This window comes from Silurus meridionalis, chromosome 1, assembly GCF_014805685.1.
Source record: "Silurus meridionalis isolate SWU-2019-XX chromosome 1, ASM1480568v1, whole genome shotgun sequence".
NCBI classification, from domain to species: domain Eukaryota; kingdom Metazoa; phylum Chordata; class Actinopteri; order Siluriformes; family Siluridae; genus Silurus; species Silurus meridionalis.
The window spans coordinates 5,818,760-6,046,830 of record NC_060884.1 but is presented as its reverse complement, the minus strand read 5'-3'; the positions used below and the strand labels follow the sequence as shown (position 1 = coordinate 6,046,830).

The window sequence follows — 228,071 nt, the reverse complement described above, 5'->3', positions numbered from 1 at the left end:
AAATTAAAGATGGTCAGTTATTAGACAACAAAACAAAAAAAAAAAAGATTATATGCATTATGAAACCTCTTCAAAGCCCTCATCAGCCTATATAAAACAGTTTTATACTTCATGCTTTTATAAGGCACCCTTACGAGCATACTTAAGGTTTTTAGCACATATATGGACTAAATATAACTTTGGGGTATCGATGCTGCAAAATAAAAAAGTTATAAGATTCCCAGTCATATACTAGTTATTCATGTTTGAAAACATGATTAAGAAAATATTCAGTGAGGAATACGTATACAGATTTTGCCCAGATGTAGTCAGTCAGCTAAGATGTGTTTTGTCTGATGTTTGCCTGCTCAGTTTTGCACTTGAACCACAACTGTGAAAGTAGCTAACAAGCAATGGGAAAGCTCACCTGAAATCTTTTCAATAAATATTTAACCCAGCAGATGTGGATTAGCACAGTGTTGTTATTGAGCTTAATGATAAATGATTTTCACCAATGAAATTCCAGACAAAATGTCGAAAAAATGTAATTCTGCATTGTACTTAAACCTTTATCCGATCCTGTTACGTATACAAAATGATTTAGTATTCAAATGTTCAGTCGATAAGTTTTCTTGGACCCGCATCCATTACTTGTTAACTACATTAACGCAATTCAGTTGTATTTTCCTAACGCTTTCAACAACACACACAATTATGAGGCATCTTGACAGAAATCGGTTTTAGATTTAGACGAAGAAGACAACACAGTGGCAAGGAAAAACTCCCTGAGATGACATGAAAATTAGGTTATGACTCAATACAGTATACAGGTGTAGAAGGTCCTGGGATATGCAACGGACAGTTTTATGTGATCATAGCAGCAGTTATTAGGTACAAGTCTACATTGGATTTGCAGAACCAGTCCAAAACTGAAAAAGCAAACATCAGACTCCAGACATCGCTCAGCAGACTAACTGACCAAAGTAACAAATATTAGATAAAACTGTTCTTTGGAACACTGAGAGGTGTGTGATAATTTTTCACAATGGTTGAGGAGTGAACAGTGCTGGCAACCAGTTAGATCAAAATTAACACAGAAGACTTCTGGCCAACCTCATTAACGTAACAAGGGGAAAAAAATCCACTCAAAAAAGTGAACATTATCTAAAAATAGACCAAAAAACAAAAAAGGAAAAATCCTACATGACCTGAGGTTAAGTCCTGAAATAGCAAGAAATAAAACACATTTATAAAAGTTGTGAATATACTGGATATATATATATACATGTACAAATCAGATATGCAATTAGAAAGCAATAAAATCACCTCTTCAGTTAACCCTAATTTATCTTGCCTCCTTTCTAAAGTGCTCTCGAGGTGTTTCCGGGGTTTCAAGCTCTTCTGAGGAAGATGGCTGACCTAGGATCAGTGTTTCCCTTCATATATTAATGATGCTTAAATGTGGGACATTTATCTATATCCATTTGGTAGCAAAGTCACTACATGCAATATTTACCCTTGACCAGAGATGCACAAACTAGGGCCCGTGGATTAAAGTGACCTGGCCATATATGAGAAGATGGAAAGAAAAAACAAAAAAATTAATTGGAAAAACTATTTAAAAATAAGGACTGGCTTCATGTATCTCATTAGATGTCACTGAACTCAATTGTACAGTAACTCTTTGTATTATACATTTCAACCAAAACTGTTTTAGTTAAGCAGATTAGAGTCATGCTTTCTATTTATGTGTTTATAAATATTATAAAAGCATAAATGAGGAGAACCATTGCAACTTTGACTTTATTATAATGTGTGGTATAAGGTAACTTAGATTTTCGGCCCCTGGCCCTGAGTTAAGTTTGGTTTTTGGCCCTTCGTAGGAAAACGTTTGGGCACCTCTGCCTTACAAATATTATTCATGATGTAATATGAGCGTACAGCAGAGCCTTAAGGGTTTTATATAGTGGCTCTGTCTAAGTATTTGGCTGTTCATGACAATCACTGGAACCACAGTCTAGACTAGAAAGAATTCAGCCCCAGTTTGCATCTTTGTACCAGTTATTTGGTTCTATAAATATCCAAAACAATTCACATTATAACAAAATGTATTATCCATCCAATGCGCTTGTGTCCCTATGCTTCACAAAAAAAGTGTCATCCTCTTACCCGAAGAGCAAAGCCAATTTTGGACTCTCTGACTCCCCAGACACAGACTGCATAATCTGTAGCATCATCAAGTTGTGGAGAAGGTTTTTTTTCCATTAGATTAAAATGTTATGATATTTATTCAGGTATTTAATGCCTGTGCTGAAGAAGTACATTAAATTGAATATGGGCACTAAACATTGCTGATTGTACTTTTGTCAGTTCAAATTCCTGGGTCTGCTGAAGAGACCACTAAGTATAACCTTTACCCTGTATTCAAACTGTATGATTTTGAATTAAACTGTGTCTCATAAATATACAGCCATGGCCAAAATGTTTTGAGAATAACACAAATATTAATTTTCACAAAGTCTGCTGCTTCAGTGTTTTTAGATATATATTTTTTTGTCAGTGTTACAATGGTATACTGAAGTATAATTATAGGCATTTCATAAGTGTCAAAGGCTTTTATTGGCAATAATTGTTTATGCAAAAAGTCAATATTTGCAGCTTTTTCAAGACCTCTGCTATTCGCTCTGACATGCTGTCAATCCATTTCTGGGCTATATCTCGAATGATGGCAGCCCATTCCATGGTTAACAGAGGAAGAACCATAATTTTAAGCACCACCCTCCTTTTTAAGCTTCATTTGTTATTCTAACTCGATCAGCATGACGGCGTGGATTCCAGCCTTGTCCTCGTCATCATACTCGCCTGTGTTAACGAGAGAATCACTGACTGTCAGCTTGTCCTTTTGTGGCAAGGCTAAAATGCAGTGACATTTTTTTGTTTGTTTGTTTATTTTCATGGCAAAGAGGGACTAAGCAATTTGCATATTCTCCAGAATGTTATAAAGAGTGATCAGTTAATTGCAATCATAAAAACCGAGGCAGCAGACTTTGTGAAATGTAATATTTGTGTCATTCTCAAAACTTTTGCCCACAGCATTATGTAAATGTTACTGCCTTTTTTTAACTAGTTACTAACTCCTGCCTGCCTTGTTTAAGTTTAAACCAAATCACAGATAGTTACAGCACAGACACATTTCAGAGCCCTCGATAGCTGATTGTCATTCGGTGCGTAGTCATACTGGTCCTCCCTCATACTGCCCTGCTGCGAAATAAACTATGAGAACATTCGTCAATAATTTGTTAACCAAGACAGCAAACCCAATTTACGCTGCAAACACGTGCCGTGTACACCGTTACTAAGAAGCTTTAATTCGTTGCCCCCCCTCCCCTCTAATCCACTTTTGTAACAGTGAATCTTACAGCTAGAATTTCTGAATTGAGTCACATTATATTTAAAGCCTAACCTCAAAGGAAACTATAAACCGGGTCTGTAAATGGTGCTGGGTTGATGGCTCTTCAGTGGGCATGTCTGTGCTCAGAAGACTGCATAGTTCAGTATTTTACTTACTTAAAATACAAGTCTCTTGTTACAAACTAAAAGATTTTTGAACTGAGCCTGAGCATTGCTTTTTGTCTGGAAGACGTCCATGATGGATTTTAAAGTGCCCTGCCTTCATTAAAAACTTGGTATGTTGTACAGGGTAGGCATTTCTAGTTTCACTTTATTTATTGAATCCAAGAAGAGACTTCTGGATTAAGCATAAGTTCTTGAGATGGGGTGAGCAACTGAAGATAAAATGATTAACATAAAAATATTATCGGTCACAACTCGTAGCCATGTGGTTCCCTCTTCATCAGATAATAATCTCCACGGTTGCAGTAACATCACGCCAACGTTGGACTCTCCAGATTGCTGTGTAGAAGGGGGTTGTGCTTGTGGGTTTCTTCCTCATTCGACCGCAAAGCCACAGGTCTCCTCGATGGCCGTCAGTAGCTTGTCGTAGAGCTTGTCGTAGTTCTCGTAGGGAGGAATGTCGATGCGATTAAAACTATGGACACACGAGCAGGCAGGAAATTAACACCTCAATAATGCTGTTTCAACTTCAAATCTGATTGGTCAAATGTTATTTCTTCAGTTGCAGCATTTTAGTTTCTTTATGGTGGATGCAGCACATGAATTTGAAAAAAGGTGCTGGTTTATTCATATTTTAAAGCCTGGTCTTTATTTGTTATATTTATGAGCACCATCAAACATTACACCAGCATTTTCACTAGATATTCTTCTTTCATGGAAATAGTAATTTCTAAATATTGCTCATCTCCTACTCGTGTGTCTGATTGTGTGTGTACATTGAAGCATAAGAAGACTAATGTTTTTATTTATTTATTTTGAATTTTGCAGTTGTAATAGTTTTTGGGGTGGGGTTTAATAAGGGTATGTAATTTGTCTTTAATGCTGATGAACTATTTTGTCATATGTATATAAATAATGTCCCCATATATCGCTGAGAGACAACCTAATGTTCCATCCTCTCATGTCTTCCTGCTTTTCTCATCAAAATCAGTGAGCTGCACTGGTGCATTCTTGTAAACATTTTACAACTCTGTTCACTCCCATCTAATTTGTCTTACTACAACGTATGCACCTTTTAATGTAATTTATGGGTACATTTGCCATCATACACATTTAAGTAAAACAAACATTTTCAAACCTCTGGTGAATCTGGAAGAAATGTTTAGTTCAGTTTGGCGTACACAAACATTTACACATAACTTTACAAAAAAAAAATCTTATAAATAAGACCCAGTGCTAATAAGTGTGTGCATTTACCATGTGTGGGCTTTGGGAAGGTTGTAGGTGCTGGCATCGATTTGCTGGATGGTGAACTGTCTGGGCCCTGCAGCACCTACACACAAACCAGAGCAAATGCCAAATCAATAAAACAAAACACTTTGCACACACAACATTATTCATTGACTGCTGCTAAAGCTAACCACAGTTAATACATGATTAAATAAAAAATATGATGGTTTACTAATGTAACCTAATTAGTAGCATTGTGCCTGTGCATATGTGCAATACAGCAGGATGGTTAATTAGAACAATATTAGTAGTAGTAGTAGTATTAATAGTAGTATCATTAATTCTACTGCTAATCATTTAAAATTTATTTTACAGCACAGTATGATATACTGTACAGTCTTCTAGTAATAACTAGCATTTAGTAAATTACAGTAATTGGCATTGTCATAGGTAGCACTTGATTAGGTAAGAAATGTAGCCCCTGGTGAGACAGATGCCTTTGTTTAAGGAAGCGGTTTGTATGTAGTGCAGCCCTGAAAACACAGACAAGCATTCCCTTCCAACTGTCCCTACTCCATTTGTTAAAAGTGGAAGGAGTCTATGTTGATTTCTGTACCAATACCAATGCAAACAAAATAAATGTACCAATAACTTATAGACCTTTTACATAAGATTCCAATTTAGGCTTATTAGAAATGCCAGGTCTTGAAAGACTGAAACTTGTGGAACACTCTGACTTTGTGCTCTGACCTTGTGTATTTGTGGCTGTGTGTTCTTCACTGCTGTATAAATCTATGATGTTTAGTTTCTCCACTGAGAACTTTTTATTGTCTTCTGAAGAGACACCACTATATTTTGGGATATTTCTTTCTGTGATGCATCAAAATTGATTTACTGTTTTTGAATTAACTCGTTGCTTTAAAGCTGCAGAAGTGTTTGTATGGTTTTTTTTTTTTTTGATGTTCTGACCTTGTAAGGCTTTGAAGCCTTGCAGAGGCACTCGAGATGAGCCGGTGACAAACTGCAGGAGTCTGGCCCTGCGCTCCTCATCAAACGTCTCCACGGCTTTCCAGAACCACTTTACCACGCTGCTGTCAGCCGTGCAGTGCTTCAGGCGTGTGTTTGCCCTCCAGTCGTGGATGTCGATCTTCCCCAGGCCACACACGATTAACTGCAGGAGAGAAAGCACATCGCCTTCATCACATTCCCCCTTCTCCGCATACTCCTCGTCACGGCCTGTGTGTGTGTATGTGTGTGGTTGTGGTTTACAGCATACCTCCAACTCCTTCTCGTCAAAGGCCTTGAGTAGGTGCTGTGGTATGACCTCGTTGAAGCCTTTTTGCAGAGCCAGAAACTGAGCTTCGATCCCATGTAGGAAGCGCCAGTTCACATACAGCCTACAGACAAAACACAAGTACACTGAAGTTACAGTACAAATACAGAACTAATACAATACTATAGCAGGTTCATGCACATCTTTTATATCAACACGCAATAAATGTTAACATGTTTAACATTTTAACAAAATAACATTTTATTATTTAACATGATAGTGAAGAACACACTGAAAAGGGGGACTGAGGACACACAAGAGAATAAAACCAGTCTTTGGACCATTCAGGATGTGGGTTGGTCATGGTTGCTCTTGCTTACCTAACATACTCTTTCTTGTTCTCCTCAGAGACGGGGATGTTCTTTCCATTGGGTTTAAGCTCATGCTGGATGATCTGTCCATAAGCATTGTGCTCCACACAAAACGTATGGTCCAAAACACCTGTGATGTCATTTTCTCTATTCAACACACATACAACGTAATATATTTGGTTTTATTATAACTTGCATTATTTGTCTGTGAAATTTACTTGAAGCAATACTGTAATACTGTCACTTTTTGTCTATATTGCACTTCATCCACTATGCATCTTTGCACCATCTGTAACATATGTTTATTATTGCACTACTGTATACACCAACCAGGCATACAATTATGAGCGGTGAAGTGAATACCACTGATTATTTCTTCATCGTGGCACCTGTTAGTGGGTGGGATATATTAGGAAGCAAGTGAACATTTTGCCCTCAAAGTTGATTTGTTAAAAGCAGGAAAAATGGGCAAGCATTAGGACTTGAGCAAGTTTGACAAGGGCCAAATTGTGATGGCTGGAAGACTGGGTCAACCTCACTCTGCAGTGGTCGGTATCTTTTAAAAGTGGTCCAAGGAAGGAACAGTGGTTAACCGGCAACAGGGTCATGGGTGACCAAAGTTCGTTGGGAATGTAGGTCCATGTGGTTCGATTCAACAGATGATCCAGCAGATAACACAATATTATATTATGGTCATAATGTATTCAGTTCATATTTATTCTGTATATTCTGCATCATACAAATATAATATTTGAGCAAGCTATCTTCTTGACATGTCCTTCACAATCTTGCACAATTATACTGTATGTGTGTGTGTGTGTGAGATATATATATACACACACACACACACACACACACATACCATATCCAATTACCTACTGCACCTTTTGTACATTACCGCTCTCACCCCTGTATATATGGACCCATACCATCATTTAACATTGCTATATATTGTAAATAGATCTTTTTTGGTTAAAAATAAGCTGCAGTTCATTGGCTCTTTACATGTACGTCACGCAATGACGACGTGTAATCGAATCGAATCTGATGACTGCAAAAAGTGACTGTTGTAAGTACATGTGAGTGTTTTCCATCTGATCTGACTTACAGGATCCAGACAAGGCTGTTGTGTAGGTCCGGGTCAACTGCCTCCATGTCGTCGAGTGTGATGGATTTGCCAAGTAACTGTTTGTAGAAGGGTAGAGTGAAGCCTCCGTCAATGTAATGGCCATGAAACACCGCCATGCCCATGATCCGCCCAACAAAGTGGAAATAGGACAGGTGCTCCTACACACACACACACAGTCAGGTCAGGGGTTTGGTTTGAACATAAATCTGCATATAATTACAGGACTGCACAGGACAGTGGCTCTAGTGTGTGAGACACTCACTGGGTTGACCGCAGAATCAGGGTTTATCTGAAGTGTGTAGATGTCATCACGTGAGTATTGGAACAGGCCATAGTATGGGTTAAGCATCTCATGGGATAACAAGTACAGCCATTCTCTAATGCAGAGATCACACAGAAGCTTAAACCACGATCTCCAAACATTTACAAACAGGTTATAAAATAAGTGAAGTAACATTGGTGCTATTTAGTATTAATTAAATGATTTACATTTTTACTGCTGATTTAAAGACATTTAAACAGCCAGATGACAATCCTATATAGAAATACTGTACCTGGCCACACCTCCATAATCAAGCCCCTCCTCTCCTCTGAACTTCACCATCAGCCTCTTCCACAAGTCTTTCTGCCTCATCTTCATAACCTGCCGATACGACTCCTGCATGCGCACACACGTAAAATTCTAAGACAGCTGACCAAAGACACAGTGGTGTTTTTTGGGTAATACAATAATACATGTGGATGATTTCAGTCAATGGCAAATGATAGTAACACAATACTATACAGCAACTTCATAACATATATAAAGATAAAATATTGAGCATATATATACTGTTTACTGTGTACGTATTTAAAACGTTTTATGAATTATGTATGTCGGATGACGAAAATTATGATTTCACCCTCAACTTCTTCCACCATATGAAACACTCATTTCTCTCAAGCCAAACATGTTGCAAAATTCCCCTGGACAGCAATAAATATCAGACTGCAGGCTCTCCAACCAGCACTAAAGCTGTTCATGGAGCACAGAAAGAACATGGGTGAAGGAGGGGATAGAAAAGAATGCACAAGTTCGAAAAATGAGAACAAGACCACGAGTTTATAGCTCCTGCTAAAATTATGTAACCGCTCAAATGTTTCAACGCTTTACACGACGCAAGCTCAACACTCCAACAGAGTATTGTAGACTAGAGCAGCTTCTAAATACACGGTGAGACAGAGCACTACGTTCCTCGCTTTTGTTCAACATCTATTGCTATTTATGATGCGCTAAAAGCTAACTTATGAATTCGTTTGTATTTGTATCAAAAAAACAAACAAAAAAAACACAGTATGCACATCTTTCAGGAATTATTCTTCTAGACAACTCTAGATGCTGTGCATAAGCTAACTCATAACTACCGTAGTCTAACATCAGAATCATCATTTATTGCAAATTATCATGCATGTACAAGGACTTTGTCATGGTGTGCTGGTGCTATAAAAATAGGAAAATAATGTAATAAATATAAGATAAAGACAACTACGTAATTGGTGCAGGGTATGTAAATCAAGGCAGTACAAATAAGATTTCCAAATAAGTCCAAGGTGCAGGGTTGCAGTATAGTGGACCATGTGTGTTGCGTTAACGTAACTCATATAAGATGACAGTGAGATTCACGTTAATGTTAGACTTACTGGAGGCAGACCAGATATGATGCTGTGTCCTTGTTGATGAGGTCATTTATCTATGCAGGAACTATATATTTTGTACAAAGCACAGCGCAGAAAGAATGTATAGATTTGTATCTAAGGGGAAAAGTTTGCACTTAACCAGGCAACAACCTTCCCAGGCTTCTTCTGTACTGATAAACACCAACATTGCATAATGTTTATCCTACTGTAACATTTCAACTAATATCATGAACACCACAAAAGTGTCATTGTTTGGTTATGAACAAACAAAAAAATTAACAAGAAAAATCGGAAAAATAACAATGGTCGCTGGCATGGATACTTTACAAACACACACATAATGACAAATTACCACAAAAAAACTATATCCAATTTCATTGCCTGACCGGACCATGAAGTAAGAATTTTTATAGCTTGCTGCCAAGAGTTATGCTGGCTGCTAAGAGACTATCAAAGTCTAAATCTCTGTCTCTCTCTCGCATTTTCTCTGACATCATACAGCAGGAACGCCTGCCTTCCTTAAAACCATATGACTAGGGAGAGGGCGGCTGTTTGAGAAATTCACATTCCTCCCTTTAACTGTGCCTAGAAATATATTCTGGAATTATTCAGTGTAAGAGTGCTTAGGGGAGATCAGTCTCTACTATCCCATAATGCACCTGACCCAATGAATAATATACTAATGCACTTTCCATCGCTAGTACTCTATAGGACAAACTATTTTTTTTATAGCATAATCATAGATGCTTTTGTTTCACAAAGTGCTATTTGTTAAATCAATTTCTTCATGGTAGGTAGTCAGGCTTGTTTGTCAGGCTGCGTCTCACTACCCTGTTGTTCATTATTTAACATTATATAACAGCGACCTCACTTTTATTCCACACTTGCTACATATGGAAATGTGCATTTTTTTTTTCTTTCTGGGAATTTTTTCCAAAAAGCTCTTACATTAAGTAGATGCAGGATTTAGAAATTGGATTAAAGTGCAAACAGGGTTGAGGAGCTGAACATACACCAGTTTACAGAATTGTACTATAAGAATCAAAAGTATCGTGTTGCATAATGGTAAGAAGTTGCATTACAGTTTTTCTCAGTTGATTTGGAGCGTTTCTCAGATCAGAGATTAAATTCTCAAAACTCCTCGTTCAACCTCCACATCATGTAGTCACTTATGCATATCATAAAAGCAATTTCTGGTTGATTTTAACAAATTGCAAATGCTTTGGTACATTCATTGAATTGATCGTGTACAGTTTTCTGCTGTTTCCTACGTTATCAAGTGTTTATCTCATGCTAATTAAAATATATTATACTAGTTTCATCGGAATGGTCTTAACCCCCAAAACATCTCGGCATCAGTTCATTAAATGCAAAAAGCTTAAATTTCTATAACCTTTTTTTTTTGTAGTAAATTACTTGAATTGATAAATTGTGCCGCTGAATATTGAATGTCACTTATGAAGGCAGATGTACAGCATCAGATCAACCAATAATCATCTAGTTCTCTATAATAGGTCAATTTGGCGAGTAGATACAGACAGAGCGAAACATAGAATTAGAATTTCTGAAAATGGATGAACAACCAAGAAACGAACGAACACTAGTACAGTAACAGTGTGAATCCTGTCTTTTAGCAATCAATATAAATCAAATATGCAATCAAATCTTTGCTGTTGTGCTGTTGAAATTCATAGATGCCATAAAGAAGAAATTCAGCCTTGTGCATTTTCAACCACTGTAATCCAAGGATATACTGAAAGCGTGCACTGTCCTACTAACAAAATGACTAAATATTTTCACTCTTGTTTGTAAACACTGACAAAAAGTATTGCTTTTCTAAGAGTAATGAAATGTTAATTGAAGCAAGTACTTACATTTGAGAGATGAACTACAGATTTTGAGAAAAGTACAGGCTTTGCAAAGAATGTGTTGTGCTTTTTGTACGAATTTTTTGAGAAACGCACTAGTATGCGAATATTAAGAATGATTCGAGAAATGCTCCAAAGCACATAGAAAATCTGTAAAAGCAAAAAACCGTAAAGAGTTGTTTCGAGGAGCTTACGGTTCAACTGTACATATTAAGTTCAGCTATTTTAAGATATAAAGGTTTAGAGATGTGTCTGAGGGGGCAGAGAATTTATGGAGCTTGGATAAGGTGCTGAAGGATTAAGGAGCAATGTGAAGGAGGAGAAGATTTAATAAGAGAAATGGCAGATAAGCTGCACTGAGGAAAAAAAAAGAGGGTTTAGTGGGTTGAGTTAATTGTGCTGTTTTAGAAGAGAGACAGGCTAAAAAGCAGAAAACGTAAGAAATAGTGTTAATACTGTGATAAACAGATTGATCTTTGTTATGAAAAATACAGAAGAGCTGTGTCGAGGTTTAAACATGATATTTTAGGTTGGAGTGGGTTTTAAAGAGCAGCTGTTTAATTTAATTTTTTAATTTTCTATAACTGCACAGCTGTAGGAGGATTAAGGAGGCGTATTAGGGAGTATTATATGCCATGACTCACCTCAAAGATCTCATCTCTACAGAGCTCAATGCGACAGTGGCCAGCCTGTGGTTGTTGCTGAGACAACTCCTGTCTCAACACCTTCAGCTTGTGCACCAGATCCCGCTTATATTTCGGAGCAGTTAAACAGTCTTCAGCCTCCTCAGAGAGATTACACAGCACAGGTTGCTCCTTCAGCTGGGGGGCACGACTGGAGAGAGATGGAAGGAAGAGAGTGAGTCAGCACAGAAGGTCATTGCATGCAGTCCTGACTGCTGTCCCAGTGTCTAACAGTTCTGTATGTGCTGAACAATAAGATTTAATTGGAAGGGAAAAAGAACACAAAAGTGTTTGATAAATAATAATAAAAAATGTTTCCATGATTAACTGTATGCATGCCAGCCTACCTAGTTCTAAATTGGCTTTTTCTCAAGATGTAACACTGACTTAAAAAAAAAAACAAGGGTCCACAGCTTGGATAATGGAAAAATACTTTGAAAGACACCAACAGTTCATACATTGGACTCCATATTGTACAAATACGGGGCCAAGATTAACCTCATTAGAATGTAATTGTGGATTTAGGTCACTTGGAGCTTTTTGTGAGGTAAGGTGTTGAGCCAATACGAGTCTCCAGAACAGCTTCGAAACTTTGGAAACGTTGGAACTGAAAAAAAGAAAGAAAAAAAAAGTCCTGTTCTTCCAAAATTCTCTCAATTTGGTAGAGGAGGGCAGTGGAGACTTGATATGCTTCTCCAAATTTCCCATGTGTGTTCATTTATACTTAGATCTATTAAGAGTGAAGTCAGTAAGTCAGTACTCATCAAACTATTTAGTGCGACATCATGCCCTGTAGATGAAGCAGAGTCATCCTGGAGAAGACCACACCCTCTCCTTTTACTCACTGTGGACCACACAATGCCAGCAAAATACCTCACACTGCATAACAGAGCTACATTTCCCCTTAGGTTAAAGCACAGCCGTTTGCAAAGGGAAAGTCCGTTGGAGTTCAGTGTGGTGGTTTTGTTCAAAAATACCTGCCAAACCCACCAGCTAAACCATGTGTGGTCCCTTAGCCACTCTTTACAAGTTTATTATAATCACTAGGTAGGGTTCTTGTTTTAAGCCACGTCTGAGAAAATACAGTAAAATAACCAATACACAAACAATAAACCACAGAAAGAAATATAAAAAAAAAAAACATTCCCTAGTTTATGAAAGCCAACGCAATGTATGATAAAAACAAGAGAGTATGTCCAAAACTTTTCACAAAATCAGTTGATTGAATTTCCCCCTGATTTTTTACTAAGGAGCAAAAAAATGAAAATGCTTTTTCAATGACATAAGTTCTGCTTAATTGCCTCTCATGGATCCAAGGTTCGTTCTTGACCTCTACTTAGTGCGTGAAGTTTTTGCCTGTGTCTGCTAAAATTACCTCAGGGTTGTGCCACATGTCCCTGGGACCAGGATTAAAGTGGATATTGATGCAATGCAATTTAGGGACCTTTAGACCATGCTGAGTGCATTTATGAGGCAGGAAGATGGCCTGATTGGAACATTAGTCAATTCACAGACATTTACACAATTGTTAGTGTACAACACAAAAAGAACAAAGAATTAAGTGTTTCTTAAGTCATGACCCTAACTACTGTCATGGTTTTCCAATGTTTGTGTTTGTTGGGAGACTCTGGGTGAAGAGGGTTTACAGAAAACTAATGTTTGTTTGAGAATGTGTGCGTGTTTATTTGGAGATTTGGTGTTGGACAAATGTTAAGCGCTCGTGGAGAAAGAATGTCTCTTGGTTGGTTGTTAGTGATGAATGTGCTTGTAGAAAAATTTTGTTTGTTGCAGTATGTTGATGTTAGTCTGAGAATGTTGGTGTATGCGCAAGAATGATGGGTCTTCATGTCTCTGCTATAGATTGTGGCATTATGGAAACCCCGTAATCCACAGAGAGGCCAATGTCAGCCTACAGGGCCCAAGTACAGACCGCAGAGACTAAACATCAGCACTTCTGAGAGTGTGGTTTTCCGAATCGGAGCACCGTACGCTATTGCCCACCCTTTCAAACAGAGATTTTAAAAATACCCAACAACACTGCGTTTGGTTTGCGCTATTTGGACCAGACCATTAAAAATGTTTCTCATCTGTCTGGATATACTGAGGAGGTGTAATTTAGAAAGGTTCTTGCTCTTTCCCTGGCACATGGTCAGAGCTCAATTGAGCCAAGTGGGTAGCGCCTGAGGTTAGTGACCACAAACTGCTGAGAGAAAAAGGAAAGAGAAAAAGGGGAAACCTTTAAACAAACATTCAGGGTCTCTGTTTGAAAAGACTAGCATGCAGAATAATAGGGTCATTTAAAGGCAAGGTATAATTGGACATACATATGACATTCCTTTGGTAAAATCTGGCTGGGGTTGTCCCAAACCCTGGGTTTTTTTTTTTGGTATTTTTTTTTATTTATTTTTTTTTAAACCTTTGTTGCTGACATGTTTTATATATGATAAAACTATATGTTCTATTTTAGTGTTAGTGTCCACTAGTACCCATCAAACCAAATGCAGCTCGGACATACAGGAAGATAGGCAGAGCCTAACCTAGATATTAACTGATCAACAGATGTTAAAGTCCTCACCCACAACTTTTTATATGAAATACTTTTTTCAGAAGATTCTGAGTTCATATCTCAGCAGCTTGGTGACCTTAAGGCAAGGTTAATGTGTAAAGTAAAGTATGTTAGTAATGTTAAGTTAATGTGTTAGAAGCAGGGCAAATGGGCAACCATAAGGATTTGAGCAAGTTTGACAAATGCCAAATTGTGATGGATAGACAACTGGGCCAGGACATCTCCAAAACTGCTGCTCTTGAGGGGTCAAAACTGGTTTTTTTCAGCAAAAGGGAGACTAACACAATATTAGGCAGTTGGTCATAATGTTATGCCCGTTCAGTGTGTATAGAGTGTCACATGGGGCTCATAGGTGTTATAGTGTTCGTCAGGTATCAGCAAAATTTCCAGCCAAACTACAAACCACATGATAGACCGACTGTACGCTAGATGAACTGCATGTTGTTGCATTCTCAAAACCTAATACATGCTGAAAGCAGTGTGGAAGCCTCTCTCAACTTTGTTTGAATATATAAGAAATCACTATAATCCTGCCCCACCAAAATCTATGGCCTCGATCTACTGCTGCTCTAAAGCTGTGGGATTGTGAAGCAGTACACATATGACGCATGGTTAATATGTTCTTATGTTAACCAGGTCTGAACACTTAATGCTAATGATTAATACATGGTTAATGTAAAAACCTTGCCTTGGTTGAAAAAAACTTCAGTAGAATTGAATCAAACTCCCCTGGTGAGAGGGTCTTTCAGATTTAATCATGTCTGAAATCGCATTCTTTAAAAAAAAACAAAAAACAAACCTAAACAAAACAATCCCTCACTGAAATTGTCTGACTTTGATTATAGATTTAGCAACACTACATTGGTTCCGTATTTTAAGACCCCTGTTAAATCTACAAACACAAGGAGACAAGCCAGTGACTTGTGGTTATAGTGACAGAATGTTCTGCCATGTTTCTTTAAACCTCTATGGAACTCTGGTCCAGTGAACTAAATTAGGGGATTACTGTCACATACATATGACGCTACCATGAAATTCAGCACAGATGCCTTCTAAATAATTTGCCTTTTCTCAGTAACATGCAAAAGTGCAGCAAAAGCATTTATTTATTTATATATGTTTTGGCCACGTCCACCTGAAAGGGGATTTTTGCCAAAATTTGAGACATTTTAAACTACTGTCTTGGCCGAAAACCACGCTTTCATAACACTAAAGCAACGTTTGATACAATGAAGTGTTGTGAATTTGTTCATCTACAAGAAGTAGAAGAAATTAGACAACTATTATATAATACATTTGCCATTTATTTTCACTGTTTTATTATTACACCCTCATGGGGAAGCACTAGGATGTGTTATGCTCTGTACTGCTCTGGAACCTATTGCACGAATCCAACAGAGCTGTTGGACACGTTTACCAGTCTTGCAGTCTTTCTACCTCGTTGTCAGTCACGCGTAAATCCTTGTGACATCATTCTGGTCATGCTGTTTTTTTAATACACATTTTGCTCTAAACGTTCTTCTTGAGTCGTCTGACACTGTTGTCACCCACTGAACTGGCATTCTTGCAGGTGTTTCAAATCAATACTGCTGTTTGGGATAAAAAGCTTTCTCTTCTAAAGCATCCCAGTATTCATCGATAAGGCCTTGGACTGGATGAAAAGCTCATTCTACTGAAACAGCACTTGTGTGTGCCATGAGAAGGTTGGAATCCAGTGTAAAGATTAAGACACCTGTCCATCAAGATCACATTATTTGCTCTGTCAAAACAGAATCCATCCCAAAAAAAAAAAAAAAACCCTGCCAAATGAACTTCAGGAGAATTTTATGCATTTCTACAGTCGCTCTCTTCGTTCAGCAAACTGCTTTGTGAACTATTCAACTCTCCAGTGTGCCAAAAGCCCAGTAAGACTGAATAAACACCAGGATTCTGGGCACTGAGGTGGTGGTTCACATGTAAAACAAACACATGCGTGCGCACACACACACACACTACTGTACTATCAAAAGAGTCTTTATGTAGTGGGCATTAAGTGTGCACACTACATACCCACATGCTACTTAGCAATGGTGGTAAATATGTGCTCCCCAGGGTTCGGTCTCTGCTGTGTGCGCGTCTGTGCGTGCTATGCACTTCCTCACTGAACCCAGCATCTCGCTTTCGTCAAAGGTTTCGTTCAGAAATTCATTTCGGCGAAAGTTTCTGACACTTTTGCCCACTTAAGACCTCTTTGGAGTCCAGAGCCAGGAAATCCTTAGAACGCAGACGTAGCCACAAAGCAGTTCTATATGGAAACTGCGGATACAGGGTGGAAAACCGAACATATACCTCTTATAAAAATACAGCGAAGACACCGCTGAGACACCGCATGTGCATAAAATAACAATTATGATCCTCCTGTCTGCATTTCTCAAGGCACAATGTATGCAGTGTGTGTAATAAAGGAGCCAGATTTGGCATCCTGAGGTTAGGACAGAGTAAATGCTTGTGACAATTTGATCACGGTTGAAGGAATTTATTCTTTAGTATTTAACTTTAAGTTTTTGTCCAGGTATTTTTTTCCCCTACTTTTACACTAGCGAGCAAAAAAACAAGAGGTTTGCTTTGTGTAAATTGATTGAAGTTGGAACCTTGAGTTGTAACATTTCTGTAGTTTCCCCACTCACAGCTTTAAATTCTAGTTACAAATGTTTTGGATTGCTGATTGATTTGCCTCATAACAATGCCATATGAGCTTAGAATTGTCATTTCATCTTTTCCTGTTATATACAACCTCTGATGCTACACCCGTTATATACCAAGATTGCATTGCTAACAGAATACGAGTAGTCGATGAGTTACGATATTTTGACTTGCGATGGTAGCGATACAAGAAAACGAAAAATATTTGAAGTTTCGTGCGGCAGACAAATTGTAGCAGCGTATATTCAGTATGATACATGGGGCGCTCCATGGATTTAGGCATCTCCCACCTTGTGAGATCCCTTACTCTCACCAGCGGTCAACAGAGTCCAGTTGTCTTAGTGTTAGAGTGCGTCTTTTTCTGGTGTCATCAGCGCCGCCCGGCACTGAGACCTGCCACTCGCAAACTAGAGCTCGTCCACACGCCGGCTGCCACATACATTAATACTGTAAAGTTTATCCAGTACAGTAGTGTAAATTGCTCTGTTCTGTTAAGTGTTTCATTATTAACTAATTACAGTATACTACCAAATACTGACTATTATTTAAGACTCTTGTATAGGCTAGGCCATGTCTCTACTTACAAAGTTACAATGGGGTCATCAGAACGGATCTCCATTGTAAGTCGGGGACTACCTTGTGATAAAAAATTATTGGCTAAAACTTCAGCCGGAATACACACACCTCTCTGTCTTCCCCCAGGCAAAATCCTGAGCCACCCCAGGTGTTACATCCATTTTGTTATGATCATACAAACCTGTAGCCATTAAACACACCTGCCATACATTAACACAAATCCCTGGAACAACTAAAGCAGATCTAAACACGGCTTCTAAATTCCTCAGCTTCCTAAGCATCTAGTGCGTACAGCCTGTCTGGACTGAATCAGAAATGTAACACACTTACAGCCAGAAATGTTTACAGATCTGGAAACGAACCCAGAAACAACCACATGTTCCACTGTGTGCTTTTAACAACCAGTAAAAGTGTCTTTATGATAGCAAATAAACACTGGGCTCGCAGGGTGGATACTTCACGGTTTCAAACCCCTTATTAAAGCAAATCACACATGCTGACATATCAACTTGTTTTCTCCCATACTAACATTTATAGCGACGACTCAATGAATCAGCTCATTTCCTAAATAACAAAATGCACGTAGCTCCCCTTTCCGAACTGACCGAAGTATTCAATTCAAGACCTGGATGATTCTGTCCTATAAGAGACTTTTGCAAAATAACGTGAGTATTTATAATATCTGAGACTTTAGTTCAGTTTTGTATGGAGAAGTTCGTTAAGTATCAGAGAGTTAAAACAGAGACTGAAAGTAAAGCACAAAATATGGTATCTGTGATCAGACATTTTGGTAGACCCACGTTCAACCAATGATGTGATCTAGCAGTCAAGTACTAAAACATTACGTAAGACGTGAATTATTCTAATCAAGTCTAATCAAGATGAGGCTTTCTGGACATTTCAACTCATTCAGAATCCTACCTTACTAGAAGAGAAACAATTCAAGATAAAAAGCCAAAGCGCACTGAATCAATATTCAGTAGTCTTGTAGTCTAACCCTAGCCCTAAAGCTTAAATAATCACCTGAGAATCAACAATGCTATACAATAAAACAATGCAAAAAAACTATCCTAGAAACAACTGAGAAACAAATAATGCACAAAAGTCAGAAACATGCATTACATGAAGAGGAAAAATTTAAGATACAGAGCTAAAACACAGTATAAGAATGTGCGATTGTACTGCATACTGTAGAAACTAATTAGTGAAAACTAAATTCGTGTAATGAGTGTATCAATGGACTACTTATAAACAGCTGTTCTCAATTCCTACATCGTATTTCTGCTGCTCAAAAATCTTTCTGACTGAAAAACACAGAAATCTTGACCTTCAATTCTCTTAATAGTAACTACTGTATCTGTGATTAGTTACCAAGAGTAAATAAATAATGAGCCAGATGTTTAAGAAAATACATACAAGTATAAAGATAAAAGAGAAAGAGCTGGGGCTGAGAGAAGAAGAGATGTTTAAGTACCTGAGGTTTGGATTCTCAACACCACGAGATCCACTTGGACTGTTGAAAAGACAGCGAGAGACAGATTGTCATTAACAGTACAGTAAAATGTGCAGAAAAATAGAGGACCAAAAAAAAGAGATGATTCGCACTTGAGGACTAGGTGCAGGTTGGCTGAGAGGCGCGGGTCTGTGAACTGTGTGGTTCTGTTGTTGTGGTCCACGAAGTACACCCGCCCAGTGGCTGTGTTTCTAATTTCCCAGCCTGGTGGAAGAGGCCCGAGCTCCTCACAGTTCACATTGCTTAGATCCCTACACAAACACACACACACACACACACACACACACACACACACACACACACACACAGAGAGAGTCTGTGTTATTAGATACTAGATATGAAAATTTAGAATCAATGTTCTATTTAAAAATTATATTAATTTATGATATTGATATTTATTCCAAAAGCACTGAACCAGGGCTGATGAGTATAAGCTAAAAACTAGCAGGCTATTTAAAATAAATAAGTCCACATAAAGATGTCCAAATGGATTAAAAAAAAAATTAAGTTGCTGATATTATACTATATGGACAAAAATATTCAGACACCTGATCAGCCAAATGAGGTTCTTCCCCAAACTGTTACCACAAATTTGGAAGCATGCAAATGCATTTCCTTCACTTGAACTAGGAGACCCAAACCTGTTCCAGCATGACAATGGAGCTGGCTTTGTGCACAGATGGCTTTTCATGGTTGGCAATGGAAGATCTTGAGCAGCTTGCTGTAGAGCTTTGACCTCAACCCTAATGAACACCTTTTGGATGAATTAGAACACTGACTGCACCCCAGGTCTCCTCACCTCACCTCCATTAGTACCTGACTCTTATGACTGAATGAGCACATCTCTACACTCCAAAACCTAGTGGAACATCTTCCCAGATGAGTAGAGGTTATTTTACCAGCACTAAATGGGGTGTTTACAAACCCTTGTCCATTTAGTGTAGCATAAAATTTTCTTTTTTTTTCTCATCGTTGTTTTTTAAATTCTGATTACAGAACCTGACCTGCTGTACTAAACATGAGACTGGATGAGAGATAACAAACTGGCTATTAAAGATTTACAGTCTGATGACTGATTTGTTGATGCTGTGTTTGACCCTGGCTCGAGGTTCCTCGCTCTATCAGTGTAAGCTCAATTTCAAATAAAACTTTCCCTTTTATCACAGACTGTCCACTGCGGTGACCGATTGACTGATTTGGAGCTTATCGTATGAAAGTGTGTCCACAATATATACAGTAAATGATTCTGAAACTGACCTTCATATTTGTGTAGAAAAAAAAATTTCTATTTACTATATTTACTATTTTTGCCCAAATTGTTTTTGAACTATATATTTGTCAGTACTATGTGACGCATTTAATGTTTAGCTAGCTATTGAAAAAAGTAAATTTGGATGGTTTGGGATGAGTTGGACCAGAAAGTGAAGGAAAAGCAGCCAACAAGCACTCAGCAGCTCTGGGAACTCCTCAAGATTGTTGGAAAACACACGCACACAAATACAGTCTCTGTGCTATTACATAAACTAGACCGTAAATTTTAGAATTGATATTCTATTAATAATTGATGATCTTTATTTCCGCTGCTTCAGAAACCATTTTAAAAACCCAAATCTTCAGACAAAGATTTCCCTAAAACAACCCTTATTATGAAAATGATTATTTTTTACTTGGGGGTATTTCTGACTAAAATGATCACAATAGCATTGGTGAAAAAAGGTGTCTCTCAATTTGTTCAACTTCCCTAATGATAAAAAAAAAATAACACCACAAAAACCTTTCAACATTTTCAACACACTGTTAAAAATCCTCAGCTACAATCACTTATGAAAGGATGATACAAAACACACACAGAGGGTGCAAAAACCTGCAACCCCTTTCTAAATAAAAGTGTAATCAATCACAAACAGCTGCTGTAATGTTTCTCACATGTACTACTAGTATGTTTTTGTGGTGACAGGTGCATTAGTTTGAACTCTAAACAAAGAGTTTGTTTGCTGGAAAGTGGAAAATCACTCACTTATTTTGTTCCCCGACTCAAATATTCAATTCAGACCAGCCTTGCTGCTTCATAATAAACAGTGTGTATAGGAGGAAAACTCAATTACAGGTGGGTTTAGATGCCTGTGATGGTAAAAAACTATGACCATTGTGTTGTGTGCTTGTGGTGTTACCTGGGCACACGCGGGTCATGCCACGTGCTCACCCCTGTCTGTGTGTGGAGGAAGTAGACCTGGCCCTGTTGCGTCGTTCTTTGCTCTGCACAGGGAGAAAAGAAGAAATACATTGCTTAAGGTGCAACTGCTGAGCAAGAGGGAGATACGGAAAACCTGCATAAACTAGCTAATGACTGTTTCTTAATTTAGCCACTAAGTACTGATCTTGCAAGCGACACCTCAGAGATACAAAATATGGACAAAAGTTTGTGGGCATCTGACCATAAGATTTGTATGTGCTTTTTAAACATGCCAATCCACATTTAGTCTCCATTTAGTGCTGTTATAATAACCTCCAATGCTCTGGGAAGATGCTCCACTAGATTTTAGTGTGTGCTTGTGGAGATTTGAGCAGTCAATGTTCCAATTTATCCCAAAAGTGTTCAATAGGTTTGAGGTCAGAGCTCTATAACAGGCCACTTAAGATCTTCCACTCCAATTCATGTACACAATATATTCATGGAGCTGGAATTGTGCACAGGGGCACTGTCATGCATGAACTGTTTTGCGTCTCCTAGTTTAGTGTTCTGGCTGGTTAAGTTTACATATCCTTTTTTTGTGCGAGTTTATTTGTGTGTTGTGTTTGTACTGTGCATGATGTTGAATGTGTGCTTGGGTATGTCATTGTGCTATTGTTAGTTATTTGGACATAACATATGCATATAGAGTTATTTGTTAGGCTGCAACTACCGCCTATTTTGATAATTGATCAATCGGACGATTATTTTTCAGATTAATTGGATTAAAAATGTGTTTTTAGAATTTGATGTTTTGCTATTATAACTTTATAAAACTAATTCATGGTATTTATGTATAAAGTTGTACTTAAAAGCATTTAGATTTTAACTATTTCTAAATTAGACATTTTAAAGCTTATAGTGGCTGCTTGTTGAGGAGAGCATGGGGGATTTCTCCTTTGAACAACCCCCAATATATAAAAAACCTATATAAAATATACAATTTGTTTTAAGAAACTTTTTAATTTTTTTTACATATTCAAGCATCTTAAATATGTAATTATTTTAATTTTGTATAACAACTAAATGATATATGCATACATTAAATATGCAAATATTAAAAACAAGCATTTAACATAGTAAAGCTTCAGTACATCACGTTTGAAAACAGATAAGTTACTGTTGTAGTAGACAAATTCTATAAAAAGAGAATGGAACGGAGAAACGCAGCAGGCTAACAGTCTTGATTAAAAAATAAAGGAAAAAAATATCCATTGCTGTACAAACGCATAAGAATTCAATGAAAACCAAAACAGTGACTAAGTGTAATCGTTTACTGCTGCTGTTATTTGCTGCTTTCAGATTTAGCGTTTGTTAGCACCGGTTTAATCAAATCCATCACAATGTTTGGATCTGTTCTGTCGTGACTCGCGAGCATCAGTTTGCGCAAACAGCTCGATCGTGAGTCACGACAGAACAGATTCAGTGCGACTGTCCAGAAGCTATTGTGTAACAGTTTACACAATAGCACTAAATTTAACTACACCATTTTTCACATGATGAGGATTCTATGATGAGAATTCTATGATGTTTCTTGACACCAATGTGTTTTCATTTTACGTGCATCACTGTGGTACTTCCGGCCCACACAAACTCTGCTTTACACAACTTGGGACGCACATTTTTTCTGCTGCCGGTTGGCCCTGTACTTTCTGCCATTTTCGTAAGTGCCTGTGTTCTCTTACTTAGCCCGTAACTTGAGCAGCCCGACTGAGCGATAACGGCATTCGTTGACAACGAATTTCATTATCGATTATTATCGTTAATTGATTAGTTGTTGCAGCCTTAGTTATTTGTATGAATTTGTTTATTTGTACTCAATTTATTTTCTGTGATTATTGTTTTTTTTTTTGGTTGTTTTGACCTTATGTAATAGCCTGACCTGGGACGAGGGCTGCAAACTAGCTTTATGCTATATGCCCTATGTACACCGCATGGGTTGTCAGCATGTAATAATGTCTAGTGTTTTCTTTCCTTTTAAACAAACAAACAAACAAACACAGAAATGAATGTAATGCAACTGCATCCAAAGACATCATGTACAATTGTGGGCTTCCAACAAGAATTTGGACAACTTTTGTCCAAATAGTGTATGTACGTAAATATGTATTTGGTGTGTGTATATATATACACAGTACAGACCAAAAGTTTGGACACACCTCTCATTCAAAGAGTTTTCTTTATTTTCATGACTATGAAAATTGTAGAGTCACACTGAAGGCATCAAGGGCTATTTGACCAAGAAGGAGAGTGATGGGGTGCTGCGCCAGATGACCTGGCCTCCACAGTCACCGGACCTGAACCCAATCGAGATGGTTTAGGGGTGAGCTGGACCGCAGAGTGAAGGCAAAAGGGCCAACAAGTGCCAAGCATCTCTCGGGGAACTCCTTCAAGACTGTTGGAAGACCATTTCAGGTGACTACCTCTTGAAGCTCATCAAGAGAATGCCAAGAGTGTGCAAAGCAGTAATCAAAGCAAAAGGTGGCTACTTTGAAGAACCTAGAATATGACATTTTTCAGTTGTTTCACACTTTTTTGTTATGTATATAATTCATATATAATTCCACATGTGTTAATTCATAGTTTTGATGCCTTCAGTGTGAATCTACAATTTTCATAGTCATGAAAATAAAGAAAACTCCAAAAAGTGTGTCCAAACTTTTGGTCTGTACTGTATACATACATATATATATATATATAGTATATGTATATATATATATATATATATATATATATATATATATATATATATATATATATATATATATATATATATATATATATATATATATATATATATATATATATACACACACACTTTATATTATTTATTATTTAAAACCTTCCTGTATAATTTTATTCCATTCCCCCACCATCTCAACAATAAACAACAAACATCGCAAACAAAAAATTTAGAGGCGTAATTAAGCGATGTAATGTGTACCCTGTAACACCATGGAGACGACTACTTTTTTTTTTACCTCAGTGCAGACAGAAGAACCTGTGCTGTGCTCTGTTTTGAACTTGCACATATTGAAGCAATAAAGGAAATGTCTGAGACACTGCTGCCTTATAAGGGTACAGACGTCTGTCAGAACTCTATACGAGCATGAGATAGAATTTACTTGTGTAACATAGCTGTATACTGAGGAAAGATTGATGTATGAAGATTGATGTTTTTTTAAATAAAAATCTATATAATATATATAATAAAAACACAATATTTTAAATCCTCTTTTTTAAAATATAAAAAAATAGCATGATGTAGTGGAGTTGACTATTTGTCAGTAGCATTTAATGTTTAGCTAGCTATTTAAAAAAGCACATATGGATGGTCTAACATATTGTATATATGTATGTATATTACTGTACTAACCGTATCCCTCAGGCAGATCGGCAGGTGTGTGCAAGTGCGTTCTGCTCATGTAGTTTCTGTGTCTCTGTGAGCGGACACGTCTCTCCTGAGCTCTGGAGTTGGAGTGTGTGACGCCCATGGCTCCATTCGAATTCAGGATGGGTGTGTTCTCATCCAGCAGACAGCTCAGTGGCCGACCCGGGCTTGCATACTCTGAGGCGGGCCTGCATCAGGTGGAAAAAATGGGCACAGGACAATTTTGTGGGCAAAATGACTGCATCTCCATTCCTGTGTCTGTATCTGGTATGTAACTCCATCCAAATTCGGTCGTAATTTTGCATACAAATATTCTGAATAACAAATGCTTTTGACACACACACTTTTTGATATCCTTTAGAAAATAAAGATAAAACGCTGCCTTTCCGTCATTTTCCATTTTAGTGCGAGGCAGAATACCAAAAAAAAAAATCAGTATTAATCATCAGCATGGGTTTATACTGTAATCAATGGCAAAAAAATGCTTTGGAAAGACCCCAAAAACCCCCCTTTCTCTGCTTGTGATTTGTTCTTTTTCCAATTTTTGCCCTTTTATGACCTCACCCTGTCTTTGACCCTGCCATTTCACCCGGTTTTTATACCATAATGATCATTAAGAAATCCTCTTAATTCTGTATTGTTAAGCTCTGACCTTTGACTCTTGGACTACAGTTAAGTGATGTTGCCCATCTGTGTCCTAACCCAGGCTATGGATACTGATGGTGATTTCTATATTCTATCTAAGCGGAATAAGCCAAATGTAGGTTGAGGAAGTGATCGAACTTCCTTCCTTTTTTTTTCATTTATATCACAAAGAGTACAGTTATTACAGAGAACAGAGAAAAACTGTGGGAAGGCTGTGAGACATTTGTGCATGTGTGTGAGAGAGAGAGATTAGACAAATATTATATATATATATATATATATATATATATATATATATATATATATATATATATATATATATATATATATATATAAAATATTTGCCTAATCTCACTATCCCATTCATTTTTGTTTTTTCAGCCAATTATGCTATGCAAACCTTTAATGGTTCAATATAATTTGGCGTGTGAATGCAGCAGCACATACTACGTGACCTCGTTTAGTTTCCAGCCTGCATTTCCGTGACCTCATTTGTGTGAGAAAAGAAATGTGTTTGTGTGTTTGTGTGTGTGTGTGCAGAGACTTTCAGTCTGCCATTTATACTGTTGCTTTCATTTTGCGTTCCCAGACTGACCACAACCGCAGGATCAATTAGCACCAAGTTATCTGAGGATCGCTGTGGAGTAAAAACGAGCTTTACACACTCCTGTGTGTAATCCCACAGTTCTCTGAATATCATTGAATATCCTAATGACTGCTAAATACTGGAGCTTGATTGGTCAGTGAAATGGGTAATTTATTACATGCCATTCTTTGATCATGCGGAACATGTAAATGCATTAGAGGAATGAAATTCTTTGCTAGTGAGCTTGGGTGCAGTTATAGAAACATTAACAACTCGTTTATAATGAGCTGTTAATTGTATTAAGTGTATGTGATATTTTATTTTTATTTTTTTTAAGATGATATTTTAATATATTTTTACTATATATACTATATATACTATACAGGGAGTGCAGAATTATTAGGCAAATGAGTATTTTGACCACATCATCCTCGTTATGCATGTTGTCTTACTCCAAGCTGTATAGGCTGGAAAGCCTACTACCAATTAAGCATATTAGGTGATGTGCATCTCTGTAATGAGAAGGGGTGTGGTCTAATGACATCAACACCCTATATCAGGTGTGCATAATTATTAGGCAACTTCCTTTCCTTTGGCAAAATGGGTCAAAAGAAGGACTTGACAGGCTCAGAAAAGTCAAAAATAGTGAGATATATTGCAGAGGGATGCAGCAGTCTTAAAATAGCCAAGCTTCTGAAGCGTGATCATCGAACAATCAAGCGTTTCATTCAAAATAGTCGACAGGGTCGCAAGAAGCGTGTGGAAAACCAAGGCGCAAAATAACTGCCCGTGAACTGAGAAAAGTCAAGCGTGCAGCTGCCAAGATGCCACTTGCCACCAGTTTGGCCATATTTCAGAGCTGCAACATCACTGGAGTGCCCAAAAGCACAAGGTGTGCAATACTCAGAGACATGGCCAAGGTAAGAAAGGCAGAAAGTCGACCACCACTGAACAAGACACACAAGCTGAAACGTCAAGACTGGGCCAAGAAATATCTCAAGACTGATTTTTCTAAGGTTTTATGGACTGATGAAATGAGAGTGAGTCTTGATGGGCCAGATGGATGGGCCCGTGGCTGGATTGGTAAAGGGCAGAGAGCTCCAGTCCGACTCAGGCGCCAGCAAGGTGGAGGTGGAGTACTGGTTTGGGCTGGTATCATCAAAGATGAGCTTGTGGGGCCTTTTCGGGTTGAGGATGGAGTCAAGCTGAACTCCCAGTCCTACTGCCAGTTTCTGGAAGACACCTTCTTCAAGCAGTGGTACAGGAAGAAGTCTGCATCCTTCAAGAAAAACATGATTTTCATGCAGGACAATGCTCCATCACACCGTCCAAGTACTCCACAGCGTGGCTGGCAAGAAAGGGTATAAAAGAAGAAAATCTAATGATATGGCCTCCTTGTTCACCTGATCTGAACCCCATTGAGAACCTGTGGTCCATCATCAAATGTGCGATTTACAAGGAGGAAAACAGTACACCTCTCTGAACAGTGTCTGGGAGGTTGTGGTTGCTGCTGCACGCAATGTTGATGGTGAACAGATCAAAACACTGACAGAATCCATGGATGGCAGGCTTTTGAGTGTCCTTGCAAAGAAAGGTGGCTATATTGGTCACTGATTTGTTTTTGTTTGGTTTTGAATGTCAGACATGTATATTTGTGAATGTTGAGATGTTATATTGGTTTCACTGGTAAAAATAAATAATTGAAATGGGTATGAATTTGTTTTTTGTTAAGTTGCCTAATAATTATGCACAGTAATAGTCACCTGCACACACAGATATCCCCCTAAAATAGCTAAAACTAAAAACTACTTCCAAAAATATTCAGCTTTGATATTAATGAGTTTTTTGTGTTCATTGAGAACATGGTTGTTGTTCAAATTAAATCCTCAAATAAAATTAATCCTCAAAAATACAACTTGCCTAATAATTCTGCACTCCCTGTATATGTATCAAGAATACAATTGCATTGCTAAATCAATGATTTCTAACTATGGGAAAAGAGTCCTTATACCAAAACAAAACCCTTGAGATACCACAGTGTAAATTATTTTATTAGCTTGTTGGCATGGCAACAGTGAAGGAAATTACCAATGCTTTTCTCGGTATGAATAAAGTGAGTGAGTGTGGTCAGATGATGAGGTACAAGCGCATCTTTGTGTGTCGTAGGTCAGACAGACACAGAAAGTGGTAGACTCATCCTGTGTGTGTGTGTTTGTGTGTGTGGTGTTGTTGTTGTTGTGAACCAAGTGATAAAGTGGTGACAAAAGACACAAATTATTCTGACCTGGTTGGTCTTTCCCACTGTGTTGTCCGTGTGATGTGATTGAGATACTGAATCCTGCCTGTCGCAGTTCTCCTCTCCTCCCAGCTACACACACACACACACACACACACACACACACACACACACACACACACACACATCCACACACACACAGAGTGAATAAACATCAACATTTGATCTAAAGAAGATTGGTGCAATGTTCAATTATAAAAGTATCAATGTGGAAGGCTCCAGTGTACAAACATTTGTAATTACCAAATCTTCTGCATATTACCATATTTTACACATACAGTGGTCCCCCGGTTATCGAACTTAATTCGTCCCTTGAAACCGTTCGGAATCCGATATGTTCGAAAACGGACCTAATTATCCCATAAGAAATAATGAAAAACCAATTAATCCGTTCCCAAACTCCACCAATACCCAATAATTAACAATTTTTTTCCTGTTTTTAGCCGTATTAATAGTCAGGAATCCCCCTGCCAAGCCCCCTACGGTGGCTGTCATGGTGCTTCAGGGAATGCCCTTTTCCTTCGCTCATGCGTGCCCCGCCCACATTGAGCTCATCGCAATCGGGCTTCCTCCGTATCGGGCAATCCTTGCCGGATTATCCCGATCTCTGCGGGTATTTTGTGTTGGCTCGGTAAAAGTATAAATTAACAACTTTACAAAAGTAAGAAACAAAATGATTACTGTTACTTACCGCTAAATATCACTAATATTGTTCACAAACAGAAGTGGCGATAGATGCTTACTCAGCGATGGTTGAAGCGGAAGCAGTTTCTTCCCCTCGCGCTGGGTTGGGCAGCGTGGGTGGCGTTCGATAACTGGAACTTTGTTCGTTCACCGGACCGAAATTTAGTTCGGAAAACCGTTCGCTAACCGGAATGTTCGATAGCCGAGCCGTTCGATAACCGGGGGACCACTGTATTTTCAAACTACTCTTTGTTTATCTCATCTGCAATGTGTGTAATTTTACCCAAACAAGGATTTCAACAGATCAACTATACATACATACATTTTTACAATATAATAGTAAGGGATTCATTGTTGGACAAGGCTCATGAGAGCAGTTTTTTAACCACCTAATTCATTCATATAATTCTGTTTCAAATTAAACTAACAAAGGGTTTTAAATTATTAGTACAGGAAATGTGTCAGAGACTCGGTTGAAAACATGTAAGAATAATTACTATTTAAAGCAGGGTGCTGGTGTGCATCAGTGTATTTGGTTTAAGACATATTACCCATCTGGTAAGTCGTTGTCAAACAGACGGCTGCAGTCGCCCAAGGGGCCTCCTGTTCCTATTCTGTCTGTGGACTGCAAGCTCACTAGACACACACGCACACACACACACGACCCATAGTCACACAACAGTCCCTCTACTATATCCAGAGATTTTGCATGTATCTGTGTACCACACAATCCTACACAGTCCCAGTGAAGATGTGGACTCTGTACCAATCACTCCCAGTGAAGAACATGTGGGCCTCTGTTTTCATCAGTCCCAAAAAAGCAGGTGTGGCCGTCGTACCTATCGGTTTTAATAAACGAGGTGTGGCCTATTGGTCTGTCTATCCCAATAAAGGAGGTGTGGCCTCTATAACCCCAAGTCCTAATAAAGGAGGTGTGGTCTCTATAAGTCCCAATAAAGGTGTGGAGGTGTGGTTTCTGATTTGTGCAGGCCCAATGACAGAGGTGTTGCTGTTGTACCTATCACTTTCAATAAAGAAAGTGTGGCCTCTTGGTCTGTCCATCCCAATAAAGGAGGTGTGGCCTCTGTACATATCAGTCCCAATAAAGGAGGTGTGGCCTCTGAGTCTGTCCATCACAATAAAGGAGGTGTTGCCTCTGTACATATCAGCCCTAATAAAGGAGGTGTGGCCTCTGAGTCTGTCCATCCCAACAAGGGAGGTGTGGCCTCTGTACATATCAGTCCCAATAAAGGAGGTGTGGCCTCTGTACCCATCAGTCCCAATAAAGGAGGTGTGGCCTCTGTACATATCAGTTCTAATAAAGGAAGTGTGGCCTCTGGGTCTTTCCATCCCAAAAAAAGAGTTGTGGCCTTTGTACCCATCAGTCCCAATAAAGGAGGTATGGTCACTGAACATATCAATCCCAAAAAAATAATGTGTGGCCTCGGGGTCCGTCCGTCCTAGTAAAGGAGATGTGGCCTCTGTGCCAATCAGTCCCAATAAAGGAGGCATTGTTTCTCTCAGCCAGTTACTATAAAACAGGAGTAGCCTTATAGCATAACACAGTAAGTTATCCATATGTGTGTTTTTATATTCTCCACTAATTCTGTAGGTGGAGTATGTTCAAATACGATAAATAGCATAATGTAATTGTTATCAGTTTATTAGTGACATTAGTTAAGTGGTTTGCTGGTTATGAGTACAATGAGCTACTTCACATCGAAAGACCTGCAGAGAAATGCTCGCTCCGTTATATTTGTTTACAACAGAACAGACATGGCTTTACTCTAGAACTGTCGTAGTCGTAGGTGTTTTGTGGGATAGTGTATCCAAATCTGTCAGTCACTTCATCAAAAACACCACTGAATTTTTTTATTAAATAACCAAAAATACATTTATCATACAGAAGAATATAGAGTAAGATATCATGGTCAACTGTACTTGTAAAATGACAGAACTATATTCCTGAGGTTAATTTGTGAAGATGTTACTTGATGTAAGTTTGGCTTGTTGTCGTTACCCAAGATAGGAATGGGAGGGGTTACAACTTGTACTGCAGCCAGCCACTAGAGGGCCTCAGAGACATTTTGGCTTCACAATGAAAACTGTTATGTTTATCCATACATAGAGGCTCTATAAAGTTGTGATCACTGTGCCCATCAGTCCCAGTGAAGAAGGCATTGCTTCTGTGCCTATCAGTCCCAACGAAGAAGGCGTGGCTTATGTGCCTGTCAGTCCCAGTGAAGGTGTGGCTTATGTGCCTGTCAGTCCCAGTGAAGAAGGTGTGGCTTATGTGCCTGTCAGTCACAGTAAAGAAGGAGTGGTTTATGTGTGTCACTCCCAATAAAAAGGTGTGGCTTATAGGGCTGTCAGTTCCAATAAATAAGGCTTGGCCACCATGCCCATTAATAACTATCAAGTCCTGGCCTCTTTAGCTGTTTGTACCAGAAAAGGTGTTGCCTATGTTGCTGTGAGTTCCAAAAAACAGTTGTTGCCTTGGTGCCTTTCAGTCTCAATAAAGGAGGTCTGGCCTCTGTGAATGTCAATCTCAATAAAGGAGATGTGCCCTCTGTTCCTGTTAGTATCAATAAAGGAGGTGTGGCCTCTGTGCCTGTCAGTCTCTTTAAAGGAGGTGTGGCCTCTCTGCCTGTCAGTTTGAATCAGGGATGTGTGGCCTCTGTCCTTGTCAGTCCCATTCAATAATGTGTGATCTCTGTATCTGTCCAGAAGGTGTGGTATTAGTTCCAGTAAAGGAGGTGTGGCTTCCTACAAAGGAAAACTAACACTAGATTTGTGTCTGATGCAATGAATTCCTCAGACAGGGTAGACACCCTTAATTAGTGTTTTGTGTATGCATTATGTTTGTGTCTTTGTGCATGTGAATGTGGTTTACCCACCCACTATCTGCCCTCTGATGTTGTCATGATTGTTAGGCCCAAGCTTGTTCAGGTCCAGCTTTTGATCTGGTAATGAAAAGAATAATTCCAATAATTACACTGTGCAATTAATCCTAATAAATTAATAATAATGTATTACACAATTGATTCACCATGCTATATCTTGACCTCTAACCTACAAAAGCACACAAGTGACAAATCTGCTCTGTGCCGACTGCCAGCTGAGGCAGACGACTGATGCCACATCATCATAATAAACCAAGAAACTAAGGGAGTGTTAAGGACACACAAGCTGCATCAGACGCAAAACATTGTGGTTTCCCCTTCCAAATGAAACAGACGCGATTTCCTAGAAAACATGCATTCTGCAGTATGTGTGTGCTGGTGGAGTCGGTGCGCCCGGTGCTAAGAGGATCTGCGGTGAGACACACTTCCTGACTGAGGCTCAGCCTGTGACTCAAAAACACCACACAATGTTGTTGGCAAATTTACACACCACAAATTCACACATGCTCCATAAGAATCTTCTACATCTGATTCTGATAAAAGTGCACAACTTCATGAAATCATAAATATAGCCTGTACTTACAAGTTGGAGGTAAATGTGGAACAATTTATAGGATAAGTCCACCTTCACACTTAACATACATGGTAGCAGGGGATTTCTAACAGAGAAAGATACGCAGGCCCAAGTTGGCACAAGCTTCTGAATAGGACTTCTAATCTTTGTTTATAGCGAGCACAAATATACACTACCGTCTGCAATATTAACAAATTGCCGTTCGTGTGGCATTCCTAACAAAACAATGAGGATTTGGGCAACAGCCTGGCAAAACCGGTCACACTGCAAAATATTGAATCGAAAAGTGCAGGAACAGTTGTAGCATTTTAAAAGGTGCATACACCCAGACAGTATAAAAATAAATAATTGCATTTAATTATGTATATCTGACTTTAGCACATGAGCCTGAACTATTTTGACAGCTGGTACCTGATTACAACAAATTTGTACAACTTAGTCAATGCATGACATTTCGCTGTGTGAGGAGGTTTTGGACATGTTTAGACAGAATGACTGCTTTTACTACCACCTGTGTGTCTCTTTGAATATGATCTTTGTAGAATGACACTCCAGGCAAGGTTTATTTACTCCCAGGTAGTGTAAAATCTCTACACTGTTTTGGTGAAACAGATTTGACATTTAAAGGGTTTTCCTTAAACCTCATGCATATAAAATTTATGTGAAACTAAGCAAAAATCAGATGCCAGGCATGGTGTATTGTGTACACTTGCTTATCTGTGCACACTTGATTTTTCATTGAATAAAACACATATGTACATATACGGCATTAAATAATTTGTGATTACGGATTTACAATTGAATGCATGTATTATCTAGACTTTACACACAGACAGACATACATGTGCACAGGGATAGACAGATACAGAGACACAAGCAGACAGTGCATTTCTGTGTATATGTGTGCTTTTGTGTGTCTATGTGGTAGAGCTCAGCTGGGGCCGCTGGGGAGAGTATGGTTGGGGCAAATGTCTTCCAGGTACCCCACCCTATACACACACACACACACACACACACACACACACACATCCCTAAGGAGAGTATTGAGTCAGTCTGTCTGGCCAGAATCCTCCACCTCTTCCTTTGACCCCCCTTTTTTTTTTTTTTTTTTATATTTTTTTTTTTTAGACTGGCACTACCTTCCAGAGAAACCCAGAGGAGAGGTGTATGCAGTATGAAAGGAAACGTCTCTAGACATTGACATATGTAGTTGCCAGCAATGTGCGCTATTGCACTGTAATAAGATTCAACACGGTATGACACAGTATAGTTACTAATCTGATGTGGCCAGTAACACTGTACTATACTAAATTATTCCCAATAAATTTGGTTTGCTTGCCAATGTGCTAAGAGTACGTTGCTGTGGGACTGGAAATTGGTTGGTCAAATGAAGCTATGACAGATTGTCACAGCATGGTTATGCGAAATCTATTTGGAAATATCAATAGTTACATGTACAACCCTAACCCTTTTCTGTCAACGATGCCTACAACCTGCAGACAACTTACGACAATTAATTAAATGTAGGCACAGTACTTACAAAAAAAGTTTAATTTATAAATTCAACAGTGTTGTTAAAACGTGTGATCTAATACTTGCTTTTTTGTTTTGTTTTTTAAACAACAATAATAAATAAAACACTGGACAAACAATTTAGACACCCCTCTTCTTGTTTTATCTATTAGAAAAGTAAAGGTTTTTATACAGATCTTCAGTAGTTGATCATAGATTATGCTCGACATTTCCGAGCTGCCTAGTTCTCATGACTAATACAACATGCTTGACTTCAGAATTTCCCATTTTCAGTTAAATTCACCATAACAAAGCAAAATCCCATGTTCTCACGAGGTACGTTTAATTAACCCGTACAGATTGGACATTCTACAAAAACAATATTGTTATTAACCATAACATTCAGGAAATGTTTTGCTAAATTAACATTGCTAGCTCATGACTTACAGCCAGTGTCTTTGAGGCGGTTAATGACATTGGAGAGAAGACGTACACAGCCAAGAAACCCTGCTCCCTGCTTTTTATGAATCTTCTTATGGTTCCATACGCTGATGGTGATTGAATCCAGCTTACCAATATAACTGTTGAAAGAAAAACAAAAGAAACAAATGATACACCGGAGCAGAATATGGTGAAACTCAGAATTAAGTCCCAGCAATTAACTAAGTAATATTTCACTCTGATAAAAACTCAGTCAAGCCTAAAAATGTGTTTTCTATTGTTTCTAACAACAACAACAACAACATATCTGGATAATTACCATAAACCCCACACAATCACAAAGGCACCAGTGGATTGCAATAGTGATTCAAAGGTTGCCAAAATCTTTTAGTGATTACATAATAAAGCCATAATAAATGATTAAATATTTAGGGGAACATGTCATTGTAAAATTGGCCCTTACACTCTTTACTAAAACAAGCCTTAATGTGTATACATATTTACCTTTCAGAACCTTTAGTTTTATTCAATTAAAGTAGCAAAACTTAAAATGAATAGAAGTGAAACAGACATCCATTAGTTGTTAGCCTTGTAACTTCCAAAACAAGACTAAAGAAACAACTGTCAGACCACGAACATCTCTCTGCTCATTAAATACAAAAAGCGAAATCTATTTGGACTTATTGATGTATTTTTTTTTAGATGTGTCATCATTATTTATGCAGCTATGCATAAGAGCTGCAAAGCTTAATTCCCAGGGAAAATAACAATAAACAAAAAAAAAAATCCATGCGTGTATAAATAAAAAAATCTAATCAAACCATACCTCATTAACAGTAACCGTTACCTTAGTAACGGTACCCTTACCTCAGTAATAGTACCCATACTTCAGTAACCTTTAACTCAGTAACTGTACCCATACCCCAGTAACAGAAACCATTACCTCAGTAATTGTACCCATACCTCATTATCAGTAACTGTTACCTCAGTAACTGAACCTTTAAACCCTGTAACAGTAACCTTCACCTCAGTAACTGTACCTTTACCTCATTAACTCACATTTACCTCAGTATCTATACCCATACCTCAGTAACTATATCCATACCTCAGTAACTCACATTTACCTCAGTAACTGTACATTTACCTCAGTAACTGTACATTTACCTCTGTAACAGTAACCTTCACCTCAGTAACTGTATGTCAGTAACCTCTGTAACAGTAACCTTCACCTCAGTAACTGTACATTTACCTCTGTAACAGTAACCTTCACCTCAGTAACTGTAGATTTACCTCTGTAACAGTAACCTTCACCTAAGTAACTGTACCTCAGTAACCTCTGTAACAGTAACCTTCACCTCAGTAACTGTACATTTACCTCAGTACCTTAAACCTTTCTCAGTAACCCTTTACCTCAGAAGCTGTTCCCTTTACCTCATTAACTAACCTTACATCAGAGACTGACCCATTCCTCTAAAACTAACCTTTACTTTAGTAACTTTAGCCATTACCTCAGTAACCCTTACTTTTGAATGATGTGGACCACAAATAATGTCACAATATTAACACCCTCCTGTTAATAAAACTGTTTCTCTGTTTGATGTAAACACCCAAACATACCTACTTAAACAAACACAGACACTGGCAGACAAACACACATACAGTGGAATTGCTGTACTTGTGCCAGTGGCTACACATTCATCAAAGCCCTGTAAATAAATTCATGTAATACTGAAGTCCTGTTGAACTCTCTCAGGCCACAAGTCACATAGGTCTACTCCAAATTACTTCCCATGAGCTTTCAGTCTGGGGGGCTGAGATCACCTGTCCACTCAGCCTGAAAAGACAGAAGATGCCAAAGCACAAAGCACTAAGACAAACCCACACTGACACACACACACAAATAGGACTACATGGTGCAGAATGCCTTATTCTCTGGAGTCCTCCACCCACCTGTTCACATTACAAGGGGTGAGGGGGATTGTGGTGTATTACTAGAGCCTGTAGGTGGATTACAAATGGGGTGCCCTAGACTCCATTAAATGTCTGAGTCATGGATACACACACACGCACGCACGCACGCACGCACACACACACGCCACAACATTTATCAGAATTTTATTAACTGCATCCTATGTTTATGCATTTATACTCTAGTATGTCAGCTTGAAATCAATCATAGTACCTCATGATGCTTTAATTTCATGGTTTTGTTCTGTAACACATTACATTAATGACATCTTTGTGTAGCATGTGATTCCATGTTCATATAACCAACCAGAAACACATTATGCTCAAATCATGTTTATGTGTAGGACATTATATATGCTTCTTAAGATGTAGATCTGCATTTATGTTGCATCATGTCATGCTCATGTGTTTTTGTCAAGTCTGCATGATGCTATGACAAATTCGTGCCTTAGTTAGTCACGCTGTATTCATGCTTTAGCATCCAAAACATACATTTGTTTCTCTGTTTTCAGTGTTCTAACTGGTTAGATAATTCCATGTTTAAAAAGAACACAGCCTACAAGACTCAATATGTTCTTAATAGAGAGTTAGAGAGAAAAAAAGCCAGCACATAGTTTCTTCTGCTGGAATGAACTTTGCTGCCAGCAGGGCCTTTGGGTCCTCCAAGGAATTCCCTAAAAACACGGCTAAGTTCGAAATTCAAGAGTGTTTAGAAGACGTGCTCGATAAACACGGGATCACAACAGCAACAGCTGCTGAAACATTCACTTTTTTCGATTCTGCATTATGATTCGATTTCCCTGCTATATAAGTCCTCATACAGGAATGCTTCTTAACCACAAATATATGACTGCCAACACATTAGCAGGTCTGATCTAGGAAACATTGCCTGAAATAAAATAGTATTCATGCATTCAGTACATACTGGTAATAACTTGTATTTTGAAGGTTTTTAGGCTTACTTTCAGTCGATTATCAGTAGTTGCCATGTGGCAATGAGTAAGGAAAAAGCACCGTCTTCTATGAAAACTTGGCAGAAAACTGTTTTAAAGTGCTGACAATGGAGACTCCTTCCATAAATCCTATTTCAACTGTTTATTCTTAGCTTTAGATTACATGGAGTGTTCACTATAAAATACACACCATCACAACTAATGAGCTGTTACTGTAGAAACGATAAATTACATTGATCACATTACAGACAAAAGCTGCTGCACTATAAAATTAATAAACTTCCTGACTAATCAGAATAAAGATTTTGTAACAATCCTGTGGTATAATCAGTTACAGATAATACCGAATACAAAAGCATGCATTTTATGCTTTTGTGCACAATGCATTATTCAAGCTACTATTTTTGCCAGATACAACAACCATATAGCTGTAGCCTATTCATTCCTGTACACAAAAAAACTCAGCCCACTTCTAACCAGTAGTGAAGCCTTGTCACTGTCCTTACTGGCTTCCTCAAATGAGATAAACTTATAAAAGATAAATGTATATGCCCTAAACTTGTACATTCAAGGTTAACCTTTGTAAAGCTGCTTTGGGACAATGTCCATTGTTAAGCGCTGCAAAAACAAAACTAAATTGAACTGAATTAAATTGAAGAAACACAGTAGGCTCTGATGCACTTGTGCCTATAGGACATGGACTACCAAGTCTGTGTCTCTATCCAATTGATATCTGCTCATTGGTGGTCCCATGGTGATCCCTTTTTTTAACACATATGTCTGGCAACCTATAGACCGGCCAGGCATAACATTATGACATTATAACATTATGACATTATAACATTATGACCGGTAAAGTGAATAACACTGATCATCTCTTCATTATGGAACCTGTTAATGGGTGGGATTTATTAAGCAGCAAATAAAAACATTTTGTTCTCAAAGTTGATGTGTTAGAAGCAGGAAAAATGGGCAAGCATAAAGATTTGAGGGAGTTTGACAAACGCCAAATTGTAACTGCTAGACTACTGGGTTAGAGTGTCTCCAAAACTGCAGCTGTTTTTTTTTTTTTGGGCTGTTCCTGTTTTTTGGTCAGTATCTATCAAAAGTGCTACAAGGAAGGAACAGTGGTGAACCGACGACAGGGTCATAAGTGGCCATGGCTCACTGATGCACGTGGGGAGCGAAGTCTGGTTTGTGTGATCCGAAGCTAAAGAAGTTAAATATGCTGTTAATGCTCGACGGGTCAGATGTTTTTTCACAGCAAAAGGTGGACCTACACAGTATTAGGCAGGTGGTCATTTTGTTATGGCTGATTTTTGTATGTAACAACCTACAGTCGGTAGAATTCATAGCATCAATATGGCAGTTAGACCTGATTAAAACACTAATGATTGTACCTAAAAAATTCAGTGTAGTTCTAAAGCCAATAAGAAAACATTCCAAACCTATTGTAAACACATTTATGAAGATAGGAAGACAGCAGATATACGTGTCTGACTTACAGGTCATAGTGCTGGTTCCATTTCGGGTCCAGTGTGTTTTTGACCGTGTCTGTCGAGTGGCACTGACCAGAACCATCCACCACCACTTTAGCAAAAGGGTCTGGCAGTCCTAATGGCATACAAAAAAATAAAAATAACACAAAATTGTCAGATACACTCATTTTATTATAGGAATGGCAGGTGAGGAAGTAGGGAAATAGCTTGGTGAATGATGCTCCTCAGCCTTGTCGGTTTGTCTTCTACACTTCACCTGAACAAGTTCAATACTATTTTTGTGTATGCTTGCTGTTGTCAGATTAAGCCGAGGATAGAGGTGTCATCTGCAAAAGTAATGATAGTCTCCGTTTTGTAGAGAGGTAAAGCGCAAATACATTGAACACTAATGTTGAGAGTCAGAAAGGTGCGTTAGATGTAGCTTTCGCAAACGAGAGTAAATGTTGGCGATTAATGATTACTTAGAAGCGGACGTCATTAAAACTATTGCCGAGAACCCAGTCCACATTATACAAATTCTTTGTGACTCATAATTGAGGGCTTCCTCACTGAGAAAACAGCAATGAGCATATCTATTAGATTGTTTTTAGGTTTGGCTTGTTTAGTCACATTTTCCTGTGTCATGCAGGTATTTCCAACTAATGATGGTGTTTCTATAAGTTGTCCATGTAAAAGTACAAAAAAAATAAAAAATAGATGTTAAAGTCAAAATCCATCCGAATCTAAAATAGATTTTATAATATGTTCTTTCATTTTAGAAATCAAGGAAGAAGGAATCATTTAGCAAGAATTTGGATGTTTCTTTTACCCAAAATGTAGTTGTTCAATCAAAACTTTAATCAACAGTCAAAACAAACATCCTGTAGTTTTGCCCTCTAGCTGTGGAGGCGTATGTAGTCAACAATTTTATACAATTGTAGATTGTACACAGGTTTTCAGTAATGTCAAACAGATTTCAAACATGAGCAAGAAATCATCATTGAGGGACAAACTCTGCAATTTGGTACGACTCCAAACAAAGAATTACAGGGTTCACGATTTATAAGCCCGAACCAGAACTGCACTGGACAGCTGGATATTATTGTAGATGATAACATAGTCTGTTTAAACACTGAAGCATGTGAAGAGCAACTATCTCTGATATGTGAGAGGATGCATCCTAAACAATATAATTTAAAGCCTATACACTAAACGTTTGCAAACACCAGACCATCACATGTGGGTTTTCAAAAAAAAAAAAAATTGTTGCCCTTCAGATGGAAGCAAACAGCAGAAGATATGTCTTTGGTATGCTCCAGCCCTGCAGTACTTCACTGAAACCAAGTAGTAGCAAGCAGTCAGGGCCAGAAAGACCTTCTCTGCTGGCCTAAACTTGATTAAAATCACTGAATTATGTTTTAATATATTTTTGTAGGAGAATGCTGAGGATGGCGCCACCAGGAGGGAGGAAAAGATTAAGGCCAAAGAAAAGGTTTATGGATGTGGTGAGAGAAGACATGCAGGTGGTTGGGGTGAAAGACGCAGATGTACAAGACAGGGGGGAATAGAGAAGGATGATCCGCTGTGGCGACCCCTAATGGGAGAAGCCGAAAGAAGAAGATGACATTTTTTTCTTCATGAATGTGTATTAAATTATTAACAATAGTCTGTTTACCTATCATTATCATTTTATAGCTCTACTATTGACTGGACAACTTAATGTAAGTTTAGGTTTGAGTTTCTATCCAATCGGATTTCAGCTGTCACGTCGAGTGTTGCAAGGTCAAAGGAATCTGCCGTAAGCCCTTCACAATCGGCACTGCAGGCACTTGTAACATAAAATCAAAAGTTGCTTGAAGGCTGTTGCTTTAACCAATCACGTTCAGTAACAAACTACACAAGCTCAAATATATTTGTGTGGATTTAATAGCAGTGTTGTCTTTCCACTATGGCTGACTGAGGAGAAGAAATGTATTTAGTCGCAGATACACTTACAAAATGTACTTTTCAAGAAAAGTTGGACATTGTGAGGAAAGGTCAGCTAAAACAGTTGTTAACCCTTTAACGTCAAATTTTCAACATCAACAATACTTTCCTCAAAAACCTGTTGAAAAAAATGAGAGACTTGTCTTCTATTGTCTTCTATTGTCGCCCTATTGGATTTATCTATGCTCTCCAATCAATAGCAGGCTTTAGGCAGGTGTTTCTAATATGGCTGCCTTTATAAACTGACTTGCTAGTTTTTCAGCAAATCTTTGCAGATTTTGTAAAGCTTGTGGTAAAAATAAAGTTTTTGTTGTTACTGGGTTTTTTTTTATATGAATATGTACTTTTTTGAAGCAACTAATAATTAATATTTTTTAAAGAATTTTATGGTAAAATTGTGTTGAAAATGTGTATACTAGGGTAATTTAGCTTAGTCATCAATGTATTGCCATTCATGATGCAATCTGCAATATTCCTGCCACAATATCAAATATAAAATACAATACAAATAAATAATGTTTTTATTATTTATTAAACTAATTAAAAATTAAATGGTCATCTTAGAATCATTTTTAACTGATTCCATACTAGTGGAAATCAAATATTTATGTGATTTTTGTACATCCAATCTAATGTTGTAGCTTGCTAATATTGGTCTGTTCAGTAAAACAAAAAAGTATAAATATCATAATATATGTTATATTTACCAATTCAGAGAAGAAATTCAGAATACACAAACAGATTTCGGTATGTTTTTTCAGATGTCGAAAAAATATAGTGATGAAATTGTCATCGGCATGCTTATGGAGGGTCATTTTAAGTGACAGAGCAGTTAGGGGAAGATAAGAATGATGATGAGTAGGAGTGAACATAACAAAAACTGATTATTGTATTTGATATCAAATATACAGTACATGTACATTGTTGTGATTGGTAAATTGTCATAAATGCCCAATGTATCAAATATGTTTTAAAAAAATTATAATTAAAATAAATAAAAAACAATTTGTAAATGTTTTTTTTTTTTTCCCATTTTGGTTAAAGACCCCACAAACACTTCAATTTCCAAAAAAAAAATAATAATAATTTTCTATTAATTATTTAATGTCAGGCTTTAAAGGGTTAAGCTTTTTCATGAACCATTTATACTTTTGTGATTTCATTCCCGTAGAATTTGCACAAAACCAACGAATTTCTCTTTCAAATCCCAGGAAAACCGTAATGCACAGAAAAAATGCACAGAAACCCCAGGATCATTTTATGAGCTTAATATTGATGCTTCTGCAAGAGAAGTAATGACATTTATTCTCGCTGTAGAGAATTATTATAAGAGCAGCAAGTGAATAAATCTGAAATGGGATGTAAAAAAAAAGCATGTATAGGTGTGATGGACTAGTGTTGGAATAATTAACGTGTTTACAAGGACTTCTGTGGCTATTAACCAAATTTACCTTGTAAATTTAACATGTAAAATCAGAAATGGCTCCTGTGTGGTTGGAAGGAAAGCCCATCTAAAACAGCCAATTGTGGAAAAAATGTATGACCTCTGTAAGAAGGGGTTGGTGACTTTTTTGTTTACTTATTAAAAAAAAAAAAAAAAAAGTTTGGGGTGGAACAGACCTCCATGACAAGGTAGCTACATAAGCCTTAATATATCCGGTGCAAAACTAAAGAAGCAAACCTTGGCAAAGGACATTTAGCTTACTTCTGCTCAACTGTTAAATCGTGAAATCCAATTGGTACAAAAGTGTTGATACATTTTCTAAAACAGAAGTTCTGTTAGTAGTGTCAGATGAAATTCACGCTCAAGGTCTATATGTATTTATGCATTCATTCTCAGGACAGTTTCTTTACCTTGAAACTTAAATTTGTAAAAATCAAACTTGTAATTGTTGGTTTTATAAAGGTTTCATAATTTTTTTTTATGATAATGCAGTAATAAATCATTTTTATGAATAATATAAATACATAAATATTAAGAGGCGAAATTACCTTCATTGCAACACATTTATTCACAATGTCCTTTCTTTACTCAGATATATAAAGAATAATAAACTATAATACTATGTCTACAAGACCTTATTATATATATTATATATATAATTATATTATATACCTTATTATAACTTATTATTATTACCTATAACCTTACAATAGAAAATCTGCCACAAAAAAATATTCTACTAGTGACTACACACTGAGTGACAGCAGAATATTTAAACTGGTTACTTACTGAAGAAGTCCTTCTTTGACAAGTTCTTTGCACAGAGAACTGAAATAGGAGAAAAGAAAAGCCAATGTTAACATTAGGAAAAGAAGTCTAGTAAACAATATGGAGGTCACGACGCCTATAGTTATATAGCAGCCAGTGTGCATTAGTTGCTCTAAACCTGCTAGGGTGCATTATTTGGGCCTATTACAGTAAACTGTGGGATTTTGTGAGTGTGCTGGATGCTCTCCATTGATTTTGGACTTGACTACAAAATGGCACATGAAAACACTTAGTGCAAATGTTCTCCAGCTGGTTTTTATATTCCCCTTTTTGCTCTCCATGTTACTCCAGGTTTCGTGTTATGAATGCCTGTTTGCTCTGTTGATGGCTTGTTTACAGGAAAGTTTGTCGTAAATAAAGCCACCGGGTCTCTTCGCAAATCTATCAACTTAAGTCGGACTAATAGAGTTATATCCGCAAGCACACATCTCATGTGTGTCTAAAAACCACACCCTATTCATGTTCCAAACACAGTGTAGAATATCCAGAGCACTGAGAAAATCTCTTAAGGATGCTCAATAGCTATTGTCCTAGAGAGTGCAGAATCCCCAAAATGTACTGTGCTGTTCAAAGGCCATGTGTAGCTTTTATGTTAAGGGTGTGTCGACCAGTGGCAACATATTTGTGATGGTGTTTGTCAGTAACAACGGGTAAAAAAAAATTTAATAATGAACCATGTAGTTCTTTATAGTTCTTTATATTAGCGTGCTATGATTCCATACATTGTTTATGAATATGCAAAATAGGACAAAGTCATTATATTGGGCAGAGATGGTAGAGGATAAATTGATATCTCCTATTGCTATTTGCTATTTAACTATAAACTGTTTTAATCTCCTAACTGAATTAATGGATCTTGTGAACACAGGATGCACCCACCACAAGGTGTAACAACACTGCTAGTCAACCAAAAAAAGAATGCAGAGTTCAAGCTTGCTTATTACCTAGGCTAATAATTTATCTAGCTAGTAGATAGCTGTAAAGCCTGTACTATGGAACTATGGACAGCTGAAACAACCAGAAACTCAAGGAAAGTTAATATTTGCTATATTACAGAGAAAATCTTCTTTATAAGTAAACCTACACTGTAATTATACTTAGCTTAGGTGACAAGCCCACCTTTTCATGAATTTTGCCATAGATTCTGAGCAACCAGCATATTTAAAAGTCACACATACCACCAGAGTAAATCATTCAAGGAGAACACGGCCCTACATGACTTTGATATCTTATATAACATTTATATCTTTGAAAATTTACTTTTAGGTAAAGTTCATGCTCTGGGAAAAATAAGGCTAGGAGGTTTTTTTTTTTTTATTTCCAATCAACTCTAATTGTTGTTAAAAAAACAAATATAGTTGTCATGTCACTGTACAAGACTTATTTTACTTTTTACTGCTATAGTTACTGATGTAGTTATTGTCTGGTTACTGTTGCTGTATTGTTTCCTAACTTAATGTTGCTGCAGTTCATTTCTCAGTACATGAGAGTGTCGAGCAAAAATAAATCACCACCACCATAACTGAAGAAAATGCAGAGAACTGGCAAGTGCACCAACAAATAATCGAATTATACTCTTATGCAGAAAAGGTTATATATATTATTCTCTTAGAGGTTGCAGCACCTGTGGAGTAGTGGAGTCTGCAAAACATGGTAACATGAACCTTACGGAACAGTGACCTCTTTAACTTCTCCAGAATGTGAGCGACAGGACAAAAGCATTGAGTGCGAACACCTTAAACACCCCTGTTCAGAGCAGACGCCAGTTTCTGCGCAGTCCCAGTCCTATGACGCTGTGCCACACCTCTACTGCTACCATATCCATTTCATGGTTGCTCTAACATAACGCTGATACTGCAGGGCCTGAGAACGGCGATAAGCAAAGAACCTCCTGGCTAATTGCCAGGAACCTGTGTCTTTTTAAAGGCCAAAGGGAAAAAAATAACACTCGTACAGGTTTCGACTGCCATCGTGACCCAGTGACCCAGACTTGCCATGAGGTAAAAGAGAAGAAAACCAACACCACTGGAAGGGTCTCATGTGAAGTGAAGCAGCACTAACATGGTGAGAAATTCCTGAGAAGGGAGGCTGTTGATGGCTGCAGTTGCTCCTTTTCATCAAGAATGTGTAACGTAGGACACAGGGCTGGTCTGAAAAAGGCTCCCTAGTAATAGATACATAGCATTCCATGCTTCAAATGGTGCAAATTGCCCATGGATGTCATCAATGTTTCACACGATGAGTAGCGAGTGCTTCTGATATTACAGAAATATTAATGCTAAAGCATTTTTAAAAAGATTTTGTCTTGCCATTTTCTTTAAAGACACATGCTGTTCAAAGCAATGTTCCTTCCAAATTGCTTCATTATTGCTTGAAAAAAAAGAAAGAAGAGCCAAGTGTAGACAAAATTTCTAGACTAGTTTTATCCTTACTTTACATAGACACTATGGTAGAGAATTACTCAAAGTGTCTATGGTCCATCATTTAGAACTGGTGGGATGATGGAAAACATGCACACATACAACCAAAATCCCACAATTCAACAACCACAATCTGTAGCAGTACTAGAGTGGAGAATGCCGTTCTTACACGAGATATTCTACTATTGCTGTTTGGTGATCTGGTGAAAGCAAAACAATCATATGCTTAACATTATTTTGATATTTATATTATCATTCCCTGCACACGTCTACTCAAGCCATGCCAGCAAAATGCCAAATTTCCGCCGTGCCCCAAGTAGCACAAAGCACGAAATGATGCACATACAGGTGAAAAGATTAACATCCACAACAAAAATCTGAATGCAGGAAAGTGTGACCTCTGTGACCTAAACCAATGTGTGCACACACAAAAACAGACACACACAAAACAAGAACATTTTAGACAAATACAAGAACAATGTCTTCAATTATACTGTACGGCATTCACTGCCAGGATTATATGCCTCTTAACAAAGGAGCAACAAGGCCACAAATCTAAGCAGCTACTGGCAGGTCGTAAAAAGCCAGACCAAGTGGAGTGCAGCTGCGGACTGGAAACCACAGCAAATACCACAGGGCCTACAATAGAGTTGCAAAATAAGTCTGCATGCTGAACTGGAACACGGGGTCCAAAAGCTGTGTCAGGACGCCCAGTGACACAGACTTACAATGTAAATCTAATATGAGTCAGTGATTGGAATTCCAATGCAGAGCTGGGATCTGAGTCCTACAACAGAGCAGCTTCAGGAATCCCAAAGCAGGGAAGGTCTATAAAGTGTACATTAGAGCTGTACCAAGAGGCCCTCTGCAAAGCTGGGCCACTGCCATTTAGAAGAAGTTCAATCTGCTCATTAGCCAGGAGGCCTATAATGAAGCTCTAACAAGAGAACCAATGCAACCCACATTACTAGATCCATTAAAAAGCACACATCTTGATGAAGCTAATCCATAATACCAAGCTGTACCACTGAGGCCACTGAAGTAAAATTGGAAATGTAAAAAAAGTGTCCATGAATGAGCAACACAAGCCCTGAGGCCTACAATCAAGATGCATTAGGAGGCCCAAATCAAAGCTGGACCACTGAACCCATGAAAGAACAACATAAAGCTCCATAGGGCTCAAGACCGAACTCCACCAAGATTTATAATGAGCAGCTGGGCTATGAACAACAAACCTGAAAGAAGAGGCCCACAGCAAAGCTGAACCCCTGAGTGAATGATGGATCCATGCAAGGCATGATGGAGCTGTGGCAAGAGGTATATAAGGAGGTTAGCCAAGGAGCCCATGATCAAGCTATGACATTGAACACTTGAAATTCTAGATCATTCTAAGAATCCTAAAGTGGCCTGAATTCCTGGCAGCAGAGGCATTGTTGGAACCCAGTGCCTACTTTCAACACTGGCCTTGGGGTTTGCGGCTGACTTGAGGCCAAACAAACACATTCGTCAACCTTTAACTGAGAAGGAGGCCTGAAAATAGATGCCACACATAAGCTGTGTTTGACAGAAAGGAAAAACAGCAGATGCCAAAAAAAGAGACAGAAATGATACTGGTAGCAGAGGCAAAGTGGTGCCCAGAAATCCAGGAGTCCAGAACAGCAACTTAAAATTACAGAGCCATTACACAGGCAATGAAACAAATTATTACACTATAAACAATCAGCAAACAGGACGCCAAATGCTGCTACAAAACTCCGCAATCACTATATCAAGGCAAACAGTGTTCATTTTGAATGCAAGGGCAGGAATGTTAGACTAAATTAGACAAAATGCTGAAATTTAAAACATCTATAAGGAAACATTACCAGCGTCGTCATTTTTTTGCCCAGAACCCATAAATTATGATTAGTTCTTAGAGGAAAACCTCGCTGATTGCACTGATTGTACTTTAATACTTAAAAAACACATCTTTTAACACCTCTTACATGATAGATTTTGAAAAATAATGACTTTGTAAGAAAGTCTCATAAAGCGATTGAAGAAATTTATTTAAAAGAGTGCCAAAAGTAAAAACATAACATCATAAAAAAAAAAAAAAAAGTTACCAGTACCAGTATGGTCCATGTTGTGCAGCATAACACAATTAAACAGGCCATTTGGGAACAGTGCATGTGAACTGTCAGACCGGAACTGTAAATCTTCCCACAAGTTTCACTAAGCTACAGCTAAATTGCTGCAGGCAAGCAGAACTGTTTTAAAACACCGCTCTTGTTCCCCAAACACACACCAGGTGAATAATGAATGGACGGATGAACTTTTTACCCCTCTCTCACAGAGCTACTTTGCTCAACCAAGAATGCTAAAAATGTTTACTGGAAATAATCATAGTGTGGTGAATGACAGACTCAGGCCTCAGTCTACATGCCTTTCTGAGATTGTTACTCAAAAACCTGTCGAACATGATAAAGATATTTGCATATATACCTAGGTCATTCTGTCATTTATGTTCACAATCAAACATACATGAAGAGAGTACGGTACGCTGTTATGTCAGGCGTGAGAGAGAAATAAAACGATCGACGTTGACGTGGTAACAGCAACACTTCTTCATGTCGGATCTCTTTAAACCATCCTTTCAGTCAGAATGTCTTGTTTTATTTTGCACACATTGTCCTTCCCCTCACCCAAAGCAAAATCTAGTCAGAAATATATATATTTTTTCTTACAATTAACATGAAGTAAAAACATTGCACTGTTAAAACCAATATAACCTGCAAAACCATGCTCAGCCTGCTTCATAACAAACAACCTGTCGAAGAAAGAAAAAATAGGGAATCCTTTACAAATGTCATAACACGCATCTCCTCAAGAAAGCAGCTCAAAGACCAGGATGTAAATAGAGACAGTAGTTAGCAGAATGTTAAATCCACACAGCTAAGAGTGGCTACGAGTTTGTTTACAGAGGAATGTTCCATGTTTATGTGAATGCAAACACCGACTGACACGCCTGAGACAGAGCTGATCTACTATCCATCCCGCACCTGAAGCGTTTCAGGAGAAAGAGACGCACTCTAATATTTTAATGAGATGGATTCACCTGAAAACAAACCGAAGGCTAGCGCTGTACAAAAGAACAACGACGAAACAAAAGAACGCATTCGATGTCAAAAATAAATCACAGTCGCCAACTTTTTTTTGCATGAGGTATTTCTTTATATGACGATTTTAAATCAAGTTTAAGTAGGCAAAAAAAATTATAAAATTACACCCCAGCATTTAGTGTTCTTTTTTTTAACACTAAAATTGCATTTTGTTCTTTTAACTTCTTCAGCTGTGCATTAAATGTGTTTATTAGCTTGAAACATTCACACACAAACAATAATGGACCTCATTTATCCATCTTCAAGTAAAGACGTAGGATAGAAGGAGGCAGTAAAACATATTTCATCTCCCGACATTTGGATGTCAGTGTATTTCAGGCAAAAAATAAAAAAATAATAAACTTGACTTAATGATCTTCCTCTAATTCATATGCTTTTCATATGGTTCAAAATGGCATTACTGCAAAAGCTACGACTACATAAAATCTGTATCTCAGCTACGGCTGTTTATGTTATTCCTACGCCAGTACTATGGCAACCGACATCATACAAACTGGACTTCTGATGAGTCGTATCAGATCTTATCAGTATGCCTTAGTGACTCTTTAAAAGCTGTGGCTTGCAAGATTGTTTCAAAGATTCAAACTTTTATAACCTGTGGTGTTACATAAGATGGAGTGAAACCTGATGCTTTTTCATTCAACAATAGGTTTCGGTATCTTTGGAACAAGCCCGCCAGCGAAGCAGGAAGAGATTAAGCGAAATCTGAAGTGTTCAAGGGATTTTTAATGCCGGATCGTTTGTGGTCAACAAGCGGACATTCTAGTGCTTAAAAACTTGCGTGTTCCTTTTGTTTCGACGCGATAAACTAGGTAAATTACCGGTATGAATTTTTACTTTGAGCAAAAAATTAAGAAATCCTCCCTTAGCATGAATAACAGCTTTACACAATCATGGCATCCGGATAGTTCTCCAAACATTCAGCGGAAATACTTTGCCATGCTCCTTTTCAAACTTGCCAAAGTTGTCCTTCACTAGTTAGAGATTTGACCTTGTAATCCAGTTCATCCCAGAGCAGTTCAACAGGATTGTGACTGGACAGGCAAACTATCTAGCTGACTTTATAAAGCATGAGCCTATTAACTTGCAATATTTGTATTACTTTCAGATTTAATTTGGTTTTAGAAATAAATGTGTGGGATGGGGCTATGGGACAAGTGCTAACTCTTAACCAGATCTATGCTACCATTGGAGCAAATGTGGCCCATTTTAAAGGCCAGATCTACCAATGTTCAGCGTTAAGCTGGGCCAGTTTTATCTCCGGCTTTAATGCCGATCCCTTTAAACTGGTCAGATTTGGCCTGGGTTCTTTTTTGCAGTACCGGATCTGATCTGGCACAGATATGGTGAGACTTTTAACCTGCTGTAGTCCAGAATACATTAGTGGTGTGGGATGGTTTGATCAAAATAAGACAGCTGTGCTACCTTCTAAATGGAACTAGTTGTCCGTGTTTGAAGCCAGACAATCTCTCTCTCTCTCTCTCTCTCACACACACACACACACACACACACACACACACAGGATCACCACCATGTTTCCGGGTAATAACAGCTGGAAATGAGCCCTTCACCTCTCTGGCTGTTCTCTCTGTTTAGACTCCGGGAGAGCCTCATTCACAGCATTGTTCTGTTCTTGTACACACACACACACACACACACACACAACTACACAGTGTCTCTAGTACAGGAACTCACACAACACTACTCTCCTCCTCTCTCTCTTACTCACACACATGGAGTCAGGAGGCCATCATAGTCTGACGCCGTCTCTTATCGCCACTTCCTGTCACTGACTATTATGTGCTTTCCTTCCACCCAGCACACACACACACACACACACACACACACACACACACTTGCACACAAGCCATTCCAAAGGAAAATATTTCACATGCTAATGATGTCATTCAGCAAGGACCAGCAGGGCTCTTTGTCCCTCTGGAGTAAGACACACCCAACACACTCACAACATAGACAACATATGCCAATACTAGTGGGGTTTGGGCAGTGCGTGTTTATGAATCTGTGTCTGCTTCTGTTAATTGATTTGACTGTGTGTGGTGAGGAATGGAACTTAGACAATAACTAAACAACGTACCAAAAAAAAAAAAAAAAAAAAAAAAGACAGACAGACAGACTGCTGCTCGTAAGACATCGTAAGAAGATGTTATCTGTCCGAAAAGACAGATCACAGTAAGACATAAGAAAAGCTCTGACTGAACATCAAAAGTTCCAGAGAACTGCAACATTCCCGAACATCCGTGTGGCTTAAAGTGCCGTCTCATCTACTGGGAACACGAGCAGCCTGAAATTTCAATCACAGCCCATACGGAGACGATGAATCATCCTCCCATCTGGCCTGGGATCAGCTGGAGGAATGCAGGAAGACGGGACCGTCAAGAGACGGAGGACAGGAACAAGGAAAAGGGGGAGGAAAGAGGGTGGAGGGCTTAAATCTTGGGAAACGGGGGCGAGGGAGAAAACAAGAGACCCGAAATAGAAAAGGAGTCCAAGAAGTAGTGATGGACAAAGTGATTAAAGACAAAAGACTGTGGGGTGGATAAAAAGAAAAAAAAAAAAGAAAAACAAAGACACACAGTTGGACATAGTAAATGTCCAATCATAAGCCAATCAGTTCATAAACAACTGAGACGACTGCAGGTGTGTGGGGGTAACATGGTATGTAGGACCCTCCTATTTAACTCTAAGGCTGTGTTACACGAGGTGTGTTTTTTTTTCCCCTCAACTGCCAGCACGCGGTTAACATTTAATTATATGGGAAGCGGTTGTAAGGCAGGTGGAATGCGATGCTATTAAAAAGCGCTGCCGAGTCTTTTTTACGGCGACGCTTGCAAATATTTGTTGGAACGAGTGCATTCTTATAAGCATCTGTGAGATATTAAAATGTGAAAATTCTCGATTTTCTACCGAAAAATCAAGTTACAACAAAGGCACCCTCTCTAGAGATAAACCTAGTGATTTTTGATATGCATTATGGATATTAATAATAATTCTAATCTAGACAGCTAGTGAGCAATGACTAGCTAGCCATGGTTGTTACTAGCTAGCATTGTTTTGTTTAGCGTAAACGTTCTGGGAGTGTACATGTACACCTGGTCATAAGTATGGTATGTGCTTTTTGAGCATCGCATTCCACATTTAGTCCCAATTTGCTCTTATAATTCTCTCCACTCTTCTGGAAAGATGTTCCACTAGATTTTGGAGTGTGCTTGCAGACATTTGTGTTCATGTCCACAAGGATGAAAGTCCGGTACTGATGTAGGTGAGGTGGTCTGGGGTGCAGTCAGCATTCCAAGTCATCCCAAAGGTGTTCAGTGGGGTTGAGATCAGAGCTCTATAGCAGGAGAGCTTCCACTCCAAACCATGTAAACCATATCTTCATGGAGCTCGCTTTGTGCACAAAAGGCATTGCCATGCTGGAACAGGTTTGGGTTTCCAAGTTTTAGTGAACACAAAATTTGTTTAGAATTTTTAAGGTCAGGTGTCCCAATACTTTTGTCTGTATAGTGTATACATATCAGTACATTAGTCACACAGGACCGTTTTCTAAAGAAAATACTCTACTCTACTGAGATAGCACACAAAAAAAAAAACCAAGAAGAACCTTCCTTCTGGCCAGCATCGAAACGAGTCACTGCTATGAAATTTCCCGTCAGCTTCCTGTCTCCTAAAAATGCGTTTCATCTTAATTCTTGCCAAAGAAATATCTGACATGTTGGAAAACCTTTGCCTTGCACATAAACCATCAAAACATCAACCACCATTGACCCGTTCTACAATTCTCCAGATCCTATGTGAAAATCTAGAGAGTCAGAGCTAATAAAATAATGCACCAATGAGAAATGATTAGATGTCGGTTAAATACTCGAACTGTTTGTTGTTTTTCTGCTACGGGAACTGATGACTCGTTCCAACAGTGACAGAATAGCTACGGAACTCCCCACCGTGTGGTCACATGACATGAGCACCAGGTCATAAATAATAATAGTCAAAGAGTCAAATCAAAATATGAAACGGGATTTTATTTAGAAGATGATGGAGTGTGCATTAGCTTGTTTGCTCACTCGATGTGTCATTCAGTTACATTTAGAAAGAATTTTGAACGTCTATTTGAATGGTTTACACAGTTGTGGTTCTTCTTCAAACTGTTATGACTATACACTAAAAACCAATGACTACACTGTATATGAAATCAAAAACATCTCAGCAAAATATTTTAATACCATGAAATATTTAAAAGATAAGAAGTTGTGTATCCTTTGCCTCCATGAAAGGCAAAAAAAACCACATGCTTGTTAAGGTAAGTTTTGCAAACTAGCCAACGCTATATTTTGCACAGCTATTTATTTATTTTTTGCTAATGCAATGTTAGACTAGCACTGATTCCAGCATCTTACAGAAATTAGCAAAGCAGCTAGTCAAATTTGAATGTAGAAACTTTTTGCCTGGCTGCATAATTAATTAATTTTGTGTCAAAATTCAATTCAATTTAATTGGTATAAGGTTTTTAACAACAGATATTGTCCCAAATCAGTTTGACATAATGAAATCGTTAGCAGATATGCATTTTTAGCATTATAAATTAGTCCATATAAGTTTATTACTAATGAGTGAGCCAGTCTCGACAGTGGCAAGGAAAAACTCCTGAGAGCGAAGCAGACTTAAAAGAGGAACCAGACTCAAAAGAGGAACCCATCCTCATCTGAGTGACACCGAATGTCCATTCATTATTGTTCCCTCATTGTTGAGATTATCAACTGTTCACTGATGGACATTTGATTGAAAAAAAAATTTAACGTTTCATTTCATGGCAATTGTAGCAAACCATCCACACTAGTCGCAGTCCAAAAGTTTTCCATAGCAACGATCGGCATTATCACTCAGAACACAGTAGTCTAAGAGATAATTCTGTAACGGACCGTATACTTAGAAACTACACAAAAGCAAGAAGAAAAAGAAAAACGCTAATGCAGGAAATGCAGAAACATCTGAGATGCAACTGCATCCAGACCCAAATTTAACTCGCAGAATATGATTGCCACAGTTTTGGTTTGTGTCAAAGAAGACACTGGATGAACTTTACACTCCAATCTGAAGAGGAATTATTTCACCAGATTTTGGCAGTTGAAAGCATTTGGATGAGTACAAAATAAGCGTGACAATTACAAACCACATGCAAAGCATAATAGCCTGAGGTGGTAAAAGTACCAATGTTCTTTATTCAAGTACTTCGCATTATGGTAAGACTTAAGTACAGCTTCAAATTCATCACCCAAGTAGAAAACTATTTTACTGAAACAGGTCATTGTTTATAACACAACCTGTGCACTAAGACACGTACAGCAAATACACCACAATGTGGATGTATAGAAAATAAAAACAGTTGACAGGGTGAAGCACACTCTAAGGGTTTTTTTTTTCTCAGGTGACCTAAGAACCTTTTCTTTTGCCTTAATTTAATAATAACAAAAAAAGCTCAAAATAAAGAGAGGCTGATAATAGAACAGCTGCTTTAGCATGAGGCATATCAAATATAATACATGAAATCATTTCTAACAGAATTAAAACGTGAAATAAGTGCACTTCACGACAGGCCACGTAACACCTCTGTTCTTGAATATTTTACTCGACCACAGCCAGTCATATCAATCCTGCTGTCGGAAAGTCGTTCTTTCTCTCTTGGTCACACCCGCTGTCCCCTCTTTCTCTTTCTGCTTTTTTCTCTCTCCCCCTACATGATTTTTCCCACAGCCTGAGAAGCTCAGGAAGCTCCGATTACCACGGCATATTAAACCAACAAACCTCCTGCAGAGAGCGGTCAGGTCGCACGCAAAGAAAGCGAGACGGCCTGTTCGAGCAGGAACAGAGAGACAGCACTGTGTCCTCTTGAATTCCTCATCACCCCTCAAGTCGTGCTCTAAACAGTCAGATGTAATAGGTTTAAGAGGTGTAGAAGGTTTTCAGTATGTCAGTGAGACTATAAGGCTCTTATTCAGCACTTTAAAACGAGTCTTAAAGGCTCAATTCGGAGGGTTTTCCGAGCAACGGATGTCTGAATAAACACTGTCTGAAAATAGTGCATCATTTATTCACACGCTGGCAATGCATACACCTTAAATCCAAGTATGTCCATGAAACAAGAGACTTACAAACACACCCTACTGGGAAATGAACAATTACTGCTTTCTTTTTTTTTTATTGAAGGTGCATGGTATAAAATGGATGAAAATAATAGTTTGATTGAAAATAAAGATACTGTATGTACACGTGCGGTATGCAGATAATCTGCCAAGACATGCTTAATGTGCGAAATTTGCCTCTGGTGTTTAGCACCGAGGTGGGTATTAATGGCCCCCCAGGGTCCTCGGGTCAGACGTGTGCTCGGATTACGTCCTGTGTGGAGTCTAGCATTGTCTCCACATCTCCTATGGGTTCTCGAGTTTCCTCCTATACTCCAAAATAACACCAGTGTGTATACTGGTTATGCCAAATTGCCCCTAGGTGTTAAAGAGTGTGTAAATGACTATGGCGCCCTGTGGGGGACTGGAAATCCCATCCAGGGTGTATTCCCGCCTCGACTAATACATTTCTCGGGACAGGCTACTGAACCACTTAGACCCGAAGCACTGAAGATGTACTGAAGATTTTTAAATACAGACTCTTTCACGTCAGAAATTCTGACAGAAAGACAGACACATTGATAGAACTTTATTGCCATTGCAATGTGCAGGCAAAACAGCAACAGCGATTATTGTCTAAAAAACTGCCAACAAAATGAGTACACCCTAGTGTCAAAACTGTGTGCAAAGTATCAATGAGCAACATTGTTATTTAGCACTGCCTCAATTCTCCTGGGGATGGAATTTACCAGAGCTGCACAGGTTGTTGTTGGGATCCTCTTCCACTCCTCCGTAATGACATCACGAAGTTGCTGGATGTTAGACAAATGACGCTTCTCCAACTTCCGCTTGAAGATGCCCCACAGGAGCTCAACAGGGCTGAGGAGGCATATTTGGCCCGCTTCAGCTTACTCAGCAAGGCATTTGTCATGTTGGTCTTGTGTTTGGGGTCGTTATTAGTAGTTTTAATACTTAATTTAATAGAAAACACAAAATTTGGGGGGTTGGGCTGTGCTCCACTAGATTGTGGAGATTTGTGCTCATTCAGCCACAAGGGCTTTAGTAAAGTCAGATACTAGTGTAGGGTGAGAAGGTCTGGGGTGCAGTCGGCGTTCAAATTCATCCGAAAGGTGTTCAGTAGTGTTGAGGTCAGAGCTCTATAGCAGGCCACTCAAGATCTTGCACTCCAACCCATGTAAACCTTATCTTTATATATTTACAGGAAACACTGTCATGCTGGAACAGGTTTAGGTCTCCTAGTTCAAGTGAAGGGGAAATTTAATACTAATGCAGCCGAAGACATTCTATAAGATTGCGTGCCTCCAATTTGTGGTAACAGTTTAGAAATAATGACAAATGGCTGGAAAAAGTCAGGCATCCCAGTACAAATAGTGTATATATGACTATGATGACTTAAGCGTACAAAGGTTACATAAGATGAACGTGTTGAGAGATTGGGTATGAGAACAAGAGCAGAAGGCAGGTTGTGTTTGTTAAAACATGCCCGCATGCAAACCTGTGTAAATCTTGAGCAGAACTCATGTCAGCACTTCATAAGCTTAGTTTGCATTGTTCCAAACATTGTCCTTTCACAGTCGATAGTCTTTCAATAGAAGTCTTTTTTTTTTCGTTTCAGACCGACACACAGGTGCATGCAAAATGGAGCTGCGTTGTTTAGAGCTTAAATGCAGCCGATCCGTCAAGACCTGTTTCATATCTGCAGTTTGGTCTTTAGCTTTGCACTGGAATAACATTAACAGTTTTGTTTTGAAATCTCTGGAATGAAAACTGATAAAGTGTGTTTTTACATGCACATTAAAATGCTCAATGTAAAGGACGAGTAGCGTATGATCATCTAGTTGAGACCGATAATGAACTTGAGTGATGAAGCCGAGGATGACGAACTGTCAGAATCAAGATTCACATACAATCGTATCAGCACTGGTATCTTCTACTGCTGGGTGCATTCCCTGGGAATGAGGTGGGAATACATACGTCAGTGTTTTTTGCAGGGCAAGTATAAAATATCACACGCTACAATATACTGTTCACGCCATGAAAACTTTCAAATAAGCATTTAGACTCTACATTGTGAGGGAAAAGAAGAGTCACAAAAAGTTCTTTAGCACATAGTATGAATGCAACTGTTGAGGGATTTAGGTCACATCTGATAACTGATAGACCTGCAGGGACGTAAACCATCACTCAAAGCAGTAAAAATAAGACACCACGCTTCCAAAAGTGATTTTGGCGCAAAAGTTGCTACAGGGAGCAGACAATGAAACAAATTTATATTTTATATATATATATATATATATATATATATATATATATATATATATATATATATATATATATATATATATCGATCGTTCTTTCCAAACACCAAAAAAAAACAGCACTTAATGCCGGTATACACTACAATTTTGTGTTCCACCAGGTTGTTGGTTGTGGCGCTAAACTCTGGAGCGCTCTGGACAGGTAACACAGAAGATCTAAAAATGAAAAACTGGAGGAACGGGGGAAAAAAACAGTGAGAAACAAGGAGAAAATTCATATGGAAGCCGTTTCCCCTACATTTTTTTTGTCACAATTGAAACTGTTTTTCCCCTCGCAATTACATTTTTTTTTTTTTGTTTTAGCAGCGTGACCCCCTCTGTAGTGTCAAAGTTTTACACACTGAAAATGAAATAGCTACAATCAATAGAATCGCATGGTATTAAACTAAGCCTCCAAACCCTGAAGAGGAGAGGGAACAAGACAGGTGAAGCAGAGGAGCCTCGTTCATACACCAACAGCTTCAAACTTCAGGCAGACAACATGGTTACAGGTGGATGCACCAGAAATGTTGGATGTTGATGATAAATAAAGTTGGATTTGCAAGATTTAAAAGTGGAACTGCAAGAGATGGAGTCAGAATCGGGAGAAATGAGGTCAGAATCGCAAGAAATAAAGTCGCAATTGCAAGGATCAAAAAATTAGAATTGTGAGAAAAAAGTCGGAATAAGGCAAACTTTTTTAATGTGGCGGAAACGGGCTTCCATAGATTCAGGGTAAAGAATTTCAAAGTTTGGGATCATTTTAAACTAAAACAAAGAAAACGCTGTATAGTGCGTTTACTTCTTTTTTGTTGTTTTAAGTAATCTGAAATAAATTTTGATATTTTTATTTATAATTGTATTAATATATTTGTATTTTGATGTAATGTGGAAATTAAAGGCACCAAATGGGTTTAGTTTTCACAGATATTCCAGTGTGCAATTTCAGCAATAAAAAAAAACAACAACCTGTCTTATTTTCTCTTGTATATTAGGCATTGCTTTTTAATAAATAAAAAAAATACTTATCCTATTACTCGATTAATTGATGCATTAATCGAGCAATAATAAATGTTAAATTGATTAACATGGTCAGTAGGTCTTTGTGAAAACAGTTTAAAGGAATACTGGATTCTAATTAGAAAGAAAATCATGTGCACTTGTCGCAGCAGTGGTCTCGCTTGTATGAGGTACGTCTTCTAGCTATTAAAGACAAATGAATTCATTTTCTATTTAAATGTGAATGCACATTTTTTATCACTTATTCCAACCTCTTCTGGAGCCTACTAGTTGTAATGTTCCGATTTCTTTGCAACTCATATTTGTTAATGCAAACACACTCATTGTTAATGAAAGTTTAGGGTTTTGTTGTTGGTGGTGGTTTTTAATAGGGTGATAGACTCGTTATGGGTTGGCGTGTTTTTTTTTTCTTCTTCTGACTTGTTCAACAAACTCTGAGGGACACGAAGTGCCAAAAAACAAATGCATTATGCGATAACGTCTTCGAATATTGTGATGTTCTTTCCATATTGCTCATCGTTAGACATGACACCTTCTGCAATACGATTGAAAAAAAAATAAAAACCCTTAAGATACAAACCACAAGCGCGCAAGCAGATGATACGGCGCGGACTAGCAGACTCAGGCAACAGACAGCAATCTGTGTGTAGACGTGATTTTGCAGAAGTTGCGCAAAAGGTCCACCGCACAGCACAGCAGTAGGGCAATGGGTAAAAGCAAGACAAGATGAATTGCAGTGTCTGCTCGAAGTTTCTAAGAAGCAGACGTGTGTGTGTGTGTGTGTGTGTGTGTGTGTGTGTGTGTGTGTGTGTGTGTGTGCGCGCGCGTGGGGGGAAGTTCTGCTGGTTTCCAGTGGAAGTGGTGAGACAGGAAGTGCGATACGTGATCAGATGTCTGCAAGGAGACGAGACGCAGCCGCACAGCCGTCTGAGACGCTTCCGGTGCGAATGATAGGGACAAAGGTCAAAGGTAAAAAAGGGGCAAGTTGAGCGCTTACTGTGCAGGGCTTATGTGCATAATCGGGTGCACTTCAAAGCAAAACACAGTTATGAGTTGTGCCAGCACAAGCTGGTATTTAATAAGCGCTTACTTAATGTGTTTACTTGCAATTACGAGCCATTTCCTCGGCTTAGACCAAACAGAACAGGACTTGGAATGGTGATCGTTCAATCGTTTCGAAAACAATATCTCCAAATATAAATATAAAAATGCTCAGTAAAATATGTATGGAAAACAGGTTTCACTTCCACTTGTTGGATTAAACTGTGGTTTTATTACAAAAAATAGGAGACGTCTTTTTTTTGTAATGTGTGCACAAAAGTCACTTAATAATACCAGGTATGTGAGAAAGAGATGAGCAAAGATGACAACAAAAGACAGGACACGGTTATTTAAAAAAAAATAATAATAATGCTCGCATGCAAGTCAGAGACAGTCGGCGCAAAGTTTGCATATTCGAAACCGATTTCCCAAAAAGTCAGCAAAAGTTGTGTTCCTGTCAACTGCTGTTCTCTTCTGCAAAGGAGCAACATGATGACCTCATTAAAAGTGCACCAGCCAAACACACAGTCATGGAGAGACTGAAATACGCACACGGCATCATTTATTCCAAAGAGGACTTTCCTTTATCTGCATGCCAACTTTTACACCTCAGTCAAGTACAAATTTCTTTTTGGTTGGTTTTTTCTTTGGTTTTTTTTCAATATTTAGGGGCAAGTCTGTAAGATGAGGCACAGCAGAGCTTCCAGAGGTACTGGCATTTCAAAAAGCTTTTATTATTCTCATTGGTGTGTGAGGAAAATTTCAAACTGGTGCCAAATGGCTGCATTTGCTACAGAAACTTACTTTAGATAGTATGCATGAACTTTTATTTCTCCTTTTGTTTATCCAAGCACAAACAATTATACTTCTGTTATCTGACTTTTTTTTTAAAAAATGGCTCACAAGCTATGAAAATATCATATTACATAAAAAAAAATAAAAACCTGTCAAGTATTGACTTAATTAGAATACCCCCCTCCCACTTTTATGCAAATACAACAACGAGCAATCAATCAATATAAACACACTTCATCAGAGACAAGTGCAAAGCCAAATGTTCACTTTTATACAAAATGCTGCTCCTGTATTCAGTTTTTAAGTTTTTAATACTCTAAACAACATGGGCATGGACAAATAGGGATACTTTATGCAAATGTATGTTTATTATTAGTGAAACCAAACGCAACATAGTGCATGAAGACAAAATATTCTTGTACATGTAAGTGTAATTGTAATTATGGTGGTTTCAATTACGTAAATCATCAGGACACCAAACGGAACTTTTGCTATGTTTCCACACGGACGGTTAATGAGGTGATACCGGAGAAACTGTATCTCTTCTAACTTTCATACATTAATTGTGGTTAATTGTGTGCATCATGGCGGATTTTGGTACTCTATCTATCCGTCCATCCATCCATCTAGCCGTCCATCCATCCATCCATCTATCTATCTATCTAGCCTCATTTTTTTTATTTATATTTTCAATAAAAATGGTGAAACGAATGCATGCTGTATTAATCACGCATTAAATATTAAATTAATTTTAATATATATTAGGGCTGTAACGGTACACAAAATTCACGGTTCAGTACGTACCTTGTTTTTTAAGTCACAGTTCAATTCAGTTTCTGTACAGTTAGGGGGAAGAAATGCACAACATAAAACTGCTTGTGAACATCAACAATTTACATTTTTTAAACAATTTTAAATAAAATGCCTGCTTGGTTAAATAATATATATATAACGTTTTATGATATTTTATAAAAATTTAATTGTATGAATCAAAATAATGCAATACACATTTATATTATAATGATTAAAGTGAGTATTCAATTTAAAAAATAAAAATGTAATGAAATTAAATAAAAGGAAAAAATTAAAAATAGTTTACAGTTGTTAGATCTTATTTGGGTAATGTTTGTGTGCGCGTGTGTGTTTTACACTTAATATTCCATTTTCTATAATCTACTTATTTCAGCATATACTTTGACAAATGTCTTCATTCCTTCCGTCCTTCATTCATTCACTCCACTTCCACATGTGGAATTGTCTGGATTTTCTACATTTAAGAAAAATTCTTGAAGCTGGATCATAAAACGCGTGCGACTTCCTGGTCAGCGGCTAACACTAGCAAAATGGATTATTTAGCGTTTTCATGCATGCCGCCAAACAAATCTTATTTCCGGTACAGAGTGAGTAGCCACAGTGACACTGCGATATTTTATTGTCTATTTTTATACCTCTGGCATTGTTGTGTATGTTATCAAGATTAATAATAAAAATTAAAGACTAATCATACTTCAAAGAACGTAAAAAGAACTGCATTCGATACACACACATTAGATAGATAGATAGATAGATAGATAGATAGATAGATAGATAGATAGATTAGATAGATTAGATAGATTAGATAGATTAGATAGATTAGATAGATACCCCACAAACACATTTATGAACACTAGTAGGTCACCAACCTGCCACTGATTAAAAATTACATTACAGGAGGTCTGAAATAAGCTGCAAATATGGAAATGAGCACAAGACCTACAGCAGCTAGTGGAACAAAGTACTGCTTTCTCAGGCAAATAGCCTCATCTTTCATTGAGGAAATGAATTTGCCTAAAGGTAGCAAAGAAACATGATGAAACAAAAAGTACAGGGAATCGAGCTCATTTCTGAGAACACAGAACTGATTTTTCCGCTTCTGTCCAAAGTACACGTGGCAGAATAGAATGATAAGGAGATCTGAAGCTAGCTGAGAATCACTGGTTTAGAATGAGCCAGATACAGAATTAATATCACACCTTAGATACTTAAACCCTGCCTGCGAGTAAAGTAAAAAGACGATAGGTCAAAATATCATCATGTAGAGCGACATGCTTCACCACGTGCATACGGTGTCAGGCACAGGTGCGTCATCTGATATCTTTTATTATATTATTAAAAAAAAGATATAATTTTGTGCACTTTTACGCAAAACGTATGTATCTGCGCTGGTTTTCAGTAGCAAGACAACATTTTGAGAACTGAGACAGCAAGATAAGATCGGTCTACATCACAGAGTATACAGTATCTCGGAATTGATCACAGATAAATCCTGATAGTCAGTGAAACAAGGTCATCCCACATGTGTGAATGCTGACTAAGGGAAAATGTTGAGCACGTGTTATAAATAAATATAAATTCAAGTTGGCAGTTTACTCTTAGTAAAGTCTTTTACTCTTATATATGTATAAAATGTAATTGTGGACACCTGACCATAAGATTCATATGTGTATCCTATTTCACATTTAGTCCCCATTTGCTGTTATAATAACCTCCACTCTTCTGGGAAGATGTTCCAATAGATTTTGGAGTTTCATTCTGTAGATTTGTGCACATTCAACCACAAAGCCATTAGTACTGATGTTGGTGAAGTGAGGAGGCCTGGGGTGCAGCCAGTACCTCAAATTCATCCCATGTCAAACCATATGTTCATATAGCCGGCTTTGTGCACAGGGACACAACCTGCTAAAACTTTTCTGATGAAACCAAGATTGCACTGTTTGTCCTCAATTGTAAACATTATGTCTGGAGAAAACCAGGCACCATCGCAATAGTGAAGCATGGTGGTGGCAGCATCATGCTGTGAGCCTGTTTTCAGCAGCAGGAACTGGGAGATTAGTCGGGGTTTACCGAAATGGAGCAAAGGACAGAGATATCTCAATAAAAACCTGTTCCAAAGCACTCCGGACCTCAGACGAAGGTTCACCTACAAACATGACAATGATCCTAAGCACATTTAATGCTACTGTATCCAAGACATTCCCAATTGTATGGCTCTAGCTTTGTGGTAACAATTTGGGGAAAAACCACATATGCCTGAAACAAAATCAGGTGTACCAATGCTTTTGTCCATATAGTGTATTTTCTCTGAAAGTTTTACTTGCCAAATAAAAATATAAAATTATTTTTTTTATGCAGTGCTAGTCATCTGAAATATCAGCTAATCAGACAATGGAAAAAAAAAAAAACACTACAGTTGCAGTCCCTCTCCTCAAACAACCATCCAAGCACCTGCTAATATTTCCAGTGTATAAATATGATGAACAGAAAAGTTTAATGAACAGTTGTAAAGCAGATATTTAGATGGACTAAATTTGTGATATTGGGGGTAAAAGATGAGAGACAAGGTGGATGTGTTGGAGTGAGAGTGTAGCCTGCCAGCTCCACCAGTAAGCTCTGATCAACACACACACTCTCTATTGATACTTGGCATAGAGAGTCTTTTCAGTAGCACAGTGTGAGAGAAAGTTACTTACAAGCCTGATTACTGATTGGGTACTAACAAGCCTCAACACAACTCGTACACTAATAGCTCAAACACCAAGCCACACACTAATGGAACATAAGAAACTTTCCTGTTCCAGTGTTTTACATTGAACACAAGTTTCCTCCCATAGGCTCAAACCCGTTACAGTGAAAGATGAATTCTTTATTTTCTACATGTGTAGGGAGTTTTTCCTTGCCACAGTCGCCATGGCTTGCTCATCGGGGATAAATGCACACCATTCACCTTAACTGTTGATTTCTGTAAAGCTGCTTTGAGACAATGTCTGTTGTGAAAAGCGCTATAGAAATAAACTTGACTAGTTACACATACATACAGATAGACAGATATTGTCCAATAGAAACAATCGATTACAGAAATATTATAAGATACAGTATAGATGTTTAGATAATTAACATGAAATACGGACAAACAAACCAATACAAATATATCTTCATAACAGGTAATAATTTGATACAAATATTTAAAAACTAAATAAATGGCTGGCCAGGCAGACAAACTGACAACTAAATACATGGCTATGCAGACAGACAGATAGATAAAAAGATAGGTGAACAACAACATAGGCAAGACAAGCAAGCAGACAAACAGACAGAGATAGATAGATAAAGAAATAACTAAATCCCTAGGCAAGACAGAGAAAAGAAAATAAATAAATCTCTAGCCAAGACAGACAGACAGGCAGACAAGGAAATAAATAAATCCCTAGGCAAGACAGGCAGACAGACAGACAAGGAAATAAATAAATCCCTAGCCAAGACAGACAGGCAGACAAGTGGTTAGAAAGCTACAGAGACCAAAACATTTTTTTATCTTTATAAGAAATTTAGAAGACAGACACAGACAGCTGAACAGACAGATTCAGTACCTGATAGATAGAACAATAATAATGTCAAGGCGAGATAAAGTTTAATATCGTTCAGCAGAAATGGCTTCCTAGAACATTTCCTGTTATACTTTGCTCTAATCAGTCATGGCTGGTACTGCTGTTATTAATCGAGCAAAACCCGGTGAATCACAATGCCTCGGCAAACCTTTTTAGAAAGGAAAAAGAAAAGGCTCAATTTTGTTCTACTTTGATACTTGACCTGTGGTTTTCCTTCTTATTAAAGAAGCCTCCGGCAACCCCGATTTAGCAGCAGGCTGATTCAGAAAACCTCACACACATTTATGGTTAATGATTCATTAGTGTTTGTGTCAAGAGATCGATCCGTGCCAAAGGAAGCAGACAGAAAAGGGCGTGAAAGAAGACCTCACAGCTGCTGTGCTGTTTTATGGCATTATCTTCCTTTCCTCTCATTAACTCAGTTGCAATGAATTAGAGAAAGCTGTGTCGCTGACAGACTCGCATAACGCATGCCACAAATGAACCCATCAGACGTTAGAGATAAATATTGAATGCCTCTAGTGGCCATTCGGTGCCAATTGACCAGACGATTGTGAGTTTAAATCCCAGGACGGAGACGAGTAACTGTTTGGCCTTGATGCAAAACTCTTGTCTTGGACTGGATTCTCATGAATCACTTGGGATAAAAGGTAACTGCCAAAGAGCTAAACAAAAAAGTAATTACAACAAGATTCTTTGGTGAAGAGGAAAGAAGTTGACAGAGTGGAAAAATGACAGAGAAGTAAAGGATATTTATTTATACTTTATTAAATGAACCACGCTCTTTTGCAGAATGATGAAAGTTGAAGATTGCTGGGAAACAGTAACATGCTGGAACGTGTTTAGAGCAAACGTTCGTCCATTTGTTTTCTGCAATAGTATGTTTTGGGGGATTTTGGAGAAACGAAGAGACAAAAAAAAAAGAAAACCATGTAAAGAAAATCCACACAATGGACAGTCTCAATCTCAGGTGATCACACCAGGAACCCAGAAGTTGTGAGATCCCAATGATCCCCGCTGCAGCGAATGCTATCGGCTGGTATTTCAAATAAGTTTTAAGAATCAAAGCAGGCGGAAACTTTATTCTAAACTTTTAAAACAGGGGAATAGTTAAACAACGGCAAAATCACAAATATATTCTTACACTATAGCCAAAGGTTTGATCTTTATTCCAAGTGTGTTTTGCAGCCCCCATGATGTTAAAAAGATCCTTCTAAAAGGTTTTAGACTGGAGAGAAGGAATGATCTAAATTAGGGAGAAAACTGAAGTAGAGGGGTAACAATTATTAGCATTTGCGAAGTCAAGTGTAAAGTGCTGCAAAGTCCTTCCTTCCAACCTTGACTTTATGGAGCTTGCTTTGTACACTGGTTCATGCTGGAACATTTTTGGAGCCTTTTATGTCCAGTGAAGAAAAAAATCCTAATACCACAGCATGCAAAAACACACTATATGATTGTGTGCTTTCAGCTTTATGCTGGCAACAGTTTAGGAAGGACCCACATGCTGGGGTGATGGTCAGGTGTCCAAACTTTCAGCCATATTGTGTAGGTCTAGGACAAGACTAAATTCTTTTTAAATGATCGTTATACTGCATGCTTTCGAAACTTCAATTCCACTTTTCTGTAAAGATGCTTTTAGAGTGTGCTTGTGGAGATTTGTGCTCATTCAACCACACGAATGTCTGGCTTTGTGTATGGTGATGTATAGGAGATATAAAAATTGCAATTTTAGTGAAGGTTCCCCAAAATGAAAAAAACTGATATGGGAATCCTTTTTTAAATTGGATGCAGTAATGGAGACCATCTGTCCACTATTGATTCAAGTCTATTAATAACCAAAAGGTCTTCAATAAGTCCAGAAAGAAATAGTAAACCTTATTCAATGCATTCAATGTTCCAATTCATCCGAAATGGTGTTTAACAGGGTTGAGATCAGCGCCTAATAGCAGTAGATCTTACATTCCAACCCGTGTAAACTATATCTTCATGGAGCTGGCTTTGCTCGAACAGGTTTGGGTCTTCTACCTCGAGTGAATGCAAAATTTCATGCTACGCATCCAAAGACGAGGAACCGCACAAAATTGGAAAAGTCAGTTGTGGCAACATTTGTGTCCACTTTACTCATGCGTTAAAACATCATGCCTTTTAAAGCATGCATGTCGCCCGTGTATGGTGAAGTAAATGAGAAATAAAAACTGCAAATCAAGAAAAAGTTAAATACTGCTATAGGGTTTTCAGATATTTAAATAAAAAAAGAGAGTCCACCTGTCCACCACTGATCACGATTCATTCGAGACTATTAATAAAGTTATCAGGGGGGCAGGATTGTGTTCAGGAGTGGCAGCAGCCACCCCAGAAAAAATGCCACTGCTGTGGCCACGCCCCCTGGATACCACGTGGCACGCCGTAACAACACCTAAGCTGAGAACAGTGATGTAATGCTGATCTCGGTTTCAGAATGAACAAATGCAATTAATACTCTACTGAAAAGTAAAAGAAAGGGGGGAAATTATGATGGTTGGAAATTAAAACAAAAAAAGTTGTTAAAGTTGTTTTTAAGGTGTTATTTATTAAAACTGAATAAAATTAGTTATTTAGCAACACGGTCATGTCTTTTGTTTTTTAATGTATACAATTTGTACCGTTTCAAATCTACAGTGAAGGTTTCAAAGTTAACATTTGTGTATATTTTTATATGATTTTATCATTTATAAATTATATATAATAAAGAGAAAAAGTAGGGAAATGAACTTGCCTGTGAGCCGCAGTTTCACTGGACCATTTCTCCTCGCCCCTTGATTAGACATTCCCTTTATATTCCAGCTTGACGTTTATTTCTAGCTTTTATTTTTATACTAAATTGTTTATCTGACTACAAAGAAATCTTCCTAAACAAACTCGTGTATTTTTTTTTCAGCGTTCACACTCCAGTCAATGCGAGTGAACGCGCCGAGGACGCAGAATTACAACCTCCGGGTGGAAACACAAGCAAGCACTGAACCTTCACTTCCAACTTTCCTGCAAGTTAAAAAGAAAAAAGAAGAACCAAAACGTCTCGAATAAGTCCAGAAAGAAACCCTAAATCTTGTGGAAGTGTTATTTAATCCCGCTCCATGGGGAAATCACCGCAGTTTCTTGGACAAACCAGTTTATTTTCGGTAGGAGTGGAAGTTGTGAGCAGCCAAGAAATCTATTTAACGAAAGGCTCGATTCCAAATAGACGTGTAGTGCACTACGCGTGACGCCGAGCCCCTAGTCGAGCCCTATTCGGTCGCGCGCTGAGGCGAGTGCGCGCGTGTAGGAAGTGCGGAGACATTTAGACTACACTCCGTTTCTGTCGACAAAAATGGAGCAAACAGCGACAACCCGTGGACAGAATTAGTAACAACAGCTACTGGTTATAAATTTTTTTTTGTTAATAAAAAAATAAAGCTATACCATGCTCCTGCTTCTTTTATATATATATTTTCTAAACAAAGTTATAATATGAGAGTTTTGTGTATGAAGATTTTATTATGAGTGATGAACATGGACAGGATAATAGAATAGCCTTTATTTGTCACATACAATACAGCACAGTGAAATTCTTTCTTCACATATCTCAGCTTGCTCGGAAGCCGGGGTCAGAGCGAACGGTCAGCCATGATGCGGCGCCCATGGAGCACAGAAAGGTTAAAGGCCTTGCTCAAGGGCCCAAGAGTGGCAGCTTGGCGATACCAGAGTTTGAACCCACAGACCTTGCAATCAGTAACCCAGAGCCTTAACACACTGAGCTTCCAATCCCCAGTGAAAGTCAAACCAGCAAGAGTTTAAGGAACTCGCCTGAACGCTCGAAAGTGACTCCTGGGATAACAGCGTTTGATTCAAAAGTTAAATTCTTGCCATTACATAAAGTGAAACACAGAGCAGTCTTATATGTTAAAAATTTATTTACAAGGCTTAGTGAAAAAACTAAAAAGAGCCTTTATATACATAACTAATAAAAAAAAAAATAATAAAAACCAAGTATAAATTTATTTTTAAAAAAGTGGAATGGAGTAGTGGGTGGTGAAGGAGTGTTTTAGAAATTAAAAGTGCTTTGGTTATCAGTAATTTGGAAGGCATAACCATCATTGGTTGCTTCAGGAACAATGGATTCATCCTCTTCTTCCTGATAAAAATAATCACAATCACGTTATTAATTAACCCATTACAGCAGGACCATAATCATTGACCAATGACAGCCAATTATTTGTCACATGGCCACAATATTTGTGTGTACAATATATTATATATATATATATATATATATATATATATATATATATATATATATATATATATATATATATATATAAAAAGCCAACATGAGCCTTCAGCATTACTGCTCCTTTAATTTCGTGGTAGATATCAGGCCATCATTTTTCTCACTAGCTTTTGCACTGAACACTGTATGGACAAAGGTTTATGGACACCTAATCATCTCTCCACTCTTCTGGAAAGATGTTGTGCTCATTCCACCGCAAGGATGTTAGTAATGTCATGTACTGATGAGAAGGTCTGGGGTGCAGTCAGCATTCCAAATGATACCAAAGGTGTTTAACAGAGTTGAGCTCAGAGCTCTATAGCAGGAGATCTTCCACTCAACCCATGTAAACCATAAACATTGTGCACAGTGGCACGGTCATGCTGAAACAGATTTGTGTCTCCTAGTTCAAGTGCAGGGAAAAGTTAACACATGTGGCTGGGAAAGTCAGGTGTCCCAATACGTTTGTCCATATTGTGCATATAGATAGTTCTGGAAATGAGAAAAAAAACAATTACTTACTTCGCCTGAGAAGTATTTCTCGATGAGTTTGAGTGCAGCTTTGTAGATCATTTCGTTCTCATGGGTCTGGAGTGCTTCGATCCGGTCCAGTCCTCCGCACTCCTCGATCATCAGACACATCTTTTCTTTCTCGCCCATCTTCTCTGCAACCTGAGCATCAGCACGGGAGAATCGGTTACTAACAGGCCCTAGAGAGCATAATCTGTGTACAAACTTTTTCTTTGATGAATACTTCATTTCCCGTGCACATGCCCCAAAACAAATCATTTATCTACATTTGCTCACTGATACCAGAGACCTACTCAATTTACAAATGGCAGACTAAATGATTTCAATTTAAGATGTTAATAATATTCTGCCCCTCATTTCGGGGGTTTAAGTTTACAGGTCTACAGATACTCATGGTTGTCTGGTGTCGCTTTGATTGACGGTAGAGAAAACGTGTTTCTCACTTAATTTGCTCTCTGTGGCATCATTAGTATTCGGACCAGTGATTGCGACTCGAAAGAAATGCCATTATTGTTCTGACACTATTTCAAATCGTTTTCATTTTCGGCAGCGTAGAATTGAGCCGCTGTATCCATGTGCTGTGTAGTCAGTTTTATTCTGCTGAACATGGCGTCATATTTACCGTGAAAATATTCGAGATGGCATCCAGGATGACTATGATGGTCTTGCTGTCCTTGGATGACAGGAGGTTTAGCAGAGGTTCGAGCACTCCGGACTGAACCAAGTACGCCACCTGCTGCACCGTCCCCCCACTGGTGTAGTTGGTGATGGCCCACACAGCCTCTTTCTGAGTCTTATAGTCTCCCTGTGAGAAAATGAACATGCTCAAACCTCAAAACTGATTTTTGATAGTAAAAACTGACCTTTATTTTAATGCCTATAAAAGGAGTCAGTGTTTGTTTGATGTTTGTATTTAATGAATGGTAAGCTTCCAGTAAATGAGTCACGTAGGAAGTCGGGCTTTCCAGTTCGACGTGTTGCTTTTTTCAATCAATAGAACTCGAATATATAGAGAAACTCATGCATGACTGTTTATTGTTGCTAGAACATAAGCAGTAACGGAACCTGTGCACATTTCACAACATTTATTTTTGTATTCAATAATTTAAAAAAAGCATCAAGAAAACTTTCAAGGATGTTACGTAAAGTTCGGCCAGGTGGATGCAAGTAAAAAAAAAAAAAAAAAAAAAAGAAGAATATCCCAAAATCCAAAAGCATATTCCTAGGGCATAAATGTAAAGGTGCGGCAAAAACAATGTGCACTGGGCTCTGAGAATAACAGATACAAGGAACTAAAACGAGATGTGAAATACTTGGCAGTTATAAAAACAAACACACACGTGGCTATGCATACAAAAATGTTGAGAATGCGGAAATGTGCATGCAACGATTTGCGCCAGACGAGATCATCTCTGACAGAGGACATTTCATTACAGAAAAAAATTCAAATGTTTTAATTTATTAGTTACAAGTGCCATTAAAAAAAGCATCAAGTCATATGTAGTCATTAGCGGCGTAACGGTAAATGTATTCGTACCGAACCTTTACGGTACAGGGATTTCGACTCGGTGCACATGTGTAATGAATGCAAAAATCCTTTTTACGTGTGGAACATAGTTGAAACCCGAGTTCCCTCAGGACCGTATTAAGTGGCGGACCGCAAGTTTTGCCTCGCACTTTGAGAGCATTTTTTAAAATTATTATTAAACATGAAAACAAGCAATGCAGTGTCACTGTGGCTACACACTCCATACTGGAAATACGATTTGTAGTACGCCGGAATACATTTTGTATTGCGTTGTTTCGTGCATGTGTGAAATCGCGGCCACTTCCTGGTCATCATCAACGCTAGCGATATGGATTCTTCAGTGTTTTATGTACAGTTTCAAGAATTTCTCTTCAAAAGAAAAAATCCGGACAATTCCGCATATCAAGGGAGTGAATGAATGAAGGATGGAAGGAATGAAGACATTTGTTAAAGTTTGCTGAAATAAGTAGCACTGCTAAGTAGATCATATCTTTAGAAAGTTTTATATTAAATGTAAAACACACACACACACACACACACACACACACACACCTGTATTACCTAAATTGGGTCTAACAAATGAAAACTATTTAATTTTCGATTTATTTTAATTTGTGCCAATTTAATCGATTACTCAATTTAATCAATATAATAAAAAGTGTATTGCATTAATTTGATTTATAAAAATATTTGTATATATATTATTTAACCAAGCAGGCTTTTTATTTAAAATTGTTTTAAAAATATAAACTGTTGATGTTCACAAATGTTAATAATAATAAACTGCAGTAATAATAAAACAAGCAATTTTTTTACATTTTGCATTTCTTCCCCCTAACGGTACCGAAATTAATCCGAACCGTGACTTAAAATCCAAAGTACGGACCAAACCGTGAATTTTGTGTACCGTTACACCATTGATCTGAGACATGTCTGGGGTCCTGATGTTCCTAAGCATTTAGGCGAGTAAAGGAAGCTAATATTCTTCAGTAAATGTGTCTCACCTGCTGCAGAACCTCCACCAGCAGGGGCACCAAACCTGCATCAACCACTTCTTGGATTTGTGAGTCTTTCCCGGCTGTGATGTTGGACAGTGTCCACGTCGCCTCCTTCTGAATGTTGTTTTTTGGGTGGCGTAGAAGAGTGGGAAACAGAGCCAGTGCTCCGGAGTTCAGAACTTTCTGAGTCTGTTCGTCCGTTCCGGTAACGATGTTCCCCACGGCACGCAGCGATGGAGTCTGTAGAATTAACCGAAAGAGCCCTGGCATTATGAAATATATTGGAGGTACATGGTAGGTGAACACTAGGTTGCAAACTTTACATGGGAATCAACAGGAATTAAGGGAATAAACAAAATTGCAGGGTAGCCTTTAACAGAGAACTTAAATCTAGTCTTGCAGGATAATCTTCGTTAAATTCACCAGATTTAATTAAATTTCAGTTGAATTCCTGTCTTACTCATGACATGCACACAGCACACTTACTTATAGTTTTATACCAATTTGGATTAAATACATTATTTTCCCTAAAATTCAAAAGTTCAAAATCTTTGCAAATGTAAAAAAAAAATGACAGGTATTCACAGCCTTGGCCAGGACATTGAATGTATCCTGTTTCCACTGATCATCCTTGAGATGCTTCTACAACTTGGAGTTCTCCTGTGGTAAATTCAGTTGATGGAAGATGATTTGGAAAGACATACACCTGTCTATATGAGGTCCCACAGTTAACAGTGCATGTCAGAGCACAAACCGAGCCACGAAGTCCAAGGAATTGATTGTAGACCTCCGAGACAGGATTGTATTGAGGCATAAATTTGGGGAAAGAAACAGAAATATTTCTGATGGTCACTCTGAAAAAGTTCCAGCATTTCTCTGTGGAGAGAGAAAAACCTTCTAGAAGAACATCCATCTCTGCAGCACTCCATCAATCAGGTCTGCATGGTAGAGTGACCAGTCTGAAGCCACTCCTCAGTAAAAGGCACATGACAGCCCACCTGGAGTTTGCCAAAAGGTACCCGAAGGACTCTCAGACCATGAAACACAAAGATTTAACTATTTGGCCTGAATGCCAAGTGTCATGTCTGGAGAAAACCAGGCACCGCTCATCACCTGGCCAATATCATTCATACAGTGAAGCATGGTGGTGGCAGTGTCATGCAGTGGGGATGTTTTTCAGCAGCAGGAACTGGGAGACTAATCAGAAACGAGGTAAAGATGAATGCAGCAATGCACAGACACATCCTTGATGAAAACGTGTTCCAGAGCGCCCTGGACCTCCGATTGGCGTGATGGTTTGACCTTGAACAAAGACAACGACCCTGAGCACACAGTCAAGATAACAAAGGCGTTGCTACGACTCTGTGAGTGTCCTTGAGTGGCCCAGCCAGAGACTGGAACCCGAGTGAACATCTCTAGAGAGATCTGAAAATTGCTGTGCACTGACGCTTCCCATCCTACCTGATGGAGCTTGAGAGGTTCTGCAAAGAAGAATGGGAGAAACTGCCCAAAAATAGGTGTATAGCTTGTAGCATCAAACTCAAAAAGACTTGAGGCTGTAAATGGTGCAAAAGGAGCTTCAACAAAGTATTGGGCAAAAGCTGTGAACAATTTTAAACAAACTCCGTTCACTTCGTCATTTTGGGGGTATTGTTCGTATAATTTAGAGAGAAAATAATAAATGTAATTTATTTTGGAATAAGACTGTAACATAATGTGAAAAAAGCGCTGTGAATACTTTCCGAATGAATACTTTCCAGATGTTATGTTATGGCTGTAACATAGCACAGATCATTTCTTGAGTCCTGCACACAAAATAATGTCCAGAAATGTCCATCTTGACGAGTATTCGCGTAAATTACATACATTTATAGTTAAAACTTCCTTGTGCTGTGTGTAAGCTGTTGTGCAACAAAATTATACTAACAATAAAATCAAAGCAAAAAAAGTCATTTTTGTATTAGTTTGCATGCATGTCAGCTTTTGACCAAAACAATTGTTAATATTTACCCCAGTGAACACATACGAATTGAACAATTAAACTTATAGTAATATCAAACTGGTTCTCAGCTTTAGACTGTGATTTTTGTTTATCATCTACAACCTTCATCCTGCTGCTGGAATGAAGACACGCAGGCCTTGGCATGAAAGGCCAAAGCACATCAAGTATGTAAGTAATCATTATTTTCCTCACATGACATACAATAAGATAAATGATAATAAAAACAAGTTACATACAGCAAGACTCTGAACGAGCTTTTCTTGAATTATGTTATATTATTCTGGAAAAAGTAAATGTGTTAGAATGGGCAGCTTGCATATTTGGAAAGGCTCCATCATTGCTGAATGGTGTACATACAGGTTTTAAAGCAACTAATGCTTCCATGCATTGCATGTTTAAACAAGACAATGCGAACTGCATACTGCATTTATAACCATAGAATGTTATCATAGTAGAAAAGCCGGGTGCTGAACTGGCCTGGCAGCGGTCTAGACTTTTCGCTATTCAAAAAAAACATTTACCGCGTTATAAAACGAAAAACACAACAAAGGACACCCAGAACCGTATCATACACGTATGGGACAACATTCCTCTCCCGAAACTTCCTGAGGGCCCAGATTTATGGTGGAAAACATGGCCCTGTCCCAACTTTTTTGAGACCCGTTGCAGCCATCAAATTCAAATCCGTATTTCTTTTTAAAATATGGTTTTATGTGATTTACATTTCTTTTTCTCTCAAACTTTTTTTGGAATTGTGGTTGTATATTGTCATGCATTTTGCAGTAATGTATGTTATTTTTCACACGTGAATACATATTTAATTTCCAGGAAAATGTACTGTCATTTCAACTCGTTCATATTTAACCGTTCTGGTTTTACACTGCGTGTGCGAGAGAGGCTCGAGTTTCTCACCATGATGTTAATGTCTGAGCAGGCGAGCAGCTGTATGAGACGGGGCACAAGGCCAGCTTGCAGCACCACCTCGATCCGCTCATTCGGGCCATCAGTGAGGTAGGACACGGCCCAGCACGTGTCGGCCAGCACCTCAGAGTCGTTGTATTCCAGAAGGCGCAGAAGAGCCGGCAGCATCAGTTGCACGGCAGTCACTGGAGGGGCCGGGTTTTTATTCCGGCATAGATTAGACAGAGTCCACGCCACATTCCTCAGGTAGCTCGTCTACAACAGGGGATAGAGATGGAGTTTCAGTATTCAGAAGCTGAGCAATTTAAAATAGGTCAGATAGTTCACTACAAAAATGCACCCTAACCTTGAAGGCAAGTTTTTAAGTTTCACTAAAAACACGGACATTCTGACTAAATAGATCTGTGAATTCAACAATGCTGCTCTATAAAATGTACTTATCATATACATTTACACGGATCAGGCATAACTTTATGACTGCTGACAAGTGACACTGATTATCTCTTCATCGTGGTATCCTTTAGTGGGTGGAATATAGTAGGCAGCAAGAACATTTTGCCACGAAAGTTGCGTTAAAAGCAGGAAAAATGTGCAAGCATAATGAGTTGTGCGAGTTTGACAAGGGCCAAATTGTGATGGCTTGACGACTGGGTCAGAGCATCTCCAAAACTGCAGCTCTTGTGGGATGTTGCCGGTCTACAGTGGACAGAATCTAACAAACGTGGTTCAAGGAAGGAACAGTGGTGAACCGGCGACAGGGTCATGGGCAGCCGAGACTCTCTGATGCACATGAGAAGTGAAGGCTGGTCCGTGTGGTCCGATCCAACAGATGATCACATGTAGCTTAATGTGCTGAAGAAGTTAATGCTGTTAATGCTCGACGGGTCACGACTGTTTTGGCAGCAAAAGAAGGACCAACACAATATTAGGCAGATGGCCATAATGTTATGCCTGATTGATGTATATCTAAAAAAAGTTAAAACTACTGAGGCAAAGTTTCGATAGCAAGCATGCCCTGGTAGTGCAATTCACTATATTTGAATATAGGAACCCTGAAAAAGTAAAAAAACATTCCTGATCTACCACTAGCCAGTAGAGATCTACATACACCCACAGTAGATCCTGAGCGACAGTTGTACGTACAGTAAACATAGACAGGTTGGGAGCAGACAGCAGTGTAAGCAGCGGCTCAATGGCTCCATGTTTGATGACTTTGTCCCTGTACGTCGAGCCATCACCTTTGAAGGAAAACAAAGTTAGACTCGAACAGAGACCGCGCCTGAGAAATGTTTACTGTTATGTCTTCTCACCAGCGATATTGCCAAGGGCCCAGATAGCTTGCTCGCTGATGTGAGCGTGAGGAGAGGAGATGAGGCTGATGAAGGCTGGAATGGCTCCTGCCTCCACCACAGCTCTTGTTTGGTCGGAGGTTCCTGAGGCGATGTTGGTGAGAGCCCAAGCTGCCTCAAACTGGATTGGAGGACAGTCAGAGATCCAGAGGAAGCTCACTAATGTACTGATCAGACCTGCTTCCACGATCGAGTCAATGGGAGGGTGTTTTTCTCTAGAGAGCAACTTCCTGTTAAACAGGAAAGGGTAAGAGAATATAGTATTTGTTAACTTGGCAATGCAAAATACCTAATAGGAGAGACAGTAGCATTGAATACTGACAACCACAAAAAAGGAACCAGAAATCTAGCTGCCTTTTGTGCACCGTGGCATGTGACCATGTGACATTCTAGACCATGTTGGACAGGAGGAAGTTTCAAAACAAAATATGTCGTGTTGAAAAACCAAACATCGCATCTTGCTTAATAGAAAATGGCCTAAATACTGTAGTTACCTTAGTGGCTCGAATGAAGGGTGAAAGAAGACATGAAAAGCTTCCAGAAGCAAAGTTACCTCGCTGCCTGTGTGGCCTGCAACTGATGATCCAGACTTTGACTGTTTACACCATTGACGATCTCCTCCACACTCCAATGCTGGAACGTCTGCAGAGTGTAAAACAAATTAAGGTGTTTACACGCATTTTATCTCTGTCCCAGCCTTCAAACTGCTTTATTATATAGTGGAATTGCACCAATTTGGTGTGGCATATTGGTATGAAAGCTGATAACAGAAGGATATTTTGGTCTCATTATATGTAACAGATATATGTTAGATGTATGTTATATGATCTTATGTTTTGAAAGGTTTTGTGGTGCTGGAGATGTGTGTGCTCGAGCAGTAGCTGTGGATGGAGCAAAGGCAGCAAACCAACAATCACTGATCACCACTGCTTCCCAACAACCATTCGCTCTTCTTGGTCATGTTTACAAGCAATTAAAGTATGATTATTTAACCATTTTCGTCCTGACTAATCACTAATTCATTGCATTTTTGATCAATATGAATCTAGTAAATACTTAGCTTCACTGTATAAAATGATGGCTCATGAGCCAGTTCAGTTGTGACAGATTGTGGTCTGTGCGGAAGGTCTTGTGTTATAGTGCAGAAGGTCATAGGTTACAATCCATTACAGACTCTTCTATTTTGATAAAATGCATCTCTTATGAATGTCTTTAGCCATTCTATTATACAAATACTTAAGGAAATTAAACCCAAATGGAAGTTAGTTTATGTAGTCACTTCTTTTAACCAGCTTGTTTCCCAGCATCCAATCCTTAATTAGCAATGTTTCCTAACACCAAATAATTGATATATTCCCCCTCTCCAAAAAAAGTGATCACCTGTAGTTTCCAAAATCAACCAAACAGTGATCACCACCACTGTTTCCCAACATCCAATCACTGACCACATTTCCCAGTGTTCAGTAAAACACCACTGCTTCCCAACAACGAATCACCTTTTTAAACAAGCAATCACTGATCACCACTGCTTCCCAACCACCAACCACTGATCACACCACTGCTTCCCAACCACCAATCACTGATTACTGCTGCTTCCCATCCACCAATCACTGATTACTGCTGCTTCCCATCCACCAATCACTGATCACCACTGCTTCCCAACCACCAACCACTGATTACACCACTGTTTCCCAACCACCAACCACTGATCACCACTGCTTCCCAACCACCAACCACTGATCACCACTGCTTCCCAACCACCAACCACTGATCACCACTGCTTCCCAACCACCAATCACTCATCACCGCTGCTTCCCAACAACGAATCACCTTTTTAAACAAGCAATCACTGATCACCACTGCTTCCCAACCAGCAACCACTGATCACACCACTGCTTCCCAACCACCAATCACTGATCACACCACTGCTTCCCAACCACCAATCACTGATCACCACTGCTTCCCAACCACCAACCACTGATCACACCACTGCTTCCCAACCACCAACCACTGATCACACCACTGCTTCCCAACCACCAATCACTGATCACACCACTGCTTCCCAACCACCAATCACTCATCACCGCTGCTTCCCAACAACGAATCACCTTTTAAACAAGCAATCACTGATCACCACTGCTTCCCAACCAGCAACCACTGATCACCACTGCTTCCCAACCACCAATCACTGATCACACCACTGCTTCCCAACCACCAATCACTGATCACCACTGCTTCCCAACCAGCAACCACTGATCACACCACTGCTTCCCAACCACCAACCACTGATCACACCACTGCTTCCCAACCACCAATCACTGATCACACCACTGCTTCCCAACCACCAATCACTGATCACCACTGCTTCCCATCCACCAATCACTGATCACCGCTGCTTCCCATCCACCAATCACTGATCACCGCTGCTTCCCAACCACCAATCACTGATCACCACTGCTTCCCAACCACCAATCACTGATCACACCACTGCTTCCCATCCACCAATCACTGATCACCGCTGCTTCCCAACCACCAATCAATGATCACCGCTGCTTCCCAACCACCAATCACTGATCACCACTGCTTCCCAACCACCAATCACTGTTGCTTCCCAACCACCAATCACTGATCACCCCTGCATTTAACAACCAATCACTAATCACTACTGATGAGTCCAAATGAAAATAAGTTAATGGAGTCATCTGGTGAGTTTTCTAGGTACTTTCCAGACTCTGCTAAACCCCCGATGTTACCTGTGAGTTGTGGTTTGGATCGTGCTCCTGGGAATCCGGCAGACAGCTCACATTTCTCCGTTTTAATATCTGCTCGTCCTTCTTCGCTTTCCGGAGTTCCACACTGACTTCCAGCCTCCTCCTCCTCAACTCCTGGGGAGTGTCAAGAAGAAACCGCGTCAGGATTCAGCTCGAATATGAACATCGTCTCTTACACTTCGCTTTCACTTACGTTCGCATCTTTCCCTTTATTTTTGAACTGGTTTAATCGGGACACGTTTTCACCGGCAGACATTTTCTCCTGTACAACAAACAAGACGGTTATAACACTGTAACGAGACTGAAGCCCGGAATATATATATATATATACACACACACACACACACACACACACACACACACACACACACACACACACACACACACACACTGTCGAGTCTAAAATAAGTCAAGGATACACAGTTACATCTAAAGTCGGTTTGGTTTTAATAGAAGAGCATCAGCCCCATTTCCGGGCATATTTAAGTCTCTATCTGCTGCCATGCGGTCTCATTAAAATACAAATAAATCTATGTAAAAGTCGGTCGAACCCCATGAAACCGCTACAGCTACAAATCGAATTGTTGCTACACACTTTCTGTTGGTTGTCGTACCATTTAAGATGTATTGTAATAAAAAAATAATAAATAAATATCGATTTTCCCCGGACAGCGGCTTTTCTCGCGCCTGCCTGATTTCCGTACTCTGGCTGAAATCAACGTCATATGCAGGCGGAAACACACAGTGCGACACATAAATCTGATTGGACAATCTGCAATATGGAAAACGCCCATTGGCTGATTTCAAATGCAAAAAAAACCTCACAATGGCGTGGGAACAGCGTGTTGTCGCGAGAGTTTGCGTAATTTAAAACTATGTCGGTAAAAGTGAAATCGAAACAATGGCTGGATGGATGAATGTGATTCGTTTTTTGTGTTTTTTTCTAAGAAATACATAAACACACCATTGGTGTTTAGTTGCAATAAAAAAAAAATCCCAAAGTTTCAGAAAGGAATGTTTGGTATGCGTATTGTTTAAAAGGCTTTGTTTCCGCATTGGGAAGTGTGATGACCCAGTGGCCTAATGGATAAGGCATCAGCCTCCGGAGCTGGGGATTGTGGGTTCGAGTCCCATCTGGGTCGGGATCAGCACAATGTTTTGAGCTTCAAGATGAAAAAAAAGCCCCACGAAAATCTGAGGACGACCAACTACCTCTAGAAATAATGTTTAATAACGTCTTAATCTCCCAGATGCAAAGAAAACCAGGCACCTGGAGACTCTTTATATCCCATTACATTTAAATAGCCACTATTAACTGTGCTTTATTTCTTTTTTAGATTGAATGCATCTGTATTGTCATTGTGCTGAGAACAAGTAGTATATTATAGTATACGATTTTTTAAAGACTATTAATGTCTGTACAAAATGCAGAAATGAGGTAGTGAGTGGAGACCAGCTTAGTGCAAATAAGTGGTGTGCAAATAATTATAACAATAATAACAATTATTATTATATATTAGGGCTGTAGAAGTTACCACGTTAACATTTTAATGCAAATCCATTTTAACTTCACAAATTTTATTAACATGTGATTAATGCAGCATGCATTTCTGTTTGACCATTTAAAAATGATAAAACAAATATTAAAAAGAGGCTAAATTAAAACCTTCAAAGCAACACATTTATTCATAATGTCCTTTCTTTACTCAGACATAAAAAAATAAAAATAGCAAACTCTACCAAAACAAAATTTTAGATCACCAAACATTTGTTTTACTGATTCACCAAGTCTCAAATCTGCGCAAAACCGTCATCCGGCAATTAAAACCGTCCGTGCGGAAACATGGCAAAAATCTATTTCGGTGTCCCGATGATTTACGTAATTTAAAACACCACAATCATTTGAAAACATTTACAAGCATATTTTGTCATCATGCTGTATGTGGACTGTGGTTTCACTAATAATAAACAAACATTTGCATAAAGCATCCATATCTGTCCATGCTCATGTTGATTGGAGTATTAAAAACTTGAGAAGTATTTAATTTAATCATGCCATTAATCACAATTAAACATTAAAATCTATTGGCATACCTAATATAATAGATATATAATTTAAATGCTTAAGTGTACATTACCATTATGACATGGAATGACAAACATGACATAAACTAGCAGATACCTAGCACTGTGTTTACTGTCGCCTTGTCATATATATTTTATCAACTTGACTTGACTACTTGATATAAGCAAAATCAACCTATAAATCAAAACAATAATATTGAATAATAATAACTTAAATCTGATCATGGTGTGGTCTGATGATGAAAAGAGTGTCTGAATTCATTAAGATACATTAATTAATAATAAGGAAGAAAACCTAAAACTCATTTTCCTGAAACTATTGTACCAAGTAGTTTGTAGTTTGACTTATTTGTTTATTAACAAGAGCTGGAAACTGTGATGCATTGCTGAAGAAATTAAGCACATTAAGCCAAAATACTCCCCCACTGCGTGTTAATGATACTAACCAAAACATTTACTTTACAGCTGTCTAATTCCTACCCGAGGGCTTGCAATTAAATCTACATGTAAATCTTTACAAAGTGAAGAGCAGAATAAATCTCTCCAGTGTCCAGTAGGGGGCAGTAAATCAACACATTTACTCGTCACACACCACCCGCATTCAACAATAAAATGCTAAAAAAAAAACAGTTATACCATTTAATTACATATAATTACCATGATACATAAACTATCCTGAGCTACAACATTTTAAGAGTAGGAAATACTATTATAGTAATAATAGCCTTAAATAATACTTCATCATCATCATCATCATCAACAACAACAACAACAAAATCATTGTCTTCATCAGCATTATCATTAATCATTATCATCATTTTCGTAATGATATTTATTAATTAACAACACAAAAATAGAAAAAGGAGGAAAACAGGATGAGTAAAAAAGAGTGGAAGACAGAGAAGAGAAAAAATAGTAAATAGTAATAATAATTAAAGTACCCAAATAATAATAATAATAATAATAATAATAATAACATTACAAAATTATTATTATTATTATTATTATTATTATTATTATTATTATTATTATTATTATTATTGCAATAATAAAATCTGCATGAAACAGGGAAGTAACAAATCAGAGAATTGGGGGCTGTTTGGGACTCTCTCTCTCTCTCTCTCTCTCTCTCTCTCTCTCTCTCTCTCAGTTGTTAGAGTAAACCCACATTGGTCAGCTGATCATCCCTCCATCCCACCCCTTTACACTCACAGTGAGGATAAAAGCCCACCACGACTCTGAGCTGCAGCGTCTCAATAAGGCTCTCTCTTCATAAGGAAGCTGCTCATGTTCATCAATAACATGTCTAGCATTTTGCTTCTCCTCTCTGTGGCTCTCACCTTCTCTGATGCTGAAGAGCATGCTGTTAATGGTAAGACTGGTCATTCATATTAATATTAATTGATATTAACATCTAATTTCTTAAAATTTCGTTCATATTATAGTTGAATTCTAATGCACAAGAAATGATCAGTGTGATAGGTTTGTATAAAAAGAGAAGCATGCAACCTTTTATGCACCTTTCTACCAGAAATTTGATGGTTACTCATAAAATGCGACAGAGATAATAAGTCATAAAGACAAATCTAAATAGTTGTAATGTCAGGGCTGTATGAAAAAAATAGGGTAGATTTTAGAGATGTAAATACAAGAATGTCTGTGCTCTAATAGTTCTAGAAAACTGTAAAACAAATCAAATAAAACTGGACAGAGTTATACATGAAGCCAATTTGGATTTTGAATGTATATAGAATGTTACATTTTAAATATTGATTTTTGAAAAGTCATTCAGTGTTTTTGTAAAAGTTCTTAGCGTTGTAAAAGCCTTCAACATTTCTCACACAGTTCTTATGCTTCTTATATTTTCACCATTTCTTTTATATGCTACGTTTCGACCGATCACGTATCATAGACGCTTCATAGTTTTGAGTTCCTTTACTCAAATGTAGTACGATAATGTGGTTCGACTGTCCAAAATGTTTGGTGTCGGACATACAATTTTTGTTGTCCTTGAATCAAAATGTAATGTAACAATTGTAATTGAAAATTGGTAAACCCCTATCTTTAAAAATGTCCAAAAATAAAAGTCATGAGGATTTCATTTTCATTCTGTGAGATTAATGAACGTTTAAAGATGGCGTTTATTGTAACCCTTTATTAACTATTTAATTATCATCTTTAAACTGTAATGCTTCTGAGAGACTTCAGTATTCCACAGCAAAATTACCAGTGCAGCAATGTTAATGAATACCCTGTGGTGCTAAAGAAATGCAAGAAATGCTATTTTTTCAACCTTTTCTCTATTTCTCGATTTTCTCTTTTTATTGCATCTGTAAGCATGAGAGATCACTCCGACATGTTTCCCTTCAAGAACAGAAACCCCAGTTGCTTCAGACTCATTTATGACTTTGGAATGGCTGCTGAATTATTTAATAGAAATTGAAAAGTACAGTCATTACACTCAGAGAATTTCCAGTAGTTTTTATGTGTTCTGTACCACTGTCCATTATTAGAGCAATACACTATAGAAGACATCTGGCACTTGCACTTTGCTGAATGTTGTGTACTGTTTGTGATCAGCACGCCGATATTACTAACCCATATATGGCGTGAGCTGCTGAATTCTAAATGGTCAGAAGATTTTGATTAATTTTCTTAAACAGCACCTCTAAAACTAATTGATGCTGCAGGACAAAATATCCAGAAAAAAAATGTTTAGTTAAAAATTTCTAAAACAGCAGCACCGACGTTAGCTGGCTGCAAGATTTACATTAATATGCTAGTTCCAAAGGTAATCATTTCTATACTAAGAAACTCACAACTCAGATACTAACTAATATAAAAGATATATTTAGATACATATACAAATCTGGTAGATTTACTCTGAAAAGGTGTTTATTTGACAATTTTCATATAACTGGAAACTTTGACCAAATCACCAGTGTTAGCATTTTGTAGCAATTTTAGATGGATTGGTATTGCATGTAATATGAGATGTTTTTGGAAAAGAGAGAGAAAAATAGATTGTAAAGGAACTGTAGAGGAAACTCATAGGCATTAAGCACTACTAGTCTCATTGAGATTTTACAATAAGTAGTAATGCAGTGGTAAAGACTTCTGCTCGAAAGATCATGAGTTCAAATCCTAGCAACATCTTTAACCCTCAACTGCTCAGGTGTATAAGATAATTGGTGGGTGCTCTGGTTAAGGGCATCTTCCAAATGCCATCAATGTATTAAACAGAAAAGCGCTTAAAGGTGGTGCTTTATTTTTGTCAAATGTAACTTGCAACACAGTCTTTCCTCGCATATCCTCGTTATATTAGGAAGCTGGGTTCAGAGCACAGGGTCAGCCATGATACAGCACACCCTGAAACATAGAGGGTTAAGGGCCTTGCTCATGGGCTCAAGTCCTTCTGATAAGTAACCCAGAGCTTTAACCACTGAGCTACCAGTTCCCTTGTAGGTACTTTTCGTCCAACTTTAAATAGATGAAAAATTTGTTATTTTAAATCATTAAATAAATTGTTATGATTGGAAAATGCAGTGATTTAAGGACAACTCCTCCAGGTGTTGTTATTAGAAAATAATCAATTCTGGGTGGTAACTCTGCTTCATTGTTGATAATTTCCTATAAAAGCACATCCTTTCATTTCTTTCTATCCTAATTAATAAGTGTTGCTTTCTAACTGTGGGTTCGTTCACAGAGTTGTACTCCCTGATCGGCTCGCCCCCGGTGCAAAGTGGAACATCTGACTCTTCTGGCAACCAAACCAAAGCCGGCGCCAAAGATCCTTCTTTACCAGCCAATGAGCTGCTGGAGCAGGGCAAAAAATCTGCAGACCCAAAGCTGGCGTTGCCCCCAGGGATGTGGCCTAAACACACAGACCCGCTATCCCCTTATCCTCGGCCAGGCACACACAACAAGAACAAGAAGGCCTCGAGGGACGAGCGACTTTCCATCGACCATAACAATGAGAAACTGCGTAATGACGGGCATCATAATAAAGTTGTCTCTGCTACCGGGGTCGGGACCTCGAACCGCACACAGACACAAAAAGCTCCACCTGATAACCCAGTGCAGTCCAATAACCCTCCTTTCAGTGAGTCTGAACTGAATCACAACTCCAGGTCACGAACACGCTCACAGCAACCTTCTTCTAACACACATAGAGACAGTGGGAATAGTCGGATGGATCCCGAGGAGAACAGACCAAACAGATCGGGCCTGAACACCAGTCGCCCGTTTAGCCAACACAACCGGCGCCATTCCAGCCTGCTCTACCAATTTGACATCCACAAGAAAGGTGAGAGGGTCCTCTTTACTGTGGTATTAACCAGAGAGCTACTTAAAGATGCCATATGTAACATTTGTTAGCTATCTACTAGAATTCAAGCAGCAGTTCAGATCAACATAGCAACATAGTGAGTAAACACAGCAAAATGTGCACTTCAGGGCCAAGACTGGGAAATGCTGCTTTACAGTTTTTATATCCCATCAGGAAATATGAGCATGCATGTTGGAGAGAGAGAGAGAGAGAGAGAGAGAAAGAAAGAAAGAAAGAAAGAAAGAAAGAAAGAAAGAAAGAAAGAAAGAAAGAAAGAAAGAAAGAAAGAAAGAAAGAAAGAAAGAAAGTATGAGAGAAAATCTCTGAGGGTGGATGGTTATTCTAATTACTCTCTCCCTCAAGCCACAAATTGCTGCTTAGCTCGCACACTTTGAATGCGGCCTTTGTGCTGAAGATCTTTGAGCCATAAGATTAGTGAGGAAAAAAGAATCTGAAATATGCCTAAGCGAAATGGGCTACGGCTCGGTGATTCAACTACAGATGTAAGAAAGATAGCCCTGCACCGTCTCACATTGGCCTGGAATGCGACGCTTTGGCTGGGATAATGTTGACCCAATGACAGCTTGGGTGCTGGAATGGAGCTCGGTGGTTTTCAGAGTGGCACTCACAGTCACTGTCGGTTGCTCTCTTTGTGTGGCGTCATTTTAAAATATGCCCCTTAATTATCCACCAATTCAGAACGATTTAGATCGGCTTTTCAGGATCGAGATAAGTCTAAATCGGGACTCGAAAGGATTCTCAAGTCCTTAATTATGTCACGATTAAGAGCCCGACCTGCCTTTAATCGACTTTGGGGAAATCAGGAAATAGAAGAGCATTCAAAGTGACTGATAGTCTTGTGGTGTGATGCATTGCCCTTCCTGCCCTCTTCTTTGAGTTTAACAACTCTCCATCTTTCTCCTCCAGAGTCGGATTTCAGCCACGATGCAGTGTGCCTGAGTGAATGCCGGAGAGACAAGAATGAGACAGAGCACTTCTGCTACAGTGAATTTGGTGAGGAAAAGCACATATAAGAAGCACATCACCATCATCATCATCATCATCGTCCTCATAATGCTGTATTAATAATATTATATTTGTCATCGTACAATACTTCCCTCCTTCATTGTTTTCCTTCATTCTTCAGAGGGGTATAAACTTCTATATTTACAACCGGGAAAAACTCTCGAAATGTTTAATTTTTTCTTTAGAAGGAATACAAAGCAACCCTACAGGAGAAAAACTAAAGTGCAGAACTACAAAGAGAAATGAGAGAAATTGAGCATGCCCAGGTTTCCTCGAGCGGTTCATGTTCATGGATGAAAGACTGCCCTTCGAGTTGCGCTAGTTTATTTGTGCATCTCCAAACCAGCTCCTGGAAAATCTGCTGGTCAGCAAAGTTCAGGTCGACCTCCAAAGCTAAAACACTACATGACTTCATCAGAAACCTGAATACAGGGGCTTTACAGGTTAAAGCTATTTGAATAAATAAATACATTTCCATTAATGAGTTCAGAATTACTGCATTTTTTATAAAGAATATAAAGAGTTTTTGACAAGGATTTTGACAGAATGAACATAAGTATTAAGTCCAGTAGTACACCCTAAAAATAATTGATAAATCCACAACCCCCTGAGGTATTACATGAAGGTTCAATGTACTCAAATTGGAAAGCTACCAGGGGCAGCTGATATAAAAGGCAATACACATTTTCTATGTCATATAAATGTATTACGGTGTTCTTGTTTGATTACCAGTGCTAATACACAGAATTGGATAAAGAAGTGAGCCTGATTTCTTTCTTGCCCAGACTGTAGATCCTCACAACATAGTATGACGTAATTTCACAGATTGACTCGACCTTGATCCAAATATATTGAAAATATTTTCCTGACCCATTTTGTAACACATCCGCACCTGTGATTGAGAAGTGAGAGCATGTGAAACACAAATTATATATTTATTACAAGTTTTTCACTAAATATTATTGTAGAACAAGCGATGAGGCATACATTGCATTTATTGTACAACAAAAGTACCAATAACACAAAAGGTGTGAAGTGCACGTTCTGTGATAGTAAGGAGTAGTGACGGGCTGTGCATTTGGTATCTGGGCCTTCAGTGTGGACTTACCCGACTTAATCCATCTCTAAATACCACCACTATCACATCGCAGGTATAGAAACCATCAATACCGTACACAAACGCAATATAACAATGCGTGGCATTACAGAGAGAAAGGCATTTCGCATATGGAAGGTGAATACCATTTTACTAAAGCAAGAAACCCAGTTAAGACTCCAAACCTCTACACTACCACCGCAACTGTGCACCTACATCATCTGGAGCAGTTCAGAATCTACATTTCTTATAACATGACAAAAAGATAAAAAACTGTAAATAAAATACAACCTACTTACCAGAGATGCATACTCAAAGTTTGCACTGCTCATCAGAGGCTGTAAGCCAGTGGTACTGCTCGTAGGCTCTGGTCTGACAAGCTATCTAGCTTCGTGGTTGGCCGACCTCTTCTCACGATGTCTAGCTTTTCTTCAAAATGGATTTTTAAGTATGTCCGAGACATCAATTTCTCTTCTTCTGTATCCATAAAAAAGTCTTACTCAGATATATTAATGTGTGCAAATTGCTACAGATGTGTTTTGCCAGTCGAACTTGGCTGTAACAGTTTCCCTCTGACCAACCAATCACACAGAATGCTGACACTACTCTGGGCCATCTAGCTGGCCCTGTGAGGCGAATTTGAAATCTTATTGGTTAAAAAAACAGATAAATTTCTTATAGAGACTAAGGTCAAAAGGCCAGCAGTACTGACTTTGAAGGCCCTGGGCAGATTAGATTGACATAGCAGCACATAGAGGCTGAAATGTGATTGGACAAAAAATCTAACATCCAAATACACGTACTGGATGCAATGCAGCCAAGAGAAACGCTACGAAATGAAGAGAATAGACTGTTGGGAATAAATTAATAAAATTTAATGGAACAAATATTAGAATTTAGGTTGTAAATGTAGGTCAGTGCTTCCAAACATGTTTAGGTCAGGAGAGAAGGCTTTGCTGGCCCTGACAGCCCACCACTGGTAAAGAGTAAGAATATAACTTTTTTTGTCTGAAAGAATGTACAGCTTTTCTGTTTAGCATGTTTAATGTTTGGTTGAAATACAACAAGTCTGATAGACATCATTATTGATAATGTATTATTTTCTACTGAGTTACGGTTTCAAAATTAATCTTGAAAAATGTGTTCTTCGAAGCCATGCTGTTTAGTTTTTCCCTTCCATGTTGTACTTAAAGTTGTAAACACACCGCACTGTGAAGATGATGTTGCACAGGGAAATGATGATACATTTACTTTTTCCAGTTGTCTTGGTGGAAATTGGTGGAAAATGAGCTAAAACTAAAACCCGATGTTGGTCTTGGCTCATATTTGGGCCAGTTTTTGTTGTGAATGTGCAGTGGAAAAGCACCTGATGGTTTGTCAATGCTGGGACTAAGCATCATGAATATGTTACCTTTCAGTTAAAAATAAAAGAGTTTTTAGAAATTTTTATCTATTGGTAGAAATAATATAATAGGCATCTTCTAGTGTTAATTTAAATGTAGTATTCCAGTTACAATTTTCTCGGGAGACTGATTGGAGTTTGGCATTACTGCCACGAGTTTTTATTGACTTTCTCTTTTACAGCAATCAACGGCATTGTTCATGACATTGATACAATTCGCCGAGGGATCCGCCTCGTCACTGTGCTGGTGAGCAATGACGGCTTCTACAAGATGAGCCGCCTCTTTATCACTCCAGACACCTTCTTCTTCAAGGTGAACATCTTGGTCTTGGACACCTACAAGTGCAGCAAACCTTGCCCTGAACTCAAACTTGGTGAGTTCTAATGACTGATGAAGTAAATAAGTCTTTCAAACCATTTGAGGTTTTATCTTCAATTAATATGGCAGACTTTTCACTATTCACTATTATTAGGCTTTCTCTTTCTATTTTCATATGCGGACGTTCAATTTTGAACGAACTTCTAAAAATAATTGGTATGCTTTAAGGCGGGGGGCGGGGGGATTTGTTCTTGTTACAGGATGTCCTTATTCACTGTTCACCAGAGGCTTTTAATATTTTTGAATTTCCTTGGACTTACGTGGATTAAGCCCCCAATAATACTCAGGGCTTCTGTCATTTTTTTAGCTTCTTGCATCTACAGCTAGTATCTAAATCTGGCAGATTGAAGTTTTGATCAGTGGGCATCTGCAAACGTTTGCAGTCAAACAGATCATTTGGAAGGCAAAAACAAACCATGACAGCTGGTTCTTTGCTATCTTAAAAACAATTCCTTGGATGAGTGGAAATGTTTTGAGGATTGAAACAGAGACCCAGACTACTGAAATAGAGATCCAGATGCCGACCATGCTACTGGTTTTGCAGGAATTCAGTCCAGTTCAGGTCTTAATATTTATAATCCAGTTGCACCATCATCAAACAGCAGGTTGCTGCTATATCATTTTATGATTTTCTGTACTAGTAATATAAATGGTAACTTCTGAACACATGACCTTTCACACTTCCTTTTGATTTAAATGTAACTATTTGTACAGTACAACCCCCTGCTTAAACATCTAGTTGGTCTGACAAGCTACACAAAATATGCTAGCCTTTAAGCCTAGGTGGTTGACCATCTTTGCCAGCTAGAAAGTGCTGAAAGAAAGGAAACAATTCCTGCGTTAATTGCTAGATTTTATACGTTATTCTTACAAAAAAACATTTAGAAACATATCTGGAAAATAACTTAACACTAAATTAAATCTTACATGTTCACATTAGAAAAAAGCAACAGCTGTTCCATTTTTAGTATTCATGAAAAATGGTATTAGCTATCTAGAGCCAAAAAAGCTAATTACTAATACACAAATGCCTGAATAAACCTGTGTGAAAGTTTTTCTGATTGATACTGGTTTTGTACCAGCCTTCATTTTTGCTTTCTGGTAGATTAGCAAAACCAAAGGCACCAATGATCACTGCTAATGTCCTCCTAAGCTTTATTTTTCCTAGTAATCTTTCTATACACATTAATGGACATGCCAAAAACTTTGGACCAGGCATGATGTAGGACTGATCAGAGGAATTATTTAAACCATTCAGGAATCATTCATGCCTGATTGTGAATGGTATCCTGTTGCTTTGTAAGGAGTGCTGCAGAAAAGAATACTGCTAAATCACTCTGCTTGTGACAATGTTGTTTTGCAGGTACCAGATACATAATCATGGGTCACATCTACCACCGAAGACGCCATCTTCCCTCCAGTCTCCTCACCCTTGTTGGCGGCAAACTGAAACCTGGCGACGGGGTCCTGCGTAGCAACAGCTACGTCAAGCGTTACAACAAGCGAAGGCACCAGAAAGCACAAGAGGCCATGCGGTCAAAGTGCAGGTGAAGAAAAGACTTTTTGAAACAACGGTTCGCTACGGACACCCGCTGGAGGACTTAAGGCCTTTTTGTAAATATAAAAAGAAAAACCTCATAATCTTGCAGTATTATTGAAGGAGATGGACAGGAAAACAAAGACGTCTCTGTAGATCCTTGCTCATGTGGCTGAGTGTAATAGATCAATCCATTCCAAGTGGGGATATTTTGCTTGCTGTACAATGTTTGCCTTTCTGACTGTCTTCTTTCATAGACAGCTCCAGGGAAATCCGCTGTATTCCATCTACTGGCAGAGGATCTGATTCATGTTTGAAACATGAACTGGGAAATATTCCTCTGAGAAATTTTCAGTAAAAAGTAATACGTTTTTTTTTCTTAAATGTATATACACCATACTCTTTTTTTTATATACACACAAGAACCATGATGTGTTTTCAGTGGACGTTTACCCTCATTAACACAAAGAAAGACCGTAAAGGTCAAACCAGAGAGAAAGTGACCTCCTCGAGGACGATGAGAAAAGTCATGCGATCATATGGTGTCAGTGTCTTGTTATGTTGCGGCATTTCATATTCCATAACCCATGTACTTCTTTTACGAAATATACATGTGACTTTGAACATGTAAAGCACTATGTATGTTGCAGAAGTTACTACTTAATATCCAATAATGCACTTTTCCCCCAAAACACATTACTACTACTATGTAGAATGTAAAAGACATTTTTTTATATCTTATATAGTGCTCTTTTTTTTATTATTACTGTCTTTAATGTTAATGAGACCCACAGGTTTTGTCTCTACAAATAATTTTTTTTTTTCTTTATTTCTTTTCATTACTTTTCCAGTTTGGAAATGTCATTTTCTCTGTTTAATTTCTCACTCACACTGTTCGAGCAGCACAGAATGAAAGCACACCCCAACCCCACAGAACCTCTATTTATTTTTGCCTGTATTTCTCCTTTAAATATCAGAATGCAGGAAATGTGTTTTGCTTAAAAGAAGAACAGGAAGAATGAAAGGGTTTGGAATGGAGAGAGAAAAAACAAACAAACAAAAAAGCTTTTTATTTATTTAGATTTTTTTTTTTTTTTTTTTTGAGAGACAATTTTGGAATACTTTTACTCAGTATGTGAGAGAGACTGCAGAAAAAGAAAGGCCAGTGTGTAAGCATTCGTGTTGGGCCCTAATCGGACAGTAATCTGATCCTCCATGCACCTGGTTACATGAAAGAGGGCGGTTCTGTTTAGGGTCCTGAGAGCAAAAACATGGGCCAGGGCCTCAGGGAACAGACGCTCCAGGAGCCGTAATGGAACGCCACCTATGGCAAATGTTGGCCCGCACACACACACACACACACACACACACACACACATCGGTTTTTGGCTCAAGCTCAAAGGAAGCAGAAGGGGAGAGGCACAGGGCAGGAAAGAAGAGGAGCTTTATGGGCATGTTGGGTGAAAGGGAAGGAAAGATTTAAAGAAATGGGTTCCTTCAGGCTTCATTCCATGAGTCAAATGTGTGCAGTGGGTGGAACTAAACAGTAAACAGGGAATACTTTCATATGCACTGCTGATGCACATTTTGTCATTCTGAAATGTCTTATTGAATAAAAGCTAATATTTTTTTCTACCTGGTGTACTCAATCCTGAATCATTTTAGGTTCATCAAACCTCCGTTTGATACAATACAAATTACACACTATTCCCTAAAAGAAAACCACCTTTTTAAATGTAGATTCAATGTAGCTTCTACTCTTATAAATCCTTGCATTTATACATATACAAACAAGACACATTAGCTTGCTAGTTGACTGCCAAGAAACTCCCCCACTTTCACTGGGATTTTAGTCTCAGTTCACAGTGTCATATTCTGAATTAATTACGACTAGTGCTCAAACCTGCCAATATCATAACAATGAATGCACAGTTATGTTCATCACCGGCATAAGTCATTAGCTAGCTAGGTAAACATGTTCTGATACTATATCATGCGCTGGAAAGCTGCATATTCCTTTCAGTAGATTTAATGCTGAAATATCGGAAATATCTGAAATATCTTAAAACATATTTTTTAATTCTTAATGCACCGTAAAAGGCCACAAAAACACAAAAAAATACCAACATGTACTCTATATACAAATTCCAACATTCAAAAATATGACCAGTATGTAAATTGGGAACAAAACGGTGTCCCCCAGATAGCAAGCAGGCTAGTTTACTGCTAGTAAAACTAGCTCACGTTTTCCCCCCACAGCTAGACACATATAGGTTTTCACTAGTGTCACTAGATCAGGGATTTAATGAACAGAAATCCAACCTGTTCAAACACACCATGACCAAAAAGAGAACCCCCTTTTTTTTGTAATCAGTAACATAAGCTGTAAGCTAGCTTAAGTCCTCTCACTAACTGCATACTGAAGGGATAACAGATTTAAAAGCAGCCAAAAATGTCAATTACTTACTTACTGTGCACTTCTTACAGTTGTTTTATTTCAATGTATAAAAGTAAATTTAATGCTGCATTAAGAAAAACTCTGCAATCAAAACCAGCTATACAAGAGCAGTTAACCATGAAAAAAAAGTGACATTTTTCACGCTTGGGGTCTTTTGCTGATTGTTCCCAGCGATAAAAGCAGCATGTGGAGAGTTCATATCATCTATAAAAACACAGCCCATGTAGTCCAAACCCAGATCAGTATGATAAAACAAGCCAAGAACCATCATAACAACAATTAAACTCATTGTAGCCATATCCGGCACTCAGTTCCCATGCTGAGGCGAGCAGGAAGCAGGGGCCTGGTCCCGAATGGCTCCCTAGGACATGCAGTTCACTATGTTGGGTGCTGAAGTTACCATCTCATACTCTAGTTGAACTTAAATACTTGGGGTTTAGCCAGAGACTCCTCGCAGCAGGAGGACATTCCACATGGATAGAGGTGGTGAGGGTTTTAAAGAAATCATGAGAACCTCTTCCTGTGTGACAAAGACACAGGCTGAGAGGCACAGAAACAGAGATATGGGGGGGCGTCATTCAGCTTCATTGTTTTAGTCCATGTTGAACACGTGATCTGAGAGTTTTAAATTTTATGGCACTTAGCCAGATGATAGGAAACACTACAATATATGGACAAATAATGTGTGGACAATTGATCATAAGAATGGTAGGTACTTTTTGAACATCCCATTCCGCATTTAAGAATCAGAATCAGACATAGCTTAATTACCAAGTATGTTTACACACACAAGGAATTTGACTTGGCAGCCAGAGCTTCCAGTGGAGGAGAAAGTACAGACAGAAATTAGTCCTAGTTTGCTCATATAATAACCTCCACTCTTCTGGGAAGATGTTCCATGAGATTTTGGAACTGTGGTTGTACAGATTTGTGCTCATTCAGCCACAAAGGCATTAGTAATGCCAGGTACTGATGTAGTGTGAGGAGACCTGGGGTGCAGTCAGTATTTCAAATGATCCCAAAGGTGTTCAATAGGGTTATGGTCATGACGGTAGTTTCGTGCACAGGCGCATTGTCATGCTGGAACACACATTTGGGTCTTCTAATTCAAGCGACGGGATAATGTAATGCTACCGCATTCAAAGACATCTTACACAATTGGCCAACAATTGTATCCAACCACATATAGCAGGAAAACAGGTTTCTCAATAATTTAGTTTATACATCTTCATTTTTACCATAAAAAAATTATTGCTTTTCTTTGTTAACAAATTGGACTAACTGTAATTTAGTAGACGGAGATTACACAAAGCCTTTGTTGCAGCAACATTTAATGGCCACTTTATTAAGCACCACATTGTTGGACTATATTGACAAACTACTTTTATTGATATAAAATATGTGAATCATTCTCTAAGCTTTATCTGTGTCAGTTTTCTGAATGCTGCTGTTGACCCAGAAGTGACTGTAGGGGCCCAGGCAGAAACATGTAAGGGGCTCTTCTGCCATTCTTTTTGCCATTTCATTGCCATTGTGTTACCATTATGCTCTACAATCAAACTGTCTGAAAGTATTAGCATTATATTTTGCAATCTACATTGCTTATGTTTGGGTGTCTCTTCAAACGTTTGCCCATATAGCATACTGTAAAGGACCACTCATTTAGAAAGCTAGCCAGAGTAATCGTCACATGGAAATAACACATAACTTCTATTTAGCGGCTAAGTGTGACATTGCTTCATTACTTTAAGATGATTATTTTAATAATAAAACCACTTACCATAATTCTGGTCACACAGGGTCACCATTACAAACCACACAAGATTTGCTGTCATTCTTTTTTATTATCTAGGAGGAAAATGTTCTATAAAGTACAAAAGGTCTCTTAGTCAATGCGTTGTTTAAAAAAGAAAAAAAAAATACTTTACTCAATCCTTCTAGCTTTTCTTCAACTCACTTTTAAGGAAAGAGCAATTATAAATAAACTGTACAGTATATTGTGATGAGAAAAGATTGGCTCGGTTTGAATTTACAAAAAACGCCACAGCAAACATGTTCCTTCATTACGCCCTCAATATGCAGCATTTTAATGTAGATAATGTCACCAAAATGTAAAATGCACACAGGATTTGTACCTCCTCCATGTAAGGGAACTAAAGAAAATGGGGAAGAAAAAAAAAAAGGCAAAAGGGAAATGTTTAAACACATCAACTTAACACATCATTGATATCATTTTTTTGAAGTGTCCCTGTTCAAAACTTGAAGGTTCATTAAATTCCACCTGCTTTTTCAGGTTTATGAGTCAAGATTGTCATCATTTTATAAAAATCTTTTATGCCTGAGAAGAGGTTTGGGTAAATAAAACTCAAATAGATTAAATTAATCTAAAAAATATATGGATTAAAAAAAGCTTAAAATTAAACAAAAAAAAGTATCTTAATTTTCCTTAAATGCAGTCAATCAGGCAAGACATCTAATATCAGATTAAAAAAAAAAATTTTTTAACAAGTACTCAATCTTTCCCATACACTGGATCAGAAATAAATAAGTTAAAGTAATGAATTACTTTAAATTAATTAATTGTAAGATATAATTTGTATGATTTACAATTGATTTCTATAAAGTTATTTGTGACTGGGTCCATTATGAAAAGTGTTGAATTCAATTGTAGTAAAATCTGTAGTATATAGTAGTATGATTTACTAGTATAATAGAAAATCCATACCCTAAATCACAATCTATCTCTAAAATATTATACAAAAGACTTATTTTCTGCCTTAATTCTCTTTTGAATTTAGTGGTAAATATAACACAACGTGCTGCTGAAAATAGGAGGTAAAAGTGAATTCTTATGTTTGCGATTGTTAAATTGTTTTTTACGGGACTAATGAAAATACACCACAAACCAAAGAATTAGCACCAGAACTTCTTAACATACCAAAACATGTAATTAGAAACACAAAATGGCACCTCAGCGTTTCGCTACATGGTGAACGTTTGTTTGTGTTTAAAAAATAAAGTAGATCATACTATCAAATTCCTCACATTTTTGAGTGTAATGTTAGTGAAGAATGATTTTCATAGCACATGACACTTTACCTCAGGTAGACTGTGTACTTGTTAGCAATTTTAGCCTTGTTGCACTGATTTACTACACTCAGGGAACTGGGGAGGGGACTGAAATGATTTCCTGCTTAAGTAATTCTTTAACGTTAAATTTTAAAAGAATGCCTCGTGTATGGTGCACCATAAACAAGCTCCACCATATGACTGTAAAAAATGAACATGAAACAGCAGTGAAAACAGACAGACAGTCTCAGTGAGTCACATTTAGACACAGTAAGACCAGTAAGGAAGAAAAGGAGGAAAAGCACAGTGAGCCTGTGAGCCTGTGAGATCTTTGCATTTTTGGATGTCATAAAAATGGCATCCAAAAATGTCTTTCCTTTCAGCAGTCAAAACTGCTTCAGTTCTGAATGTTACATGTGCATACGCATGTAGCCGCATGACCTTCTCAATGTAAATCGCTTCGCTCAAAAAATAGTACAATTCCTAAAAAATAGACCATTTATATATAAAAAAAAATTATACACAGGTATATACATTTTTTCTGGCCCATTGTTTGTACTGGATTTTTTTTTTTCTTCTTTTTTTAAAAAGACTGCATCTGGGTTGTTGTCTGGCGTGTCCAGGGCAGGAGTCCGTGTCGACAGTGATGGTGAACTGAAAAGACAATAATAACTACCCCTGATCTACATATAAAAATAATAATGCTGTGTTCCATTGTACTCCAAACTTGGGAAATATATCCCATTGCAAAGCGAACAGGATCTTGTTAAACTCTCAACACAGACAGAATTGTGTTGATTATCATCTGCAAAATTGGGAACGACTTGTGCTTACTAATACAAAATTCCACCTTCCATGAAATGCAAACTAGTTACTACAACCTAGTTGTTAAAATGCTCGAGTTGACTAGATTTCTTGAGGCACTTGATGCTACACGCAGAGATAAAAAGTTAACTGGAATTTTTTTTTTTTTTTAACCCCACTGCACCAAGGACCAGTATTTTCCCAATAACCAGTACTAATGCTTCGGAATGCTTTTGATACCTGCTTAAGGTTGGCACCATCCAAGTACCCACTGGGCGGGGCTTAGAACAGATTTAAAGCAGCATTGTGCATGTTTTCTTACAACCCACACCAATGATTTTTCATTTTGCAAAAAAAAAAAAAAAAAAAAAAAAAAAAAAAAATCATCTTAAGTGGTGTTACTGAAGGCAAGCATGATCAACATTCAGCTAAATTCCAGTCAGTTTTGGGCAAGATGCAGAAGGAATAAAACACTTCAGGATGTGATATTAGAAGATCATACCACTCTGACTGATTATTTTCATATACACAATATGGACAAAAGTATCGGGACACCTGACTTTTCCAGGCATATGTGGTTCTTCCCCAAACTGTTACCACAAAGTTAGAGGTACACAATTGCATAGGATTTTCTTCATTTGAATTAGGAGACTCAAACCTCCAAAGCTCCATGAAGATATGGTTTGCACGGGTTACAGTGGAAGATCTCCTATAGAGCTCTTGCCTAAACCCTACTGAAACACTGGAACACTGACTGCACCCCAGGCCTCGACACCTCCCCTTAAACAGCACCTGACATTACTAACAATCTTGCGGCTAAATGAACAAATCTCTGCAACCACACTCCAAAATCTAGTGGAGGTAATTATACCAGCAAATGAGGACTAAATGTGGAATGTTTAAAAAGCACATACGAGTATTATGGTCAAGTGTCGACAAACTTTTTCCATATAGTGTATATTGAATTTCCAAGAACAGCATGTGCCATATTCAAGTTGGTCATTTTGTATTTCTTTTAAATATTAATTAATAAAGATACAAAAACGACATAAAAACGAAATAAATGTTCGGGTACTGCATATAGAGACCAAGTAAACCCCCATTAGATTGTTTTTCTACAGAACCTCTTAACCCTCAAGAAGCATCCCTGGAATGCATTTAGGAAAACAAATTATTCAAGAAATGAAATCATCCTTTTTCAGGGTACAATGGAACACTGCATGATGAACAAAGTCCGGCTTCAGCACAATGTAGTCCTTAGGTACATCCTAAGGTGACCATCCTCTGCTAGAAAAGACGTTTATCCATCCATCACATCCTGCTTTTTGAACGGTGTTCTTCCTCCATCGTCATCTGTTCTTCCCATGATTTACTGAAACTCTCACTTTCTATCAGAACACAAGCTCAGTCGCAGTGTGTATTTTGCCTTCAAGCAGGAATTCGCCTAGCAGAACCAACTTCCTGGTTACAGCGTTACCAAAGAGCTTATGGGTTATGTAGTTTAGGAAGTTGTGGACTGCAATCTGTTGTTATGAGACCTGCAGAATGCAGAAAAAAAGAAATAAGTAGATAATGTCAAGCTTTATTAAGCTTAATTTATTATTTTTTTTTAAATTAAAAGTAAAAACTAAAAAATAATAATACCAGTATGTCATTTAGTTGAGATTTTTTAATAAAAAGTAAGAAAATAATAATTATAAAACATAGCAGCCATGCTGGTGCGAGTTTATCTGCTCGTTCATAGAAGATAATCCATACTGTTGTAACCCACATGACGGTGAAGTCGAGACCTGAACCAGATTTGCTACACAGGCAGCATCTGTGACCTCGGCTGTCTTGCTGAACCAGTCTACAGTTCTGTAATGCTCCTTTACAAAAGGATTTAAATGCATAAAAATATCATATACATGACTCCAAACTGAGATAAAAAGACTGACGCAATTAGTAACGTAACATTTCAAAAATACCCACATAAAGCCAGTGATCTTACAGTATGTATGAGGTAAGCTCGTTTTCTCACCTCGTGTATGAGCTATTTTAAAACAACAAAAGCTTATTCACAATGGGTTTCTAAATAAATCAACTAAATAAACATGGACACAGTATTTCCTTTATAGGGACATGAAATGCACTGATCAACTAACTTAAGGTAAATAAATCTTTTCAATGTCGAGAGATCATACTAGAAAAAGTAGCTTTTCCCCTGATTGAGATATAAACACACAGCTCCGGCTTTAAAACGCTCAACGGTCCGTCTTCCATACAAAAGTTTTGTTCTTCTGTACAAAAAGTCTTTGCTTTAAAGAAAAACACAGCGGTGCTTCACGACAGGCTAGCTTACAGTGAGCCAGGCAGCCAGCTCTGAAGACATATGCCATCATAATCTGTGAGAGAGAGAAAGAGAGAGAGAGATAAAGACAGAGAGAGGATGCATGCAGAGCATAAGTGAAGATGATGCCGACAATGACAGCAACAACATGCACAATAAACATTCCTCTGAACAACTACATGCAAAACCGATTTGCTGCATAACTCACTACTTAATACAAATTAATGAAATGGAAAAAATGGCAAAAGGAAACTTATCAATGTGTAAATATGTAGTAAGATAAATGAAATCGAGTTAAGCGACAATCAGATAATCATCGGACAGAGTGAGATAGAAAATATGAATATGAATAGGAGTTGATAAGAAAAGAAAAAGGAGAGAGGAACGGAAAAAAATGGTAAAGGGAATGGGAATAAAAAAAAAGCAGAAGAAAAGAGGGCAAAGGAGAAAGGAAGGGGAAAGGAGAAGGAAGGAAAGGTAACGGGAGAGGAATGGAAGGGAATGAGAGGGCATGGGGAATAGAGAAGGGGAAATTGAGCATGTAAGTGAAAGGAAAAGAAAGAGGAATGGAAGGAATGCGAAAGTAATGCAAAAGGAAAGGAAAACGGAGAATTGAAGGGAAGGTTAAGGAGATAGAAAGAAAAGGAAAGGAAGGGAAGGGAAAAGGAAAGAAAAGGAAAAGAAGGAAAAGGATAAAGGAAGGAAAACAGAAATGAAAGGAAAGGGAGGAGAGAAGTAGATGGGAAAGGAAGGAAATAGGAATGGGAGACGGGAAGGAAAGGAGAGGAGAAGTAGAGAGGAAGGAAGGAGGTAAGCGAAGGGTAACCTAAGGTAATCAAAGAAAAGGAAATTTAATGGAGAGACCAGGAAAAATCAGAAAGTGAGGAAACAAAGAAGAAAAGGAAGAATGAGTAAAAAGGAATGCAGGAAGGACAGACAATGCTTTAATTGTGCCAGTTTAGCATGGGGTCATAGACCTTTTACTGAACAATGAAACTTGGAGTACTGCTTTTAAGTGCAGAGATGATGAGGAATGGAAGAAAAATGGATTGCAAAAGATAAAATGTGTGGAGAAAGAAACCCCCGAAAAAACATTTAAAGGACAGAAAGGCTAGAAAAAGAGAAAGAGAGAATGTGTGTGTGTAAGTGAGCATGAGAAAGAGAGAGAGACTGTGTGTGTGTGTGTGTGTGTGTGCGTGCTACCTGCTTGCTTTGAAGGCTTTAAGCTTCTGGACGAAGAAAGTCTCGAGCACTTCTGCACACTGATAGAAGGGCGAGTCGCTGGGGTTGTAGTATCGACAGTTATCGAAGATCCTGGTCATGTCTGCGACGTATTCTGTCAGCTTACTGTAGTGACGCTTCAGCAGACGCTCCTCCATCGTCGAAAGGTCTAATAAATAAATAAAAATAAATAATAATTAAAAAAAAAGGCCCCACAACACAACGGTAAAACACACTGCGTTGCCATGTATTCCGCTTTAGTGCACATGATCACCAATATTATGATTCAATTAAAACAAATATGAACACTGTACTGGTGCAAAAATACTGGGGGCGGGGCTTAGTTGATTCCCACATTGTAAAAACACATTTATGTTCGTTTGCCTGCCAACCGGGCTCGTCAAGACAAAGAAATGAGAGAATGGTAAAACTCGGGCCTTGTAAAGTTTTAGAGGTCAGCCGGGAATTTTTTATTTTGGCTATAAATGAAAAGGATGGGGAAAAAAATGGGAATTTTAGAACCTTGTTTTTACCACAGTAGTTAAAAAGTACAAATGGATTTTCTCATATTAATATATAGGGTTGCTGTCCATGGTTATTTTGCATTCTGTTTTTCTACTTTCGTATACCGAGTTCAAGGTGTGACTGTGGCTTCTTTTTTTTTTTTTTTTTTTTTTTAAGAGTGAGAGGTTCAGGAGAGCCAACCTACTGAGAGACACATACAAATAAACAGATCATGTTCACACCTCAGTGGTTGACATCTCTGCTTTGTACTTTGCACCTTCTTCTCGCTCTCTTAATGCCTCTGTTTATATCTTTCTCCTCAGCGAAATTCCTCCACACCCCTTTTTGTCAAAGGGAATCTTTATAAGCATCAGGAGTAAGGTACAAAAGCTCTGGTGTGTTTCTGAACACGGCACACATGGTGATGGTCTTTCGCGTGTTGCTGAATCATTAGGCATCTGTTTGTCGGTCGGGCGAGTTAGCACAGGTCAATGATCGACACAGATGGCCTGAGTTTAACTCATTCAAGATGGAAATTCATCTGTGACTCAAACGACTCCAATGTTTCCTTCATTACAGATTAAAGAATAATAATGCTTTTAGAGATAACTGTGGATTTAAGCCCACTATGAAGCTTTCCTTTATCTAAAAGCAACCAAAAATTAAATACATTTCATACAATCATTCATACAACGCTGCAGCTATGGGGTTAAGTGCCTTGCACAGGTGCCCATGAGTGACAGCTTGGTGTGGCTGGGATTTGATCTCATGACCTTCAGATCCAAAGTCCAAATGTAGTCTATTAGGAAAATGAGTCTGAAATTTGCTTAGTTTTGCACTGGAGCTAATAAGAAAATGAGACGGTTGAGAAAGACAAACCAATATCTACAATTTGCCCCAAAATGTGTTGAGCACAAATAAGCCAATCCATTTCATTCTGAGTAAATGAATTATGCTTTACTTGCTAGCAACATTAATGTACCACTTAACAGTACACCTCAACAATGATGGAGTTGTAATTAATGAAAATTCGGTGCCATCCAGATGAGGACAAGGTTCCTTTTTGAGGCTGGTTCCTCTCAAGGTTTCTGCCATCTCAGTTTTTCCTTGCCACAGTCACTTGCTCATTAGGGACAAACTTAAAATTATAAGGAAGAAACTAATAGACACTAAAATTATGGATTCTTTTATACAACTTTATAACCATTTTATTGCTGTAAAGCTGCTTTAAACCAATGTCCATTGTTCAAACGAAAATTGGATTGAATCGAGTTAACACACAGCTCCAATACACGTCCATTTTCTGGCTGAGTGAACACATTTAACGTTAAAGCATCAGGTCTCTGATAGCTTCTTACCCATAGGCTCCTTAATCACTCGATAATAATCAGGAGCATCTTCGGGATCCACCGGCTCCAGGAAGGGCCACGCCATTTTGTGAGCCTAGAGACAGACATCGCAAGAGCATGCAAATCAGAAGATGTATTAGAAGCAGCTGCTTCAACACTGAAGGAAATTCATTCCTCAACAGGAGGGCATGGGAATAAGAATAAAAGAAGAGGAAAACATGAAGAAGGAAAGGGATAAAAGAACGTTAAAAAAAAAAAAGAAAAAAAAAAAAAAAGAAAGACAACACCCGCTCCTGGGAAGCCTTCCAAAGTTTGGGTTTATCAGATAAAAAAACGCACAGGAGAAGAAAACAGGACCAGATTTGTTTTCTTCTACTATCGGGGAAAAAAGGAGAGGCAGTGAGAGGAGCGAGAGATAACAAGAAGGAAGCAGCAAGAGAGAGAGAGAGAGAGAGAGAGGATGTGTAGACCTGTAGAGAGCGGAGAATCCGCCTTAGTCCCTCGTAGTCTTTCTCTGTGAGGGGTGTAAGGACGGTCATGGCGTCCTCGGTGGACTGGCACTGAGGGCAGACGTACTCGTCTATATAAGTGGCTTCGCTCTGCAGGATGCCCACACAGCGCCCATGGTACCAGTTCTGACAGCGGTCGCAGCCGATGTAAAACCTGACAACAACAGAGCAATTAAAGAGGAGTTAGAGCTATGTTTTAATTTTTTTTGTTTTTTATAAAAAACATCCATCACCATGATCTTCAATGATCTCCTAACTAGGTTAAAATTAAAAGGGAATAACAGTGTTCGCTGCTTCAGTCTGAAAACAGGACTAAATTCAAGATTGCAACCATTATTAACAGTAAAGAGGAAAAGTCTATTTCTAGAGGTTTAAATCCCAATGATCTCGAAGCCATTATGGCCAGGAGCCAACGGAGCACAAATAAGTTTTACTCACTGGATGGGAGGGGCTTAAAACTCTCTCCCCTGTCAATCACAACACAAACCAATCACAACTTTTCATACTGTGAGCTCATGTACTTTGAAGACAACAGATTATTTAGATACGTTTTATTCCCTGACCATGTCACAATGCAATGTCATAGCCTAAGCAACCATTTGAAAAGATCTGATTGGCTGGTTTCATGTGTCTTGGTGGAATTGTTAGCCTTCAGCCTTGGCGATACCGGGGCTTTAACCCTCGACCTTCTGATCTGAGCCTAAACCACGGAGCTAAACCTTTCCCATAAATCTAATCATACCAAGAACTGATTTCTAAATGCCCCTTGCCTTCCTAAAATACACAATCACACACTCACTGAGCTTCATCATAAGGAGTTCTGCAGATACAGTAGAGCTCATCTGTGGTTCCCTCTTGCGCCTGTTTACACTCTGCGCAGATGTAGTCGTCCATCTTCTTTGCTTCCTTCTCGGTGATGCCCACGCAGTCACCGTGGTACCAGTTCGTGCACAAATCGCATCCGATGTAAAACCTACAATACCAAAAGGTTGAGAAAACATTCACACAATTTCTTTCAAGGAGTCAATGCTCTGAAAAACAGCTCTAAAATGCTCTTACTTGGTCTCGTCGTACGGTGTCTTGCAAATGCAGTACAACTTTGTGTCCTTCTTGGTTTCCCGTGAGGTAGTTGTAATCATCTTCTTTTTCTTCGATTTGGCCGCGTTCTCCTCCTCGTATTTGCGTTTGTAAGGGGATGGCGAGGTCGTGCTCGTGACCTGGGCAGCGGCTTCAGTCTGTTGTCTTTCCTGACAGATCTTCTCCAAATCTTGCCTCAGCTCCTCCTGCGGGAACGGAAAAAATTTTTATAAAAATGGACGTTTTCACTCGTAAGCAACGAGGTCTCTCTACGACGAGTTCATGCTCTCGTGCTCACCTGCACCTCCAGCTGCAGCTGTCTGTCCAGCAGCGCTCTTTTCTTCAGGATCTCAGCTTTGAGCTGCTCTTTGTGTTTGAAGAGCAGGGCCGAGAGCTTAATGGCCATCTGCTTGCTGCGTTTTTGCTCCACCGTCTCCTCTCGTTTCCGCTTCTTCGCTGCCTGCCGCTCGTCCTTGTCGATCTTGTCCAGGATGAACTTCATCACCTGGTTGCACACGATCATCCTGGAACATGGAGGTTAAATTTAGACTGAGCTCCTGCTATAGCATACGAAGATAAAGAATAGGGATCTTGTCAGCTAAATGTTCTGCTTTTGCTTTATACATCACTGCTTTATACATCACAAGCGATTCGTTGAAAATGTTGCAATTTTTATCTTATTTCAAGTGTATTTAATTAGCAAAGACATGTTTGGTATCGGATGAAAGCTCAGACAATTAATTCCATCTTAACAACTGGAGTCTCCAAAACAGATGGACTACAATAAGGCGATAAATAAAGCCTATTGAATTGTGTGTTTTAGAATCAGAGAGAAATGTAATCTAATCATGATTAAATTCCTGTTTGGAATGATTATAAAAGGCAAGCAAGATGCGTAAGCATGTAATTTTGTTGACTTATGCTCGTCCTGAACTTTTAGTACCTTTCATGTTTATGATCATAGACGATTAAAAGGCACTCAAACGCTCTCTCAAATCCATTAGTCTAAAGGTTGTTGCTACAAATGCGCGCTTTGTCCTGCTACAAATGCGGCAATAAAAGACGCAGTTCGCATGGCGACCCCAACGCGGCCAAACAATGAAATGAATTCGTAAAGAGAACGCAGTGACTGGTCAGTACAAGTTAAGAAAGCAGACTGCCTGCTCATGAGACCTCACTATAACCATCCACATTCACTTTTGAAGCTTTAGAACACGTGGACTTGAGTTTTCCTCAGGTTGAGAGAAAGTGTGTCCGCTAGCTGGGCGTCGTTGTTATTTCATGTCAGGAATATGTTATGGTGGGTGGGGGGCGGGGTTGTGACTGATAGTCTTCAATTGGCTCTCACAACACTGACCGCATGTGGGAAAAAGAAGGGGCCTGAGATGGAGGGATCACCAGCTGTGGCGGTCAAAGGGCAATAGTAATTCCCAGACTCAACACTATGCACAGGCATTAAGATACATAGAGAAACAGAGCCTCTGATTTCAGATTTTATTTTCTCCTCCCTCCCATCACTTTTTAAGTGCCATTTGATTCTGCGTATATAGAAACGAAAAGAAATGGCTGGAAAACCCAAATTATCTTTCAGAGGTGGCAAACTTGCTAGCAAAGAAAACCTCAGAACATAGAAAGCTTAACAAGTCAACTGGTTTAATTCTATTTATTGGAACCGTCACGGTTATTTATATTAATTGTTGTAAATGTCCAGTCTATATATAGACAGGCCTCAAATTGCAAAACATCAAAATCGAAAGAAAGTCCAAATCCACACGTTTTCACATACACAAGCTCGAAGACACCCAGAAAAGCTTATAGAAAAGAACAATGAATCCATCCAACCCAGAGTCCAATTTTGTATCCTTGGATGGTGGTGATGTTTCAGGATATCATGTTATCGGGGCTACGGCTTTACTGTCGTAACAGCTGAAAGTCCTGGATGCCTTTTTTATTTAAATTTGTGGCAAAAGGATATTAACAAAACTTTGGAACGACTACAACTTTCTTTTAAAACAAACACGGTGATGTCGATCCCAACCAAAGGTCTAACGTTTGCAAAGCGAAAGTAGCCATGTCTCTTAACATTCTGTGAGATTGATCATTTTGCTGTTTTTGTTTCTGACCTCAGCTTTTATATTATTTTTAGGTGTCATGTTCAGGTGGCAGTAGTTTTAAGCTTTTCAATAGCTATATATTACTCCATTATATGTACAAAAGGGGGGCTTCCTGTCAGAACTTACAACCTTCTGGTCTGGAGGAAACTAGGAAATTCTACCAAGTTGGACACAAACAAAAAGAACACCGTCTGCTTTCCACCTTTACCGGTGTCAGCAGTGATTGATGGTGTCCTGGTTTTAACATTAAAACAAAGTTACCTGAAAATGAGTCTAATAGACTTTAAGCAACAGCTGTTCATTTGACCTTTTGTAAATTGGCCGCTGTTTCAAGCTTTTTAAAAAAAAATTTTTTATGGCATTATATGATGGACATTGTTCAGTGGTGGCTCAACGATTAAGGTTCTGGGTTTCTGGGTACAAGGTACCACTGCTGAGCCCTTGAGCAAGGCCCTTAACCTTCTCTGCCTCAGGGTTGTAACGCACTATGGTTGACCCTGCTCTCTCACCCCAGCTTCTAACATAACTGCGAAGAAAAGAATTTCACTGCGCTTCAATGTATAATTTTTTTTATAAAAGCTGTTTGCTAATAGTAGCCTACGTAGCAATTCATTTCAAATGCATCCGTGTTTCGGTGTATCTTCTCAATATGTGGGAGTCATCTGGGTTCACTAGTTTTCTCCCATCATGAAATAATATATGCCAGAAGATGAACAGACTACTGAACATGAATTAGTGGATGTACTTTACAGTGTACTTCAAACGAGTGCAATATTTCTCACATAAGATGTTGGTATCAAAATGTTTAGACAAATGGTGTTAACTGGTGCTATTCTGAACTTCTTGGCGTGCGCTTGTTGGCACGCGCACTTTCAAGAGCGAAAGAACATCACTGGAAAATAACGAGAGATCAGCTCAACCTCCGAAAATGTTGAAACCACTCGGCAACTTGTGCATGATGATTGTTGGAGAACAATCCACATGAAGATGAAGATCTGTCTCAATGGTTCTCGTTATGACACTTGACACACTTAAAAAAGAAGACTTTCAGGACACATTCCAGAAGTGGCAGGAACGCTGGGAGCGCTGTATTGCTGTGCAGGGGGACTATTTTAAAGGTGATAGTGTATACACGTAGGTAAAGTACTTTGTGGTAAACAGAGCTAGTCTCAAAACTTTTTGATACCACCTCGTACATAACCCTTGTAAATATACTTGGTTCTGGTACTCTAGAAGATGCAGACAGAAGGTAGGTTACATACAGACAGGTCCTAGGTGTAGCATGGGATGTGTGGATGGATGCAAATGTGCTCAGAGGTTAAAACATGGCAGCTACATCACCATCCAGTCATGGTGGGGGTTGGAAAACTGACACGTTGCAAGTATAGTTAAAAAAAACGGAGAGGGATGATACAAAGTTGTAGACAGGCAAGTGCCAAAAGGTAGGGGCAGGGAGAGGTCAATGTATTTTCCAGACCATTTGTTCCATAGATAAACACATTAGAGAGCTGGATGGCTGATGACATCATTTGAGCCGTAGTGACGTGAAGGTGACCGGAGGCCAAGCAGGAAATCACTCCGAGTCAATGGACGCAAAATAAACACTGTGTTTCCTTTAAGGTTATTTCACATAACATTATTTCTATGTATCCGGGAGTTTTTTTCTTCCAGAACCATTAGATAATTAGCTGCTTTATTTTTCTAGAAACCTTACCTTCCTAGGCAGATTAAACTATTTATTTCAGGGTTAATTTAGACAGCTGGGGGGAAAAATTGACCTGCATGAGTATGCAAGAAACTAGGGGTCACACTAGCTAATGAATGAAGATGTGTATTGCTGTGTGTGGTACTAAGCTCACCTCTGGTTCTCCTCTCGTTCTGCAGGCGTCATGAACTTCTTCTGTTTCAGCTGCTCAATCACTGCATTCTGCTTCATCACCACCTGCAGAACGCAGACACAGTGTACGCTCATGCTCTGGCACATGCATACAGAGCTCACAGTACAGATACTATTACATACTACTATCAGATTTATATACACACACCTGGAACCCTGTAAAGTAAATCATCGAAATGTATACATATATACACGCACACACACCCATTTTATGTATTTGTATATATAAGCATTATGTGTGTGTATGTATGTATATGTATGTGTGGAAAATTACATGTATGGGCTGCAGAAAGAGCGGCCTACACATATAGCAGAAAGAGTGGAAAATAAACACAGACGCAAAACCTCGCTCGTGTGAGTTACTGCCACTGTTTGGATGAGAGTCACTCCGTAACGCATCTCGACTGTTGGAATTTCTCTCACATAAACCTGCATCTGGGTGAACCTGCTCTGCCACTTCAGCTGTCTTTGGGGTCCTCTTTGACCTAAATCACATGACCTTGCTCGAAGCATGTGTAACTCAATAGGCTCTGTGGAGCAGCTTGGCCATGAGACCCTTTTCCTTACATGTGCTGTATATTTGTTTGACCGGGGCCCTGTGGCGCTGTGCGGCCCAGCTCACCTGTTTTTGGATAAGGTCACTCTGGCTGATGGCCTGCTGCTGCTGCTCTCTCTTTGCCTCCTGCTGTTGCCGTTTTTTCTGCTGCTGCTGCTCACGGAGCTGCTGGATCCTAAGTAGCTGCTCCTGCACGCTAGCCGTTTGTAACGTCACGACGTTCTGGACCTGCTGGGGCTTTGCGTCGACCTGGCTTGCAGCGCTGGCCTGCTGCTGGATCTGTACAGGCAACTGGAGTTTAACCGTCTGCTCCGGCGGCAACTGTAACCCAGGCACTGTAATAACCTGGGCCCCCTGCTGGAGCTGCACTTGGGGCCTCACGGGCTCCTGTTTTACAGATATCTGGTTCACTGTAGCTTTGGCCTGTAAAGGGGTGGGAGACTGGATTGGCATTTGAGCCTTGTTGGTCATCGGTGGCGTGCGGGGGGCAAAAGCTCCGGCCTGTACCGGCTGAGCGGGGGAGGGAGTGCATGTCTTGAGAGCTGGCTGAGTTTGACCTAAAAAAAAATGGGAGGGGGGAAAAAAACAGAGGGAAAAAAAAAAAAAAAAAAAAAGACAATGAGCTTAAACATATAGATTTTCATTTCTAATTTTGTTATTAAACAACAACCTGTTACATGATGCTTGTAGGTAGTTTAGGGTTTGTTTACATGCGACACAAAAACATTTACAGACACAAAGGTGAACAGTGAGGCTAAATGATGAGATCTGAACAAAAGAGCTTGCACCATAAACACTGACCTTGATTTGAGTTAAATCCAATTATCCCAATCTCTTACACACATTTCTCATCTATTACTTAGTTTGCATCGTCTGAATGAGAAAAAAATGAATACCACTGAAACAAAGTCAGATTTGTGGGGTGTGAAACCGAACAAGTCTACGTAGAGTACTTGCAGAAGTTAGTTCTGCAATAAAACCATTTAACACAAACCAATTGTTACAGCTGTGTTCACACCTGGGTTTAAATTAAACTGGATTCACTTATGCACATTAGACCATATATGTAAAAATTCAAACCCCCTGGTACCTGAAGTGGAAGTTGAAGCAGGAGTGGGAGTAAACAGAAAACGCTGCACCTGGCCGTTAGGTAAGACGGCCTGCATGAGCTGCTGGCCAGCTGTCGGGATCACGGTCACACCAGCGGGGATGACCTGCAGCTGACCTGCCTGCTGGCCCTGACCCTGCACCATCACTGTTATCCCCTGCAGACAGAGACAGACAAAAAAAAAATGTCATAGAGATTCCCATATTCCATAGTGTCTGAGAGGGATCTAAACCATAACACACACACACACACACACACACACACACACACACACACACACCTCATCGACCACAAGCGGAAGGTGCGTCCAATTTTACGCGACCATACACGCAAAAAATAGTACTAACCTGCTGGCTTTCCACTGCTGCTCCCTGCAGCTTCTGAGACAAAAAAAAAACAAACCGAAGGAAAATTAGACCGGCGCTAGATTATAGCCATTTAAACTTCCATCACACAAAGGCTATGGAAAAGTTTCAGCAAAAGGCACAGGATGGCCACAAATAAAACGTATTGTTATTAGATGACACGCTCGGGGCAGTCTGAGTCCACCGCGGAGCGTCCACACCCAGATGTGGTGGGAAACACCTGTTGCGGAATTTTTCAAATGCGTGTTCGGCGTTTCATTCGAGTCACTTTTTCCCTATCTGACCCAGAACGTGTGTCATGTCGGCTTGCGATTCATGTTTTTGCACTAAAACACTAGCTTTCATAAGATGTCACGGATGTGAACCAGACCGAAACGATTGTATATAAGATTAATCTGAGGAATTACTGCATTATAAAATCTATAAAACAGTTTAGTTGTACAGTTTGATTTGTGCCTCTGATTTATAGTCTGCAGTGATTGTTTCTGTCTCACCTGTGTCCCCTGACTGAGCTGGGTAAGTTGAGCGAGGGTTAGTTTGATCGGACCCTGGGTTGTCCGGGGGCTGGCTACAGTTTGTGTGGTGGTTCCTCGGATCTGTGTGCCACTCGCTTGATTGCCAGGCTGTCCCTGGATGATCTGGGTCAACACCTTACCAGCCTGACCTAGGAAGCAGAGAAGCATATGGACAGTGAGAAGGAAGTGTGGACAGACGTAAAGATTTGAACTGCGGTCAAATAAGTGGTATAAAGACCTTGCTGCACCACTATCGGGGTTCTGAGGATGCTTTTCCCCAGAGCGGCTCCTTGCTGCGTTGGCGTTCGTAATACAGTCATTCCTGTCCTTAGCTGTCCTCCGGTTGTAATCACCTTAAATAAAGATATAATCCATTTATACTGCTGTGTGTGTATTAGGGATGGTAAGATTCACCAATTCGCATTATTGCCTTGACATAAAATTTTATTGTATCACATTGGTAGCTGCTTCAAATGTATCTTCTAATGTATTGTATCATTGGCTATGCATTGAGATGAGCAAAAACACACCTGTTGTGTAGCTGTCCCCTGAGCCTTGGCTGTAATGTTGACTGTAGTTGTGTTGGGCTGCAGTGTAGTGATGGTTTGCTGGCTGCCTGTAGTACAGGATGGAATGATTCCGACAACTTTCTGCTGTACACCTGAAAAACAGAAACACTATTTAAGCCCCAATCCTACTGGCAGACTGTACTGTATATTCAAATACTGTACAAATAGATTCTGTCTAAGTATCAGTTAAATGTGAAGGGGGGAAAAAAAATTCCAAAACATGGATTTCTAGTATCAATCAATACCAATCATTTAATGTTCTTTTATGTCTGGCTTCCTGGAAAGCTAAAATTTCAGACATTTCTCCCATTACACCTGTGACAGGACAGTGATTGCATTTCAGTGTGTTACTACTGCAACACAGTAATGGCAACAGGGAATTACATTCAACTCTTTGTGACATTACCGTCACAAAGTTAGCAATTTTAATTTGTAAAGAAATTCCCTGTTGATAGTTTGATCTCTTTACTGAGAAAACAATGTACAATAAAAACACACACACACACACACACACACACGGACCGCAAAGCAGCACGAGAACGCTTGGACGAATTAGTTATCCACCCTATTCTGCATACACAAGTTCACAGAAACCCACAATTAGCTAGTGTCCAACAAGTAAGAGACAGTACGCCACCACTTCCAATGCTTACAAACCAAAATAGTGCTTTTTTTAAAGTACCAAATATTTTTACTTATAAGCATTTCAGACTTCTGATATAATACAGTACAATAGTTGTTAAAAGCCCATTTGGTAAATGTTATACACATTTTCTATTGTTTTTGTTCTAAACATGAAGCTTGAAAAATGAAGCTTGGCAGTGGCTTTCCTTACACGTTTTAGTGCTATGTGTGGTTCAAAGACGAGTTTAGGGGGTTAAAGTGAACGTTTGGGGAAACACGGATTCAAGACAGATTTTTTTACTTTAAAAGCCGATTCTTGAGATACACCCATAAGAAGTCCATAAACAAGCTCCAGTTTTTCATGCTTTATCCCTATCCCAAGACCACCCACACACATAAGAAGCTGCATTACTGTGACGCAGTGCCAGCTGAGAACTGTGTATCTGTACCCACAGTGTTAGCGCTCAAAGCTGTCAGCAACAAGCAAAACACGCCTTGACCCAGTCATTCACGTTCCTTATAGACTCCTGGGACTCTAACCTGAATCTCGGCCACCGCCATACCCCAATGAAGTGCTTTAAACTGGCCAATTCACTCGAAAGACCTCCGAGAGGTCTACGCCATGACTCAATGGATTACTTGTTTCGACGGCTCTCTTTTAAAGTGCTTTGATGGTTGCCATGATAAACAGCACCAGAGCAGGTAAACAAACGTCTTCAAAGAGGAAGTGAGATCTGAGGAGGGGTGGGGAACAACACCGAAAATTACAAACGATGAATTAATGCCTTCAATCCATCTTGTTTTCATGAAAACAAAAATGTTTCACTTCATGACTTTCTTGACAGAAAAAAAAAAAAAAAAAAAACCTCCTGGAGTATCTCTCCATCACCTTTTCTTCCCTGGCTTAAGAGCAACCACAAGTCATCGATTGAGAACCTTGAGAATGCCCCATTTCAGAGAGCTGTAAGTGGGTAAAGGTGAGGTGAGGTGAGGTGGGTTTTTCTCCATCCTGACATCAAAAAACTGCCCTGTGGATGGATGGCGGCTTGGAAAAGCAGGTAAGCGACACTATTCTCCGACACGGAAAGAGCAGAAGGAAACTCTCTATGCGGCCTGGGCTACCTGCACCGGGGCTCGTCGGCCCGGTGGGGAAACTCGTTTTCATGCCGACTTCCTCCGGCGTCTCCAGAACAAACAGCACTACCTGAGACGACCGGCCTGGAAAAACACACCTCTATGTGTTACAAGCTTGTGCTCTCTCTTTCTGCGTCATGTACACTAACACAGCCACACACGCACACAGGCATGCTCTCTAACAAAACACACAACACGACAAGCAGGAGCCGAATTTATCGCGCAATTAAGAAATTCCACTCTTAAAACAGAAAGGGGTCTTTAACAGTTGATAGTCATGTTGTATGATGTAGTGAGTTTTGGTCCATTTTTTTTCTGTCCCTAAAGGCAAAAAAAGTCTTAAACAGATTGAGAAACTAATTATTACCACAAAGAAAAAAAACTTTCAAATGCATCAGTTCCTTTATGAATCTATGATACATAACCTATTTTGTAATCCTTCTCAATTATCACCAAATATATAGACCATGCTGAGATTTAATACACACTATATTTTATTATAGACTACATATACTATATGACAAGTTTGTGGACACTTGTGCTTCTTTCCCCCAAATGTAGTCCCCATTTCCTGTCATAATAACATTCACTCTTCTGGGAAGGTGTTCCCCTGATCTTTGGAGGGTGCTTGTGGAGATTTGTGCTCCTTCGTCCTCAAGGGTTTTAGTAAAGTCAGGTGTTGATTTAGGTGAGGAGACCTGGGGTACAGTCAGCGTTCGAATTCATCCCAAAGGTGTTCAATATGGTTGAGGTCAGAGCTCTATATCAGGCCATTTAAAATCTTCCACTCCAACTTATGTACACCATATCTTCACGAAGCTGGCTTGTCATGCTGGAACAGGTTTGTGTCTTTCAGTTCTAGTTCCAGTTACCAAGCTGCTCTGCTGGGCCCTTGAGCAAGGACATCGCATCCAAAGGCATCCCAAACAATTGTGTCCCAATACTTTAGTCGATATAGAGTGTGTGTGTAATAAGTGATAGTGATATTCAGTATCATAAGCAATATATTACTGGAAAAGTATGTTGGAAAAATGTCTATTTCTGGTTGTGTTTTCTAAAACACCTTTCAACTGCTTTCTTCTTTTTTTAATCCACCCCCACGCATCCATTTTTTTCTTTGCTATTTGACTTGCATTACATTTCAGTCTGTTTAAACGTTTTCTTTCTTTGTTCATTGTTTGCTTTTCTCCTGGTCTTGTATTTCTATTTCTTTCCTTCCATTCTGACTTTCTTTTTGAATTTGGAATGGGATGTTCAAAAAGCACAAATAAGCAATCCCACAGTTCGGTCTGTTTCTAAATATTACATTGCATTTCTATAAATTGTGACATAAAACTTAATATATAATTGTAAACTGGAAAAAAAAAAAACTTCACCCAAAAACAACTAGCACTTAACTTTTAATTACTGCGTTTCCCCCAAAATAAGACATACCCCGACAATAAGCTCTAGCATGATTTTTCAAGGTGTTGGTAATATAAGCTCTACCCTAAAAATAAGCTAAGATTGTCAGCAGGCATTTACGGTAGTACCACAATTCTTTTTATAAGCCAAGCAACACACGATGAGGGATTATATTATAAAATATTAACATTAATATAACATAATAATTACAGGAATATCATATTATATAAGAAAAACAATAATGTAATAATATAATACCGTTAATATAAATTATAAATAATAAAAGTATTTGTAAATACCCAAGTAGATTGCTGTACATGAAAATAAGCGCTACCCCTTCTTTTAGAGCAAAAATTAATATAAAACCCGGTCTTATTTTCGGGGAAACACGGTAACTAGACTTGGCTTTCGATTCGGATTTCTTCTCACTCTGCCCCTTATGTCATGTTCTTTGGAATACGTAAACACTGCCAGAGTTAAGGCGTTATAAACATTGTGGCACAGGATGTGACATTTGTCGTAGTGTAAATGCAGTTCCACAGTGTGAAGTGTCAATAAGCACATAACCAGGTGTTGTAATGGCTTGGAAAAATCCTGCAGGGAAAAAAACTGCAACCCCTAAACAAGAAGTCAATATTTACTGCCCCTCCTAATGTAACTAAGCAGCAGTGGCGTCGCTCTCTCCGAGACGATACTCTCACGGCTGAATGGGGGATGAAAGCGTTCTTATTACGATGAATTTGGTTCAAGTACTTAACTACTGGGAGGAATAAGTTTCTGCTTTGCTCTAATGCCAAGCGCAAAGACTACTGGCCTTCGTCTAGTGTGGTGGATGCTGGGGTAGCTGAGAGGGATTTACACACAGCAGTACAGTGTTCACAATAATACTTAGCAGCATTAGTAGTTTTTGAAAAAAAATATTATTACTATAGCAACAATTTAGGAATAAAACCTGTTACCACCACTGTCAGAGCTGCTGTTGCAAAGAATTTATTAATGCCATCTTGGTATGTGTAAACATGGGAAATGTGTATACACGTCTGTGTTGTAGCACAAAAAAAAAAAATCTTATGCAATGAAATGAAAGATCTCACTGCCCAAACTGATGCCATACAAGCAAGGCACTGTACACCTTGGCATTCTGGTATCAGATAAAAATTATGGACCATGAAGTAATGTTAAAAAAATATAATCCCCTCAGTAACCATGGGTTAACCACAGGGGCTACCTGTATATTAATATTCTCCTGCTTTTGTGAGTAACGTCTGGACTCAATATAAGCATGGTCAGGTGTCAGGAAAACGATGGGGGTAATGATGAGTAACAGTAGGAGTGGGCAATTATCTAGAATTCATATTACAATATTTTACACTGTCCAGACGATATCGACATTATATTGAGATATTAAAAAATTATTATATTGTGATAAAAAATTATCACAATTTAGTAGACTTTAGTTAAATGACATAGAAAAATGTAGCGTTACTTATTTCGATGTAAACTCTTTCCCGACATTTGGTGTAAAGCTGTGGAAGGCATGTTTGGTTAAACTATTTATGGATTTCTTCTTTCTCCACAGTTTGAATGGGTGCCATGTCCTTTGTTATGCGATGTGTTATTGCACTGGTTAGGTCTAACCAATTATTTTTTTGCTTGTCTAGTCATAAAAACGTATGGTTTTTAAGTGGTTGAAGAGACTGCTGGCGTTTCCACCTATGGCTACAACACCACGGTGACACAAATTGCATAGTATTGTTTGCTGGTCAATGTCAGAGATTTTGAACGCAATCTGCTTTCTTATGAGAGAAGAGATCCCCCTTCCTCCAACAAATCCATCCTCGTGTCCTTCAACATGACTTTCTGCGTGTTCGCTAATCTTGAATGACTGTTCGTAACCATGTAAACTAGTCATGAGCAATCAATAACTGCACATTAAGTGGCTTTCAATATTGGCCAGTAGTCTTGTGTTACAGTCAGTAACAAGTCCATCACCATAGAACAGTCCACAATAGCCTTATGTAACAATCAGTAGCTTTGAATGGCAGTACATAGCGTTGTGTAACAGTCAGTGGTTTCCAACAACAATCCATAGAATTGTGAAACAATACAATTGAAAAAAAACATTTATAGCACTATATACAGTGAGTAGCCCTGCAAAATAGTCCATCGTCTTGTTTAGAAATAGGTAATGTTCTGCATCAAATCAGTTGCATTCCATTATAACCTTGTGAACTAACAGTCAGTGGCTTTCACAAATACTCCGCAGTCTTGCATAATGGACCCTGAAACTACAGCAAAAGTTCCTAAGTAAAATCAGTTCGAGCATCGAGACATCAGTAATAGTCAGTAGGTGCCAGTAAAGGGCAGCGGCAGTACCTCCTTGCATGTTGGGCACACTGAGTGTGACGATCTTGCTGTTGGCGGGAAATGGGATGACTTTGCCAGCCACAGACACAGGACTGCCTGCGATCTGGAAGGTTTGCCCCGTGGTTGTGGAGACGGTGGTGACAGTGCTGCTGGCCACTGTCATATTAAGAGATATAATTTACTTTTAAAAAGAAAATAGAGGTGAGAAATCATCGAGGTGGGGGGAAAACAATTAAAAGCTGAGGAGATGTGATGGATTAAGAGGGAGCATCAGACAGAGGCCCCTATTCGATCAAGCCGTGACGTCTGTAAAAAACAGGTGCAAAGTGCACGTGACAATTTACGATGTGCAAGTGTTTCTGATGGCTTTGCATAATGGAATGATTGAATAAGGCTCTGCAGTTTCAAGATGCCACTGACGCCACACATGCTCGACAGTCATCACAATAGTCAGTCGATGGTCAGCCAGCATTAGCATGCGGTGCGTCGTCTCATGCAAGCCATGGCGTAAAAACGTTCCGCTCATTCAATAACAGAAAAAAACGGCTACGTATGATTGGAGGGTTAAGCAGGCACGGCTGTGCTTCAGGGTAGCTAGCCACAATGGTTTAGGAACAGACTCTTTTAAAGACAAAATCAAGGGGTTATGGAAATAAACACGGATCTAAAATGAAAATGGAAATGACCACATTCTGACATTTGAATGTCAACAGAAATGTCACAGGATGAATGATGTGGTGAAAACGTCCTTTATGCAGACTATGCATAAGAGCAATGAGTAGAAGGTGGTTGTTATGTTAGTAGAAGGAAAATGATGCTCCTTACCTTGACCTTGGACCCAGGTAGCAAATGTTTGCTGGAAGTTTTTATTTTGCTGGAATGTCAGTGGCGTGCCCATCTTGGTGGCCAGGACCACTTTGGTTCCAGGTGTGACCTGGCTGGTGAGGGACCCTGTTGCCGTTTTGGGAGTGCTGGGGGTGCCAGGGATGGCTGAGGGAGTGGAGGCTGCAGCCGCTTGTTGCTTTTGTTCCTTTTGTTCTTGACGTTTCTAGAATGAGAAAAGGCAACGGTTCAGATTAATAGTAGAGGTCAGCTGTGAGTAATAAGACTTTACCAATGAAGGGCAAGACATAAATCTGAAAAGTGCCCAAAATCCCAAAATCGCTCAAGTGTTCATTAAGTCTCATCGCATTTTGAGAATGATCTTTCAACCTTTGAATGTTTGCAGGTGGTATCTCAGTAATCAAGGCATTGAACTCTGGATCACAAGGTCACTAGTTTGAATCCCAGCACCACCAAGCTGGGGCATTGAGCAAAGCCTTTAACCCCCCAACTGCTCAGTTGTAAGTCGCTCTGGATAAGGGCAAATGGCGTAAATGTAAAAAGCAACTGAGCCTGAAAGACGTTGCATGACTTCTTTTCAACCTTCTCCCACATTGTCCCATTGCTATGCTTCCTCCCTACTTCCTGTAGCTGCCTACGTCAAACTCAAATCCTTGATGTTTGCATACAAAGCCAAATATGACCCTGCACCCATGCAACACATCAAACACTGCACAATACCATGCTCCCTCGCATGCTAACTAAACATTTATTTGTCTGTAAAAATCGTTGCTACATTTGCATCATAATCCATGTATATTTATCATACAAGCCTAAAATGAATGGAAAATTGGCTGGAAATTGGTAAAACATCTCACTGCCTTCCCACCTGTTGCTGAAGCTCCAGTGCTTTTCTCCGAGCGCTAACCCTGGCCTGCTCTGCTGCCTGGGCTTTCTCCCTTTCCGCCCTGAATTGAGAAAAAAAAAAAAGACATTACTAAGGAACAGATGTATGGGCAGAAAAAATATGAATAAAAATATAAAAAATAAACTACATGTTAAACAATGATGCAATGTGAAAAAGTGGTAGGATTAAACGTGTATATATATGTATAAATTTGTACCGCTCTGCAAATGCTCGGATTTCCCACAAATGAAGATCTTCTTCAGGTACCCAGCTTTCGATGATGATTGGGCCATCCTGCTTGCCAGGTTCAGGGCGTTTGGGGCGCAGAGCACTGGAGCGAAGGCCTTTCCTCTGCGGTGTGCAGGTCTCTGCTGTAGACAAAAGTAATGCTGTAGACACAACATCTGCCTTCTGATAAAATTTTAAAAATACTTTATAGGCTTAATTAATGATCAGCATATATCTACTGTGAAGGAACGAGCCACTTAGTGTTTATGCAAAACTAAGTGTGGCCTAAAACTAGAATTGGGCGATATGACTGTATATTGTATATCGTTACCGCAGTATAAACTGTCAACTGTTCAGTGAAGTGAAAGAGAAAAAAGTAATGAAATATGGAAAAGTCATTCCATTTCTAAAGTATTTAAGTTTATTTAATATACACTGCCCGTCCAAAAAAATAGTCACCACCTGGATTTAAATAAGCAAATAAGTAAAAGCCTCCCATTGGATAATTACTGCATGGATGATTATGTTTCAGCTGGCAATAAGTTATTTAACCCTAACTGATGCAGTGAGTAGCTTCTCATTTCTTAAACAACCATGTCGGAAGACACATCCTGTGGTCGTGGAAAAGATGAAGGGTCATATTATTGGCATGCATCAAGCAAAGAAAACATCTAAGGAGATTGCTGAAGCTGCTAAAATTGGGTTAGGAACTGTACAATGCATTATTAAAAACTGGAATGAAAGTGGACAACCAATGTGGTCAGAAAAAAATTACAAACACTTAAACGTTTGGTGAAATCAAATCGTATTAAAAAACAACAATAGAACTATGTTCTATAGGCTATGTTTATTAGTGAAAGTAAGAGCATTTCCACATGCACAATGTAAAGGGAACTCTGGGGATTGGGACTAAACAGCTGTGTAGCCTTTAGAAAACCACTTATCAGTGGGGCTGACCAGAAAAAAGGCTTCAATTGGCTAGGGAGCATAAAGATTGGACAACGGAGCAATGGAAGAAGGTCATGTGGTCTGATGAGTCCAGATTTACCCAGTTCCAGAGTGATTGGCGCGAGGCGGATTAACTGATGCACCCATCATGCCTAGTGCCTACCGTACAAGCCTGTGGGGGCAGTGCTATGATCTGGGGTTGCTGCAGTTGGTCAGATTGTAGGTTCAACAACAGTATGTGTCCAAAGAATAAGGTCAGCCGACTACCTGAAAATACTAAATGACCAGGTTATTCCATCAATGGATTTTGCACAGGCATATTAAAGATGACAATGCCAAATTTCACCAAGCTCAAATTGTGAGATAGAACATTTGGGATGTGCTGGAGAAGACTTTGCCGACCGGTCCAACTCTCCCATCATCAATACAAAATCTTGCTGAAAAAATTACTGCAACTCTGGACAGGAATTATTGTTGTGACATTGCAGAAGCTTATCGAAACGATGCCATTGCGAATTCGTGGCGTAATCAAAGCTAAAGGCAATGAATTCGAATTTTGGTCATTCCCCTATCTAAGACTGCAGCCATAATGGAAACAAACAGCGAGCAACAAAAATCCATTACCAATTAATTGTTTGTACTGGTGTTTGTTAAAATGAGGGAAAAAGGACAATTAAATAGACAAAATTTTAAAATGCACTCTCACCTCTAGGCGTTTCAGGGACCCCAAGAGGACAGATTATCTTCCGTATGCAGTATTCAGACCGGGTACCGTAAGGGCCGACGTCTCTGCGCTTGATGATCTCTGTGGTGGTGATGTCCGTCTCAGATGTTTCTGCATCACACACAGGCAGGATGTTGGAAGAATGTGTATTTAGCATATGCACATGTAAAGAATTACACAACAAACAGAGAAGCAAGTATTCAAATACTGAAGTTTGATTGTTGATTGTTTGATTGTTGATCTCTTACGTTGGTTGGTATACAAAAAAAATAGGTTTGCTTAAGGTTAATAGGTGAACATGAACAAGTATAATCACATTACTCAAATTTGGCGTGCATTTTTATTTGTCCGCACACGAATCACATCACAAATGTGGCGAGAGAACATTTGAAAACAAAGGTGTCTATATAGGCAAATGTACAACATAAACAGAGCATACCTGTGCGTGTAGTCCCAGCATTGGCAGAAGGTTTTACAGCCATGTCGTCCCAGCGAAGACATGCCCAAAGAAGTCGTAACATCAGACACATCCCTGCTAATGAATTTACAGTCTGAAGTCGATACCTAAAGACCAACAACAACCATTTCAAATGATCAGAAACCCTAAACGAGTAACTTCTAGAGGTGTAACGGTACATGTACTCGTACCAAATGTTTGTGGTACAGGTGCATATGCTCAGAATGCAATCTTTGTTTTATGTGTGGAACATAGTTAAAATCTGAGTTTCCTTAAAAACATATTAAGTGACGGAAAACAAGATTGTTTAGTACCGGAAACATGATTTGCACACACACACACACACACACACACACACACACACACACACACACACACACACACACACACAATCTGCATTACCCAAATGAGGTCTAAAAAATTTGCTCATTTATTAAATTGTATTTAATCTATGCTTTTTTTTTCGATTACTCAATTTAATCAATACAATAAAAATTCATAAAATATATATTTTAATCTTTTTTTTTCCAATCTAAACCAAGCAGGTATTTTATTAACGATTGTTATAAAAATGCCGACTGTCAAACGATAAAAGACGTACAACAAGGAATTTTATGTTTTTTCATTTCTTTCCCCCAACTGCACCAAAATTGAACCAAACGGTGACTTAAAAACCATGAATTTTGTGTATCGTTACACCCCTAGCGACTTCGAAATTCTTGATTTTGCCACTAGCATGCAAATATAAAACATTTACAATAATACTACAGGCACATGAATTTCTCTTCAGTGATTTTAACAACTTGAATACTTTAAAACAGAACACACGATGAAGGATGCCACTCGTTTTCTCAGCGCAAATATGCGCAGGGAAAAACCAAAAAGGAAACAAAAATATATCTGAATTTTTCGTAGCTCCACTAGTGCATCCTGAGGTAAAAGAAGCTGTCTAAAGACCTAAATCTAACCCATGTACAACCAAGTCAAAATATGGGCATATATATGCTTAAATATAAAAAGACTTTTGTATATTATGTTTTTAGTTACACCATATAGACAAACATTTATGGACACCTGACCATAAGGTTCCATATGTGCTTTTTAAATATCCCATTCCACATTTATAATAACCGCCACTCTTCTAGAAAAGGGGTCCTACTACATTGTGGCGTGTGGTTGATTGATTTATGCTCATTCAGCCATCAGGGTGTTAATAAAGGCAGGTACTGATGTAGGGTGAGGAGGTCTGAGGCACAGCCAGTGCTCCAATTCATTCAAAATGTATTCAGTAGGGTTGAGATCAGAGCTCTAAAGCAGATCACTCAAGATCTTCCACTCCAACCCATGTGAACCAGGAAACTGACTTTGTGCACAGAGGCACTGCCATGCTGGAAGAGGTTTGGCTTTCCTAGTTTAAGTGAAAGAGAACTTAATGCTACCACATCCCAAGACATCCTTTGTCTTGTGTGCCTCCAACAATTTGAGGGAAAAAAGTCAGGTGTCCTAATTATTTATCCCATACAGAGTATAAACATGAGTGTCTGGAACAAAGACCACTTTTACTGGCCACAAAAACATTATAATTTTGGCTGTAGCATCACTAAAATGTTTTAATAACATTTGATAACATTACAAACGACATAAGAAACAAGGAAAGCATCCATTCAGTTACTTTTCACAAAAGATTAGTTATTAAGTGAATTCTTGTTTTTAACATCAACACATGCTCTATGGAAAGTACACTGACTCAAGCCTTTCAAGGACATATATAAACTCACCTCCAAGTGATGCCGAATGTAGGTCTGGGAGACGGGTATGGCCAGATGTCTGGAGCTGGCTTGGCAGTGTAGCTGAAAAGCGACACTTCCCTAAACCCCCCCTTGCGTGCGAGTTTCCTCAGCTCTTCGCTGGGAAGAACGAAGATGCTCTTTTTGCAGCTCTTGGTGACGAACTTGCGATACGATGGAAGAGCTGTTTCAGATCGCGCCTTCTTGGTGCGAAAAACATAAACGAGCTGCACCCGTTCTCGTGTGGACTGCACCCTGGTTACTGCCTTTGAGCATATCAGGGATGAGCTTTCTGACGTTGAAGGTGCAGTGGTGGTTTTCGGTTCCTGTTTCACCGTGGTATTGGTGGTGGTAATAAGTGGAGAAACAGTGTTGCTCTCATTCGCCGTACCACTGCTACTTGTTTGAGATTGAGTATTGGTTGTTATGGTGGTGGTAACTTGTGTGACCGCCAATGTTGTGTGAGATCCCTTGCTGCAGTTGCTTTCTACAAAATCGTTGCTGAGGCTCGATTCCTCCGCTGAAAGAACTGGAGAGGGAACGATTGTCGTTTGGGACACACCGTCATCCTTGTTCAAACTGGCTTCCATGCTATTCTTCTCTTTGCTATCCAAAGCAGAGTCTGATTTCGGGATGGTAGGGGAAAATAGTGGCAGATCCTCGGCTGTGACGCCAAGACGGGGTAATTTTTGTGGGGGAAGATACTCCGGGTTTCTCCTTGTGGAGTCTGTGATGCTGATTCTCTCCAGATCCCCACTTCCATTTACTAAAGGTTTTAGAGGATCCTTAAGCGACAGAGCCTTCTTATCGTCCTCTATCCTCCTATCGATCACCTTGTTCACCACACTATTGGTCAGAGTGTCCTTGGTACCTGGTTCCTTAACATCCTGTCCATTCATTTGCAATAAACTTCCTTTACTTTCCTTTTCCCTGTACCCATCCACATTCTCCCCTAATGATGTCACATTATTCACCTGCACTGGTGTTTCTGTACTTGTTTGATGGTTCATTGTACTAATGAATTTTGGATCACTGCTGCCTCCAGTGGATGGGAAAACACTTTCACTCTGGCTTGTGTTATCCGTATTTACACACTGCTTATGAGTGTCACCTGACAAAAGGGGCGTTGTGTTTTGAACACTAAACTGAGACTGGATCAAACAAGGGGTGCTATGTCCTCCACCAGGATCTACTTGCCCTACACACTCACCTGTTGGACCATTTGTCCCAGCTTCCTGACTGACAGAAGGCTCTAACGATAAAACGCCCTCTTTGGTTCTCTCCTGCGTGCTCGTATTCTCCTTCTTGACCTCTGACTTACCCTCAGGCTGTATGCACGCTACTGCTCCGTGTGGCTCCATTTTAAACTTGAGCCTCTGGATAACAACCTTAGGGTTGGTACATATAGCCGAATTCTTCCGTTTTTCCTCGATGGACTGTTGCTTGACCCGGTGCTCGAGCAGCTCATCCAATTTGGAAGAATTGACCTTCTTCTTGTAAGCCGTGCGGAGCAGGAAACCCTCGCTTACGTCGACCACGTCAAAGAAGAAAGGTTTAGGTCCTTCGTTTTCTTGCTTAACAATGGCAACATCTGTCTCTGCATGGCCTCTGCCTGTTACAAAAACGTGAAAGATTTTTGACTGATGAACAACAAAAATAATGACAGCATTAGAATTATGTTGGAAATCTAAAATAAATATAGGAAACAACTGCTATGTGATACGTAATAAAACCAACAAAATGCAATATAGTATATATGTTTTTTACATTAGAGTGGCCTGCATCAAATTAAATAAATAAATAAAAAATATATATACTCCACCTTTTCCATCATCCGGCTGAGTGCCATGTGCTTTCGCTTCAACTTCCATATCTTTGTCCTTCATGTCGTCTTCTTTATCTTCATCTGTTCTTTTCCCCTTCTCCTCTCCACTGCTGCTCTCAGACACTTCAGGACTTTTTGCGATGTTAGACTCTGCAGCATTTTTGACGCTCGTGCCAGCTTATCGAAAAGAAACAAAACAGAAACGTTTATAAGAAATGAATCGCTCATCTGATCAGTGGGGGAAAATGACAAGGAAAGAATCAATTAAACGGCTATTAACTAAAGGTAAAGAGAACAAATGAAACCAAATACGAATTTCAGGCGGCCAAGACAAAAATGAAAAACAGACTCTGCTAGTCATTGAATAATGCCATAACTACCCTCCATTTCCTGACGGTAGTTGGCTTTGGTGTTCCCGGGAAGTCTTGTAACAAATCGATGGACGCGAGTCTTACTGCTCCAGCACCAGCCGCCATAACCAGTCACCCTGTACTCCTCTCCTTTCTGTTTCCAAACCTTCACACCGAACAAAAACATACATGTTTATCATATCATCATACAGTCAGGTTACTTTGACTGTTGCGTTGACTGTATTATCTTCAAGCGATGGGTGAAGACCTTCCTCTCTCTGAAACACTTAAACTAACACTTTCCAAGTTTGCTTAGTTGTAGACTGATTTATCTTAAGTTGTAATCTAGAGTACCAGTGTAGATTTATTCATCCGATTTTGATTTGAATTAACGCAATGTGACTCAGTTATTAACAATGTAAACATGTTATTTTCTCCCGCTTGCAAAATCCCACAGGTAAAATGTACATGTAGTTTTATTTTCAATGCACTGACTGCTTCTTCCCACTACTTTGCTTTTTTGTTTCACTTCAACTGTCTTGCATCTCAGACATTTTTCCTCGGTGTGCAGTAGATACAGAACAGTTCATTTGCTTTTTTTTTTTTTTTCTAATAGCTTTAAGACAAATTCTTTTATTCTCCCGCAACCTGCACACACACACAAGTATTTTACCGCCCGCACCCGCATTCACAAAATAAATCTTGTCCTGCTTGGCACTCGTTTTTGTCGGGTCCCGATCTGTAATTCAATGCTATATAAAAAAATTATGCTATGCAATTCAATACGTTACAGATAGTTCGCTTTTATGTATTTGGCTTCTACAGACAAGTGCCTTCTGACTTCTAAAAAAAACCCAAAAAAACGACCCTTTCACATTCAGCTCTGCCTCTGCCATGTTAATCTGCATTCTACGTGGCTCTCAGGATACGCCTCGGTCTCCGTAGAGATATGTCATATTCATGTAGCAGCAGCGGTGCTGAGAGATCGCACTTGAACAGTTTAGCGAGGAGAAATCAATCTACATCAGAAATATTGGTCACTGTTACACAATAAAAGTATAGTGTATCTACTAATTATTATTTATAAAAACGGTTGCTTTTTATCGATGCAAATATGTTAAAAATTATGCATCGCGATACGAACACAGACTTCTATCCGAAGCGCACGTTTTTTTAAACAGGACAAATCGAAATCTGTGTGCATGTAGACTTGGTATGAATCTGAATGCATTATTTTACCGTGTCCTCTGTAGTGTATATGCACGAATGAGTGTATATGAGCGCATACAAATCTTCACCTGATGTTTAATACGGAAGGTGTATTTGACCCAAGTGGCCTGCTGCATTGTCTCTTCTTCCTCCAGCTTCTTCTCTCTTTTCCTCACCTTCTCCTTCTCCTCCCGCTCAAGGGACGTCATGCGATGCATTCTGCTCTCCACACGCAGGCGTTCACACACACACACACACACACACACACACACACACACACACACACACACACACACACACACAGGCAATTGAACAGGATTCTACAAACCAGCCACATACACCCACACATTTGAATAAACCCACTTTCTCTCACAAACATACACACACCCTCACAGTTTGATGAAAGAGCCACTAGTGACTCCTGGGTTTTCTCTGGAACCAGGCCAGTCCCAACACCACTTTAAAGGGCTCGTGTAGCCGTTAACCCCGGAGCCAAAAGATCAGGGCCGGAAACGTGTGCACTGTGAGCCTGGCTTTAAATGGGCTGTGCCCTGGAACAAGTGCTCTGTCCAAATATTGGTTTACAACACAAACTGTGCCTTTGATGCTCGGCAAACATCATTGCGTGAATCGCGTGCGGCGTGGGCGACTTTGACGAAGAATTCCAGCCAAACTTGATTAAACTGGGTTCTGCTTCGTTTGATTCAAAGAGCCACAGAAGGCAAATAAAGAGAAACCCACACACACTGGGAGACACCTAGCAAATCCTACTACGTTGGCAGCAAGCGTGAATCATAGAAAATTCAAATTTTCAGTTTAACTGGTCTGGTTTTCTTTTAGGTTTTTTTGCTTTCATCAACCACATAAAGTCTTTCCCTGAGCATGAACTCGGAGGTTTTTCTAATACTGCACTGTAATTGATTTAAAACTTTCCTTATGAAATAATTAACTTCAGTTATTTCAGTAAACAGGCTGTCCCATAGACTTCTTCGTATATCATTTTTTTAATGGTTTTGGTTGATCTGGAGCTAATCCAGAGAACACTTGGAATAGGATCCAAAACCTTGAACAGGACCCCACAAGCTAACTGGCTAGCTTACAAACAAGTAAACAAAGAACATGTGTCTGATTGTTTGTTTTTTTTAAAGGAAACTGCTGACTGGAACTAGCAAAGCCGACAATTGAGGCAGCAAGATATTGATAACTCGTTATCTAAACATCTTGGTTACAGTTCCAGGAGGTTTTAGTTCCTGCTCCAGTGTGTGGGTTGTGGGTGATCTTGTCAGGTTGAACATTTCTGACTGCCTCAATGCAAGCTTTATCAAATAGATTTTGTGTAAAAGGAGTAGTACAATGCTTCGTTGCATGGAACCAATAGGAGTGTGCCTTACCGTGTGTGCCCCAATGAGTCCTTCCACACAGGCAGCATGGCCACCGGTTTGATGGCACACTCCAGGATGGCTAAAGCCAAAGCAAATTCTCGAGCCTTGTTACAAATCTGCACAGCCTTGCTCCAGTTTGCCCTGAGAGAAGAAAAACGTACAAAAATATACACTCAACTTTACTCAATTTGCTGCTAGAGAAAACAATTTCAATTGGCACATGATCAGCTATTTACAGCTTTACATACTTTTGCACAATTCACAAGCAACTGACAGTGAAAACTCTAGTCTGATCAGTGAGACTGGTTGAGGTTGAGTACCTGTGCGAGTCCCAGTTGGGGTGTAGAAATGGTGCTGGGATGTTGTTCTCCAGCTGGATAATAGTGAGCCTTAGAGTGCACATTGTGAGCATCCTGGAGCCAAAAATTGAGCCGTTCCACTTGAATTCTCCGGCAGGAGTCAGGCAGAACTTGTGCGACAGATGTCTCCGTTTGTCATGGTCCTCTCTGTGCTGGTGCTTATTGAGTGCCAGAGTGTTGGTGCTATACTGGTTCTGGTAGACACGGTACTTGCCTTCCTGACCCAGGCAGAAGTGGGAACCAAAGGAACCCTTCATGACCGGGTCTTTGGTGCTGCGCGAGATGAGACGGGTTGCTTCTGCTTGCTGGCTTACTGCTGGAACCTGAAGAAGGAACAAAGATGTACAGAAATGTACTCAGCAAACCTACCAGAACCAGTAAGTAGTTTTAGAGCTAATAAGTTTAACCTCTATTGGGTAAATAACATTGTATTTATTCAAATAAGAGAAAACAAGCCACAAACATCCACATCTTTTCCGTCCTTGAACACTTTACAAGACTCGTGGAGCGCTGCTGCCACCTGCTGGCTCTTCCGCTGACTCAGTATGCTGTCTGGGTTGCGCAGGCGTGTCACCATGCGTGTGGCTGCCAACATCCCATGCGTTCCTGTTGAAGTCTCACTGCTTCCTTTCTCCTTCATTTCACCTAAAACACACACAGAACCATGTGTGTAAAATAAGTCACACAAAGTGCTGTTCGAGAAAACACATCCCATACTGAACCAGTAATGTCATTAAATTCACAAACAATCTCCTTCAAATACAATAGATTTTTAGCCAAGTAACACTTTTGAGGTTAAATTGACATGGTGACGAGATGAATTTGAGTAAAAGCAAATAACTTTTTGACGTCACAAATTCGACACAACAAGAGTAACTCTTTACACGATGCTACCACCGACATGCTTCACTGCGTATACCTCAAGAGTGATTTAAACTCGTTTGCTCTACTTAACCGGTCACAGATTTTCAAGGACGGTTTATTCTTTTGATATTATAGATTAAACAATGGTTTTTTTTTAACATGATAGCATCACAATACAGGTAGTCCACAAATGACGATGGTTCGGCTTACGATTTTTCGATCTTGTGATGACGATATGGGACTCAGAAAAAATATCTTCTTTTTTTTTATATTTACATTTTTGTGCAGCATTTTAATTTATGCATGATACGTTGGGATGCTGCCTTGTGAGATGGGTACACATCCCCCGTCTTGTGAGATGCCTTACTCTCTCAGCAGAGTTCAGTTACCTCGGTGTAAGAATGTGTATTTGCTTTTTTTTTAGTGTTTCAAACCCGAATTTTAGCTCTCGTTTCTCTCCTTTCAAACACATGCCCGCTGTCGCATACATATTTACTGTAAAGTTTTTGATTGAGGTGGTGTAAATTGCTCTGTTTTGCTAAATTATGTACTGTCATTTGTTAAATTACAGTATACTATCCCATATTGGTCACCAATTTTTAAGACTCCTGGGAAGACTTGGTCATGTCGCAAAGTTTCGATAGTGTCATTATAAAGCATCTAATCGTAAATCAGGGACTACCTGTACTTATATTTTCTTTAGATAGTTTACAGTAGTAAAATAATAGGAAACAAACCATGCTACAAAATACCACCTTGAATAAACTGAATCAATTGGTCATATAAAAACATGGCATAACTAATAATACCTAAATATTACAGCAAGATGTATTTAACCTGAACAAAAATTAAGATGTATGTTTTTGACAGGTTTCTATACTTGCTCCTCACTTTTCTCATCCTGGTTGGAAACTTTCTCCGCAGCATCTGGATCGTCTCGACTGTTCTCGTCAGCGGTCTGTGGGGACAGAGACCCATCCTCGAGATTGGTGCCTGAACTGGAGGACGTATCTGTAGAAGGGAATTTAAAAAGTGAATAGTTTGCTAATGTACTTTTACCATAAGAGTATGAAGAAGCAATGGACGAAATAATAGGAAGAAAAAATGTGGTGCTAGAGTAATTATAAAGCTTGAGGATTCAAACTTAAAATGAGATCTATATCATCTGGAGGCAGCGTAAAAGGAGACACACAATAAAACGCACAAACGCTGTTACTAAAGCATGTAGCTTTAATGCAGGACACAATAGTCTGCCATAAATCATGCTTGCAGTTTGGGCAGAAATGGCTAAGCGGAGGTGGTTAAGGAGAGCAAGCAAACAATCGTGAGCATAAGGGAAGGTGAGATGAAAAGGAAAGAAGAGAGTGCAGAGCGAGCGTTCCAATCGCAGAGAATACACGCAAACAATCTTTCCTGTGATGTACCTGCCATCTTAGCCAGCTCTGGTGAAGCACTGAGATCAGGTGAAGTTTCAGAAGGCCCTGACAGCTGGAAGATGTTTGACATAGAAGCACCCGGGGATTTTGTATCACAGGACGCTACACAGGAACACATTTTTGGTATATCAAGCACTTTCTTTAGATGTCTCAACAGGATGTGGGCATTACAACAGCAGCAAATGCACAAAACCTTCTTGAAAGAGCAGGAATTAAATTTACCCCAAATTGTAATGGAATCGATCAGTAAAAAAAAGCCATGGTTGATGATGGTTAAATGAACGAATGATGGTTTCATTGACTTCCCACAGGAAAAGTCAATAGAGAACTTTGAGGATGGATTTGGAACGTCAAAATGTTGATATGTGTAATTTTCTGTGAGGAGCCATTTTTTATATCATTATTTTTAAGTGAAGGAGTCTCCAGTGTCAGTGCTTTGTAATGGTCAAAATAAGATTTTACAGCCAAACACAATCTTCAGGATCAAGATTGGACGGGGGAAAATCAGCAGGGAGTGTTTGCAAATGCAACGGTGTAAGTGATAACATTTTATGTATTTGTTCAGCAATATTATATGTAAACAGATCTCCAAATTTCATTCTATATTTCCTTTTCAGACTCATTCTGTCAATAATGATCTGCTGGTCATCATAAGTGGTCAGGGTTATTGACATGCGTCGGGTACCTGCAGGGTTGTTCTTTTCCGTGCCTGTTTGGTCCTGCAGGGATTGGTCTTCAGGGGTCTCAGGCTCCATTAGCTCAGTTTTGGATAGCTGCTCCTGCGATTCCTCTCTTCTGGATTTCTGAAGCTCTTCTGCAGCTTTCCTCTTCAGCTGCTCCATTTCCTGCTCCTGCTTGGCTCTCACACGCTCCAGAATATCCTCTGAGAGAAACAGACAGAAAACGGTGAAAAGAAATGCCTTGGTTTATTCCCTTAGCAATACACATCATAAGGGCATTATGAACATGTTACAGTTTGGTACGTCAATTCATCCCATGCCCCATTTCCCTTTTTTCTCTCTCACTCTTTGTCAATCAGGATTAATAGACGCTTATAAACAGAAATGCTTACTGTATCCTTTACCCCTGACTCCAGTCAATTCATTGACATTTTAATTCCCACAGGAATTAACCCCAGAATTTTAAGGATGGATTTAGACTGTAATGAATATAAACAGGCTCAGAAACACAGGCTGCATTCAATCACCCATCACTGCACACCTTAACAATAATGAAACTGTAATGAATGGACATATGGTGCCACCCAGATGAGGATGATTTTTACTTTTAAAGTTGGTTCTTCTCAAGGTTTCTTCCTCATCCCACCTCAGGGGTTTTCCCCCTGCCACGACTGCCACTGGCTCGTTCATGTGGAACAAACTTATTACATTCTTTTATAACCACTTTATTGCTGTAAAGCTGCTTTGAGACAATGTCCACCGTTAAAAGCGCTATACAAATTGAATTGAAATAAAAGGAAAATGTTTGGTGTGGGACAACAATTAAAAACATTTCTGAACGTCCATAGTTCGATCTTAAGGACACACCTTATAATAAAAGTCTCTAAAAAAGGAGCAACAGGGCAAGTTTCAGAAAACAGACACTGGGCTGATCACCTACATATGCATGTGAGAGAACACAACACAAAAGCTTCAAACTTTAACCAAACTATTGCCCTGATTCAGTACAAAGCCTCCACTATTACTACACATGTATGTATAAAAGAGAAGCTAAAAGGAAAGAAAAGAAGTGTGCAATGTCTGATACCTGCAACTAAAACCGTAAGCCTATAAATTATGTCATGGCCCAAACCCTGAAATTGATTTATTTTCCCCAACATGCTCTGGACCGCTCCCCCCCCCCAAAACAGGAAATTGCAATCTCCTCTGGATTTCCTGACTTGCATGGAAGGTCTATCCGAATATATTATATTAACATCTCCCTATAGAAAGCCTTAACATTTCAATGATCCATTTTCTTTGTTAAATATTGATACTGCAACTAGTGAAGTCCTGATCTGTTACTATAGTAACAATAAAACAAACCTGGAAAAACACAAAATGCAACAATGTCTAAATGCGGACTTTAAGCCATGCAGCTCCGCACACTTTATACGCGTTCTGAATTAGTTTGAAGCCGGCTGTCGCGAAGACCTCAACACTTCCTAGCAGAAAATAGATCACACCCACACCAAAACAAGTCACAGATTTTTATCTCTCACTCAAACTGGTGATAAAAAAAAAGAACAGATTGGCATCAAGTCATTAGGAAAAGGTCACAACAACGAAAAAACTTTAAGATCTACCTGAACACACTCCCAAAAAAAAAAAAAAAAAAAAAAAAAAAAAAACCCTGCTTCATAAATAGTGCCAGCTAACCAAGTCATTCAGAAACCAGACAAGCCATCCAGAAAAACTAAATCGAGGCTATTTATATTTCTACTACCTATATGATATCTGAAGTGCAAAGAAGTGTGAAGTACTTTACAGACTCAGCAATCACAGTGCTATACAAGTTTCTACACGGTATACCAAGGTTTTTGTGTTTGTGACCCCAAATGACATACTTATAACTATATTATTCACACAGTTGGCTATTAATTCTATGAATCTGTCCACTGTCCACTGTCATCATAAGACAAATCTCAAATGGAAAACTCTGGTTTTAGCAGTATTGACTAATCTAGAAAAGTCAGAAGACTGGTATGCAAAACGGCCATGGTTTCAGGCTGAAAACAAACCTTTTAATAGGTCTTGAAAATTAAGGGAAATACTGACATCTGTAATACTAAATCCCATTATTTATAGTACTCAGTAACAGTCTAAAATAGAAAATACAGCCAAAAGATGTTTATTTACAGATTCAGCATCAAGAGATGTAGGAAGAAGTTCATTAACTCCCAGGACGAGTTCAAAATATTAGTACGTCCTCGATAAATATAATATAAATTTGTAAAAATAATAATGATAATAATAAAACATGAAAACACACACATACGTACGAGTTTCTCTCAGGACCCCATTTATAAATCAAGTGACCCCATATGGAGCACATGGCTGCTACTTTTGGTAAGTTTTTTGGTACACATTATTGACATCTATTAATCAATTTATCACGTTTTCATGAAACTGATTTGTTCCCCCTCAAAATGTGAAATCACACAAATCCACCTTTTATTTTACCTTTCCTTTACAAATATCCAGAACCTGTTAGAGGTGTAAATATTTGACATATATAATATAATATGATGTAAAGGCAACAATATTATATGCCAAAATGAATAGACTGAGTCTTGGATTAAAATCTGCATAATGTTGAAAATCAAAATACTGGTTATTTTGCAAATAATAATAATGTAGACATGTTTTACTCATCAGAGTTCTGGACAAATCTCCTTGTTAGATTAAAAATATAGCAAATTTTTTTACACTCCAGTGTCTGGAGGTGTTGGCCATTTTTCTGCAATAATTGATGTAAAATCATTAATACTATTTTCTGATTGTTTCATCAAACATTTTAAATTGATGCAGTTCACACTGCTATCCAAAATACACATCATGTTGCTTGACTTCCTGCAGTCATTGCGATTAATAATAACAAAAGTATGCCAGAGTTCACTTGGAGGCAGTCTCACCACTGCGCTTAGAAGCTCTCTGACGCTTTGTTTTATAATAGTTCATTAACCCTGTGCACAGCCTAGCCGATATTTACCATTAGCTGCAGTCAGGTAAGACTTGTTATTGCCTCTGGCTTTGTTGGTGAGTTCCTCTGTGATGTCCATGTGTGTATGGATCTCGTCTCGCAGTTCCTCCAGCGTGGTGCACAGCTGTTTCTCCCAGTAGGTCTCATCCAGCACGTCTAATAGCTCCGCCAGCTGCACTTTGGTACTATAATACCAAATCATCTTGTTTTTGTGCTCACCATCCTCCTCACTGAAAAGGGTATTAGAGTTAACACTGCACTTTAGATGTAAACTGGAAATAAAAAAATTTTTCAAACCCTGCTTTACACTCTACCATTTTAAAATCATGGTAAAGTGGATTCCAGGTATAACAGCTTGAGTGAATTTAAAGAACAGCCTGTACAAAAACGTATGTTTTTGCACAGATTATACAGAACATACTCCAATAAAGTTCTAGCTACATCATCAATCAGCATTAGAGGTTGAGTGCGCGTGGATTTTACGATACCTATAGCTAGGTTGAATTGTACTTGCCAACAACCTACTAATCATCAGATTTTTTTATGGATACTAAATAAAAAAAAAAAACATAACTGAAATAAATATGAATGTATTAATACAAAAAATTATATACTTAATAAATTACGAATAATAAATATAACACTCCATGAAGCGCACAGTTTCTCATCTAAAAACAACCAGCATGCGGCATCAGTGATTCGCCTCTAGAGGCCGCTGTCGTAATGGCAGCAGACCGGAAGCTGGAAAAACTATTGTATGGATTTATCGCCGTTTATGGCATTTGGCAGACGCCTTTATATAGAGTGACTTACAGTTATCTCATTCATACAACTATGCAGTTGATGGTTATGGGCCTTGTTAAACGTTAATTGGTTCTGTCCATTAGTATGGTCGAATAGCATCAACTTCCTTATTTATGGCTGTCCGGTTAGTTTTCAACATGCTATGCCGTCCCCTTTTGGTGGCTTTTAGATGAGCGCAATCATTTTTTGGAGAAATTTGTAAGCTTTCCACTCACACTATGATCCTTCGGTTCAGGAACCAGTATTTCCTTCGGTGGCGGTCAAATCCGATCGGCTCGTGTCTGATGTAGGGACGAGACTTCTGGCTCTCTGGAATGCTGTCACCCACTCCTGGTACCTGGTGAGCTACACACACCTCGCACTGCCACTCCTCTTCGGGCACCTGGAGTAGTGGCGGCTTCACACACTCCAGGTGATAGACAGCAGAACAGGTCTCGCAGCATAGCAGGTCCCCGAGGTGATGGCACACACGACAGTGATCGTCGTAGGTGACCACGCCCTCTGACATCAGCTCCTCCCGTGCCACGTTAGTTGCCAAGTACTGATCCACGAGGAACTGCAGGACTGCGTGGAGGAGATGCACACCACATTCACGTTGTGTAATATATTATGGGTAAGCTTTCTCTATAGAAATGCTAATGCAATAGACTATGCACAGTGACAAAACAACAATAAAACTACAACTGCTTCTGACCAATCAGAATCAAGCATTGGTATACTGTTCAAAATATGCAAATACTCATTATATCCAATTTGAATTTTTGAATTTCTATCCTACTCAAAACCAGCCCATGCCATACAGCGCAGTTCATACAGTTCACATCGCTTCACTTTTTCCACATTTTGTTACAGCCTTGTTCCAAAATGGATTGTCATAATTTCTCTCAAAATTCTACAAACAATACCCCATAATTAAAACATTAAATTTTAATAAATTCGCAAAGATTTCAAACACACTTTCATGCTACAAGCTATACACCTATTTTTGGGCAGTTTCTCCCATTCTTCTTTGCAGAACCTCTCAATATCCATCAGGGAGGATGGGAAGCGTCGATGCACAGTCATTTTCAGATCTTTCCAGAGATGTTCACTCGAGTTCAAGTCTCTGGCTGTGCCACTCAAGGACATTCACAGAGTCGTCCTGTAGTCACTCCTTGGTTATCTTGGCTGTGTGCTCAGGCTCATCGTCCTGTTCGAAGGTGAACCATCGCCATAGTCTGAGGTCCAGAGCGCTCCGGAGCAGGTTTTCATCAAGGATGTCTTTATACATTGCTGCATTCACCTTTCCCTTTGATCCTGACAAAGTCTCTCAGTTCCTGCTGCTGAAAAACACTATGCTTTAAAGTTGAGAGGGTATTGGCCAGGTGATGAGTGGTGCCTGGTTTCCTCCAGACATGATGATTGGCATTCAGGCCAAAGAGTTCAATCTTTGTTTCTCATGGTCAAACAGTCCTTCAGGTGGCATTTGGCAAACTCCAGGCGAGCTGCTACGTGCTTTTTACTGAGAAGAGTCTTCCGTCTGGTCACTCTACCATACAGGCCTGATTGTTCTTCTGGAAGTTTCTCCCTTAACCACAGAGAACCGCTGGAGCTCTTTTAGAGTGACGATCGGGTTCTTCCATTCATTCTTTCCGTCCAGGTGGACTCCAAGGTAGAGTAGAAACATCTCAAGGATGATCAGTGGAAACAGGATGCACCTCAATTTTTAGTCTCGTGGCAAAGGCTGGGAAAACTACTTATGTACAAGTGATGTGTTTGTAATTAATTTGCAAAGATTTCAAACAGACTTTATTTCACGTTGTCATTATGGGGTATTGTGTAGAATTTTGAGGAAAATAATCCATTTAATATAATAAGGTTATAACATAAAATGTGGAAAAAATGAAGCGCTATGAATTATTTCTGGACGCACTGTATACACCAACCTTTCAGCTTGCTCTCAAGAGGCTCGTAGGGGAAGTCGTCTTGGTTCTGGATGCTCAGGACATGCTGGAACTCGGGGTCACTCTCGCAGTAGGCCCGCACCACCTCGGGCCACGTCATCCCGTCCATGAAATAAAGCGTCGAGTTCACGCTGTCCTTCAGATCTGCAGGGCCGAAGCTCGTGTTAGACGTGTCCTCCTCGCGCAGGATGGCTTTCATTAGCGAAACGTGTGTCTCTGCCAGCAGCGTGCACTGATCCTGTCCCGACAGAGCTGCACAGAAGTCCTCGAAGTGAAATGGAGAGAGCCGCAACACTGTGCTGAAGTTTCGCAGCACCTCATAGATGGAGGCTGCGGTAAGGACGTGCATTGCTGGCACCAGAATATCGTCTGATGATTTAGGGAGCTCCAGAGGGGGGACATCCTTCTCCTCGAAGACGGGGGCAAGTGGGCGATGCACACGAGTTCTTTTGCGGCCTAAAGAAATAGAAAAGACACACATTGGAAGTCAGTCAAACTGCAAAGTAGAAGCTACTCTTTTTGAATGAGGAAACTCTTCCCAAGACAAAGCATTAGACAGAAAGAGGGACAGAGAGGCAGATCAAACAGAAGATAAAAAAAAAGACAGAGATAGAAGATAGAGACAGTGTGAACAACAGATAGACAGACAGAAATTAAAGATAAGGACAGAGAAAACAATTGAAAGACAGACAGAGATAACCAAAAAAGAAAGACATGGATGGATAGGTGATATAGAGACAGAGAGAATATCAGAACAGGATATATAGATAGCAGTGGTGGACGAAGTACACAAACCATGTATTTGAGTTCAAGTAGTTTTACACTCAAATTTCAGTTGAGTACAAGTACAAAAGCATTTGCCTTCAAATGTACTATGATTGATCATGGCTATAAATGTTCCTATTATCTATTGTCTCTATCAGTTTATGTGAAAAAAATCTAATGTTACTCTTAGCGCACCACATTATTAATAGAATGATAATGAGTCAAAAAGTGATTGATTTCTTTTAAAATGATCAGGAGCCCCAAACCTCCTTTTTAACTACAAAAAGAAAAAAACGCACAAATAAGGTCACGGGTGTTGTGGCGAGATCGAGTAAGGAATTTCTCTCCATCGTTTGTTCCTCTCGAAATGTTCTGATGACCCCGATTGGTGGCTTGCTGCGTGTTTGACCAGTTACATTTTAATCCGCTTATAAATAAAAAAAAGGAACGACTGATTTTGAAATGGAGTGACGTTACAGCAAAGTCTACCAAAATTGAAATACTTCAGTAAGGTACATTTACGAAAAAAAGCTACAACTTTTTGAAACAACTGCAATAAAACAAATACATTTATATGGATCAGTATATAAACTGATGAAGTGGCACAAAATACAGCCAAAACTTGACATTACTATTCAAATTGTTTTCTACAGTAATCAACTGATTGTCTGACTGATCAACTGACATCTACAATCTACACACCTCAAACCAGTAATACAAAGAAAGTCCCTTTCACAGTCCCCAATTATCCTCTACATATAAAAAAAAAATCCTTTCGCATTGATTCATAGCTTTCGTTATTATAATTACGTGACTTTTTTTTTTTAATCTGTCTATGGTGTCAGACTCAGAACATGACTCGTACAGTAAATAAACCTCTTAAACCTTCAGGGAGGTCACATAATTTAATGTGTTTGGCACAGAAAATCGAGTTCACGTGGGTATTTCAACAATAACAATACATTCAAGCAGAGTTCTAACCTCACACTCCCTTACATCGTCTGCACCACAAATACCAAACCTGTCCTTTTCTTCTCTAATTAGTCTGCATGAGGCGTGCCCGTGCTCCTGTCACTCCCAGGTTAACAACTTTTCCAAGCAACACAAAGCAGAAGATGCCGAAATATTCAAAACGAAGGCTCGAGAAGTGCCTGCATTCACACAAACAACAACAACAACAACAACTAAACCAGATCCATATTTGCTGCATCATACCCAGAAATCTACTTACAGGTCAAAAAAAATTCCACAGCATGGAAATGATTATTACTGTTTTCTCTAATTGAATTATTGAGAGAGGCTTTAAATCAGCCTGATAATTGAGGGACACATACATCATATATGCTCAAACAATTCCATCATCATCACACTGAAACTACATCAACACGATGACTGGCAGGAGCCACTGCAAATGAAAAAAGAAACTTAGAAAGTGTACACTTTACTATAAAGAATATTACATTTTTGACTTTTTCCCCCTCCTTACTATACACGTTTATCCATTTCCTAATTGAATTTGTCATGGATTATTGAGAGTAGTCAGATGATGGATGCCTGTTATGCTGTTTCAATCAATATCCAGTCGAGAACCTGTTTACTTTCTGACAAATATAGGTCTTTTATCTCATATAAATGTACTTTGTAGGGGATTAAGAACCTTGAAATCTGGCTAAAAGTGTTCACCTGCTGGAATGCACAGCACAACAGACAATACAAAAGCTCTTTCATCAGGTACCTTGCATTTTTCCAACCGGTTGAAACGCTGAAGAAAAATCGAACAGTTCAAACTAAATTGCAATAAGATTACCAGCTGTAGGGTTGGTGTTAACAGTAATGTCATGTGGGAGTTTGTCAGCACCTCACAACCTCCAGAAAACTACTTTCACAGATGCATACTGAAAAGCGCCGACAAGTACATTCTGTTCAATATGTAACATGTAACAACAACAAAAAACGAAAAAAATCTCAGCAGTAAAAAGCCAAGCGCAGCACTTGATTGAGAATACTGATTCCGTTTGTACGTTTGAGGACAACGTGGCAGCAGGTTCCCACAACACACTCCCTCAAGTGCAGCAGCCCAAATAAGCAGGAGGTGCAGGGGGAAAATCCTTCCATTGTTTACAAAGAAAAGGTTCAAGAAATAAGACCAATGCACCTTAACGGTCTTGTTCACCGGGTCAATTTTGTGAATACTGCACACTTCCAAATATGTGTGGCTCAAAAAGACTGTAAGAGAATGCTGAACTGTATTGACCTGTTCGGGTCTTAACTGAAATCACAAGTGAAATTTAAGGCTTAAGGATATAGCTGAAGGAAATACCTTTCACCCCATAGCAGAGTAAGGAGTCAATTATGAGACGGTGGTGGACTGTTTAGAATATCAGGCTAGCTAGCTGCTCGCCACTGCTCCCAACAACCAATCACAGCTCACCACTGCTCCCAACAAATTCATAAAACAAAAATCAATAACTCCTCAAAACTGTTTTGAACAACCAATCCTTGCTTAACGCTTCCCAACAACCTCATCAGCACTGTTCCCAACAACCAATCACTGATGAGCAATGTTCTCAACAGCCAATCATCAATTAGCACTGTTCCTAACATACAATTATCCAAGAAGTAAGCACTGATGAGTACTGTTCCCAGAATCCAATCACCGATGAGCACTTTTCTGTACAACCAATCACTGATCAGCACTGTTCCCAACAACCATTTACTGCCGTTCCTGATAACCGATCATTCATCATCTGTGTCAAATAAAAGCATAGTTCGAGTGCAGCACCATTCAAGTGCAGTTCCCTGTAGTGCCAAGTGCTGGTTACACTTTCAGTATTAATAGTCGCCTGGCATTTCACAGAGCACAACGTAAATTGCTGTAGGTACAATCTACTTGCTGACACAAACCATTTTCATCAGAACCATGTTATGACCAAATAGCTACACAGAGTATTAATACTGCAGTGCTTATATTGTGTCCTAAGCCTTTCACACAGACAAATCTGTGGCACATGAATTTGATTTCCTCTTGGACTGTAGGTTTCACAGCACCGTTCTCGTGACTAGTCACAGAGGGAAAAATCGAACACACTCAAAAACGTCTGAGCTGCGAACGCTTGCAGGCTGAGAAACGCTTGGTGCTGGACGTTGTGTTAAGCTTCAGCAATACAGACAATTAATCCCTCAGCGGCCGAATTTGTCCTGTCTTAAAAAAAAAAACGGTTATTTTGCCCATGTTCCTGATAGTTTGTAAACATGCAAATCTATAGTTTCTGCCATGATCAAATAGCAGTGTGCCGTATATATTATCTAATCTGCTAAAAAATCCATCTTCATCTAATGCGCATTTTTCCGTCTATTCGAATCAAATCCTGTTGTGAATTGCTAATTGGTGACTTTTTTTTTTTACTGAGAGAATACAGCGTTGACACTTATGCGCAGACGAAAACTGATGGTCCAGGACCATGCCCATGAGCTGCTAAACTGAGACAGGAGTCACAAACTGATCCAAAAGAAAAAAACTAAAGCTTCGCGCATACAAAGACTAGCAGCGACAACGCACCCAAAGACTAGATGTGGGCGTTTGACATATTTGAGAAAACCCTGATTACTATGAGAACCAGTAGGAGGAACATCTATCAACTTCTAGTAGCACAGAGAATAGCCACTTGCAGCAATAAAAATCGCCGTTCTGGAAACTGGATGTGTCCTGGGGATTTGGACTTCCAAACTGAAACAGTTAATCTTCTTCTTCTTCTTTCGGCGGCTCATCCGTCTCCATACCACCCTGTCCTCTACATCTGCCTCTTTCACACCAACTACCTGCATGTCTTCCCTCACCACATCCATGAACCTCCTCCTTGGCCTTCCTCTTTTCCTCCTTCCTGGTGGCTCCATCCTCAGCATTCTCCTACCAATATAACTCATGTCCCACCTCTGCACATGTCCAAACCATCTCAATCTCGCCTCCCTCACCTTGTCACCAAAACGTCCTACATGGGCTGTCCCTCTGATAATAAACCCAAACAGTAAATAACAGCTGGATTTGATACAGACGTTTGATGCATGCACACATGCAAACTTCTGAGTCAAAAAAAACAACAACAAAAAAAAAAAAAAACCAAAAAGATAAATTACCCTCAAATTCGTCTTTGGGAAACGGACCAATACATGCACGTGAACAAGTTTAGATATGCAAATAAACGGATGAATATTCAAAGCCACACATGACGTCACCGGGTGCCTGGATATGGTCTAAAACTGATATTTCCCCTGAAAAAACAGTTGCATGCTGCAAAACAATCAACTCTGTAGAAGAAGCAGGCGCCGCTGATGCATCGCATCTCCGGTAAACACAAGCGGCCTCCATTTTGAGCAAAGCTGCCAACTTTTTCTCTTTTAAGATCCAAAACAGGAAGAAAAACAAATATCGGTATCAGTGCAACTTCGATTGGGATATCGGGAGCCACTTGAATGCACGCATGCGCACTAAGTCCTTGTGTGATGGGTTTATAAGCCTACGTTAAGTAGAAATTGAGCTAGCGAGCGTCCACGCGGTTTACCCGGAGTGTCTCCGCAGGTGCTGCCGCCGCCACTCGCGTCGTCCTCCTCCGGCAATCCCACCACATAGTCGGAGCCATCATCTCCACCACCGCTCTCATTTTCATCCTCCAGATCCTCTTCTTCCTCATCGCGTTCTGCTTCGTAGTCCGCATCATCTTCAGATCGGCGGAGAAAGTCGTCCTCCTCCTCCTCGTCGTCGTACTGCAGACTCACGGCGTCTTCCTCATCGTAGCTGCTGTCGTGGTCATCGTAAATTATTTTGCTTAATGTTTTTCCTCTTCCTCCTCTACCACCAGCTCCTCTTCTACCCCTGCTTCCTCTGCCTCCTCTGGCCCTCGGCAGCGAGCTTCCTCTCCGTCTCCCCCTCTTCGGTGGCTGGTAGTTTTCATCCCCCTCACAATCCGCTGTCCACAGTCCCTTCCCTCTGCCTCGTCCCCTGCCTCTTCCACGGGCGCCTCGACCGCCCCGCGGCGTCACTGCAGCTTCCTTCCCCGGCTGTAATCCCCGAGCCGCCGGCTTACCTCTCCTCCCTCTCATTCTTCCTGCAGCTGGATGTCTTGTTACTATAATCTTTTTATTTTATTGTTTTCTCTGTATTTACAGGCGTCTTTTCGCGCCACGAGTATAATCATTTAAAAAATGCCACAAAAGCACGCAATTGTCCATAAACTCTGAGCCAGTCTGACCATCAAATTGTCCCCGAAAGTCCGACAGAGCGGCGGACTCGATTAACGGAAGAAAGCTCGGGCGGAATGGCCGGTGTCCCGCTCCGGGTCGCACATAGCCGCCATGTTTCTTTCCCTCTTTCCCTACTGAAAACACCAGCAGGCCTCCTCCAGCTCGGGCGTTATTTCGTTCCGCGCCCGTATTCCTCAAAATCCCGCCTACCTCACTGTGATTGGCTGGAACTAACCCGTCTAATGCGCAGGTGATTCGTCTGCATTTTGATCTTAACCAATCAGCATGCGGCTTACGAGCATAAACCAATCATAAAGCACAAGGCGTCATAAAGCACAAGGCGGGATTTGTCCGCATGCGGGTGGCAAAATAACACTCAGTGTAGTTGTGTGAGGTCACGTGTCTCTCTCCACAATGAACTTTCGGTGGTGTCACGTGACATCACAACCCGCTCGACCGTAGTAGTGAACCCTGGTTTGGTGTATTTACACCCCGCAGGGGTACTCTTCTGAAGTGTAAATAAGATTTATTTACTTTTTAAGCAAAAAAAATAATAAATATATTATAAATCGGAATAAAATCAAATCGTGAAATTCTTACATGAAACCCTATTTTCAATTATTTAAAACTAATACACTTTTGCATGCACCCTCACCCTCCTCAAGCACATAAACTTCCTAAATTCGTCCCAAATTCAACTTCACTCTCAAAAGTACCATAATACACGGTATGGCCAAAAGTATGTAGACACCCGGTCGTCATATTTATATATGAATAATGAAGATCCCATTCTAAAGTTAGTAACCCCATCATAGTGTTATTATAACCTCCACTCTTCTGCAAATCTTTCCACTAGATTTTTGGAGTGTCAGAGGAATTTCTGCTCGGGTCTCCCGCAAGAGCGTCAATTAGGTTGTGATCTGATGTCATGCAAAAGGGTTTGGGGTGCATTCAGGTTTCCAGTTCACTCCAGAGGTGTTCAATAAGGTTGAGGCTGGGTGGAGGACACTAAAGATGGATAATTGGTTTGGAAAGAAACATTTCTGTGAAGGTCTTGAGTAACCTAACTCTATTAAACACCTTTAGGGTGAAACTAAACGCTGACTGCAGCCCAGGCCTTCTCACCTCACCTACATCAGTGCCTGATTTTACTAACACCCTTGTGTCTGAATGAGCACAAATCTCCACCAAAATCTAGTGGAACATCTTCTCAGAAGATTAAAGGTTATGAAAAAACAGCAAATGGGAAACGTGACATTCAGAAAACACGTACAAACCTTATGGTCAGGTGTCCACATACTTTTGTTCATAAGGTGTATATTTCTACAGTCACAAATCAATAAACATGGGCTAATGTATGCCTGACAATAGTATATATAATGTATACAATAATATATACAATAATATATATATTGTGACGCACGTATTGCAGGTAATATTGCACGTTTTTTTTTTAACTTTGTTATTGCACGTGTTGTTTAAGATACTTTGTTGTTATTAATATTGCACAGTTAAACAATAATAGCAGTGTGTATTATGGTGACTGGTTCACTGAGAGCAGTTTTGATTGTAAAATGCTTAGTGTAGAATGCTCAGTTATTGAATTATTGAAGGCTCGTACTTTCGTACTACTACATTCTTGTCATCATTTCTGTAGTAGCTGAAGGCAGGTAGGTTTAAAGAACTGTGGTTGGCTGCAAGCCTCCAACACCTTTTTTGCTGGCCTAAACTATCAGAATCACTGATTTCAGTTTTATATCATATCATTTCTCTGTCTGTTTATGTTGGAGTCTCTATTCAACAATAATTCAGCAGTCGCCTCATTGCTGGACACCTGGTAGTGTAAAATACACAGGAATGAAGCGGTTGCTTTAACCAATCAGATTTCGATTTAGTGGCACCGAGTCCATCTAGCAGGCGTCCAATCACGCCTGCATTTTCACGTCCTTTGATTGGATGGTCAGAGAGTGCACTAGTCAGAGCTCATAAGTCGCATCTGTAGCAAACTGCACAAGCTCAAATATATCCGTGTGGATTTAATAGCTGATTTTTATTCCACAATGGAGATGATGTATACAGGTGGTGCAGCTGTGGCTACAGTGAAAGGAGACTTGTTGAATTGGTTTCTATTGCCGTGGTCTCATAACGATGGCATTAAGAGGTGGATTGAGTCAAGTGGGACACCAATGAAGGCCTGGGTGTAAAATGGTGTTATATTTTATGTTTTTTTGTTTTGTTGCTGTTAAATGTATGTTAATGAGCTGCTTTGCATTATGTTCTGAGCAACACTGAAACTACTAAATTAAATTAAAGTGAGTGAGTTCCATCCATTTGTGTAGGCGTTTCTGAATGAATATTTACCATCACCAGAACAGAATGGGAATTAAGATTAGGCAGAAAAAAATTGAGTATATTTGAGTAAAACTACAGTATAACGTGGTGATATACATATTTGAAAACATCCGACGTTTCATTCATGTTGTCGTGGCCGAGTGGTTAAGGCGATGGACTAGAAATCCATTGGGGTCTCCCCGCGCAGGTTCGAATCCTGCCGACAACGTGAATTATTCTTTTATTAATATTTTTATTCATTTAAATTCTTCACATAAAACATATCGATTATGTATGCCTCAATAAATAAAGATACTACGTTGACGGTTACTTCAGATTGTGCATTTCATATTCGCCATTACAATAGTACAACAAAATAATCATAGTTATAAATAGGTTATCGTTACTACAGACATATTAACTGCATATATGGTGAACAAACTGATCATTTTGAAATTATAAAAAAAAACCCTACATTCCTGAAATTATATATTATTTTATCTCTGTTTATTTTTTATAATAAACTTTCATCTAGTGTCCTGTTTGTCCTAAAATTAAAAAAAATATATAAATAAAGACTGCCTAATTGTATTTATACAATCAACCACATAGTTTTGCATGTTGCACAGTTCAACATTCCTATTTTATTAATAAAAACTTATTAAAAAATATTTGTAAAAATGTTAATAGATTACACGCAGACATGATATATATTGAGGATGCGTTTCAAATGTCCAATAGATGGCGCTAAAGCGCAAGTATGTGCTTTCTGAATGCATGAAAATTGTGCACAAAATTGTGCGTGTACGGTTTTAATGGAGATGTCCAGCAATCAGTAATTCTGCCATTTACAATTTGTAATCGAGAAGCAAATAACTTGCGCTTTTGTTCAAACTACTTTTCTTTTACAATTTATTTTCCATTTTTTATATGCACTTTAAATCGTGTCCAATTAACTGAATTTAGCACAGATGGACTCGTCAAGTTGTACAACATCTCAAGGATGATCAGTGGAAACGATGCAACTGAGCTATTCCATTATTATGGGGTATTGTTTGTAGAATTTTAAGAAAACAATGAATTTAATCCATTTTGGAAAAAGGCTGTAATATAAAATGTAAAAAAAAAAAAAGTAAAGCGGATTAAATACTTTCCCGATGCACCGTACAGGTAAAAATTTAATGTTCTTAATCAGAGAAGGACAAAAAAAATAATAAAAAAAGTGTGTGACATCGGTGGCCATGGCACGATACACTGTACTTGACCACAGCAAAACCCACAGCAGGTTTATAATGGTGCAAGTTTCTACAGAATGTTGCGAAAAACAAAAAACATCATGTGGGAGGAGGTTCTGCAGGGTGCAGCATATCACGGGCATCGACTCCGGAATAAACAAAACGAACCAAATCTGTTGATTTCATGCTCACATATTTGTTACAGTATTCCTCAGTCAGACAAGAACATTCAATTCTTTATAAATACAATTGGTTATAAAATACTTTGCATACCTCAAAGTATAAAAAAAAAAAATCCAAACACACACACACACACACACACACACACCACGACAAGTTTAGAAATCAATATTATTTATCATATTCGCCTGGGTGTCTACAAACTTATCAGGACAAACTTCAATATTTATTTTGAACAGCATTAAACCGACTGTAACAATTCTATCTAATAATAATCATTAAAATATAATTAAAACAAACCCGCTCATTGTTGGTCATTATCAGGTTTTTTTTTTTATTAAAAAGCATCTGTACAGGTCGACTAAAACAGCTCGACCACCTCTATCGAATATTGGCCCATCTCTTGAGACTGCTTGGATTGTTTGAGTGCTTCCAGGCTTCCTTCGATCTTCCCCAGTTCTGAGTACAACTTCACCTAAAGAGAGGGGAAAAAGACTTGATTATGACCAGGGAATATTTGGGAGGTGGGAGTTCAGTGGTTAAGGCGTTGGACTTTGAATCGGAAGGTCACATGTTCTAATCCCACCACCACCAAGCTGCCACTGCTGGGCCCTTGAGCAAGGCCCCTAAAAGTTTATAGCTATAGATAAACATGCTGATCATCTCAAAGGCTTTTTGGCTCAAATATCATACAATTCCTCTTTTAAACTTCAGTGTTTACCGTGAGCAGGCATCAGGTTCAGATGATGAGGTGTGGCTCAGACCGCAGATATTAACATACACTATATGGACACCTGAATTTTTTCAATATATAGATATGTGTCTCTTTCCCCAAACAAGTCCCATAAAGCTTCAGGCACACAATTGTACAGCCTCGTGGTGGAACGAGCACAAATCTAGTGGAGGTTAATATAACATGGATGTTTAAAAAGGCACATACAAATCTTATGGTCAGGTGTCTGAAAACGTTTGTCCATACAGTGTAGCTATGGTCCAGGGTGTTAAACATTTTACAATTATATTAGAAAAAAACAAAAACATTGAACTTGCTGAGAAATGGATGACGTACTTGTGATCGGACAAACTTGTGAAAGCTGGAAAGCAAACTTTTCGCTTCAGGGGCCAGAACCAGCACTGTGAAGTGAGCGTCGAGCAACAAGCAAACCCAGTCCAAAATCTACAAGAACAATTACACCATTAAATAAACATTCATTCTCACTACATGGCAACTGTTAACATAAAATTTACAGCTAAAACAATTCACTTGCATGGAAATACAATGTCCAGATTCTGTCTGAAGTTTGGAATCACCTCGACTTTTATGTTTTTTGGAGAAACGCATGCAGGTTTTCTATTTTGTATCCATGTAGGAAGCCGAGTCATTTAACAGCATGATGTACTTTTACTAAACAAATATATACATTTACAGATGCACTTCACTTTCACTGAAATTAGAAAAAAACCTCCCTTAGCATGAACAGCTTTACACAACAATAATAATTTGTATTAAAAAAAGGAACGTGCCTGTGCCTCAAAATGATAAGACGAAGTGTTGCCAATCTTTTGACTTAAATAGCGGATTATACAGTATATTAGAAGGAATGTACAGGGTGTTCAAACAAAACCAACTGACTGATCTCCACAAATTAACACATGCATTATAACGATCACTTTCTCACTGATATTAATCGTGCGATTGACAATTTGACTATGTATAAATACAAAGTGCTTGAAAGGAAGTGAAAACCATCAGACCTGATTTACGGCTGGCATTCGCAAGGTGCGGATCTGAGTGTGGGCCTCCTGAGAATATTTTAGGTACAGGAACCTCAGGTAGTGCAGGAAAAGCTGAAGACACACAAATTAACATGGTGCTGTTAAGACAAGGGGAAAAAAGTTTAGCAATTGTGAGCAGAAAATCACTTCGAAGGAAATAAATGATCATAAATCTGACGCTTAATAAATTACTTCCTAGGTCTGAATATCCAGAAGACAGCACATCTGGAGCACTACAGTTCCCACCTATGGCTCAGTTCAACAGCTCAAATCTCACGCCATGTGTTTCAGTCTACTCCGAGGTACCAGGGTTTGGATTTAAATAGAATAAACCGAAAGTATAAAAACAAAATTAAATCAAGGCGAACCGCTTTTTCAATTTTTCTGAAATTCATACCGTACATTACTGGGGTCAGGACAATTACAATTGTGTAATTATTGTTGGTGGTGTTTTTATTCCATCACATTTCTAAGCTGAAATTTGAGATGCCGTGTCCAACACCTATATACACTATATTGGCAAAAGTTTCATGAGTATGGTATTTTTGACGATCGCATTCTGCATTCAGTCCCAATCTGCTCTTATAATTCCCTCCACTCTTCTGGGAAGATGCTCCACTTTATTTTTGGAGTGTGCTTGTGAAGATTTATGATCATCAGCCACAAGGGTGTTAGTAAAGGCAGGAACTGATGTAGGTGAGGTGAGGAGGTCTGGAGAACAGTCAGCGTTCCAATTCATCCCAAAGATGAACAATAGGGTTGAGGATCAGAGCTCTATAGCAGCCCAAATCAAGATCTTCCACTCTACACCATGTAAAGCATATCTTCATGGTGGTGGCTTTGTATACATGCAAACACAATGGTTTAAGTTTTGATGTCCTCCAATATGTTGTTGTTTGTCTGGATTCCAGTAACGTACAGTGTAAATCTTTCACCTGATATAAAAAAAAAAAAATCCTGCTGTTTGTGTACTTACTATAACCTGCGAGACGCTGAGGTCCTTCAGGTGGGGAAGGAGAAGACTTTCACTGTACGCCGTCTGCAGAATCTCGTTACTGATAAACGAGCTAAAGAAAGACTTTGCATATGGTTTGATTCTTAAAGAGGTGTAAGATTGGGATTTACATACCCACTATAGTAATTACATACACACTTTAAATACACTTCAGTGGTTTTAGGATACAGTAGTGCTCCTTTGAGAAGTCCCACAGGACAGCTCATATCCAGAGCGAAAGGGTCTCTGGGGGGTTTGGGGCCGAGAGATTTTTCAGTTTCTGAGGGAACGTCGCAGCTTTCCTCATCCGCAGGGGGAGGACAGAAGCCATTTTGCAGGTCTGTGTTGAAGTCAGGGCTCTCAGTGAGAGCCTTCATAAAGAGCAGGCTGTCTGCTTCCAGATCCACACGCTCCAACTCTGTGTCTGGAACACTGGGGGAAGAGAGACAGGGAAACAGATTTTAAAATAGGAATGAGCTTCCACTAGGCATGTTCTATTGAACAGAAACCTCAGGTAAACCCAGGATCACGTCTCACAAGAAATACTGTTGCAGTATTTCTGTTACTGCAGTTTATCCTGTAGTAAACAATAAATGTTCATAGTAGTGTCAACCAGCATTAAAGCAAAAAGTCACAAAATGGAACACAAATGATCAGAAATAACACCAGGATTGGTTTCTGAGTCTAAACACACAATAAAATAAGCTGTGGAACAGATGTGGAACAGCTGTGGTTTAGTGAGCAGCGGTGGCTCTACAGTTAAGGGTTGCTAATTTTACTGTGTACCACTGTGTATAGTAGAAATGACAATAAAAGCATATTGACTAATCACTGCTACTGTTGGGCCCTTGAGCCAGGCCCTTAACCCTCTGCTCTCTCTCCATATCATGGTTTACCCTGCACTCTGACTGCAAAAAAGAATTTGAATGTGCTGCATTGTATATGTAACAAATGTAAATTTTTGTAACAATAAGCATCACACTGCTCGCCTATTGACATTTGTAAGGAATTAAAGAAATATTGTGGAGCCCAAAGTCAATAGTCAAAAAGGCAACTAAGAGACTGAGGGTATCTCAATGTGATGCTTCCACCACCATGCTTCACTGTGGAAAAGGGGAAGTATTCTCAGGGTAATGAACAGTGGTGGTTTTCAGGCTTTTGCACGCACGGTCATGTATTACATTTGGCCCAGAAATAACTACATCAGATCCCCTCATCTCCCGTTTTTTTTCCAGTTGCTGTTGATGATCTGATGAGCTCAGATGATGCTTAACAGTGACTGCAGATCACCTCATGTGCAATTAAGGATTATACATCTAATATATACTCACCTAAGTATAGTTTTGAGACAGGCACAAGTTACATCTTCAGGGATATCTGGGAAGAGCTGCAGGCAGTACTGACAAAGGCGGAAGTCGTTTTTCTCTAACGCCAGCATCAGCAGGTCAGGACACACACTACACCCAAAAAAAAAAAAAAAGTTCAATTCTGTGATGAACGACACTGAATATACCTGACAAACAAACAAACAAAAAAAATCAGGTGATCAATAAAGCGTCTAAGCATCGACCAGTCTCTCACCTGTGGCACAGGAAGTGTGTGTCGACCAGCTGCAGCAGTGCAGCGTGTGGGTAGAAGTCTGGTTCTGCTCGACACCGTGCCACTAGTTCACAAGCCAGTCTCCCGGCTGAGAGTTGCAACGCATCCTGCCCCACTCCACCGAGAAACTCCTGCAGCTTTCTCTCCAACTCCTGCACAGTGCTCACCTACAGCACACAGATGAGCAGAGAAAGTGGTCAAAATAAAAAACTATCATCTAAGTATCCTTTTTTGGATTTTGCTTTCCCAAACATTAATTAGCTACCGCTGCAGACAGACTCAACAGATTACTTACCTTTATGTCCTCCACCAGCTGCTCAACTGTCAGACACGACTGGCTCTTTGAACTCGTCTTCTACAAAGGAAGTTGCAATTAATCCATCACGTTTACAACAGCTATGGAAAAATGGATGGTTACAGACAGACAGCAAGAAGATACGGTACACATGGGTTGGACTGGAAGATCTTTAGTGTCCTGCTTTAGAGCTCTGACCTCAACCCTAATGAACACCTTTTTGGGATCAATTGGAACAATGACTGCACCCCAGACCTCCTCACCTCACCTACATCAGTACCTGACTTTACTAAAACCCTCGTGTCTGAATGAGCACAAATCTACACAATCACACTTCAAAATCTAGTGGAACATCTTCCCAGAAAAGTAGGAAAATCACATTTAATCTTATTGTCGGGTGTCCACACAGAATCTGTTGTATTTGGAATGCGTTCTGAGTGAGTAGAGATTTCATCACCGATACTACAGAAGGATTTCTATGCAATCGCTTACAGTCCTCCGTGTAGACAAGCTCCGGCTCTTCTCGTGTGTGTGCGTCTGCGTCACGCTGCCGTGCAGCAGGTCGCTCCAGGACGGCACGAGCGCTGGACCCTTGCTCTCTACAAGGCAAAAAACAAAATACAGCTAATTACGACTGCTGCGATCGCTCTTGCGCAATTCATCCTTTCCATCATGAGTTTATCTGCAGATACAGCTTTATATAGAAGTTCTGGTTCAAACCTTTAGCGCTGCTCTGTTTCAGCTTCCCTATGGCGGTGGCCAGGGACGACTTCTGACACTCGAAGGGAATCACGGAGAGGGTTTTCCCATGACACACAAACAGCTTGCTGGAGTAACACCACATCTGTGTTCAGAAGAAAGAAAACATCAGACTATATTTTCTTTCCCCCTTAAGTGAGACATTTAGGATGTAAACATCTCTAAACCAGAGTTACGGGTTTTTCCGAATTTCAAGCATTGGCGAAAAGACACGAAAAGGAGCAGGAGGAGGCTGAGCTGAAGATGCTGCGATTTTCTTTGTGAGCGATGAAGATGGACGGGATTCGAAAGGAGTTTATTAGATGAACTGTGCAAGTGGGACGTTTTGAAGATGAGGTGAGAGAGGAACAATTGATACGGTTTAGTCATGTGCAGACGAAGGACATGGGGTACACATGGGTAGAAAGAGGAGGCTTATGAATGTGGGGAAGGAAGACATGCAGGTGGTTGTTTGGAAAGAGGCAGATGAAGAGGACAGAGTGATGGGGACAGATGATCAGCTGCCGAAAGATATGACGGAGAACATAACGTATATACAGTACGTATCCACACACACCACAGTGAACAGTGTCTCAGTCATAAAGAGTGTGTTTGCATGTCTACAGGTGTCTCTGACCTGGCCATATATCCTGCCTGCAAGCTCTTTGGCAGCCTGCAGAGTCTGAAAGTGTGTGTTCCACAAACACAGGAAATCTACAAGAAATAGAGGAGGAAATAAAATGAGTCGGATCACACAAGTCTCTCAATAACACTAAGTAACCTGCCTACAAGCGTGTGTAAGACTCTGGTACCTTTGCCACTCCCGGCTGAGGGATGCGGTACTCCCACTACCGCTACGTGAGCCTGGTCGAGAGACAGGAGCGCGGCACTGCTCAGGTTCCCGTCCCCTGCAGGCAGCTGTAAGACCAAAGAGCGTGGCAGAGCCTGAATCTCTTCGGTTGGTGTAGAAGCTGTAGGTCGAGCCACCAGGATGCTCTCATACACACCACCACTGGGTACTAAGGGGAGAAAAAGTGAGAAAAATTAAATAAAATTACTGTATAATTTTCACAATATTTTTGTAATATTGTTCCAACTGCAGGCAAGTTCAACACTTCTTTATTCCAGTCTATATTTATTATTTTATTTTGGTACTTTTTATAATTTTTTCATATTTTTATTTGAAGCCAGTTTGGATCCCGCTGTAAATTTGAGTGGCGGTAAAAAGTTAAAAGGGGGTATATTATTAAAGAAAAGTTCACATTGTTATACACTATATTTTCATATATAATTCCCTCCACTCTTCTGGGAAGATGTGACACTAGACTTTGGAGTGTGCTTATGGATATTTGTGTTTATCAGCCACAAGGGTTTTTACAAAAGGCAGGTGCTGATGTAGGTGAGGAGGCCTGTGGTGCAGTCAGCGTACCAATTCATCCCACAGGTGTTCAGTACGGATGAGACCAGAGCTCTATAGCAGGCCACACAAGATCTTCCTCTCCAAAGCATGTAAACCATATCTTCAAGGAGCTCACTTTGTGCACAGGGGCATTGGCATGCTGGAACAGGTTTGGGTTTCCAAGTTCAAGAGAATGCTAAATTTAATTACAGCGCATCTAAAGACGTCCTGTACAACGGAGTGCCTCCAGCTTTGTGGTAACAGACATTTAACGTTGTGGAACGGCAGCCATACAACTGTTCCTGTTGTGAAGAATTTCTTGATGGTTCTTTACAACACTGGAGACTGGAGACTCCCTTCATATCCGTTACAGCTTCTTTGTAAATAATAAGTCTCTTTGTGTTACTATAGAAACAACAACAATGATGCATTCCACTGAGTGCATCAATATAAACCTGTGGTTCGTGCTACAGCCTAAACTTTTGTCAGAGCAAAACAAAGGACAGATGGAGACTTACACAGGTACAGCAGGTAGATATTTCCTTCTCTGAAGGTGGCGCTGTAGCTGAGGGGAGTCTTCACACCGGGCTCCGTCTCCAACCTGTGCTTTGACAGAGTGTTAGGACTGAACCGGTGGACATACAGAAAGTGCTCTCCTTTCTGAAACACAAAGAGAACAAAGCTCTCTATACACCCTAGAGAATCGAAGTGGTAACAATAGTTAAGTGTGTGTGTGTGTGTGTGTGTGGTACCTGTTCTGTGCTGAAAAGCAGGATGACCTGCTGCTCCGCCCACACCGCCGAACTCCACCTGCACACAAACCAGACAGCAGCTTTGGTTGCGGTTATGCCACGTGTCTATTTGTTCAGTGCTTCTAAATCTACACGTGAAGAAAAGTGTCCAAGTTTTACATACACAAGAGCCAATACACAAGAAAGCCTCCTGTTTACACCAGGTTTACTTCAGTCAGAGAAGAGACATTGAAACACCGGTGTTTAACCTGAATAAAATCCCGAGTTAAAAATTTCTCATTCATTGGCGTTTTATTTATTCTTTTGAATACATTATTTTTATGCACTGCTAGATTAAACATTTGTTTTTTATTGACTGTAGCAATAAAAAGTATTAACTTTTTTATATGGGCACCCCAAAAAAGGAAAAATTCAATGCTTCGATAGGAGGAGCCTGATTCGGCTACGGATCTTACGGGTGAATCTTCACAGCGGCGTAATGAAAAGAGGATTGTGCCATTTTGGTCCGATTCCGATATTGTAAATAAAAATGCGAAAAAAAAGCAGCTTTTAAAAATCGACTTTAACATGCTTGAATAAATCCAACCCCACACTAAATTATCACTTTATATGATTTTATTAGGGAAATATAAGAGAGGAAATTTATATTTCTTAATCACTTACATTATATCTACTAGTTTCATCGGTTTTGCCGATTAATCTGCACCGATAGTTGACTGATGGAAGTATCGGCAGAAATCCATAACGATAGTTTTTCCGGGTTGCGTTATACAGTAAGAGTGCAACCTTGTATTATTTATTTGGGGTGTAACCGGTTTTATTTATTTGGAGTGTTCCTTTTTGTTTCAGTTTCAATGCTTCTTTTAATTTCCTCAATATTTATTCATATATTCATTTAATGCGTTTTCATGATTCAGTACTTTTTGTTCATTTTTCTAATAGTTGTTTTTTTTCAATCCCGTATCCATTTAAAAACTATAGCTTGAATAATCAAATACGAGGCAACCTAGCGATTGGTAAAATCCACTCTGATCAGTCGACTTTTGCAGCATCGAGCAAAGTTATAATAATTTTCTACTCATTTATTTAACCGAGCAAGGGCTAAAAGTAGCAGCATGACAACTCTGGGATTTGAACTCATGACCTTCTGATTAAACATCTCAAAATCTCAAGCACAGAGCTACCACATCCCTCTGTCTGTCTGTCCGTTTTCGCTTTTAGCTTATTGACTAGTAAACAGTTCAGTCGAAGACAGAGTCTTACCTGATGACCTCATCCTGTGACAGCACCTGCTCTACGGGCTGCTGAGGGGCAGTGAGGAGCGAGTTGAGGAGCCGAACAGCACCGTGCTGAAACAGCACAACCGGCTCATGCTTAGGGACTGAGTGCACTCTGTATATCGCCTCTGACACCTGACACACACAACAAATTAATCACTAACAAGCAGGCAACCAAGTCCAACATTCTAGTGACTTTTTTATAGTAACACTTTATATCAAATTTAAGAAATGCTGTTAGAGTGCAAAACACATTTACTGTTGCTTTGAAGGCTTTGTCGAGACTGACTTCATCATCTTTCCAAACTCTGATAACCTAAACAGGACACAAAGAGACACATGTAAATAGACAAAGACTGTTACACAGTTGAATGTAAAATGGCTTTCAAAAGTTTGGAAACAGCTGGCGTTTATATACTTTTTAAAAAAACATGCAATGTCCATTTGCTTCCCCAAATGTGACATTTATGTCTCCAACAAAAGAACTTGTGTAAGAGAGAGATGATGATGTGATCAGATTCCCTCACCCCCACAATGGAAGCTTAATAGTTTGAGGTAGTTTTGGAGCAGAGAAGGTTGGAGATTTTTTTCCTGGCTGAAAGAAAAACTGAACCAACCACTGCTCCCACTCCATACTTCAACACCACGCAATTTCGTCTGGACTGCGGATTATTGGAACCGACTTCTGTCCAAGCTCGGTGTTATTTAGAGAGCAAACAGTAGGCTGGAGTGTTCTCTATTATGGAAGGGCCTGCCCAGTCACAACGTCTAAATCTTACAGAACTGCTTTGGGATGAACTGGATTGCAAGGTCTCGAAAGAAATCGCCAACTAGTGAAGAAAACATCTGGCAAGTTTCACAGGAGACATGACGATGGATTTCAGCTGAATGTTTAAAGATACAAACTGTCCTGATGACAAGAGTGTGTAAAGAGATTTCTATATTTGTTTGATCAAAAGAAATCTTCATAGCGTGTTGGAACATATACAACAAAAAGAACATTCATGCATCTCTTAAAACATAAAATAAACTACAAGGCTATGTAAGTATGATGTTCCAGTCACTCAGATTCGTGTGGGAAAGCAACGTCCACACACGCTGCAACACATCCCGGCGTTTTATTCCACTCTGTTAGACCCCGTTGGCACTCACCTTTTCATCTGTAACGACCACATATTCGTTCGTCTGCGTGTTATGGACAGCAGGACAGGACACACGCTGGCCCTGTTTCACAGCCCAGCTGCCCAGCGGCTTCTGATCAGAAACCTGCAACACAGAACGAGATTTAACGCTGCAACCCATTGCCCCTTTACACATTTCTGTTACCAATGGATGCACTGTATTTTACAGCTATTTTACTCCTTATTCTGAGAGAGGTAAACATCTTCGATAGAAACGTAGGGTGGTGTTTGGATCCTTGTATCGTTGCAGTGAACAGAGAAGGGTGTAAGGAGCTCACAGGTGATTTGAGATTCAACCAAAATTTATGAACGTCTGAAACAAAACAAAAAAGACCTAGATGTCTAGATCAGGCCTGAGCCTGCTTTCAATCACCGCACCTGATTGAATACTTAAACTGCAAGACCCCACTTTCATCACCAGATTTCATAACAGGCTTCCTACATGACAACAGCTGTTATTGATACACTCTACCAACACCAAAAAAGAGGAAGCCTTTGCTGAATAATATATTACTTCTACATGCTATGGAGCAACCTGTTCTACAAGTCACATTATTTCTACTTAATCAGTCTGTCTCCAGAGTCAGTCAACAAATCTCCATGTTTTTCTCATCTTCAAGAAGGAGGAAACCCCATAGGGCTGTGAAGGCTCTTGTAAACCTCCTGGAGGGACGAATCGACTTGTTTCACGACCCACCTCATCACAAAAGTAACGAGATACGCATTAAAAAGGTAAAAGTGTGCTACATGAGGAATAAAACACTCCAGAGTGATCCACAATCACACGAGTAAGTTATAAAGATGTGAACGTGTTGGATAGGAATGGTATGGTGGAGTTTGAATTGGTCTTGTTGAAGTGCACTAAGTAGAGTGTAAGGAGCTCGTGAAAACAGTGTGTGTAATTTGGGATTCGACCAAACGCCGAAGACGCTACTGTTTAGTGTCTTAAAGAATAAAAAGAGTATGGATACGGCTTCACGCCGTTTCACGTTTTCAAAAGCAAACAGGTTCCTCAGTCTGCACTCGCGCTCGTGTTTACACGCCGAACGAGCTCAGCGGCGCGTGCCGGAATCTCCGTCCTCGCGCTGGCATCGTGTTTCCTGTATGTGCTCTTTTTTTTCCTTTCTTTTGTTTTTACCTTGTACACGGTGACAGATCGCGCGCTGTCGGTCACGATCACGCGGTCCACGACTCCGTTTAACTCGATCCCCTGGATCCCGGAGTCGCCGGAGTTGTGCGTTGGCACGAGATCGCACAGCGTGTACGCCTCATACAGCGCCGCCATGTTTCTGACCGACCCTTACGAAACATCGCGAGATTACACCGCGAGATCGCGCGCGCCAATCCGCGAGAGGTGTAGCGCTGGGTGACAACCACACTGCCACCTATAGGCAAGGAGGTAAAGTAAAAAGTAGGATTTCTGGGTATCTGTTAGTGATGGGAAGATCGGATCATTTTAGTGACTCGGTTCTTTGAATCTCGTTCATTCTTTGTGAGTCATTTGGTTCATTTTGATCCTTTGACCAGAAATAAAATGAAATGTTACCTTTTCAGTAAGCAAATGCTTCAACACTTTAACACACACCAACTTTGACTGTATTTCCAATAATTTATATATGTATATAAAACTGCATAGCATCTATAGGAGTCACGTGATATAAGAACAAACCTTTGCACAGAAAATTATTTTGTTCATGCAAAATGAACTTCTCTGTTGGCTTAAACACTGTCACTAACTTACCTTTTTAATATATCCTTTGTCCATGAATATGTGTTACATTATTCTCAATAATGACCCCTGCTTTAAAACCCAAATCTAGAAATGGCTTTAGAATTAGACTGTTCTGGAATGGCCTGGTCAGAAAATAGGTCTAAAACCTTCGAAATGATTCAAAGAGAGCCGTGAACACAAGATTTACAGATCTTGCTATATAAAAAAAAGAGGAAAAAATGTCCAAAAGACGTATTTAAATTACTTGAAAATTTAATATATTTAAATTTAGGGCATTTTGGTAGCTGGACTTATCTGACTAAGTGATATCATTAATCAACTGAGAAGTTTCAGGGTCTTGCTCAAGGTCCCAACAGGGGGCGCTGTTTTTCACTCAAATAATACTGGTTGCTATAAGCAGGAAAACGATCAGGAGTCCGGAGTGTGGATTTCTTTGTATCCTCTGTATAAAAAAAAAAAAAAAAAATTTGCTTTGGGTTTTTTTTTTTTTTTTTTTTTTTGCTTCAGTGCTAAAGGTGTGTATAGCAGGAGTAAGGAATCTGATACTCTATGCAGTGATAAACACATTCATCCTGCAAGCTAATATCGACTTTTGGTTTAAGTAACTCAGCTTTATGAGCTGCACTGCTTTGTTCTAATCTCATTATTACAGCAATAAAATCTAGGGAATTAATAAACTAATAATAAGTAAAATATCGCATTTGATGATTTATCTATACTTCTCATTCATTTCTAAGAAACATTAATGCAGGAAATCCGACATAAGCGACACCAACTCCATTATAGCAAGTCAGATTTTATTTGCTACAAGATATAGGAAAACAATAGTTACAATAATTCAAAACCAAAAAATTATACAGAAAACTAAAGAAGCCAAAAAGGATGGAACTTGGTCACGGATGAGGATTCTCTTAGGAAGGAGGCTGCCTTGTCAGGCAGCATGACATCACAAGAAATTCGTTGCTGAAAAGGAAACGAAAATGCTTGGTCCCCTCCTTTAGGCCTTGTCGGCAAAGCAAGATATGAGGAATGCAAAAGAGAAGTGAAGACACTTAGAAAATTGTCTTACTTTAAAAAAAAAAACACCACCACAAGGATCAAACAAGATCCAGAACTAAAAATCGCATCAGGATTTCTAAAATTATGGCTTTAGAGCAGAAATTTAAGGTTTTTTTTTGTTGTTTTGTGTTTTTTTCAGGGTTGGGATTCGGAGAAATAATTGCTTTAAAAAAATATTTAACACAATATTGTTATCGACATCTGTAAAAATATAATCACTTCCTGCTTTAGGTTTAGGTAGAGGCTGTAGAGGTGAACCGGACGTGAATCTTTTAACTTCAGGAAGGACTTTATTTAAACTTGAATTGGAATATGTTGTTCTAGTCATGTCTCAAATGTCTGCTGAAAGGAGTTACATCACCGCTCCGACACTGATCATGTGACATTACTTTATTTAAATTAAAAGGCAAATCATAACCATAATTCTGGTTTAAAATGTTTCTTAGTGAGGCAGGTAGTTTTCTGTGCAAATACTCCAAAATCTAGTGGAACATCTTCCCAGAAGAGTGGAGGTTATTATAACAGCAAATAGGGACTACATGTAGAATGTTCTTCAGCTACTGTGATCATTTCAATGATTGAGTATTTCATTACAAATACAGTAAGTAATAATGCCTTCAACTATTAGATCAATAGTGGGGCTGATTCGATTCAAATGACTAAATCACCTCACAGCTACTGATGGAGAACAGGCCACAGAGGAAGTAAAGAGCAAACCGCAAAAATATCAACACAAAACCACTATCGAAATGTACAAAAAAAAATATCCAAAAATTCCCTAAAGAACTAAACCGAACAAAACCCAACCACAGAATCTTGAATCTTTGTCGTCTAAGTCATGCTACGCCGCAAAACAAGAAATTTCGCAACAAAAAGCAAGACTAGCAAATACAACATTTTCATCTGGCTCATTTTTGTGGACCATCGAGGCGTTTGTGTAGTAAAAACAGTTAGAGCAAGAAAAGTGTAAAATAACAACCTTCCAATGACAAGCAGAAGCAAAATAAACATATCTCAATACCGAATAGTTTTTCACTTCACATCCACATGTCAAAAATAAAAACTAAATCTGTACAAAATGTATATTTACAAACCCAGTTCAGGCAGAAGCACAACAGTGGGTTTGGAGGGAAATCATTTCCTGCTATTGAGGTGCAAAAAAAAGTACAAGGTGCTGTGTGGAGATGTGATGGGAGTTTTACTAGATATTTTTCCCTTTTTTTTTTGTGACAATTAGGACCTGCTGCAAGTCCTACAGACGTGCTGATAGAAATCTGCAACATCATGATTTACATTCCTGGCATTTAGTAGATGTCCATATTCAGAGTGACTTGACAATGATCTAATTTATACAACTGAGCATTTAAGGGCCTTGTTTAAGGGCCCCGGAGTTGGAGCTTGGTGACGCTGCGATTTGAACTCATGATCTTCCAATCAATGAATCCTTGTGATCCTTATCTTAGTGTTTTCACACACAACCTATTGAAGCTTCCTAATAAAACTGAGTTGGTGATCATTTCCATAACACAATGGTTCGTTCTGATAAACACACTGCTAATGCCATGGCAACAGTTTCGTCAATTGTACTACGAACTTTAAAAACAAGTGGTCCACATATTCATGAAGCACCTTCAGCTCATTTAGTCTGCTGCTGCAAATTCTGTTCATGTAATGCAGAACATTGGAATTATAGCTTTACCTACCACCACAGTAAAATATCATTTCATGTGGCAATACAGGTACAGCATTAATGTACATCTCCAAACGCAGCAGCACGTTAGATGTTTTCTTTACTTTCTTATTACGAATAATATGGGCAGGACAATAGTTCTTTCTCCTTTTAGTAAACTCCACTTATAGAAACATTTCTTACCTCCACCAGGGACACGCCTCTAAATTCGATCTGTAAAGATAACAAGAAAATGCTGTCTTGCCATTATATATAACATTAGAATTTAAAGATGCAGTCAAAGGTTTTTTTTTGCTTTAAGATAAGATCACTTTATGTTTATTCGGGTTGACTGTGAAGATTGGTATCTGTGGTAAAGACGCCTCGCTCCACGCCAGTTTAGGTTGTGATTTTTACAACCCCAATACCAAAAAAGTTGGGAAGGGCAACAAAAGTCTGGAAAAAGTAAGTTATTAAAATTAAACAGCTCGCACATTTGGAAAGGCTCCATCTATGTTCAACGATGTATATACATGTTTAAGAGCAACAAATGCTCCTATTAAGAAAATGTTTAATAATATTAATTATACAATAAACTTGCATATTTGAGCGAACTACAAACTGCATCTATTAAGAGACCGGGTGCTGAACTGACCTGCCTGCACTCTAGACCTTTTACCTTTAAACATCATGAAAACATAAAACACAACAAAGAACACCCAGAACTGTTGAGAAGGTAGAATCCTGTATCAGACACATATGGACCAACATTCCTCTCCCAAAACTTCAGCAGCTGGTCTCCTCAGTTAGAAAATAAATACAGACAGGAGACATGATGCTATATAGTGGTAAACATGGCCCTGTCCCAACTTTTTTTGGAATCGGGGTTGTGAAATACAACTGAAAAGAATTCTGTAATATTTTTCAAAACCATTATCTTCAGAATCACTGACTGCAACTTTAAGTAGAAGTTTTATTTTTTACATATTTAGAGCTCATTTGACTTTAAGGTTCACTATACTATACCAACAAATGTACTTTAAGTTACAGTATATAGACAAAAGTATTGGGACACCTGACAATTCCAGCCAAATGTGGACTTCTCCAAACTGTTAGCACACAATTGTATAGGATGGCATTAGCATTACCCTTCACTTGAACTAGGAGACTCAAACCTCTCCCAGCATGACAATAACCCATGCACAAAGTCAGCTCCTTGAAGATATGCTTGGAAGATACGAAGTGAAAGATCTCCTGCTATAGAGCTCTAACCTCAACCCATCTAACACCTTTGGGATGGCTACTAACACCGTTATGGCTGAATGAACACACACTACAATCTAGTGGAACATCTTACCAGTAGAAGGGAGGTTAATATAACAAATTTTATGGTCAGTTGTCCATATAGTGCATTTTGTGGCCTGGTGAAGAAAAACATACATACAGCAGGGTTGCCAGAAACACATTTATTACTCCAAACTGAGCTAGATTTGGATCAAAGTAGTGAGGTTAGTTTAAAAGCCCAGGTTTTGCACATTTATTTTGTAAGATATACTGCAAATGTGTGCACTTCCAATAAAGACTAAGAAAAAAAAAATATTTTCTGGTTTTCGAGACATCCCTGCTGTACGGTAAATTTTGTTTGCTGACACTGTGATCATTTCCACACAATGCTCTACACAATTATAATAAACAGATCAGTTTGTCAGTTACCATGATTTTGAACATTTTATATCAGCACATGTCTAATTCAGAAATTCATTGTTGAGAAGTTATTTTTTTTGTATGTTTACCTTTGTAGCCTATTTAGGGGAAAAATTCAAAAAGAAAGTAAAATTTAATACTTTTTAAATGATTCCCTGGAGAGTTTAGGACAATATTAAAAATTCAAGTAGCAACACTGTCAAGTATTTTATTTTTTGTGTCAAAAATGGCTCTGGGTGCAAGTTGTAGAATAAAATTCAAGGTGCTTCACACTTCCTCCCAGTCATTATTGAAATGAGATCCAAAAAAAAAAAAAAAGAGGTAAAAAAAAAAAAGAGAAAAACTGCTCATCAGTTTGGAAATGTTTAAAACATATTAAAGAGATCAATGGATTGATCTATTTACAGGTGCATGCAGAGGCACTGATGGAGCTGCTGTTTTCTTGGGCGCATGCTCAGTGCACTGTCGTCTACATTAATCAAAAATCAGCTTTGCCAGCAGTCTGTGCCCCTGAACAGTCCATGCAGCTTTGAATTAACCCTGACTACAATGTAAGGGGGAGCAGCAGCTAGAAAAGCGGTTTATTTGTTTCTTTCCAAACTAAGAACGTGCACAAACCCGGGCACAGAAACTAAGCAGAATAAAAAAAAACAACAAATAAAAAAAAAAAACAATGGTATTCTCAGATATGTGGAATTGTTCTTACAGCTGGAGGCGAACTCATGAAGAATAACGGTTAGGAATTTTATCATTCATACATGCAGACTTTCTGTACATACTTAAAAAAAAAATAACTGTGAAATTTCTATCGATTAGAACATTATGCCCTTCTAGATCTTCTACCCCACGCTATCCTTTACCCCTGCTGTGGTTGATGATCAGATTGTCATATATGCCACTTCCACACTTTTTGGACCAAAACGTCGCTTTTTTTTTTCTGTAGCAATGGCTATAGAGAACTTCTCTAAAGTAGAGCCAAGACATCTATTAAGACAAATCTGGGTTGTAAGGACAAACCCTGGAATCCTGGATGGCTATGTTATTGGAATATCTGAGAGAGGATGTCGGATTTTTCCTGCCGTGGCTTCGGAAAGGCTGGCACCAATGAAGACCTGAGAAGCATTCTGATTAGGCGCATTTGCAGGAGCGTGGATATGGCTAAATGGAAGTGAGTAAAAAAAATATTTTGAAATACGTTTTGTTTTTTTTAAAAGAAAAAAACTATAATAAATGGTAAAAACCTAAAGTCTGAGCGCTGAAAATCGGGGGATAAACAAAAATTGAAAATGAATCAAAGTATGAATCTTTTTCCCAATAAAAAGAAAGGAAAAGGTTCAGTATAATGGGGACATGTGGTCCTTAAAACAAATGAGCAAAACATTTTTTTTTATTAATTTCGATTCTACACTCAAGTTGTTGTTACTTAATTAAGTGAAAATGGGGTTGAAAATGATTTTCAGGGGTCTCAGACTTCTTGGTTATCTTCCTTAATGTTATAAGATGCAGTTTGGCATTGAAGAAAAAAAAAAAGTGTCCATTATATCATTGAAAAATATTTGAATGTACAGTATAAATATTGATATGAGATTCATACAGATTTCTACATTTTTTCCTGTCTGGAATTTGCAGCTCTGCTACTGGTGTAAGCAGAAATGCACCGCTCTGTTTCTTTTCCCCGAAAGGCATTTTCAACGGAGCAGGAAGAAAATAACTCTAAAAGTTCAGAATGACACCTCATGTTCATTCATGATCCTAATCAGGGCTAATACCTGCTTTGTCGTTGCTAAGGCAACAGTATTTAAGCCACAGGGGGTCATCAGCTAAATCATATTAAATGATCTCATGATAAAATGAGAAATAAAAAGAACGAGTTGTTTAGAACAAGCCTTCATAAGTAGCCTTTATGATCTTTTTTTTTAAACTTGTGACAGAAAAACGCATCACAATAACCGAATGCAGATATTTTAACGTTTCTAAATATGAGAAAATATAAACTGTTTGAGTCGGAGGCTACCTTGAAACGAGGAAGCCCATATACATGGTCAGAAACTGGAGTCTTTTAGAAATTTGCAACACGGAGCAAGTGGAAGGAGCCGAGTGAGTGAATCGTGTTTACAAAATCCTGATTGAAGGAAGAAGTCACGAAGAGGTGTGGCACAGACAGAATCACTCCGTCTCATTGGACGCTGGGCTGAGAGAGGCGTGGTTAGGGGCGGGAACAGGCACCGACTGGCCAGGTTCGGACAGAGTGAGCGTTTCGGGGGCGGATTTCTTTCGAGGTCGCTCTTTGGGGACGGAAAGGAACTCTGGGGCATCGGTGTAAAGTGGGGTGGATGGAGCACTGGCCGGGCCGCTGGGAGCCTGAGACGAGAGTGGCATCTCGCCAATGGAAATGGAAGGAGGGAACATGCCGATCTTCTGGTTGGTGGCCTCCTGGCTCCTACGCTCGTACTCTCTCACCTCATCCATTGTCATGTCTTAAAAAAAAATTCAATAAAGAAACAAATATTTAAATACAATTAGAGCATGGAATATATCTTTAGGTCATGACTTTTTTGTTGTTTTATTCAATGCTGTTATTTTCACACTGATTATACACACTTCAAAAGCAAAAGCATTTCAACACAACTGCTCTTTTATAAAGTTTATAAAACTTTATAAAACGGTTCTAAAAACATTTACAAGGTGGTTTCAAAAAGTTTTGTAACAGGCCAACAGATGGCAGCACAAGGCTGCACGTACAGTCACAGGAAGCACCGAGCTCCAATAGTCAATGTGACAAAAGACTTTGTTCGAGTAAATCAGGAGCCGTGCAACCGGAGCTGTTCTGCATTACCGCATCTGCGATTTCATCATGGACAGCAAGTTGGAGCAAAGAGCAAACGTTAAATTCTGCGTGAATCTGGGCAAATCTGTCACCGAGACGTTTGACATGATTCGGCAAGTTTACGGCGATGCTGTAATCAGTCGTATGAATCGTAGCAGGTCTTAAGGCGTCTGAAGGAGGAAACTCTAAAAAGAGACCGAAAGTGTCTCGGAACTTTTTGATACCACCTCCAGTACATCACACTTGTTACATTAAACAAAGGAAGTGATGTCAGAATGCATACAGGATGCTGGATGTTGGATTATGGAGTTGCATGGTTAAGAAAGTTGGAGAGTCTGGGATTCTATTTCAGGGGAAACAGTGACCTTGTTTCCATATTTAAATTGAATAAGGACTGAAGGGTGGATCTTGCAAAAAATAAAATAAAAATAAAGAAAAAAAAAACAAGTAAAAAAAAGATATTTGAAAATAAATCCACACATACGCTGACTTTGTCAAGGATCTTTAAGCCATCCAGAGATGGAGATGAATTGGTGGAATGCTCTTGCTGCTCAAGGCAAACTTTAATGTTGGTTTTCTCATGCATTTGGTTCTCGTACTCCCGGACATCTTCCAAATCCATATCTGCAAAGGCAGGGGGGAGAGTGTGGGGCAAAAATCATCGACATCTTCAGTTAGGAACACTGATCGGTGCTGGTGGGGCGGGGGAAGGGCATGGTGGTGTCAGAGGGTTAGGTTTCAGGGTTAGGAACCAGAAGAAGAGCGAGGAGGATTTTTCTGTAGGGGTTAGTCAGCGATCGAGGTGAGAGGATGTTAGATCTAGCTTTTTTCGGCCGTTGGGAAGCTATTTGAGCAACGATTTAAAAAAAGGAAAAAAAACAGAGGAAGAGGCAAAGGAGAAGTGGATGGCAGAGAGATGGCAAGCTTGACGTGATGCAAATTTACCACAATATAAAATTGGGAAGTTTAAAGTGGGGAAATAAAGGGCAACATTCCAAAGCAAAAAAAGTGAAACATATCTTAAAAAACAAAATTGAGGATCTTGCATCATGCGAAATTCAACTTTCATCCCAAAGCAAAGAAAGAAAAGAGAAACATTACAGGCGACTTCATGTTAGAATATGGTGAGAGTGACAATTTGATTTCAGCATCAGTTTTTTTTTACTTTTTTTTATTTTATTTCATTGCACTTACCTGCTTGTCACCTGACCAAACACTGAAACAAGTTGCTATTTACACTGTGATATATCTTTAAGGCTATAGCGCATAATTAGTGTAATGCAGCCCTGCCTGAAACATACCGATCCACTCATCCACCCAGGCAAAGGCCTGTCTGTGGCCCAGTAACAACACGTCCCGCACCACCTAAGGAAAATAGAAGGGAAAAAAAAGGTTGAAGGTCTTATGTCCAATTCAAATATTATGATTGAAATAGATTTGAAAATTATATGCACAGAATGACAAACCTTTTTATACAATATTAAACATGCACTGAAACCAATCTTATACTAAAAAAAAGAATACAAAAGGTACATAGACATTGCATGGTATTATTTATCATTCAATACATCTGCATCAGATTATTTACATTTTCTTTAACTTTAATTTTTACTTTTATTTAACTCTGAGCAACTGTATCTATTAAATAAAGCATTATGCATTTCTGCTTCATAAATTCATGCATGCTCCCTAAACCTAGCCAAAGGGGGTGTTGTACCTTGTGCACGAACTGCTCCACGCGTGTCTGGAGGCCCCACACCTCGAACTTTACGGTGACCAGCTTGTAGGAGCACATGATGGGAGTCTCCGTGTCCCGCCAGCCTTCCTGCAGCATGCCGCGAGATGTCTTCTCCGATTTGAAATAGCGCAGATCCTGCACATGAAGAATTATTTAAATATTTTTTTACAGATGATCAGCTCTACTGCTGGTTCTTCAGGGTTTGTTTGATTAATCAGTATAATTGAACAACAAGCTACAATCTGAAGTTTAATAATATTCCAGGTTACTGGCTTTGTATAGGAAGTGTATAGCAGTTTGACCATTTTTATATTTGTAGTAAATGTGACATTTATTTGAACTGTAAAACTAAAGTAAAGAAAGCACAATTACGATCGAAATGGCCCATTGGATTCAAAACACAATGCCGACGACAACCGGAAAATGTCAATTCGTTCAGTTGCTTTACCAGAGCTGCTAATGGTAAAACGGGCAAATCGTATACATACACAAATACAGTAAAAAATTATTTTGTCACCAAATTATCATTAACTTTCATTGAAGAAGAAATTACCAGAAACAACAATGACATCATTTGAATCAGAATTACCCCCAAGAAAAAAAAAAAAAATAAAAAAATAAGATAACCTAAAAACATATTGAAAAGGCCCAGCTCTGGCTTCCTGATCAGGATTTTGGGGGTTTAATCCCCAGGACAGAGAAGCTGCCACTGACCCTTGAGCAAGACCCTTAATAACCCTCTCTCCAGGGATGCTGTACAATGGCCGACCCTGCACTCTGACCCCAGCTTCCTAACAAGCTTCGATAAGATTTCACAATGCTGTAATGTACATGTGACAAATAAAGGCTCTTAAAAAAGAAAACCGCATTGTGATATGTTTGCTCCTCAGATGGGTTGTGTTTGCTCACCTCTGACTCCTTGTAGTAGCGCTCTGGAATCTCATCGTAAGCAATGTCAACGAAACACACTTCTCGCTCCTGGTCCTTCAGCTCACTTTCAAAAATCTGCTCACACACACACACACACACACACACACACACACACACACACACACACACACACACACACACACACATTTAGTTCACCACTGTTCCTTACTTGGAGCACTTTTGATAGCTATGATAGAGTTTTGGAGAAAACTCGCTCATATCCTTAGGCTTGCCCATTTTTTCTGCTTCTAACACATCAACTTTTAGGACAAAATGTTTACTTGCTGCCTAATAAATCCCACTCACTAACAGGTGCCATGATAAGGAGATAATCAGTGTTATTCACTTCACTGGTCATAATGTTAGAATATCATAATGTTATGCCTGATCGCTGTAAGTCTAAAGAAGAATCCAAGAAGCAACAATTGCACACTTGAATTGTCTTTAGTAGTAGTGAATTCAGTCAAAAACTACAGGTAGTACACAACGTTCCAAAGGAACAGCATGTTTCAGACGGTCTTCATCTGGGCTCCAGATTTCAATTTGTGATTAAAATGACACCAAAGTCCTACAGTGTTGCACTGCTTTCACATTTGTGCCATACTTTTCATTTCATAATATTTCCACTAGAGGGAGATGTGGCTTTAAAGTTGACTGATATTACACAAGGCATTGAAAAATAAAATATGTCTTTTAGTATGAGTTCATGCATAACTACCATCCAGTGTAACAAAATAAGGACTCCAGACGTGTTCATAGAGGCTGAAAGATTGTCAGTGCTGCTTGTGTGCTCACTCACTAAGTAGTCTCAATGTGCTCTGGGGGAGGACAAGCAACACACAGCTACAGGCACGAAAACACAGTGAAAGATAGAGAGAAAAACAGAGATAGAGACAGATAGAGAGAGAGAGGGAGGATTGTGAGAAAAGCTCGAGCAGGTTTGCTCTGCCTATAACGCTCACAATAGCTCCCTTAATCTTCTGTACTCTTTCAATGGGAGAAAATCACAGGGTATAAGAAAAGTCCTCCGCACATGTGACATTCACACCCACTGAGCTAAACAGCTAGAAGTCTCATAATCCCAGAAACTGCAACGATGCAAAGCTAGACTGTAATACTGGGAATAAGCCTGTTTTAAATCATACACCATGGCTAAACTGCACCCTACTGACCACTGTAAATATAAATATTATACAGCATATATTATTCGTTTTACAATAAGCTCTGATTACCTTCTGTGTGGAGTTTTGCATGCTCTCGAGAATGTAAGGTTCCTTCCTCTGCACCAAAACCATTTTATGGTTTATATAATATGACTATGATAATTGAGGGTATTTCTGCCTTGCATATATCACTCAGCTGAGATGCTGCCCTGGATTCTGAGGTTTACTGCCTCAACCGAAATGCATTAAACCCTTAAAAACAAAAAACAAAACGTGACACAGTAAAGGGTCTGGGTGAAATGGAGATACTGCAAGCTAGGCAATCCCAGATCTGTGTGTGTGTGTGTGTGTGTGTGTGTGTGTGTTCGTTCTGAATCTCTCTGCAGATGCCCTGACCGCCCTCGAGTCCGGTACAGTCTGCCCTGATCAATACCTGAGCTATTAGAACCTAACCTCACCACACCAGAGAAAGAAATAAAGAAAGAGAGAGAGAGAGAGAGAGAGAAAGAGGAATAAAGAGCTAGATTGAGATTGAGAGAGATTATGTGAGTGTGTGTGTAAGTGAGAGTGAGAGTGAGAGAAAGCAGGGTGGAGATTGCAGTGATCAGGTTGCAGTAGAGGACAAAGTGTAACAATGTCATGGAGAAAGGGAAAAGACTCCCAGACAGAAAACTCGGTGTTTGTGTACTCACGTTGTCATTGGATCCTTTGTTGTCTTCGTACTTGGTTTCTATGTGGATGGAGAACTTTGGCAAAAACGAACACTGAAAAAAAAAGAAAGAAGAGAAGGAGTTATGCGGATCTTAGCTGCTCAACACGTACGCGGCAAAAACCTCAACAATTAATCAAGACTTACGATTTCAGTTAGTTGAGGCATTTTGCTTTGTTTTTGCATCGTAACTACTGTGTGGTACAAGACAGTCTTCATTTGAATAAATAATTGAATTGAATTAAATAATTTAATAGTAACCTAGTTTTTAGTTTAAATACTTCTCATTTTAAAACTATTTAATAATGACAATTTTTTAATTAGGAGAAATTCTCTTGTTTAGTAGCTTTGGTTTTGAGAAATAAATAAAAAAAAAACTAACTGTTTAATTAAAAAAAAAAAAATTCTAGTTTTCAATTTCCAGAAATCTGACTAAGTGTAATTATCTTATATATTTCTATTTTTTTTTCTAGTTTCAAATCATGCATTTATTTCTTACATTTGGCAGACGGGATAACAGACGGTTATTTTTTTGCAGTGTGCACACTGTATCTATAAAGTCACGATTGCATTTTATCAAACGATCAGAGTTGAGAAAACGTCAGTGTGAATTCCTCTCGTCACTGCTGCCAGAATCGCATTGCACCCCGCTGTAGGAAACGAACGGCCGCCTGCTGCGGTATACCGGGCTACAGTCAGGACCTGCAGATGAACTTTCGGAGAACGTGCTGCTGAAAATTACAGTTCGAAAGCGAACAGGAAACGCATGTGTTTTAAACTGCATTGATCAGTGCATGTGATTTGTGAGATCTCCTCTACAAGACCATTGAAGCTATTATTAACAACATAGAAACACAAGAAGACAGATTTCCATGGTAACCCCGTTTATGGCAAAGAAAGTTGCTGCAAATGACACCTTAGGAAGCGTGGGCGAAAAAGAGAGATGGAGGGGTAAGGGGGGGTGAAAAAAGAGAGAGAGAGAGAGAGAGAGAGAGAGAGAGAGAGAGAGGGAGAGAGAGGAGAAGAAATGATAGATAGCGGTAAAGAAGAGAGTTGAATGTTAGGACCGTCTCTTCTCTCCGCTGAGTCACTGTGTTTCCTGTTCAGCCCCCCAAGCTCCACCCCAGCCACCCCCACTGCATTTAACAGAAATAGCAGTGACTCACTTTGAAGAGTTTGTCTCCAACTTTAAGAGACGAACGGAAGACATTTACTGCCCGTTTACCAGAATCACTGTCAGCGGGTGAAACCGCTTTCGAAACGCCATAGGAACACGTTAGTAACATGAATCAGGCCTTTAAATATCGCCATGATAGCTGGATAATACATGCACACACACTTACCTGCCGATCATGTCTAAGTTTATACAAATCAAGATCAGAATGAAAATCATCTCACTGAATTTAGCTGTTGGTGCCTAACAGCTTGACTTAAGCATTTTAAAAATTGCTGATCTGTGATTTTTACAGTGTGTGGACTTTCTGCAATTGTAGCGCATGAACATGCTTTTCTGCTCATCACAGTTGTAAAGAGTGGTTATTTCATTTTAATGTAGACTTCGTGTCACCCCCCCTTACCCTTTCCTCTTTGACTGCTATCATCAACACGTCACACAATATCTGCTGACTAGCTGACTTCCCATTCCACATTAACCTCAATTCTCCTGGGAAGATGTTCCACCAGAGTTTGTACTCATTCAGCCACAAGGGTGTTCGTAAAGTGAGGAGGCCTGGGGTGCAATTAGTGTTCCAATTCTTTCCAAAGATGTTTAATAGGGTTGACTTAAAAAAACAAACAAACAAAAAAAACCCCTCTATATCAGGCCACTCAAGATCTTCCACTCCATCCCATATAAAACAGATGTTTATGGAGCACAGGGGTATTGTCATTCTGGAACAGGTTTGGATCTCCCAATTCAAGTGAAGGGAGAATTTCATTCAACCGCATTCAAAGACACCCTCTAACTTTGGGATAACTGTCTCGAGAAGAACCACATACGACTGGAAAAATCAGGTGTCCTAATACTTGTCCATGTTGCAGGAAGTGGATCACAAGGCTAGACTGATAAACAGAATTATAGCTAGTCGTGATGAAATGATATATAGATGAAAAAATATTCGTCTAAAATAAGGCATGGCATCTTTATTTATTATTTTTCACACTGATGTATCATCTGGTAAATATGATCAGAATATGATCAGAATTTAACACCAGGTCTTTTACATTCACTGCATTTGGCAGATGCTCTTATCCAGAGCGACTTTATTTATCTCATTTATACAAATGAGCAGCAATGGGGTTAAGGGCCTTGCTTAGGGGCCCAAGAGTGGCAGATTGGTGTGGCTGGGATTTCCAGCTAAAGTCCAATGCCTTAACCACTCAGCTACCACATAGCTTTTACATCACTGTAATGTGTTTAGAAGAGACTGAAGAGACTTACTGTGTATTCTGCAGCCAGGGGGAGGTCAAGCAATCAGGCCCAGGTGCAGAAAAGAGCAACAGAGAAAGGAGAGGACAAGATTAAAACATCAACATTAACAAACTTCTCTAAACAGTAAGTGTACATTTTCTAGACCGGTTTCTGTTTTCTGTTCCCAGCACCCTCAGTCTTTTAATGCAACCTGGCTCGTGATTATTAAATATCATCAGATGACAAGACTGTTCATTTAGCAGAAAAAAGAAAAAAAGTTTCATAAGAAAAGTTTCTGGCGAAAAAGCAAACAAACCTGAAGCTGTTCCTGAAAAAGTTCCTGTGGACTTTATATAACCAACTGAAAATAACAGCAGTGTTTCCCACACACGATGATACTTGGGCATCCCTCCTAAATAAACTGACAACCGCCCAAGTATATTATGTCCTAATAAAAATGGCATTTTACTGATTAACCCGTGCTGAGGAAGTAAAAAAACATGGCTCGTTTTTAATTTTCGCAGTGACATGAATAAAGCTCGGGGTCATTTAGAGTGGGAGATGAGAAGGGAGTGGATGAGGGATCTAACCGTGCAGCACAAACTACAGAATCGACACCATGTGCGAAAAGCTGCAATTACTGGAGGACCCTTTTTAGACGCCAGGTGCGGCTAAAACGCGCCAAAGTATGTACTGAGTGGAAAAAAAATTTCTGAGCTACTGTATCTGCACCGATTCAGTAAATGTACGATACACAAATATTCACAGGAACCATCGTGTTAGCATAAACAGGCATATCATCACATGAGATTTTCACCCTATTGAACTTTCAGAAGGATTCTAATCGGAGCCAACAGACCCATTACCTCGCTTTGTGGAATGAAGTGTAGCAACATGTTTTCAAGGCAACCGGTGGAAAACCGTTAGGTAGTGTTTTGTAAGGTAGGTATTTCAATGATACGGAGATCTTTCTGCCATACCATACTATAAGGTGGTGAGGAACCCGGTGCACCGGGCTTAAAAACAATCACCAATAAATCAGCAGTTTTCTTTCAGCTGTTTGGACTCGTGCATCGTTTTTGAAACGGATTTCACTATATCTATATGTAAGGTTGCAAAGCGGCGGAAAAATATATGGAAACTTTCTATGGGAACTTCATCTGGGGAATTTTGAAATATTTCAAGTTTGAAAAACTTACCAGGAATTTCTTAGAATTGAGAATTGATTAGAAATTCGGTTTCTTCAATTTAGTATATGTTGTTGCACAATAGCTTACAAACAGCACAAGAAAGTTTTAAAGATAATTTTATGTAATACTTATGGAATCTACATCAATACACAATAAACAAGTAGGTTATTAAGAAATAATGTTTTATGGAGGAATGCACAGTGCATCTAGGGGGCGTGGCCTCAACAGTCCTGGACTAAGTGTGCAGTGTGCACGTGATTGATGTTTAACGTAGAAATTCAAATTAAATTTCATTTGATCTGGTTGGATCTTTTCAACTACATTTCAGTTCTCTGTTATAGGCTCACCTGCAATTTTGTAAATTCCCAGTTTTTTCCATCAATTCCCGTTAACTCCCATGGAAAGCTTTCAGTCTTGAAAATTCCCAGAATTATGCAACCCTATCTATAGGACAGTTGAGATTATTATTTCATCTTATATACATGCAGCAGCTCTGCCTTGTGTGATTCCAATTAACCTGAGAAAAAAAAAGGTTTATTTATTTAAGACAAATCTTAAGAAAGCTGGGACTCTCAGAAGTGTATAAAACACCTGTGCTTTTAGCTGTGCCTCAGTGCAAAATGCTAATACGGATAATAATCAAAAGAGATGGACACGTTAACTGCACAAGGTGTTCACACATGGAATGCACAATTAAAGCAGAACAGCTGAATTACATCGCAATGTAATTATACCCTCGGAAATGTAACAATATACAGTAAAAATAATAGATGTGCCAGATCATATCTATCCACAGTGCTGCACTCGCTCATGTTTTCTCTTCATCTCACTGTGCTCTTTTATGAGAAAAGTATTTCCAGATTGTTAACTGGGGCTATTAACATGCTTTTAGAACGTCTTCATATCCATAACCTGTTTTCCTTAAGGCGATTGAGGTGATTCATTCTCACTTAAAAGGTGGTATCGCTTTATTCGAAGAATCCTTCTGTAAAACATTTCCTTCCTTCTAAGTGCTAAGAGACGTGGGATCATAACTGGTGTGTTTAAGGCAAGTAAGTGGGGGAACATGATGTAGTGTTGCTGAAAATGGGGAGAAGACCACTTCCTAACCGTTTTTCAATTATCTGGGTTTTCATTTAGGTTCTCAGCGATAAGTCCAGGAAGGTGGTGGTGAAGGAGAACATGTGCTTCCTTGGAGATGTGTGAAGTGTCCTGATTATCTTTGACAGATGATTGTACTTGAATAACCAGCAATGAGGAAGAAATAAAGCCGTTATCCTGGTCAGAGACGGGGGCTAATTGTGCTCTTTCAGACTCTCAACCACAAATGTCAATGTTGTTATCCATCATCAGATGTTGCAGTAGATTTTGAAGAGGAGATTTGTGCTCGTTTGACTTTACCTGTGATGGTGTACGGATAATAATTCCATGCCTTCTCAGTCACATAGAAGATTCTGGGCACCACCGCTCTCGCCCAACTGGGCAGTTTGCTGTGAACAGAAAGAGGACGGCTTTATTACAGATCCATAAAAAGACAACACTAAAGAACATATACTGTTTAGGTGTTGGATAAAATACCAGCCCAAGTTCTGGTGCAGCGTGAGCAGCATGCTCGAAATGATGGAGGAAGCACGTGTTAGCTATCACCTTTCCCGGCTGCTAAGCACTGTAATGCTATGGATGGGAATGGGTAGGTGAACAAATGGGTGTGAAAATGGCAGAAAAAAGCGGCAGGCTTTATCGGTTGAGACGTCGAACTGACCCTGTTTGCTAGTTTTCTCTGTAGCCTATAGCGTTTCTAAAGGACAATCTGAAGGCGGTTAATTAAAATGCATTTTCGTCCTTAATGCAGCTTATTCCCAAGGGAAACGTACCGTCTGGCAGGATCATGTTTTGATCAATATCGAACGGGTTTCAAAACAAACAACGCAGACCTGGACGATTTTAATGGACGCTTATCGAACGGCAATAAATTTGGGAATAGAGAACGTGTACAAAACGTCGAGACTTATTCATTACAAAGGATAATTTTCGGTGGTCTGTAAAAACTATAGCTGTCTTAGAGTGTAACTCGGCTACCATGTGCCTCAAAACAGCAATAAAAGACAACGATACCACTGTTATTCTAGTTGAATATCTGTTGCATACTAAAGCCTTTACTACTTTTTTCTTGTAATAATTATTTGTATTTTTTTAAAGCACAGGCATAAGGTTCCACCGGACATAATGGAGTCTTTCATGACAATCTAAGAGACCGCGAGGCAGAAACGTTGGCCCTATTTCCGTAATGGGTTTTATCTGCGTAATGCAAAATAAAAAATAAAAAAAAGGAGCTGTATCTCTCTTACAAATGGGATTCAGGGCCTGGGGTGCAATAGCATTTCTCTCCCCTGCACATACACACCCAATCTCCTCTTACAGACCCTTCTTTCTTCTGCGTAGTCTCTTAAACACACCTACACACGATCTCGTTTTTCTCATACAACCCCCCACTCCATTCTTATCTTATCATGGCTAATTTGCTAAACCCGAGCTATAAAGTTCAAAAGAAGAGAGGAAAAAAAAAAACCCGAGCGAAAAGGAAACCAGTCTGCCGAGCGCCTTTCTAGCCCGAAGCGTGTCCGTGACATATAGAGTCACGACACACCACATCTTCATGCTCCTGTGGGTCCAGTCGATCCTGCCTGCTTTAACAGATGCATGACTATTAAAGCCTGCCAGGAACAGTGCATGCGTCTTTGGAGTGTGTGCGTGGGCCGAGGCTGAATTCACCCCCCCCAAAAAAACTGGCAACATCAGAAGCAATTAAACGCAACACCCTTTGAAGGCGACTGCGCCTCACGCGGAGAAACCGAGCCCCACACACCACCAAAAAACCCTGTTTAATTGGCAGTGCACACTGCGACAGTTTCTGAGGGCAACGGCGCGGTTCTGAAACCCACGTTTTTTCACACCAGAGCGCTTTTATTGGCGCCGCCCGAGCTTTCTCACATGCTCGCGGGAGGAGGGCAGAACTCCCCCGTAATCACAACTTCATTAAACTTTATTAATCATCCAGCCCTAACTCGCCGGCTATAACGTTAACGCTAACGCCGACAGACGAGCTGATCAGATTGGTGTCCAGTTGGTGGTGAGAAACGCTGGGGAATCGACTGGAAAAGTGCCTTTTCTAAGCATCGCCGCTAATGAGGATCTAGAAGCATCTGCGGCGCTCGGTGTCGATCGCCTCGCTTTGCTTTCCACGCCAAAGCACCAAAAGGCACCGCAAAATTCCCCAAATGATTTACGCGCCACGTTCCAACCGATCCGAGCAGACAGGACGGAGGACAGGATTACAGAGAAAGTAAAACAAAGGATTAATGAGATAAGTCAAAGTGTACACCATATTTTGTATTGTAAGTCTGCAGTAGTTTTGGTACAGTAGCTGTTAGTGGTGCAACCGATCACAAAACTCATGCAATTTGGATTTTGTTCTTCTGCTCCTCTGCTAGCCATCGTTGATTGATTAGCATGTTCATGTAAACACACGACTGCTCCGTGCAGGGAAGAAATTACTTAAAAAAGAAATATCGGCAGGGAAAAAAAATGCCTTTCATAATCAGGAGCCTATTACAAATCGATTGGTCACATTGTTTAATTTTTCTGAGCAAAACTGTAGAAAATTTTTTTTGGGTTTTTTTTAATTAGGTATTAAGATTACCATAGTGCACCGGCTTTGATCCAAAAATTGAGTTTGGCAGATGCATCAGCGCATCTCTCTCTCTCTCTCTCTCTCTCTCTCTCTCTCTCTCTCTTTTCTCATACTATCCACCGTTCCATTAAAAGGGCAGCCAACTCTAGAAACTGGTGTGTAAGCACAATGTGACCACTGTGCTGACACGGCTGTTCCATCAACCTTCATAAGTCCAGCTTAGTCATTTTGAACATGTATTCTTAAATTGTCGCTAGTTTATTTCCCCCTCGTATGCACCTTGGCTTCTAATTTTTTATTAAATCTCTGCTAAGGTTTTTCCCTCCCTCAAGGCACTTTCCTTAACCCTTTGTATGCGATACTTTACCTTTCTGTCCTCATGAAAACCATGTTTATCTGAGCCACTCAGCTGCTGGAGCTGAAATGCGTATGAGAAGGGAAACTAGTCTCTAAAGCTGAAAGGACACGGACTCCTGACCATCACCATATTTAGGTTGAAAATGTTGAGCTGTGTTAACAGTCCTAACAGGACCGGCGTGTGAACCTGCGAGTCGCTGACCGCTCACCTGTTGAGGTAGACTCGTTTCTCTGTGAACTGCCCGTGGCCGTGTGTCGGGTCTTCGAAGGGCTCGTTCTGCACCACCTCCACTCCTTCTCCTCGCTCACTCTGCTCGTGGCTGTGTTTACTGATCATATACAGCTGCCCGATCCTGTACTAAAAAAACACACACACACACACTCATATTAATGTTATGCATCTAGGAGGTGATGTTACTCTTTCCTAAACGTTACTATAAGCTACTGAGATTCTGATGTAAATACATAAACTTAACAAAACCAGCTGAACTCTGCATCTTCTCTCCTGATCTTAGCAGATTTACAGAGCTCTGATATCTGCCTTAACCTGATCAGGTGGATGCTTGAAAAAGTAGTGGGGGATTAATATTACTGTCACAGAAAGAGAGCGAGAGAGAGAGAGAGAGAGAGAGAGAGAGTATTCACAGCGCTTCACTTATTCAATTTATTTTCCTCAAGATTCTAAAAACAATACCCCATCATCACAATGTAAAAGAAGAAATCTTTACAATAAAAAAAAAAAAAAAAATGAAGATCACATATAGTATTCACATCCTTTGCCATGACACTGAATGGAGCTCTGGTGTATCCTGTTTCCACTGATCATCCTTGAGATGCTTCTACAACTTGATTAGAGTCCTCCTGTGGTAAATTCAGTTGATGAGGGATGATTTGGAAAGACACACACCTGTCTATATGAGGTCCTACAGTTAACAGTCCAAGGAATTGACTGTAGACCTCCGAGACACTCTTTCTAGAGTGGAGCCGCCCGACCAAACTGAGCGATCGGGAGAGAGGCCTTAGTCAGGGAGGTGACCAAAAACCCGATGGTGACTCTGAAAGAACTCCAGCATTTCTCTGTGGAGAGAGGAGAACCTTCCAGAAGAACAACCATCTCTGCAGAACTCCACCAACAGGTCTGTATGATAGCATGACCAGATGGAAGCAAAGGGGCACCTGAAAGTCTTTCAGAATATGAGAAACACAGGTTGGCCTGAATGGCAATCGTCATGTCTGGAGAAAACCAGGCACCACTCATCACCTGGCTAATAGGATGTTTTTCAGCAGCAGGATCTGGGAAATTATTCAGAAGATACTATCACCTCTAATGACTAACCAGTTACATATACATTTCTGCATGTCAGAAAAGATTTTCGACCAAAATTGGTGGCCAAAGTTATATGAAACGTGTGCTGCTAGTTTTCCTCCCAACCCTGTTATATCAGAGCTGATCTTTTTGCTTTCATGGTTGTGTGTAAGCAGACAGTATGCTCAATGTCATTTCTGCTTAAAGTTCCAGGACCTCTGTCCCAAAACAACCCCCATGAGGGTATAATCTGCATCAGTACAGAAATAATACAAATCAGCGAATGATTTGCAGTTCAGCTTCTAGTCAGCTGTAGTGCTTCATCTATTCATGAATCAACTCTTGAAGCCTCATTTGGAAGATGGTTTTGCAGCTGTAACTGTGTCTAAAAGATGTGTGTAAGTGCATGCTGTGATGCAACAACATTAACGACAAGACACCTTTAGGCAAGCTAATTAGCTAACTAATAAAAAAAAAAGCGAGAGCATCTTCACTCATCAGGATGTCTAATTTATTCACCTATAAGAATATGAGTGAAACGCATATAGAGCGTAGCAGATCCGCCAGTGTCCATTACTAAATCTGTTGCGCCATGATCGCTCACGGTGCTTGTTGAAGTCCCAGGAGGCGGCCAGATGCTTCTAAAAATAGAAACCGGGCTCACGAGCCAGTGGCTTGAGAGCCCGTAAATAATTTATTACCTACTTTCGCTTTGTGTACTCAGCAAAAGAGGAGTGAGAGAGAGAGAGAGAGAGAGAGAGAGAGAGCAAAAAGTGAGTACAGCAGAGAATTGAGAGGATGAATGATTAAAATCAGCATCAGCCTGCAGGAGATTCAAATTAAAAAAATAAAATGGAGATAATGATGGTATTGGTTTGGAAAAGACATTCACACTGAGCTCATCATTTCAGCAAGGATTTCTGTAGCTCCAGCATTTCACTCATGATGGAGTTATAACCATGAAATCCTGAGGCTGGAGGAAATCAATAAACTTTCCAGTTTTGCTGTTGCTCACAGTATCTCACAAAAGTGAGTACACCCCTCCACATTTCAGCAACCGTTTTAGTATAACTTCAAGGGACGATACTATAGAAATGAAACATTTTAGCATAGTCAATGTGCAGCTTGTATAGCAGTACAGATTTACTCTCCTCTGAAAACAACTCAACATACAGCCATTATATTGTCTAAATAACTGCCAACAAAAGTGAGTACACCCCCAAGTGATAACAGCTGTATGTTGTGTAACCATGCAAAGCTTCATGTCCTATTCATCATGTTAAAGTATGTTCAGCACCTCATGTTAAAGAACTGATTTGTTAGAATTGTTGCTCTACACAAAGATGGCTGAGGCTGTAAGAAGATCAGTAACACCCTGAAACTAAGTTACAGTACAGTGGCCAGGGTTACACAGAGGTTTTCCAAGATGTGTTCCACTCAGAACAGACCTCGCAAGGGTCACACCGCCAAGATCACAACTGCCTTGTTGAAGGTTAGTCTCCATGTCTCCAGACCTGAAACCTATTGAGCACCTGTAGGACATGCTCAAGCGGAAGGTGAAGAAGCGCCATGTGTCTAACATCCAGTATTCCTTCCTTGGACCACTTTTAATAGATACATAACCCCAAAGCTAAATTCCAGGCCCTCTTAATACCACTGTATACAGCACGAACGCACAAGATTCATGTCAACACACGCATGTATATCGTGCAAATTAAACATGATGGGCTTTATAATCGAATGCCTTCTTTTCATTCGATGAGAGAAATAAAAGCCTCTGGCATCTCCATATTGGAGTGAATTAATGTACACAGCATTTCATGCAAATCGATTCGAACTCAACCGCTGCATCTATGTTCGGCTGCGGAGTTCTCGCTGGTGACTCATTTTGGATTTATTTATTCTTAGCCATGATTAATCACGGGCTCTGGAAGCCTAATCTCTATATCCTAGTGCACGACTGTACGTATATATTATGGCAGATGGTTTTCAGGACCTGGTGCTGTCCCTTGCTCCCTGTCTGATACAGATGGTGTTGTCACTGTCACAATCCGTTAGACGTACAGTACCCTGTCTCTAGATGTCATCCGAAAATAAAATTGTGCATAAATCCATCCGCGCTCCGGAGCCCCAGTGACAAGCTTGAGAGCAGCATGATTCATGCTGATGAGACGAGGATATGACACTCTCGCTGACTTCACGCTATTTGTGGACCACAATTCAGCCACGATGCTGCAAGCTTCATATTCCATATCATAAGAGATGTTTTTTTGCACCCTTGGACCACATCCCCGGAGTCCCTCTGCATCCGGCCTGATTCCGGCATCACCGGCGTGACGCCTGCAGTCGTAGGAGTTCTGGGGAAACTTGGTATTTTTGGACGACACTGAAATTAGGGTGACGTTGATGAAAAGTGGAGCAGGAGCTGAAGCAAAGGGTCGCACCATCACACAATCCCGATTTCGGCTCTACCCTGGTCTCCCATGACCACAGGATGTGGCGTGTGGAAAAGAGGGGAAAAAAAGACTTTGCACTAAATTTCTAAAACTGGATTCCTATGAGAGGCAAACTATGAGAGTGAAATGGTCAGAAATCAAGGGTACGGGCAAAATAGAGATAGAGGACGTAAAACGGAGACACAAAGATAAATTAAGGGGGTCACCAAGCTGCCTGAATGTGGCTCATTCTGTTTACCAGAGCAACTCAAAATAAACAATTCAAACACCAATGCCCTGCAAGGAAGGAACCAAACAACAACCGAAAAAAAAACCTGTTTGTCTGATCAAAACACCTACACTAAACACGTACAGGAACCCGATCACAACGTTCAGACCGACTTGTGGTTCCGAGCTCTCGTTTGCATACATCGTTAGTGCAAAGCGCAATGCTGTGATCACGGCTGAGAATCGATATGTTTTGCAGCTCCGAGTGTGGACGTGTGGGTGGGTGGAACAGCGAGAGCTAAAAATAGCCTGCCTGCAAGTGAAGACTCTAGACAGATATTTAGTTTTACACGTCTGTATGCAGCGTTTTGTAGGTGCAGCAGGGACTCGCTGATTCAAAAAGGTTTGGAAGCTTCATCACTTCGCAGAAAAAAAAATAATACAGTCGCATTAGCCACTGGATCATTCATCATGAGTTCGTCGAGTGTGTGCGGAGCTGTCAGGGGCAGAATTATTGACACCTTTGCTACAAATGGAAACCCTAAAAATATATACACACACACACACACACACACACACACACACACACACACACACACACACACGCACACACACACACACGCACACACACGCACACACACACGCACACACCGATCAGGCATAACATTATGCCACCTGTCTAATATGTTGGTCCCCCTTTTCCTGCCAAAACAGTTCTGACCCGTCGAGCATTACCAGCATTAACCTTCAGCAATTTGAGCTACAGGAGCTCGTCTGTTGAATCAGGCCACACAGACCAGCCTTCAGTTCAATTCAATCACCAGTTTACCACTGTCCCTTCCTTGGAGCACTTTTGATAGATACTGACCACTGCAGTTTTGGAGACGCTCTGACCCAGTCGTCAAGACATAATACGCTTCCAACACATCAACTTTCAGGACAAAATGTTTACTTGCTGTCTAATAAATCCCACCCACAAACATGTGCTGTGACACTGGACATATTATAGAAATCTACTGATCTGACCTTTGAAGCGCGCACACACACACACACACACACACACACACACACACACACACACAAAACATTCAGTGCGCTGCAGTTGTTGCCAGCTGTTCTCCCATTTACGTAATCTACCTTATTCTACTTATATTTACTACAGTAGCCTTTCTCCTATAAGGAAACTGGAAAGGGACTAGAAATTGACAAGAACCTGAGTCCCGTTGTTGTGAGTTTGAATGTATGTTTTAGGTCACTGTCCTCATGGAAAATCCAATAACGACCTTAAAATCAACCCATGTAACCGCAAAGATTTTTTCCTAACCTTTTTATTCTCATCTTTACCCAAACGATACCAATTAATTCCAACTGTATTTGCTTGACCTCTCTGTAGTCTGTATTGGCTCTGAGCGTTTAAAGCAGACGCTAAGTGCGAGAGGAAAGCTAATTTATGAACTGCGGCATAACGAAACGCAATGGTGTAAATATCCACAGATTGAATCGGCTGCTCCAGGCCGAGTACGGCGGCGTAGCGAATGCTGACCGTGACACTTTCTGATGCTGGATGAAAAAAGATCTGAGGTGTTTCGAATCAGGTTTTGAGAAAATGACTAGTGGGTTTAAGAAACGTGCTGGTAAAAATGATCAGTCTGCTTCAAGATGATGCTCAGTATGATTTCACAGCATTTATTTCACCACTATTGGGATTATCTGCCTCAGTGCAGATTCATGCTAAACCACACGCCTTTGTTAATATACCAAAATTATGCTAGTATACATTTATGCCATTAGGCAGAAGCCCTTATCCAGAGCGACTAACTAGCTGGGATTTTAACTATGATCTATGAACTACATTATATGGACAAAAATATTGGGACATCTGACATGAAGATATGCTTTACATTGGTTTCAGTGAAAGATCTTGAGTGGCCTGCTATAGAGCTCTAACCTCAACCCTATTGAACACCTTTTGGATGAATGTGAACGCTGACCGCACCCCAGACGTCCTCATACCACCTACATCAATACCTGACTTTAGTTACACCCTTGTGGCTGAATGACCACAAAATTTTCCACAAGCTCCAAAATACAACTCACATAGTGAGGTGTCCACAAACGATTGTCCATAAAGTCAACGTCACATTTGAAATCATTGTGCCAACGTTTTTTTAGTGAATGAATGTAATGCAAATGACCCACAGTAATCCTAACTGCTAGCTTGTACTCAAAAGTTGTGCGTGAGAAACTGACAGGAACTTTTTTTTTTTTTAACTAAAGGAATCTACAGTAATGGAAAAATCAGACCAAGCAGCCTGGTGATGCCCGACTCCGTTTAAAACCTTTCCGAATTGCTGTTCGTGCAGAACCAATACTCCAGTGTGCTAGTTTACTCGCTTGCTTCTAGGCTTGACCCTGAGCACTTAGGAGTTAATGGGACACCATTAGCGTCTGCGGTGAGGCTGCAGTGCGAGCGGGATTACTTGGAAAGGCCGTATGATGAGTTTTTTTCTTTTTTAACAAGAGAATGTAAAGACCCGCTTAATTGCAAGCTGTGAGATGGTGGTGGTGCGCAGATGGTGAGCGCTGTCTCTATTCAAAACCATTCACACACACACACACACGCGCGCGCGCACACACACACACACATACACGCGCGCGCGCGCACACACATACACACACACACACACAGCCAGCGCTCAATAAGATTCCAAATAAAAGGACCAGGGTTAGGAAATAATCCTCATATCACTAAATGAAAGCCCACTGCAAGAATAATTGAGTTATTCTGTGCTGGAAAGAATTAGAAACGAGGCACATGAAATGAAATAAAATGAAAACATAGAAATGCTAAATAAATTAATATCTGGGGAAAATTAAAAAAAGAAAAAAAAAAGAAAAAATAATTGGCTCTAAAATCTTTCCGGTTTGTTAAATTCAATGTTCAAGTTTTATTAATTAAGCAGATTTTTTATTTATAAATTTATAAGGCAACTCCAGAACAGCGCATCACACACACAAACACACACACACACACACACACACACACACACACACACACACACACAGATGCTGAGAATCCGTTTGTGAGCACGATTTCACTGTTCTTTATACAGTAAAGGAAAGCAAAAGCTAGATAGAGACTCTGAATATTGGTGGTCAGAATATATGAGAAACTACTGACCTTTTATACTCAAACATATACGACTAGTATCAACTAGTATATACAAGTCTCTAGGGTTTTTCTCAGAATGGTGCGGAAAACAAAAAACATCCACTGAGTAGCATTTCTATTGGTGGAAGTTTTGATGCAATATGTCTGTGATCGAGAATGAACTTTCTAACTAAATATTGCTGAAGCAGTACAGTGAAATGAGACGTTTTTTTCCTACATAAAAACATCATAAAGCTACACAACGCAACATAGAGCTACATAAGGAGCTAAGGAATAAAGTGAGTTGTCCTCGCCACATAAAGTGCAACCTTGTGCAAACAGAAAATACAAAACAAGACTGATACACAATACAGCGCCAACCAGTGGACCTCCTGTAAAATATACAGTACAATGTGCAAAATAAGAGAACTGTACAAGAGTGTACTTGTAAACATGTACACAAGATGTTGTATGAAACAGCAACAGCAGTAAATGAGTGGGTGTGAAAACCAGCATTTAAACAATTATAATATGGCTGGTGCTATAGACATGGACGTGTATGAATTGTATTGAGTATTTGAGTGTCTGTAACAAATGAGTGAGTGAGTGAGTGTGTGTGCTGACAGTAAGGCTCCAGTTACTCTATACAACCGTGATGAGCAGAAATGAATCTCAATAAAGAAGACGTCAAACCTTGAGGTTCACAATAGCTGAAGTCCAAAATAGGCTTCGCGAAATCAATTAAAAAGATTTTTTTAAGCTTTTGAGGATGCAGATTTAAAAACTAGTCTCATCTGATATAAAGGATCCAAACAGGATTTAGCAGCATGAAGCTATGAACACAACCTGCTTTGTGTTATCAGATCGGACTGGTGGTGCGGGTGTAATGCAGTGGGGAATGTTTTCTTGGCATACACCGACTCCCGTAATAGCATTCCAACATCGTTCGAAATGCCACACCGTATCCGAGTGCTGCTGCGGTCCCCGAGCATCCTTTCATGACCACGATTTACTCATCTCCAGCACAAAAAAAAAACATCTAAATAGAAGAAATAGATGAAATGCATGATTTAAGAAGATGCAGACAAGAAACAAATTAAATGATCTGCCAGTAGGAGATAGTAAAATTTATTGGGGGGAAAAAAATGCTTAGGCTTTAGAAAAAAAAAGTGCCTTAAAATATGCATTTATTCAGCAGTCGATTTAGTCAAATTAACTTAAAACTTGCTTGTGAATGATTTTTTTTTTAAGCAGTTTGCTTTTCTTTATTTCTTAAAACCAGAGCTACTACACAAGCGAATTCCTCTTAATTTAAGAATTGTCGTTATTAAATATTCTGTCTTACAATAAGACAAAGCATTTACACTAAAAACAAAATTCTTCAATTCAAGATCGCGCATACTTGCGTATCGGTGACCGTTATTTATTCAAACAAAGACCGTCTTCTAACAGGATGCAAAAACACACCAAAATCGTTGTCTGCTGCTACTCAAAATACTTCAACACAAAACATTATTGAATGTATTTTGTCATTACTGAACACAAAGTTATACAACATAAGGATCTGAAATCCAACTCTGTAAAAATAAGTAAGTACTGTGTATAAGGAACAAAAATAGCCACACTGGATAATGTTTGGAACGAGTGTGATGACGTAATACTGCAGAATCTTATCATTTGTTATTAAGTGGTTAATAAATGTGACATAAAAAATGCATTTGGAATAAATACTAATGAATAATGAGTGACTACTGAGCATTTTTATTTTACTGGGCAACCTTAAAACCAGTTATTACAGCAAAAATCAAGTATTAAAAGATACAAGGGGGGTTAAATTATGTCTCTAGTGGTAATTAAGCTCAATTTACAGGTAAAAAAAAATGACTAAGCTTTACTAAGTAAGAAAAAAGGTAGTATTTTATTCTTAAAATAAGATCAAAAAGATTTTTATGGCAAGAAATTAAATTGTATTGTTAAATTGTTCTAATGGCTACTTTCAGCACAATAACGTAATCAAGTCACCTCAAGCCGGTTCTCATGACAACGAGATCACCGTACTTCACTGGCTCTTTCCAGTCTCCATATCAGAATCCAATAGAGCACTGGGGATATATGGGATGTGGATTCCTGTCATAAATGTGCAATTGGAGCAATGATGTGATGCAATCATGGCAGCATTCGCCATAATCATGAAGGGATTTTTGTAACACCTTATGGCTTTCATCCCATAGTATTGAAGCGGTACTGAAAAGGAACTCGTTTCCAGAATGCGTTTGAAATGTAACCCTAAAAGAGTTCATGAATTAGGTCCATTTATGGACATTCAAGACCATTCGAACTCTTTATACGCCTCACGTGTGCATAGTCTATGGCGTGAATTGCAGAAAGCCTGCAGCCTGCAACATATAATCCAGTATTTAAATGTAAAAAATCCCCTTCCTTCCTCTGCACGTAAACTTGACTCTTGTACACGCTTCTGATTCAGAGATGATGTACTGCATAACAAAACGAACCAAAAAAAACAGTAGACTGAGAAATGATTGAAAGTATGAAATGGAAAGAAGGCCAAGCTGCTGCAAAACCACATAACACCAAAGCTGTAACGCCCATTACTTAGTCAGGTCTTATTTTTTCCACTGTGGTCAGCAGTAAAAATGTGCAGAGACTGACTTCTGTTTTGCAGTGTGTAAAAAAGTGATAAAGTTTTACTCTTTAATGCCACTTGCCCTGATAAAATTCTGACCCTGAGGTTTCCATGACATGATGGGACGTTTTCTAAATGATGTAACTGATTCTCTTCGGTGCTTACGCTGACTTGCAGAGCCAATTTAATTGGAAATGAGTGTATAATGCAAGTTTTAAACTGCATTGTAGATCATTTATAACTGAAACAAAGCTAACTGCATATATATAAAAAAAATAAACCAACAAGTCAAAGAACATCCTCCCCATATATACACATGACTCAACATTAACCACAAAGTCTAGGACCTACGTCTTCAATATGGATAGGAAGTTAGAACAAAGAGCAAACAGGAAATTATTTGTGAAACTCTGCAAATCTGCCACAAAAACGTTTGCCATGACGTACGTTTGCCATACGGCGATGCTGCAGCGAGTCGTTCGAGGTGTTTTGAAGAGCGCAAGAACATCACTGAAAGGCGACGAGAGATCAGGAAGACCTTCAATGAGCATGATGATCGTCAGAGAACAATCCACATGATCTCAGTTCTGCACCCACTCTACTCGCCAGATTTGGCTCCTGTGAACTTCGCCCTCTTCCTGAAGATGAATAGTTGGAGTGGAAGATTTTGAGTGACCTGCTATAGAGCTCTAACCCCAACCCTACTAAACACCTTCGGGACTGGAACGCTTACTGCACCCCAGACCTCCTCTCTTACCTCACCAACATCAGTACCTGACTTTACAAATGCCCTTGTGGCTGAATGAATCTTCACAAATCTCAACAAACACACTCCAAAATCTCCTCAGAAGAGTGGAGATTATTATAACAGCAAATAGGGACTAAATGTGGAATCGAATGTTCCAAAAGCACATACTGGTGTCCCTAAACCTTTGTCCACCTTTGGTTTGGGTTGCCATGATTGGACACCAATCAATCCTAAGATATGGATTAAACACCATTGTTAATGACTGTGTTTTGTTTTCCTTCTTGATAAGCAGCATTTTCAGGATGTGATATGCTCTTGAAGGAAACACTGTCCAGTACAGCCAGCTACATAGGGACACAAAGATAACAGTGGAGACATTGTGATTAGTGTATTCCTACTGGGCAACTCCGCAGCTCAAACAGAACCCACAACGAACCATGAGGTGCTCGAAGGACGTCGGTCCGACGCTTGTTCTGATCTAAGCCAAACCGTGGGCCCCCCTGAAATAGTTGGAATAGTCGCTGCTGTTCTTTTAGTGATAAAATGCTAAAAGAAAGGCTGCTGTGGACACGAGTGCATTAATCCAGATCAGTTTAGCCTAATGGAAAACGAGCCAGAGAGATAAATAAGGAGGTAATATGAATCTGATTGATTTGATCAACACTACATTATACAGTAGTGTTCGGATTGCTTTTGAAGTCATGTGCTGCTCTTTGGGAGGGAGAAAGAGAAATGAAAGAGTGTGGGAAGAAGGGAGGAAGTGGTCAGAGAAAATAAATGTAATATCCATATTCGACAATACGATTCAACCATTTTTGTCTTTATTACAGTTGTTATACAGTTATTTTGGTCCTCTCTGTCAATATTACATTTCATATTAAATTTCCAGCCTCATGAACCACAGCCAAGAAACAGAGTGTTCATCCTGCACTTTTCTGCATTAGGGACCAGCTTGGAAAAAAGAAAAAGAAATAAATAAATAAATAATTTTTTTATTTTATATATATATATATATATATGTTGTGTTCATATATATATCTCCTCAGTCACACAAACAAAAAAAGGATCCAGTGATGCTCATGAAAGCGTTAGAGCTACTCATGGGAAATTGCTAGTTTAAATTCTGTCCTCCGAAATGCCCAATAACAGAAGAAGTCCAAAGAGAGAAAATTGGCCACACAAACAATTGTAAGCTAATATATATGGACAGCACTTTCAACTTTGCTGCTGTGTGGCATAGAATGAGAATGAGCAGTGGGTTTGAAGTGTCTCAAAGGAAGCACATACTACAGTGACAAAGAAGTGCAAAACATGTACAAATACAAAAATGCATTAAGAAATCTGAAAACATAAACAAATTGGAAAACACATCAAATCAGAAAACACTAACAAATAAGAAAAAATAAATAAAATAAGTATTTTATTTACAAACTATACCTGCCTTTTTCAGGTTTGTCAGAATTGTCGTTGAGTTTTCTGATTTGTTTACTTGTTTTCTAGTTTCTTGGTTTTTTTTTTTTGTTTTGTTTTTTATGTATTCTGTTCAGATTTTTTTATTTGCTTTTTCATTTGTTAAATTGTTTTCTGATTTATTAATTTGTTTAATGACTTGTTCATTTGTTTTCGGATTTGTGTATTTGTTTTGAACATTGTTATTTTCTTTTGGAATTGTTTTCTGATTCGTTGATTGGTTTTCTAAATTGCTCATTTGTTTCAGATTTATTCATTTGTTTTCTGATTAGTTCATTTGTCTTCGAATTTGTGTATTTGTTTTGGAAATTGTTATTTTGTTTTCTGATTTCTTAATTTGTTTGCTGGTTCGCGTATTTGCTTTTGGATTTATTTAGTTTTACTTGTTTTGCACTTCTCGGCAACCATAACATTCAAACATGTAGGGAAAAATATATGCTTGATATAACTTACCCCTTGGCCAACACACACCCACACACAACCCACACACACACACACACACACACACACACTACTAGTGCTGTTGAATTCTCAATTATGATTGGACTGATATTTATTTATTTTCCATCACCTACTATTTGATAGTAAGGAGACATATTGTGGACACTCCACACTAAAGGCAAACAACAACAAATGAATCGCGGAAAAAAAATGCTCGACTTTGGCAGCATGGCCTTGAACGGATCGCAGAGGTCATTTGGTTTTGGTGTTAAAAATATTTTGTGCTGACTGTGACTGTATAGTTTGATTGATTGCTGGTTGACGCAAGGGTCAGAGTGTAATCTAGCAGGAGAAATCGTGTGTGAGATGGAGAGAACATGATAGAAAAAAAAGAGACAGAAAAAGAGAGAGCGAGAGAGAGAGAAAAAGACAGAGAGAGAGCGAGAGCGAGACGGAGAAACCGAGACTCCCCGAAGGCAAAGCTAAGCATGGAAAAACACATTACATAACACATCAAATTATATATTTATTGAGCATATCTAAATCGAAATTGTCTCTTGCAGTGCTCGAAACGCGGATTATCCTCCGCTTCGTTCTCTCTCTCTCTCTGCCTGTCTCACCTTGTTTCCTATTTCACTCCATCTTCCACCCACTCAAACTTTTTTTCCCTTTTCATACCCCCCATCGTTTTCTTCCTCTCGCTCTCTCATACGAGGTTTTTTCTTTCCCTGTTACGTAACAGTAAAAGTTAATGCATGATTACTGGGAATCACTACAGCTGAGGCAAAGAGGAGCACAGAAATATATACATGTGTGTGTGTGCACGAGATAAAGAAAACCAAAGTGAGGTCAGCAGTCCCAGGTTATTTATAGCCCGAAAGCAATTGCTATCACACGGTGGCCGTCCCGGTCACAAGACTCGCCCTACTCAATTTCCTCACGCACCACCCAACCCACTGGACATTTAATGCACTATAAGCTAAAGTCACATGACCTCTAGTAAACAGAATATAATCTAACAGGGTGATCTGGTGATGAAATTGAAGATAAAATGCATGAGGTTTTTTTTTTGGTTGAAAATTGTTGGCAAACAGGAGAAAGGAAGCACAAAAGCAGGATGACGGGAAAAGCAAAGTGGATTTATGTAGTGATAATGATATTTGCACAGTATTTCATCCAGCCATGAACATCAGACTCAGACGAGCATTTTATTGCATGTAATTTAGTATGTGGGCAAAAACGATATAAAAAAAACCCCTGATCTGCCCAGTTCTGTGTGTGCAGGCCAAGTCCGGTCCATATAAAACAGGCCATCACTGTCCCTCATCGTGCAAATGCTTTAAGCGACATGAGGAAAAACCGACAGTAATTAATGAAATCATTTTGTAAAAGAGCTGTGAGATTTGTGTACACTGCTGGGCAGATGCTAAGGTAACTGGACTTTACACCATAAATATAATAGTTTTGACCTGGAGCTCAGGCTGAATTAGATAAGTAATAGAAGTCTATCATGGATATCATATATTACATATATATTATATATTTATCCCTATATACACTGATCAGGCATATATTCATGAGATTATGACTAGTGAAGTGAATAACACTGATTATCTCTTCATCTTGTGGGGTTTTCCTGTTCTAAAGTGGTCAGTATCTATTAAAAGTGGTGAACCAGTGACAGGGTCACGGGCGCCGAGGCTCAATGAAGCACGTGGTGAGAGAAGGCTGGTCCCTGTGGTCCGATTCAAACAGACGAGCTTCTGGAGCTCAAATTGCTGAAGAAGTTAATGCTCGTTTGGTCAGAAATGTTTTGGGACCGACACAATATTAGGCAGGCACTTATCTGTTCTTAATGTACCTTCAATTAATACGTTTTAAGTTTTTAAATACACTAATCAACATAAGCATAGAGAAATATGGATGCTTTATGCAAATGTATGTTTATTATTAGTGAAACCAGAATCAAAATAGAGCAAACAGAACTTCTGCTATGTTTCCACACGGACGGGTTTAATTGCCGGATGTGTGCATTATGGCGGGTTTTTTTTGGTCTGGGGGAAAAGGGATACAAGTCTCTGATCCATTACCACAGTAGATGGCGGTAATGCTCTATTTAAGAATGCAAACCGCCAATAAAGAAGAAGAAGAAGAATCATGGCGGATTTTGGTGCTCGATTCGAGACTTGCGCATCAGTAAAGTTAATGTTTAGTGATAAAAAAATTATGGTGTTTGATTTTTGATTTTTATATAGAAGTAAAGAAAGGACGTCGTGAATTAATGCGTGTTGCGTTGAAGGTTTTAATTTTGCTTTTTATATATATTTTTTTAAACGTGGTCAAACAGAAATGTGAAGAATTTTGTGAAAAAGCGCATATGGCCATTTGAATTTTACAGGACAAAGACGTGTCTCAGTGTATGTAACACTCGGTCACGTGCTGACCCACATCTCCGCTCATCACACACACACACGAAATGCAGAAAGCGTGGTCACACGGCCTGCCAAATTCCTTCCATTCCCAGCGTAGAAGACGTGACGACATCGTTTTCCATCAGCGCGAACGTCACAGCAAATGGGACGTAAAATGCGACTGCAGGCCAAAGAGGAGCGAGACAGTCAGGTTAACTGCAGAAACACACATCCTGCATGTAAATGAGTGGAGAATGGAGAGGGTTGAGATAGGGGTAATCAAGGGGGGAAAAAAAGCACAGATAGAATCCAAGAGCAGGAAAACCAGAGAGAAGAAGAAGAAGGAGTAAAGTGACAGAAGGAGAAATAAAGCGAGAATGAGAAGAAAAGTGGATTGAAATGTGGAATGAGTGACAGAAGGATTGGGGAAGATAAAAAAAAAAAAAAAAGAAGGCAGGAAACAGAGAAGCTGGGATAGGGGTGACCGGTGTTACGAAGAAACAGGACTGAGCTCAGATCCCTTTGACGTCATGGTGCGATGTTTCTGTTTAGAGCGGTGAGGACGTGGGAAATGTGGGGGTGTTATGGACTCACCGCAAGAACACATGAGTCATGGAAATAAACGCCAGGCTGCAGGTGAATTGGACACCGTCCCCGAGGCCCTGTTTCGACGTCCATGTCGGGTGACTCGGTCACAAGTGGACAGTGCTGTACACATGTGGGGAATGTGTGTGGCCACATTGGTAGTGTGAAGTGTTAAATGCAATCAATCCTCAATCCCCCCTTTCAACATTAAAAAAACAACTTGGTCTCAGGGATCACTAGAGTCACATGACTCTCGTTTCCCTGTCGCTATGCTGTGTATTAACACCACAACCTAGGCAACAACAGTGCAGCTCGAAAACCTGCGTTTCTCAACCAATCCAATCTCAGTATACATAAAGAATATTATACTAACCAACTACTAGTCTCTCTCTCTTTTTTTTTTTTTTTTACCAGTGGTAAACACATTTTTTTACCATCACTGGGGCTGTTCCCATGGCAACCCGGACCTAAAATACAACATATAAAGTATATACAACACAAAAGAAATGTTGGACGTAGGACTAGAGGAAAAGCCTCGCCAGCGCTGTTCTTATTTCCTGCGCCGCTGCAAAGGCATTACAAAGTAATTTCACGTACTTAAAACGCTCCCAGATGTTTTTCGTGGCATCCGTGTGTAATCGGACCCATATGACTATTTCGGTAAAAAACAAACAAAAAATCCCCATGAAATTATACAGAATGTCATAAACATGTAACAGATTTACTTCATTTCCAAATACACTCGTCCAAAAAACGCAGAACTCATTCGAAAGGAATTCGACTGTTGCTTTTAGACTTGTGTTTTTCTCAGTAATTGAAAATCCTGTCTGCGGTAACAAGACGTTTAATAATCAAATAAAAAGGTCTAAGTATTTCTTTAAGTGGCCAAGAAGTGATTTCCTTCCCATTTGTTCAGCAAAAGGTCAAGATTTGCATCGAATTTTCCCGTAACAAGTTTCATTCCCTCGAAAAATACATGTGGTGAAGTGTTCAGCTATTATATAAGCGGTGTGTCATATTTAGGGTTGCAAAATTCTCAGCATTTTCAAGACTGAAAATATTCTTGGGAATTAACAGGAATATAGGAAAATTAATGGGAATAAAATGGGAATTTCCAAAATTGCAGGTAACAATAACAAGGAACTTGAATGTAGGTTGGAAAAAAAATATCTTGCAGGATAGTCTGAGTTTAAACAACCAGATTTAATGAAATTTCACATTCTTTAATGCAGCGTTTTTGAGGCCACGCCCCCTACATGCACTGTACATCGCCCCAGAACGTACCACAGATCATTTCTTGAATCCTGCACACAAAATATCTTCCATCTTGGTGAGCATTCAGGTATATTACTTGAATATGATAAATTAATGTTTCAAATTTCCTTGTGCTGTGTGTAAACTGTAGTGCAACAAATTAATACTTACAATTAAATCAGTCAAAAATGTGATTAAAAAAAAAATCTGTATTAGTTTGCATGCATGTCATCTTATGAACTTATGTTAATATTTGCATATGATATAGTTATAATATTTTCCCCACATGTCTAATACATTCAAATCAATTCCTTCCAAGTTTCCAAATATTTCCAAAATCCTCCTGATAAAGTTGATCCGTTTCTGGAGACTTACTAGAAATGTTCTTCCTCTTTGCAACTATAATCATATTTGTAATAAGCGGCCAGAAGTGCGACCTAAACCCTCTCTACAAATCCCTGAATCCCGCTTTCGGGAGACAGCGAGCGGTTTTCCAGGAATGCATTTTCTCATTTTACGAGGGAGCGCCAGCCGGAGCCGCAGCAATAACACCGTCACTGGGTGACTGTAACCATGGGAATGTCTGTAGTCTGTAGTGTGTGTTTATAATACAGATTAGGGATGCTTTCTGTACCAGGTGGAGGTCATGTGATGGAATGGGTCATCCCGGACAAGACCCCCCCCCAATCATGACAGAAACCTTTCACTGAAAGAAGAAAAAAAATATCGCTCGGCTGAGCCTCATTGATTGATGCATCCCTATAAAAAGACCAGTCGAGCCAAACCAATCTAAGAAAAATAAATGCTCCCCAGGCGCAGAGACACCAGTTAATTTGTCATCCATCAGTATGTTCTCCACACACACACTTTCCCTGATCAATGCTGAAAGTCAATGCACTGATTTCACTACCCTCAGAACTGATTCGAAGGCGGCCAGTTCAGTTCACTGAGCTAAAGACGGTGCAGAGGGAAACCTGACCAGAAAGACGATCCCGGCAACCTTTATGCGATCCTTCGCTCTTATCCTCTCTCTCCCTGACTGTTCAGAGAGCAATAAAGAGGGTTTTCTCTCAGGCACCAAACAGGAATTCAAAACAGGTCGCAGATGGAGAAAGTTTCTGTTGCAAAAAGAAAAAAAAGAAAAAAGAAAAACATGCACCAAATACAATTCAAATGCCATTAGTTTTAAGTAACACACTCAGCAGCTAAAACCTATTTATAAATAAAAGGCAAGCTGGAGTTAAAAGTTCACATCTGCACAGTTCAGTACACAAAAAATTAAAAAAAATTAATTAACAAAAAAAAAAAAAAAAAAAAGAAAATAGAAATCAAGGCTACTCCAAATATAGCATCTATGATGCACAAATCAAATGGACTAAATCCTGTGTTCTGTGATATTAAAAGCAGATGCCACACTCACCCTCTCTAAACATTCCTGATCGTTTTTTTCCCAAATAAACCAAGCCATAGTTGTTACCTTTTTTCCCACCCATGGTTTAATAAAGGCTTAATCAAAGAGTGGTTTCAGCCTGGCAGATTATTTTCTCCTTTACATTTTCTCGAAGAAAAAGCCGGCCCTGAATGGTGAAAAGTGACTATTTATCTAAGACAATGTTGCTTTATTTGTAGTCTGGTCAGTCTGCATAAAAGCAGTTTGAGTGGAAAAAAGCTTCAACTTTCAGCAGTCAGCTTCCTGGAAAATGCTAGTTATCTGTTGCTATAATTTCCAGTAGTAGAAGAAGTATACAAACCACATACTTGAGTAAAAATAGAGTTACACTAGGCAAAATAATGCTTCAGGAAAAGTACAAAAGTATTTGCCTTCAAATGTACTTAACTATCCAAAGTACTATGATTTATTATGGCCATAATGTTCCTATTACATTTTTTTCACAAGACTTTTTGCTCAATCAACTCAGTTTATGTGAACAGACTCTGAAACTCTGTTATTGTTAGCGCAGCGATCTATTAATAAAATGATGAGTCAAACACTGATATCGATTAAAATGATCATGAGTCATTCGAGTCAGGAGTTTCTTTACTCATTCGTTCCACTCGTAAAGTTCTGCTTGCTGTTGAAATGATGCTGAACTGTATGTTGGTGATAAGTAGATACGCCGAGCGCAGATCGAAACGAGTTTAAAACGGAGCGCTCGCTCGATCCTGATTGGTGGATTGCTGTGCGCTTGGCCGGGTACGTTTTTATCCTCAGAAATAAAAAGGAACAAGTGATTTTTGAATAAAAAAAAGGAAGATATTTGACTTTGAAATGTAGTGAAGCTAAAATAAAAGTCTCCCCAAAAGGAAATACTTTTGTAAAGCACAGATACATGGATTTAATACAGTAACAAATTACATTTACTTCGTTACAGTCCACCAATTATAGTTTCAGCATCAATGAAGTCAGTGGTTAAGGTGCTGTGTAACTGATCAGGGGGTCAGGGGTTCAAGCCCTGGTATTGCCAAGCTGCCACTCTTTGGTCCTTGAGCATGGGCCTCTATGCTCCAAGGGCACTGTATAATGGCTTCCAAAACAAGCTGGGATATGCAAAGAAAATAGTTTCACTGTAATGTATATTTCATTATTCTATTCTATTCTATTAACAGTCTCCTACAATGGCTCCACAGGGTGCATTTAATCGCTCATCACTGCACAGGTTAAAGATTAAGCAGTAATGCTTAAGAGAATGTCCATTGTTAAAAGTCGCTCTACAAATAAAACACAAAATGAATCTGAACTGATTTAGTTTCTTTCGATTTGAAGTTGACATGATTTGTCCTCTTGTGATCGTAAACATTTTATTACAAACATGTTTCATTTCCACTTATGGAGTTTTCCTTTCAGGTTTTTTTTTTTTTACGCGGTGAAAGAATGAATCGGGGCTTCACCTCACGAATCAACCACAATCTATTCATAGACATGAATGGTTCAGATATAAAAGAATCGTTCCAATGATTCAAAAGACAATTCTGTTCAATAGAATGTGCCTCTGGCCTCGAGTGACTGCAGAACCTTAGGGGGAACTACAGATCTGGAATGTGTGCAAGTGTCAAGGTCATATATTGATATAATGGTGTGCATTTTCACTACATTCGGTAATTTCCTCCTTCCTCCTATCACTGGCTTTGCTTACACACCGAGGGTTCAGCGTTGTCATTGGTCGTGGTAATGCGTTTATTCACAGAGAGTATCCCAGAACAACCAAGCCATGAGAAGCTGTGGCTTAGTGTTCAAGGCTTTAGTTTATTGATTGGAAGCAAATTCCACCATGCCAAGCTACCATGGTTGAGTCCTTGAGCGAAATGTCACGGAAACTGTGGAAAATGGAAAAAAGAGTTAATTTTGCAAATCTTCGATTCGAATTTAAAGCCTATAAACTTCGACATCACGTGATGCTTTTCATCTTACCACTCATGTAAAGAGCGGTTTTTGTTGGCGACTGTATCATTCGGGTCCGATCTCGCTCATCAACAAGGCATTTACAGCTGATTGCGGGATGTTTCTAGGATTGTTCCGGACGTTATCTGACGCTCTTGACCCGCATCTGCATAATTTTATGCATTGTTCTGCTGGATAAGTGGATAATTGCATGAATAAACAGGTGCATATGTGCTCGTAATAAAGTGGCTCATGAGTTTACATTGTCTCTAATTACATTTGGGTCTTTAGGTCTAAACTGATTTAGTGATTAGCATTTTTTAAGGTCGATTTTTCAGAAATGAAGGCCTTAATGTAGCACACAGTTCAGAACCAGAAGAGCCAAACTGGAAATTCGATATGTCTTTTTGTCTCTGGAGATCACTATTGGATAGCTGTTATTACTGTTTGCATTGTAAAGGCATGTTGGTACATGTCCTGAGTGACCTGCAAATGTTAACCGGCTTCTATTATTGCAGGTGTAGTAATAAATATAATTAGAATGTTGAGGGTGGTGCAAATGTGGCTACGGTTTTGGTCATCGTCATTATTTAGTTTGAAAAGAAAGCGAGAGCGAGAGAGAGAGACACCGAGAGATCTAAAAGAACCTTTTCTGGGATCAGCTAATTCTCTTGTCCTGTCATTCTTTGAGTCCACCTGTCCATCCATCTCAATCTGTCAATCTCAGTACATCTATCTGCATTTATCTGGCAGATAAATGTACATCCACAAATTCACTACATACCCATCCATCATTTAATTTACCTGTCTGTTCACTATCTATTTATCAGTCTTTCCATTTATTTATCTGCTGGCCTGTTCATCTGTACATTTATTTTGTATTTTCATTTAACTCTGCATTCTTCTCAATGCACCCAGCTATTCACCTCTATTCATCTTTCCAGACCCACCTTTCAGAATGTAGATCAGAATGTAGGATTGACATTCAGAGAGGTGAAGATGGATGGATGTGAACATCCTAAGAGGATGGATGCATCCATGCATCCATCCATCCTAAGAGGTCTTTTAGGATGCCTCTTAGGATGTTCACATCCATCCATCTTCACCTCTCTGAATGTCCATCCATTCACCCTCTCAGCATTTTCACATCATCCATCCATCTATTCAGAACTACCTTTCCGATTGCCCTTCTATTCATCCTCTCAGAATGTTCACATCCATCCAGCCATCCTTACAGACCCACCTCTCTAAATGTCCATCCATTCACCCTCTCAGCATGTTCACATCATCCATCCATCCATTCAAAACTACCTTTCTGAATGTCCATACATTCATCCTCTCAGGTCATCACATCCATCCAGCCACCCATCCATCCATCCAACCAGACCCACCTCTCCAAATGTCCATCCATTTACCCTCACAGCATTTCCATTCATCCATCATCTATCTGCATCCATTAATCCACATCCATATATCCACAACCACTCATACACCTTTATCCCTCCGTCTCTCCATCTAGTGCATTCCTTTCCTTTTTCCCCTTATCTCTTGCTCTGTCGCACATGGCACAGATTGTCTCAGCCTCGGAGCGTTATTATGAAAGATATTAGCTGCTAAATGAGTTGCTAAGTAGCTGAGTTGTCCCACTGGTACACAGAGACTGACGTAAACACGAGCGAACAAATTCACACTTTCCTTTGGCGCTTTGCATCCTTCCGTTTATCGTGTGAAAGCTGTCGTATGCTTCAGTGACCAGGCGCAGGGCGATATGATGGAGATTTCCAACAAGCGGTTTAGAAAACAGAACTGTGTTTCGTTAGAGACGACCTCGGCCGCGTTCCAAACACCAGCGTTCGAGAGAAGCTACAAACATTGTAAAGATGTGAACTGGCAGATGTAGTAGTATTTGTAGTCATAAGTTTTGGCGGCTGGACATGTTCTTTTTTTTTATCATGTTGACAAGCTGAAGTATTCATCCAAGTGGCTTCTGGAGTCTCACTTGATGACGGAAGCCCCTTAGATAAATGACAAGGTGCTACAATTGCACATCAAACACAGTTGCCTGTCTGGCAATGGATCACTCTATTGATGGAGCACAGGAACATGCAACAGAGAGATTTGTAGTAATAAAATACTACTTGTGCTGGAAAGTCATTTCAGAGGAAAATCTTTTCAGGAAATAATGTACAACACTATCCAGGAAGTGGGAGTGACATCATCCATGAGGATAAGAGAGCATCAAGGAGTCTTTCTGTGTACCTGACAAACATCTGACCTCCAGACAGGGTTGCAAAAAAGGTGTAAAATTTCCAGAAACGTTGTATGGGAACTTCATCTGGAGAATTTAGAAATATTTACCAGGAATTTATGAGAATTACTTAGAAATCTGGAGAAATTAATATAAACTGTATCATATACAAACAAACATGTAAACATTTCAAAGTTTACATTTTTGACTTGGATTTAATTGTTAGTATAATTTTTTTGCAGTTTACACACAGCATAAGGACGTTTTAAACAAAAATTGAATTGGAAGATACAATCTTTGACATTATTTTGTGTGCAGGATTCAAGAAATGATATGTGGTATGTTCTGGAGGAATGCACAGTGCATGTAGGGGGCGTGGCCTCAGTGGGCCCTCAGTAAGTGTGCTGTGTGCATGTGATTGGTGAATGTGCAGGGTAGAAATTCAAAGGAAATCGCATTAAATCTGGTTGTTTCAAACAAGATTAACCTGTGAGATTATTTATTTTTAAACTACACTTTTAATTCTCTGTTACAGGCTAACCTGCAATCCCAGTTTATTCTGACCAAGTCCCGTTGATTTCCATGGAAAGTTCCCAGTCTTTAAAATTCACGGAATTTTGTAACCCTACCTCCAGCATCTGACCCAATGTCTATTTTAGCTGAAAGCATCGTTCCTCCCAGTGGTGCCCTTTTACTGGAGTGCATCCTGATAGAAACAACACATTGAATAGGACAAAGTAAGGTGAAGAAACCCCACCCATTATGACTTCCCGAATTTCAAAAACAGGCTCTGCATATTTAGCCAAACACCCTTTCGGATTGTTTACATGTAACATGATTTGGTCTGAAAGGCTCCTTTCACCATCCTCCAGCAATAAAACACACAGAAACCACGCAATGCCTAGATCTACTTTCCAAAGTCAAACAGTTCATCAAACAGGAAGATATCTGTTTTCCATCTGTAAGGCATAGAGTGTTTTGTTTTTTCCGTAAACTTTGAAGCTTGTAAACAGGCAGCCAGGATCCGTCAGAGTGAACGGCTAGTCGATGTTTTTAGTCCACAGAGAAACAGTTGGCTACGAGCTGCACGGATATGAAGGGTAAATATTTATTCGGAGAAAATACGACGTAGTATCTGTCCATGGCCTGCAGACATGATGCAGGTCTGATACTTATTAAATGATGAACAAGAGCTGGAAGATGACCACGAAGTTGTAACATCATAGGTTTTGGATTTGCTGTTTCGCCACTGGATTCATGCTGTGGACACGTTCATACACAAGCTGGTTAATGTTTTCTTTTGATGAATGTGATTATACACTTCACCAGCAATGCTCGTTCACAACAGTAGGGCAAAACATCAACCTTAATCTTTACTTCAGAATGTGACAAAAATAAAAAATAAAGCCTTGGTTAGTGGAGTTTTTGTATTTCAGATTTTGCACCGGACAGTGCGAAAAACAAAAAATATCCGCTGAGCAAAGAAGTTAGAGAAAGACTTGCTCAAACTCAAATCAACATTCTTTAGACCTGGGGTGAACAGAAAAGCATCTCAGAATGCAAAACATGTCCTGGCAGATGAGCTAGCACCAACGGCAGAATCCCACTCCAGTCGAACGAGAAAAGGAATGTGAAGCTTTAGTGAGAACCGGCTCACTCAAATTAAAGAGCTGAAGATGGAAAAAATGTTCTCAATCACAAAGGTTTATGCTTGGAACATGTGCTTCTTTAACGCTACACTAATCCGGCTAAATTTGAAAAAATACGTTTTTCGTCTGAAAACGCTCCACGTTTTCATTCGTTTCCCAAAAGTTGCTAATCCACACTGAAAATGCTTCTTTACTATGAATGAGCCAAATGCAAACGTTTCGGCCTGCGTCATTTTCGCCTGCTGTTTATTTGCAACGTCGCTTGGCTAAAAAATGTTGTTTCCTCGAGCATCCGTTTTCACGCCGTTTTTAAACACGTCCATTCATTTAGAGATCGTTTTCGAAAAGCGCCGTCACAGAGAGGGCGGGAGGGTTAAGGTTAATGAAGAAAAATAACAGAGAGGAAAATACATAAAATGTTTCCAAACTAAGACAAATATAAATAATAATATTAATAAGCTAAAAATAGTTTTCATTAGAATATAGGAAAAGCACCAAGAAGTGATCAACGTATTTTCATAACGACTCCTGGGGAAAGCTTCATCATGAACATGACAAGACACATGCAAAGAATGTGCAAAGATCATAAGGAACCCCTTAAAGTCTTAAACGAGGCTTTGAGCAAAGTAGCCGTGTTGCGTGAATTGAAACTAGGTATGCACAAGGTTTTGAGTGTGCGGTTGAGCAGCACTTTATAACTACATTTTCGGAAGAAATGCTACATCATGCAGGATAAGACTGAACTCCCAGTGACTTGTGTGCTGCAAGTATAGAATTTGGCAATAAGCCAATATATTGCAAGAATAAACCCTGCTGACAATATGGTGAAATTGCCACTGTTCCCTCAAACAAGGCACCGAATCCTCTGATTATTTACACATTTTGGAATATTTACAAATGTCACATGATGCATAAAGTCATTCACTTTGTTCTAATCGTTCAGAACCGGCAAGATCTTTCAAGTTGCACGTTATTACCGATTATTCTTGAATATACATGGGATGCTGTGTATTGCATGAACCACATCCGTTCGAATGATTTTGATGAGAATTCTCAGCGTAGCATTTTTAGGCATCAGCACTTTTTTAATCTTAATCAGATTTTTGGGAACTAATCCTTCGAGTTCTTTGAGAGAATCAGGTTAAATTTGGTTCCATACACCAACACAGGCTCATGAGACTTTTTCAGAATCATTCTTGAAGTCTGAAAACAAAAACACCGTGAGATGAAAGCGGCGAGAGCCGACACGAGATCAGGTAAAATTTGGGAACACAGTTGATCACCCCCTCTCTCTTTTTTTTTCTGCCAAAACTTTCTGATCATCAAAGAGTGTAGCTCAGACACAGACACAAAAACGAGTACATCTGTGTTTGAGAAGGGCAGCTTTGAAGCTCGACCGCGTAAACACACCCTGTGAAAAAAAATAAAAAATAAAAAAGGTGTAAATTGAGTAAAACAAACATCACTTAAGAACGATCCAAACTATTAGTCTTGCATTAAATTTTTATATTGTATATTAAATCTATTTTGCATTTGATGAGCTTATGCATACTTTAGATATACAGTCAGAAAGTATTAAGACTCCCTTCACTTTTTTTTTTAATTTTGTTATAATGGCAATTGCACCACATTACCATTATCAGTATATTAAAGAACAGCCCTTCTTTAATATATTGATAATGGTAATGTGGTGCAATTGCCATTATAGCAATAGCTATCGAATATTTTAGTAATCGAGCATTTTACCGTTTATTCCATCGATTAATCGGATAAGTACATTTGTTTTTTATTCTTAATTATGGAGCTATACTAAATATACAAGAGATAAAGACTTAAAATGTACGAGCAATTTGTTTCCTTTTTAGAAACAAATTACATTTTATTGCTGAAATTGCACAGAAAAATATATGAAAACTAAACCCATTTAGTGCATTTAATTGCTATATTACATCAAAGTGCAAATACAAATATATAAATAAAAAATCGAATACTCGTTGGACTGAAAAAAAAAAAAACCCTCAAGAAAAGAAAAGGAAAAATAAGAAAAGCACTCTACAGTGTTTTCTCCATGTTTTAGTTTGAAATGATCCCAAACGTTGGAAAACATTGTCATTTTCTTTGGTCTGCATCTGTGGAAGCCCGTTTCCGCCTTTTTAAAAATGTATTCTGACTTTCTTCTTGCAATTCTGACTTTCTCGCAATTGTGACTTTATTTCTCGTAAACCATGCTGTTGGCCTGAAGTTTGAAGCTGTAGATTTATCCTCCTCTGCTTCATCTGTCTTGTTCTCTCCAGGGATCGGAGGCTTATTTTGATACCATGCGATTTTATTGATTGGAGCCGATTTCATTTTTAATGTGTAAACCTTTCTGGCACTACAGAGGGGGTCAACTTTTATGCCGATGCAAGTCAGTGAATATTACCATCCCTGCAATTCATATACACGTGTGATATTTTAGTTTTTTCCTAATAAATGTATATACTACTATATGTCCAAACCATCCCAATCTCTCCTCCCTCACCTTGTTTTCAAAACATCCTACATGCACTGTTGCTCTAATAAACTCATTTCTAAACTTGTCCATCGTCGTCACTTCCAACGAAAACCTCAACAACTTTAGCTCTGCTACCTCCAGCTCCACCTCTTGTCTTTTACTCAATACCACTATCTCTAAACCATACATCATCACAGGTCTCACCACAGTCCTATAAACTTTCCCTTTCACTCCTACAGATACTCTTCTATCACAAATCACTCCAATCGCTCTTCTCCAACCACTCCACCCTGCCTGCACTCTTTTCTTCACTTCTCTAACACACTCTCCATTACTTTGCACTGTTAAACCCCAGGTACTACTCCCTTTTCCCTGCAACCGCACCCCTCCACTGTCCTCCCTCTCATTCACACACATGTACTTGGTCTTACTCCTACTAACTTTCATTTCCCTTCTCTCCAGTGCATACCTCCCCCTCTCCAGGCTCTTCTCAACCTGCTCCCTACTCTCACCACAAATCACAATATCATCAGCAAACATCAAAGTCCGTGGAAACTCCTGTCTGACCTCGTCAGTGAACCTGTCCATCACCACTGCAAACAGGAAATGGCTCAGAGTCAATCCTTGATGCAGTCCAACCTTCACCTTAAACCAGTCTGTCGTTCCTACTGCACACTTTACTGATGTCACACTGTCCACATATATGTCCTGCACCACCCTCACATACTTCTCTGACACACCTGACTTCCTCATACAATACCAAAACTCCTCTCTCGGCACCCTGTTGTACGCTTTCTCTAAATCCACAAACACAAAATGCAACTCCTTCTGACCTTCTCTATACTTCTCCATCAACATTCTCAAAGCAAATAATGCGCCTGTGGTGCTCTTCCTCGGCATGAAACCATACTGCTGCTCACAGATGGTCACCTCTTCTCTCACCCTGGCTTCCACTACTCTTTCCCATAACTTCATGGTGTGACTGATCAACCTAATTCCCCTGTAGTTACTGCAGGTTTGAACATCTTCCTTATTCTTAAAGATCGAGACCAGCACACTCCTTCTACATTCCTCAGGCATCCTCCATAATAAATGTATATTCATTTGTAGAATTCTCTTTTCACTTTGTCATGGGGTACCGAGTGTTGATTAATAAGAGAAAAAAAATCGATTAGAACAATTGTAGTATCAGGCTGCAGCATAACAACATGGAAAAAAGTGAAGGGGGTCTGAATACTTTCCGAATGCACTGGATATCAGATCTGATCGATAAAGATCTGAACCTTAAGTTTAGGGCGATAAGGAGAATAAGCAGGCTGTCGAGAGGAAGGGCACGGAGTGTTCGCAGCATTCCACCACTGTTTTCCATTAGCAGTGTTATTATTCATCGCCTCTTGCTGACGTCAAAGCTGGCCACAGGAGCAGGACGGCGAGCTCCAGCTGCTGTGGGTTAAAGGAGAGCAGCGTTGCCTCGCTGGGAGTCTGGCAGCATTTAAGCGCAGTGACGTACGGAGGCAAGAGTGCAAGGGAGGAAGCAGGAAGCATCTGTTTGAACACCGAGAGGCTTACATTAATCAGGAACATAAAAAAAAAAAAAAGGCCCCGCTCTTTAATTGGTACAGATTTTTTTTCCATTATTAGAAGCTCCTGTAAACTCTCACACACACAGAACAGAATGCTGTAAATACACGTAAGAAGGTCATGTTGTGAAAAGATCCTACTAAGCGTAACGGTGTAGCAGAGTGTTTTGTACTGTATATAAACAAAAAAGGTGAAGAGATAGAGAGAGAGATTAGCTAATCTTATTTAACATTTAGGAATGTTTGCTAACATTAGGCTGAGTACTATATTGCGGAAAATAAACTCGCAGACGGGTTTACGTTCATGCTAGAAGTGAAACAAAAGGTCTATCGAAGGTTATCTAACATAAGTGACTGGCACTAGGTTTCTTCTGATTCATCAAAAAAAAAGAAAAAGAGATATAACAAAACATGTGAACAAGGAATCCACAAACACTGCTTGCTTTGGAAAACGTTTCCACCGTGAAAGGCATGAGTTCTTAGAATATACTGAGGTGTGATATCAGGACTGTACACACTAAAAAGCCAGAAATAGCAAATAAATGTCCACACACACACACAAGTTGTGTGTATGGCTCAGAAACTGTAGCGTTGGCATTGTGCTGTCATTTCCCCTGATGTTAAACCACAGGTCATGAACAAACACCAACTCCAATCATCAGAATTTCCACTACATCGTCCCTGTGGAACCTTCTGGAAAGAGTCCGCCTGTCTGACTCCACCACATACACTGGGTGGAGACTTTGTGCATGACAATAAAAATGAGTGTGCTGTAGTAATATGAAAAACACAATATGGACAACAGTATTGGGACACCTGACTTCTTTAGCTATATGCAGTTTTTCTCCAGACTGTTACCACAAAGTTTGAGGCACACAAATTGTATACGATGGCTTTCGATGCGGTAACATTGAATTTTCCCGTTATTGTCCGTAGTGTTGTGATACGTCATATTCATGTCTCAACAGTGGTGCTGGAAGAATGCTCTCGAGATGCAGTTTAGCAAGGAGCAATCAATCTACATGGCAAATATCGGTCACTTTCCATATATGCAAATATATGCAAATATGTTTAAAACGATGCATCGCATCACTAAATAATATATATATATATATATATATATATATATATATATATATATATATATATATATATATATATATATATATTTTAGGGCTGTAAAAATTTCAATTTAATTAGCAACATATTTTTCAGTGTCCTTTCTTTTTTAAATTTTTAATAATATATATATTCTAATTATTATTATATATTAAATTATATCAACATACCTGTAATTTCTCAGAAAGGCAGTATCATTATTTTTACAATAATGCATCATATTAATTTTAGATTGATTTCGCTTCATACAACAGCATTAGATATTGTTGCGTTGTCTAAATATTGTGTATCGCATTGCGTACGGTAAAAAGGTTACGGATCGTGTTCTATTGTTACCTCACAGGGACCCTACTGCCAAATAAAACACATTCAGTGTGGATAATGTCTGAACAACATGGCAGTATGAGCAGCTCCATGACAATCCGGATGCGTTCACATACACGTGCGCACGCACTCATTCCGTGCACACGTGCACTAAGGGCTCTAACGGAGTTCCACACTGCATCTGTCATGTTCTCGGCACACAAGGGACTGGGACAAGTGCAGAGACGGAATGAGTCCTCATTACCGAAGCCCACCGGAGTGTGAGAGGGCAAAGAAGGACGAATTGGGATGGAGGGCAAATTAACTGTGAAGTACCACGTATCACAAAAGGGGACTGCGTGATAACACACTCCTGCGTGGTCTGGAAAACCTATCCGTGTTTGCGTGTGCTCTGGCTGATGGACAGCCCCAGTGCATCATGGAATCTTTAATGAGTCCTTCTGTTACCAAGGTCTTAGCACTGAATGTAATTTATGCAAATGGCATTTAAAGTTGTTTTTTTTATTCACAGTCCAAATTAATACACAGTACTTCAAAACATATTTGAGAATTTCATATTCTACATTTACGGACGGCTTGTTGCAAGCAAACTGAGAAAGACAACTGACTAATGACTGAGGCTAGCGATTCAGTTAGCTTGCGTGTGTTAGCTTGCGAACCAAACTTCATTACACACGACAGGGTGTGCTGTTATCGAGAAATATTCCACAAAGCATTTCTCTACTAGAATATCCCACCCAGAAATATCTCATTCCCCTTATACCACAGTGAATAATAAATTATTAAGTGCATCATTCATACAGTGAACAAAGAAAGTCTTCAATTCTATAGTTGTATGAATCTGAACATAATAGAAATCACCTGGTCCTTAGCAGGTTTTAGAATTAGATAAATACAACCTCAAATAAACAATACAATACGAATGTCTCTCGATTTAAATTACAAAAACTTAATATCGCTTAACGCGAACTGACGTTCTCCTGGAAAATGAATTTCTGTTTTTCTTTTCGGGAAAAATAAATAAATAAACACAAAATGTTACAGAGAAACCTAAACTTTCCAGGTAAATGAATGAATGAACAAAAAGCTGAACAACCAGATGCTTTCCTTTGATAAGTAAGGATGCATTTTAAAATTTTTCGGTGAATGAGTTGTTTCTATCGAAACAATAGTGCATTAGGATGAGTGCATTAATTACATAAGCTTAACAATTCTATAATATATATAAATATCATATTATATGAAATGTGCAAAGTAATGGAGAGTGTGTTAGAGAAGTAAATAAAAGAGTGCAGGCAGGGTGGAGTGGGTGGAGAAGAGTGACAAGAGTGATTTGTGATAGTAAAGTATCTGCTAGAATGAAAGGGAAAGTTTATAGGACTGTGGTGAGACCTGCGATGTTGTATGGATTAGAGACAGTAGCATTGAGTAAAAGACAGGAGGTGGAGCTGGAGGTAGCAGAGCTGAAGATGTTGAGGTTTTCGTTGGGAGTGACGACGATGGACAGGATTAGAAATGAGTTTATTAGAGGGACAGAGCATGTAGGATGTTTTGGTGACAAGGTGAGGGAAACGAGATTGAGATGGTTTGGACATGTGCAGAGGAGGGACATGAGTTATATTGGTAGGAGAATGCTGAGGATGGAGCCACCAAGTAGAAGGAAAAGAGGAAGACCAAGGAGGAGGTTCATGGATGTGGTGAGGGAAGACATGCAGATAGTTGGTGTGAAAGAGGCAGATGTAGAGGACAGGGTGGTATGGAGACGGATGATTCGCTGTGGCGACCCCTAATGGGAGCAGCTGAAAGAAGAAGAAAGATCATCATATTATATGAAATATATATAAAAGCTAATAGAACCCTCTATTTAAAAAGAGAGCCATACTGGATGGTTTGCAACATTAATAGTAACTGAACAACTTTTGCAAGTGGTCTTCCTCACTTTTGCTTCGGAATCATCAGCTAGTCATCTAGCAAGATGGTGTTCACAAGTTCTTACAGGAGCAGTGTATAATTCTTGTATAAATCTTACCAGAAACACAGGAAAACATTTGTACAGCTCAGATTTGACGCTGCGTGTTATTTTTCTACGGTACGTAAGGACACACTGACCATAACACTGTGTTCCTTCTTTAACAGTAGATCTCATACAGAGCTTTCTAGCCAACTTAAAAAAAAAAAAAAAAAAAGAAGAAAAAGAAAAACATGCTTAAGGGGTTATTCAACTTGTATTTATTTCCCAGAACACTGCTCTGGGCTGAGACAAACCATGTGCATTAGCGATGTCAGTTTGAGATTTGAGAAATTCGGGTTGGGTTCCAGGATAAGAGTAGAAGATCGTAAATGCAGACTCTGTTATTCTTTATCTGATATCTAAAGAATCACTCACACACACACACACACTACAGTACTTTTGAAATAGTCAGCATCGACAGTGATGCTCTGTATCTATGTGCGTGTTTGTATATTTCGTACTGGCGGCGAATTACAATGGTTCGACTTTTGCGAACCATTGTTTGGTTTCCATTCCAAACAATTCCATTTTTGGTGAATTTTTGCTTCTTTGAAGCTTCTGTTCTTCGTTGGAGTTCTAAACTTTAGTCGGATGCAGCATTAGCCAGTGCTACATCTCTACCTAATGACGATCTCTGCTTTAACCATTTAAGTCCGTCTCAGCCCTACAGCCACACTGCATTCTCATATGTTCGATTGCTCATGAATAAAAATAGTGCAAACGCTAACCTGGTGATTTCACAACAAACCCTCATCCGTTGCCCGACGCTTTAAAGATCGTGTGCAAACAAAACCACAGAAACATCGTTCTACTAATCATTAGTACAGAAGTGTTATTAATAATCTGCCTTTACGCAGACAATAAAGGAACAAATTCACCCTGAACATCTTGCAAATTTATAATACATGATTACGAAATGTAAGAAGTTGACTTCACGTCATTTTTGGTCTGACATATTCGTGTCACTGCGACTCCACATCTCTGTGCTGCTGTAATCTTTCAGTCTGGTCAGCTCTCTCATGACGTCTCAGAGATGCCCGTCTACTCCAATAGACTTGTAATTTTGATGTCTTTTGGACCGACGGGTTCATCAACCGTCGCTCGTTTTTGCTGATCCGTAATAAAGTCAAAGTGCTGCTTTCACTGTTTCGTGTGACTGTTCTACTAGACGTGTTTATTTTTCACGTGATCACCCTGTTGAGAAATAGCAGAAGAACACGAGATCGGTCGAAACGGGTTCGTTTACGAACCGTGCAATTTTCATTTTATATACAGACACGCAAATTTACCCCGATGTAGCAATTTCCATAGTAATCGAAATTTATAGAGCTTCGAAAGCTAGGCATTAATGAGGCGTGTCACAGAATAGTAATGGCATGCTCTCGCACACAGACACACACACACACGGGGCTGAGGTATTTATTTCTGACGCACTGCTGCATTTCTGCGCAACACTAATTGCTACGAACTGAGATGTAATCTCCTGAAAAGAAGCGGTGTCTGTTCGGGTCTAATTACTGCCATGCTCGACGATTCATCATTTTAGCGTGTATGTGTGTTATGCGTTATAAAGGGGTGTTTATTCTCGGATTATAGTCATGCACACAATTTCGCGATTCGACAATATTTCTTGGTATTCGGTTCCGCATGATGTTCTGTTTTACTGACATAAAAAAAAAGATTTTGTCTTTCATTTGACTGTGAAATTAATAATTCTGTACAAAAATACATTTGAGACACAGTGAAAACAGTGTGTTACAGATCAAACGCACGTTTTATTAACAGTCCACCTTTATCACATAACAGAGGAAGGGCAATTTATATATTTGTACGAGAGTCTCATATTTATAGCTGGATATATTTCTTAATTTTTTTGCCTCCACACTAAGACTGGGTTTGCACCAAAATGTATCAACTTCATGCAAAAAGAAAAAACTTGATTTTAGGGTTGTAACAACATATCAATCGAATTTCAGTTGGTGTATTTGAGTAAATTGCACTCGGGTGTACATTATGCCACCTCACAGCACACTATACCATCCTAATGTTAGGATAGAAAAACTTTCTATCCTAACTTATGCGAACTCCAGTGCCGAGTCACGGAGTCACCATCCTGCTTTCAGATCCAGTGAATCGAATCCAATGAATCGACTCCTTGATTCTTTGGCACTGATAAGGCAACCAAAATGCTTTTGATTTGCCTGAGTAATCTTTTAATATCATGATATTTTCAGTGCTCATGTGATTAAATGTCATACGAAACCTTGATATCTGTAAATCCATTAAGACGCAAAAAAAAAAAAAAAAAAAAAAAGATTAAATCCACTAATTCTTTAACATGACACACACCTAGTGACCGAGTGTGTAGTGATTAAGGGGTTTAATCCTTCAGGCTGAGCGCTGAGCATTAGCGCTAAGCCGTCTGTATTTACAGTGTTGCCATGTGGTCAAGGTAAAGCCTTCAAAACTCGACTGAGCAGCAGTGTCGCCTGAAAGACGCATTTCTCACAGCTAACCAGAAGTTTAAAAAGAGTGTGGCAATATAACTGTTGCAAGTCATTGTTTCCCCTTCTAGGTTTAACATAATTTCCTATAGTAACCTCTCTCACAATCCGCTAAACTAAGCCCAATAATCAACAGGTTAAATGCAAATTTTATTTGTCGTATAATTAAGGCAGCAACAAAGAGCCTGAGGAGGATCACTGAGATTTTTGAGCAAAAGGTTACAGTAAGAGGAAATACTTTCATTCCACATCAGGAAATCAAATCTCACTTCAGGAGTTTCCCTCTATTTGTAGCAATTAGGGCTGTGGCTGATTAGAGAACAGAGTCAAAGGAGGAAAAATAAAAAAATAACAAACAGATTTTGTTTTTTCCGATGCACATTAGAGCCGCGGTATAATATCCAGTCCCGGACATGGTTATTCACAATATGTATGATATATTGACACCTCAATTGATATTTTTCAAGCAAAACAGCTTATTTCTGTAAACTGGAAAACTATACGTGTGCCAAATATAAGACGTTGGCTGAGAGAAATGGTAACAAACACGTCAATGGAAAGAATAACATTTTAATAGATAAAGATAAGATTTTAGCTGGAGTTTGGGTTTTGATTACAGTTGGGTTTTGATTTGAGTTTGAAATTGTTGTAAAAATCTGAAGGAGCTGGAAAAGTGTTGATCGAAGACTAAGAAAAGAGGTGATGCTGTACAGAGGTTTTTTATATTAGTTTTTTTGTTAAGTTTTTTTTTTCTATTACATAAAATTTAGATGTATACTTGAAATGTAATAAAAAGATTTAAAACTAAAACAAAAACCTCAAGTGATGAAGTTGCATCAAGTGTCGGTTTAAAATTGAGTTAAAATCCTTTGGGTCGAAATCCAATCTTGAGACAAGCAAAAATTTTCTACTTTACTTTTTATTGTTAAGAAATAAGAAATAAACTTGCAGCAAAGGGCAACAATATTAACACTTAGAAGTGCAAGGAAACTGGCATGTTGTAAAATGCCAATATTATCTTAATATTTTCATAACACCTTACACCAGTTTTTTCTTTTATTATTATTATTAGGAGTGTAACGGGTCATGTATTTGTACTGAAATTTTTCCGTATAGGGCTTTTGGTTCGGTACATGTGTACCGAATGCAATCCTTTTTACATACTATCTGAGTTTCCTCGGGAACGTTTTAAACTGCAATTTTGGTTAGTCTCTGCCCTGACTTTGAGTTCATTTTTATTATTATTATAACCTGAAAACATACACAACAATGCCAGGGGGTAAAAAAAATGTAAACTAAAGTTAGCGCAGTGTCACTGTGGCTACTCACTCTGTACTGGAAATAAGATTTGTTTTGTGCATGCATGAAAACTCTAAAGAATCCATAGCACTAGCGTTAGCCACAAAACCAGGAAGTGGTTAGCTCTCGTGGAGCTACAACTCTAACGGACCCATAGCGCTAGAATCCAGCGTTTTAGGAACTCTGGATTCTAGCGCTATGGGTCCGTTAGAGTTTTATGTACTGCTTCAAGAAATTCTCTTAAAAGGAGAAAATCCTTACAATTGCACATATCGAGGGAGTGAAAGAATAAAGGATGGCAGGAATAGAAACATTTGTTAAAGTAGGATGAAATAAGTAGAACAGTTAAGTAAAGTATATCTTTAGAAAATGAAATATAACACACAATGTTCTACAAAATGCTTTTACACTAATGATAAGAAAAAGTAGAAGAGAAAACAGCAGTCACGCGAAAGAAGTTGCAGGACGACCTGAAAGCAGTGGGAACTAGTTACCTAAAGAACAATAATTAACCGCGCTGTTTCTGTTCCTACACCCTACACAAAATTCTCCTGCTCAAGAAGAAGCAGATGCTTATAGACAATGGACCTCGAATAAACTATGATGCATCTTCTTTTTAATGTGTGTAAACTTGAAGTGTCTTGAAAGTATATTAAATGACAAACACAAAATACTGGGCACGGGTTGAAGAAAAAATGTCATTCTCTAAATGACATTTCACAGGAGGTACTGTGGTGATCTGGAAGCTTTCCTGCGGTCCAGCTCCGGTGCTCTTTAAAATTGTGGCCATGAAGTACCCTGTCATGGAAAATGAACTTCTAACAGACGATGTTTATATCGACTAGCATCAGAGCCAAGGCTACCGCACCTCCAACACAAACAACACTAGAGGAAATTACCCAGCACTGGACTGTTATTACACGCACTGAGTATTTACTGGAGATGACCACGCACTGAACTCGGATCGGATATCAACCTCATATCGATATAATGTGGCAGCATGTGCTGAGCTGGAGTCAGTGGAATGTGACCCAACTCCGGCGAAGTTCATGAAAAGATTTTTCAAAATTGGATTCTCTTATTTTAAGCAATTTAACAAAAGCCGAAACCCGCTAAAGTAGCTCATTGTCTTCAGACAGAACGAGCCATGTTGAGCAAATCTCCTTTCAACCAAAGCACAGCACCAAGCAACGACAACTGATTCTTCCAAAAATCGAGCCAATATCTTTAATAATTGTGCACCACTTTCCCAAATTGTTCCACAGCACATAATTGTACAAGACTAGAACTAAAAGGCCCAAACATGTTCCAGCATGACAACCTTGTCCAAGGTAAGCACCAGGATGACATGGTTTTCCAACGCTAATGAAAAAGAATTCAAGTGGCCTGTACAAATCCCTGACCTCAACCCCATTAACACCTTTTGAATGAGCTGGAATGTCGACACCCCCTTAGGGCTCCACTCCTGGCATAAGTGCCTGACCTCACTAAAGCTCAGTGTGGCTGAATGAGCAGAAACCCTCAGAGCTACGGTTCAAAATCTTGTGGAAAGAGTTCCCAGTACAGTGGAAGATCTTACAACGGCAAGATTTATATATAATTATTCCGAGATTTGCAATACTTTTATTTAAAAAGACCTATATTTTATATGTAGATTGATTTCTCGCTATTCTCGCTACATTAAATGGTGCTGGAAAAGACGCTACGGAGACCGAGCCGTATCCTGCATGTTACATAGAATTTGGATTGACATGGCAGAGGTAGAGCTGCATCGAGATGCAAATTGCATCAGTCTTAGTTATGGAGATGCACAAACCTTAAAATGTAATGATGTAAAATGTAAGAATGGACTTCAAGGTGGATTTATTTATTTTTTCCTCACAAGCTTATCATTTCATCTTATCATTCTTTGTTTATTTTACAACAAACAGTCTCAAACCGAATCAACTGATTGTTTGTTTATTGTTTTTCTGATGCCAGCCAGGCTATTTCCATGGCAGGATCAAGCTGGTTATAATGAGACGTTTTGTCTATGGCAGAGTTCAGTAGTTATATGGAGTAAATCAGTTTATTGTAAGTAGGTATCGTAGTATTTGCTTTGGTGATGCTCATATGTGCTTTCTGAGTAGAAAAGCTGTCTTTTTAAGTGGATTGCAGTCCATTAATATGTGTTTTATGGTCATGTTGGTTTCCAGTGATGACACGTTGGGGGTTCCAATATGAAATCTAGTGTATACAGTATAGATGATCTGGTGGTGTCTGGATTCAAAGGTTGGTTAGATTTGATGTAGCTCGTTATCTGAGTACTGGTCTCATTTCATTTGCCACTTTTTAAAATGTAGGAATTTATTATTGGTTTCAAACCGAATCAAATGAAAAGAATTTGAAATACAGGAGTTCCCAACAGCTGCTGTAGGAATGGGGCTGTATGATCATTATTAGATTTTTTGACTTCTTTTTAAATGCTTTACAGATAACATTAAATTGCGTGTTTTAGCTTTAAAATGCAATGAAACTTTTTTATTCCTGACTGCTAATCATATTTTCCGTTTTAAACACAAACATTTTCTTTTTTTGCTCAATTACAATAGATTTTTACTCGACTTGCACTATGCTACGTGTGCAAATAATCGAGTGCCCGGTGGAATGAATCACCATTAGACGATCCTCGCTCCACTGCAACAGAGCGCTCATCAAGGAAATGACATGAGGTCCACACCTCTCCGTAATGGTCTCTCTCACCCGAACGGAGCCTCCGAAAGACATCTCGAATGGGATCTTGATCGAATCAGAGTCGTCCTCGCCGATACCAGCTGGAAACAGGGGGGGAGACAGCTGTGCAAATGCGGTCAGGTGCCTAAAAATATCCTGCGCGGCTCTTGGAAAACCGTGAAGTTGCCTGTGTAATGCGGTTTCGCTTTGCGCTCTTGGAAGGCCGCTCTGATCAAATCAGAGATGCTCAGCATGTGCTGATATCTGCTCTGAAGAACAGGATACCGAGAATCCCTCGAGTGCAGCATCATCGGAGAACAAAACAAGCAGGACAAAAGCGTAACAGTACAGAGCATGCTCAGTAGATTTCCTGCAAGTGCCAATTCAAAAGTTTGTGAACACCGGACCATAAGATTTAAATGTGCTTTTTTTTAACATCTTATTGCATGTTTAGTCTTTTGTACCGTTATAACCACCTCTTTGTGTTACTAGATTTTGGAGTGTGATCGATGAGATCAGTGCTCATTCAGCCACAAGGGTGTTAATGAAGTCAGGAACTCATGTAGTTGAGGTGACGAGGCCTGGAGTATAGTCAGAGTTCCAATTAATCCCAAATGTATTTAATATGGTAATCCAGCTCGAGCTCCTGTTCTGACTCACCATGAACGGCAAGGCTGAATCACATGACAGGAAGGAAATAAACAATGAAAATGATACACCACTTCAAACTTCTTAAGGAGTGATTAAATTAGCCCAGTAAGAGAAGATGGGGGACGATGACAATACTATAAACATAAAACGAATATATTTTCCAGTAGCTAATGTGCAGCTTGTACAGCAATATTGTCAAAATAAGCAACAAAAGTGAGTACACCCCTAAGGGATTACAGCTGTATGTCGTGTAACTATGCAAAGTCACATGTCCTATTCATCATGTTCATGTTTTTGTTTGCTTGACAGGACCATACAAATTTGTGTATCTTGTATTAGAGCAGTTAAAAATTCGTGCTTTGAGTACGATTCTATTATACTGACCATTGGATGTTCAACATGGCACCTCATGGCAAAAAACTTTCTGAGGATTTGAGAATTAGAATTGTTGCTCCACACAAAGATGGCGTAGGCTATAAGAAGCTCGGTAACACCCGGAAACTGAGTTACAGTACAAGTGGTCAGGGTTTCACAGAGGTTTTCCAAGACTTGGATGGTTAGATTGCATACAGTAAAGCATGGTGGTGGTAGCATCATAGTCTGGGGCTGCATGAGTGCTGCTGGTACTGAGGAGCTGCGGTTCATTGAGGGAAACATGGATTCCAACATGTACCGACATTCTGAAAGCAGAACATGATGCCCTCTATTTAGAAACTGGGCAGAACGGTAGTTTTCCAACATTATGATGACCCCAAACACACCACCAAGATGACAACTGCCTTGCTGAAGGTAATCGAGTGGCCAAGTATGTCTCCAGACCTGAACCCTATTGAGCACCTGTGGGGCTTCCTTAAGCAGAAGGTGGAGAAGCGCACTGTGTCCAACATCCAGCAGCTCAGTGATGTTATTATGGAGGAGTGGAGGAGGACCCCAGCAACAACCTGTGCAGCTCTGTTGAATTCCATCCCCAGGATTAAGGCAGTGCTAAATAACAATTTGTGCTAATAAAGTTTGCTTTGGACACATTATTTAGACAATAATGGCTGAAGGTTGAGTTTTTAAAGCTGCACACTGACTAATCTAACACAAGAACATATAATAAAATGGTTGCTGAAATGTGAGGGGTGTACTCACTTTTGTGAGATACTGTAAATGCAGGAAACTTTGGTTAAAAGAACCAGGTTTAATGCAATTCCAGTTAAATGGCTACCCTGCACGTCCACCGTTACGAACCATACACCATTCTGGAAACCAGAGAAAAAACACAGACGTGGAAATTCCCATAGAGGCAGTAACCTGAGCTCAGGATTAAATCCAGGACCCTGGAGCTGAGAGGACCCTGCTGCAACAACAATAATAATCATCATCTTGGGCTTGTACATCAAAAATTTACAGTATTATTATTTAAACATGTGCTAGGCTGAGTAGAGGTTCATGTCCCCAAAACTGATTAAGTCCATATATTTTAATTTTGAGTAACTGCATTTTTATATCCGATTCTATGACTTGTAGGACGTGACCCTGTTTCAAAGCTGTACGAAACGCAAACCGCTCTCCTAATGCTTGCTTTCAAATTGCACAGCCTTAATCCCCGAAAGAAAAATAAATAAATAAAAATGCTGCCCAGCCAAATGGATCACGGGGCTCCATGATAACAATATTGTGCGGTTTAAATAACCACAATAACGGATGATCGGTACATGCCTAAGGTTCTCGGACCTTCGCCGTGCCCGAAAGCGAACGCTGATTGGAGCGAGGCAGTCTGTAGCGTGACTGATAGCCAGTGTTTATATTCCAGTGCTGATAAACACTTGACATAGTCTGAGATTTACGCTAAGTACCATTTCACTGACTCATTTGCTTTCTATGACGCCACTCAGGGCTTGATAATGTGGGAGCTGTGCAAGGCAGTGATAAGGGGGGAAAAAAATAAAACGTACATGGTAGTTCACACCGCAGCACGGCTTAGGAACGGGAGCTTATATGAAATTCTATTTTTGCAACAAATGCGGCGTGTATTGGAAGGGATTATGGCCAATTGTGAGACCGATCCCATGGTGTTTTATGGGCGGGCTCCGTTCACCAAGCGGAGATAATGGTGGCCGTGAAGGGCAGAATATCTGAAACAATATCTATTGATGGATGATGCAATTTTAGGATTATGGCATAACAATATGGGATATATATTAAGAAATATTACATCTGTGACTGCCTAATGCTCCAAATATTCATATCTCTGCTTGGATTTCAACCTGATCCATTTGATCAATTCTTATAAAAAACAAATATTAATTCTACCCAATCCAAAGTATACCCCGGAGCACAAGACCTGTGGTGTGAGGCGAATTGGTAGGATCGAGCTGAAAGCTGAGCCACTTTCCCACGGGCATCGCTCGACCGTGTGCATACCCATGTTTCAGGTTAAAGGAAACGGCACTCTATTGATCATTTGCGAATCTCACACAGCGCAACCCCTTGCTGTGCGACATACTGTAGCAGTGATCCCAAGCTTTCCTGCGTGATGAGGTACCAAACCAACCAGCTGCTTACAACATGATTGTGCAATTAAACAAGACTTCAATCCAGCACAACTCCTACTTTATATACATACACACACCTGCATCCGTGACCTTCGGTGCTTCCTTTATGCGCACCAGCTGGGACGGCACACAATTCTCGTCCAGAACCATTATAACACTCGCACCTGGTACACGTACTGTATCAATCTTCAGGCAGAATTCAGTTCTCCTGTATATTCTTGCTTCACAAACACCTTAAAAAGCATTCTGGACTAAAACTTGATGTTAGATTCCTTATAAAAGCTATTCTGTGTTATTATGGTGTTGGAGGAGAAACACTATAAGAACAGAAAAATCGTTATGACCCCATCGTAACTTGAAAATATCTTGAAATAAGTCGGGACACTACCAAGGAGCTTTAAAGAATGGTGATCAGTTTAGGGGTGGTATACTGTAAAAGGTAATAAATATGAATAAACTTTCCAGTATGTGTGTATGTGGCAGTGGGCACGTGGACAAGTACCGGTTCACGAGTGGAGGGCGGCCCCAGACACACACTACTTCGGTGTCCGGCGACGCCAATAAAAAGGCGGGAGATATAAGCAAAAATTGGGTTAAAAAAATAATAAACTACCGCTCAAACACAGCCATTTGAAGTTTGTTTACTGCTGGCAGGAGTCCTGGTAGCGTCCCGATGTATCGTGCGAAAATTTAAACGGTGGGCGAAATCTACCCGTGTTGGAGAACAGACTGCACCTCGGGCTGACTTTAGGAACCCCTTTGTGGCTTGATGAGCCCAAATCTCCAAAAGCACACTCCAAAAATCTAGTGGAACATCTTCCAAAAAAGAGCGCAGGTTATTATAACAGCAAATGGGGACTAATCTTTTGCTAAATATAGTGTATATCTCCAAGAATGGCAATGCAATTTTGAGATCTAGTGAATGGAAAAGACATCACTCGTCCATTATTTTTATACGCGATAAATCCTGTACATGGGGTGGAGCCATCCAGGAATGAACCTCTTCCATAAAATGGTGATCAGGCAGAAGCACTTGCCCCAGTTTGTCCTCGGTCACCAGTCTGGATGTGTTTGTATTATTTACTGTAGCTATTTTTTCAGACCACTGATCCCTCGATTCTACACCTCTTCCTAAGGCTGGAAGCAGACACGTGACAAAACTACCAGAGACATCTCATAGTCTCTGCTAGTTAACAGCCAGAAGGTCTGTCAGTAAAACTTTCCATTTCAGTGATAGAAACGGCTCTAGAACCTGCCTCAGGGAAATCCAGCAGCCAGATTTCCTCTTTAATTAAGTGACTTTATAAATATCTCTTGCTCTGAAAGCTCATTGCTGTCACATGTTCCAAAAGTTTGTGAGTGGATTCACATGAGATTGTAACAAATAAGTTTTTATGGCCAATGTATGACGTGGGATCGAAAAGCTACTAACGGTGCTAGCTGGCTCTATTCTGACCACGTGCGTAATCACGTCTGCACAGAACATGGAGACGTTTGACACGACGTACGTTTGACATACGTCGATGCTGCTCAAGGTGTTTTGAGCAGCATGCGCGCTTCGAGAGCGGAAGAACATCACGAGACGTTGAGAGATCACGAAGACCTCCCGACTCAAACCGGCTAAAATATCGAAATCGTCTGGCAACTTGCATGATGATCCTCAAAGAACAATCCGCATGATCTCACTTACACCCAACCTACACGCCAGGTTTGGCTTCTGTGGACTTCTCCTTCTTGAAAATGAAGAGCCGGCTCAAAGGTCGCAGCACGAATCGCAGAAGGTGCTTGAAACCCTTTAAAAAGACGACTTCCAGGGCACATTTCAGAAGTGGTAGGAACGCTGGGAGCGCTGTATTGCTTTGAAACTTTTAGATACCGCCTGGAAAACCAAAAGGGGTTCATGGGTGAAATGCCTGATGGTAAACTGTGACAAAAAAACAGAACTGTTGTTTTATGGTCAACATAATTGAGATTACAATATCTCCATTTCCACCATCTGAGGCACATGGTTTGTATCCACATGATGTTATCTATTAAACACATCAATAAGATGTTGCCAATAATGCAAGTGTCCATACAGTCTGACAGAAACAACAGTTTTGGTTGCTGGCTTGCTTCATCGGCTACCATTCGCTCTACTGTCCCTCACCTCATGCTACGATGGCTTTAGGAAACCAAGCACACATCCTTTTAGCCGCTGTTGACCTTCTTAGCCTCGCTCACAGGAAGTAGCTGCTCAGCCAAGCTCCTGTTCAATGTGTATCGTCCTGATAAGAGTTTATGCATGACCGAAAAGGAAACAATGTTTAAAAAAAAAGAAAGCCGCATCTAAACATTAGGGTAGAGAAGCAGGGGGCATGAGTTCTGTATTGCCTGCAGTGGTACACAAACCATGAATTTGAGTTCTAGAATACTCGGTAAAAGTGCTTCTTTTGAACGTTCACTTGAGTAAAAGTACAAAAGTATTTGCTTTGGAAAAGTACTTATAAGTATCCAAGGTACTATGATTTATGGCTATAATGTTGCTATTATCATAATTGAAAACTACTTAAAAAAAAAATGAGGCCACGTGTGTTGTGGCGAGTTCGAGTCTGCAGTTTCTTCCAGCATTTATCCCTCCCTAAATGTTCTGCTTGATGTTGAACTGATGCTGAACTGTAAGTTGGTGATAAGTGGATACACCGAGCGCCAATCAAAACATCGCTCGACCCTGATTGGAGATCCAAAGGGTCCTCAAACGCAACACTGTTTCTTCTCACTGAATTAAAATGTACATGTAAACAGAAGATGCAACAACCTAACCCAGGACACACCCGTTCCATGGGGTACGTAACGCTGCCAAAAACATCTGAAAGACGTCTAAATCCAGTCAGGGACTTTCCTGAGTTGGAGCAATTTAGTGGAGTTCCTTTTTCAGAAACCTTAAACACATTAACATCATCCTGAGAAAATTTCAATTCATGGTAGTTTTCAGTGTTGCTCAAATTGCATCCAGCTGCAGTGCCTCCGGTTGCTTTACTGACGGGGGATGTGAGAGAGAGAGAGAGAGAGAGAGAGAGAGAGAAAGCGCCAACATCGGAGGTCCGTCATTAAAAGGAGACAGTGTTTAGTCTGTCTGATGCAGCCGTGATCCTGGTTGGAACTGTAGCCAAACACTTACGCTGTATACATCCAAAGCAAACTCTTTTACTCTCCTGCTAAGTAAAGATGAAAAATAAAACATCTTCATTAAGTACTACTTTAGTTATGTGTGACTTGAGGGCAGAACAGAGCAGCTCATAACCACTTTATATTAAAGAACTTGGTTAGAAATGTCTAGTTTGTTACACTCGGGCTGTATGGATGCAGTTAAACAGCTTGAAATACATCAAATTTTGCTAAAAACTTTTTTTTCATTGTTCCTGAGCACATCTGCACATTGGAGGCTTTTCTGCTCAGTTTACAATGGGATAAATATATAATTGGTCCACCCCTGATCTTCAGGTATATATAACTATACAATATAGATATAGTTATATATATTTACATATTTATAAATGTTAATATCTTGGCTAATTTTGTGCCATCATTCTCATAATAATAATTGTTACATGTGCGATAACCATCATTGTAGTCTGACGTTTTCTCCGTTTTACTGCTGCTATTTGTCCAGCTGAATGTTGACAAAACAGAGGTTCTTCTGGTTGACATCAAGTCCAATTTGTCATAATTCAATAGTTTTTCACTTTCTATTGATAACTTTCTAATCTCCTCATCGTCTCAGGTTAAGAGTCTGGGTGTCGTCCTTGACAGTACATTGCATCTTCGAAACATCAGCCGTCTTCGTCCGTTCCTCACATCCGATTTCACAGCTATTCTTGTTCATGCTCTAGTTTGATTATCGTAACGCTCTTCTGTTTGGGTTACCTCACAAACCCCTATTCCAGAACTGAGCTGCCCGTTTAATTACAAGAAGATCTCCCCTGTTCTTTATCATCTACACTGGCTTCCTGTCATCAAATAGAGTACAAGATTCTGCTTCTCACTTTCGAAGCTCTCGAAAATCTTGCACCCTCATACCATTCTGACTTGCTTCATACCTACACCCCCCGAAGCGCACTCTCAGATCTTCCTCTTCCGTGTCCCTCACTGTACCTTCTGTCCATTCACTCCCTATGGGGTTTAGGAGCATTTACCTGGGCTGTTCCTCATCTCTGGAATTCTCTTCCAAAATCAATACGAAAAAGTGACATCTGTTCAGATGAGCTTTTCTGACTAATTTGAACAGTTAAATAGCTGTTTGATTTTATAATTTCATTTTACCTAATATATAACAATGTATATTTATTTAACTGCTTTTTTTTAATTATTTCACATTGTTACTGCGAGCAACTGCAACCCATCGATATCCCTATTGGATCAATAAAGTATTGTAAATCGCCTAAGCTCTTGGATCCTAATGCGGTTTCAGGAGTGAAAGGTGGAGCATCTTCAAAAACAACACTTCACTTGAGTTCATGTGACTTTCACAGCATCGGCTTAAGCGTACGAAATCTAGACCGATGCCGATTCGCTGAATGTTGAAAACATCTGATTAACATCTGTACTAGAAACGGGTTCTCCGGTTTCCTCCAACTTCGCATACCCTGTAATAATTTACTCCTGGATGCAAATATCTATATACGATGTGCATGATGGTCTGCTATGAACCAGTGTTGCACCATAGGTGGGGGTTTTCCACCTCACATCCAGAGTTCCTGGAATTGCTTCTGGATTCTCCTGCATAAAGCTTACTGAAAATTAATAACACCTGACATTTTGAATGAACAAATACACCGTGAATATTTTGATATATTTGTTCACTTTTACTATCTGGTGTCAAATTTGACATCTTGACTTACAGAGTTACTCCGAAGAGTCGACTCCGAAGTGTCGACTCATAAGAGTCTAAACCGACAATGTGAATGTCAGTGATTGAATTTAACACACACACACACACACACACACACACACACACACACACACACACACACACACACACACAAAGTGCTGAATGAAATCCTATTCTCCACCTGACACCCAGTTTACACTCTGAATTAATATCTAAAGTTTAACATTAATTCTCATGCTATGAAAAAAATGCCACGGTATTGAACCGACTCCTAAACCCCTACTAAATCAAACGACTCCGACTCCAGGTGTCCAGGCTGAAAAAACTTAAGGTTTGTTTTTAAACATGATTTACTTTTATTTTAAAACCTTGTAGAAAACTTACCTCTTCCACAGTCAGGGGCATACATATCCTGTACTCTTTCATCAACATGTCTCCAGTCTGTGAGGCTTAACTGGAGGAAGAGGACAGATATACTGTATATAGATCACTTCAGAAAGATCCCGTGCAGGCGCCGGGGATGAGCGGGTTCTTCTCGAGGTTCCTCCTCGCCTTCCGAAAAGTAAAGTAAAGGAAATACGGAGAACCTAGTCGTTCTTGGAGATGTTTGAGAGGATAAGGTGGTCTCGATGCCTCTGGTTGATGCGTGGAGCAGAAGAAGGCGGTCGCTAGTTTTTACTCATCTGTCACAATGCTGAAAAAAACAGGCAGCGCTTTTTTTCCGACTCGAGAGCGCGCACACATCGTTTTCCTGCGTGTGTCTGTGTGTGTTTGTGTGTGTGTGTGTACACCAAATAAGAGAAAGAAGCGTGTTTCCTTTAAACGTTTCGGTGCGGTTTAATTGAGTTTTGAGGAAACACCGCAGCACCACATCCTTGCAGTCTTCCTTATCAGGATGAAGGGGGGAAAGTTCTAGCGGGAAAAAAACGAGCTCAGCTCGGCGCGCGCTCCTGCTACTGCTGCTGCTGCTAATCAGCGACTCCGCGCTACTTCCACTGCAGCGTGAGAGCGCGCGCGCTGCGTGATGACCACGAGGACTGCAGGAAACACCCACCTCCCATTTACTTCCCCACGCCTTCTCCGCCTCCCTCCTCTCTCCTTCCAATCCTCCTCTCGCCCCCTTCTTCCCTTACCTCCCTCCCCCACCCCACCCCCCTCCCCCACCCCCTCCTCCCTCTTTCTTCCCTCCTCCATTCATCCATCCATCCATCCATCCATCCCCACCCCTTTCTTCCTGTCCCTCCCTCCTCTTTCTTCCCTCCCTACTTTCTTCCCCTTCCCCTTTCTTCCCCTTCCCCTTTCTTCCCTCCTACTTTCTTCCCCTTTCTTCCCCTTCCCCTTTCTTCCCTCCTACTTTCTTCCCCTTTCTTCCCCTTCCCCTTTCTTCCCCTTCCCCTTTCTTCCCCTTCCCCTTTCTTCCCTCCTACTTTCTTCCCCTTTCTTCCCCTTTCTTCCCTCCCTACTTTCTTCCCCTTCCCCTTTCTTCCCTCCCTACTTTCTTCCCCTTCCCCTTTCTTCCCTCCTTTCTCCCCTCTTCCACTCCTCCTTTCTCCCCTCTTTCTTCAACCTCCCTCCCATTTACCCCATCTCTTCTCCGCCTTCCGCGTCTCACCCCTCCCTCCTCTTTCTTTCGCTCCCCTCCTCCCCATTCTCCCCTTCTCCTCCTTTTCTTTCCTCCCACTTCTCCATGCCACTCCTCGCCCCCTCTCCTTACCCCTCCCTCCTTTTCTTCCTCCCACTTCTCCATGCCACTCCTCGCCCCCTCTCCTTACCCCTCCCTCCTTTTCTTTCCTCCCATTTCTCTGCCCCACTCCTCCCCCCCTCCCCCTCCCCTTCCTCATTCTCCCCTCCCATTCGCACGCTCTATTGGCCCGCCAGACAACAAACTCACGTGCGCGCAACCTTTCCAGTAGAACCCCGGTTTACCGCCGTAAAATCTTTTTTTTTGTTTGTTTAATATATACGGTTTTTTTGTTTAATATATGCACCGTTAAAAAAATATACAATTCAAACCTAATTCCAACAAATCTTTTAAATCTACAAATAAATAAATAAATCTTTTACCAGGTGTTTTATGCGTTGTTCAGTTATTACAGAGAACCAATAGAAATCACACCCAGATATTTCACAAGTACAATTCATACTCATACAATTCAAACAGTGCCATCTACTGACTAAGGACAGTAAACGCACCAGGATTGTTTGAGCACTAGATTAGATTTTTTCATCATTTCCAGTAGGATAGCAAGAGGACACCCATTAGGACACAAGAATATGTGCAAAATTTCAACCCAAGATTATTGTCAATCCAAGAAGCTTGATGCTGCGATGATCACTATAGAGCGATTTAATAATCTGGATTTAAAGGGTTTGGATCTTGCGAGTAAGACAAGAATACCTCCTCGGTTGGACGTCAGGATACACACATTAACACCTACAGGCAAGGGAGGAAATCCAAGAACCTGTCGGAAGCCTATAAGAACCTGGAGAACATGCAAAACTTCATACAGACACTAAGCTAAGATCAGGATAAGACCAGGGACTTGGAAACTGTGAGGCACCACCACAGTGAAGAAAGATGGGAAAAAAGATTAGTTGGTTAATTAGACAGACAGACAGAAATAGATGGATGGATAGACAGATAGGTAGATGGGTGGAAAGATAGACAGACAGACAGACAGACAGATAAATAAATAAATGAAAAGACCAAAACCATGACAAATAAGAAACCATTTTATTGAATCCTTTTGTAAGAAAAAAATAGTTTTTAACATTTTAATAAATCAAGAAAGACACTTGTACAACAGCAGGCACAGTATCCATAAACAAGCTGGCATTTTGTTTGCAAACACTTGTTTGGAGAAGGCATACGGTGACCCAACAGAGAGGAAGTTGTTAATCTATTATTAATACTGCACTGATTTACGCAGTCTGGCACATACAACGATTTCTGATCCAGTATTCAATAATGATAAGACTGTTTTTGGATTACACTTCCTTTCACGGATTATTCAGAACCTTGTTGAAAGCGATTAATGCTGTTCGGACTCCTGAACACAAAAAAATTATCAGAAACCGATTTCCTTCACTGTTGATTGAAGGGAAAAAAAAATTCCTCAATGTAAACAAACAATTTCAACTTTAATTTAAGGGAAACAAATGTTTACACAGTAGTGTGTAGTAGAGTATTGTGTTTGAGAGTACCGGAATACACAAAACATACACAGTATCACAGTATCAGATTCACAACACTTCATTTCTTTTAAACGTGAGCCTGGGGCAGTAATCGGTTATTCAAAAACACAATACTCGAGAAGTGAAACAAAAGAGGGCACTTATGAATGCAATAATTGTTCGCTCAGGTTGGGGCAGTACCTCTGCAATATGTTTTCCCTCCCAAAATAAAGGCTGCCTCATTCAGAAAGCAATACAATGTACAATGTTTTGGCTTTTACAGACCGGGTGAAACGAAACTGTTGAGGTTCAGTTAAAAGTTCATATACTTCCCAGTGAAAAAAAATAATAAAAAAATAACAGATCACAATGAAAAAAATTGTTAGATCATAAACCGTAGCGATATCAGATCTCTTCAGCAATTCTAGTAACGTTCCAAACAAGGCCTGGATTTCCAAAACCATTATGGCACATCGGTGACTCAGGCACCAAAACAGTGTTTAAAGCTTCACCATTTCTGTTTAATCAGCATTTTAGCATGCCAAGCTTTAGGTTGACAAAATAGACAAACGAAATCCGCTCCCAAACGAACACGGACACGCATGAAACTAATAATTTCACTTGGATTAAAAAAATTATAATAATAATAATAATCCTTCCTCGGCATAATATGTGGATTGGGAATGTCAGACATTTTTAAATAAAATGTTATTCCTAATGAGCAAATCATCGACATACTGTACACTCAGATATTACATTATTTTAGTTTTAATTCAATAAATGTTTTCCTGTCTGTAAAAGATCATTTCTTCATCGGTATCAAATAATAAACTCTGTATAGAAGCATACACAGTTTACATTAGATCTGCACACACACAAAATACAAATATAATACATTCATTACTAATCAGACTTTCTGCATACTTATATACAGTGCATTTCTTAGTTTCATTACTGATTGCATCAGTCATCATCCCATCATACACCACCTTCATATACACACTCAATAAAGTGGCAGTGTGAGGTATTATTCTCTCTTATGGGAATGATAATGAAAGAATCTGATAAGAAGTTTGTCACGATGTCAATTTGCTAATCACATTGTCAAAATAAAGAACATCCAAAACACCAAATATTAAGCACACGAGCGGATCACCTACCGTCGTGCACGATCACATCTAGAACACTTTTCTGAAGGACATCTACCTGACCCTCTATGGGGCAAAGCCTAAGCTGTGAGGACTGCATTCCAATCAATATTAATCAATAGTTCATCATCGCCGCTAATCTTTACATGTTATTAATTAGAACAGTGAAATCTTTTGGAAATTGGGTGAATATAGTTTACTGTATAAAGGGGTTTCACATAGGACAGGTTTCCACATAGGACGGGATTATGTGTTCCAAAAAGCACAAGCAAATCTCTAAACGACATTATAAATAGAGATATAATGTTTAATTCAATTAAAAGAAAATAGAGATTTAAAGCAAGCCGGCTTGAAGTGTATGCATTTGTGTGTCTTTAAATATATACACCCATAATCATTAGTGTTGCTTCCCAGTATTTGGTTTTTAATCAGGCATTTTACC

At 39.4% G+C, this 228,071-nt stretch overlaps 6 protein-coding genes, 1 long non-coding RNA gene and 2 other non-coding genes across 14 annotated transcripts; 3 read left to right on the top strand and 6 right to left on the bottom strand.

Moving 5' to 3' along the window:
* Positions 1-3,682: 3,682 nt before the first annotated feature.
* On the bottom strand, positions 3,683-67,631 carry LOC124384389 (E3 ubiquitin-protein ligase SMURF2-like). The gene is made up of 20 exons (XM_046847185.1): positions 67,114-67,631; positions 43,001-43,039; positions 38,809-38,917; positions 34,389-34,522; positions 31,850-31,915; positions 29,504-29,588; positions 28,257-28,340; positions 24,727-24,929; positions 21,292-21,376; positions 19,213-19,371; positions 19,082-19,120; positions 11,745-11,934; positions 8,110-8,213; positions 7,818-7,932; positions 7,535-7,713; positions 6,436-6,573; positions 6,059-6,179; positions 5,752-5,953; positions 4,810-4,885; positions 3,683-4,027 (listed from the first exon to the last, which is right to left on the bottom strand). The coding sequence occupies exons 1-20, from the start codon at positions 67,163-67,165 to the stop codon at positions 3,928-3,930; spliced, it is 2,280 nt and encodes a 759-aa protein (XP_046703141.1). The 5' UTR covers positions 67,166-67,631; the 3' UTR covers positions 3,683-3,927.
* Positions 67,632-67,896: 265 nt separating this feature from the next.
* Positions 67,897-79,492, bottom strand: LOC124388539 (importin subunit alpha-1-like). Its single transcript, XM_046853252.1, has 11 exons — positions 79,358-79,492; positions 78,937-79,005; positions 78,726-78,857; positions 76,526-76,614; positions 75,934-76,202; positions 75,767-75,861; positions 74,615-74,878; positions 71,707-71,940; positions 69,797-69,979; positions 69,166-69,315; positions 67,897-68,508 (listed from the first exon to the last, which is right to left on the bottom strand). The coding sequence occupies exons 1-11, from the start codon at positions 79,358-79,360 to the stop codon at positions 68,419-68,421; spliced, it is 1,578 nt and encodes a 525-aa protein (XP_046709208.1). The 5' UTR covers positions 79,361-79,492; the 3' UTR covers positions 67,897-68,418.
* A 320-nt stretch (positions 79,493-79,812) lies between these two features.
* Positions 79,813-79,885, top strand: trnar-ccg. Its single transcript has one exon. It is a non-coding gene; the product is annotated as a tRNA-Arg (tRNA).
* Positions 79,886-82,065: 2,180 nt separating this feature from the next.
* Positions 82,066-92,230, top strand: LOC124388541. The gene is made up of 5 exons (XM_046853268.1): positions 82,066-82,200; positions 84,535-85,134; positions 86,083-86,169; positions 88,862-89,053; positions 90,422-92,230. Exons 1-5 carry the CDS (start codon positions 82,116-82,118, stop codon positions 90,607-90,609), a joined length of 1,152 nt encoding a protein of 383 aa, XP_046709224.1. The 5' UTR covers positions 82,066-82,115; the 3' UTR covers positions 90,610-92,230.
* Positions 92,231-95,293: 3,063 nt separating this feature from the next.
* On the bottom strand, positions 95,294-144,229 carry LOC124382966 (nucleosome-remodeling factor subunit BPTF-like). Of its 5 annotated transcripts, none has more exons than XM_046845352.1 (34): positions 141,640-144,229; positions 136,298-136,771; positions 134,588-134,936; positions 133,578-133,798; positions 130,552-130,749; positions 129,855-129,968; positions 129,322-129,441; positions 128,036-128,211; positions 127,528-127,889; positions 127,217-127,348; positions 125,915-126,044; positions 124,647-124,782; positions 124,264-124,443; positions 122,433-124,053; positions 120,637-120,761; positions 120,180-120,308; positions 118,515-118,665; positions 118,280-118,358; positions 117,394-117,616; positions 116,578-116,724; positions 111,001-111,131; positions 110,709-110,823; positions 110,450-110,619; positions 109,938-109,970; positions 109,573-109,747; positions 108,549-109,039; positions 107,889-107,971; positions 104,214-104,439; positions 103,898-104,121; positions 103,638-103,811; positions 102,800-102,992; positions 102,339-102,423; positions 100,459-100,645; positions 95,294-98,464 (listed from the first exon to the last, which is right to left on the bottom strand). In XM_046845352.1, exons 1-34 carry the CDS (start codon positions 142,175-142,177, stop codon positions 98,428-98,430), a joined length of 7,929 nt encoding a protein of 2,642 aa, XP_046701308.1. In that variant the 5' UTR covers positions 142,178-144,229; the 3' UTR covers positions 95,294-98,427. The 5 variants fall into 5 exon arrangements, with proteins under 5 accessions (XP_046701308.1, XP_046701307.1, XP_046701313.1 ...); XM_046845351.1 differs by having other exon boundaries at positions 118,515-118,668; positions 141,640-144,228; XM_046845353.1 differs by lacking the exon at positions 95,294-98,464 and adding an exon at positions 98,578-99,310 and having other exon boundaries at positions 118,515-118,668; positions 141,640-144,228.
* A 567-nt stretch (positions 144,230-144,796) lies between these two features.
* On the top strand, positions 144,797-144,878 carry trnas-aga. The gene has a single exon. It is a non-coding gene; the product is annotated as a tRNA-Ser (tRNA).
* Positions 144,879-145,809: 931 nt separating this feature from the next.
* Positions 145,810-157,386, bottom strand: nol11 (nucleolar protein 11). Its single transcript, XM_046859273.1, has 18 exons — positions 157,214-157,386; positions 156,047-156,160; positions 155,154-155,210; positions 154,881-155,029; positions 153,618-153,675; positions 153,384-153,525; positions 152,279-152,485; positions 152,104-152,180; positions 151,449-151,572; positions 151,221-151,327; positions 150,729-150,788; positions 150,416-150,600; positions 150,166-150,291; positions 149,024-149,266; positions 148,817-148,895; positions 147,820-147,912; positions 147,134-147,241; positions 145,810-146,539 (listed from the first exon to the last, which is right to left on the bottom strand). The coding sequence occupies exons 1-18, from the start codon at positions 157,358-157,360 to the stop codon at positions 146,426-146,428; spliced, it is 2,190 nt and encodes a 729-aa protein (XP_046715229.1). The 5' UTR covers positions 157,361-157,386; the 3' UTR covers positions 145,810-146,425.
* A 6,208-nt stretch (positions 157,387-163,594) lies between these two features.
* LOC124386834 (cytoplasmic phosphatidylinositol transfer protein 1-like) lies at positions 163,595-224,365 on the bottom strand. 2 transcript variants are annotated; one of them, XM_046850827.1, is made up of 10 exons: positions 223,692-224,365; positions 177,464-177,612; positions 174,608-174,696; positions 172,047-172,054; positions 169,590-169,661; positions 167,714-167,809; positions 166,784-166,939; positions 166,368-166,431; positions 165,551-165,690; positions 164,579-164,716 (listed from the first exon to the last, which is right to left on the bottom strand). In XM_046850827.1, exons 1-10 carry the CDS (start codon positions 223,737-223,739, stop codon positions 164,711-164,713), a joined length of 828 nt encoding a protein of 275 aa, XP_046706783.1. In that variant the 5' UTR covers positions 223,740-224,365; the 3' UTR covers positions 164,579-164,710. The 2 variants fall into 2 exon arrangements, with proteins under 2 accessions (XP_046706776.1, XP_046706783.1); XM_046850820.1 differs by lacking the exon at positions 165,551-165,690 and having other exon boundaries at positions 163,595-164,716; positions 223,692-224,364.
* LOC124386847 lies at positions 197,098-197,491 on the bottom strand. The gene is made up of 2 exons (XR_006926033.1): positions 197,337-197,491; positions 197,098-197,242 (listed from the first exon to the last, which is right to left on the bottom strand). It is a non-coding gene; the product is annotated as an uncharacterized LOC124386847 (long non-coding RNA).
* Positions 224,366-228,071: the final 3,706 nt, after the last annotated feature.

What these genes read in the sequence shown, in the direction of transcription:
- LOC124384389 (XM_046847185.1), bottom strand. Translation starts at nt 67,165, where the DNA reads ATGTCTAATCAAGGGGCGAGGAGAAATGGTCCAGTGAAACTGCGGCTC. An exon ending in AGTGAAACTGCGGCTCACAG is followed by an intron (nt 43,040 to 67,113) that starts GCAAGTTCATTT and finishes CTCCTATTTCAG; the next exon opens with TTCTCTGTGCAAAGAACTTG. An exon ending in CCGCCTCAAAGACACTGGCT is followed by an intron (nt 31,916 to 34,388) that starts GTAAGTCATGAG and finishes TTTCATTACCAG; the next exon opens with ATCAAAAGCTGGACCTGAAC.
- LOC124388539 (XM_046853252.1), bottom strand. An exon ending in CAGGCCACACAGGCAGCGAG is followed by an intron (nt 76,203 to 76,525) that starts GTAACTTTGCTT and finishes CCTGTTTAACAG; the next exon opens with GAAGTTGCTCTCTAGAGAAA. An exon ending in CCAACCTGTCTATGTTTACT is followed by an intron (nt 74,879 to 75,766) that starts GTACGTACAACT and finishes CCCCTGTTGTAG; the next exon opens with ACGAGCTACCTGAGGAATGT.
- LOC124388541 (XM_046853268.1), top strand. Translation starts at nt 82,116, where the DNA reads ATGTTCATCAATAACATGTCTAGCATTTTGCTTCTCCTCTCTGTGGCT. An exon ending in ATTTGACATCCACAAGAAAG is followed by an intron (nt 85,135 to 86,082) that starts GTGAGAGGGTCC and finishes TTTCTCCTCCAG; the next exon opens with AGTCGGATTTCAGCCACGAT. An exon ending in TTGCCCTGAACTCAAACTTG is followed by an intron (nt 89,054 to 90,421) that starts GTGAGTTCTAAT and finishes GTTGTTTTGCAG; the next exon opens with GTACCAGATACATAATCATG.
- LOC124382966 (XM_046845351.1), bottom strand. Translation starts at nt 142,177, where the DNA reads ATGAGAGGGAGGAGAGGTAAGCCGGCGGCTCGGGGATTACAGCCGGGG. An exon ending in GGTCCCTGAAACGCCTAGAG is followed by an intron (nt 118,669 to 120,179) that starts GTGAGAGTGCAT and finishes TTTTGTCTACAG; the next exon opens with CAGAGACCTGCACACCGCAG. An exon ending in TACCTGGGTCCAAGGTCAAG is followed by an intron (nt 116,725 to 117,393) that starts GTAAGGAGCATC and finishes TTAATATGACAG; the next exon opens with TGGCCAGCAGCACTGTCACC.
- nol11 (XM_046859273.1), bottom strand. Translation starts at nt 157,360, where the DNA reads ATGGCGGCGCTGTATGAGGCGTACACGCTGTGCGATCTCGTGCCAACG. An exon ending in GATCTGTCACCGTGTACAAG is followed by an intron (nt 156,161 to 157,213) that starts GTAAAAACAAAA and finishes TCTGTGTTGCAG; the next exon opens with GTTTCTGATCAGAAGCCGCT. An exon ending in GCTTGTCTACACGGAGGACT is followed by an intron (nt 150,789 to 151,220) that starts GTAAGCGATTGC and finishes CTTCCTTTGTAG; the next exon opens with AAGACGAGTTCAAAGAGCCA.
- LOC124386834 (XM_046850820.1), bottom strand. Translation starts at nt 223,739, where the DNA reads ATGTTGATGAAAGAGTACAGGATATGTATGCCCCTGACTGTGGAAGAG. An exon ending in ACAAAGGATCCAATGACAAC is followed by an intron (nt 167,810 to 169,589) that starts GTGAGTACACAA and finishes GTGTGTGAGCAG; the next exon opens with ATTTTTGAAAGTGAGCTGAA. An exon ending in TGGAGCAGTTCGTGCACAAG is followed by an intron (nt 166,432 to 166,783) that starts GTACAACACCCC and finishes TATTTTCCTTAG; the next exon opens with GTGGTGCGGGACGTGTTGTT.